Genomic DNA, 288,358 nt, shown 5'->3' on the forward strand with positions numbered 1-288,358 from the left:
AAATAGTACTTGTGACTCAGGCAGACCATCAAGCAAAACACCTGTCCCCACCCTCTCTCTTGATGCCCTCAATCAGCACAGGCTAAGTACAGTTTTACTGCCCTTTACTCCTACAATAAGCATAACAACATTTCATCTCCCCCCCCCCCCCATTCAAGTGATTTGTAACCCAACCCCAGCCAAAATCTATCACTTGGGCAACACAGCACTGTTTGCTGGATACCTAGGTAGATTAGGTGTGAATTAAATATAAGCTCGTCCTGAAGCCTTTCCCCCCACCCCATCACTGTCAGGGAGAGCTCTTTTAGACTTTGTTTACAAATTATAATTTGAAATTATTAGGTTGGCCAACATTGCCGAAATGAACGCACTGACATTGTAATAAAACAACAGTATAAGAAAGCTTGTCTATGTTCTTGCTTTTCACATCTATTATACTTCTTCAGGTACATGTATTTTATCATACAATTTATATGCTTTTAACGTGTGTATTAATGTTTCAACTTCAATTAAAATTTCCAATCACTAAATTGGCAACACTGCATGTAACTAGTTCACAAAACTGGGGGGGCGGGGAGGGTGTTGGGGAAATTCAGGGGGGCTGTTTGGCTATTGCAACCCAAATATACAAAACACAAACTCTCCTCCCACCCCGCTTTAGGTGGAAGGATTTTGCAGCACGCCTTTCCCTGAGGCCGTTAAAATCTCCCAGACAAGGAGGTAGCTTCCCTCTCCGGGGATTAATTGAAAGACAAGCGCTCTCTTCCCCAGGCAGGCTTTTGCGGGGTGTGTTTCCAGTGAGTAAACTCCAACCTCGCTCCGTTTGTTTTCGAATCTCCCTTATTCAAATTGTTCCTCCCCCCTCTCCGCACCATGTGCCGCTCATCAGTAACTGAGAGGCAAAACCGAGGACCGGGCCTGGAAACAACCTTCCCGTTGCGCGTGAGAGGGACCCCACCGCGGCCTGGGGAATTCAATCAAAGCGTGTGTCTGTGTGTGTTTGCGGGGAGTGCTGCGTGAACAGCTCTGCGCTTCCAACACCTCCCGTGCCGCAGCCCCAGGGCCACTCACACCACGCCCACGCGGGGATTTATTGCACTAGGGGACTGGGGCCCGCTACGTGCCCTGCGTCTCCTCGCGGCGCCAGCAGCTCCCCGCGTCGGCAGGGAGCCAGCAGCGCCCAAGTTATTAATGAAGGGGCCGGGCGGCGGTGGGTGAGGAGCGGCAGCAGCAGCTGCCGCTGGAGGGGCAGGTCAGGGCTGCGGAGGCTGCGCGACGGGAGACGCTCGCCTCGCCGCCTTCCACCTGCAGCCATTTGCCTAGGGCGGGCTCCGGCGCAGGGCGAGGGACACCCGAGCAGCCGCCGCCGGGACAGCGCTTGGGTCGCGCTCTGCACGGGGCGCGTCCATGAACAGCAGCGCCGACTCCGGAGGCGAGATGGAGGGTAAAGGCGACCTTGGGCAGCGCCTGAGTTCTGGCTCTTCCCTTTGGCGGGAGCAGGGCCGGCTTCTGCTTCTCCGCGGGGAGGGGGGTCGTGGCTGGGGTTTTCCGCTCGCTGGCCACCCCTCGCCCCTTTCAGACCCGTCCTCAGCTCGGTCGAGCTGGGGTTCCCCGGGTGGCGGGAAACCTGCGGGATTGGGCTGCCTCCGGGGAGGGGGTGTGGCTGCTGGGGGCGGGGGTTTGCCACGCGTCCCCTCTGCACCGGGGAAGGCTTCTTGGGCTGGGGGGGACTTGCCCCTGCTCTCAGCACAGTGGCTTCTTTAGCCTGCCCTGAGTGCTAGGGTTGCCAAGGGCCAGGGCTTAAGCAATTTTTTTGCATTCATAACTGATGCGGCAAGCACAGGGGTGCTGGGGCTATGCAGTGCTAAGGCTACAGGTGCCGGGGCTCAGGGTGACACGTAACTGTGGAGAGTGGCTGCCGGGGGGGATAACTGAAAGTTTCTCTGGGGGCATGCGACTGCCCCACTTGTTGTCTCTGTTTCCACTCCCTGAAACTTAATATATAGGTAGACAACAGACACTAACAACTACCACCTCCTGTTCTCTGGCTGCCCAGCCCCTGGCAGAGCTTGCGGGCATCACTCACTGCTGGAACTATCCTCAGTCAATTAGCAAGTGTTCAAAACAAGACAAACAAAAGGGGCAACACAGCTGGGATGCACAGTCCTCCCTGTGCCAGCAGGGTGGGTATAGGCGGCGACTGCATGGGTGCTCCACCACGGGGAAAAATTAGTGGGTGCTCTGCACCCACCGGCAGCCAAGCTCCCCCCACCTCCTCCCTTCAGTGTGCCACATTCCTGCTCCTCTCCCTCCCAGCACTTCTGCCCACTGCCTTGGCGGGGCTCCAGGAGGGAGGGAGAGGGACAGGGACACAGTGCACTCAAGGGAGGAGGTAGGGCGGGGACTTGGGGAAAGGGGTGGAATTGGGGACAGGGTGGAGGCGGAGCAGGGGTAGGAAGAGGCGGGGGGGAGTAGAGACTTGGGGGAAGGGGTGGGGTGGGGCTGGGGCCGGGGGGGGGGTCGAGCACCCACTGGCGGAAGCAGAAGTCGGCACCTATGAGGGTGGGTGGCACCACGGTGGGATGGCGCTCGGGGTTTGAGCGTCTTGGTTAGCAAGACACTTTTTATTGGAGGGGGAAATATGATGCCCCCACAACACTTTCTTGATAGGCACATTGGAGGCTGCAGGGTCTGCATCGCCCTTTTCCCACTCTTTCTCCCCCCCCCCCCCAGCCTGCTCCCTGGGGCTCTCTGGCTGGATGGGGCTCCACCTGAGCTACCTGGTGCTGAGCACTATGTAGCAGGTCCTCTTCCCGATCTAGAAGATGCTCCCCTGACTCACCTCAGCGGATGGTCTGCAAAGCAGGCAGCGGGAAGCACTGGGACTCCAGCAGCAGGGAAGGAGAAGCAGCACCAAGTAGCAGTGGGGAGCTCAGTGCACAGCCAGCTGCCCTGCTGCTTCCTCCCTCCCTCCCTCCCTGTGCTGTACAGACACGTGGTGAGTGCTGCCACCAGGGGGAGCCACTACCTCCTCACTGCTGGGTGTCCCAGAAATCGGGTGGGGGAGGGGAAAGGAGGGAGGGGGAGAGAGAGAGAGAGAGAGAGACAGACAGACATGTGACCCTGTGTGTTCCACACCACACATTGCCTCTGGATTAATCTTTAATTAAAGATTGTCACGTGATGAAACCTCCACGAATATGTCCACCAAAATTGGCAACTCTACTGAGTGCACCTTTCCCTGCCTACTCGCACTGAAATATCATCTGCCTTTGGAGCTGGGGGGCAGTGCCTGGAATGAAGGCATCTTTGGGATGTCGTCGGGGGGGAAGCTGGGAGCGTTCTGAGGAATTTCCTTGTGATAATGGTGTGAAAGGTGGTTTGCTGTTCTTGATGTATTCCTCCTATAGAAGGAACTTTCACATCAATTTATGGAGCCCATCAAAATGAATGGGTGTTGGATATAAATAACCTCCCTTTATAAAAGTGCTCCAGTAATCTACGAAAAACCCTTTAAAATGCTATAGTGTTTTGAACAAGTACTATAGAATATTGTAATATAATATTTTTGTTAAAATAAGTGCTCTTTAAAGAATAATACTTAGCCCCTCCAACCACCCCTTGCTCTGGACATAAGTATGCGCAGAAACATAATGATGCTCTTTGAAGCAAGTATCTTAGGAAAAGAAAAATAAACCTATTTTATAAATGCATTAGTTATTACACCTGAAAGTTATTACAGTAGTACACTGAGCTATATTAAAAGGAAGAAAGCTGTTAAATGAACAGGTAATGGACAAAAAAAGCTTAAAACATAAGTTTATAGAAGTTAGGAATGAGAGACCTATTTTTCATATAATTGTGGTACCTTTAATGAGGTTTGACAGGATAGCTGTCAAGAGCATATAATTTGGTGCATTTATACATTTAGCTTACTGCTATACCATTAACTTGCAAAAATTTAGAAATGTGCAACTTACTGGTTTCTTGAGTGGAAAAAACTATTCATCATCATCCTCTCCTTTCCCCAGTGCTGAGGTTGGATAGGGCCAAGGTTATGAGCAGATTCCATCCACATCTGTTTTGAACCACCGTTTGAGCCTGACTGTTCTGAAAATCAGGTGCTGCCTGGATGGTTTTGAATACCATGTTATACCACTGTCTCATTGACGCCTAGCATCGTGGCCAAACCATTGTAGTTGCTGCCTTTTGATGATTGTAATCATGTTCTGTACTTTCAGTCTTCTATAGATGGCTAGAATGCCTAAGGGCAGGTCTTCGCTACCTGCCGGATCGGCGGGTAGTGATCGATCTATTGGGGATCGATTTATCGCGTCTCATCTAGACGCGATAAATCGATCCCCAAATGCGCTCCCCATCAACTCCGGAACTCCAGCAAGCAAGAGGCGGAAGCGAAGTTGACGGAGGAGCGGCAGTGGTTACCTGGCCGTGAGGACAGCGGCAAGTCAAGTCGACCTAAGATACGCCGACTTTAGCTACGCTATTCACGTAGCTGAAGTTGTGTATCTTAGGTTGACCCATCCTCAGTGTACACCAGGGCTAAGAAATGCTGTGTCACATCTATGATATAGTGCAGACACCTCATTTCAAATGTTTATAGCTTTTGCTCCAGATGCTTTTGTCAGTACCCATGACCATTAAGTAATGTGGGTACAATGACCATTGTGTATAATCTGGTTTTATATGTCGTAGACACTGATGTAAGGTTTGAAACTTTTTTATTCAGGCACATGAACGTTCTGCTGACAGTAGCTATCTGCTTGTTCTTGTCATCTTCATAGCGATTGTCCCATGTTATGATGGAACCCATGTAGCAGAAGCTATCTACTTGTTTGATGTCTACAACATTAATGACTAGGCTAGTCTTTCTTGTTTTTTTTTTTTTGTTTTTTTTACATTACCATTAGTTTGGTCTTTTGTTCATTCATTTTTAATCCCCATTGGCCCTGATTCTATTCTATTCTGTTATGTTCTATTCAATAAGCTATATTTGCAAGAAATCAGATAGTGTAGAATAAAGTTGTTGTACACAAGTATGTTTATACTTCATTAAAAAATAATGGGGGAAACAATTGCTAGTCTGGAAATTTAAAAAAAGGTACTTCCCAAAGACGCAAGAAGAATATTCTAGATCAGTGCAATTTTTTCCATACCATGACCCTGTTACAACAGAAAAAAGGTTTTGGAGCCCCCTTCCTTGTAGTCATAAAGTAAGGGTTGCTGAGACCCCTGAGACCTGGTTGCAACCCACAGGTTGAGAGTTTGTGTCCTAGATTCCCACCTCCCAGGATCTCAACTTTTTTACATTGTTTTGGGGTTTAAATCTTGAGCATTTTATTTGTGGGGGAAAAATTGTAAATCAGCAAAAATAACAATAAAATATACTTTTAAATGAAAGCTCTGGATTCTTATTATTTAAGAACCATGATTTTTTTTTGTTTAGATTCCCATAAGTCAAACGAATGTCATAAAGCTACATGACATTTCTGGTATGTTGTGAAATATGCTGTAGTGTACACTGTAATTCCAGACATCCTACTGTGTGAGAGATACCCACATGGGACTGAGCATCCTTGAAAATTACTGATCTCAAACAAATTTTTAATTTTCTTTACCGAGACAAAACTCAAAAAAAACTTAGTGACCACTAATTTAAGTGTCAGACTCAGTCAAATGCACAGCTAGTGGGCCCTGTGCTCCCTTCTGCTGTGCAATGGTGTTGGTGTTTATACAAATTTAAATAAGGGGCTCCCTCTAAAATGATGGGCCTAGTCAACCGTGCACATGACATTCCTTGTGTAAGATACTTCTGTGCTCTCTCCCCACCTCTCTCCTCAAAAAGAATCCAAGAATCATTCCATCCTTCATCCCTCCACCATCTTGCATAGTACTTTTTGACCAGCTATGCGTCCCTCTGCCCATTACTTCACTGAAGGTCCTCTAAGTTGTTTCCCTATCTGGCAGGTGTTCTTCACAACAGCAGTGGTGGTGATAGGTGGGTGGCTCTGTGACTTCCGCTGGTGGCCGTGGTTTGCAGGCATGTTGTCCTGCCGACTTAGGTAGTTGGGGTAGGTCAGATGGGCAGTGGGTCCCCCCAGTGATGGGCTGGGTAGTCAGTTGGAGAATGGGTCCTCTTCAGTTCTTGAGGTGGGTAGATCTCCCCTGACTGCTGGAGGTCTCCTGTAGCATGTGTGAGTTTTGAGAGCTGATCTTTGGGCTGATGCATGGGTAGTTCTCCTCTGGCTGGTGGGAAACGGCTTCATGTTCCTTTCCAGTACCAGCTCTTAATACTCCTAGTAGGGCAAGTGCAGGCACCAGTGGGAGGAGAAGTGGGGTGCAGTGACTACAGCACTCCCACTCAGTGCAGCAGTAGTATGACTTTCATTTTGCACTACTGCGGTGCTTGGCAAAGTGGAAAGAGTTGCAGGGGTGACATTGGTTCATCCCTGGTATGTATCTAGAGCTCTCGCAGCAGCTACTGCAGTCACAGCAATAGTGGGAGCTCTCAGAATGGGCTGAAAATTTTTAACAAGCAGAGCCAACCTTAGCATTTTTTTGGACAGGCTGTGAAACAAGTTCAAACGACTTGCTGTCGGTTGTAGCCCAATTTTTCTCCATAAATTATGACCCATTATGAACAGGACCAACTTAATGCTTGTGGGGAGGAGCCGCAAGATGATTCTTTGGGATACACCCCTATTTCAACTAACAAGTTATATGTAAAAACTAAATGTGTGTGTGTGCGCGTGCATGCTCACGTCAATTAACTTTTGCCAGTCTATCTTGGCAAGGAACAGGCCCAGAAACTTACATATTTTTTAATAACACGAAAGCTGAGATCCTCCTTCATAGACTCAGCCTTTAGAGCCCATTTAGAAGAGTCTCATACGAACCCCTTCTAGCCCATCAAATAGAGCAGAAGAGAATCTGTGCCAAAAATCACGGGACAGGGAGCACAGTTTATGCAATATTCTCCCTTTTAATTCTAAACTGCTGGCTGCTGTTCTGTGTGAATAGTGCATGATTGGGGAGCTACACTGTAGCTGCTGCTGGCAGAATGGAGAGATGAGCCAGAGAGCATCTGTTTCATGCAGGATGCTTCCACCTAAAATTGTGTAATATACAACCTAGCAAACACAGCAGAAGTTAAGGTTGGCTGGTAGTTTGACCAGAGTAAGGACTGCAGGATAAATCCCTTTCTATGTCTTAAAATCTCATTTGACAAGAGAGACATGCCATCGTATGTTAATATCAATTACTTGCAAGAAAAGAAACCTGTTTGGAAAAAATTAAGATAGCATAGAACAAAGCCGTTATACATAAATACATGCAAACTTCATTAAAATTACAAAAAATTTTCTTGGCATTTAGAGAGTGTTTAGTAAGATAGCTTAACCTGACATTTGAGAAGTATGATAAATAATGTCTTAATTAAATAGCTAGAAATTGTCACATTATAATGCCCTGGGAATCTTATTGCACATTAACTGTTCTTATTGCTTATTTGACAATTTATATTTCATATGCCTAAATTCCTTCCTGCTTAATGTAAGCTGTCTTCTTATTTGAAGGGCATTTAGATTTCCATCAACATGTACAGTATGTTTAAACATGAAGCATGGAAAAATTGAAATACAGACTTGCGTTTGTGTTCCTTTTAAATATTCAAATGTAGGACAGTAACTTTTTAACATATGTCCAAAATATACATCAAAACATTTTTGCTTGCAACTTTGCAATAACAAAAGTTAACTTTCCAGCAACTCTTTTTGTTTGATCATTTGCAGTCACGGACTGCAGCAGTTGTTGGAGGCAATTGTTTGTAAAGCATCAGAATTGGCCATTTAAGAAGAATTGGCTGGACACAGTCAAGTTGCACCAATATTTCTGTGTGTTTGTGGTTTTTTTGCCCTCTGTGCACATGAGCATCTCTTATTAGCAATAATGGGGTTTATGTGTGTACATGGAGGGAATCTTAGAGGTCTATACACAAATGCAAGGAGAAGGGAGAGTAAACGGGAAGAACTGGAAGTATTAGTACATAAGCTAAATTATGACTTAATTGGTGTCCAGTCTCATGACTGGAATATTGGTATAGAGCGGTTCAGGAAGAACAGGCAAGATAAAAAGGGAGGAGGTGTTGGATTATGCATCAAGAACATACACGCTTGTTCTAAGGTCCCGAAGGAGGTGAGAGGCAGACCACATGAAAGTCTCTGGGTAAAGATAAGGGGAGGGTGGGAAGTAAGGGTTACTACATGGACCACCAAATCAGGAAGAGGAGGTGGATGAGGCATTTTTGGAACAAATAGCATAAATATCCAAAACACAAGTCCTGATAATACTGGGGGACTTTAACAACTCAGACATCTGTTGGAAAAGTAATATGGCAAAACAGAAAATTTCCAATACGTTTGTGGAATGTATTGGGGACAACTTTTTGTTTCAGAAAGTGGAGGAAGTAACCAGGGTCACAGCCATTTTAGATTTGATTCTGACCAAGAGGGAGGAATTGGTAGTGAAGATGGAAGGCAGTTTGAGGGAATGTGATCATAAAATGATTGATTCCTTATAGTCACAGAATCTAAGGGGTCTAATTCTACTTTGAATGCACATGCATCACTGAGTTAAGTGCATGGGTGAAAAGGGGAATACACCTCTGAAAAATGTAATGAGATCCAAACAAACAAGAAGTAAATATTTAAAGGCAGAGACACTTTTAGTGTCCCCAGTTTTAAAAATATGCTTATAGAAAATTCAATTTTTTTTAGTAGGGAACCAGCTTATCAAACCTAGAGTAGGCACATTTGTAGCTAACTAGCTGTTTTTCAGTAAAAGTTTTTGATTATTACTAAGGCTTTCAAGTGATTAAAAAAATTTATTGCGATTAATCTTGCCATTGCACTGTTAAACAATAATAGAATACAGTGACAGGTTTCAGAGTAACAGCCATGTTACTCTAGAAACTAGTCTACTCTAGAGACTAATTGGTTAGTTTCTAAGGTGCCACAAGTACTCCTTTTCTTTATAGAATACAATATAATTTAAATATTTTTACATGTTTTCTACATTTTTAAATATATTGATTTCAGTTACAACACAGAATACGAAGTGTACGGTCCTCGCTTTGTTTTTATTACAAATATTTTCACTGTAAAAAACACAGAAATCGCATTTTTCAGTTCACCGAATACATGTACTGTAGTGCAATCTCTTTATCATTAAAGTTGAATTTACAGATGTAGAATTAGGTACAAAAACCCCTGCATTCAAAAGTAAAAGTGTGAAACTTTAGAGCCTACAAGTCCACTCAGTCCTATTTCTTGTTCAGCCAATTGCTTAGACAAACAAGCTTGTTTATGTTTGCGGGAGATAATGCTGCCCGCTTCTTGTTTACAGTGTAACCTGAAAGTGAGAACAGGCATTTGCATGGGACTTTTGTAGCCGGCGTTGCAAGATATTTACATGCCAGATGCGCTAAAGATTCATATATCCCTTCATGCTTCAACCACCATTTCAGAGGACATGCATCCATGCTGATGACGGGTTCTGCTTGATAACAACCTAAAGCAGTGCGGGCTGACGCATGTTCATTTTCATCATTTGAGTCAGATGCCACCAGAGTGTTGCTCTTAAGACTTCTGAAAGCATGATCCACACCTCATACCTTTCAGATTTTGGAAGGCACAGTTCAGATTCTTAAACCTTGGGTTGAGTGCTGTCACTACCTTTAGAAATCTCACATTGGTACCTTGTTTGTTTGCTTTTTTGTCAAATCTGTTCTTAAAATGAACATGTTCCGAGTCATCATCCGAGACTACTATAACATGAAATATATGACAGAATGCGGGTAAAACAGAGCCAGAGACATACAGTTCTCCACCAAAGAGTTCAGTCACAAATTTAATTAACACATTTTTTTAATGAGCGTCATCAGCATGGAAGCATGACCTCTGGAATGGTGGCCGAAGCATGAAGGGACATATGAATCTTTAGTGCATCTGGCATGTAAATATCTTGGGCTACAAAAGTCCCATGCAAATAGGGTGACCAGATGTCCCGATTTTATAGGGACAGTCCCAATTTTGGGGTCTTTTTCTTATGTAGATTCCTATTACCCTCCCCACCCCCATCCCAATTTTTCTCACTTGCTGTCTGGTCACCCTACATGCAAATGCCTGTTCTTATTTACAGTGTCACCAGAAAGCGAGAAGTGGGCAGCATTATCTCCTGCAAATGTAAATAAACTTGTTTGTCTTAATGATTGGCTGGACAAGAAATAGGACTGAATGGACTTGTAGGCTCTAAAGTTTTGCATTGTTTTGTTTTTGAGTGCAGTTACGTAACACACAAAAATCTGAATTTGTAAGTTGCACTTTCACAATAAAGAGATTGCACTACAGTACTTGTATGAGGTGAATTGAAAAATACTATTTCTTTTATCATTTTTACAGTGCAAATATTTGTAATAAAAGTAATAGTATATAAAGTGAGCACTGTACACTTTATAGTCTGTGTTGTAATTGAAATCAATATATTTGAAAATGTAGAAAAACATCTAAAATATTTAATAAATTTCAATTGGTATTCTATTTAACACTGATTAAAATGGTAATTCATTAATTTTTTTATTAACAATTTTTTTGAGTTAATCATGTGAGTTAACTGCGATTAATCGACAGCCTTTATTATTATTATTATGAAAATATTACTAAATACGGGCAAGCAACAATAAGATTTTTGTTTTAGTTTTTTTTAAACTAAAACTAGTTTTGGTTTTTTTGCACACCATCAAAATTACTAGGTGTTGGTAGTCCTTGCTGAGCAAAAAATTATTTATTTATTCAGGTAGCAATAACTCTATGGAGTGATCAGCTAAGTGCTGGCCTGTTAATGACTTGGCTATCTCAGAATGTCCCTCTGCTTGCCCTAGGTTTGTGTGCACTACTCTTTGCCTTATCTCAGCAGCCCAGTCTTATGCAACATTAGGCATCCTCATAGGTGTGATTTCCCCTTTACTGAAAAATGGCAGCGTCTTACCAAGCATGGTTCTCTCCTTTGTTGCTTCCTCCCCACCCCCTGACTATGTGAGCTGTTTTGCCAATGTGTGTCTCAATGTGTCTCCCACGTTGACCCTTGTCGGTCTTCTGAAACCTCTTTTTCTATCAAGCACTACTCAATCATACAGCATTGTTGCTGTCTTTGATGCGAACATATGGTATTACAGAGCTTGGAAATTTGGCAGAATGAGACACAGCAGGCAACGCACATATATAACTGACGTTCATCTAGTACAATGCAGAAGCTGACCTGAAGTGACAAATTATGCAAGGGAAGTAATCAGAATGGTCAAGAAAAGCCTGCACTCATCATACCCATGGGCAGCTGGGAAAAATGTGAAAGGTAGGTCACAAGTACAGGAGAGTTGAAAGCTGTGTACTGCCTTTACCTGTGGCTGCCTTTTCAGCTGTCTTGAACCATGTGATCTCTGTCCAGCCAGCTGGTGATTTTAGCATGCATGACACTCCTGGCTCTAGGCTACTATGACCCTGAATATCTCTCCCTTGAGGGTTGTCTGGGTCTGCCTGGGAGCCATTCATGTGCACTGTCATCATTCCTGCCTCTTGAAGTTCAGGGAGGGGTACTGCAAAAAACACACATGTATGCTAAATAACTTAAAAGCATAGCTGGCCCTATGCAGAGTAAGATCTATGGAGTCCAACTGGGGTCCCAACCAATGGTTGTGCCCTGCTTGTCAGACTAGCAGTGTTATTAATGGTGCATGGAACGTGGGGCTTCCCCTAGATGTGCCCAAAGCTTTATTTGACAAGAGTCTGGTGTAATGAGGCTGGAAGACTGAAGTTGTGAATTCTAATCCTGGCTCTGCTATGGACCTGCTTGTATGACATTGCTTCTCTGTGCCTCTCTTCCCATTTCCAAAAATAGGAACAGCTACGCTATGATTATTTACATACAGTGGCCACAACGGAAATCTGGGCCCTACTGTGGGTTAGGCACTCTACATATACACAGAAAGAGATGGTCCCTGCCACCAAGAGTTTACAATCTATGTAGATATTATAGGTAAAGGTAAGATATATAATCATCCCCATTTTACATGTGGGGTATTGAAGTAGAGAGATGAAGTCATTTGCCCAAGGTCATGCAGAAAGTCTGGTAGAGCTGATAAACTTCCCTTTCTTAGAGGAGTTTAGGGAAGGTAATGTGACAAATGTAGTTAGCATAAGGACTAAGATCACCACTGTTAAAATGTGCTTTGTTGAAGCAGAAATTTTGTAAAATGTACAGTATGAATTTTTAAAAAAGTCAGGAAACAGTTATTTTGGCTGCAACTGTATTAATAAAAAATAACCACATAGAGAAGAAATGTGAAGTTTCCTTTTTAATTATATACTTCTACATTTTAACTTGTGTTGATTCACGAGTGCTGTTTTACTAAATGACTGCTTCCTCTGCTGAATTTGCAAAGATTGCTGTTTAAATATTTAATGTTTTTAAATGACCAAAACAAGAATACAACACTTGCATAAAATTAAAGGCTGCCATGCATTGCTTTTAAAATCATGTAGGAAGACCTCCATTTAAAAGGACCTACGTCCAGTTTTTCTCATGATGTTCTAGTGAATAGCAGAGGAGTCAGAGGGCATTTCTATAGGTGATTTGGGACCAATGGATAGGAATCACCAATCAAATTTTAGCTATTTGAACATGTCATGGACCTGAAAATATCATATGCAGTACTTTTTCTTTGACTCACATCTGATAAATATATATCTGCTTTTCTACAGAAAGGAAAGAGGACAACACTGGTTGTTCAGCATAGGGTGACCAGACAGCAAATATGAAAAATTGGGACGGGGTGGGGGGTAATAGGAGCCTATATAAGAGAGAGACCCAAAAATCAGGATTGTCCCTATAAAATTGGGACATCTGGTCACCCTAGTTCAGCATAAAATATTCATTATTAATGTGACCATTTTTAATTTAAATAAGAACCATTTTGTGTCTGATACGCTTGTTAGATCATTTGTGACTGTTAAATGTTAGAACATCTAAGCAGGCTGCATCTCATTGGGGTCACGGAGTTAGGATTTCTATTTCATACTCCACACCTGCCATTTCTCAGTTTCAAATTAAGATGAATTCCAATTTTTTTCAGCCTCTTTTCCTAATTGGAAATATTACAGCATGAATCACTCTTTCAGTTACTTGGTTGGGACATCAAAATGTCATTCTTAAATATTAACATCCACTCCTGAGCTCTGGCTACAGTGTAGAACCCTGCGACTTTGTTTTTGGTTGGTTGTTTTTATTTCATTTTTAAAATGTCCTGCTTGATACTGTCATGTTTAGTAAGCACTCAGTGATCAGGGTGGTTGGGCAGAGGCATAATGCTTTGTAAGCACTCACACTCAGACTGCATCTGTTCAGGATTCTGGAAACAATGAGGGGCAGGATGTGGCTCCTGATGAGGGTGCTTCATGTCAGTCTGCCACTTTAGCTGCCTGACAACAGATTACCCAGCACAGAGGAAGCTTTGTGTGGCATATGGCTGGCATAGCCATGTCCATGCCATTTCCTCCTAACCCTTCCTGTCATATAGGGCAAATCAGGTATGTCGGAGGGTAAAAAGGCTTGTTCAAAGCATAGTCCAACTTCAGTGATTCCTGCCTACTGGAACAGGGACTGTTGCAGCCAGGCACAACTTAGCATAGCCCAGAGGCTGAACTATCCTACATCCAGGGCCAAGGTGACTTCTTGCCAACTCTGGGATTTGTATGTGTTTCGTAAAAGAGGTCTACAGCTCAGACTCTGCACCATAGGGTTCGCCTTTCCACTATTACAATCCTGGGGCTGCTGTGTGCAGGGACGGTCTTTAGGTATAAGTTAGAGCATTCCAATGGCAAGCACTCTGTCCATGACCCCTTTCCTCAGGCTATGTCCCCTTCACCAGCAGCAGGGAGGAGATGTGGTATAGGAGCCACTATGCCAACTCTGCAATGCTTGAGGATTTCTTTTGCAGTTGGGTGATCCACCCAGGGCACCAAAGCAGCTGTATCACACCACTCCGACCCCATAACATTGCAACTTTGAGCATTGTATGACCCATTCTAGCAAACTTTTCATCTGTCGTCTTTAGCTGTTCCTTCGTAGCAGGCCAGAGAAATGGGTTTGCTATAAAACAATATATTTTGCCGTATCACCAGACCAGCTTTATTTTAATCATGGACATTTACAAAGCAATTATTTAAAAAAAAATCTATATCATGATTGAATTCCCTGGCATACATAACAATGATCATATAGGCCAACACAGATTAAGTTTTAATATTATAATGTGCAGCATAACAATAACAACAAACCAGTGTACGCTGGAGGGCGGACAGTTCAAAATTGAATTTGTCCATTTGTTTTTAATTCACTTGATACAAAAGATGCAGAGTACTTTTAGTATTTAATACAAGAAAGAATTTTTACAATTTTGAGAGGTTGAATCCATGATTTAAAATTAAAGTCTATTTAGGATGAATGCAGATGAAGTTAGTGAAATTAATTCGTTACAATTTGTGATTTACTCTTTTGGGTCAAATCCCGCTTCACTTAGTCATGAGACTGTTTCATGAGTAATCTGAGCAGGATTTGGTGCTTTATATTTAGAGACAAGCTGTGTCCCTTACAGTGCAACCTCTTACCCATCCCCCTCTTGTTCTGTGCCTCCTGTAAGTAGTAAATCTCCCCATGGCATTTTATTCTACTCAGATAAATGCTGTTAGAATGTGTCAAGCACAAGGCTCCAGTTTCATTTTGCAGAGTAAGAATATAGCAGCAAAGGTTTTTCTATTTTATGCAAACACAGAATCACATATTTCACTGTTAGTAAGGCTTGTATAGTGAAAAAGATGGTAACATCAAAGAGTATTTTGTGTTTGAGTGTATTGTTTCAACTTTAGGTGCTCAAATTTTATGCTTGCTTTTCAGGAAAATAATATTGACCATAAAAATGGAATGCTGGTTTGAAAATGTTAAGGTTTTGAGGTAGAATATTGTACTTTCAGAATTATGTGCTTGATACTGCTCCCCCTGAAGCCAATGGCTAAATCCCCAGTTGCCTTGAATGGGAGCTGGATCAGGCCCTCTGTTTGTCACAGGCCATCTTGAGCAGTCAGTAATCCTTAATCTCAGATTTAGAGCACTTCCATTTGCTAATGTTTTAGTATTGCTTCTATGCTTGAGCCATTTACCTGAAATTGCACTTGCTGGTGCACTTTCTGTGTGTGCCTTCTCTCTGACTCTGCTTAGAATGCTGCTGCTAGCTTTTAAAATGCAAAACAAAGAAATTTGTCGCTGTCACGCCATCTGTAGATCATGTGCCTACTATTACATAAGAAATGTATGGGGGAAGATGCTGTCTTAGCATGTAGGCTACCTGTGAAACACAAAGGGCTTTCTTAGGCCCACTGTGTGTGTTTTTAAAACTCAGTTGTTTAGAAGGGGCTTTGAAAGCCCACTAGAAATAGACAATAAAGTAATGCTATTTTGACCATGATGTTTGGAATAGTTTTTAAAAGGAAAAGTACAGTTAAAAGCTTTGGGTCTTCATACAGTTTTAAATGACGTTGTTGGCTCTGGGGCTTGGAAAAGCAGGTATTAAGAGCGCACAATTTAAAAGTGAAAACTAAAGGTTGCTTCAAGTCCAGTATTGCCAATCCAGAACACTTTAAAAAAACAACCACCCTGAGTTGGGCCCCCAGAAGTAGGGCCCTACTAAATTCACAGTCCATTTTTGTCAATTTCACAGCCCAGCTCTGAAGGCAGAGCCACTGCCAGCAGCAGCACAGAAGTAAAGGTGGGGCATGGTATGGTATTGCCACCCGTACTTCTGCGCTGCTGCTGGTGCGATGCTGCCTTCAGAAGTGTTTGCCCAGCCAACAGCCGCTGCTCTCCGGCTGCCCAGCTCTGAAGTTAGCACAGAAGAAAGGTACCAGTACCTCAACCCTCCTACAATAACCTTGTGACCCCCCCATTGCCCCTTTTGGGTCAGGACCCCAAATTGAGAAATGCTGGTCTCCCCCGTGAAATCTGTATAGTAGTGGGTAAAAGCACACAAAAGACTAGATTGCATGAGGGGGGACCAGATTTCACAGTCCGTGAAGCATTTTTCATAGCTGTGAATTTGGTGGGCCCTAGTCATAAGCTTTGCTTAAAAATTGTGAGATTTAAAAAAAAAAATAGTTCTGGGGTTTTCCTGGCCTTCTGTCTTTTGAACTTTTAGGGTACATTCTGGTCATGTTTTCAAGCTTTGTTCTGTAACCATGAGGGATACAATTTATTATAAAAATATTAAAGATTGAAATCTCATGTAGGAGTAGCAAATGGGGCTTGAAGTAAAACAGCAGTTTTTTACAGCAAATCTTGTGATATTTTTAAGAGTCACAATACTTTAAGTCCACATTTTGGTCTGCAAAACTCAAACCCAGTCAACACAGAAAACATGTGTACTTAGGGCCAAATTCTGCTTTTGGATGCAAAAATTTGTAGTTCCTATTAATTTCCATTGAAGCCACATCCATATGGTATATTCCAGCCTAGAATTTGGCTCATAGGCCGACGTGGAAGTCTATAGCCAAAAGTTACTGAGAAATTGATTGAGTAAATGGAGAGCATGTTGTTCTTCTGACTAATTTAAGAATGTACCCAGGGCCAAGTCCTACCCTCCTTACTAAGTCCTTAAACAAGTAAACTCCCATTTAAAGGAATGGGAGATTACCTGAATAAGGACTGAATAAAAACTAAGGGCCAGATGTCCCCTGCGATCTGCACGTAAGTCTAATCCTTTCTGTGGGGTTGGGGGGACAAGCGGGAAATAAGCTGTCTCCACAGTGTTCTTCTCTGCCCCAGGATCTGCAAATATCTGTCTGGGGACCGGTAACCTGTCTTTGCAAAAATGCAAGGCTGGGAAAGGGAAGGTTGTTACCCTACAACCAACCCCATGGGAAAGTTAGTGCAGAACAAGGGTGCACTAACTTTTCCACAGAGTCCCATGAGGGTTTGTTCTATGGGCAATAGAAGATGAGGAAGTCTTGGCAGCATGTCTACATTTGAGCTAGGAGATCTGAGGTGGGACTGGTTTAGTGGCACAAGGGTAGCCTTATGGCTTTGGCACAGCCTCTGTCATCCAGGCCTATCGAGACAAATTTTGGGCCCCCGTACATCATGTTTGCTGGGGCCCCAACCCTCCCTTTTCACCCCAGTCACAGATTGTTTGAGGGGCCTCAGTACAATTATCCGCCTCCTTTCCTCACAGCTCATCCGCCCTGCTGACATCTGCAGGTTCTGGGAACAGAATAGGAACTGCCCTCGCATCCCCCGGCTCCATTTTTTTCTCCATGGATAAAATCCTGTTCTCCCAAAAGAGCAATTGGGACAACTTTGCAACAGCTGGCATCTGAGCTATACAGGTGGTGTGCATCCCTTTTGTGGCCTCCTCAGATCCTAGCCCTAGTCCCAGCCCCTGCTCTGTAGATCTAAATGAATGGTGTTGCATGTGAAGCTCACATCATCTGTAGAAGAGAGAGGGACAGTATTTTCCCTTGTGTGTGCAAATTCTGTTAACATTTATGGGAGGTCATACGTACATCAAAGGGAGAACTGAATCTAAATCCTAAAATAATCCCTAATTCACTGTTCAGTGTGCCCGAAGAGCAGGTAGGTGTCTTCCCATTCCTCACTAAACCCAGGTCCTGCAAATCTTCTGAAATCTATCAATTTCGTTTTCACAGAGAAAACCCCCTGAGAGTTTTCAAAGCTGGAAATTGTATACAATGCTCCTGCTGAGTTGTGCTCTAAGGCAAGATGGGAATTGACCTATGTGGCTTTCAGTTGAAGGGATGGAATATTACTTGCCTGTTAGCAAGGTTCTATGTTGGAGCTACAAGAGAACATGTATCTTTTTAATTAAAATTAAAAAGCTTGGTATATTAAGTTTTGTTAGAAGAGGGCATGTTATCAACCTAAATTTACCAGTTAAGAGTCATATTCTTCTCTCAGACAATATTAATAGTAAAAATAATACTTTTATAGATGTGCATACTAGCTTCCATTAAAGTTGGTAGTTCATGGGAGGACTGACTGGCCACTTCAGGTCAGAATTTGATCTTATATGTCCTAATAATGAGAGGAAAATTGAGTAGCTATTTTGTGCCTGCAGAAAGTTAACATCATGAGATTGAAAAGATTTTTTTTTTTTGTATGGACTGACACACTGCATCCGTATTTCTAGGCTATATTTTGTATTTCTCTTGCTTCTTCCATGTGGGAATGTGAATTGTGACTGATATCCAAAGTGAATGTACTTCATGCTGTCAGGCAGCATGCTGGAAATAGGCAGTCATTTATTTAGGCCAACATAAAGGGTCGCATATTTGCTTCTGCTAGGAAGTGCAGATAGGAGCAAAAAAAGAATTTAAAAATTGACTGGAGCGTTAAAAAGAATGTGAAGAGGGAGAGTGGTGCTTCCACAGTTTGCTTCCCCACTCCACCGAAGCCTAGGCAAGCCCTTCTATGGCAATAATGCTGGATCCTGGCTAGAAAACTCTTGATCATGCCAGGGTGGGACCAGTGAACAGCCACCGCCTGTAACCCAGTGAATATTGGCACATAAGTTAATGTGGCCCCTTGCAGCATTCACTTTTGTGCCATGCCTGTAGTTTCCTCGTCACTTTGGAGAGGACTTTTTGATTTCACAGGCACAATCAAGAGAGCCAGTGATAAGCACTGCTCCTTAAAGAGCCAAACTGTTGATGGGATCATGGAGCAATGTGTAGGAGTAGCTCCTTTGTGGAGCCAGAGCTTTCTTTTCTAGAGATTCCTTCAGTAATATGTAATGATCTAATACCTCGGAACACTGGTCTGAATTAATATCTCTGATTTTAAGCCAGTGTTTCTCAATTTATGTCAGTGGAATTACTCCTGATTTATATAGATTCAAGATCAAAATCAAGTCCAGATTGACAGACTTGATCTTGGATTTTCTTGCTTTTTTGTCTTGTATGATTGGAGACAAAATAATCATAAGGGATCTATAGAGTAATGATTTATCCTAATACATCATGAGCAGGCTTGGAAGGATTGATTTTTATTGGTAAATGCTGGTAAATGTTGATTTCACTGTACACACACACACAATCACAAAAAATATATTTGATAATAAAAATTTACAGATAGGCAAAATAAGAAAAATGCTGCTTGCAAACTTACTGGAGTTTGATTTAAGGATATTTACTTTGTATATTTTGACGTGATGTTGTCAGCCCGTTTGTGTTTTAAGGATGACAAAGCTTTAACTTTTTGAATCTTCTAGTTTATTGTAATTAAATAATTATTGTCTAACACCCCTTAATTTCCCAAAATTGTGAATATTGAAATTAATAAAAATAGTGAAAAAAGTTTTTAAAAATAAACATCAATATTACCTGTTGAAATTATGAAAAAAATAAAAATTGAATTTTGTCAAGACTAATAATGGGATATTGTTGCATAAATCAACTTCATGCCCTACCATTCCTTCTCATGGTAAAGTCAATAGTGGAAGGGATAATGAACTCGGAAAACTTGGCAGAATTTTTCTCAATGCTTCCTACATGTGAAAGAGTGCTGGGTGCCAAGAGGTGAAGACACTATACTTTGCCTGTCTCTCTGACTACCTTTTCCCCCTTCACCTTCAAACTCATAGAATGTGCAGTCTACGATCTTTACCCCGAGTTCCTCTCCCCCAACTTTGTCTTGGATCCCTCTCAAACCAGATTTCTGTCCTCTCCATTCGACCGAAACTGTTTTAATCAAGGTCTCTTATGACTTCTTCCTATTCAAATCTCAGGGTCTCCGCTTCATTCTCATTTCCTCTTGGCTGCATTTTGATACTGCTGACCACTCCCTCCTGCTTGAGATGTTGTCCCTTCTTGCCCTATTGAAGTACCGGGTTGTTTGCCACATCTCTGGCTGTACTGTTTGTCTCTTTTGTTTGGTAGTCTTCCCCTTCATCACTTTCCAATGGGAGTTCCCACAGGGCTCTGTCCTAGACCCTCTCTTCACTCTGTGCTCACTATCTATGGGTAACCTTATCTACTCACATGGCTTTAACTACCACTTCTGCACCCATGAATAGCCGCAGAACTATCTCTCCACTTCTGGCCTGTCTTTGTTCAATCTCACATCTCGGCCTATTTCTCTGACATCTCCTCCTGAATGTCTCACCCTCCACTTTATGCTCATCTCAGCCAAAATTGGACTCCTGGTCTTCTCTCATGAGATAAATAAGTGAAGTAGGTAAGTAGATGCCTTAGTCAGGTAGTTTCCTAATGATATAAAAGCAGTGTGGCTTCAGGAAGAATCTATATGAGGGGATGATGAGAAGGGCTTTGTGGAGCACCTCAGGAAGTGCATCCAATGCATAGGGTGATAAGAAAGAAAGCATTGAGATGGTTGTGGGGGAAGTGGACAAGCAAGATGTGGCGGCATTGGAGAGCAGATCAGATGTGGGGTGAAATGATGAGACCAGGGCAGAAAGTAGGGAGGAGTAGAGCTGGGAAGGGGCTTTCTCAGCAATTGTGAGAAGCTTGAACTTAATGCAGTGGAGAAGGGGGAGCCAGTGGAAGAATTGAAGGAGAGGGACAAAGGTGGTGTGGTCAGAACAATCAGGCTAGATGTTGGGATGGAGGGAGGGAGTTAAGGGCATAAGGACGCTGGAAATGATGCTGGGAATTGCTCCATGAGGAAAGAAAAAGGGCTGAATGGTGGAGGAAGGGTCAGAGGACAAAGAACCCTAGTGTGCTTAATATGGAGCTAATAAGCCAGGTGCTTGTCACCTCCCGCATCTTTTTTTTTATTTCGGGCTGTGTGCTCTTCAGGGCAGGGACCATGTCTTCCTCTGTATTTGGAAGGTCCCTAGCATGTTTTGGATGTTACCACTATCTAAATATTCTGCAAAAGATTTGGGTGTTGTGATGGATAATCAGCTGAATGTGAGCTTCCAGTGTGACGCTGTGGCCAAAAGAGCTAATGTGATCCTGAGATGCAAAACAAGTGACTCTTGAGTAGGAGTAGGGAAGTTATTTGGCACCGATGTGATGTTGCTGGAATACTGTGACCAGTTCTGGTGCCCATAATTCAAGAAGCATGTTGATTATTTGGAGAGGGTTCGGAAAAGAGCCGCGAGAATGATTAAAGGATTAGAAAATACGCCTTATAGTGATGCACTCAGAGTTCGATCTATTTAGCTTCACAAAGAAATGGTTAAGAGCTGAGTTGATCAACTTATAAGTATCTACATCTACATTAATCAAATAATTAATAATGGGCTCTTCAATGGGCAGAAAAATGTATAACATAATCCAAGGCTGAAAGTTGAAGCTAGTCAAATTCAGACTTGAAATAAGGTGTAAATTAATCATTGGACCAATTTACCAAAGTTTGTGGTGGCTTCTCTGTCGACGACCATTTTAAAATGAAGATTGGATGTGTTTCTAAAAGATCTACTCTAGGGGAAGTTCAATGGCCTGTGTTATACAGGAGGTCAGATCAGATGATCATAATGGTCCCTTCTGGCTGGCCTGTCTGTCTGTCTGTCTGTCTATCTGTCTATCTATCTATCTATCTATCTATCTATCTATCTAAAAATTAATGAAATTAGATAATTTCTATTTTTAAAGCTGTTCCCTTCCTATTCTAGGGTTTAATTCTGCATTCTTAATGCATGCAAAGATCCATGGCAATTGTTTCCCTAAGGACTTCATTAATTACACTGGGCTGCGTGTACAGAGTTTAATACATTGTTAGTAGTGAGAGAGTGCTTTTTTCCAGCTAATGATTTAGCTCAGTGGGTCTCAACCTTTCCAGACTACTGTACTCCTTTCAAGAGTCTGATTTGTCTTGTGTACCCCTACATTTTACCTCACTTAAAAACTTACAAAATCAAACATAAAAATACAAAAGCGTCACAGCACACTATTACTGAAAAATGGCTGGCTTTTGTCATTTTTACCATATAATTATAAAATAAATCAATTGGAATATAAATATTGTACTTACATAGTACACAGAGCAGTATAAACAAATCATTGTCTGAAACTTTAGTTTGTACTGATTTCAGTAGTGCTTTTTACGTAGCCTATTGTAAAACTAGGCAAATATCTGGATGAGTTGATAAACCCCTTGGAAGATGTCTACGTACCCCCAGGGATACATGTACCCCTGGTTGAGAACCACTGATTTAGCTGATCACGCATCACTTTAACCAAGTCACATTTCTTTTACAGTTGATAGTAACAAACAGGATATATTCCAGAGGAAGAAGAATGCTGTCTTGGTGAATGGTGTCATTCTGAACGGCCCGATAACAGATTCAAAAGCAGGAGAGAAATTTGTAGAAGAGGCCTGTAAGATCATAATGGAGGAGGTCATACGGAAAGCTGCTGATGTAACAGAGAAGGTAAAGCCTTGGAATCAGTTTGAAAATATATTGTAATGGATATGAGTGATTACAAACTTTAGCTTTCCAAGATAGCTGAGTTTTGTAGCACATAAAGGGCACAACTTGCTTTTAGCGTGTGGTTAGGTTTTGAAATAAAATATAGCTGTCTAGATTTAAAAATGTGGCATCATGAAACCTTTTAATAGCAGCATAATTAAATTAAAATATACATTTGCAAGAAAACATTGCCTACATTACTTTGGAATACCCTTTTTTTTTTCTTTTTTTCCCCCCTTGGTCTTGGGGCCAAATTTACCCTTGAGTTTGCTGTGCCTGCAGGAGCATCTGTGCCAGAGGCAGATACAACCCTGAGGAAGGGTAGCTTTGTTACCACTGGAGGAGGGCAGCATTACAGACTTATCTGGGTTCCATAGCACCCTTATTTGCAGAAGCTATTTGAGAGAGGTGCTGGACAGGTAGGCCGGCCTTGCCCATTTGTGGGCTGCATGAGCCAGCTCCATGCCCTTGGCACAACAGCATTTGAAGACACTGGCATATCATGGGGGTTGCTGAAGGCAGAATTTGGCCTACAGGTTTATTACGCCTAATAAAGATATACAAACCAGAAGCAACTCATGGTTTCCAGATTCCAGGATGAGTTTGCAGCTCTGGCTGTTAGAAAAATAATCTTTTTGCTTTTAACCAGAACAGGTTTGAGCAGGGCGTCCCTGAGACACAATAAAAATAGGATCCCATGAGGCCATTTTTACAGTCGCTGTTCAGAGTAGTGCTGCACTTTTAAGTGCAATTTTCTTACTTTGGAAACCATTACATTACAGAATCCATTGCTGAGTGAGGTTTTATTACCATAACGTTTGTCTTCACCTCAGCCAACATGTATTCATTGCTGGCATTTCCCCCATCATTAGGTTTGTGAATGGCAGCCTCCTGAAAAACTGAAAAAACTTCTCGATCTGGAAATGAGGGATACCGGAGAGCCCCATCAGAGACTCTTGCAACTTTGCCAGGACATTATACGATACAGCGTCAAAACTAGTAGGAATTTGAGTTCTAATTGTGTTACCTTATTATCATCAAAAACTCTGAAGTCAGGGTATTTTCTCCTAAACTTTGTTACCCTTCAGGAAACAAGGTGACATTTGCTATGTCAACATTTTCTACCTGCCTGTAACTATATGAAGGCATATGAATGCTTTAATTGGCTGTTCTATAGCTGTTTGAGTAAATGCTGGCATAAGTAATTCTTCTCTCCTTCATATCTAGTCCTTATTGTAAAATGAGAGTATCATACCTGCCAAGCCACCTGGATCCTCACAGTGATCAGATGGATTTCTGAGGGGGACTAAAATCTGTATGATGACATTAAAAAAATCCTGCGAGGGATTTCCATTGATGTTAATGGGAGACTCTGCTATTCTAAAGTCTCCTGAAAGACACCTTTGGCCTCTAGACAGGTATGGAATATGATATAACAATTTACCAAATCAGGCAGGAGAAAGACCTTTATGAATCCCCAAGACCTTTGCATAGGACTTCCTGCTGTCTGGTTGGTGAGTAGTGATGTCATAGTCACCGCCATTTAATGCAAATAAGGCAAGGTTAAGTCAGGCGGTTGGTCAAGAATGGCACTGCAGTTACTGTTAACGCATAGCAAACAGTCTGTTTGCAAAAGGAAAGTCAAAACCTTAATGCATGCTTTAAATCGCATTTTAAATGTAATCAGGTGACTGAGTGAGGTATATACTGGCTTTTTTCACAAATGGATACAAATGTCACCTGGAGCATAATCCTGCTACTTGCTGAGTATCCCCTTGTAAAATGCTGGTCAGCCACAATTCCTGCTCAGACAATGGGGAATAAGCGCTCAGCATCTCAGAAAAAGCACCCAGCACCTTGTAGAATTGGCCCCATGCAGGAAAACTTGATGAAAAGCATTCTGTATAACCAAATATCAACAGAAAGAAATGATTAACATCTGTTTAGGAAATAGGGTGGTGTATCAAAAGCCTAGTTAGAATTTCAGAAGCATAGCTACATATCCTATACTCACAGTGTATCTGAGAAGGTGTGAAGGGCATTTGATATAAATTACTGGGTAAGTTTCCTGCTAAAGATGCTGTTGCTACAGAATAAAAAAATTTTTTTGAGAGTGAGCATATGTTTTTGAAGAACACAGAAATTAGCTGGGCTTATCTGAAGTCCTAGGCAATATTAATATGCAGATGTCATTACAATGTCACAGGAATATATTATCTTCATTTTGTAACTTTTTCTTACATTTTCATTTGTTGCACTGTGCCACCCTAGAAAAGGGATTAAATACAAAATCAAGGTGCACAAATAACGTTACCCTAACTATAAAAGCTAGCAAAAGCTTCAGATTTAAGGCTTCTAGTCTGTCATGAATTCACCCGGTTTTATAATAGCTAGTTACAATGTGATGAACTGTAGTCCAGATGGTAGTGGACCCTGAATTGAATTGATTTTATGATGAGAACTTTGAGATTACTTTAACATAATTTCTCATTTATTTAATAGTGCAGAACCCCAAATGGTGCCTCTTAAATTAAGGTAATAGGGTAAAAGACGGTTTCTCTTTTTCTTGATATCTCAGAAATTCTGGTAAAGGAAAGAAACACAATTTTAAAAAAAGAAACATTTAGAAAAGCATTTCCAGACAGGTTGGCTCTTTAAAGTAACTTAACAGGGAAATTAAAAAATAGAAAACTTCCCCTCAAGTTGGCAGGGAGGGATAGGAAAGAAGAACACTGATGGGATAGACGAAAGTTAAGTGCGGGGTTAAAATGGAGAGTGAAATTTAGGAAGCCAAATGTAGAGGGCAGTCTGACTCTGCACTCTACAACTCCTGTCTCGCAAGATGAGGCTGTATGTGTATATTCTAGAACTGGTCTGAAAATGGTGGGGGTTCAGCAGAAAAAATAAATGAAAATGAGAAAAATTGTGTTTTGTTAAAATTTTCAGTGGAAATTTTTGGGGGGTCAAAACTGAAAACTGAATTATTATTTATTTTTTGGTTTTCAACAAAAAGCTTTCAGTTTTCCAATAGAAAATTGAAAATGTTTGAGGAAAAAACTGGTACTTTCCATGAAAGCTTTTGTTTAAACTAAACCAAATTTTCCTTCAAAAGTTTCAGCAGGAAGTTTTCAAGCAGCCTTAATAAATTCAACCCTATGAAGAAGGCTATTTAAGTCCCACTTATACCTTGTTTGAGCACAGTTGCCAATTTCACCCTTTGTGAAAAGTTTCGCCAATCTGGGGAAAGAAGAGAGAGTCACATGGATACAAAAGGGATAATAAAGTAAAATGCTGCTGTTTGACCATGTAGAATGTTTTAATCTATCTATCTGCATCCTGTGGTCATGCAGTAGAGATGCTGTTGTGTTTATTTTCACTTGTGACGTATACAGGAGTACTTACATTTCATTTTTTAAATCTGCAGATCATCCAAGATTTTTCAATCAGTTGTATGCTGGTATTGATTATTACTCTTTAGTGGCTCGTTTCATTACAGAAGCATTAAACCCAAGTGTGTAAGTCTCTCTCTTTTGTACTCATTGAGATGACCCTGGAACGCTATTATTATAATCCAGATTTTTAAAAAATTATGAATACCCACTTCAGGTTTCTCTTTACATTAAGACAGAGGACTTTTAGCAGGAACCTGGGGATAATAACAGAATTTGGTTCTGCATCACATAACCATGTACTTCAACAGAAACTTGGCTAAGCTGTTGGAGCCTTTTTCAGTCTGTAGGTCTTAATTTTGGAGTAAAGATTCCCCACAGAAGGGCTTTTGTTTGTCATCCTTTTTACCTGTAAATTTGTTCTTATTTAGGGGATTTAGATATGCTATTTAGATATGCTTTTAAAAACAAACTTATTCAGATAAAGGCTGTCCTCTCAATGAGCAAGACTTTGATCTCACTTTCACCAATGTAAATACAAGGTAACTTCAGTGGTGTTGTTTGGGATTTATGCCATTATAAAGGAGATTCAGTCTGCTCCTGGGTGTTCAAGGTGTAGCTTGTACAAATGTTATTTTTTTGTTTTCATTGTGTTTGTTTGGTATGAAGTGTTAAATTGATCCATTTTTCTTTCTTGTCCATGGCATTCCAAAGTTATATGCCCTTAAATAAACTTTTCCCATTTTGGGACTGGTATTTTAAAGTTGATCCAAAGTTAGGACTGATGTTAGCTGAACTCTCATAAGCATGCCCGGTGGAGTCCTTCAGCCACCTTCAGTATTTGCTCCACATAGTATTAAGTATGGGCACCACAATGAATTTGCACAAATGTTGTATAGGTATATAAACAAGCAATATGGGGAAGATAGAACTGAAGTCTAGGGTCCAAGTACAATTGCTTCAGGTAGGGAGAGCCTTTAGTGTTTTGGGTGCCAAACTACAGAAGCAACAAGAGCTCCTACAGTTCAGCATCCACAAGAAATTGTCCAGTTACATTCATGGATGTTATGTTTTCCATACACATTTTCAACCTGAGTGACTTTTGTTTTCGATGAAGAGAACAACATAATAAAAAAGAACAAAAGTAAAGTCTCCATGAGAGAGCACAGTGTGTGTATCTCCTCTAAAATAGTTTGCACTGAACTGAGCACAAATGGCTTCTTGGTTGGGCAGGCAGATGTAAAGGTGTAGTAAACAAAAGGATAACTTACATAAAATGGGTAATTTTTCCCAGGAGCATATGGTTTTATTAGCTGTTATTCACTTAATCTAAACCACATGACTGAAATCCCTATGCATTGCTTTGAAAATGTAAAGGTCAGTTTTATGATGCTGTTAGGAACAGAGGAAATTGCCATACTGGATTAGACCTTTGGTATATTGAAATCCAGCACCAGGTGCATCAGAGGAAGGTGCAAGAAATTGCACAGTAGATTCATGTGGGATAAACTGCCACTGAAGGAAGTTTCCTCCTAACCCCTAATAGTTAGAGATTGGCTTAAACCCAGAAGCCTGAGATTTTATCTTCCTCCCAAAACTTTTTTTTTATCATTAACATTATAAACTCTGGATATTCTTGTTATCCATATAAATCTCCAGTCCCTCTTTGAATCTTGCTAAATTCTTAGTCTCTGACATCCTGTGACCATAAGTTCTGCAGTCTATTGCCAATCATGATACTTTTATATTTATTCAGATATACATATGAGGTGTCCCCCGTGTTTTTGTTAGTGGAAGAAGCAGTCCTGAAGAGAATGATTGAATTTGTCGGCTGGAAAGAAGGTGATGGCATATTTAATCCAGGTAAGAAAACAGCCTTCCATCTTCCGAATTTCAAACTAACCTATAGAAACTGCAGAGAACTACAGGTTAAGAATTTTGTGATTATTTAACTTGTATAGTGTACGCAAAAAAGCATACAAAATCAGATGATGCAAGGACTTTTGGCTTTAATAAAGTTATTTTACCCAAGCTTCTAGACCACCATAATAAAAATCCTATGAATCTGTATGGTCACATGAAACGAAAGCAGCTGTATGGATCAATTAACAAAAAAATTACACAGAACGAATTCTAGAGACCCTGGAATTGGAGCCCACCCAGTTCTCATTAATGTCAATGGTAAGATCACCTTTAGTGACCTGAGTGGGCAGCAGTCTCAGGCTCCAGCTCTATGAGTATGAGCTAATTAACTCAGACTGAATTTGGGGTGAGACTGGGTCATTTAAAGTGGTCATAGTTTCAGAGGCCCACAAGTGCTTTACAAAATACATTGCAGGAGGCCTCCAAGCAATGTATTAGCTGTTATGGGCCACATTGTATAGCTTACATAGAGCCCGGCGCTGAGATGTGGGGTGAAGTTGTACTACCTCAGAGGGTGATTGTGTCTCTGGAGCATGTAGGAGGGGTTCGTATACTGCACTACCCTGCAGTGCTCCCTTCTGTACTGCTAGCCAGCTCCACTGACTGCTGCGAAGGTGACAACCAGCTCAAAGGCTGTCCGTCTCTACACAGGGCTGTGATTGTGCCTGTCCCTTGTGCAAGATGCCTGACCCATGCACCCACACGAGGGTCAGGCGCAATGCACCCCTGCACTTTACATCTTTATATCAGTGGGTATCACATGTACAACTTGTGCTCGCCATTCCCGGTTACTCTTCTCTTCTGTCAGCATCTTTGTAACTGTATGCATGAAAGCCAGTCAATGGTGTGACAGGGTACACCTCTGTGTACACTGCCTACATTCTGGGTGTCCATGTTTATCTTAGTAGGAATGACTTGAGCAAACTCCTTTTGGTGTGATACTGTTTTGAAATGATATGAGCAGGTAGACCATGAAATATTTCTGGGTTAATTTTTTTTTAAAGGCTACATTTTAATACTTTTTTTTTAAAGTAGCAATATTGTCAATATATTTCAGCTACAGGTGCACAGGGAGAATGGAATGTAACAGTTTAGCCCCAAAATCTTTCTGTACCGAGTTATTAGCATCAAGAAACCAAGCTGTAAGATTCTTCAACCTGCTTCCTGTGAAAGAGAAGAAAATGTTAAAATATAGTTAGTGGAGGGGGTGAGAAATAGTTAATGTATCCCACCAATAAGTGGTAGAAAAGTAAATTAACCACAATTAAAGACATGGGAAATTTGTGGGAAATTGTACCAAATTTGTGGATTTTTTTTTTTGGTTGTCCTAGATCCTGTGCATATTTTTAGAAAAACCTCTGCATATTCTGCAGATTTTTTTTTTTTAAAGAAAATTTACTCAAAACATACCTGAGGACACTAAAAGGTTCTTTAGTGCATTAATTGTATCTTTATTTTCTAGCTTCCATAAAACTGATTTTTCATATAAGCCAATCTTGCCTTAAAAAAAAATCCCATCTGTCTCCTAGAGCTCTTCCATTTCCCTTTCAGATCTTCTCCTAGAGATCTTCAACTCCTTCCAGTTCCTCCTCATTATCTTTCCCCTTTCCTCCCTAAATGGATTGAGACCTGGTTGCCTAAGGGACCATCTCTCTCTCTGTGGTGTATTGCCACAATTGAGATCAGCAGAGGCCCTGGAGATCCCACAAAGTACACCAGAAAGAACTGGTGCCCAGGCATTCTCTTTGAGGACTTCTTGGTTTCTGGAATCATTCCCCTGCCATTTGGTCCACTACAGCCCAGATCAGTTTACCTTCCAAGCAAGCAGCAAAGCCTCCTTTTCTTCTCTCCTCTCTCAGGCTGCTAAGTAAGAACTGGGCTATGAGGGATATAGTTACAGGCTAGTTTTGTGGTTTTAATTTATGAGCTAGGTGCCAACAATACAAGATGAGTGCCAAGAGTTACTTGTTTGTTTGAATTTCAAAAATATAATAAATGAATATGTTTTGTGTGTGGTTTTTTTTTGTTTTTTGTTTTTTACAGGTGGCTCTGTTTCTAATATGTATGCTATGAACTTAGCTAGGTATAAATATTGTCCTGACATAAAGGAAAAGGGGCTTTCAGGGTTGCCAAGACTGGTCCTGTTTACATCGGAAGAGGTAAAGAAATTGCACCCATATTCATTATAGACTTTTAATTAATGAACTTTTTTTTTCTTCTGCATATGCGGTACATTTCCATTGTTTGATTGTGTGTCTAATGCTGTTTCAAGCATAATAAAAGGGTCGTCTTCATACAGTGGGAAACATGGTGTGTGGAGATGACTGGTGGTGAATTTCCCCCTGTACAGAGAAACTCTCCACCTCCTGCCTATCTCTGGTGTTGGGAGAAGAGGAGGTTGTGTCAGGGGCAGGATGGGGAGGGGTTGTGGTTAAACAGAGCTCCACTATGTTTGATTTCCCACTGACATAAGGTCTAGCAGGAACATCCATCAGTAATGTAAGTTAAAGCTACTATCCTGCAGCTTAAGCTTATGCTGGGGCCAGGCAGTCAATAGTCAGAAAGCTACAACTGGCTCCCTGCAGTCCCCCTTCTCCACTGGCTCTGAGCACAGCTTGGCTGGAGTGGAGAATCAAATCCAACAAAGAGAATCCTAGCAAAACCTTTCACTGAAGCTCTCTGAACAACGCTGCTTTAATAACCTACTTTAAAAAATCTAAAAACTTCTTCCTGTTTTAAAGCTTTCAAACATAACATATGCAAAACTCAGCTGGGAGACTGGAGTAGGAGGGATGCCCATGGGCACTAATCCTCCTTCAGAGCTTCAGCCTTTAATTAGAGCCTCTTTTCTCCCACCTACATCTCTGCCCCTTGGGCTTTGTGACATTCACAACCCTTTAAATAAACTAGGTTGAGTATAGTTGTGTTTGAGATTAGATTGGCACAGGTGGTGGTGGTATTTATTTATTTATTTATTTATTTATTTATCATTGTTACTTCTATTACAATAGCAGCTAGATGCCCCAGTGGAGATCTGGGCCGCATTTTGCTTGGAAATGTACACAAATACAATAATAGTACAGTCCCTGCCCTTAAGTGCTTACAGCCCCCAAAAGCTTACAGTATAAATGGACAAGGCAAAGACTTATCATCCCAGTTTTTCAAATGGGAACCTGGACACAGGAAGATCACATGGCTTGCCCAAGATCAGAGAAAAATTCTGTGGCAGTGCCAGGGACTGAACCCAGCTGTCCTGAATCCCTCTTTATTGCCTTAACCACAAGACCATCCTTCCTCTCTCTTGTTGGTACCTACATACCCAGTACTTCTACCTGTGCCTCTAGCATTTGTTGTAATATCTTTAGTTATTTTAATTGGCATTGTACAGAAGTGTTAGAATTTTTATCAGTTTAAAAGGGAGGAGACATATATTAGTAGAGATCCTAATTTTTGACCCATGTTTACTTCTGTTCCACCCAGATTTGGTATTATCTCACTTCTGTTTTTCAAAATAGTTTGCCTCAGATATGATTTGATTATTGCAGTTATATGAAAAACTGCTTAAACTCAAGAATTTGATACACCATAATGCCAACTTTCTATTATTATTTATCATGTTTTTGTTTATTTGTATTGAATAGTACTTAAGGGCCAGGGACCCGTTGTGATGTACAAACCTACAATAAAGAGATTGGTCTCTGCCCTGCAGAGCTTAACCATCTAAATAGAGACAAGAAGTGGATAAGACAAAGAGATGGGGGAGCACAAGGAGACAATGAGCTGATATTGCTCAGCATCAGCAGTGGTCAGAGCATACTGACTGGTCTACCGCCCTCATTTTATGGCTTAGTCTCAAAGCCATGTCTTACATTTGAGCTTCTAGCACTGTAGGAGGTGGTCTGTTAGTGTTTCACAGCAGTGTTGTTCTCAGGCAGGCACTCAGTGTCAATGTGGTACTGTTCTTCAGGAGGTGTTAGACTGAGGGCAGGTCTGTACTCCCGCTTAAGTTGACCTAACTTACGTCGCTCAGGGGTGTGAAAAAGACACCCCCTGAGCAGCGCAGGCTACAGTGACCTAAGCGCTATCTCCTGCTTGCATAGGTGGAGTAATTATGCCTATGGGAGAGTGCTCTCCCATCAGCATAAGGCGTCTTTACCAGACTGCGCCGATGTAGCACTTCTAATATAGACCTGCTCTCAGACTTTAAGGCCAGAAGGGACCATCATGATCATCTATTCTGACCTCCTGCACATTGCAGGGCACAGAACCTCACCCACGCACTCCTGTAATAGACCAATAATTCAGCTAGAGGTTAGGGAAGTCCTCAAATCATGGGTTAAACATTTCAAGTTACAGAGAATTCACCATTTACACTAGTTTAAACCTGCAAGTGACCTGTGCCCCAGGCTGCAGAGGAAGGAGAAACCCCCCCAGGGTCTCTGCCAATCTGACCCAGGGGGAAATTCCTTCCCAACCCCAAATGTGGCGATCAGATAGACCCAGAGCATGTGGGCAAGACCTGCCAGCCAGACACCTAGGAAAGAATTCTCTGTAGTAACTCGGAGCCCTCCCCATCTAGTGTCCCATCACCAATGGCTGGTGATGGGACATTTGCTGCTAGCGGTCACAGGTTGGTTACATGCCATTGTAGGCAGTCTCTGCTCTTTTGCTGAAAGGTAAAGTAAGTTTAGATAACATACACTCTAACTCAAGAAGATACAAAATACTTAGATACTTGAAAAAATGGTGGTTTATGGAGGAAACTGCACATACCGTTGCTGGACAGTTCCTCAGTGACACTTGAGGTAGCAGCAGAAAAATTATTAGTATCCTGCCTTCCTGAGTTTTAGTTAGCGTTTCTGAACCTGTAATACATAACTGAGTACAACTCAAGCTACAGTCATTAACCACATTTTTATCACTTTCCTTTTCATTATATTTGAGTCTTATCAGATTTTGTTCGGGAATAAGAACATTGTGGTGGGCCAGAAAGATGAGAATGCAGTGAAATTGAGAATAAGAGAAGAAAAGAAATGCATGAGAAATTGCAATGGATACTTTAATGCTGGTAAAAAGAAAAGGAGTACTTGTGGCACCTTAGAGACTAACCAATTTATCTGAGCATGAGCTTTCGTGAGCTACAGCTCACTTCATCGGATGCATACTGTGGAAACTGCAGAAGACATTATATACACAGAGACCATGAAACAATACCTCCTCCGAACCCACTCTCCTGCTGGTAATAGCTTATCTAAAGTGATCATCAAGTTGGGCCATTTCCAGCACAAATCCAGGTTTTCTCACCCTCCGCCCCCCCCCCCCCCACAAACTCGCTCTCCTGCTGGTAATAGCCCATCCAAAGTGACCACTCTCCCTACAATGTGTATGATAATCAAGGTGGGCCATTTCCTGCACAAATTCAGGTTCTCTCACCCCCCTCCAAAAACCACACACACAAACTCACTCTCCTGCTGGTAATAGCCTATCCAAAGTGACCACTCTCCCTACAATGTGCATGAAAATCAAGGTGGGCCATTTCCAGCACAAATACAGGTTTTCTCACCCCCCCCCCCCCTTTTTCTCAAAAAACACACACACACAAACTCACTCTCTCAAATCTTGGGAGACAGGCCAGTCCTTGCCTACAGACAGCCCCCCAACCTGAAGCAAATACTCACCAACAGCCACATACCACACAACAGAACCACTAACCCAGGAACCTATCCTTGCAACAAAGCCCGTTGCCAACTGTGCCCACATATCTATTCAGGGGACACCATCACAGGGCCTAATAACATCAGCCACACTATCAGAGGCTCGTTCACCTGCACATCCACCAATGTGATATATGCCATCATGTGCCAGCAATGCCCCTCTGCCATGTACATTGGTCAAACTGGACAGTCTCTACGTAAAAGAATAAATGGACACAAATCAGACGTCAAGAATTCTAACATTCATAAACCAGTCGGAGAACACTTCAATCTCTCTGGTCACGCAATCAGAGACATGAAGGTCGCTATCTTACAACAAAAAAACTTCAAATCCAGACTCCAGCGAGAAACTGCTGAATTGGAATTCATTTGCAAATTGGATACTATTAATTTAGGCTTAAATAGAGACTGGGAGTGGCTAAGTCATTATGCAAGGTAGCCTATTTCCCCTTGTTTTCTCCTACCCCCCCCCCCCCAGACGTTCTGGTTAAACTTGGATTTATGCTGGAAATGGCCCACCTTGATTGTCATGCACATTGTGGGGAGAGTGGTCAGTTTGGATGAGCTATTGCCAGCAGGAGAGTGAGTTTGTGTGGGGGTGGGGGGGAGAAAACCTGGATTTGTGCTGGAAATGGCCCACCTTGATTATCATGCACATTGTAGGGAGAGTGGTCACTTTGGATAAGCTATTACCAGCAGGAGAGTGAGTTCGTATGTGTGTGTGTGTTTTGAGAAAAAGGGGGGGGGGTGAGAAAACCTGTATTTGTGCTGGAAATGGCCCACCTTTCATGCACGTTGTAAGGAGAGTGGTCACTTTGGATGGGCTATTACCAGCAGGAGAGTGAGTTTGTGTGTGGGGGGGCGGAGGGTGAGAAAACCTGGATTTGTGCTGGAAATGGTCCAACTTGATAATCACTTTAGATAAGCTATTACCAGCAGGAGAGTGGGGTGGGAGGAGGTATTGTTTCATGGTCTCTGTGTATATAATGTCTTCTGCAGTTTCCACAGTATGCATCCGATGAAGTGAGCTGTAGCTCACGAAAGCTCATGCTCAAATAAATTGGTTAGTCTCTAAGGTGCCACAAGTACTCCTTTTCTTTTTGCGAATACAGACTAACACGGCTGTTACTCTGAAACCTGTCTTTAATGCTGGTAGTTTTTTGGTGTGATGAAATGGAACCCCTCCGATGTGACTTGATCATACACGTAAACCAGGGATGGGCAAACTTTTTGGCCCAAGGGCCACATCTGGGTGGGGAAATTGCATGCAGGGCCATGAATGTAGGGCTGGGGTTGGGGTGTGGGAGGGGGTGCAGGGTGTATTCGGGGGCTCCGGGCAGGGAGGTGGGGGGCAGGAGGGGGTGCAGGGTGAGGCACGGGGTTGGGGGCTCAGGGCAGGAGGTTGGGCTGTGCAAGGGGGTGCAGGAGGGGGCTCAGGGCAGGGGGTTGGGGTGCAGGGTGCAGGAGGGATTTGGGGTGCGGGATCCAGCCCAGCACCGCTTACCTGGAGTGGCTCCAGGGTGCCAGCGGCGCGCACCGGGGCTAAGGCAGGCTCCCTGCCTGCCCTGGCCCCACGCCGCTCCGGCACCACGTCCCTGTGGCCCCTGGGGGAGACGGGGGCAGAGGGCTCCAAGCACTGCCCTCGCCTGTGGATACCTCCCCCGAAGCTCCCATTGGCCACGGTTCCCCATTCCTTGTCAATGGGACCTGTGGGGCGTGGTGCCTGCAGGCAAGGGCAGCACATGGAGCCCTTGGTGCCCCTCTCAGGGGCCGCAGGGATGTGGGGCCCACCACTTCTGGGAGCGGTGCAGGGCCCACCACTTCTGGGAGCGGTGCATGGAGCTGGCAATCCCGGGGGCTGGATCCAAAGCCCTGATGAGCTGGATCCAGCCCGCGGGCTGTAGTTTGCCCACCCTGATGTAAACGAAGTATGAGAGTACGATATTAAGCAACCCCTCTGATCTGCTACTGAGATTACAATAGACATAATAAGTACTAAAGCCATCTCATAATAACATAGTTGCTTTATGTGCTTGGTTTCCAGAAAACTTTTCAAAAACAATAAAAAATTAATATTTCCTTCTATCTTCATGAGTGTAGGACAAGGTTACATAGTGTTTGGAATTACAACAAAAAATACTAAGTCTTTCATTCCCTAGTCAAAATAATCTCATATACTCTCCCCACACCCCATTTTAAATGTACTAGTATTCAGTTTCGTCTTGTGGTTTGAAAAGGTTTCTTTTTTCAACCTGAATGATTACAGATATTATATCTTCCTCAAAAGAAGATTGCAAAGAGCGTACTTAAAATGGGAACTCTAAGCACTGTTATAAAGGATTGACACTGTAGATTTGACTCTAGTTTCTGTAAATACCTGTGTATCTTTTGCTAAAATGGTGCTATGTAACTTATTACATTAGTGTGTTTAGGAAATAATAAGAGAGATCTTTGAAGCCGGTATATTTTGGAGACTACTTTGTCTTTTAGTCCCGTGATGGAAGCACTCCAAAGCTATGCTCTAGCACAACTCTTATCCTTTTTATAGTGATAGCTTCTGGCCATACACTTAAGGTCTGTTTTTGCTCCCATTGAAATCCGTGGCACATCTTTTATTTCAATGGGAGCAGATTGGACTTAAAGTCCAGAAATGACACATCTACATGTTTGTTTTTCTTGGGGATTCAGTCAGTTCCCATTTTTTTTTGTCTCTCAGTATCTCAAATGCTGAAGCTGCACTTATGTTCTTCTTCCTTGCCTCTCTCCACTGTGATTCGGTGATCTGCTTTTATCTACCAACTTCTAGATTTTGCAGATCCATCGCTTTCTGGAGCAATTTGATTCTTCCAAGTTACTCAGTGTCATGCTTTTCATTTGAACCTAGTGGTAAATGTCAGTGGTATAAGCTAGCTTTTTTTTTTTTTTTTAAATTGCTGTTATTAATTTATTTAATCATTCAGAAATAATTTGAAACTCTCTCTGTTGCTGGAATCTTAATCTCTCATGAACAAAAAACTTTGCAGATCTATAATATATTACCAGTTAGTGATGTAATTTTGATGTAACACAAGATTAATTGTGCACCTATGTAACTATTATTCTTGCAGTAGCCTAGATGAATGAATCCTAAAGGTTTTGTGATCGTGTCATGTTAGAAAATTAAACATTTTAAAGATTGACTGACTGATATTAGCTGTTAGTATTTTGTGTTCATTTAGTTGAAAGGAAAAACTTCCTGGTTTAAAGAAAAAAAGAAAAGGAAAAAAAGAAAAGAAAAAGAAAACCCTTTGAGATGATCCATCTCATCAAAATAAGCATGACAGGCTTGAATACCCTTAATATATTCATACCCACACATTAAAGTGCTGTACATTTTTCATAATTATGTTCCTCTGTAACTGCATTTGTGTGAACCCTGTGGAAGAAAATGGAATTAATTAACCACCTGGCTTCATCTCCTGTATGAAAAGAAACAATTCTAGATGTCTTCAGGGTTGTTGGAATGTATGTTATTATAACCCCTAAAATAATAACATGAAGGATTTGCTTCTGTTTTCCAACAAGAGCAATTTTAATATGCCCTTTCAGATTTAGGGCAAGCCTTAATGCTGCAAGGTACTGAGAGCTTGTGTGAGATGCTAAGGGCCATCAGTATCCACTAGCTTTTATGGGAGACGAATGCATTTAGCATCTTGCAGGTGTTTCTCAGTACCTTGCAGGATCGAATCCTCAAGGCTTGTCTAAACTTGAAGGTTAATTTGGATTAAGGCAGGGTGTGAATTTAAAGTGCAATAGCTCACTGTGACCGTGAACTAAGATAAATCGGAACAAGGCACTCTTATTTTGGAGTAAGTGTCTTCACATGGAGTTACTTTAGAATAACTCCATGAGTAGTCAAGCCCTAGGTCACAGATAAGGAATTTAGAAATATGGTAAAATATGAAACTTTGAATCTTTGCATTAAACAGAAGAAAAACTGCAAACTACAGTGCAGAGATTAACTTGATTCTTATTCACACTAAGGCCACTTTATACCACTCTCATAATGTAAACACCCACTTTAAGGCCCCTTCACACTGCTAGAGTGGTGTAAAGTGGACTAGTGTATGTTTACTTCTACTTTTATGGCCCCTTTGTGCTGTGTACAGTGGTTCTCAAAGTTTTGTATTGGTGACCCCTTTCACATAGCACGCCTATGAGCGCGACCCCTCCCCCCCCCACTTATAAATTAAAAATACGTTAACACCATTATAAATGCTGGAGGCAAAGCAGGGTTTGGGGTGGAGGCTGACCGCTCGTGACCCCCCATATAATAATCTTGTGACCCCCTGAGAGGTCCTGACCCCCAGTTTGAGAATTTCTGCTTTAGTATAAATGAGAAGCAGGTTTTTTGTGTGCACATTTGTGTGAAGATACTGATAAAAAGATACCATAACAATATCTTAAATGTCAACCACATTACTCTTTGCCTCCTTATCTAGTGTACCATTCAGTGCATGTCATTTGACTTTAGCTATCTTGTTTCTGCACAGCATTCACAATTTGTTGTTTGTATTAGGAAATATAGTTAGTGTTGTGACCATTGTCAAATATTGATGTCATTATGCGCCATGTCAAGCTTTTTTTAAATTGCTTGTTTACTTTTTTGATGTCTCTTTCATTTACTCAGTGTCATTACTCCATGAACAAGGCAGCTTCTTTCCTGGGCATTGGCACGCAGAATGTTTACTTCATCACAACAGATGAAAGGTAAGGAAACGGAGCCACTGCCATGGTCTGATCCTTTTAAAATGCAGTAGTGCTGTAAGTAAGTAACCTATTTGAACATAACTGAAAAAGTTTTAAATCTGTGTCCCTTAGAGGTAAGATGGTACCTGAGGAACTGGAGAAACAAGTCCAGCGGGCCAGGAAAGAGGTGAGAGGTGGGGAGAGAGCGAGTATGCAGGCTGCGCGCTTGTGCATTTGAATGAAAGAAAGGGGAATAAGAGTGAGCGAAAGTTACAATAGGGCAGTTCATATACACATGTTCTTACGCGTGCAACCTGCTTGCCACAAATTGTTCAGTAAGCCAGGAATTCCGGGGGATTTGCTGTACAAGGCCATTAACATTTCCCAAGGCCTTTGCCCGTGTTAATCATGAGATCAAGTAATGCTGCTCTGAAGGACTCTAGTACATCTTTTCCGCTCACAATGTTCCGTTTGCCCTCAAGCCTTCGTAAATTGACATGATGAATGCATTGCTTTAAACTGTTGCTGCTTTCTTGATTTATAATGTAACAATCTTAACTGTAGCAAAAGCTATAAGAGAAGAATCAGCAAATATTAGGAAGTATGTGGAATAAAGACCTGTTGTCTTAGCATGTAGTATCACATTCTACCCCGCTCATTGCCGTGACAGGGATCAGAGACTCCATCCAGTGTTTGTTCCTCCAGGGATCCTGACATCCAGGAAGATGGGTGTGGGTAGCATTTGCAGGGATAGGGTAATGCACTGTGGGATGTGTTTTGCTGCTCCTTTGAGCAGCAGCAAAGTGTGTGCCGACAGTTTGCCAGTTAGTGCTTGTTACTGACAGTAGCTTATGAACTTGCTAGCTTGGGGGCTACAACATGACTCCTAAGATGCAGATCATCTCTCCTTGGGTTGGCTAGCTGGGCCTTCCTCTATGCACCCAACTTGTGCATCAAAGCAGTAAGGGCTGGGATTGAGCCCTTAGTTCTCAATCTGGGAATCGCATACAGACAGCTGGTGTGTCATCTAGGATGTTAATGTGCTGGACCACACACAGTGGGGCTGATACTTGCACCTACTTTGCAATGAAGTCAGAAGTGACAGTCCCATCCTGCCTTGCACCATCCTGCCTTGCACACTGAGTAAATGAAAAAGACACTGAGCTTTCAATAAGGGCTGACTTACAGGTATATCCGTAACCAAAAACTGACAGTTATTTCCCCACCGTGTACCATATTTAGTTGACTGACTACTGATTTATTGTGGGCCTAATTGTATAGCAAAACAAATTCCTCCCCCTTCCCCCCTCCACTCTCCCAGACAGCTGAAGGAGAAGAGCTACACTTCACTCATTTTGAGCAGGTAGGAGAAAGCAGAAGTGAAAATAAAACTGGGCAACTAAAAAGCAATACATTAGCTGGGCTAATAGGGAAAAATTCTTTGCTCAGGTAAGAAAAGGACTTTCCTTTCTTGGCCTGTGAATGAACTGTTGATAGATATATTTTTTTTTTTTTGGGATGATTTTAAAGAAAAGCACCTAAAATAAGAGTGGGCTAGATCCATTTGTTTTGCACTGATTTTTATAGAAAAGAAAACCTTTTCCTTATTAAAAATGTTCTGGTTACAGATTTTCTTTCTTTGATGAATGTTTATTATTGTTTCATTTCCCTTGAAATGGGAACGACAAGCACTTTGAAAGGTTCTCTCATTTCAGTTTAGGTTCTGTAAGTACCTCTCTCCTTGATTAAATGCCATTTTATACTTTTTCCACAGCAATATGTCTCAGTGAATCGCAGTAAATATTCTTATCACGCCAGAGGACTATTTTTTCCTATTCTGCAGTGGTGGAACTGCATGAGTGTTCTATAAAGCATAACAAAGAGACAAAGTGGGTGAGGTAATATCTTCTGTTGGACCAGCTTCTGTTGGTGAGAGAGACAAGCTTCCATAGAGTCCAGACACGAAGAAGAGCATTGTGTAAGCTTGAAAACTTGTCTCTCACCAACAGCAGTTGGTTCAAAAAAAGATATGATCTTACCCACCTTGTCTAACACTGCATAAGGCATAATAGACAAAAACCCTAGGCCTCTTTACTAACAAGATACAACTAGACCTGGAACTTACAGCAAAAAGGAAAAAACTCAGAAAAGAGGATTTGCTTAAATATAGTGGCAAGCAGAATAAAAACATGCTTCCCTTACTTACTAAAAATGTTATGGTCATTATCAAGAATTCATAGAGGACCCAATCCTGTTGGCCTAATTCAGCAAACCCCTTGTTGGCTTCAGTGGGAGTTTTGGCTTTGCCTGTTCATTTACTGTGGGAGCAGACCAGCAGGGATTCTTTAATTATTTTTTGTTAAATGTAATCAGTACATAGAGTTATTGCCATGGCGGAAGTGTTGCTTCACTGGGTACTTTAGTTTCAGGCTCTTTTGTTGTGTTTCAGATTAGTTGACTTGTTTTAGACTGTGAGAGGAGTGAACAAAAGTTCAGAGGGACATTGCAGATTGAGATTTTTGTGAACATATGGGCCTGAGTCTCATTTACACTAAGGCCACTTTACACTGCTCTGGAAGTGTAAGTAAAATTGACTCCCCCCGCAAGGCCCTTTGACATGGTTAGATGTAAGGTTGTTTTAGTGTAATTGTGAATGAAGCCTATATGTCTTCAATAGATGTTTAAAAGTAAGTGATAGTTATTTAGAATTGATCTGGATTTCATTCGAAATAAAACATCACATTGCCAGATTGTCAACTGCTATAAATTGAAATGAATGGAGCTGCGCTGATTTACATCAGCTGAGGATCTGGCCCTAAAAATAAATCGGAGAGAGGTCCCTCTTGTTAGCCTAAAATTAAACATGTAGTTGATGAAATCCCAAATTCAACAGTTTAATACCAGTTTGGGTATGACCTTGAGTGGTGCAGAGGACTAACTGCTCCCATTGACCTGAGAATTCCATCGCTCAGTGCTGCTTGGGATGAATTTAGCTTCTCTAAGTAATTGCAAACCTGGTTGCATGTGCAAGTCTCACTGACATCAGTAAGAGCTACAAGCTCGTATCGGAAGGGCAGAATTCCGTCTACTATTGTAATCACCCTGCTAGGATTAACTAAAAAGGAAAACTTTTGCCGCTGAGGCCAAAAGGGAAAGAGAATTGCCAGAGACCTCAAAGCTGCCAAAAGTTTCACTACTCAATCTATCTAATCTGTCTGAGAGAGAGATGGAAGAAGATCTCACTATATGTTTAACCACTGCCTATAATCCTTACTATTTTTAGAAGAGTAGGACAGACACAGTGACTTACTGTGGGCCACTGACATTCGGGTTAGTGATAATTGTTCCAGCTTTAGAATATGCTGGCATCTGCTAAGGCAGAAAATGTTACCAAGCTCAGTCTTCCTCTGCACTAAGCAGGGTGAAGAATACAAACACTGCAAGGTAATGCAGGTGGGATCTCCTGAGAGATGAGGAGTCACTTCCTTGCCTGATAGTTGAGCTAATGGTGCCATCAATATTCGGCAGAACTGCAGCAAACACAGTAGTGAGAGGGAAAGGATTGTGAAATGACAATTAGAGTAAAAAAAGAGAGATGTCAACTATCCAACATGCTTTCATCTTTACAGGGCTCAGAACTGTCAAAATATAGTCTGCATCTAGTGGCTTCCAGCCCATAACAATATGTCATCCAGGAATGCTGGTTTTTGAAAGTCAGCACTTTAAAATACAGTACCTCATATGTTAGCCTTTTACTGCTGAGAAACTAAAATGTAGACACTGTTATACCTGCCCTATTTTTCTAGACCTTGTTATATTTTAGCTCAGCGTGCATATTAGAGGATGTGAACGGTGCAAATGACATTTCTTTGTTTTGGATCATTTCACAGGGGGCAGCACCATTTCTTGTCTGTGCCACAGCTGGTACAACTGTGTTGGGAGCATTTGATCCTCTGGATAAAATAGCTGATATCTGTGAAAAACATGGCCTTTGGCTGCATGTGGATGTAAGTTAGTTTATATACCATGTAGTTTGTTAGTATTGCTTCAGCACTGTTGATGCTTTCTTCGGCAGCTGTGATATTTCCATGCACTCAGAAATTAGACAGGAGTTTAATTCCATTTGCCATTCTTTGCATGTGCAGCAGAAATGCAGCCACTTTCTTTGCTAAGTTCTGCCTGCTGAAAACCAGCAAAAAAGTGGGTTTTGAAACCTGGTCAAAGTCTTTTTGCAGATTGCCAGATTGTACTTTAAGAATGCTTCTAAACCGCCTCCCACTCCTTCCTCCCACCCAAAAGACACAACAAAACCCCATGCAGTTTTGAAGAGGAGAATTGTATAGAAATATTCCTTCAAATTCTTTCAGCTTCTTAATATGGGCTGGATATAGCATAATTACTGTTAGTTGGGTCAAAGTCAAATGTTCCCAGCAAGACTTGTAGTCAATGAGTTTATAGTGGTCTAAATGAGAGCAAAATCTGCATTGATCGCAATAACTGATGGCTGTCTCACATTCGTGGATTTGGCTTTCCTGTTGACCCGCTTAAATTTTCCTGGGCTGCTCAGAATAAAATGTTCTCTAACCCTTTTTTTCATTGTATGATAAGGTTTTAATCTTATACAAGTGAAAGTTTGGAAAGTTGAATTTATTATCTCTGTCTGGAGTAACCATTGAGTTACTGGTATGAACATGAAGAGTTAATTTTTTAAAATGGTTTAATCTAAAATTAAATCTTATAGCCCAGATTCTGCTTATTAATTACACTAGTATAAATCCAGAATAACTTGACTGAAGTCTATGGAATTACTCAGGATTTATACCGATGTAGTCAGAGGAAAATCTGGACCTGGGACTATATGGAAGATTTAATTTTGTTTGTTTTGATTTTGAACACTTTAAGATTTTTGCAATGGCAATGACCTGAGTTTTAAATAAAAACTTTTTTTATATTTAACCTGATCATGCTTCTAATTGAGTCAGTGAGTTTTGCCATTGATTTGATGGATTGGCCCTATTCATTTTAATAGAAGTGCTGGAGAAATAGCATGGTTAGGGCATTGCTTTATCAAATCTAATATTTTTCGTCTGATAATTGTCCTAGGCCTGTGGTTCCTAAATTGCAGTCTGAGGAGGACTTGCTAGTGGCCTGCAGAGAGCTGGCTTTTCTTGTTTCCAGCTGATAAATCACATTAAGAAGCTAAAAATAATAATTTAATATTAGGAAAATTTTACTTTTCTGTGTGTGCAATTGCTGTAGTTGCCTCAGGGATCTTACTTGATTTCCAGAGGAAGGGGAGGTGTCCTGCACAATTATGAATGGGAGGATATTTGGTGAGCATGGCAACTTTGCTTTTAAAATGTGGCCCACATTATGAAAAAGTTTGAGAATTCTTACTGTAGGCTGACAGTGGGGCTTTGGTTTATTTACGCTTTTAGTGGTAGGTATTTGTGTGTGCATGTAGAGGGGTTGTAACCCTATATTTTATTAAATTGTATAGCCATATATATCTATTCAAGCTCAGAATTGTGGAGTGGTTACTCTTGTAACTGCAGAAAAGAACTCAAGTGATATTTGTAATATGATCAGTGATGAATATAAGAAAGAGAAAACAAGTAAACACAGGAACTTGTAATTCAGAAATAATCTTTAGGAGTCATGGTGATCAGAGGCCATTCTGAAAAGAAACAGCAACCCCATGTACACTAAAAATAGTGTTTGAAAGCTAAAAGCCTAGTTCTGTGCTGATTTATGCATTGTGCAGTCCAGTGGTTATCAAGAGAACACCTAATATGGCCCTGTTTATAGTTTTGAAAAAATAAAGAACAATTAAAATCAAATGATTTTGAGTAGATGTAAGTGCTCTATACAGCAGGGCCATAGTCTGATGTCAGTTACACTGGTGTGAACCAGAGTCACGCTGTTGGCTTCAATCCCAAGAGCTATTCACCATGCTGTCTAAAATTGAAGTCAGTAGAGTTATCCCAGATTTACACAGGTATAACTCAGTTCCAAATCTTACCCTATGTCAAACAATACTAGGGAAACTACGTATTCATTAGATTTCCTTCTCCAAATATTAAAAAAATCACAACACTTTAAATTACAAGTTTGTGTTTGTGGATGCAGAACTTTTTGTGGTTTTTGTGTGTGTTTCATTTTTTTTAAAGAGTTACGCTGTATTTCAAGAGTTAACTTGTTGATTATGAAATGCAGGGCCTAATGTGATGATTTTGTCTTTATTGTCTAAAGAGGAACTCTGAATAAAAATGAAAAGCTCAGTTTGTTATCACACACATAATTAAAGTTGTATTGTCTTAGAACCTGATCTGACTTCCACTGAATTAATGGGAGCTTTTCTGTTGACTTGAATGGGTGTCGGATCAGTCCCCTAGCCAGTGAGTGGGCATTTAGCATAAATGAAGTTTGTTTGCAGCTCTTCCACAGAATTGCTGTGTGATCTTGGGAAACTCACTGAACCTCCTTGTACTTCCTTTCCCATTTGTAAAATTGGAATAATAACTATTAATAGTTACAGGGAAGTTGTGGGACTTTGAGATTCAGAGCTGGAGTATTATTATTAAAATTTGATTCCTTCCTGTATGAGAAAAAGAGTAGTCCAGTGGTGAGGGCACTAGCCTAGGACTTGGGAGACCTGCGTTTAATTCCCTATTTTGCTGCAGACTTGCTGTATGATCTGAGAGGCAAGTCAGTTATTTCCTCGGAGCCTCAGTTCCCCATCTGTAAAATGGGAATAATAGCACTTTCCTACTTCACGGGTTTTCTGAGGATACATACATAAGACTGTATGGTACTCTCATACTGCCGTAGAGTGAGCCATATAAGTGCCTGTAAGACATGATTTTAACCTTTCATTCCCTGGTGTGCCTTCACTGTTCCTATCTCCCAGTTATGACAGATACCATTTCTAGCCTTTTGCCTCTGAAACAGATACTGATATAGATAAATTATAGACCACCTGATGCAACTTACCTCAGTGCAGCTGCTCCTCTGAATACTTGCATTTCCCATACTTGCGTCTTGAAAACCTGGATCCGGTATTTCTACTTTATTACACTTATAGAAATTGTGGATGCTCAGTATTTCTCAGGATCCAGTCTTGGCATTTCCTTTTTGTGGACTTCAGTAAGAGGAAGGCACTGTGCAGGTGTGGGTTGTGCAGACATCAGCACACAGCTGTGCCAGTGCACCTCAGCCCTAATTTAATAGTATGCTGGGACTGAGACCTCTCTTAGGGTGAGGCTAAATACAGTGTCTGGGGACCAGACTGAAACTACTATGTCTAGGTCACTTGCTATGACCTAAAGTCATATTTTAAATCAGGTCTTCATAAGTGTGAAATGCTACCACAGTGTGTTAATCCTCTGAGTAATCTAATTTTATGAATTTGTGCATTTTTGGAGCTGAGCAAGTGCCCGGTGACTTGAATTGGGCCAAGATTTCGCCCTTAGCGTGAAATTCACATTTCCCTGAAAAAATTGGGCCAAGGTAGGATATAGGGGCCTCAGAATCTCCCCGTCCCCCAACATACAGGTATAGCACCTAGAGCTATCCTTGGGCTTTAGTAGCGGCCATAACTCAGTGTGCCCCACCCCTGTGAGGGATTCATTGCTAATGAATCTAGATAATTTGATGACCCACGGACCACACCCCTACCGCTCTTCTAGTCCACCCACAATCCCCTGTGCATTCTTGTTGAGCGGAGAAACATTTTGCTTGGCCCTTCAACATGAAGGGGGCTGTGGAATCCTTCTAAATGGCCTTTCTGCTTTCTGGCCTTATACAGCAGAACAGCAGTGGTTCCACTTCTTTTGATCATTCCAGAGCTGTGCAGGGATGGGAACCGAACTTTCAGTCAGTAACAGCAATCCTATCACATGGCTTTTGGCCTAACTTCCAGTCAGTAACAGTATATCCATCATATAACAATTGCTTCATAAATATGTATAAAAACCATTTTATTTGCATTACCCATTCATAAAAAATATTGATCTTTAATAGGACTCTTCTATGAGGCTTTCTGAAATTTTCCACAAAATTTTGTTTTTGTTTTTTTTAGTTCCTGGAAAAATGTTTCCAATTTATGCAGAAATCCCTGCCAGGTACATTTTAACACAAACATTCTGCATATGCGTTTTTAAATCACTTGGGTGCAAGCTCTGCAATGGATTCTGCATGGGTGGGTCCCTGTACCTGTGTGGATCCCTGCTTAAGTCCCTGCTCTGCACAAGCATGGGTTCTGCCAGACTGGAGCTCTTTGCAAGATCAATGCCTTCAACATTGAGCCCTTTTCTTTTTTTACTAGTAATAATTTCTTACAAAAGGCTTTGAGCACATTATGTGATGTGTGCCCCACAATCTCCCTTTCCATGCATAGCTGCATGGAAACCCTTCATTAATGTCTGAGACTTTTATAGATTCATTGCAGCTATTAGGTAGTTGGGGTCCAATCCTGCTCACGTTGAATCCATGTTAAAAATTCCATTGATTTCAGTAAAACAACGAGGAGTCCGGTGGCACCTTAAAGACTAACAAATTTATTTGGGCATAAGCTTTTGTGGGTAAAAACCCCACTTCTTCAGATGCATGGAGTGAAAATTAGAACTGGACTCCTTGTTGTTTTTGTGGATACAGACTTACACTGCCACCCCTCTGATAATGGATTTCAGTGATGCAACATCAGACCCTAGGTGCTGCTATCACATGCTTGCAGACGTTGTATTCCATAGTAAAAGTCAGTGGTCCAAATTCTGGGCTTGACTCTGCAACTTACATAGAGTAGCCTTTACTTGAGAGAGTATTGTCACAGAGGTCAATGGCACTACTCATGTAAGTGCTACAGAGAGTGAGTGAACGAGATTTGCAGATTTGGGCTCTCTTAGACACCAGTGCAACCAACTTGATATCAACATGGTTGCATTGATGTCACTGAGTGTACAATTAGGCACCATGAGCAAGGATCACACACATTTAAAACAGAGTATTGCTTTCGAATAAGATGGATTATTGAGGCTTTATAAAATAATGCAGTGGTAATACTTATAGAGCATTAGAATATACAAATAACATTGTCTTGGTAATATAAATATCTCAACAGGCATCTTGGGGTGGCTCAGCTTTGATGTCAAGGAAGCATCGCAAGCTTCTGCATGGCATTCACAGGTAAATAGTTTAATGGCTCATGGGAACACCTAGGAAGGGCATTAATTGGGAAGGGGCACTGCTTAAGAATCTCTTTGGGGTTTGTATGTCCAAAGTATTGTTTTAATTGAAGAGACCACAGAATTTATAGGTGGGGGCAGGGGGGAAGATTCAGAAATCTGTTATAGGCATTTGTACTATATATGGGCATTTTTCACTATCTACAGTTGTGATTATAGGGTAATCATTTGTTTTTTTTCCTCTTTCCTTAATTCCCCAGGGCTGATTCTGTTGCCTGGAATCCCCATAAAATGTTGATGGCAGGAATCCAGTGCTGTGCTCTTCTGGTGAAAGACAACTCTGTAAGTCCTCCTGTTATCTTTTTAAATGCAACTTAAAGTTGGGGTGTGTCATTGCTGTATTATGGAAGTGGAGATAATTAGAAAGCAATTGCAAGTTATTTTTACTACACTCTCCAATGCAAAGTAGAGAGTTGTAAAAAATGTATACAATGTCACAAAGGACAAATAATGATATGGGACCAAATTCACCCATGACACTAAACTCAACAGAGTTATACCAGGGTTGAATTTTCACGTGGTGTTCCTGTAACTTACTTGCTTTAGATCATGAAGTAAGCTGCTCAGTCACTCAGATGCAGGATGAAGTGGTCTCCAGCATTTGGAGACTGATCTTGCTCCCATCAAAGTCCATGGCAAAACTCTCATCCATTTGGATGGGAGCAGTATTTAGTCTTTAGGTGGCATTCATTAAACAGTTAGGGCTAAATGTTTCCTTCCTTTGCACTAAATTTTAGGTCGACTTGCAACCACTGCTCCTTTGCCTCTCCCCATTGTTCACTGCATTGTGCTGGTGTGTTTTTTTCATCCCTTCCATATCTTCCATATGGTTTGGTGACTTCTCTGTCTGCCGGTCCCGGTGATGTGCTATGCTGCATAAAAATCAGCTGGACTTAGTTGGTGCTGTCACAGATTGACAGGACATGCTGTGTTCAGCAGAGTTACTTCAGCACATTGCACTAGTGCATCAGCAGGATAGGTAGATGGAAAAGAGATGGCTCACTGGTATTTCTGGGGAGGTATAGGTGGGCAATACTTCTCCTGTTTCTGCTTGCATACACTGATAGAGTGAAATAAGTTTCATTTTTTCCCGTCATGAATTAATCACTCTCTTCTCCTGAGTAACCTTCCCAGGAATTAGCATTTACAGTAACTCCTCACTTAACTTTGTAGTTTATGTTCCTGAAAAATGCTACTTCAAGTGAAACGATGTTAAGCTAATCCAATTTCCCCATAAGAATGAATGTAAATGGAGGGAGTTAGGTTCCAGGGATATATATATATATATATATATATATATATATTTTTTTTTTTGCCATACAGTACAGTACTATAGTTGGGAGGTGCCCCTGTCTTACCCCACACAGGCACAGCCCACTGGCACTGGAGACAATGAGGCAGGCAAGGAGGCTGAAGGTGCTGTAGGCTAGGAGAAGCACATTGCACAACAGCAGCGGCAGCTTCCCCTACTCTGCAAGCACCAGGGGCCGGGGACTCAACCCTCGGCCCGCCCACTCCACCCCTTCCCCCAAGCCCCCACCCTTAAGCCACCTCTTCTCCCCTCCCCCTTTACTCTCCATGCGGCGTCCTCGCTCCTCCCCCCTCCCTCCCCTGACTCCTGCCCACGGCAATCAGCTGGCATGCGACGTTCAGGGGGGCAGGAGGGTGGGGGGAGGAGTGAGGACTCTGCACAGCCTCCCCCCCTCCCTCCCCTGCCTCCTGCCCATGGCAATCAGCTGGTTTGCGGCATTCGGGAGGCAGGGGAGAGAGGGGGAACCTGTGCGCTCGCTCCTCCCCGCTCCCTCCAGAACACCACAAGCCAGCTGATTGCCACGGGCAGGAGGCGGGGGGAGGTGGGGGAAGGCGCTGATTCGCAGGGTCTGCCGGCGGGTGGGAGCTGCTGTGGGGAGGGTGGCGTAGGGGAGCTGACGTGGGGCTGCCAGCTGTGGACTAAGCAGGCAGCCAAACGACGTTATAGCGAAGCATTGCACAACTTTAAATGGAGCATGTTCTGTAATTTAGCAGGGATGTAAGATCGAAACAACGTTAAGCGAGAGGACGTAAAGTGGGGAGTTACTGTACTCCAAGTAGATAGGACTACTTTTTAAACACCTGCTGTGTTTGTAGTCTGACGTATTCAATTATGAAGCTGTTCAGTTCTGGTTATAGCAATTTCTTCTTCGAGTGATTGCTCATGTGTATTCCACAATAGGTGTGTGTGCTTGCCACATGCACCAGTGCCGGAAGTTTTCCCCCTAGCAGTACCCATGGGAGGGGCCCCTGGAGTGGCGCCTGCCTGGCACGGTATAAGGGGAGCTGCACGCTCCCCCCCACCTTCAGTTCCTTCTTGCCGCCAGTGAAGGTGCGTCGGAACTGCTCTGCTCCAGCTTTGCTGTAGCTCGTCCCCAGAACGGTTCGTTCGTTCAGCGTTAGTACCTGTAGTTAGTTAGCTGTTTAGTTAGTTTAGTGAGTCAGTGAGCCCAGGCCGGGGCATGGTCCGCGCCCTGGGGTTTAAGTCGTGCGGCTCTTGTAGGTATTCAATGCCAAGAAGTGACCTGCCCGCAGACTGCGCTGCTTGGGAGAAACCCGTATCGGCGAAAGGTGCCAGGTGGCCCGGGACAAGATTTGCAAGTTGTTTAAGCCTTGGACCTAAAGAGAAAGGGTCAAGGGAACGTTCCCAACGCCGATCACTGCCCAGCAGTCGCTCGGGGCAGAGTCCAGGTGGATCACCCTCAACGCCAACTAGACTGTCTGGCTGGGTTCTGTCCGTCCAGGACTCGCGGCACTGCTCGTCCTCAAGGAGCGAATATCGGCTGGGACTGCGGCGGGCTTCACTATCAGTCCTCGTCTTGGAGAGGGTACCGCAGTTGATCACGGCACAGTTGTTGATGCCGTCAACTCGGACTCCTGCTCCAAGTCTCCACCAAGACATCTCAGCCCTGGGCATCGATCGCCGGCTTTTCGCTGTCGCGGGTCTGCCCGTCAAGGCCGTTCACAGAGCAGCTGTTACCGCCAGTACTGGTCCTCCACATCGAGATCGCGGTCCCCTGGTCGTCGTAGATCCCGGCACTGCCGCTCCTCCCAGTCCAGAGACAGCAGCAGATTTTATGTCAGCCCGGACTCAGTTTGTAGCCATCCTTCGATGGGTTGGCTGGCCTGGCCCAAACAGCTGGCCCCGCTGGTGCCACAGCAGGTGCAGTGGCACCGAGCGTCGTGGCCGGCCCAATGGTACCAGTGGGCACCATGGCCAGAGCTTCGGAGGCACCATTGGCCTCCCTCTCCAGACCCCCAAGAAAGGAGGCGGTGGGTCGTGCGTCCTCTGCACCGTGCCTGGAGTCCGATCAGGTGGCGGACCCTCCGGTGCCTGCTGACACCCAGAGTACTGCACTGGCCTCTTCGCCCCACCCGGAGGAGGCGATTGCGGCCCCGCCCCCACTCCGTCCTGCAGGAGGACTTCAGGGCTCACCAAGAACTCTTAAAGAGGGTGGCAGCAAGCCTCCACCTCCAGGCAGAGGAGATGGAGGAGTCCTCAGACTCCTTGTTTAACGTGTTGTCCCCATCAGCACTGGGTAAGGTGGCCTTGCCTCTCCATGAAGGGGTGGCTAAGATTTCAAATGCCCTGTGGTAAACACTGGCCTCGTTGGCTCCCATCTCTAAAAAGGTGGAACGCAAGTACTTTGTACCTGCTAAGGGGCATGAGTACTTGTATACCCACCCAGCCCTCAACTCCCTGGTGGTCGAGTTGGTCAACCACAGGGAACAGCAGGGTCAGCCAGCCCCCACCCCAAAGAACAGAGACTCTGAGACTGGACTCTTTCGGAAGGAAAGTTTATTCATCTTCGAGCTTCCAGTTATGAGTGGCAAACCATCAGGCCTACAACTCTTGGGTCACATGTCTGCATGCATGTACATGGTCCGTTATGCCAGACTCAGGATGAGGCCCCTCCAGCTCTGGTTGGCCTCGAAGTTCTCCCAGGCCTCGGACAGGATGGACAAGGTCCTCACAGTGCCAGACTCTGTGATCAACTCCCTATAGAGTTGTTGGTGGTCCGCCCCAAACAACATGCTCCAAGGGGTCCCGTCGTTGGAGCTGGTGTCTAATGCGTCAAACCTGGGTTGGGGGGCCCATGTAGGGAACTTTCAGATACAAGGTCTATGGTTGGCTGAAGACCTGACTTTGCATATAAACGTCAAGGAGCTCAGGGGGATGCGGCTGGCGTGTATGGCCTTCCACTCGCACCTGGAGGGCAAGATAGTCAGGGTCTTCATGGACAACACGGCCTCAATGTTCTATATGAACAGGCAAGGCGGGGCCAGATCCTCTGCCCTCTGCTGTGAAGCCCTCAGGCTGTGGGACTTCTGTATAGCCCACGACATCCACTGGAAGGCCTTCTACCTACCGGGCACCCGGAATGAATTGGCGGATCACTTGAGCAGGGACTTTTCCTCGCAACACGAGTGGTCCCTCCACTCGGAAGTGGCCCACTGGCTCTTCCAAAGGTGGGGAACTCCCCAGGTGGACCTGTTCACGACTCGGCAGAACCGGTGATGCCCCCGGTTCTGCTCCGGGGGGGGGCCTGAGGAGGGGCGCTATCTCCAATGCCTTTCTCCTGTCCTGGTCAGGCCGGTTTCTCTATGCCTTTCCCCTGTTCCTGCTAATCAGCAGGGTCCTGGAGAAGATAAAGACGAACAAGGCCTGGGTCCTCCTAATTGCCCCGGCTTGGAACGGGACCCTCACGGGCCTGGCGGTAGCTCCGCCGTGGCCATTGCCACTGCCCCCAGACCTGCTCTCTCAGGACCAGGGTTGCCTCCTCCACCCCAACCTGGCAGATCTTCACCTCGTGGCATGGCTGCTCAGTGGTTAGGTGGAGAGGAAAGGATGTGCCCAGAGCAGGTTCAGCGTGTCCTCCTCGAAAGTAGATGGCCCTCCACTCACCACGCTTATTTGGTGAAGTGGTCCCGGTTTTCTAGGTGGGTGGTGGACCAGGGTGTCTCCCCCCGGTGACTGCCCCAATCCAGCTTATCCTTGATTACCTCCTCCACCTGAGGGCCCAGGGCCTGGCGCCCTCGTCAGTCAAGGTGCACCTGGCAGCCATATCAGTCTTCCATCTGTCTGTGCAAGGGCACACGGTATTTTCCCATGTTATGACTAGCCAGTTCCTTAAGGGTTTGGACTGTCTTTTTCCGTATTCTAGACCCCCGGTCCCGCAGTGGGACCTAAACCTGGTGTTGGCTTGTCTCACGGGGCCCCCGTTTGAACCACTGGCCACGTGCTCCTGGTCTCGTCTCTCGTGGAAGGTGGCCTTCCTGGTTGCAATCACGTCTGCCAAGCGAGTCTTGGAGCTCAGGGCCCTGACCTCCGAGCTGCCGTACATGGTCTTTCATAAAGACAAGGTCCAGCTCCGCCCACACCCCGTGTTCCTACTGAAGGCGGTCTCCGCCTACCTACCACATGGGTCAGGACATTTTTCTACCAGTCCTCTGCCCCAAGCCTCATGTGTCCAGTGAGGAGCGCCGTCTCCACATGCTCGATCTACGGCGGGCTCTGACTTTCTACCTCGAGCAGACCAAGCCATTCAGAAAGTCCTCGCAACTGTTTGTCGCCTTGGCTGAGCGTGCCAATTGGATCACTTCATGCATCCGTTCCTGTTATGAGCTGGCAGGTGTCCCCCTGCCACCCATTGTGAGAGCACACTCGACTCGGGCGCAGGCCTTGTTGTCTGCGTTCGCGGCCTATGTCCCCATCCAGGACATTTGTAGGGCCGCCATGTGGTCTTTGGTTCACCCGTTCACCTCGCACTATGCGATTGTCCCCCAAACCAGGGATGACGCCGGATTCAGCAAGGCTGTCCTCCGTCCAGGGAACTTGTGAACTCCTACCCACCTCCAACAGATATAGCTTGGAATCACCTATTGTGGAATACACATGAGCAATCACTTGAAGAAGAAAAGACAGTTACCTTTTCCGTAACTGGTGTTCTTTGAGATGTGTTGCTCATGTCTGTTCCACATCCCACCCTCCTTCCCCTCTGTCGGAGTTGTCTGGCAAGAAGGAACTTGGGGGGGGGAAGCACGCAGCTCCCCTTATACCGCGCCAGGCAGGCGCCTCTCCAGGGGGTTCTGGGAGGCGCTCCCCACTATGGGTACTGCTAGGGGAAAAATTTCCGGCACTGGTGCATGTGGCGAGCACGCACACCAATTGTGGAATAGACGTAAGCAACACCTCTCGAAGAACACCAGTTATGGAAAAGGTAACTGTCTTATCTCAAGTGACCTTCCATGGCTTGCAGTAACATTACACACCATGTTAGGTCTTTTTGTGATAGACATCATCATTTCCCATAGGAAAGAATGATATAAGGGGAACTAATATCCTCTGATGCTCTCTGTCAGAGACAGGGATGTGGGTGATTTTGACTGGTGGTTAGAGCAAGAGTGAGCCCTGGTGGCTACAGCAGGAGCCAGACATCAGTAATTGGAGCTATGGGCCAGAACCAGGTTACATGGAATGAGGAAAAACAGGGGCAGGGCTGTTTCCAAGCCAGAAGCTATCACGGTCATGGGCGAATGCTTTGAGCAGCCACCAAACTGCTGCTGCTGGGTTTAAGAACTAGTCTGTTGACTCTTATTGCCAATGAGGCAGCCTACCACAGGCCAGATCCGCTCCTCAGATTGCCTGGAGACTGGCTCTGCTGCAGGTTCTGATTCCTTACACCCTCTGCAAAGCAGCTATGTTATATTTTGATAACGCCGTGTCCATACCTGCCTCACCCTCACAACTGAAATACTATAAAGAATTGTGAGGCATAGTCCGTAGGAGCCAAACCAAATAACTCACTTTTTTTTTTTTTTTTTTTGAACACCACTACTTCTTTTTCAAACTGTAGCACTACCCGTTCTGCTAGTTGACTTAGATGTCCACCCATGAGAGCAAGCTTTCTTCTCAAAACTGACTTAATGTGATGCAGTGGCTGTACAGGTAGATTACTGTAGCTGGTGTGTGGCCACTCAGAAGAACATAAGACTATAAGAAACTTTAGGGATTGGAAAAGGCTCAGTGTCTGACCTTTTGTTTGATTTGAAGATTCCATCTGCTTGCCTTTGTCACCATGACTTCTAATCTCCTAAAAGGACAGAGGATGCTTTCTTAAATCTTACAAATGTAGGGCCCAATTGTGGTTTTCCAGCCACTGCTCCAACTTGTGGGTATGGGGGAGGAGCATTACCATTCCGAGGAGAGCAAGGGGAGAGCAGCTACAGTACCACTTTTTCCAAGGTGATAGCATGAGCTTCCTCCCTACAAGGTCAATTTTGCTGGTGAGTATGGAGGTGAGACGGGGTGGTGATTTGCTGGCCCTTCTGGGAAGCTAGTGGTATTGATAGTGTCCAGTCCCCCCACACGCCACCTTGAGTGCTCTCCCTTTTTGTGCCCCTCAATCAAGTCCACAGCCCAAAGTTTGAAGGGGAATTGAAGGAACAAGGAAAGGAGGAGGAAGACATAGTGACTTGAAGTGAGGAATGTAGTTCCCTTTTATTATTCTCTCATCGTCCTAACAGATTTTATTCTACGTATGTTGGTAGGTAACTCGTATCACTTTTATATCCCTTGGATTTTGTCTTGAGATATTTTCTTCTATTTTATTACCAGTTCAAGAGAGTTATCTGTGATATATTGTAATGCAGATTAAAACCTGTACATTCTGTTACAGAAATAGACTTTTATTAAAAGTGTTGCCAGACACCTTGTACCATTTCACAATCAAACTTGCAACAGATGTAGAGAAATGAAATATGAACTATACCTTTAGTCAGGCACACTGAAATTTAAAAAATGGATTGTGTTCTTTATATGAGATGTTCGGCGAGGTTTCATGTTTATAGGCTTCATGCTCTACTTAGAACACGTGCAGTATGGCTGCCACTTAAATACACAGTTGCAAATCCAGATTAAATTCTGTAGCCAAGTTTTTATTCTACATGCATTCTTAATTGAAAGTGAATTTCCTACTAATGTTGCTTATGAAACTCTCAAAGGGTTTTTTTTTAAATGCACAGCAGCAGTCTAAACTTTTATTTTATTTTAAAATAGGACCTGCTTAAGAAATGCTACTCTGCCAAGGCCTCCTACCTGTTCCAGCAGGACAAGTTCTATGATGTCAGCTACGACACAGGAGACAAGTCTATCCAGTGTAGCAGACGACCAGATGCATTTAAATTCTGGATGACATGGAAGGCATTGGGAACTACAGGACTTGAGGAAAGAGTAAACCGAGCCCTTGCCTTAGCTAGGTACCTGATCTCAAATTTGAATGTTTTTTTTTTTTATTTTAATTGACTGAAGCTTCCAGAACAATGTTGCAGCGCACTGTCTGTCTCAGGGGTGGGCAAACTTTTTGGCTTGAGAGCCACATCGCGTTTCTGAAATTGTATGGAGGGCTGGTTTGGGGAGGCTGTGCCTCCCCAAACAGCCAGGCATGGCCCGGCCCCCGCCCCCATCTGACCTCCCTGCTTCTCGCCCCCTGACAGCCCCCCCAGGACTCCTGCCCCATCCACCCCCGACCCCCGACCCTAACTGCCCTCTGCCCCAACTGCCTCCCACCACCCCATGCAACCCCCCTCTCCTTCCTGACTGCCCCCACCCGGGACCCCTGCCCTATCTGCCCCCCGCCGCCCCATCCAACCCCTCCTCTCCTTCCTGACTGCCCCCCCCCCCGGACCCCTGCCCCCATTCAACCCCTGTTCCCCGCCCTCTGACCGCCACGACCCCTATCCATGCCCCTGATCGCCCCCCAAACTCCCCTGCCCTCTATCCAATCCCCCACTACACCCTGCCCCCTTACCGTGCTGCCTGGAGCACCGGTGACTGGCAGTGCAGCTACACCAAGACAGGCAGCCCTGCCGCGCAGCACAGAGCACCGGGTCAGGCCGGGCTCTGCAGCCCCGCTGCCCAGAGCATTGCACCGTGCAGTGGCATGGCTGCGGAGGAGGGAGGACAGCCTCCCGGGCCAGGAGCTCAGGGGCCGGGCAAGACGGTCCCGCAGGCCGGATGTGGCCCGCGGGCTGTGGTTTACCCACCTCTGGTCTATCCTGAAACCACTTAAACCTTTGTAACTTTAAAATCTTCTAATAATTGATAAATTAGGGATAAAATAAAGTTCAGGGTCCAAATTAAAGGGAAACCATCAATCTGTATTAGGCCTAATGGTGGTGATCTGGAAACTGATGTGGTCCAGTGAAGAACACCCTTTTTATTTCAGATATCTAATTTAGAATCAGCGCTGCTGTTTTTCATTAATACCAAAAAACAATGGGACAGATTCTGTGCTGTATCCAGCTGGAGGTGAATTTACCATTCTCCTCCTGCCTTCTTTCATGCTCCATGCCATAGACAGTGTATGCTGGGGAAATTCCCTGGGACCACTGCAGCCCCTTTATGGCTCTTTTATGCCACCAAATTGGGGGTGGCATCTGTAGGGAGAGTGGGTTTTCCTCCCCTTCCCCTACAACTCCCTGGTGCAGACAAGGTTTTAATGTGTAGAGTGCCATCGTTTTTAAAGTGTGTTAGCATCTGTGGCTTCGCTCCTTGCAGCAGCCAAGAAATCCCACCACTCTAGCATTTGCAAGTGCTTCCAAGAGGCATTTGAAATTAATGCTTTGTTTTTAAAATATGTTTGAGCATGAGCCATAATGTTCTTGAAAGTCAGGTGCAGAACCTGGATTTAAAATTTAAGGTTGGGATTACCATAATGGATCACACAAGTGCTCCATCAAGTCCATACTCCATTGGTGGCCTGTATCTTGTGCCTCAGAGGAACATGCAAGAAACCCTACAGCAGGATTTTATAGAATACCTGGTCCACAGGGAATTTTTCTTTCTAAGCCCCATTAATTAGAGGTTGGCTCCTTCCCTGAAGCATCCCTGCAAAACCTCTCTACTAGTGTATCTTTGTATGTTCTTGTTATCCTTATAAATTTTCAATCCTTTTTTATTTTTGAACTATGCTAAGTTCTTGACCTCTGTCTTGTATCAGTAAGTTCCATAAGCTCATTGTGCACTGTGTAAAATTCTCCCTCAATGAGCACTTCCAAGATGGTGTTGCCAGAGGCTCTAGGAAGAGAATTATTTATATGGGTTATTTTGCATGGACACTGATCTTTTAAAATCTGTTTAAACAAAATATCCTTTTTTTTCTTGTTCTTTTTGTACAGCGCCTAGCACAGGGTCCTGATCCATGACAGGGGCTCCTTGGCTTCAAAATACAAATAATAAATATAAATAATAATACTTATCAGACCTATGTTAATATTTTATTTTTAATTTGATGCCAAATACCATGTCAGAGAGAGTAATACCTAGCGTTTACAATGGTGCAAGTTAAAGGGACAGTTCCTCTTCAACACTTCCATATAAAGAAAAAGCTAAAACATTAATTGCCTAAAAATATGTGTATTATACAGAAAAAAGGTGGTGCTAGATGGAAGTCATTGAAAACTAAATCTACTGTCGTGATTCTGCTGCTTAAATGTCCCTAGAGTCTTCTGAGTAAATTGCAGTCTTGTGTGCACTTCAGGGCCCTCTGTTAATATATGTATACAGAGCGCGTCAGTTCCTTCTGCTATCAGTAGAAGGATTCAGCCACATCAAGGTCACCGGCACAGGTCATCTGACTGAGAATGTACAGATTAATGGTGGGATCAATACCCTCTTTGATAGTTAGGATTTAGCTGGTGGTGTTTCTAAGTGACAGTGTGGGGTGTGTTTGTTTTATTTTTAATGAAATTGCCTTAATCAGATAACAGCTACCAGTGATATTCTGTACAGTAGCTGCTTTGCTGTCTTGATTTTGCATGGGCACAGGCACTTGGGAGCTGAGACATCAGTTTCCCTGGGCACTAAAACAGATTTCATAACTACACGACCAACTGTGAAGCCTTTTTCTTGCTGTGTTACAGTAGGGTTTACTTTGATGCTGTAGAGATGATATTTTAGTTTTCCTGAATATGACCTGGAGCTAGTCCATTGACCTTACAATTTGAAGGCGAGAATTTTTTCACTGCCAGGCAGAGTTGCAAAGGTTTTAATCTGATTGCAATTCTGTGCTCCCTTTGCATCAAACTCTGCCCCATTGGCCGTTGCATTGATTTCTTCCTTTTTTTTTTTTAAGAGGTGAATTGTGTTTTCATAGCATTTATTTAGATCAAATCAGAGTGCTCCTAAGCTATTTACTTGAAAGGACTTATTTTTAAAGTACTTATGACACAGTGCTCAGCTGATCACTTTGGAGATTTTCTTTACATTTAGTCCTGGTGGCAAAGAATTAGATTCCCTTATTGCTTTGTGGAATAAGCTGCATTTTAGAATATGTCACAAGATTGCGATCACATCTGGATGTTGTGTTAGACCATCATCTCCACAGTTTGTGTCACTTCTGTCTGATTCCTTTTCTAAAGGCACCCCTCCTCCTGAAACCTAGCTTCATTCACTACTGGATCCCCCTCATTTTCTGCAGTGTTAATAATTTCAAATACTTCTTGTTTTTTCTGCTCTGTTATGAAGTTGTTGAACTAGGACTCCGCCCCTTCTGTGATTCCACAGTCCGGGGATAATAAAAATACAGTTCCATTGTCAACGATGGAAAGATGTAGGATGAAAATTACACCACTGGTGCTAAATGGACCAGACATTAGAAATCGAGAGTGATGGATTTTCTACTGGCTCCATTTTTTGGCTGTGAACAGTGGTCAGAGAAACATCAGATATCAGCGACACACCACTTTTAATCTTGTTTCAGTGGGTGGTTTAAAAAAAAAAAAAAGACAAAATGCTAGCCATGGGGGGGAGAGCTATTCTACAGTGCAAACTGTCTTGCTAACACTATTTTAAAATTGCTAACCTCTTTCAAAAACAAGGTGATCTCATTTTAGGTCATCCAAAAACGGGGACTGGTGTTGTGTTTTCGTGTAAAGTTTTGTTTTAAATGAATGAGGGAACACTGGCTATTCCAGTCTAGGACCTCTTCTGAGCCGATTGTTTTTGTTGTGCTCGGTGCTGTAGTTTTATGATATGGACAAATGTCATCTAGCCAGTAGTCACGGTCACCAAACTTGTTTCACTTAAGTCCACAAAAATATCTCCTCCAGAGGCCTGGTGGGTCTTTGCCCAGTTTGCTAACGAGCCATCCCATAATAAAATTAGTCTAATCCTTGGTGCAATAATGATAAGGCATCTTTCTTTATTCTATGCTTCGCTTTGTCAACCTGAACAGTACTGTGGTTGATCGTGGTGACCAGGTGGCAAACTATAATGTGAACATAACTGCTGATCTAAGTGGACATTGAAAAAGAGATTCAATGCTGGCTTCATTTTGATAAGACGGGTGGAAGGATCTCAGCAGCATGCAGTTAGATACAGCATTCAGAGCTGACATCAGCACTTTGTCATGGCGATTGGGTTATATGGATATACACTAAGGGTAATGAGTCACGTGCACAAGTCTGGTTAACCACAAACAACACGGCAACTCCCCATGCTCCGCTTTGAAAAATGTATGCTCTCTCTAAGGTATTCTTTATTGAGCCCCTGGATAAACAATCTCTGCAGGATCTCAGTTGAAGTGCCAGGCTGTGACAATGAAACTGTGCTGGTGGTGCCCATATTGGGACTTTCCTCTGGCAGGTACACAGGGCCCAAAGTTGGTGTTTTGACAGATTTCTTCCTCCTCCCTCTATTTGTGCTCACTGTATGTGGCGATAACCAGTAAAAGCAGTTACAAGCAGAAAAATGCCTAAGTATCGCAACAAACGGGCAGATTTATTGAAATATTCCCAGACCCTGGCCAGAATCCTGGCAAAAGGACTTTTTATGGGGTCTGATCATGCTGACTGAACACACAGACTCATGCTGGCATTACTAATTTGCAGTTGCTGACAGAACAAACCGGAGATGAAGTACATTCAATAAATGCAGGTAGCTAGATGTATGGAATATTGCTGTATGTGGAATGGGACACAGCGATTAACAACAATACAGTGACATGGGAACAATGTTCTCCAAACTCCAGGCCAGTGCCCTGGAGCCACTGTAGTTAAATAAGACAGATAGGAGTATGCAACCACTCCATTCACAGCAAGGGCCGCACAAAACCCCTTACCTAGTGCCTTTACTCAGGCTATGGCTACGCTAGAGAGCTTACACCGATGCAGTAGTGCCGCTGTAAGCTCTCTCGTGTAGCTGTTCTAAGCTGATGGAAGCGCTCTCTCCCATCAACTTCATTAATCCACCCCCAACGCGTGGCTGCATCTGTGTCGGCGGAAGAAGCTCTCCCGCATCATAGTGCTGTCAATGCCGGTGCCTAAGTCGGTGTAGCTTATGTCGCTCGGGGGGAGGATGGCTTATTCACACCCCTGAGGGACATACGTTATGTCAACATAATTGATAGTGTAGACTTAGCCTCAGAAGCAATTAAATAGGCCTGACAAGGATTTGGCTGCAACCTTTGCAACTGGGGCTGTGCATGCAAATGTCGCATGTAATTACTTTGTGTGAATATGGCAACATATAATTACCATAGAACCCGGTTTATCCGAGCCTCCATTATGTGGCTCTTCTTATTAACAGAACCACCCGCGCGCACACAGCATCATGGGAAATTGACATCACCTCCATGGTAGTGTTGGCATGCCATGTTTTCAGTCTTGTAAAACGATTGACACTACTAAGCAAAAACGTGTAGTACTGGCATTGGATGCTAAATTAGAGATTATTAATAAAATTTTAAAAAGGAGTCACTAGCAAAAATAGCCCAAAATTATAGCATTGGGAGAAGCACAGTATTGGACATCAAGCACAATGAAGAGCAAATTCTTAAATATTGCATGAATAACTCAATAACTCTGCATACCGGAAGACCATGAAGAAACCGAACGATGCTGGTCTAGATGAAGCCCTTTATCTGTAGTTTATACCGGCAAGAGAGAAAGGCATTCCTATTAGTGGTCCTTCACTATGTGAGAAGGCTTAAGGCTTTCATCGAGGTTTAGAAGGGGACCCATATTTCTTTGCTAGTTAGGGATGGCTCAGTCAGTTTAAAAAGCGTCACGACATCCAACAACTAACAGTCACCTGGAAAAAGCTGTCTACTGATTCAGGAGTTATTTCTGACTATCCAAAAAAAAAAAAAAAAAAAAAAAGGCAAGTATCTTAGCTGAGCATAACTTGTCTCTGGAACAAGTTTGCAATTGTGACGGGACTTGCTGCCAGAATGGAAAAATCTGTGCCTGGCTACAAACAGAGCAAAGAACGTTTGACAGCCCTGGCCTGTACTAATGCTAGTTGCACATACGAGCTCCTGTTAATTATCATTGGTAAAGCAATGAATCCACGTGTGCTTAAAGATGGATGCTTTGCCAATCATCTACAAATCACAGGGAAAAACATGGATGGACAGTGTTTTGTTTTGTGATCGAGTTTTTTAAAACTTTTGTTCCAAGCATGCAAGCTCATTTGAACAAACACCATTGAAAGCTATCTTACTGCTGGACAATGCAGCCACTCACTCTGATGGCCCACCTCCCAAGGTGACTCAATCTTCTGGGTTTTTTTCTCCCTCCAAATGTAACTTCTCTTACAGCCTATGGACCAAGGCGTCCTGGAAAGTCTAAAACAACGCTATCAACGGGATCTTCTTAATCGACTACTGATGTCTGATGAAGCAGCTAAGAACAAAGGCAATATGTTGCAGCGCTGGGGAAAAAAAACGTATCAAGGAAGCTGTATACGGGGTTGCGGAAGCATGGGAAGACATCTCCAGGTCAACCTTACAAAAATTGTAGAAAAATCTGTGGCCTGAAGTTATTGCTGGCATTCAGAACAGTGACCTTGCAGCTGCAACAACAGCATTGGCAGCTGAAGAAGAGACCAGTGCATTTGTGGATCTCCTCCACAGACTTCCTGGCTGCACAGAAGTCAACAAAGATGATGTTGCAGATTGGCTTGAAAATGATACTAACTACCTTGGCCATCCCTTACTGGATGATGCCAAAATCATACAGACTGTACTACATGCTGACAGCGACTATGTATCTGAAGAGTCTGCTGAGGAAGGATTGATGGAAAAAAATTCTCACTGCGATGCTGCAATAGCAGGAAACCTCTTTCTTCAGTACTTAGAGCAACAGCCTGATACCGACCCCTCTGAACTGATGATGATGAAGCAACTCCATGACCGCACAATGAAGAAGAGAACCTCTGATCTAAAACAACACAAATTGTCAGATTTTTTTCTAGCCATGATAAATGTGAGTGCTGCTGTACCTACCATTGTGCTATGTACTGTACTTTCTGCATGTTATGTGTTGTAGTTACCATTAGTATTGCTGTTGTTGCAACTTAAAATGATCATTTCTGCATTTTAAAAAACTGGTACTCTTTTCCAGAATTAATGTTTGTGTACGCTGTAAATAAGGAAGGGGGAGTCTGTTTTAATGCTTTGTGCTTATCATTTTTGCATTTTTTAAAAAATTGTACTCTTTGTGATTATGTGTACATAAGCTAAATAGAGATGGTAACTTGTGTAACATTAAACAGACTTCGTAGACCAATGTTTATCAAGCTAGTGGTCACAGGACGGGTTTAGGGGGTTGCAAGTATAGAGCCAATATTAGGGGGTGGCAAGCAAGGCAATTGCTTGGGACCTCATGCCACAGCAGGCCCTGGGAAGCTAAGTTACATGCTTCAGCCCCAGGCGCGGGGTTCCAGCTGTCAGCAGCGGGCGGCGAGGTGCGGGGGTCAGGCTGTCAGTTGTAATTTAAAATCTGATCCCAGCCTGTAATAATCCAATAGTTAAAATTTTCTAGAAGTGATGTCTTAGGCAAGGCCTGACTCAAGTGGTCTCGGGGAAAAAAGGTTTTAAATGTCCTAAACATTTCCTAATCCTGCAGGGTTGCTCCTCCTAACTTCAGAAAATCAAATACTGGGTGACTTGATCACACACTCCCACTCCTTATTACAGTTATACTGATCGAGTTAGGGCACAGAAACAATACCATGTGGCTAAGGTGACTACTTGCACAGCAGTAAAAGTGAATAACAAATACAGGCAGTGAACAACTTTCAAAGAGCTCATATGCAAAAAATTTCAGCCTCAATAGTTTGAACAATTATGAATAACAAATGAAACTCTGTGAACAATTCACAAACAGGAAAAAAAAAAAGGCAAAATGTGGACAAATTGTTCACAATGAATAGTTTGTCCATCTCTAGTCTTGGTGCATTACTCCTAGAGCCAGTCGGAAAAACTTTGATGGAACCATATTGCATTGGAATATGCAGTTCTGTTGAAATTCAAACATGTCGCAAAATCAGGTTGATTTTACCACTCTTTCGTTTCAGAAGAAAAATGTGGAAAAAAGTTCCGACAATAGTGAGATGTCCCATTTCAACATTTTTGGAACAAAATGTTTAGATTTTTTGTTTTGAAATGATCTTGTTTTAATTTTTTTAAAATGTTATAATATCATACAAAATAGCCAATGTTGCAAAGTTTCGATTCCATCAAAATGAAATGTTTTCATTGACCCAAAACAATTTTTTTTTGAGTTTTCCTTTGTGGAGAATTATAATGAAAACTGAAAATTTTATAATTTGGAACAAAGCCAAACTTTGAAATCCTTTGCAAAATGGAACCTGCATCTTCCACACACAGCTCTAATTACTACCTTTATGACTAGAGATGGAACTGAGCTGCAAACTTTGGATCCACACCCAAAGTCTTCTGACAATCAGATGGGGTGAAATCCACCCTTTTTGATTTAGAATTCTGTGGAGATTTGTGCCTGCTGTATGTTTGGGTCAAGATCCAAATATTTCTGTAATTTGAGGGTTTTTGGATCCAGGATTTTGGTTCAGATCAATTTTTGCTTATTACATTAGTGTGTTTCTGCTGCTGGTGAAAGAGGAAATTTTTCTTTTAGTGCACTGTTGGAGAATTCCCAGAGATTATTGTGCATCAGTGATATATATTGTTGTGTAAAAGTGGAATTGTGAAGATACCGGGGGTTTGCTGAGAGAGAGAGCGAGAGGCCCCGTGCACTGGGGCATGCTGCTGAAGAATAGGAGGGAGTAAGAGAACTGGGGGCAGTGGCAGGACTGAGAGAAATGTCACAAGTAGGCAGTGAAGTGAAATGAGATGACAGCACAGAGCTTTCAGCTGTGGAACAGAAAGTGAGTTATTAATGGAGAACAACTCAGGCGTGGTCTATACTAGCAACTTGCGTTGGTATAACTATGTTGTTCTGGGGTGTGGAAAATCCGTACCCCTGAGCGACGCAGTTGTAGTGACCTAACTCCCAGGGTAGACAGCACTATGTCGATGGGAGGGCTTCTGCCGTTGACACAGCTACTGCCTCTCAGGGTGGTGGAGTATCTACACCGTCGATGTAGATAGTGTCTCCACTAAGTGCTACAGCGGCGCAGCTGCATCAGTGTAGCTACATTGCTGCAGCATTTTAAGCGTAAGCAAGCCCTCAGTGTTGGAAAAAGGAGCTACATTGGTGGATCAGTGCAGCTCACAATTCTAATACAGGTAGGCCCTATTTCTGCTCCCACTGAAAGTGGGAAGCATTTGGTCTACACCATCACTCACCGCTTGGCTCCAGTCTTTACTTATTTTCGGGAGCTGGTTATCCCATTAACTGTTGTATTTTTACATCAGGTAGAAACTATTTTTAAGCTCTGCTATTAAGAAATCTAGAATGTTCAAGACAATTTTTTGCTACCTGCATATCCTGTACTTTTGTTACATCTTGTAACATTGTGTGTTTACTTACAGATATCTAGTAGATGAAATTAAGAAAAGAGAAGGATTCCAGCTGCTGTTGGAGGTACGTGACTATAGAACTGAGTTTGTGTTTTTGTCAAATGTCAGTCTGTATTTTGGGTGCATATTTAAATAAACTTTGTAAATTGCTGATGCACAGAAGTGTTAAACCACATCATATTGTCCATATTTCACATAGTCTGTCCATTTCCCTTGCTTCTGGGGTTGTGTAGGCATTGGGACGTAGGGCTTGAGTAATCCCCTTGTATGGCAATTGGTAGGGTTGCAAAAGGACCACCCATCCTAGAGCTATGGCTAAGAACTAGAGCTGGTTGGAATTTTTCAGTTAAAACTTTTGTCCTGAAAGTGGACTCTTCTTCATTTAACCCCCCACCCCGTGCACCGTTTCCCCTGCACTCCCAAATTTCCAGGGCAGAACAACTGGCACTTTTCAACCAGCTCTACTGATAACTTCTTTTTCCCTTCCAATTTACTCCATGGCAAAGTAAATTGATGAAGATCCTGTTTGCAGAGAATGTGCTGAGTAGCAGGGGTCTCGGCTCCTGCCCCTGCTCAGCTCTTTGGCCAATGAGATCAGCACCTGGGGACATCGACGAGGGGAGTCTATTTAGAGGAAGTATGTGTGTGTGTGTAAGTGAAAGGCAGCAATGGGAGAAGGAGCAGAGTAGGCAGGAAGATGGAGAATAACAGGATGGCAGAGGCACAGGGGGAGAAAAAAGGGACTGGAGGAGGAAGGGAGCAGCAGACCCATGAAGAGCAACGGGGTGGAAAGAGAATTAAAACAAACAAACAAACCAGAAGCGAATTGTTTAAAATTGAAATGTGGGTTTATACATGGGCTGCTTTTTTGCTGATTATCCATTAACTGTCATGGTTGGAGTGGAAGTGGAAAGAAACTCTAAACAAATTTTTCCCAGTAAACTTCTGCTAATTTGGAAAGAGCACAAAGGTGCGGGGGGGAGAGGGGGGGATTATCCTGGGTAATAAGGTTTTTTGGCTTGTCTCAAGCCTGTTTGAGTGGCAAGGTGTTCTGGAATTTGTAGTCCAGAAGAACTGGTAGGAATTGTAAACAACTTGGCAGCAATGTGTGCTGGGAAAGGGAAGGCAGGGATGTAAAAGAGCTCAGGGAAGAGGTCAGATCTGATGTGGGGTCCTCTACAGAGTGAAAAACCTGGAGAGAGCAGCCATAGCTGCTGGTGAGCCTCTCCAGTGCCGGGGTGCAGGAGTATGGGTGGGACTTGCAGAAAGTAGCCAAGGAGGGGCTGTGGGAAGGAGGAACGGATGGGAAGAGGCCTGCAGAAGAATAAGAACCCTAAGGAGGAGTAAGCTGCCCATTTGGGAAAAGGCTGCCAGTGACCCAGAAGTGTCAGTCCTGCACCAAGGGTGAAGGTTTTAGGCTTGTGCAAGGAAGCCCATGAAGGAAACTACCTGGGGCAAAAGAGCCTGATGGCAGGATTGGGCAATTGCTTATTGTTTAAAGGCCCCAGGCTGGGACTTCTAGAGAAGGTGGGAGAAAAGCTTTGCCCTCACTCGCTGCATGAAGGGGTAAGATAGTTCAGGCCCTGAGGGGGGGACTGGAAGCTATGTGAAAAATGGCTAAGTGGAGCCAGTTTTTCTTGGACTTCTGTTGACTCTGGAAAAGGTAGAGTTTTCCTCAGATAGTCAGAGGGTTAACCTACCCAGTGAATGAAGGGAAACTGAGGCATGGCTGCATCTGATGAAAGGAAGGTAAGCCATGGACTGCGTGCACCCTCTGCCCTGAAACAGAATTGAGATTAAAACCCCATATTAGTCAGCTAGAGCTTCAGCTCATGAGGAAACTACTATATGTCCAGGGCTTGATCCATTCCTATTCGAGAAATCTGAGACTTTTAGAGCTGAACTTAATTTCATTCTTTGGCAGCAGGTGGCAAGTCTGCTGATCTCGTCCTGCTGATAACGATATTCTCCTTGCTGATCAAATAATGTATTAAATGCAGTTTAAAGTGAGGCAGCAACTATAAATAGTTCCCAGTGCCCTTTCATGAAAGAATTTGGCATGGTCTAGGTAGTCTCCACGTGCTTGGGAGGAGGTCTGGAACTACCAGCAGTGTTTGCATTGGTGCAAAATGATGGTGTGATCTAGCTATCTTCTTCCTTATTTCAACATTTGTTCCTTCTTTTTCAGCCAGCATCAGTGAGAACTGTGGGTATAGTAGGGTTTAGTAGTGGGGAGGTATGTTCTAATCCTCTCCATCCTTTGCCCCCACCCCCCCCCCCCAAGTAGAGCACTGAATTGCAAAGACATGACAGGTCACTGTTAAGGAGGTAGAGTTTTTTGGGGAAGTTTGAACAGAACTGGGATTCATTAACTGTTTCTCTGGATGGTACTATGTGTCCTTCATTTGTCCCAGAAGAGACTGGGCTGAATCTGTAGGGGCCTATTGGGAAAATTTGTGAATCCTACACGCAGAAGCCTCATAAGTATGAAGTGTCCTAATTTTAACCAACTGTGAATGGTCATTGTTGATGTTGGGAGACTCACAGCAAGCTCTGAATTGAGCATAAAACCTAAGAGAGATACTCAGGAGTGGGGTGGAGAAGTAGAGTCTTCCTTTGTTCCACAGTCACGTTCAGAAATTTTGAGAGACTGTCTCCTGGGCAGGACTTGTACATCACCTCAAGGAGTTTGGGACTCTTATTAAACGCATGGAATTCTGGCATCAGGTCCATCATTATACCGTATGAGTACCAGGCGGTCAAAAAAATTGCCATTACAAGGGTTTTTTAAATGGTTTTCTGAAACCAAATTTTTCTGATTTTTTTTTGTGTGCATTATTATTGAAATAATGCAAAACTATTGAAATTTTGACGAAATTGATGAAATTTCAATTTTTTTCACTTGAAATTAAAAATTAAGGAAAAATCAAAATTTAAGTTTTAATTTTGAAATTTTGCTAAAATGCCCACCTTCTCTCTGCTTCCCTTCCCTCCTCCTTTTTTCCACTGGAAAAGGAAGGGAGGGGTGTGTGTGTGTGTGTGTGTGTGTGTGTGTGTGTAAAACCTTGAAGACTCCCCTTCCCGTCCGGAGTGGGGAAAGCAGGGGTGGGTGTAGGCATTGTATAAGAGTAAAGGGGGTGAAAAAATATAAAAGTCAGCATTTGCGGTTTTTTACTATGGCAACTAAACAAAAGCACCTTCAATCTGATGAGTTTTTTTTTTTTGATGAAACTTTCTAAAGCTCAAATGTTTTAGCTGAAAAATTTCACAGAAATATACTAGAACTTTTTGACCCGCTCTTGTGAATATGATGTGACGTGAGAGAGAGAAATAAGCAATCATTTTTTCTCTTACTCAGCCAGAGTATGCGAACATTTGCTTTTGGTACATTCCATCAAGCTTAAGAAAAATGGAGGAAGGACCTGAGTTCTGGGAGAAGCTCCATCAGGTGAGTAGTACATGTATGGCTTACTGGTTTATTATGATTATCCCTTCTGCCAGGGAATGAGGAGAAATAGCTCCTGGATGTGCCCACCATTAACCCATCAATAGAATGTTGTTTAATCCTTAGATAGATGTTAATAGGATTTCTAAGTTTATTATGCTCTCTATTTAGACAAGGCTAATTAAGATTCTTTCTTAATATAACAAAAGCAGATATTATGCAAGTATTCAGTTTACTATCAAAACTGTTAGACGATGGAGTTGAGAGAAGAGGAACAGTATTGTCTGTATCTCTTGTCTAGACAGAGCATTCATTACCTATTTCAGACACTTAACATTGTCCTTGGGACTTGTCTTGCATTATCAATGGATAATGTAAGGGAAGATGTGCTTAAGAATACATTTCTGATGTTAAGCAACCCATAAAAGGAAGTAGGACTAGAATGGAAAAAAAAATAATGGTGAGCCTTTTGGTAACTTTTGTCACTCTTATGGAAAATTACTAACATTTTGAAAATGTACTAAATTCCTTGATCAGAGTAAATTAACTAAAGAGGAGCCAACAGTTAAGATTAATTAGAAAAGTAATGGAAACTGGGATATCTGTGTATTCTTGACTAAGAAACTCTGCCACAAAGTGAGCCAAGCCGATTGTTGGTGGGTGGCTTGTTCTGCTTTTCCTTTTAACATACATTAAACTAGGCAGTAGAATTTCAAGGTGGAATGAGGATATGTAAATCCTAGACACAGCTAGGAAATCTTTTCTGCAGAGCCCAGCTCTTCTCCCAATGGTGCTCACAACACAAAAAGACCCCCTTTGAATTTAAAGCAGGATACTTCTGTCTTTTGGGATGAGATCTTCTCTCCCCCAAATATATTATTGTTTAAAAAAAAAAGGAAAAGGAAAAAAAGAAAAGAAAAAGAAGTATTACCTAACATTTTTACAAGCCCCATAAGCAAAAATGGGTCAGGTACTCAGCTGGTAAAAGTCAGCAGAGCTCCATTGACTGCAACAGAGCTATGCTGTTTTACATCAGCTGAGGATCTGGCCCATGGTCCCTGCGCCAAGAAGCTTATAAAATACATTAGGTGCTCTATGGCCCCAAGCAGGGTGGGGGAAAAAAGAGAGGTTTCCATATTCCGTATCGCAAGATGCCGCTCATGTTGGGTCAGATCATGAGGACCCCTTAACGCAAGATGCTTCCTCTCCCCTTCATACACAACTGTCAATGGCCTATCACTGTAACAGTGCCTGTGCCCTCAGTGAGCAAGACTCTGAAAACGGGGCAGGGAGGAGCATAGAAGAGGGGAGGTGATGGCCCCCCACCTTTCTCTGTGCCCACTTGTGTAGAAGGGCTGGCACACTAGGGAGGAGGGAAGGGGTAGAGATGGAATAGAGTGAGCACCTTAAGGCACACAGAGAATGCCTTCCTGAGTCTCCCCAGTGCTTCCCCTGGAGCAGTGCAGCTCCACGCACCACCTATCAGGGCTGTGGTGTAAATACCGCAACATATCCCATTCTGTTAGCTTTGTTAAGTTAGCTTTTATAAGGTTGGAACGGGACTGTGCATCCCAGTAGAAAGTAGGTTGTAAGAAAGGATTTGGAGGAAAGAAAGGGAGTTTCTGTACAAAGGAAGGGAAGAGTGTTTTCCTTCGCCTTCCCAATAATCCAGGGAGCAGCTCTGCGGTTATTTTATTTCTCCATCCCCAACAATGGGGGGAGGCAAATGTGGGACACAAAGTGCAACAAAGACGCTCAATGAGGGAGAGAAGCAGAAAAGAATATAGCTGAAAGATTCGAACACCTGGGGGTTAATGTCTTTAACATCAGTATAATTTAGTTCCATGATTCAATGTTGATTTAAATATTTTACAATAATTAATCTAATAATTAATACTAAACTAATTAGTGAAAAGGTGGAAGAAAAGAGGGTAGTGAGGAGTGCAATCCTTGCCAAGAGGCTTAAGACTTAGATAGTTGAAGATTTAAGAGGCTTGTTGCATCATGTCATCATAATTCAGTGTGGGGATGTATACGATTTCCTTCTTAACTGCTGGCACTTCCTGAATATCTTCATTATTTCACTAAAACGAACATTAAAAAAAATTAATTTACAATATCTCTTCATACCATACTTAAACACAGTAAATTATTCCATTTAGACAAAGATCAGTCATCTACTTTTTTGATGATCTGCAAGTCTGTGAATAATTAAGTGAGGATGTATGTTAGAAATTCCTTGTGCAAGTCACTGATTTATTACACTGCATAATCAGCAATAGAACTCAGAATTATACATGATTTTCTAAGGTTATTTAAGTTTAGTGCTTATGAAAGATGCTAAGCTAACAGCACTGGGACCATATACTCAGCCTTGCTAAGGGGACTTTGTGCCATTAGAGTGGTGCAAAATAACCTTAAAGCTTACCTGCACGTTGGCTTTACTCCAGATTTCATGGCCCACGTGGTGCAGGGCATGAGTCAGGACTGGCTGAGGCCATGGCGTGATCTGATTATGATGTCACAGCTATTGTTGTCCTGAACAAACTGTTATCTCTCTCAAAGCATTTTTCCATTTAATGCTTACTGTAAATTTGTACAGAATATAAAACTAGAATGCAGGCTCCTATAAATGCAAAAATCTGTGGGTGGGTGGGGGAGGAGGAGGAGGGGGAATGGACTTGCTATACCACTAGAAGCAGATGTGATACTGTCAACAGTAGATCTTCATCGGGGTATATACTGGGGCATTTTAAAGAGCAGAAGACAATGAAAGTGGAGGGGAAAAATAAGGTTGCCAGACATTAGTAATGTACTGAAATGGGCTTTATTTGGAGCATTCAGCACTTTACCATAAAAGACTAAAATATTTTCAAGCTTACAGTAGCAGCTAGGGGTCCCATTGAAAATCAGGGCCTCATTGTGCTAGGACCTGTACACATGCACAGAGTGAGAGAGTCGTTGCTCTAAAGAGCTTATATCACCTTAAATGCCTCTTGAGTTCCTGGCACACAGCACAAACTCCAGAGCAAAAATGGATTCAAACCAAATGCTTTAAAACAAGATTCTGAAAAAGTAAAAGAAGATGATAGGAGGGATTTCTTTCTTGGGCTTATAAAAAAATAAGTGGCGTGTCCTGGTAAATGGGAAGCTTTTGTTACAATCAAATAGGAAATTAGTGTGGATCTCTGTATGCTTCTCACTGCAAAATAAAGGAAATTGCTTCTAACCTGGAATTGATGCAGCTCATTGGATAAAGTGACAAGCCTTGAATAGCTTTGTTAGTACCATACATGCCCCCTGGTGGTTTTTTTGCTGCTTATTCTTTTATGAATGCACTGTAAATAGGTATGATTTTAAAACAAAGGGAGCCAATGGAATATATAGAGCTAATTAAAGACATGATAAAGAAAGAAAACTGAAAACTGTGATGCTCCCTACCATATGGGAAGGGGAGGGAAAGGAAAGTGGAAACTTAAACCCAGCCCCCTCTACACTTCAAATGGTATCATTTCATAACTACAGGTATCCATGTGCATTTTTGTTCATAGAGGGGTCAAGTTCTGCACCCCCCCATCCCCCCCCCCGGCTCTGTTTGCAGGGCCCCAGCAGCACAGAGGAAGGAAACTGGTTCCATCACTGTAGCTGGGGATTACTGTTGCATGAGAGAATCCCCACAAGGCATTGAGATTGCATAGTTGGTTCCTGGTCATGCCACCCCTGCAGCCTCCTGTCCCGGGCCGTGTTGGGGAGGAGAAGGGGTTTGTCAGGGGTGCAGCTGGAGCATGTTGCTCTCCTCTACTGACCAATGACATTGCCAGCTGGTATATTTTAGAGGAGATTGCAGGCTGCTCCAAACTCTGCTGGGCCTGGGACAAGCATAAAACCAGCACCAAGAAAAGGGAGTAGTAACTTTCTTCTGGTTGATTCCCTATTCTACTGGCCCATTGGAATCTGTGCTCAGAAGAGGATATGGGCCATAATTTTATGTGTTCGTGTAGGATGAAGTTTATCCCAGTGCAGAGGACCAAAGGAACATACTAGACACCAGGTAAGCCCAGAAAGCCGGATTTAAGTGATGTAATTGACCAAGTGGTGGGTCCTTTGCACTGGGGTGAATTTCATCTGTATTGTATTTCTGAACAATGTATGTTCGCGCATCATATTCCTGTCATGTCTGTACGGCTTCTATACAAAATTATTTTAGTTCTGATACTGGCCTTTTAGTCTGAAAGTTTATTTGGATTTTGCCTTTTTGTGTTTGGATGCTGTCCTTTATAGGATTTTTTGGTCAAGTTTTACAAAAATTAGTTTGATTATATTTCAGTGACCAGAAGGCAAAGCATTTTATGAGTGTAAGATACTTTTTCTGCACTCGTATGTAGCTGTGCTATAAAACCTAAACCTTGGTGTGTCATTTCCCCCTTTATCCAGACTAACTCCTTCCCACTCCTACCCACCTTTTGGAGAAAAACATGTTTCTGGTTAGCGGATAGTGAGGTTGGTAAAAGAGCCTATCACATGAGTAGTGTTCTGATACATTTATAGACTGAAAAGTTGTCTATCAATGTAGAAACGTAAGGGGGTTGAAATAGGGTTGCCTTCACAACTTCCGAGTCTTGTAGTATTAATCAAATAGAAATCAAGGGCCCAATTCTGCACACCCAAAATATCCATTGACTGCAGTAGGAGTTTTGAGTGGGCAAGAAATGCAAGACCTAGAATAATCTGGATGACTAGTATTTGCCCCTTCATTATTTATCTTAGGACAGCAAAAAATTAATGGCACAATTCACAGCTGCTACATTAAACAAGAGGGCCAACTTTTTGCACAGCCAAATGGCCCCTTGGTATCACTGTGAGTTTTGTCTGCATATGGTATGCAGGATTTGGGCTCAGAGTGTTCTCTTTTACCCCATCACTCTCTTTACATTACTTTACATTTCCCTTTTCCTCATTAAGAAATTTGACTTTAAAAATGTGTACTTCGGGAGAGTAGGTGTTGCAGTCCTGATTCTGTAAACTCTTGTTTACATGAGTAATTCTTAATCTCAGCAAAGTCTCATGGGCTGTAGAATCAGTCTGTGTGAGCCAAAGAGTCCTCCTATAAGGACTCCTCCAATTCCCATTAAAATAAATGGAGAGATTTGCACTGAAATCCATGGGAGTGGGATTGGCCCGACAGTCATAGCTATGATGGATTGGGAGATGCTCTGTAATAATTTATTAATACTGTTTGTCGGGCTGTTTTCTGCATGACTATAATTGCTTAATGCAACTGGAGAATGTCTTCAAAAATGGGCAGGAAAGGAAAGAATGGCTCAAGATAAGCCACCCCTTTGCTTGAGAATTGTTAAGGGACAATGCCAGGACTGCTAGCTTTAAAGAGTATGTCTACACTTGAAGGGTAACATCGCCGGCGATTACATTGCCGCTCAGACCTACTTCTCTGCAGCCAACTCTTCCCCTGTTCCCGGTACTGAGACTCACCAGACCTTGTATGCATTGCTGCTATGCTTGTGCTTGTTCCTTTATAAACTCTTGTGGACGCTTCTGCTGCTCAGCCTTCCACGCAAGGAGGGACTGTCGTTCTACCTAGTAGGATGCCAGGAACAATTGCATAGCCTTCTGCATCTCCATTTGTTGCTCCACTAACCATAGTAGTGTCTGCTCCATCACCCAAATGCTGTCTGTTTGCACCGGCTTTCCCTGTCTAGTCCTCTGTCACCACAGCTGCGGGAATCACAATCCTGGACAACCCCCCATGCGTAACAGGGGCCAGTCTCCACTCCTGTTCTCTTCCCGTAGAAACCACACAGGTTCCACCGGGTGTGCTCTCAGTGAAACTTTGTCAGTTTCTCTTCACCAGTATCACCACAGTCCCATGCCTATATACAATATTAGCCAAGCTTTAGGCCCTCTCAGCAGGACCTGAGGGCAGAGAGGTCTCCCCACTCTGAGGCCCCTGAATGACTAGACTCAGCTAGCCCTGTTCCTCCCTCTTCTGACCCCCTCCACTTCCTTCCTGTGCCTACTTTATCAGCCCTGGACTGATGGGGCCAATTGAGTTTTTATCCCACCCAGCCCACCAGCCTGATCAGATAATTACCCCCAATCAGCTTCTCCTGGGGCACTAATTAGCATCTAAGTGACCAGAGTGCAGGCTCCCCTATTCACTCCCTGCACTCTGTCACAGTCTTCGATTGTGGCAAAACCCATCATGGCCAAAATGGTCATGGAAGAGGGACCAGAAAGGAAGGAAAACAATCAGGGAGGATGGAGACAAAGAGGAAATTAAAACACCAAGGTTTGGGAGAATGGCAGAAACAAAGTGAAAGACTGAACCCTCTAGGGCGGAGCTATAGTGTATAACAAGACTGGGACTTTTGTGGTGTTGGGGGGGAGGGATAAACCACTGCAGAAGGCATTGCTTCCACTTGGCCTGGGCCTTCTAAATCTTCTATGCAGCCTTAGTAAAACCTCGAAAGGCCCAATTCATTTATACTTCCATTCCAGATGTTGAAAGAACACTTCCACAGCACATGAAATACTGTTTGCAGATTGATTTTTTTTTTTTTTTAAAAGCATTGAATTAAAATAAACCCTCTGGATTTCAAAATATCTCAGTGTGAACAGCTTTTATGGGGTGTTTCCTGGGAGAAAGAGGGTAAAGAGCCTTTTTTTTTTTTTTTTTTTTTTCCAAACTGAAGGACCATAGACTCCAAGGATGCTGGGGCTTGGTAGGGCTGGATTCTTCATTTCCCTGCACTTTGTGCCATTCCAAATTGTGTTGCCTGATGGGAAAGGCACCTCAAGCTGTGGACTGGCATTCTCCTATGGCTGGCTTCTCTCTAAGGGCTTGTCTTCACGTACAGTGCGACAATGGGGCAGCTGCATTGATGCAGCTGGGCCTCTGTAGTGAAGGCGCTGCTGCGCCGATGGGAGAGCTTCTCCTGTCAGCGTAGTTAATCCACCTCCTGTTGACATAGCGCTGTCTACGTGGGGGGTCAGGTCGGTATAACTACATTGCTAAGCGGTGTGGATTTTTCACACCCTTGAGCGATATAGTTATGCCAGGATAGGTCTGCAGTGTAGGCCTGGCCTAAATAAAAACAAAATAGTCTTTTGCGTCAATTTGAAGTGGATGCAGCATTTTACCAGGTCTGAACAATAGAATTTTGCCCTCCCTTTACTTAGGGTAGAAGTAAGGAAGAAGAAAATCTGTCTCCACGTCTGTCCCGGATAAGTGAGTTCTCAGACAGTCTTTGTCTCTTTGCATAGGAAATGAGGCCATGGTAGAAAGCCTGTGACACGCTTTTCTGAGCCATGATATCCTCCGTCAGTGTGTTTGTGTGGACGAAGAGTTAGAAAGGTAGACTGTCTGAGCATTCTAATAAGGAAATAGTGGTTTTGATTCACCGGCTCAGTTACTCCATTGCTTTCAGTAGTTACAGTGGTGTAAAACTGGAGAGCCACAGTGGTAATCAGGCTCGGAGTATTAGGAGTTATTTGAGGAATGGAGAGAAAATAGTCACGAGCAGAATCTGCTGAAAAGAGGAACAAAGAAGAAATTGGCATGTCCTGGATTAGCCAGCCCTCTCTACCATGCAAGTTGAACGGTGCAACACCACCCAGCCAGAAAATAGACTGAATTTTTTAAAAAATTGCTAGTGTTGACACTATTTAAAGAGCATAGGAAACTAGTGGAAATTTAGGCTGAATGTGTCTCATTAGCTAATCCTGAGCACACCCTTGAGAGTTAGGTAATTAATGAGGTAGTATTTTACCAATGAGGAAACTGAGGCAAAGAGATTAAGTAGTTCGCTCCATAGATGGAGCGGGGTTAGAACGTGAGTTCCTGACTCCTACCCCTGCATGCATGCATTTACTGATTCATCCTAATTGTTTCAAAATAGCTCAATAATAGCAACTCTTGGACATGTTTTGCCATATTCAGCAGCATTGCAGAATCCGTTCGCTATTGCTGTAGAGATTAAATGGAACAAAAATTACATGTTTTGCCACAGATTCCAGGAAGCTTTCAGGAATTGCTCATCACACTTTTCAGATATGATGATTTTTATCAGACTTATCTAGAATAAACATTACTGTTCTTGAAATGACGGTGGTAGAACTAGGTTAGGAGTAATGGTGACTCTCTAGTGGCACTGAGTTAAACCTCAATTTTTAGAAAAAGATGTTGGATTATTACATCTCCTGCATTTGCCAGTTTCTCTCTGATAAGCATAGTCAACGTCTTACTACTTATTTTACTGTCAGCTACTTAACCCCCCCCCCCTCAAAAAAAACTAGGGGTCCCAGGCAGCAGAGGATTTTGTGTCGGCAGTATGATTTTTGCAGAAAGTAATTTTTTTGTCATTCCTGCCCTATTTACCATCAAATATCTTCAATTCTGAGGCTTACGTATTAGCCAGTGCATGGTGATACACTCTGCATAATCGGTCAGCTTCAGTTAGTGTGTCTGGATCCCTGACTCCACCCGGCCCCTTTGAACAAACAGCATAATTTTTGCTCTGCTTAAATCTGAGTACTTACTTTCTATTCCTTCATTCCCTTTTGAAGTTTTAAAATATCAGTTGGTATTTAATATGATCTTTTATACCTGCTCTAGTGGGTTTTTTCCCCCCGGGAAGATGCATTCCAAGGTTCAACAAGAGGTTAATTTTGTGTTACTTAGCTCTGTTTACTTCTGTACGGTGCTATACGCTTCTTTTATAAAGTGTCATTGTGTTCGTGCATCTCTGTGCACCTCTTCATTATGCAGTGTCTTTCTCCATGCTGTACACACATTAATAACCAATGATGGAAGAAAAAAGAGTTTGAGTTACATGCTGAACTCCAAACTACAGTTATTTTGAATGTGTCACAGATAATGTTTAATGGACTAGGGATCAAAATGAAACCTGATATACATCACAGGAGAACTCGATAATTGAAGCATCCCAAGAATGTCTAAGCATTGGAATCTTGAGCTCGCTAGAAGCTTTATTCATTCAGTGCCCAGATTTTACCTGACTAAAGGCCTTTTCTTCTCTTTTAACAAATATAGATCAGATTTTAATGCACAGAATTAATGGCTACAGCTTGCATTGTGCCATCTCCAGCCATGCTCATCCCTGACTGTTCAGAGGAAGGAGACTAGATCCTCTGCCCCCAATATATTGATGATGGAGAAATCCCCTCCTGGTCAGCTGAAGCCCTGAAGCACAAGCTTTTAGGAACAAAAGACAAAAACCAAAAGTGAGCCCCAGGGGTGCTGAGCCCTGCCCCTACCATCACAAGTAACCCCATCATATACAGATTGTGTAATACAGATTGCAATGGTCTTTGTTTGCACAGTTTAAAGGCAGTTTCTCTTACTGCCGGTGTGTGGTAACAGGAGTGTCTTTGGTTATGTAAAATATTTATGAAGTTACTTAAATGTCAGAAGTAGTAATTGTTGTAAATCACAATCTTATAAATGAGTAATGAACACTGGGTTGTCTATTAGTATCGGCTTTTTGAACAAACCTTTTCCACAAGAAGAGAGGTTGTCTCTGGTTACAAACCTTTTCACCATATTAGTGTAGTCATTAATATTGCACTGTAGTGTTCATTCCCATTTATACTAGGGATGTAAAATGTTAGCTGCATAAGCAGTAGTCTTACCAGTTAGCTGGCCTTAACTGTTAACCCTGGGCTGGCGGGCTGGCCGGCCCCAGTGGCCCGGATCTGGCCGCCCAGTCCGCCAACCCCAGTGGCCCCACGCTGTCTGCCCAGTCCGCTGACCCCAGCTGCCCTGCACCACCTGGCTGGAGCGCTGGAGCAGTGCCTCCAGAGCAGCGCTCCCTGGCTAGAGCAGGCCCAGCGGCACCAGTCGGATCGGCCCCAGCCGCTTAATCAGTTAACCATTTAAATGAAATATTTTTAATCATTTCAATGGTTAACTTTTTAAACCGTGTTTACACCCCTAATTTATACCTAACCACTCCATTACTACCCGGTCAGCTCAGCTGATTGTACCATTCCTGTCCAGGGTAACCGGCACCAGCTGTGTGCTGCAAGTGCCTGGTGCATCCTAGCATTCTGCTGGTTTCAGTGTAAAGTTAATGAATGACGACAATGTGCCCTGTGTGGTGGAATGCCAGTGATGAAAGAAGTAATTACACATTGATGATCTGGACAATTTATCTTCTCCTGGGTAGAAGCTGTGAGGTTCTTTCACTCGTAAACATGGAAGCCCTCGGGTCATCTGTTTGCCAGAGGACCAGACTGGACTCCCTTTTGGAGCTTCTCCTTAATCATCCAGAAAACAGTGACTGTTTAACCATGTGAATGTTCCCTTTGGTTTTCCCCACCTCTTAGGGGGGATCTGCCATGCTAGCCCAGAAAGTGAGACAAAGTTGGGCCAATTTTGCCCCTAGTAACTCCTTTGGGGAAAGACTCCATTACACCAGGGATGAACTTGGTCCTGGAAACGGAACCTGTTGCTCACGTACAGTACTGCAAAACACTGGCACTAGGTTGCAAGACTCAGCTCTGTTATGGGGAATTTTTGAAAGAGATGGCAAAAATATACCCAAGTTACTCATATAATGGGAACAATGGTTTAACTAGATATTACATAAAGGCTGCCAATGTAAAGGTATGGCTAGATTGTTGCTTTAAGCCACTGTGTGGAGAGTATGCCGAGAGACCAAGAAGGAGTAGGGGGTTCTGGAAGCATTCTGCCTGAGCAGCCAAAGAGTGCCTCTGGGAACTATTGCGGAGCAAATACCGGAACAATAGCTCATCTTCCACCTTTATGCAGGGGGTGACATGCATTCTCTGCTGGAGGCTGCAGAAGAGGAATGGGATGCATCCCCTTTGAGGTGTCTCGTGTTGGCAGCAGTTCTAGGCTGCTACAGTGCTTGTGTCTTTACTCTGACAATGAAGAGACACGATGCATGGGAGTGTGTGGGAGGGGGAGGGGAAGGCAGACAGTTTTCGTGCCTTGTCCCTCCTTTGGCAGTCTAGCGGAGGGGAGACAGTCATACAAGCTGTGTGAAAACAGACTGTTAGTAGTTTCAACTCCTTCCACTTGAAAGTTTGAAGACCCCAAGAGATGGAGAATATCCCACTTCCCTTGGTAGTTTGTTCCAGTGGTTAATCAGCATCATTGTTGAAAATTTGTATTTACTTGCAATGTGTGTGGCTTCATTTTGCAGTAGGGAGGTCTTGTTATGCCTTTCTCTGCTAGATTGAAGAGCCCTTTAGTACCTAATATTTTCTCCCCACAAAGGTACTTATGCACTGTAACGAAGTCACCACTCAATCCTCTTTTTGGTAAGCTAAACTTATAGAGCACTTTAAGTCTCGTTGTGAGGCATTGTCACCAGCTCTTGAATCAATTTTGTGGCTCTTGTCTGCACCCTCTCCAATTTTTCAACATCCTTTTTAAAAATCTGGATACCTGAACTGGACACAGTATTCTAGCATGCCCTCTTCCCTACTTCTACTCTCTTCTCCCCTGTTTATACATCCAAGGATCACATTCGCCTTTTTTGCCACAGCATCACGTAGGGACCTCATGTTGAGTTGTTTGTACATTCTGACCCCTAGATTCTTTTCAAAGTCACTTCTTGCCAGGACACAGTCCTCTATTCTGTAGTACGGCCTGCATGCCTTCTTCTTAGATGTAACCTTTGCATTTGGCTGTATTAAAAAGCAATTTGTTTCAAGGAGCAGAGCTTAACAAGAGATTCAGATCACGCTGTCTGACTGCACTGGCCTCCTCATTATTTGCCACTCCACCAATCTTTGTGTCACCCACAGATTACATCAGCAGAGATTTTATATTTATTTCCAGCTAATTGGTGAAAATGTTGAATAGTGTTGGGCCTGGTAACGAATTCCATGGAACCTCATTAGAAAGACCCTCATTCAATGATGACTCCCCATTGACCATCACTTTTTGAAATCTTTATTTAGTCAGGTCTTAATCCTTTTAGCGGGTAATTTATTGAAATTGTATAATGCTAATTTTAATCCTGTTTGTTTTTAAGTCAGAATGTCTTGTGGTAATAAGTCAAAAGCCTTACGACTATGGGCTAGGTTTACAAAGGTACTGAGGTGTCTAACACTAAGATTTAGGAGCCTAAGTCCTGTTTTTAGGCACAACTAAGATTCACAAAACTCCTGCTTGGCTGATGCCTAAGCCTGGAGGTGCTTAAACTCATGCTGTCCCTACATTTTTGGAATAAAAGTTTGGTAGTTGCCTATATTTTTGCCTTTGCCAGATGAGGAGAAGGGCTTTGAATGGACATCTGCCACCTCTTCAGTGAGTTCCCTAACCACTGGGCTATAGAGTCATTCTAACTCTTTTGCTGGTCCAATTAATATTTCATTATTCAGTTATTTAATTAAAGTGGAACAACTTCAGGAGGCGAGATTTAGGGAGACCCACATCAGAATATCCCATAGCTTGGTGGTTAGAGCGCTCACCTGAGAGGTGGCTGTTCCCTGTTTAAATCCATTCTCATCAGGCAGAGGGGGGACTTGAATCAGTGGTCTTTCACATCCCCAAAGGTCATAAGGGAGGTCCTCATCCTCCTTTCTGCCCTCCCTCACAACTGTTTTGTGTGGAGGTAGGGGCTTCTGAGCACACTTACCAGCGCAGGCCCCACTGTGAGTTAGACACAGGAGCGCCCATATTTCCCAGTTAATGAATCGCTGGCAGAGATATGCATGGCCCTGTTGCCTGGTCTTAGTCATCTATCTCTGTGAGAGGGATGGGGCTTAGCATACCCCTCTGGTTTCCATCTCCCATTGGCTAGCTTAGATGGCTCCTCGCCTAGTGTGCTTCTTTGTGGATCGCATTCTAACGTGCCTGTCTCTCCCCATTCATTGTTTAGAGCCTAGGTGCTCTTCTCAGGCTTTGTAAATCACGGTGGTGTTCCTGTGATTTTTTTTTTCTAAGTGCCTAAAAGTTAGGCACTGCAACACTCAGCATCAGAACACCTAAGACAGATTTTTAAAGGTAATTAGGCATTGGTTAATAAAGTACAACAAACTTGTTATATCATCAGAGAATGAAATCAAGTTGATTTGACAAGACCTATTTTCCATAAAACCATATTGACTGGTATTAATTAAATAGCTATCATTTAATTCGTAATTGAATCCCATATCAGACTTTCCATTGTTTTGCCTGGGACTGATGTCAGGCTAACTGGCCTGTAGTTGCCTGAGTCATCCCACTTGCCCTTTTTAAAATAGTGACACAACATTAGCACTCTTCAGTCTTACAGAATTTCTTCAGTATTCCAAGATCTATTAAACATTAACATCAATTAATGTTTAACAATGGGCCAGAGATCTCCTCGGTCTGCTCTTTTCAGACTCCTGGGTGAAAGTTGTCTGGGCCTGCTAAGTTTAAAATGTTTATCTCTAGTAGATGATGTTCTTTAACGTCCTCCTTAGTTACTAATGGACTGGAAAGTACTTTCTCATCCTCTAACTGCTAGTCAAGTGACTAATTCATCATTTTTGGTCATAGTGAGGTCCCAATAGGTACCTAGGGTTGGGTGCAATACCTTGTGTTCTATACTGTGACTCAAAGGTAGAACAAGGAGCTACACAAAACTTGGCAGCTCTTCCTGGGATGGGTGCATGCTGGAGAGTGTTTGGGGGTGCCAAGTAATGAGTGGTATGGTGGGAGGTGCTGGAGGTATCTGGGGTGGGGGATGACAGTGGGTTGTGGTGATAGATAGCTGGGTTGGCAGCAGTATTGGTATTTCTTTGGGGAAGAGGGATGCAGCAGCAATTGCAGGGCTTTCCTGCAATCTGGCTGGACGTGTGGCATCTCAGCTGGGTTGTGGAAATTCATGGCCTCTGTCAACCCTGCAAGCAGGCTTCTGTTTTGTGAATCTGGTTCTTTTTATAAACAACACTAACCTTGAAATTTCTAAACCATACCTTATGGAAAATTCCATATCCCTTGCTTGAGCTTCCCAGTGAAGCATTCTCTCAGTTGTGATTCATTTTTCATGCCAGTTAAAAGCTGGTAAAGGACTTAAATGGCTTTAGTGCTTGGGCATTCAATGTGTATTGAAATCTATGCTGAATCTTAACAGCTAGACTTGTTTTCAGAATGCAGCCATCCTGATACATAAACAGTGCCACTGTAACTGTACATAGAGCCACACATGCATTTTTAACCCTGCAAAATTCTGCTTAACAAAATATCTGAAGCCATAGCAGGTAGTGAACTAGTAAGACCATTAGGGGGCACCAGAACAACAGGAATAGGTTTGAGCTACTAATTAGCATACACACTGTTAACGTCCGCTGGGTGCAGTCATGCAAAATCTACTGCTAAAAAGAAAAAAATATTTCTCTTCAGTTTTTATATGAACATAATTTTCACCGATGTGTCCACAGTGTGCTATTTTCTGAGGAGACAAGCCGCTGTTAGGGAAGATCCTACAGTATGTGTGAATTTTCTCCAACCTTCCAAGGAGCAATTGCTGCTGTCCTTTTTTTATAATATGTAATTTTATACAGAGTATTACTTAAGATTTAGAATAGAAAGTATATATTTACTTTGAATGTAGTTATCACTGAGAGGTTGGTGTTCAATGAAATGTGAAAGCATGTTTGTAAAGATATACAATCCTATATTCAACGTAGCATGTATATCCACTGAGAACTGAATCCACAAATGTTTGAAAACTAGTATATACTTTTAACTGAAGACATTTGAACTGTCAGTCATCCAAGGAAGAAACTACTCAGCCTTTGTGAAGACTTAAAAGGATACACGGAGAGGTCCCTTATGCCCAATTGCTATGTATGGCTTTCAGCCTGAGTAGATGGTTAGAGTCCTGAAAATCTGCGAATATCTGCTTTATATCCGGCAATATCTTAATCTGCGGACGCAATTGCAGTTGTGTTTAACATCTTTGCAGATTGGATGTGGATCCAATTTTGGTATCCATGCAGGGCTCTCTTAGTGAGGTAGGGGGCTGGTGCAGATGCAAATGCGAATGTGGATAGATATATAGATATATATAAAAAGGTGGAGTGCAGATCATGGGTCGGATACAAGTTAATTATCACAGATGCGGATCCAAATTTTTGCATCTGCCCAGGGCTCTATAGATGGTCTGTAATTATTCCCTTTGTGGACATGGGGAACTGACATGACATGGCATCTAATAGGAAGCAGGGAGGTAAGTACTCCCTGACTTGGGGTATCTGTGGATCAGGATCTCTGGAAGCTGCTTTTTTATATGGAAAGATATCAGTATCCTTCTTTCAGTCATTCTTGGTTCACTGCAGGGCAGAGGCCTTGAACATTGTTTTGCAACTTCTTGGGATATTCCTTCTCGATTTTTGACCAAAGTTTTGGACTACTATATTGTTGTTCAACATTGGTATCTAGCACCATAATACTGTAGGTGAACTTGGTGCTTTGTACAGGGAATTGGAACAATCAGAAGAAGCTGTGCCCCCGAAAGAATATACCCCAGTTTTCATGTTGAGCCCAGTACATCCTGAGACAGGACTTTGGAGAGTTCAGTGCATGCTGTGTGAACCCTCGTTCAGAGCCAGCATGATCAAAGGAGCTCTTAGGTAATGATTTTGCCACTGAGTTTCAGTGCTTTGATTGATGTAAGGAGTCTATTGATGTAATAGGTTTTCTGAAGGGAGTGGCCACTGGCCAGAACCTAGACCTACTTAGCCAACACAGTCCAGGGTTAGCCAAGCTTGCCCGATTCATCTACATCACTGCTAAGCCTAAAGCTGCCAGGGACTGTCACAGTGAAATTGCTCAGAGGTCCTTTATCAGGTTTGTTGTGTTACTGACCCACCGACTGTGAGATAGTGTCTCTGATGCACAGATAAGCATTATAGATGATGTGAAGCACAAAAAGGACACACATTTTTGATAGTAAAAATACCCAACAGAATGGATTTTAGAAGTGAAAAATATATCAAATATATATTTCCAGTAGAATTTTGAGCAAACATCATATAATGAGCAACGAATGTAGCAAAGAGATTAGAAAATAAGATCATTGCAGAACATCTGGCTTTCATCAGACAACCGTGGCCATTTGGAAATTCCTGCTCTTTCAAGCTTACTCAGTCTTTTGCTGAGGGTTAATTTAAAACAATATAAAGAACTGTACTGTTGCTTAATTCCAAATCAGGAAGTCACTCCCTACATTCATGCAATTCTTTAATTCACGCACTAGATGGAGATCAAAAGCAATCCAAGTTGTGTTAGTCTCCTCTCCTTCCCTAAATTACCACTGCCACAGCAGAAAATGAAAATACATGATACTATTTTCCTTTACAAGCTTTTAACCTTTTTTTTTCCGTCCCAGAATGATTAATCTTTTTTCCAGAATTGTCTTAGAGTAAAGAAGAAGCAAGGAGTTTGAAAGGTGCTGTGGAATTGGTACATCATTACGCTATTGTTACTGCAATTATCAAGTTATTTGATAAAACCAAGGAAATGCTTCCGCCACTGTCATTACCAGATATCCATGAAATGTTTCATGGCTTAAACTGGCATCAGATTAGTGTCTTTGCCACAATCAAGGAATTCAAATATACCAGTTTCCATTTAATTGCAAAAGCCTGAAACCCAGTCTCTGACTATAGAAATCTACTATCATGTGATAAAATATGTAGTGGTAGGTAATAAGAGGAAATGTGAAGTTCTGTTCAGAAAGTTTGAGGGTGGATTTTGGTAAGACTCAAATTGAACTGATGAAACATTTTATACTGCCAGATCCAAAATTATAAAAACTATCCCTATAATAATTCTCATCCCTGTGTCTTAAGAGCATTGCCAGTTTCTAAGGGAAAGAATGTAAGATGAATTTTAGATTATATAACTGGAAAATGTGTTTTATAACAGAGAATCAGCCAAAGATTTTCCTTTTGGTAAAAGCTGGAAAATAACTTTCAGGTTTAGAGCTTGTGGAAGGAGTTCTGTGGGATGGCGGAGGGAAGACTAATAAATACTGTCAACCATTGAAAATATCTAGAAAAGGTCAATGAATACTGTGCATGTGTGGTTCCCTTCAGGAAAACGCACAACATTCTGGACTGTAAGATCAAGAGGGCTACCTTATGGCCTCCACTACAGCCCCAATGTGCCTCTTGAGAGGAAGAGGACCCATAAAATTCCGCTAAATGGGAAGCTGGGAATTCCTCTGAGTGGCTAAGAGTTGGTGTAAACAGCTCTATATAACTCTGATGTGCTGGAGATGAGAGTGGGTGTGGCAGTGGCTGAAATGTGGTGATCTCCTGTCATCCCTCGTTTGTGTAACAATCCCTGAGAGGATGTTAGTGTGTGCCATTGAACTGGGACTTTTCTGTGCTATTTTAGCAGGATTATTTCCTGGCCATTTTCATGGCAGTTCTTGGGACAGGTGTGTTGAATCATTTTATGTAACTTTGAACAGTTCTGAGGCTGCTCTAAATTAGCTTGCATGCTGAGCATAATTCTGGTACAGCTGAGGATCTAGTCCAGAAACTTACTGAATGGATGGCATTTACATCTTCAAAATAAACTGAATCATAATCTCTGGAAAGGCCAGCAATTAAGACAAAGTTTGTACAGGGAGATCAGTGACATAGGTGAATTGGCTGTGCAGTGTGATAGAGGTAACTGATAAGTATCCACTCACAGATGACTGTAGAATTTAAAAATAAATAAAAGGAAACTGGGATGTGTATAGAAAATATTTTTAAAGTGGAGATCTATGTATAGGAAATACAGTGTCAAGCAAGATTCCAAGCCGCTGAGCATATGATATGATACACTAGTTTTGTTAATTTAATCTGGTTATAATGAAAATCATCTGGGTTTAAAATAACAGTTTAGAGTTTCTAGAATGTTAATAGGAGAGCCTTATTCTGTAGCCACTCTACATGCAGATTTCAGAGTAGCAGCCGTGTTAGTCTCTATTCGCAAAAAGAAAAGGAGTACTTGTGGCACCTTAGAGACTAACAAATTTATTTGAGCATAAGCTTTCGTGAGCTACAGCTCACTTCATTGGATGCATGCACAGTGGCTATGTAAGTGCCCCATAGTACTTTGGGTATGGAGAGGTTATGCCATGTAATAGTTGGGTTTTTTTAATTGGGAGTCCATCATGGGTCAGATTTATAAAGTTAGATCTGCACTATTGCATGCTTACATTTGCATGTACAGAGTATATACATTGAAATAGTCTGTGTGCATGCACACAGCAGGTACTTGCAGGTGACCAGCTTGGCAACTGTAATGGGTCATTTGTATGCCCCAAATTTTGTAAATCTGTCTGTGGAAATGGAAAGGGAAGTGGGCATGGGCTGCTACATGTTCCCCTGAGCTGTTCTTCCTGCTAAGAGATGGCCCTCAGACTCAAGTTGACCTGTAAACCTGGTGTTGATTCACTTTGATTATTTTAAGTTAGTGACCTTTGACATGTGAGACTTATAGAACACCTGATTTACAGAGCAACTCATCTGAAGCTTCTTTGGTGCCTTCTGGTTTTTTTCCCTTGTGCTCTGGACTTGTTTTGCATTTAGGCCTCTTGAGTCTGAAAGGCACAGTTGTGTGGTGTGTATGGGGCTACGTGCTCTCCTGCCACAGTCAAAGGCAGAGTACATGTTACATAAAATGTTCCAAAGCATCAGTTCCAAAAACTGCAATGAAAAAGACCAGGAAATAATTTGCTGGCTAAAATACTACAGGAAAAGCATTGGAAACATCAGTTCAGTGCACACATTGGCTGTGCTTCCATGATGCACTAAGTTCCCCCAGTCTGTTTGCCCTCCACACCTGTTGCCATTGGTTCAATGAATTAGTGACTTTGGCCCACGCAGTGTGTTCCATAGTCTGCGAGTAGCAGGCTAATATGGGCAATAGCTGCACTGACTTGTAGAATTTCCATACCTTGCTTTCAGTTGTGGGGGAAGCGTGTAGTGTCTGGCTCTGTGAAGCTGACTTTTTGCACCTGGAGTCTTTGCACAGCCTGCTTGAAGAGTCTTGAAGGTATAGTGCAGCATACATATTAATGGTAAAATTCTGCTATGAGTCAGTGTGGCCCAACAGATAAGGCATTGGCTTGGCAACGATGTGCCCTAGGTTCTGTTCCCAGCTCTGTTGCTGATCTCTATTTGACTGTGGGCAGCTTAACCTCTATGTTCATTAGTTTCCCCGTCTGCATAAAATGGGGATTAAGAAGCACATTTGTAAAGTCCTTTGGGATCTACAAATGAAAAGCACTATAACATGGCCTAAGTACTCAATTTTCACCTGTGCTAGGGACTTGCTGCCTTTTTTGGGGAAGCAACTTCCTATCCATTTGTCCACCCCCCCAACCCCTCCATAGTGCCTAAAAATAGCTTAATCTGGCTCCAAGAGTTTTAAGGTTTAAATCTAATTAGAGAGAGCTTGACAATGGTGTAAATGCATGGCTATGCTGCTGCTGGGGTTTGAATAGAAGGATCATCTGCAGTAGCATGAAGGGGGAACTCAACTCAGGGGACCCAATAAAATGTACAAATATAAAATTATAGTAGCAAAAATAAGTATTTTCATCTCCTAGCATTTAGATTAATTATCAGAAGCCTATGCAATAGTAATGAATATTGGCACAGAACTCATGAGTACACTGAATGTAATTAGTGTAATTAGGATGGATTTTATAATACACAGATTAACATCTGTTAGAGTCAGATATCAAGATTCATTGTTTGAATAAATATTGACCTTTTTGCTCTCAGGTCAATAAATCTTGAGTTTGGCCTTCATTTAATACACACAGTAGTACTTAGTCGTTCCCTGTCACCAGCATCGGAGTGTGTGGAGTTCAATTGCCCTTCTACTTTGCTGTAGTATATTGGTGGGAAGCACTATTTCCACTCCAATTACAAAAAAGGATTGGGGTCTAATCCCTACATCCTTTACTCAGGCAAAACTCCCATTAGGTTTGCTTGTATAAAGGATTGCAGAAATATTCAAAAATCATTGCTAATGATGGTAGAAAAATTGGTGCTGTATGGTGGTTTGCATCTGCATATTTGTCTCATGCTTTTGTGGTACACACCTCTGCATTGAGATGTATCTTGTGTGTATGCTGATGGTAATACCTGTAATGTTTTTTCAAAACCATCCAGCTTTCTATTGTGGACTGAGGTGTAAAGTCTTCTAGAACTTTGGATTTTAGTATTTTTAGGGCACCTAAAAATAGATCCCTGTTTAAATAGAAGTAATTTCTCAATGGGATTGAAATGGAATAAGTTTCTTCTCCATGAACATACAGTAGATGTAGATGTGTGTGTGTATGTATGTATGTGTAGATCACTCTATAAAGAGATCTGATTAGTCAAAAATATCCAGAAGTCCTATAATTAGGGCCCTACCAAATTCACAGTCCATTTGGGTCAATTTCACGATCACAGGATTTTAAAAATTGTAAATTTCATGATTGCAAATATTTAAATCTGAGATTTCATGGTGTTGTAATTATAGGGGTCCTGACCCAAAAAGGGGGCATGGGGGTGGGGGTCGTGGTATTGCTTTCCTCGCTTCTGCGCTGCTGCTGGCAGCGGCATTGCTGTCAGAGCTGGGCGGCTGGAGAGCTGCAGCTGCTGGCTAGAAGCCTAGCTCTGAAGGCAAAGGCAGAGCCACCACCAGTAGCAGCAGAGAAGTAAGGATGGCATGGTATGGTATAGCCACCCTTACTTCTGTGCTGCTGTCTGCAGAGCTGGGCCCTTGGTCAGCAACCGCCACTTCTCTGGCCACCCAGCTCTGAAGGCAGCAACGCAGAAGTAAGCGTGGCAATACTGTGACCCCCTTAAAATAAGCCTTGTGACCCCCCTGCAACTGCCTTTTGGGTCAGAACCCCGAATTTGAGAAATGCTGGTCTTCGCCGTGAAATCTGTATAATTGTGTAAAAGCACACAAAAGACCAGATTTCACAGTCTGTGATATCTTTTTCATGGCTGTGAATTTGGTAGGGCCTTACCTATAATATGTAATATGGTTATAACCAACAGGAATTCTTCTTAAACATATAGAACTCACTAGAGAATTATATCCTTTCAGCAGAATATTTAAGCCATTCTACAAAATTTAGTAAAGAATTATGTGGGATTTTCAAAAGTGCTCAGTGTTACTCTGTTCCTATAAGTCAGAGATGAAACTACCATTGCTTCAATGGGAGCATAGTTAGGCCAATGCAGAGTCACTGTGAAAATCTCACCCTAAGTCACTGATAAATAGATTGGTTCAAAAACGCTACAGAAAGATTATTGTTCTCTATTAAATTGTACAGACCTCTTCGATAAAGGAAGGGAAGTTTAGCAGACTATCAAAGGCAACTTTCTCTAAACTAGGTCATAACTACTTTAAAAGATCATCAGATTGTTCAGGGAGTCCTGCTCACACAGGGTTTTTTTAATTAACATAGGAATTTTGGAATTTAAAAACTGGCTAATAAGGTAGGTTACTCAGCCAGAATAATGCATGGTGTTTCTATTAAGGCTTGCTTTTATCACGGTATTCAGTAAAAATACAACTTCAGTGCAGAAACTCAGCAAAAGCAAGAGTTTGAAACTATTTTACCTTTTCTCTCTTTGGTATCCCACTGCTGACAAGTAAATCACAAAGGCCCTGATCTAGCAAAGCACTTTAGCATGTGCACTGGGGCCCAAAGCTAGACAGAATTGCTTGTAGGGAAATTTAGAAAATTACTGCACTGGTCATTTAACCAGCAAAGATGTTGGTAGTAGAGCTAAGACTTTTGCATGAAATTGGCAACTTTTAAGGTTAAAGGCAACCCCCAATTTGCAGAAGGGTTCAAGTCCTCGGTAAGCATGCAAAGGGACGATTCCTTGTGTTGTGAGCTGGCCCTGTGGCACAGCCAATGGGAAAAAGCTAGACAACATTCAGTCCAGTATTTTCTGCCTCACTGAATGTGGACTGAAAACATTGGATGGGGCTACTGGGGATGGGTGAGATGACACCTCTACATCTCCCAAACGCTGTGATGTTCAGGCACAAAAGCAAAATTTGAGCGAAAGTTTATACCAACCTGCAGGTGGAAAATCATCAAGAATGTGATTCCCAAAGTTTTTCCTGCTTGAGTTCTCACCTGCTCCTACCCCATAAGGCCAGCACAGGTTGCTCCACCCTGGGTTTTTCCATCCTAACTATCAGAGTAGCAGCCGTGTTAGTCCGTATTCGCAAAAAGAAAAGGAGTACTTGTGGCACCTTAGAGACTAACCAATTTATTTGAGCATAAGCTTTCGTGAGCTACAGCTCACTTCATCAGATGCATAAAAGTGGAAAATGCAGTGAGGATGTTTTTATACACACAGACCATGAAAAAATGGGTGTTTATCACTTCAAAAGGTTTTCTCCCGCCACCCCACTCTCCTGCTGGTAATAGCTTATCTAAAGTGATCACTCTCCTTACAATGTGTATGATAATCCAGGTGGGCCATTTCCAGCACAAATCCAGGGTTTAACAAGAACGTCTGAAGGCTCGTTCACCTGCACATCTACCAATGTGATATATGCCATCATGTGCAAGCAATGCCCCTCTGCCATTTACATTGGTCAAACTGGACAGTCTCTATGTAAAAGAATAAATGGACACAAATCAGATGTCAAGAATTCTAACATTCATAAACCAGTCGGAGAACACTTCAATCTCTCTGGTCACGCGATTACAGACATGAAAGTTGCGATATTACAACAGAAAAACTTCAAAACCAGACTCCAGCAAGAGACTGCTGAATTGGAATTCATTTGCAAATTGGATACAATTAACTTAGGCTTGAATAGAGACTGGGAGTGGCTAAGTCATTATGCAAGGTAACCTATTTCCCCTTGTTTTTTCCTACCCCCCCCCCCCCCCCGTTCCTCAGACGTTCTTGTTAAACCCTGGATTTGTGCTGGAAATGGCCCACCTTGATTTATCATACACGTTGTAAGGAGAGTGATCACTTTAGATAAGCTATTACCAGCAGGAGAGTGGGGTGGCAGGAGAAAACCTTTTGAAGTGATAAACACCCATTTTTTCATGGTCTGTGTGTATAAAAACATCCTCACTGCATTTTCCACTTTTATGCATCCGATGAAGTGAGCTGTAGCTCACGAAAGCTTATGCTCAAATAAATTGGTTAGTCTCTAAGGTGCCACAAGTACTCCTTTTCTTCATCCTAACTATAGAGCCTTCCCATCTCCCCATGTCTTCCCACCAACCTCACCAGCCCAAAGTCTGACTTGGTTCCTGAGTCCCTGAAACTCAGCACCCTATCTTTGCTCGTACTCCTGGTGTGCAGCTGCACAATGCTACTGATCCACTCCATCACCTGTAAACGCCTTTGTTTCCAGCCCTCCTGTCCCCTGGTAGAAATCTGGTTCTGTTCCTATCCTCTCAGAGTCCCTCCCATTTTCCCACTCCCTCCCCCATCATATGCCTATAAACCTGTCTTTCTCCTGACAGTCTCTTTCCATCACAGCCACCTGCCATCACCCAGCCCAGCTTGGCTCCCTTTCCAGTTTCAGGACCCTCCCCACTGTGCCGTGGGATGTGAGAGGAACCATGCCGATGACTGGAAGGGCTTTTTGGCTCTTTGTAGAGCTTCTTCAATTTTAGCAACACTTCTGCATAGGCAAAAGTTGTGAGAGGCAGAATACCTTACAAATTGTGTCTTGTGACCCACACTCATTTCTGTCCCATGGTCTTGGCCAGAGAAGCACTAAGCCCTAGAGTTTGCAAATACAATACAGAAGTCACAGAAAATCTCAGACAAGATTGTTCCTTGTCATCCTCCAAACTCCACCCATCTCTTCAAAAGAAGGTGATTTGGTATATATATTTTAAAAAGAATGTTATACGTAAATTTTAGTTCTGTTAATATAGCAGATACCAGAGCAGGTTTCAGAATTCCTTTGGACCTTCAACCCTGGGAGATGTGTAAGGAAAAGGGGATTCTTGCAATCCTGTCTCCAGACTGAAGTGTTGCACAGTGAACTTGAAAGCTGCATTTTAAAAATATTCATTAATATTTATTTGCTCATATGGAGTACTAGAAATATGAACGCTTAAAGCTTTTGCTTGCTTAATTAAAATATTCCTATAACAATGCTCCACAAAACTAAAAATGTTGTTACTCCTATTTATAGTAAAGCAGTAAAGACTTTATATGATCAGTTATAATGTATTTAATGAGAAGTACATAACTGTGTTTAATAAAATTGCTTGAGAGCAATAACAGTTATTCTGAAACCCATCTGGTGGCCAGTCTCTCTGCCTTTGCTACAAGAAATGAGCACGATGCCCTTTGGGCCAGTCCTGCAAACCCTTCTGTGAGTAGCCTCAACTCACACAAATAATTCTGTTGGCACCAAGAGTAAAGATTAGCAGGGGGTTTGCAAGTATGTCAAGGTAATTAAAGTCATGGGGCCAAATTCATTCTTAATTCAACTCAAGTAAAGGTGATATTACACCAGGGCTAAATGTCACCCTTGCATAGTTGCCATAGGTTGCTTGTGGCCAGGAATCCTACAACAGATCTAGAATTTTGTTAGCTTTATTATGTTTCTGTTAATTGTTTCCAGACATCTATACAAAACCATAGTATGGGTTATTAATGATAAGGACACCGCTTTTGATGAGTACAGCATACAACATTTGTTAGAACCATTTTTCCGCTGAAACTTTTGGTTGCATTAGGGTTATTTTTCTGGTGGTACATTTCAGTTACATTGACTGTGGTGTAGATTGTAGCACTTAGCTGCTGCCCATTGTAAAAATCTAGTTCACAGACTGGTCTTGGAGAAACAAAAAAATTTCTGGAGTTCCCCCATTCCACACTCCCAAGTGTAAGTTTCTAGGCCCCATTATGGGACGCCGCTCACCTCCCCCTCACCCCCACTTCTTGGCCAGCCAGGGCTGCTTCCTGCCTGTTTTCCATGCATACTCACCCACTTTCAGGTGAGCTGCTTGCAGGGTGTGGGGAACATCTTGTTAGAAGTCCCTGGAGGGCAGAGGTTGCACTTTCGGCCAAGGCCTTACACAGGCTATATAGGAAGTTTCTTCCTCCCTCTCCCCCTACCCACAACTCAGCTGTCTAAGGGCTGCCACAATCTAGCCCCATATGATTAACACTATTGACCAGAATTTCAGAAGCGCTTGTGCATCTTTCGCTTATTCAGTTTGTGAAAGGCTGCAGGTGTAAATTCTTATTTCAGCAATTCCTCTTATTCTCCCCCGCCCTCCCCCCAACACACACACACACACACACACACACACACACACACACACACACACACACACACACACACACACACACACACACACACACACACACACACACACACACACACACACACACACACACACCCCTACCCACTCATGCCATGAAATCTCATGCATTTGTGGGGTTGTTTTATTGTTTCAAGTCCCTGATTACGCATCATTTTAAAGCATAGAGACTTTGTAACATTTCTCATTTCCGTCATGGAAGAAAAATGTCAGATACAACACACCACTGATAGCTGAATATAGATAGGAGATTAGGAGAAGAGGGAATGGTGTGACCTTAGCAATGAGATGCATGTGGACAGACCCTTCCGCCTTCTCGGAGCCCTTTTGACTTCAGCAGAGGTCCATGGAGAAGGAGGGGTCTGGCAGTGCCCATTTCATGTCAGGATCAGGGCTTGAAACAGGAGTCTGAGGAAGGTAAAAAGAATTACCGGTGAGGAATAAAACCAGGCACAATTATTGATTTTGGTTTTTGAGGGTGAGTAATGTGTTCTCTGTTAAATAGGGTGATCAGATCAGACAGTCTTGCCTACCTTAACAGTCCACTTTTTCCCTGCAGAGAAACTGTCAGCAACCTCCATGAAGGTCATTACTCTCTTTTACAAGATAGAAAAGGATACAAAGAACCTGGCTTTGTTTTAATGCTCATTTTGCCTTTAGATCCAGTGTAAAAAAAATGAACAAAGGCTCATTGCAGCTCTCTGATCTTTACTGTAATGCAAATACAGAGTGTTGCTACATATGTACCTTATGCCAGAAGCTGGCTCGTGGAAACAGACTAAGAGTTCTTAACAGTAGGGAACCATTCCAAATTTCTGAAGAGACATTTATTTTTCTACAGGAGAAGTGTGTTGGGTTTTTGAACTTATGTCACCAAATAATGTAAGTTGCTTACTGTAACATACACTCACCACACACATTGCATTGTGATTTCCTTTTCCCAGCGGAGAAGGAAAACACAAGCTCATCCCTATGCATACAAAGTAAAAAGGGATGTTTTTTGTTAGTATCTCTTTCTTTCAAGATGACAAGCTATTGTTTCATTCCTGCATGGAACCTTCCTTTGCCAGTATTGAAAGATAGGAAAACCTAATCACTAGTGCTGTCAAGCGATTAAAAAAATTAATCATGATTAAAAAAAATTAATCATGATTAATCGCACTGTTAAACAATAATGCCATTTATTTAAATATTTTTGGATGTTTTCTACATTTTCAAATATATTGATTTCAGTTACAACACAGAATACAAAGTGTACAGTGCTCACTTTATATTTATTTTTGATTACAAGTATTTGCACTGTAAAAAACAAAAGAAATCGTATTTTTCAATTCACCTCATACGAGTACTGTAGTGCAATCTCTTTATCATGAAAGTTGAACTTACTAATGTAAAATTATGTTCAAAAAACCCTGCATTCAAAAATAAAACAGTGTAAAATTTTAGAGCCTGCAAGTCCACTCAGGCCTACCTCTTGTTCAGCCAATCGCCCTATCAAGGTTCCTTCTCCACTCTGAACTCTAGGGTACAGATGTGGGGACCTGCATGAAAAACCCCCTAGGCTTATTTTTACCAACTAAGGTTAAAACTTCCCCAAGGTACAAACTATTTTACCTTTTGTCCCTGGACCTTATTGCTGCTACCACCAAGCGTCTAACAAAAATAACAGGGAAAGAGCCCACTTCGAAACGTCTTTCCCCCAAAATCCCCCCAAGCCCTACACCCCCTTTCCTGAGGAAGGCTTGATAAAAATCCTCACCAATTTGCATAGGTGAACACAGACCCAAACCCTTGGGTCTTAAGAACAATGAAAAAGCAGTCAGGTTCTTAAAAGAAGGATTTTAATTAAAGAAAAAGTAAAAGAATCACCTCTGTAAAATCAGGATGGTAAATACCTTACAGGGTAATCAGATTCAAAACATAGAGAATCGCTCTAGGCAAAACCTTAAGTTACAAAAAGACACAAAAACAGGAATATACATTTCATTCCTCACAACTTATTTTATCAGCCATTTAAACAAAACAGAATCTAACGCATAGCTTACTGACTTTTTACAGGAGTTCTGACCTGCATTCCTGCTCTGGTCCCGGCAAAAGCATCACACAGACAGAGAGAACCCTTTGTTTTTTCCCCCCTCCAGCTTTGAAAGTATCTTATCTCCTCATTGGTCATTTTGGTCAGGTGCCAGCGAGGTTATCTTAGCTTCTTAACCCTCTACAGGTGAAAGGGTTTTTCCTCTGGCCAGGAGGGATTTAAAGGTGTTTACCCTTCCCTTTATATTTATGACACGCCCGGACAAACAAGTTAGTTTACATTTGCAGGACATAATGCTGCCCACCTCTTGTTTACAGTCTCAACTGAAATTGAGACCAGGCGTTTGCATGGCATTGTTATAGCCGGCGTTGCAAGATATTTATGTGCCAGATGCACTAAAGATTCATATGTCCCTTCATGCTTCAACCACTATTCCAGTGAACGTGCGTCCATGCTGATTATGGATTCTTGTCGATAACAATCCAAAGCAGTGTGGACCAATGCATGTTCATTTTCATTATCTGAGTCAGATGCCATCAGCAGAAGGTTGATTTTTTGTTTTTTGTTTTGTGGTGGTTTGCGTTCTGTAGTTTCTGCTTCGGAGTGTTGTTCTCTTAAGACTTCTGAAAGCGTGCTCCACGCCTCATCCCTGTGATTTTGGAGGGCACTTCAGATTCTTAAACCTTGGGTCAAGTGCTGTAGCTATCTTTAGAAATCTCACATTGGTACCTTCTTTGTGTTTTGTCAAATCTGTTCTTAAAATGAACATATGCTGAGTCATCATCCGAGACTCCTATAACATGAAATACATGGCAGAATGTGGGTAAAATATAGTTGGAGACATACAATTCTCCCCTAAGGAGTTCAGTCACAAATGTAATTAACACATTTTTTTTTAACGACCGTCATCAGCATGGAAGCATGTCCTCTGGAATGGTGGCTGAAGCATGAAGGGGCATATGGATGTTTAGCATATCTGGCACATAAATACCTTGCAATGCCAGCTACAAAAGTGCCATGCAAATGCATATTCTCACTTTCTGGTGACATTGTAAATAAGGAGGACAGAATTATCTCCTATAAATGTAAACAAACTTGTTTGTCTTAGCGATTGACTGAACAAGAAGTAGGACTGAGTGAACTTGTAGGATCTGAAGTTTTACATTGTTTTGTTTTTGAATGCAGTTATATAACCAAAAAAATTGATGAAAGTTGCACTTTCATGGCAAAGAGATTGCACTACAGTACTTGTATGAGGTGAATTGAAAAATACTGTTTCTTTTGTTCATCAGTTTTACAGTGCAAATATTTGTAATCAAAAATAATATACACTTTGATTTTAATTGCAACACAGAATACTATATATATATTATAATATGAAAATGTAGAAAAACATCCAGAATATTTAATAAATTTTGATTGGTATTCTATTGTTTAACAGTGCGATTAAAACTATGATTGATTAATTTTTTAAAATCGTGATTAATTTTTTTGAGTTAATTGCGTGAGTTAACTGTGATAAATTGACAGCCCTACTAATCACTAAATGCTATCTTAACACAGTCCTCTATAGCAGAACCTCGTGTATGCTATAAAAGCTTTTAAAAAAATTATTTATAAAAGCCATAGCACAGAACTGACTTGCTACTGTTTAAACAAATCAGAATGTTTTTGTCCCTGAATTATACATTAGTGGCATTGCTAACCTGTAGGGTTTCACTCAGTGCCTAGATTTTACACATGGCTTGTTAAATGAGAGGATGATAAAGCAACAAATACAGAGGACCAGGAATGTGTAAGAAAACAGTATGGGATCTACACAAATTACCTTACAATGGAGAAAAGTTCACATAAGCTATGACAAAAGTGGATGTGGGAGTGTCCCCCTGGGAAACTATATTGTTCACCAGTGTGTGTTTTAACTGTAGTGAAAACCATGCACTCATCTGTAAGTGCTGAGTCAGTTGCACTGTCTCTCCTGCCTCATCCTTTTTAAAAATGAGTACCATAAATTTAAATCATTTTTCTGAAAACGTAAATTGAAATGAATCCCTTCACATTAAATCCTAGATCTCACCTTTGTAATGACTAGGGCCCTGCCAAATTCGCGGCCATGAAAAATGCTTCACGGTCCATGAAATCTGGTCGTTTGTGTGCTTTTACCCTCTGCTATACAGACGTTATGGGGGAAACCAGCATTTCTCAAATTGGGGGTCCTGACCCAAAAGGGTTTATGGGGGGGCTCACTAGGTTATTGTTGGGGGGTCGTGGTATTGCCACCCTTACTTTTGTTCTGACTTCAGAGTTGGGTGGCTGGAGAGCGGTGGCTGTTGGCCGGGTGACCACTTCTGAAGGCAGCGCCCCACCGGCAGCAGTGTAGAAGTAAGGGTGGCAATCCCATACCATGTCCCACCCTTACTTCTGCGCTGCTGCTGGCAGCGGCTCTGCCTTCAGAGACGGGCTCCCGGCCAGCAGCTGCCGCTCTCCAGCTGCCCAGCTCTGAAGGCAGTGCCGCTGCCAGCAGCAGCACAGAAGTAAGGGTAACAGTACCGCAACTCCCCCCCCAAATAACATTACAGCCACCACACAACTCCTTTTTGGGTCAGGACCCCTACAATTACAACACTGTGAAATTTGAGATTTAAATATCTGAAATAACGAAATTAACAATTTTTAAAATCCTGACCGTGAAATTGACCAAAACGGACTGTGAATTTGGTAGGACCCTAGTAAGGGGATTGTTTGGGAGCTTTGTGTAAATATTGTGGTTTAATCAAGGATAAGTCAAATGCAATATTGGGTAGAGAGACACAATAAAAAGGTGATGCATTAGACAGCTGTAATCATTGCATAAATGAATGGTTAAAACAATTGTCTGAAGCAAGATAAAGCTTAGCCAACATGCCATATATTATTGGTCAAGAAATTTTTATAATTAATTCATGTTCCTGGTCACAGAAAGTAACGAATGGGAGGAGCGCACACAGATCGCTTTATGGAAGGTGTAGCACCACAGCCCCCAGATCAAAATGCACAGAGAACGTCCGTGGCAGAGCAAAAATACAGAGGCATCCATTTCTCGCTTTGATTCTCTAGTAGCTCTGAAGAATGTGGAAGTGGTTTACCGTTACTTTTACAAATTGTATTTATTTCTCTGTTTGTCGTATGGTATGACACGAGGGAAATGCTGGCGCAGTCATGTTTTGTCATAATTTATTAGTGGGTTAGGGCTGTGGGCCCAGAACAAATTCTAGACAAAAGAAAAACATGTTTGGGTTTTTACAGAGCGCCTTGGCTACAGGAACAAAGCTCTGATTGGGAGTGCAAACATTTGGTATTTAGCTTGTCCCACTTGGGGTGACATCTGACAAATGGTCGGGGTTTGGTTTTAATTATCACCAAAAAAGAAAAAGCTTTCATTGAAAGTCTGCAATCAATTTCCCAGCACAAAGACAAGAAGTTACTAAACAATGGACAATGTTTTCTTAGTTTTAAAATGTATTGAAAGAGCCATTGCTTCCATATATTTATGGTGAGGAGTTAGTGTAGTGATTAGAAACAACCAAATAAAGTTGTTTGCTTACTTGTATACAGCGGTCAATATATCAACAGTTAATACTCATTGGTATCTTTGGTTCCATAGTCATCGTCTGTATTCAGAATAGGAAAAAAACTGGCAGCTGTGGTGTTGCAACTGTTCGCAAGATTTGTTGGTAAATGTTGTTTATGCTCTAGTAGCATCCAGAGAAACCATGTGATATTGGGGCCCCGCTGTGCAAGGTGCTGTATGAACACCTAATAAGAGATAGTCCCTGCTGAGAAATCTCACAGACAGGACAGTCCAGTAATGAGGGTGAGGGAAGAGGAAATTATAGTTGTTCCCGCGTTACTGATGAGGAACTGAGCCACAGGGAGACAGAGGGTATGTCTACACAACAACAACAAAAATACCCTGTGGCAGCGAGTCTCAGAGCCCAGGTTAGTAACTCATTCTGTTGTAAATATCTGTGAATTTGGTCCAGCCAATCTAGCAGCAAGCAGTTTTTCATAACCAAAAATGGCCAGATACTTAAGGCAAAATCATGAATCATGAATGCCTCCTTTGTAGCCAAAACAGATTTTTGTGGTCAAATGAGACTGTTTCATGTATAAACTTGTCTTCCGTTTTAGCAAAACAGCTAAGGCAAGAATGGAAAATGGTTTACATTTTTATGAAATCGTGATTTTTCTCGAGTTTTATCAGCAGGGAGATTTTTTTTTCTTTCCACTACATGTCTACTGCCAAATTCTACTGCAGTGTCCCAAACTTTGGAAAGCGGCAGAGAGTCCTGTGGCACCTTACAGACTAACAGACGTATTGGAGCATAAGCGTTCGTGGGTGAATACGTGCATCCGACGAAGTGGGTATTCTCACCCACGAAAGCTTATGCTCCAATACGTCTGTTAGTCTATAGGGTGCCACAGGACTCTTAGTCTGGATCTGTAAGAGCAGCAAATACGGCTACCCCTCTGATACTTGAAACTTTGGAAGGATTCATCATCTGAGCAGCTGAAATCCTTAATACTGTAGTTGATCTGCCAGTATCCTGCGACCTTCCAGAAAGTGACTCTTGTGGATCCCTACAAGTATATGGATTTAATTACAAGTGTTTTTTCCTAGTTAAAGCTAAAATCTTTTTGTAAGCTACCATCTTATTGTGGATCTGGAGAAAATTTAGATAGCCAGATTCTGCTCCCATTGAAGTAAATGAGAAATTTTGCCACTGATTTCAGTGGGAGCAGAATCTGGTCCAGTGCATGTAGGTTACTATTAGCGTAAATAGGAATAGCTTTGGAGTGAAGCAGAAGCAGCAGATTCACATGGCTATGTTGTAGCCATGGTGGTGTGTCAAATGGCCTTCCATCTTGAGTGGTCCCTGGCAAGTTGTCTTCCTTTGGCAAGAGTCATCAGGGGAGGATTTAGGCTTCTTAAATTCCCCCAGATTGCATCTTCCAACTTCATTCTGCTCCCTTTTTAACCCCAGTGGAAAGGATCCTTGGTAGAATTGTTACAACCACCCTGTCATGTTCTGCAAACAGAACATCCAGAACAAGTGCTGGCAGAGCAGCAGCTGTGTTTTGTAAGTAGAAGGTCTGCTGTGTGTACTGTGGTGGGACATGCCCCAGTCCCAGTGACAGCAAGCCTAACGAATGTCCCTGCACTCAGGCAGTGCCAATTAGGTGCACCTGCAGAGCATGTGTTGCCTGGAAAAGGGGAGCTTAAAAAGGTGAAGCTGGCCATGGAGCAAGGTGGGAAAGTTTTCCCAAGTAGAGAAGTTACTAGAAAAGCCTGATAGCCAGGGGACCCGAGCTCAAGGCAGTGATTAGCCTTCCCTTCCCTCCACCACCTTTTTGTTTAGGGCAGACAGACACTGCAGCCCTGATAGGGTCTCTGGACGTCAGTGCCCTGTTGCTGGACGTGTAGAGCAGTGCCGTGGACTGGCAATAGACTCTGAAAGGGCCCTGGGAGTGAGCCCAACTCCCACAGGGAACAGTGAGCTTGCCCAGGAGTGGCAGGTCTTGAGGGTACCCGGGGGCAAGAGATGACAGCCAAGCCCAGGCTGAGAATGTGCCTGAAGGGAAGGCAACACTTCAAAATACATTGTGGGGCAGTCCTTCGGTGGTGAATGAGCTTGCAGTAAATTGGGAACTGTCTGGTTTATCTGGAAGATTTGTAAAATATTATTCAACCAAGATACTAACAATAACCTTAGTACTGGAGGACACTGTGTCTTTGTGAAATTCTTTAGACTAATGCTTATTACAGTACCAGTGAAATTCCTGGTCAAACTTTACAGACAGGACAAGTGCATCAGGAGTTTTCTGGTACTTTATGCTTTGATTTAGGGTGGAAATTCTACCAAAACAGTTTTTCATAAGCTATTCCAACATTTTTCTTCCCATTTATTCATCAATTTATAAATGATCACTATTGCCTTAGCTCTGGAGTGCCTGACATTAATTACAAAATAAATTTGAAAGTCACAAAATCTAGGGCTCCAAATACACACACTCTTAAAAACTCCCACTGTTTTGAATGGGAGCTGTGGAAGCTCAGCACATAACAGGACTGGGCCCATAGCATATAATACTACAGCAGTTCAGAGGCGCCTTTGGTTCTGAATGAGCAGAAATAGCGGGCTTTCAGAGATGGGTGATGAGAGTGATTTGAGGCAGGAAAATATATTGGAGAGAGAATAGATTTGAAAATATTGGACAGTGTTGTCTAGAGAGGAGTCCCATAAAAGAAGTATACAGAGTAAGGAATAGTGTAGAGAAACTAATCAGGCACTCTTCTTTACTAAGAACCAGGGAACAATCAATGAAATTGAAAGGGGATATAACTAAAGATAATGAAAGAACATTCTTTTTTATGCACATTTCGTCTGAGTTTATTAGGCTTAAAACTGTTGGCCATATCAATGAGAACATCCACAGTTATTTTAGAAAGTGTCCTTTATCATTGAATATAAATCTTCATGTGTCAGAACATAAGCTAGGGGTTAGAAAGAAACTTCCATTATAGGCAGGTTATTTTATAATTGTCCAATATGGGGCTGTCTGGTACTTGTCATTGTCTGAGACAGGATACTGCACCAGAAGGAACACTAGTCTCATCCAGGCTGGCCCATTACTCTGCTCTTGTATAGATGTAAGAGGTGTTACATGCCTGTTGGGGAAATTCTGACCTGTGAGGAGAATTTCTTTCACTTTTTACAGATATTCTCCCACAACCAAGGAATGTTAATGCAGTGGGGATATTCTGAACAGTAGCCTAGTGAATCTGTCTAATCAGAACAAGAGAGCTGGGTTACTGTTCTCTGTAGCCCAAACATATTAAATATTTTGCAACCAATAAAATAACAGAATCACAGTCTTGTAACAGGGGGCCACTCCTTTACAACTTATTTATGAGTCAATGTGATTTGGAATGATTAGTACAGAACATCTGACCAAGCCCCTTTATCTAGATTTTGTTTTATTTTTCGTTAGAATAAACCTTCATTAAGTTTCCATATTGCAGAGTATGAGGCTGAGTGACTTACGCTGGATTGCTAGGGTCCCACTTGAGTGCTGTGGTTAAAATATCAGGTGTTCAACCTAGCTACTTTTGAGATTTCCCATTGCACGGAAACAAATGCCTGAGTCATTCCTCCATGAGCCAGGAAGTTGTTCCAGGAGTTTGTATTGTTCATATAGCAGTGTCACTCTGAAGTGACACCTACTACACCTTGGTAGTTGGTGTAATAATGGCTGGCTTTGAATGGACATTTCTTCAGCTTCTCTTGGAGGATCCTAGTGTCAAAACTCACGGATTACTCCTCAGAGATGCTGAGCACCTGCATCTCTTACTGACGACTACAGGATTTGCAGTTGCTCGACTCTTCTGATGGCTAGGCCTTAATGCTGGGGGCTGAATAGAGTTTATTTGTAAGACACTGTACTTGAGCTCAGATGGGAGTTTTCACCATTCTGAAGAATATTAAATACCATCAAGTATGCCAGTGAAGGACTAGATAGTGTTTTTAAAGGCACAGCCCTGCATTGGGGTCATGCAGAGTTACCCCATGTGAGAGGAGAGCTTCAGGGAGAGACCGTCATTCCCAGAGCACCCTGATGCACATGAGGAGTTTGCAAACTGCACTGTCCTTATAGGCCCGGCCTCCTTCCCTCACTGCTTTCTGTCCCCTGTGGGGTGCATAGAGGGAGTTGTCTTGGCGGCTGTGCAGGGCAGGATGATCCTTGCACCCACTTCCTCACAAATATGTGCAAGTGTCAGCCACAGTCTGGACTCTAAAATGCAGGCAACTAAAACCTTAATGCTAAAATCCCCCCAACCTGAGTAACAGGGCTGGGTGCTGGACAACTTTGGAGGAGGAGCTGTACTACTCTGTGGCTGCTAACCCAGCCTAATAATTGGATAGCTGCTATGAGTTAGGAGAAGAATACAGGTTGGAGCAGATACTTCTTCCGTAGCTATCCCCCAGCCTAGACCCCCAAATTCCCCTGTGTAGCAGTGATCTGGGAGGGTATGCAGAGCAGAGGGTGTGCGCTCCTTGTAATAGCTTCCCTAGCACCTGCCTTATCTTGCACAGCAGACCTGGAGCAATTCCACTGCCAAAGGGCCCAAGTTGAGCTGTTGAGAGAGCTAAAGAATTTAGGGCTAAGATTGCCTTTCACTTACCATTCTGAGACTATTCCTCTGAAGTGCAAAATAAAGAATTTGATTTATAATTTGAAGTAAATCCAGGAGTAGAATAATTGGAAAGGTGAAGCAGTCTCACTCGTACCAAACTGCTTTCCTAGGGGTCTATTCTGTTAGGTGCTGAGCAGCTCCTGCCAGTAGTTTAGCACCCTCTGCTCCCATTGACTTCACATTTATTTCAGTGGAAGTTCAAGACATTGAATTCCTCACAGAATCAGGTCCTATAGACTAAGGGTCTGATTTCCAGGCTGTTGAGCACTGGCAGCTCTGAACAGTTATGGATGGTTGGCACCTCTGAAAATCAGGCCCTACATGCAAGCCAACCTTTAATGCCTATGTTCTGAGGCTTCTGCTTAGAGTTTGTGTGTATGTTCTGCTCCTTTTTTTCCCCAAGTGGAAATGATCATGGGTGAAATTGTTACCACAACCCAGCCATGTTCCTTCAGAATACTTGATGGCAAACCAGCAGCTGTGCTTTGTAAGTAGAAGTGCTTGGCTTCATAGTGCACAAAGGGAAAGAGACACTTAAGAATGTATTGTGGGGACAGGCCTTCATTTGCAGCGTGATAAACTAGATAATATAAGAGATTTTCTACCTCCTATTTCCATGAGACCAGCATTGCTGTAGCACAGTATATTTATCCTAGTATTGCTGACGCTGATGCTCTCAATATTTCTGCTTTCACAATCTCTGTTTGTACGACTACACAGTTTGAGGTGACGAGTTACAGAACGCACGCTGGAACGGCACTCAGTGAGATGAAGGGAATCCATTTCAGGGTACAAAAGAAGAAATAACTGATAGAACATCAATAAATATTAAAATTGCCCATGGCATTTGAATCTTAAAGGAGAGCCTGAGAAATTATTATAATAAGGATGCAGGTCTGCCACTGTTACACCTTTGTTCTATGAGGATGTCCACTGGGACCACTTGTGGGGTAAACCAGCAGTTGTCTCTCTTCTGTGTTTGTGTGGCAAGCAGCACACTGTAGCCCCAGTCTTGATTGGGGCTTTTGAACACTACTGGAGTACAAATAATTACTCCTTCTGAGTGCAGTATAAAGTAGTAGTAAGAGCGGAAGAGCTGAACTGCTACTAACTTGATGTAATGGTAAAAGGGACCAGGACATTCAAACCAAATTGGAGCATGAGAATTTCCATCATGCCAAATATATTCTGTGTCTGAGAGGACATATTTGGAGTAAATAAACCTGTATGTACAAGCTCACAAAACCCTACCCTGTCCAACTCACATTTGAAAATTGTACAAGGACAGTTCAAAGGTCCAAATTCTGCCCCAAGGTTCACACTATGCGACAGTACTGAAATGGCTTTGGTCCCAAGCATAGAGGCAGATTCTGCCACCATTATGCCGGGTAATACCTACCTGCAGTGTGCCTACTTGCAGAGGAGAGTGAGTAAGGATGGCTCATGTGGTACAGCCATATCCAGCAGTCCTTCAGTGGAAGTTTTTCTTGAGCATGGACTAAATGAGGTGGTCTACACTAGGAGCTAGTGCTGTGATTCCGCTGTTTGTGAACACCCATCTCACACTCGCTCTCAGTGAGCTAGCGCAAGTATAAATACATAGCAGTGTAGCTGTAATAGCACTAGGATCTGCAATGGAGGCACGTGTGAGCCATGCCAAATACAGACCCATCGGTTCCCAGGGCGAGTTTGTATTCGGTATGGCTCAGCCAAGAAGCAGCCACTGCTGCTACACTGTTATTTATACTTGCACTAGCTGAATGAGAGCTAGCATGAGTTATGTGTACACCAGTATGGGAATCACAGCACTAGCTTGTAGTGTAGACAGAGCCTGAGACGAGCATAATGTAGCTCATACTATAAAACAACCAAGGTTGGCAAGTCCTTGGGGTTTTTGTCCCGCAGATAAAAACCCAGGTTGGGAGGGTGGTGGTTTTGCACATATCATATGGCAGAGCTGTCTTTGATAACGTTTGTTTCTAGAGACTTGTCTACATGGTGCATTAGTCTGCACCAGAGGGGTATAAATTCTAGTGCTCATTAGCAGGTGGCGTGCTAACTGGACCCCGTGGCCCCAGCTAGCGTGCACTAGAAGTTCCCTAGTGCACGTTAATGTAGTCCTGTTTGAAACAGATATACATTGATGGTCACTAGGGAACTTACAGTGCCTGCCACCGGGGTCCACATGGGCCAGTTAGTGTGCAACACTCTAGTGCACATGAGAATTTACACCTCTTTGGGCAGACTAGTGCACCGTGTAGACAAGCCCTAAATTACACACACATTGCAGCTACAAACTAGTACTGTGATCCCTCTGCTCACACTGAGTAATACCTAAACCATGAGTAGTCCCGTTGGCTTTTATGGGACATGATGCAAGGTTCTGTTCGGCATTAGCAAGGGGATCACAATCTGTCTTTAAAACTTTTGATGCTGTGTTGAATTTTCAAATTCTCATTGTCACGTTTGTTGTGGTTATTGTCCTCTTTCCTCCAAATCTTTATTAATGCTGATTTCACTACTAATCTCTTTCTCTCTTGTTTGTATTATTAGGCAAAAGGCAAACTTCTGGGAATAGACTGAATTCTGCATTGTTATTCATTGTCATAATGTACTTCATTCATACTTATGTCGCGTTGTGGATTTTAATTAAAATTCTAACTCCATCAATTTTAAAAAAACCCACTAAATTAAAAAAAAAAGTAGACTTAGTACAAAGACAACAAGGAGTGGCAGAGACAAATTAAGCCAGATCAGGGGTGGGCAAACTCTTTGGCCTGAGGGCCACATCTGGGTGGGGAAATTCATGGCCCTGCATGCAATGTGGGGGAGGGGTGCGGGGTGCTGCTGGGGGCTCAGGTCAGGGGGTGCAGCGTGCATGAGGGGGCTCAGGGCAGGAGGTTGGGGGCTCAGGGCAGGGGGCTGGGGTGCAGGAGTATGGCAGGGGGCTCAGGGCAGGGGCTTGGGGTGCAGTAGGGGTGTGGAGTGCGGCGGGGGCTCAGGGCAGGGGGTTGGGGTTGGGGTGCGGGCTCCGGCCTGGCGCCGCTTACCTGGAGCGGCTCTGGGGCGGCAGTGGCACGCAGCGGGGCTAAGGCGGGCTCCCTGCCTGTCCTGGCCCTGCGCCACTCCACTCCCGGAAGTGGCCGGCCCTGCGGCCCCTGGGGCAGGAAGGGGGCTCTGTGTGCTGCCCTTGCCTGCAGGTACCTCCCCCGAAGCTCCCATTGGCCACAGTTCCCCGTTCCCAGCCAATAGGAGCTTCGGGGGAGGTACCCGTAGGTGAGGGCAGGGCGTGGAGCCCTCTGTCCCCCCCAGGGCCCGCAGGGATGTGGTGCCGGCTACATCCGGGAGCAGCGTGAGGCCAGGACAGGCAGGGAGCCCGCCTTAGTCTCGCTGCGCCATGGGGGGTGGCAATCCTGCAGGCCGGATCCACAGCCCTGATGGGCCAGCTTTGGCCCGTGCGTAATTTGCCCACCCTGAGCTAGAGCCAAGAATATTTTCTTTAAATCCAAAATTGATTTTAAGCCAAGATCATCATGAGGATCCACAGCTAAACTAGCGTGGTAGAATGGTATCTTGTAAAATACATTGACTAACCATGAGATGTTTATATCAAAACAAATTGCTTGAGAGTTACCTAGTGAAATGTGTGTGCATATGTGCCATGTAGAAATAATGCTATTAAATAAAGGTTGGCACCATCATTTTTCTTTTCTGGATCCAGTAGCATTTTCTGCCACAGGCTTTTAGAGCTGAAATAAATTACTGCAGGAACTGAAGCTGGATCTATAGCTCTATTTGCTCAGCTTAAAGCCAAAATCTCACCAAAAAGGGTGAGGGGAGGGGCTGTTCTGAAGATACAGTTGAATGTAGAAAATGTTGAAAAAATTTAAAAATGCCTAAAATATGAATCATAGAAGATTAGTGTTTAGAAGAGACCTCAGGAAGTCATCTAGTCCAACCCCCTGCTCAAAGCAGGACATAACCCAAGTAAATCATCCCAGCCAGGGCTTTGTCAAGCCGGGCCTTAAAAACCTCTATGGATGGAGAGTCCACCACCTCTCTAGGTAACCCAGCCCAGTGCTTCACCACCCTCCTAGTGAAATAGTTTTTTCCAATATCCAACCTAGATCACCCTCACTGCAACTTGAGACCATTGCTTCTTGTTCTATCTGCCACCACTGAGAACAGCCTAGCTCCATCCTCTTTGGAACCCCCCTTCAGGTAGTTGAAGGCTGCTATCAAATCCCCCCTCACTCTTTTCTCTTCTGCAGACTAAATAAGCCCAGTTCCCTCAGCCTCTCCGCGTAAGTCATGTGCCCCAGCCCCCTAATCATTTTCGTTGCCCTCCGCTGGACTCTCTCCAATTTGTGCACATACTTTCTGTAGTGGGGGGGGCCCAAACTGTATGCAGTACTCCAGATGTGGCCTTACCAGTGCTGAATAGAGGAGAATAATCGCTTCCCTCGATCTGCTGGCAGTGTTCCTACTAATGCAGCCCAATATGCCATTAGCCTTCTTGGCAACAAGGGCACACTGCTGACTCTCATCCAGCTTCTCATCCACTGTAATCCCTAGGTCCTTTTCTGCAGAACTGCTGCTTAGCCAGTCGGTCCCCAGCCTGTAGAATCAGGCCAAGACTTTGTCATGTTCATAAAGGGCTTGTTCATGCCAGGAGCTGATTGCTCTGGTCTCAGTCCAGCACAGAATGTAAGCACATGCTTAACTTTAGGCATGTGAAGAGCTCATTGGACTCAGTGGCTCTACTCACATGCCTAAAGATAAGCATGTGGTGAAATACTTTGCTGGTTCAGAAAACCAGGCCTTATTCAGCGAGTCTTATTCACGTTTACTTTGCAATGGGGTTACTTGCAGAGTAACATGCTGCTCACGTGAACAAGTGTGGCAGCAGTAGGCACTAAGTAAACAATAACACCTAAGGGGTGAGATCCTGGCTCCATTTAAATCTGTAGGAGTTTTGCCATTGACTTCAGTGGAACCAGGATTTCAACCTGGATGCTGCACTTAGCTGCCTCTTATTCAGCTGTGCAGGGGGTGCACACGGAGAGCAGTGCCTGCTCCCCAGATACGTCTCCTCCTAGCGAGTGGTTGGGGAGGGGGCAGAATCTTAGCTCAGTTTCACTAATCACAGGCTGGGCACGTGTGGGAGCTCAACTGTGACCTTTTGAGGGCTGCAGTAACTTATTTCTCCTTGTGCCCCACACCCTTCCCGCGCACAGCACGAGGGGGCTGGTGTATTCATGTATCAATCCTTGCTCAGGCCTGAGCCTAAAGGCAAAAGCTAGCCCTAAAGATTGAAACTCAGGGCAGGTGCTGAGGGATTAATGACCAGCTTGGAGAAGTAACCAGACTGGTCATAAAGGCCCGAGGAAACTGTGTGTGGCTGAGTTATTGCTATGATATAAGATGAAACAGGCATGGACTGAACCCGTAAGGTTGTGGGCCAGATTCTGCTCTTCATTCACACTCATTTAAATCCAGAGTAACTCCACTGACATCAAGGCCTGGTGGTAGTTGAGATCAGCTAATGAGATTAGCTAATGTGCAGGTGGCTTGAGTTATCTCTCAACATTTGTTTCAGTTTATAATAAACAATTACAAAAAGCAGTAGCCAGAGAGGGGTAGGTTCTAGCCTTGATTGATGTAGTACTCATTGCAACATTTCATACTGCTGATTGATAATGCCGCTCTTAAGTAAGGCATTTGGTTTTGGTAACCATCATTCAGCTACTTAGGTGACACACCAGAAGTGTAAAGATTAATTAGTCGGTGTTTGCACAGACCTTTGAAAATGTAAATTGTATTTTAGATTCATGGAGGATAGTTCCATCAATGGCTATTGGCCAGAGTCCCTAGTCTCTGTTTGCCAGAAGCTGGGAATGGGCGACAGGGGATGGATCACTTGAGGATTACCTGTTCTGTTCATTCGCTCTGAAGCATCTGGCAATGGCCATTGTTGGAAGGTAGGATTCTGGGCTAGATAGACCTTTGGTCTGACCCAATATGGCCGTTCATAGGTAGATAGAAATATGCATAGGCCCAATCCTGATCTCCCTTATCCATGCAAAGAACTCTTATGTGGGTTGTACTATTGAAATCAGTGGGCCGATTCATGTAAGTAAAGGGTGGCAAGATCTTGTCCTAACTCAGTGGTTCTCAATCTGTTCCTAACTGGACCACGTTTTCCATACTGGGGACCCTCCCTCCCATTTAGCGGCAAGGCAAGGTGGTCACAAAGTCCAGGCTGAGAACCCCTGTCCTGGTGCTAAATATGATTCAAGCTTACAACTTTAAACACCTGTTCTCTTTCCCCACTGTAGGTTGCTCCTGTAATTAAAGAGAGAATGATGAAGAAAGGCAGCATGATGTTAGGGTACCAACCCCACCGTGGCAAAGTCAACTTCTTTCGCCAGGTAGTGATCAGTCCCCAGGTGAGCCGTGAGGACATGGACTTCCTGCTGGACGAGATTGACTTGCTTGGCAGAGACTTGTAGCTGTAGGTCAGCAGCACCAGGCGCTGCTTATATGCCTGATGTTTACCGATCAAGAATGCTTGTAGCCTACTGGGTATTATATTTTGTAACAGGTAGTTGAAAGTTCAACAAGTAGCCATACTAAGGATTTCGCAGGTAGAGTACCTCTGGACTTGAGCATCTGTTCTTACAAGTGGTCATAGCTGTGCCACTGCTTACAGCAGCTGCCTAAATGTCACCCTCACTACCGTTCGGAGAAGCATCACCTTCTGAGAATGATCTCCTATATGCTAATTTGGCAGGTACTGGTGAACAGACTGGGCCAGATTGGCCACTGACATAAGTGGGCATGATATCGTTAACTTCAGTGGAGTCATGCCTGCTTATGTCAGCCGTGAATTTAGCTCAGTGAGTATTAAAATCAAAGCACATCTCTGATACATTAAGATTTTAGCCTGGCATGCATTTAAGGATAAAGGCCCAGTTGGTGATTGAACTAGTAAGGCCTCATGCTAGGGGTCCTGTGGCTCTCTTAATGAAAGCCCCTAAACCAGCAAATTGTCCAGCACAAAATGGGCCCAATCAGCGTTTGACCACACATAAACCTATCATGATTTTAGCAGAGCTGAGAATGTTGGAATGAGGAGAGTGTCATTTTTTAACTTTTTGTCAACAGGAGATATGTATAGTTTCTGAACTACTGTTCATATTTCCTTTCTTTTTAAAGTGTAAACAGTTCTTTAGCAGCTTTAGACGCATGATAAAATTTTAACCAAAAAGATAGAAAAGTATATTTATCTTAAAGGGGTGTGGTTTTTATGCAAGGTAGCTATTTATTAAGAATTGATGTAACAAAGCATTGTTTTTCTCTTGGTTCCTTATAATTTTCCTACAGATTTAAAAAACGCTAGCTCTCGTGTGATCAGTGTGTAATTCTTTTTTGGCGTTAAACTTAAGCTGCTGTATAAGTTAAAATTTGTCTGTCTGTGATTTTAGCATATGAACATTGTTAAAAAAATAATAAGTGAAATACCAAAATTAAATTCTAACCTTTATAGTTATTCAGAATTGCAGCAGATTTTGACAAATAATTTTGTGAGTGATCTAGTTTAATCCTTTCTGTCTATAAAATGATTCTTTCAACCATAAAAATAGAAATCATAAATGTATCTTTGGGTGGGAGTTCTAGCAGTAAATTTAAGGAAATGGCCACATTTTTCACTTTTAACTTGTGACACTAACTTACTTTGATGTTTTATTCTTTGTTCCGTAATCTGTCTTTGAGGAAGCACTGACCAATATGAACTTTCTTGTTGTAATGTATCTGTATTGCTGAAAGCTGTCTTTAAATGCAGTGCTGGATGTTTTCATTTCATGTATTGTGGTAGTATCCAGTATTGTAGAACATTCCCATTTTTAGTCTCCAAGACATCAGTGTGGAAAGTTCATCAGTATCAGTCACACTATCAGTGCAGTAGATGGGAACAAGAGCTTGATAGACCTCTGTAGAGTATATGGGAATGGATACTTTTGAGCCATGGTCCACCATTAATGATATTGGGGAGTTCTTGATAAAAATCATTGGCATAACCTAACCTTTTGTTTTTGCCTGTAATACTTACTGGTTCACATCATCAAACACTACCTGTGATTAAGGCTCTGTGTTTGTCATGGAGGTCATGGAAATCACAGATTCTGCGACTTTCTGTGACCTCCGTGACTTCTGCAGCAGCTGGTGTGCCTGGCTGTTGCTGGGGCAGTCTTGGGCCCCCCGACCCTCCAGCAGCAGGAGTTTGGGGGGGGGGGGGGGGCGGCTAAGGACTGGGTATTGAGGTGTGGGCGGTGCTTACCTGGAGGGGGGAGGGCTTCTCTCCCTCAGCTTCTAGCTCCACGTGCTGCATCTGCCTGCAGGCACCACTCCCGCAGCTCCCATTGGCCGTGGTTCCCAGGCAATGGGAGCTGCAGAACCAGGACTTGGGGCTGAGTGGAGGCAGCAGCACGTAGAGCAAAGGAGCCGGGTAGGGAGCCTGTCCCAGCCCCCCTCCCCCACAATACCCCCCCCCACAGCGCCCCCCCCCCCGGGCTGCTACTCCCCCCCCCAAGCACCCGAGGCGCCCCCCTGGGCTCCACCCCCCTCCCCAGTACCCGCAGTGCCCCCGCTGGAGCACCCGTGGTATCCCCCCGGCCGCACCCTATCCCAAGCACCTGTGGTTGTTTTCCCCCCCCCCTCCCCCCGCCTGTGCCTCCCGCATCACCTCCCGCACTGCCCGCCCCCCCAAGTTTTAGCCAGGGATATACAGTAAAAGTCATGGACAGATCATAGGTCATGAATTTTTGTTTACTGCCCATGATCAGGCCGTGACTTTTACTAAAAATACCCGTGACTAAAACGTAGCCTTACCTTTGACTTCTGGGTATACCAGCCATCATAAAAACATAATTTAAAGCCCTGATCCAGCAAAGGACTCAAGTACCTGCTTAAAGTTAAGCACTCGGCAGGTCAGGGCCCAATTACTCTGGTAGACAGCCACCCCCTCTTGACTGGTGTGCAAAGAACCTAAAGAGCGCTGAGTTCTCACAATTGCTTTGCTGTTGCTTCTTGAGATAGATCCTGTAGAGTAACCATTCTCCTTTTCTGGCTTAGAAAGAAAGTGTCAGTGTTTTCTGATTCTGGCCCAGATTCTCAGCTGATAAAAACCAGCCTGGCTCCATTCGCTTGAATAGAGCTATCCCAGCTTATACCAGCTGACGGTTTGGTCCTCTGTCTTTACTACTAGTGAAAAGTGTCACCATGCGATTACATTCATTTTAACAAATTACTGCTTTCCTTTATTTCCAGTGATTGAGACAGTCACCGTACACTTCTGGTTGTCTGTCTGAAACACCATAGTTCCAATTCTGTCATAGCAGTAGCTGTATTTTTAAACAAAAGCCAAATTGAACTTTTTTTGAATGTTTGCACAAAATATTTCTTGGATTTACACTTGCACTGTATTTGCTTTCTTGAAAGGTGAAGGTTAACCTTACAGTATGATGGAATTAACTTATCTGAGCTCTGTATTTTCTCTGTTGCCGTCCGCTCCCTGTAATGCCTGAGGTATGTAATAAGTGGGTCCTTCTTCAGGACTGTAACAGCATTTTCCTATAGTAGCTTATTTAGACCTAATAAATGCAAAATGTCTATTTTTTAGTCAATGATCTGAATAAAAAGTAAAGTAAATGACTCTTATAAAGGGAGGCTGTGCTTGTCATTTGTAAATCTAAAAACCATGTCGCCTTTAAAGAAGGGCAAAGGGTGGGTGCTCCAGATGGAAGAAGCAGCATGGGTGTGAGAATGTCAGGTGCGCTCTACCCCGGTGCAGGCTATGGGTGATTAATATGTGGCGACAGAAGAATACTGCCCATATTATTTTTGATAAACAGCTGGCCTAAGGATGTGTTACAGTTTTACTCCTCAGTTAAACTGTCAAATGCAGAAGTTAAACAGTCTTTGCAGCAAGTGGTAGTGTTAATTTTCTGAAGTATCTCAGTTGAAAATGAAATGATCACTCAACTCCTCCTCTTCTGGTCAGGGAATTACCATCATTCAGAGCACTGAGCCAGATTCTTCCAATGCACAGATATAACTCAAGACAGAATTTGACTCACTGTCTTTGGTTTCCTTTCTAATAATTACTGGTGTCTCACTAGCCAAACAGTTTTAGATGTGTGCCTTTTATGATTCACGTACGTGGATTTGGTATTATGGTGTTATCTGTCATAAAGGAAGTTCTTAGACTAAGGATACAATGAGCCAAATTGTGCCCTCCCCTATGTGTATGCATATTGCAATAACTTGGAGCATAATTATTTTTTGGGAATTTTGCCTCTCTCTCCATCTGCAATTTCACACACATAATACAGGTACAGCACATGCAGGAGAAATAATCTTGGACTATATAGATCCTGCTAGTAAGAATTCCTCTATAGGGTTGGCATAGTGTCTGATCCTGCAAGATTTGTATGCATGAAACTCCGATTGACTTCAGGATAAATCTTGTGTTTGGAGGGCTTGCTTGACTGGGCACTGAACATCATAGCCCAAAATTTGGATTTTTGTACTACGAAGCAGCTTCTTTGATTTGTCAATGCTGTAGTATATGTCTGGATAGAATTTTACAAGCAAAGGATGCATATCCCCCATAAAGCAAAGAAGATTAACTTAGTCTAACCCTAAGAAATGTTATCATACCCTTTCTCATACTGGGTAGCACCATAGTCTACCCTTACTTCAGTGGGTCTGCTCATGGGTGTAGTGTGAGTCAGTGAGTACCAGAATCTGGCCCCTAACGCTGCTGGTATATTTAAATGTGCGTCTTGCAAGTACACAGAGGCTAAACAGTCTCCTTGGTCACAGGGTTAAGTAACGATTCTTAAAGTATCCATTTAGAAATTTTTGTACTCTGCAAAATTGTTTAATCACTTTAAGTCCAGTCTGGGTCTTCGTCCTGTTCTGGGGAGGTGATGGAGTCTGGGTCTTCGTCTGGTGATGGGGAGGTGATCTGTATTTATTTATACAGTTAATAAAGCTCCTTTGTGCTTCAGGAGAATGGCTGTCTACTAAATAGTGTACAGTGTCTAGAAATGCCACCCCTTATTTCTGGGTTATTTTAGAAGGGGCTACCTTGGTGAGGACAGAATCTGTCATGTTCTAGACCATGGCCATTTTAGAGGCATGGACTGCTTCTGCTCCTAGAAAAATCATCTGGGAGTGGTTTCGCATGCCATCAAAAACTCTCCTTAGCCTGCCTAGGGCGTTGCTGTGCCCTGTCTCAAGCTGTGTAACAGTCAGACTATCTAGGTTTATCTGCCCTGAGTCCTCCTTAAACTTCTGTTTTGAAGGGATTGAGGTTTATCCTTATTGGTGTCACACAGAACTGAAGTCTTCTCACTTATAACCCTAAATGCTACATCAGCATGCTCTCCAAATAGCCTATGACCCTTAAAGGGCAGAGCTCTCAGTCTCATTTTGCAAACTCAGTAGATCCCCTGCATCCAAGACGTAAGACAGAGGGCTTGTCTGTCCAGAACGTTAAATGGGATGCCCTGACACAGAATGGTAAGCGTCTCTAGCCACAACATAAAAGTAATCTGCAGCCCGGTGCCTAAGAAGAGTTAGTTTTTCTTTCTTTGTTTTTGGTGCCGGAGTTCCTAGCCAAGTCTGTCTTGCTCCATGCTAACCTGAGTGGAAACTGCTCCAGACAACAGAGGAGTGATGCCAAAATTGAATATTCTATTGGCCCATCGGCCATCACTGGAATTGGAACCTGGGTATCCATATTAGTGGGACTAGTGGGGAAAAAATGGAGTTGAGGCTCCGTTTGGGTTGCATTGTCACCGTGTGGGCCTAGGTTTGCTCTTTAGTATTGATCTTTTCTCAGCTCAGTCAGGAAGACCCCAACCTACAGCTGCTTCTTTAAGCATACCCTACCTCCTCCTCCTGCTTCCCGGCCTGAGAGGTGCGGTGGCAGGACCTGACGGCATCAGCCTGAGGAGAAGGGCTATTTCGTGGTGGAGTGGGATTTACTGCAGACAGAAGTCGTCCCCTAGTTTCTAACTTATATGTACTCTCGTGGATCCATCCATCTGAACCATGCTTGTCCCTCTAATTTCTGAGAGCCTCCTTTTTACAGCCCCAAACTGGATCCAGCCCTTTCTCCCCATTCCCTACCCCCATCGACTCAACAAGACACTGGGGTGTGATCATTTTGCGAGATGCACAGTGAGGCACCTGGCTCCTGGAAATTAGCCAACCCCCAGATATCTTCCACCTGTGAACAGTCCAGTTTTCCTATAGGTGAGTTGGTTGATGTTGTAAAGCACTTTGAAAATATCAGCTATGTATGCAGTAAGGTAAAAGCTAAATGTTGTTGTTGTTACATGCTGAAATAATGCAATTGCACATATTCATTATGTCATAATTGCCCATGCTAATTGCAGGTTGGATTCATTCAAAACAGCCCTGTTGGGTAAATGCACTGCGCAACTCATGAGAGATCGTGGTGCAGGGTTTTTCTTTCTTTAAATTGAATCTAACTCTACACAATTAGATGTTTTTGCTTCAGATATACAATTAGCTGGTATTACGCTAATTCTGTAACTACACAATAATCAATCAGAAATTACACTGAAAAACAAAACGAGGAAATTTGCACAGCAAGAGGTACAATAAAAAGAACATGAAAGATTTTGTGACAAACCCATGAATGGAAATAATTTCAGGGTGATGGTTAAACCTCCATTCGATGTAATGTTCATTAATTAATTGTTGTGTCTTGTGACTATTATTATAAAACACCATTTGAGCAATGGAGTTGTGAACTGATAAGTACTGCAGCCAATCAAACTCACATATGTAAATATTTATGCACCCTGACCAAAAAAAAAAAAAAAATATTATGGTCTGTCTGTTTACTCTGGATGAGCCCTTTGAGGGGAATAATTTCCCTTTGCATTATGGCAATGTTTTACACATATCTCAACATAAAGCTCCTTTTAAAGCATTCAAAGAAAACATGATCTTGGTAACTGGGACCTGATCATAAAATATTATTGAAAATGTGGTCTTGGAAAAACTCTAATGCCAATGAAGATGTTAAAGCCTTTAACGGAAACCCTGTAACTTGAGTTGGTTGAAATTTTTCAAATATTTTTTTCATCAAAAATTATCTTTTTTTTTTTTAAATGGGAAACTCCCCTTGCATCCCTCCCCCCCATTTTTTTAACAGTGGTTTTCCCTGTGCTTTGATCCTGCAAGGATCTCTGTGGGAGGACTCCTGTATCCATATAGATCCCGCAGTGGGTGAAAATGCAAACATTCCAGAACAGGATTAGATGATTGCTGAGGAGCAGCCAGCAGCAGAAGGAGGTAATTTCATCTTTACTGCCATCAGAACGGATTCAGTTGTTTAGTTTGTTACATTCACCATTATGATTACAGCTATTTAGATTCCGTCAAAGAGAGTTGTTTCCCAGGTGCTTCCCCCAGCCACTGGTCAGGTGGCCAGATATCCCCCCTCAAGTGGCAACAGCTGCTGGCTTGGGAATGTAGTCCAATAAATGCCCTTTTCATCCCCAAATTAAACTCTAACTATTCCCGGAATTTGAAAGAAGAGAGGGTGATGACTTCCCAAACAGGGTGCGGGTGTGAGTTAGCAGCGGTACATAAAACAAAGACAGCACCTGCCTTTGTAACTACCTGCTCTCTAACCCTTGCCACTGTAGGATTGTCCTTTGATAGGAACTCTTTTTCTCAGCGTGCCTTTCTGGGAATTGGCCCTTTAAATCCGGCATGCAGCAAGAGGGAGCCTTAAAGTGGCCGTTTTAGGGCTGGCTGCTGCCTCTCCTTCTCTTCCAGGTGGTGAGAGTTCTTAACTCCTCTTTTGCTCTCTCATTCCTGAGGACAGCACATTTTCAGTAGGAGGTTGCTTCATGCATTGAGGCACTGTCAGAAAGGCACAGAGGTGAGACTTGGAGAATGAAAGGAAAAGGGGCTCAAGGCTGGCACAAAGATGGAGCAGTTTTTTGCAGTTTTGCCACCTTAGTCTCCATGGCATCATTTGTTAGCCTACTACATTTATGGCGTCTGTTCTGGCAGAGGTTTTAATATAGCTAATAACCAATTTTTGCGCAGAACCGTGTAACCACGAGTGCAGTACTGGAGTAAAGAGTACTGTTGTTTACTGTGTCCTTATATTTAATATATTCCATATACAATATTTGGAACTGAAATCTTTGTATGAAATATTGTGTGTTTTTACAAGAGGCTTTTGCTTTTTATTTATTTATTTTTATTGGGGGAAGGATGGTTGACCATTTTTGCTAGTTCCTGATGGGTGTAAGAGCTGTGCTAAGCTGCACTTCTGCATTATTTTATATTATTCTTATGAGAGAAATCAATCATGTTGGCCTCAGGAAAAGTGGGCAATTAATTTTACAGCTGAATGCTTGTGGAGAGTGTGGGTCAGGTGGCTGTGCCTATCTTTGTTTCAATTCCTTTCCTTTATGTGCTCCCTATCTCATTCATAATTGGAATGAATTAATTTTATAATGGGAATGACTCCTCTAGCAATCCTAATGACCTACTTTCCTGACTGAGCCACAAACCTTGGTGAACAACCTGCAAACATTTGGGATTCTGTTTGTCTAGACTTAAAAGTATGAATTATATTGTTAAATAGCTGAGTGAATTGTCAGCCACTGGCAATCAGGATGAAATTACATCATTTGGGAGTTGCGTGCAGTGCTTTGATCGAGCTGGCCATTTTTCTGGATTTTGTTTAACTTTTTGTATTCAGCTCTATAGTGAACTATCCTAACCTATATTAAATACCAGTTCTGGGGGTATTTGCCACTACACCATTAAATAGCAGCATCTTCCAGTGACAAACAGATACGTCAAAATAAATACGGGTGGCACTTTTCATCAGGAAAAGCTCTAGATAACAAAAGGCTGGATTCATACCGGCTTTAATGCCATTGACTTCAGAGGTGATATAGCAGGGATGAATTGGACCCAAGACGTGGCACTCAGATAACAATGATATATCTGCTGAAATATGATATATCTGCTGCTTTCAGCCTAAACCCCTAATCCTGCACCTTCAAGCAGAGCTGTGCAGGGGGTGAATGCAGAGTGCAGTCGCTGCTCTCCACATATGCCTCCTACCGAGGATTGGGCCCAGCAACGCCCCTGGCCAGCCTTACCATTGAGGGCTACTACCCTAGGCTTCCCCATTATGCAAACTTGCTTACTGCAAGCAGCACCGTAAAGCAGCAAAGAAAGTTCAGGCAGGGCCCATACTAGACTAGTTTAACGTGTTTTTTTAAAAGAAGAGATTACAGCTGAACAAATAATTTCTTACAGAATTAGTGGTAGCAACACATCCAGTTCTGCGGACGGTTGTACTTAGTTACGTGTTGCCTGTTTGTCTACCCGGGAACAGAGTAAGCTTTTCTCAAATTTATTTGTGATACAGTAGGGGGGCGTGTGCTTTCTGGGCTTGAGCCTGCAATGGACCGCACAGCCTCGCCTCAGTCACCTATGGCAATTGTGACATGCGTGAGCAGTTCTCACAGTTGAGCATGGCCTTAAGCGCTTTGAGGATTGCGCCCCTTCCTCCCCAGCCCCTTAGCCGTCATGCTCATGAAACTCGCTTACATAAACATTTTCCCAAAGAGGCCAGAAAAGGGTCAAGAACAAGGCCCAGTGGATTCATGACCCATGTAGAAAGTTTAGTACAGTACTTGTTGTTAGTGACACCTGCAAAGGAAGCATCCTTAATTATTCTTCAATATGCAGTGTTTTATCACAACTGAAACCTCAAACAGAGGAGTGGGGCCAGGACCACCTTTGCCTTGTCAGCGCCCTGATGCTGTGTCCAGGCACAGGCTGCTCAAAGTTGTGTTAGGAGTCTACTCTCCCCAAGCCTCAATGCCACCTTCCCAGCCTAAGGTGGGAACTCCTGAGTTGCAGTGAGTACAGCTCAGTGGCTGGGCCATGCATTATTATTGACTACTTGTTTTCTACTAGCCATAGGAGCCCTAAAAAAGACTTAAGACCCCCACTGTGCTAGGTGCTGTACAAACCAGTAACACAGACAACTGTACTCAGCAATTTTTTGCAATTCTGTATTCCTTCAACAGCAAACCAAAGGCCCGTGCTTTGTCCTCTATAGGTGAATTCTGTGTGCTTTGTACTTTGGCCTTAAACTGTGATTGCCTGGCTAATTAAGGTTACTAGCAGAAGGGTATTGATGGCAATTTTTAGGCTAACACAAATGGGTGGGGGTTAATTGGCACATAGAGTGCTTACTTTCTTTAGAGCTGAATGTTCCTTGAGGTTTTCCCTGCAAAGGTATCGGCTGTGCTTTTTAGTTTGTTTTCACAGTGGTTTATGCCACAGGCTTTTTGACTTTAAACAGATTTTAGTGGCTGCGCTGCGTGTGTGTGTTGGGAGGTCTAACCATGTGCCAGTATGTTTTTGTAGGGTTAGAGCAGCCTATGAGCTCCTCGACAGGCCACAGCACTGAGCACTCAGAGTCCCTGTTGACCCTGATGTCAAACCACTGAAGTGCCACACAGGGGCTGGAACCTATTGCCCCTCCACCCCCCCCGGGTACTTTTAATAACTCTGCAGATCAGAGAGAAACTGTGGCACTCAGTGCCATTTTTTTCCAGGCTCAGGCCTGTCTTCTACCGAAGGGGCATCATTCCCAACTGGGACTGGCAGGCTCAGAGGCCTGGCCAGTAGCTGCAATGGCACAGCCCAACTAATCTGACCTTCCTCTAACCTGGTGCTCAGGCTAGCTTCCTGCACTATCAGACCAAAATGTGGCTGTTCTAATTAAGGCCTTGCCTGGGATTCAGCCATCAGTTTGAAACTGGACTAATCCCACCCACGCTGGCAGCAGGTGTGGCTGCGCTATTGATGTGTGCCAAGGTTAGCAGTTAGGGGGCAGGTTTAAATTTCCATAGGCTATTCCCCCCCGCAAGAGGCCATGACTGTGGTCTGGATAGGCTGGAAGTAGCCATGCGGCCAGCAAAGCAGCTGTGCTCTGAACTTCACCCGCAGGCACCTGGAGCGAAGGGGAGGACTATGAACTATAGCAGCTTGCTTGCGTGAGGCTTGCTTTCTCTGAGGAAACACATTTCCCTAGCAAGGTCCCGTCCTCATTCTGGAAAATTTGTCTGGATAAGAAAATCCCAATGGAAAAAAAAGTCTCTAGTTGTTTTATTTGCTCTAATAAACATTTGATTTATACAAAACAAACATGGCGTAAAATGAAAATAGGTGCATGAAACATTTGCGAAGGCAGAGTATATATCCACGTTCCTATTTCATACATGATGGACAGGTGACATACTCCTTAGCAGAATAAAAATTTCCCTTTACATGTAGTAGTAAAAATGTCAGTAGTGTCAGGGACTACTGGATGCTGTTCCTTGGCCTCTACCCTGGAGTGAGGAAAAACAGGCCATGCTACAATCTTATGCTACTATCCAGTTTGTGAAAATGGTTCGCTTTTCCGCTCCGGGCAGTTACGGGAATGCATTCTCCACAGCCACCACTAGAGGTCAATGGGCCATAGCTCTGCCTAGACGACACATCAATGCACCATATGGCATTTATAGTAACAACGGTATTGATGTTTGCAGCACAAAGCAGCTAAGCTGTGTTCCTTTGGGCCGTAGCGCCACCATTCAGCTAAAATAGTCACCCTATAAAATCCGGCATAGTATTTTCTGAATTCAGTTTTAGTTGTTGACTTTCTGCACCACTCTTTAAATATCTCTATGTAGTTTATTATAAAAGCAGATACAAAAACATTTTAAATAAAATATTTTCACCATAAATCTTAACTTCTATGTGAATAAACATGTTTCCTATTGATTTATAGCACAGTCTCCTAGAAAAATATCAATGTCGGTCTGACAAAGGCTTTTATAATTGCACAGGACACACCTCTTTCTCTATATATTTATTAATGGAGAATTGTTTTGTTAACTTCAATAGCACATTTTATTCCTCTGTGAGAAGAGCACAGATCACAGAACCCTTAGGAAATACTGAAAGCTTTACTTTAAAGTCCAATATGAGGCCAACTTCAAATCTAACCCTGTTGGAGGGCTAAAAGAATGTAAGCAATGTCTGATGGGTGAATTTTGGAATGCACGTTTTGCTAGTCAGACTGAATAGCTGGGAGCAGCTCTAACTACTGGGTAGGTGCAGTACATGACAATCTTATGTTAGAGTGTTCGATCTCCATGGGAATTCAGAAACGGAGGACACCCACGTTCTTTCCTAGCTTTTGCAAATAAGGCATGAAACAGAGTCTGAACGAAGAAAAACTGAAAAAAGAACTGGGTAAGTTCATGGAGGATAAGTCCATCAATGGCTATTAGCCAGGATGGGCAGTGATGTTGTCCCAAGCCTCTGTTTGCCAGAAGCTGGGAATAGGCAAGAGGGGATGGATCCCTTGATGATTACCTGTTCTGTTCATTCCCTCTGGGGCACTGGCATTGGCCACTGCAGGAAGACAGGATACTGGGCTAGATGGTCTGACCTCCCTCTAGCTTTTCTTGTGTGTCAAGAAATTAGACATGCTGTGTATAAAAAGAGTTTGTTTTTATATCAATACATGAAGAGTAAAAGAAAAGTCCTGCCTTTCATCAGAATGTACAGCAAATGCAAAACAGCTGGAGTATTATCAGCCTGGCCTGATTTCATGGGGGGGGGGGGGAGTCAATGTGTTCCTCTGATATTTTGCAGCCTGCTAGCATGAAGTGTAAATTCAAAGTAATAAACATATAAGGGAGAATGACCTTTGTATGGAGACACATGTTACGAGTCAAAAACACAACCCCTATTTTTTGGAATATTTTGAGGAACATAGTTAAGCATCTGAGCACACTGGTGACCCACTGAACAATACATACTAAGCCTTTTGAAACCAGCTGCAGAAATGACTGCATAGTTACTGCAAAACTGAAACAGATTCTGAGGCCAAATCTATCTGCTGTGAACAAGCTCTCTAAAATACAGAGCAGCAAGATATGTATAAGTATGTGATTTGAAAGCCACCTTTCTATTGCCTATTGTTCCTATGCATTTGGTGAGGTGCCTAGCACGTTGTTGCTGGTATCATGAGAGACCTTTCCCTTTGTTTCCTTAATGGGCAGGGTTCTCTTAGGTACTAGTAGTTTCCTGGAAGCACATTTTACTCTCTCCAGAGTATGGCTGTATATATAAGAATAGCTCTTCTGTAGTTATATACAGGCATTAATAAAGTGCAAATATTATTGGCTATTGTCAAATCTTGTTTCCTGAGGAAGTGCTAACACAGCTTAGCCATGACAAGATCTAAGGCAGCCACGGTATGACACCAACTCCCTAGTTTTGGTTCCCACAAATTCTTGTCCCTCTCTGGAGACCCCACTTAAAAGGAGTGGCAAGATCCTCAGTACTACAAGAAGCAAGTCCAGGCATTGATCAGGACCTCTTCTTTTTCCAAGCTGCATGAGTTCAGGAGCAACCTCCCTCCTTTACGCAAGCCTGAGCTGTTGCTACTTGGTGGTGGTCACAGAGCAGTCTTCTGGGATTTTCTCCTCTGAACAACTTCTTCCTGAGAGTCTGTCCTGGTGCTCAAGCTCATTGAAACGCTCAGCCACGCACTGCGCAGTGAGTCGGGCTTCAGGGTCGTGATCCCAACACTCAATAAGAGTCTCACACACCATCTGGATACCCTGCAACGGGCACAGAAACACAGCAATGAATTCCTTTACAGGACAGTTAGGTCTCAGGCAATACAAACACTTGTGTGTGAGTAATTTTGTGCAACTTCTTAGGTGAGCAAAGTTACTGGCGTACGTAAGTGTTTACAGAATTGGTCTCATAATCATCTGATGTGAAGTGTAGGGAGAACTCTATATAAAAATACGGCACTGTTTACAGCAGAGTTACTACAGGTTTTGGACCATTACTGTAGAATAAAATACAGTGGACCATTACTGCAGAGTCCAGCAGTGTGTTTCAGAAGTGTGCTATGGTACATGATAACCTCACTATTACTGGTCAGCTGATCATGAAGAGGATAGTGGGAAATCTGGAGCAAAACTTAAGTATCAGACCCCAGTTCAGGTCCTTGTGGTTTCTTGGCTCTATGTAGAAACATAAGCCCTGATCTTGCAGACACACATTACTCACAGGTATTTGGGTGTAACTGCAATGCTGCTGCACATGTTTACTGGAAATAAAACCAGCTGTGTCTTAGCAATATCTTTATAAACGAGATATTTGCCAGGAAATTGTGTGCTTTGCTTTCTGACACTAAAGGCCATTAAGCAGGATTTATATTAACATTTTTATTGAAAAAATAACACTTCACAATACCACATTAATTATATAATTTCCCTAATCGGTGATGTTGCCTGATGTCAATGTTACTAGCAGAACGTTACTGTCTGTATACAAATAACATTCATTTTCTGCTGGCATTGAAATTACAAGCAGTAAATTAAATTAAATATTAAAAATTAACTTGGAATCAATAGTGCAATGAGTCCCATTAAGGGGGAAAACATTGCAATATGTAAATCTATTCCAGAATGTTATCACTATGAATAATGGGTTCATTACCAAAACACAACTGCAGATGAAGAAAATTAATATGAAGGAGCCATTACAGTAAGAGCACCTTCTACTGATTTCAAAATTAGTACTAAAGAATTCTGGGGGTAGATCCCCACCTGGGATAAACTGTGATAGCTCCACTGAAGTCAATGCCCTGCTGAATTTTAGGTGGCACCGCATGAAATGTTGAGAGGATTTATAGGGTGGGAACCAAAACTCCTTTTATTAAAGCTCCTTACCAGTGAGATCAAATCCAGTGCTGTCAATTTCCCTAAATTATCCTTTTGATTAAACCTCACTTATGGCCAGATTGTGCAGAGCCCCTGCAAGTACAGAGACCGTGCTCTTCCCCATCTGCGGTTCTAGGGGGCCTGCTGGATAAGCACCGGCGGGCCGCAATCTCTCCATAATGGTGTCGTGAGGGAGCAGCAACTATCCTGCCACCTGATTCCACAGGGCAGCAACTAGTGAGAAGCACTCGCCTGTTGCCAGACAAGGGGCAAAGTGTCCTGAGGGTTCTCCAGCAATTGCTCTAAGGCTCATGGGGCATCTGTAGCTCTAGTGCTGGCAGCAGAACTGGAGTGTTTCCCTGCTCCTGTTTCTCAGACAATCAGGCTGGTTCCTGCCCTCATTTATTTGGCCCTACTTCGTTAGTGACTGGCGACTGTGTTCTTCTGTGAGCAGCTGTCAGTTTATTTCACTGATGTGATCGACAGGCTCAGGACTGGGTTGTCTGCTTTTGTGGTACCAGCCAGAGCAGGCATTGAGAAATATACAGCCTTGCCTGGTTTTCAGACAGTTTCACTCCGGACTTGTCTGCACAGTGCCACAGTCCCGTCTCCCGGGGTGTGAACTGTACAGCGCACTCTTACTGCGCTGTGTAGATTCCACTGGCTCAAACTACAAGGTACCTAGTTGGCATTGACATAACATGGGCCTGTTTGAAACCAGACTAACACATACTAGGCACCTCTCAGTCTGAGCCAGCAGGGTCTATACAAGGCAGTCAGAGCGCTCCACAATTCACACCCCTGTAGTCCAGACTGTGGCAAGTCCCTACTGAGGTTTTGACTGAGATGAGAGGGCTGTGACTAACCATATGTGAGACCAACCATGTTCTTCAGGACCGGTTAAGGCCAACAGAGAGGTTCGGAGCTCACAGCTGAAGAGGATTGTTAATGCTTCCGTTGCAAAGCCCTGAACGAGCTGAGAGACTGTCCCTCCTCGGTTGCCTTAACCCATCAGATCAGCTGGCGTGCTCTTGCTGATGGGCCCTAGAGAAAAATTTGGAGTCTGACAGCAGTTATTTCTCAGCTGAAGGGAGCCTCATATGGAATTTTCTCCCCTTTGACCCATCGGAGCCTGAACTGGGAGTGCTTTGTGGGGCAATATATTCCACTGAGATTTGGCTGATTGATTTGGGTGAGGTTTCTAGTTAATGTGGATCGTTTAGGGTAGAGACTGGGTCTCCTGAGGCCACTGCCCTGCACTAATGGGGTGGGGTCGGAAGGGGAAACCCAGTGCTGAGCGATGGGGTGTGTGATTTACTAAGGATGTGGATGGGCAAGGGCAGGGGCACCAGCACCGCCAGCCAATTAAGAAACTCTCACCCTTTTCTTAACAGCTAGTGCAGCCTGTTTAGCCCTCTGGACACCAGGGCACTGGATGAGGGACCGTGTCTGGACTGAATCATCCCTACTCAGGGCAGTGGCTGAATGCGACAGTCTCTTGCATGGCATGTTCTTACCTGATGGTTGAGCCAGGAGCTAGGGATCTCTGGACGCCCTCTATCTCGCAAGACATTGTCCTTCATGCTTTCTACACAAGGGTGCTCTCGTACTTTAGAACCAAATGGGGGCTCGTAGTCTTTCACTTCTGCCAAGGGAATAAGTAAACACAAAGAGATTCAGATGGGTTTGCCTGTTACATTGGTGTCAAGAGCCCTTTACAGAAGTAGGATCAACTGTTTAGCTGCCACAGCCCACGGTGCACCAGCTGACCAGCTTCAAATAAAGCCACACCTGTGGCTTTTTCTAAAATGTAAGTCTATTTTTTTTCTTTTTCCTGGCAGGCTCATTCTATCCTCATTTGCATTATGCCCCAATAATTACTCACATTAACAGCAATCACCACATCATAGTGACTCTCAACAATTTGGGAGTCTGATCCAGGAGTCCACATTCAGAAAAGAGCTTTGCCTGAGCAGAAACTGCAGGACTGGCCCCTTTGGGCTGACCTAGTTTGCAAATCTAGGGAAAACACTTTGAGGGTGGACATCCAACTGAAATCTGTCTAGGGTTTACCTATGAATGTGACTGGTCTCTAAAGGATAACAGTTGCTTGAGAAATTCAGAGGTGCAGCTTATTAAGGCAAGAAGCAGTGCTGATAGGTGGAGTACAGGCTTCCCTGGTCACTACAGAGAAATGATCACTGGGAGAAAGGAATGTACTTTTTTTTCCCTCTCCAAAATACTAATTTAAAAAGGGAGCGGGGGGAGATAGATTCTGCTCTATTGGAACTATGTAGTTGGCCAGAGTCCTTCCACTCTAGTTTTTGTTTGTGTGTTCCATATTTTTGTATTGGGGGGTGTGTGTGTGTGTGAGAGAGAGAGAGAGTGTGTGAGAGAGAGAGAGAGAGAAAGAGAGAGAAGGACTAAGCCCTATGGGACCTTTGGAGAAAATTCAAGAAATCTCTGGGAGTGGCAATATTACAGTAAATGCTGATACAATGTAAAAAACGCTGTGGATTCTTTAGAAACAGATGGAGAATTTACTCCCCGGGACATGCCTAATGACATCCTGGTACTGGATAAAGATTTATGAGGTTGGCCTGTTCTGTTGCCTATTGTGTCATTCCAGGAGTTAATTGAGGGCACTTTCAAAATGTGACCTATATTAGAAAAACTGAAATGTAATCGACAAGATATTCTAGTGACTGCATTTAGATACCTAGAAGATGCACAAGAAGGAATGGGATGAAGAATAAGGGCATTATAATAATGCTATAGGATAAATCAATGGTACTGCCTCAGCTGGAATACCGTGCAGCACATCTTGCAGGCTATTTCAAAATTTAAAATTGTTCAGAGAAAGACGACAAGAATGATCCAGGGCCTGGGGAAATTCTTGTATGAAGAGAGATTGAACCATTGGAAACGTTTACGTTAGAAAGGAGACGAATAAGAGGGGACATGATAAAAAGTGCTTCATATAATGAATGGTACAATAGAGGAGGTAGAACATGAACTTGTGTTATGAGACAGGGAGAACAGAAGAATAAGGAGACATTCAATGAAGCTGAAGGGTGGCAAATTCACCGGATAAAGGAAATACTTTTTTATACAATGCATAAGTAGTCTGTGGAACTCATTATCACAGGCTGTTGTGGAGGCCAGGAATTTAGCAAGATTCAAAGAGGAATTTGATATTTATATGGATACCAAAAATATCCAGGGTTACAACGCTTACTGGTAATGACAATTTATGGAAGGAATATTAAAGCTCATGCTTCAGAGCTTAAGCCAATCTCTAAATACTGGAGATCAAGATGAGATCTAATGTGGGGGCAGGTTATCCCACATATGCTTATGGTGGGGTGGGGTTCTTACACCTTTCTCTGAAGTGTCTGGTACTGTCCACTGTTTGAATACTAGATCAACTGGACCATATGTCTGATCCAGCATGGCGGTTCCTAAATTCTTGGGAGTTTGTCACTGTCTTTAAGTCTTGAATATAATTAAACAAGCACTCAATTAAGGGCCACAGTCTTCCAGTCTTGCTCCTGCTGATTAGTACCTTGTTCCACAGATAGTTCCACCAGCAGAGTAAGACTGCTTAACAGGAGTATGGCTAGCAGAATGTAGCCCTTAAAACCAAATGGAAACTGCCATCTTGACAGTCTGATGCCCATGAGTACAATGCAATGCCTGCACAATGAAAAAGCAGAGACATTCAGTTTCCAAAATTAATAAGCAAATCTAATTAAAATCAATATCAGAACCATGCAATACCTTGGAAAGTGTTCTGTTTTGTCATGAATTCTAATGGGATTGGTGTTCCCTGACTCCTGATCTATTTGTTACTACTATTTATCATTTGACAATGGCAGTGCCTATGCACCCTGGTCAAAGGATCACGGCCCTATTGCAATATGCACAAACAACAGAGAAGACGGTCCCTTTCCCAAGGCGCTTACAGTCCTAGTCAGTCAGGACATGATAGGAGGATAGAACAGACGAAGGCCGGCGGGGGAGGGAGGGAGAGTAGGAGGATGAAACCATTTCCTGCTGGAAAGTATCAATAAAAAGGCAGCCTCATTAAGAGACACCAGCACCATCCACTGTTATGGGGGATATAGTGAGACAGTTGTTTGCAGTGTTGCTGTAGCCATGTTGGTCCCAAGATATGAGAGAAACAAGGTAGCTGAGGTAATATCTTTTATTGGACCAACTTCTGTTGGTGGAAGGGACAAGCTTTTGAGCTACACAGATGTGGAGGCTCATGGTTCAATGCTGGATACTCTTAATTTTTATTATGTTAGAAGATAGCGAATGGTGCATTTCTCAGGAGGTGATCAAGAATCTTTTACTTATGATTCAAGTCAAGCTCTATGCGAATGGAAATTCAAATTCAATTAAATATACAAAAACATTTTAACTTTGTTAAAATAAAACTACCTTAAATGTGCTGGATACACAAGAAAAATGTTTCTCATAGACTATCAAAACATGTTTTGCATTTAAAGCTAACTTATTTATTAAGCAAAGGAACTATAATAAAGAATTAAAGGAGAGTAATGCAAATCAACCTGGGTTTATGGAAAATACACACTGTCAGACTAACTTGGTATCTTTTTTGATGCGATAATAAGTTTGGATAATGTAATATGCCTAGACTTCTGTAAAGCGTTTGACTTGCTTCCGCATGACATTTTGATTAAAAACTAGAGCAATATAAAATTAACATGGCAGACATTAAATGGATTACAAAATGTCCAACTGATAGGTCTCAAAATGGGGAACTGTCATTGAGTGGGTGTGTTCCAGTGGGGTATTGCAGGGACTGGTTTTTGGCCCTATGCTATTTAACATTTTTATCAATGATCTGGAAGAAAACATAATATTGTCTCTGATAAAGTTTGCAGGTGATGCAAATTGGGGAATGGTAAATAATGAAGGGGACAGGTCACAAAGAATGTAGGCCATACGTACAGAATGGGGGACTCTATCCCAGAAAGCAGTGACTCTTAAAAAGATTTGGGGGGCATGGTGGATCATCAGCTGACCATGAGCTCCCCATGTAAGTCTGTGATCAAAAGAGCTAACAGGGTAATCTCAAATAGGAGCAGAGAGGTTATATGTTTGGAACTGGTATGACTATTGCTGGAATATTGTGTCCAGTTCTGGTGCTCACAATTCTAGAAGGATGTTGATAAATTGGAGAAGGTTCAGAGAAGAGCCACGAGAATGATTAAAGAATTAGAAAACATGCCGTATAGCGATAGAGTCTATCTATTGAGTTTAACAAAGAGGTTAAGAGGTGACTTGATTTCAGTCTATAAGTATAGAATCATAGAACATTAGGGTTGGAAGGGATCTCAGGAGGTCATCTAGTCCAACCCCCTGCTCAAAGCAGGACCAATCTCCCGTTTTTGTCCCAGATCCCTAAGTGGCCCCCTCAAGGATTGAACTCACAACGCTGGGTTTAGCAGGCCAACGCTCAAACTACTGAGCTATCCCTGCCGCCCCCCCCCCCCACTGAGCTATCCCTTCCCCCAAGTACCAACATGGGGTACAAAAATTTAATAATGGGCTCTTCAAACTAGGAGAGAAAGATATAATTCAATTGAATGGCTGGAAATTGAAGCTAGACAAATTCAGACTAGAAATAAGATGAAAACCTATAATAATGAACCTTTGGTATAATTTACCAGTGGTCGTGGTGGATTCTCCATGTTTAAATCAAGACTGGATGTTTTTCTAAAAGATCTGCTCTGGGCATTATTTTGGGAAGTTCTATGCCCTGTGTTTTAGAGGTCATCAGACTACATGATCACAATGGTCCCTTCTGGCCTTCCACTCTATGAATCTGTAAAAGCTTGTCCCTTCCACCAACAGAAGTTGGTCCAATAAAAGATATTACGTCTCCCACCTTGTCTCTCTCATAGTGAAACAGTGTCAGGTATTCCTAAAAGCTTGTTTGAAAATGTATATGTCCATCACCCTGCTTGTTGTCTGCCCCTCTGTGCAGATCTCAGGAGTCTGGGGCATGGAAGATGATGCAGTGGAGGAGGTGGATTCCCTCTCACTTCGCCTGATCAGAAAGTCCATTGGCGTTAATGAAAGACTCCCATTGGTCTCAGTGGGTTTGGGATGAGGCCCACTGGGAATACAGGGTGAGATTGGGTGTGGGGACCCTCCCCGCTGCACAGTGGGATAAATGGGCCCTGTTTATTTAACTGTCATTCCAGTGTTCTGTTATTAATCACTGCGTTTTTTCTTTAACACTTAAATAAAAATGCCCAGCTCTTACAAAACACTCTTCATCAGTCGATCTCAAAGCACTTTAGAAAGGAGGTAAGCATCATTACCCCCATTTTCCAGCTGTGGAAACCGAGGCACAGCGAGTCAGAGTCATCCAGCTGGCCAGGTAGAGCTGGGAATAGAACCCAGATCTTCTGAGTCAGATTTCAGTGCTCTATCCACTAGACAACACTGCCTTCTCACAGATGCTGGCTAGCCTGGTGAAGGAAAAAGCTGATCTACATTCTTCTAATATTTCCCCAGACTGATATTACTTCTCTAGTTTACCCAAATCAAAAGGTTGAATAGACTTTTTTTTTTAAAGGGGGAAATTTAGGTAAGATGCCTGTTCTCATAACCAACATTATAAGAACACGCTTCTCTTTGTTAAGCTAAACAGCTTGAGCTCCTTGAGTCTATCCCTATAAGGCAAGTTTTCTAAAAGTCTTGTGACTCTTCTCTGAGCCCTCTCCAATTTATCAACATCCATCTAGAATTGTAGGCACCAGAACTGGACACAGTATTCCAGCAGTGATCATACCAGTGCCAAATACATAGGATTGCATTAGCACTTTTGGCCACAGCATCACACTGGGAGCTCATGATAATCCAACCTGACCTGCAAATCTTTTTCAGAATCACTGCTTCTCAGAATAGAGTGCCCATCCTGTAAGCATGGCCTGCATGCTTTGTTCCCAGATGTATACATTTATATCTTAGCCCTGCTGCATCGCTGACCATGAGCCACCCGTGGTAAGCCCACACCCCAACCCTCTACCCCAGCCCTGAACCACCCCCCCAAACCCAGAGCCCCCTCCTGCACTCCAAACCCCTCCTCGCCAGCCCCACCCCGAAGCCCTCACCCCCTCCTGCACCCCAACCCCCTGCCTCAACCCGCCGCCCCCTCCTGCACGCCAAATCCCTCAGCCCAAACCCCCCAGCCAGGACCACCTCCTGCACCCCAAACCCTTCATCCCTGGCCCCAGTCCAGAGCCTGCACCTCCAGCCTAGAGCCCTTACCCCCTCTCACACCCCAACCCCAACCTGCAGCCTTCTCCCACCTTCCAAATCCCTCGGTCCCAAAATCCCTCTGTTTCAACCAAAGTTGTGGTGCTGCTCCGGAGCCAACCTCCTCCCCAGGCAATGTAATATTTCTTGAGTACCCCAAGCAATGTCAGCCATGCGCCGGGGTGTCTCTCTCTCCTCCCCACTTCCTCATATTGTATTTGAGAAGAGTTGCACCTGAGCTCTCCCCCCACCCCGACCAATGGCAGCTCCATTCCTAAACACAGATGCTTTCAATTTCTTTCTAGAAGGCTGGCAGAGAAACTGCACTTGCTGTTCTCGCGCCAAAGGCAAGACTTTGGGAGGAAAATTATATTTTTTGCAACATGCAGCATCTGGTGCCCAGCTGTTGTGCTGATTGAAATACCAAGTTAACGGTGGAGTGGGGTAGTTGGTTCTTCCAAAAGCAGTGTTGCTGGGTTTCCAAATATGCCCTCGAAGTTATATGCCAGTGAAAAATCAGACAAACGTTATCTGAATCTCTGGCCTTCCCCCTCTCCCTCTTGTGCTTCTCCATATTTAGCACAACAAAATAACAACACTGAACAGCAGGGCCTTTGCACAAAGCTGAGACCCACCTGCACCACTCTTTACAGTGAGATGCTGCTGCAGCTTCCCAGTACAGATGCAACAGCTGGGTTTTTAAAAAACAAACAAAGGCTGCCTAGAAAGGATTCACATCCTAAAGAGACTGTGTGTGACAAAACTTCTGCAGTGAAAGGCCCTGCCATACAGCACCTCCCACACTACGCAATCCTCCACACCCACAAAAACATTCTCCAGAGAAATACAGAGTTCTCTTTGATAAAGCAACTGCCATTCAACTGGGTCAAGGTACAATAGCTATTAGGCCCACCTGCTTCCCCAGAAAGTCGTTAGTATAACTGTCGGGACCTTACACTGATTCCTCCTGCTTTTGAAACTCTCACACACTTTCCATAGGGACAGGAATACTGAAACTGTAATCATGTCTTTGCCGGAGAGAGAGAAGGAGAGAGAACTATTTTGGATCTCTAAATTCCAAGGGCTCCCCTGGACATCCCAACTATATTCACCAGCATCAGTCACATCAACCTACCAAGGTCAAAATTAGGGGTACTTCCTCTCTTGTTGGATTGTGTATCCCATATATGAGAAAGAATGTATTCCTCATGCACCAAAGAAGTTGTGCTGGTAGGAAAGGGACTACTTGTGATGGTGGCAGAAGGTATCAGCGAGAGAGATGGCGGAATGATAATTATGAACGCTGTCAGGTAATCTGCCAGTTGGGTGCCAGGGTGTCTGAGGCAAGAGATGATCTTTTAGACACACATGAGAAAACCCAGTGACTATGCTACTGCTCTCTGTGAAGAGGGACCCGGGGCGCAGAGGGATAGGAGGGGGAGCAAGTGGGGGGGGGGAGCCAGCTCCAGGCTGGGAAGGGGTATCCACATAGGTTCTACTGCCAGGCCTAGGGCAGTTCCTCAGTGGCTGGTGTCCAGTGCCCCATGTCCCAGCCCCCTTGGCGGCTGGTGGAGTGTATGCGGACAACCTCCTGCCTAGGTGCAGGTGACCTGTCCAGTCCCCTCACCCCATCTCAGCAACTGGCGTATGTGCTTCTGTCCCTCCCTGGGGCCAGATGTCTTTGCTGGGACCCATGGTGGCTGGTCATTAAAGTCATTGGGCCAGAGAGGAAAAGCAAGAATGACTCTACAGTTCAGTGGTTAGGTCCTGGGCCTAGGAAGTGGGAGATCCTGGGTCCAGTCCCCCTGCTCCAATGAGTCTTCCATTCTTTATCCACAGTGGAACAGCTTCAACAGGAGAGACTGAGGGAGGTCCTCTGCAGGCTATGCCAAGCCTAGTTGTTAGAGCATTCTCCCGAGAGGCAGGAGACCCTGCTCTGTTCAAATGCTTCTCCCCTTTAGGCGGAGCAGGGAACTGAACCTGGGTCTCCCACATCCTAGGCAAACACTCTAGCCACTTGACTAGAAGTAATAAGGTTAGCAGCACCACCAGCAGCTGCTGCTGCCACCTGTGGCATGAGGCAGGCTCCTAACTCCTTGTTACAAGAAACAATTTAGGTGCCTAAGCCATCTGACTCCAAGAGAGCTATTCCCCATCTCTTTGGCATCTCCTATTGGCTAGCTTAGGTGGCTCCCCACCTAGCGTGTATTGGTTGTTGTGGATCCCATTCTTAGGCGCCTCTCTCTCCCCATGTGTTGGATAGGGGGACCCTAGGCACCTAACTCAGGCTTTGTGGATCGCAGTGTGGTGCCAGTTTTCTAGTTGCCTGAAGGGGCTTGCAACACTCAGTGTCCCAGTGTTTAAATCCCTTTGTGGCTCTGGGCCCAAGTTCTGGGAGTTATACTTCAATTATTAGGACAAAAGCTTAAGGCTTGGCTCTATCCCTTGTGACTAAAAGGTCACCCCAGATCGAGAACAGTAAAATCTTTATGTCATACCATCATGTTGTAGAATTACACTTCCTGGGAAAATGACTGAAATCAGGAAATAAACAAGTTCAAGAAGTCTGTTTTTGGAGACAAGCAGTGATTGAGGGGTAGGATGAAAAAAAGAAAACCAGGAAGTGGGGTTAAGATCCATCAAGAAAGAGCAGGGATGTTGGGCCAGATAAGAAATGTTAGGAAAAGGAAAAGCTTATGTGCTTATTCTAAAGGTTATAATGGGTCACTCTCTTCTAGCTGACAAGCTGATCATTTTTCTTCCTTATGAAACTATACTCATATCCTCTTTTAAGCAGCTGCCTTGTGAGCAGAGCTTCAGTGAGGCTTGCTTTCACCACAAACACCACTCCACTGTACTCAGCAAATATCAACAGGAAAGGACCTCAGGCATCAGCAAAAGGATGAAAGATTCCTGAACAAACAGCTCCCATATATATAAACAACTGTGAGTTGCTAAATGAAAGAAACAGACAGTGTTCAAGAGACAGAGCTAAGATCCTGTATTTCTGCTTTTAAAATTCATCATCGTTGTTTATGAAATACAAATTAAAAAGGGCGAGTGGCATCAATAAATGGCCTGTATTTATATATGCACAGCACCATAAGAGTTAAATTAGGATGGGCTTGTCTTTAAAGATGCAAGCTTGAGGTTAAATTATGGAACCACAAAATGTTTGTCAAGCGATACTTCCTTGAAGTATTGGAATAGTTTTTGGATTTTTTTTTTTTTAATGCTTTGAGCCATTGCATATTTGCTTTGCAGGTTTCCTCACATAGTTGTTCCAGGGGCGAATTCATTACCCAGAGCCCAGGCCACATTGCAGAACTGACTGCTCAGCAGATACATAGAGAGGCTAGAGTGGAGGAATGCTCCTCCGACCTCCAACCAGAGGTGAAAGTAAGCCAGTACGCCCCAGTACGGCGTACCGGCAAGAGCCGGTGCACCGTACTGGGGCAGCCTGGCTTCCCCAGGGGGCAATTTAAAGGGCCTGGGGCTCCAGCTGCTGGAGCCCCAGGCCCTTTAAATTGCCTCCAGAGCCCCGCTGCTGGAGCTCTGGGGTAGCGGCTGCAGGGCTCCAGCAGCTATTTAAAGGGCCCAGGGATCCCCTGCTTCTACCACCCGGGCCCTTTAAATAGCCACTGGAGCCCCACCGCCACTACTCCAGGGCTCCGGCGGCTATTTAAAGGTAGAAGCAGGGGAGCTGCGGGCCCTTTAAATAGCCCCCGGAGCCCTGGGGTAGCGGGGACTCCAGGGGCCATTTAAAGGGCCGGGGCTCCAGCTGCCTCTGCTGCCCCAGTCCTTTAAATAGCCGCTGGAGCCCCACCGCTTCCCCAGGGCTCCGGCGGCTATTTAAAGGGCCAGGGCGGTAGAAGAGGGGAGCCCCGGGCTGCTGCTGCTACCCCCGTGGGGGGGCAACCTTACACGGTGGTATGGGGCTCCCTCTGACCCCCTCAACCTGCCCCTTCTGCCCTAGGCCCCGCCTCTTCCGGGGGCCAGAGCTAGCCCCAGAGTACCGGTAAGTCACTCGACTTACTTTCACCCCTGCCTCCAACCATGATGCAGCTGTGAAGAGACCGTTCCAGCTCAATAGTAGAGAAGTCTTCATGGACAAGAGGACCCATGAAGCAGCAGATCTGCAGCCTGATCATGTCTCCCTCCCATTCATTCATCTGCACATTGCCGAGCAGGAATCCCCACATTGTGAAACTCTGCACCTTGCTAGGTTGTCCCCTCTCTGTGCAGTCCCTTGAAATACTACTGCTCTGGTTCTGCTGGACAAGGAGACCCCATAGTTTTGGAAGAAGTGACAAAATTTGCTTCCTAATGCATATTTGCCATGATATCTGTCAAAGTTATCTGCAACACCTCTGTTACTCAGTCCTTCTGTGCAAGTGTCAATGTACCAAACTGGGCGGAAGCTTTAGGATGGACACAAATGTTCCATAATGCTATGTACGATGATGACACCAGCACGTTTTACTTGTAACCTAGACCAGAGGGGAGACAAAGCCAAGGCCCTGTGTACGTCATAGCACATTGCATATAAATTCTGTGGCCAGTCTCCTGGTTTCTATGCCATACATAGCTTCATACTGAAAATTTTGGGGCAGCTTTAGGTATATCAGAAATGGAGATTTAGTTTTAATGAACTACATCTGAAAATGAATAACACAGTAGACATTCCTTGTGATATTTATTTTGATGTTACATTCAGTTTATTTTACTCTGTCCCTACATCTTCAATATCCCCTTGTTTTTTATACTTACAATGTGTTACTGTATCATAGAAGTTGTCAGGAGTGCACTTGAGCTTTTGGCACCCATCTAAGGTACGGGAGAAAGATTAGGACTTAGGGATTTACCCAGGGATGTTTCTGCTAAAATGATCAGTCATAAATAGGTTTCAGAGTTAACAATCCAGGGAGGTGGGGGGAGCAGTTTACAGACCTATTGCTTCAGACAGTATTGTATATAGAATAAGCTCAGAAGAAAAACTATTAAAGAGGCATACAATGCCCAGGGGCTGCTGGATAATTAAACAATTAAACAACAATTAAAGAGATAAAAATTGTCACGGTCATTCAAGCATATCGAGCCAAAACATTCCTTTAATAATAAAACCCCATCGCACGTACCTCCAACACCATTACAACGAGAAGTCATTTCCCACAGGACCAAAGCCATAGAATACACATCCGTTTGCTTGAAGGATTCGATGTTGTCCAAATTCATCCTGGATTCCAGAACTTCAGGGGCCATGTATCTTGCTGTGCCAACCTGTAGCCAGGTATAAAAGGAACAGCTCAAGCATGGAAACTGTAGTTCACGTTTTCCATTCCATTGCAGTTTTGCTTCCATTTCAACCACAGCTACATTATTTGATTTTTAATAAGGAATACGGACCAAGTTCTTTGTTGCTCAGAGAATTTGGCACTATACAGACCACCAATCTTCTTGCATCCCTATGAAGGAGTAATCTAAGGTTCTAAAAAAATCCAATAGCGGCTTTTCATTGTGGGATTTCACCAATGACTTTTCCTTTTTGTTCTTTGAATGTTTACAGAGGTAAGCCCGATTATTCAAGAGTTAAAATTTTTTCCATACATCCAGTGCCTTTCTGTGGGTTTCAAATGAATATGAAATATATTACGTTCATTCTCACTGGATGTTATGATGCTAGCTGTTCCCTTTGCTTATGATGGCACGGTTTAAAAAGCAAAGTATAAAAGATATGCAAATATTTAATGTAGAATCAGGTATCTGAATCAAAAACAGAACCTGAGGCTTTGTTTGAAAACCCCATATCATAAATTTTATACGTGTCTAACAATTTTCAGCTTTCTTCAGCTTTGGCATTGCTTGGATTGTGACCATGGTATGCAGATGGCAAAATATTGATTATAGCTTTTATCAGAGGGGAGGACTTTGGAGGTAATTCTTAGATATCTCAAGAGTTACTTGCAAATTACAAACTCCATTGACTAGATATCTAAAATCTACCCTGAAAGCCCTAAACATATTAAGGGCCTGATCTTGTAAAGACAATCTCCAGTGGGACTACTCGCATGCTTAAGCATGTGGGTAAGTATGCAGGATTGGGACCTAAATTAGCTATTTGAAGACTGACATACAGCTGTACTGTTCAGAGGTGGTGACAGTTTTACATGACACAACCAATCTTGAAACCTGTGCAGTGGAGCTGCTCAACATTATTTCAAACAGTGATTTAATATAAAATTAGACTGTAATATTGGAGGGCATTACCCTGCACACTGCAGACTTAATTCTCTGTTGCCCTTCAATGTATGTAGCCATTTATACCACTGCTCTGTGCCATTCTGATCTGGCAGCACTTCAGACCCACTTGTCACCAGTGCAGATGACTACACAAGGGTGCATGTGGAGAATCAGGCCCTATAACTTAACTGTACCACCTAACATGTAGATGAAATAAAAAACCTTAATTCACATAAAACCAACCACATTTCCTTACTGTTTAACATTTATCCCCCACTCCCCAACCCCACTGTTTACTGTCCTTTGTCTAAATTTCAGTTCTAAACAATCTGAGTCAGGGACTGTCTTTCTATGTCTGTGGAGCACCTAGTGCACCGTGAGAGCTACTGGAATACAAATAATAAACTCAATCTAATTATTTCCAAAATCCTATATGTCAGTAATGTTTGTTAAAGAACACAAGGAAAGCATGTTGGCAGAGAAAGCAGAAGTGAAAGCAATGGTTGTTAACCAATCTGCTCACTAAAACTCTCCCTCCTTTGAGCGGGAGTATGCCTGCCCACACGCTGACATATAATTAAGGCTAGTTTATGTCCTGGAGGTCATGGAAATTACGGAATCCCTGAGGTAAAGAGACCTCCATGACGTTCTCTGCCTCAGCCCCAGGAGCTGTGGGACTCTGGAGCTAGCAGCTACCGGGGCCCTGGCAGGGTTCCAGCGACAGGTGACAGCAGTGACAGGGGCCCTTGCAAGGTTCCAGCGACAAGTGACAGACTTCTGAGGGGACCCTCCTCGGGGTTCCAGCGATGCATGGCAGGGGGACACCTCGGGTGAGCAGCTGGGGGTATCCCATTTTGTCTTTGGGAAATATGGTCACTCTGTAGCTTCCAGCTGCCCTGGGCAGAGGGGGAACCCCACAGCTCCAAGCCATTGCGGTGGCAAGGGAAACCATGGAGCTGCAGCGGCAAAAGTCACAGACAGGTCACGGCTTCTGTGAATTTTTGTTTACTGTCTGTGACCTGACCGTGACTTTTACTAAAAATATCCATGACAAAATCTTAGCCTTACATATAATGAATACACCTTTATTTTGTGAAAACTGATTTTCTTTTCAATTCTTTCCTATAGAGAACTTCTAAGATGGTGCTGACATTAACACCAGAGGAAGACTCAGAATCAAGTGTTGTCAGTAAACCTCTTTTGTCTCCAAATATTGCCTACAGGTAATAGGTGGACTGAAAATGGAATATAAAGACTATAGAGGAGAAAGATGGTTTCTAAGGTCATTGGTATTATATATATTCAATAATAGTTAAATCCATGCTATAGAGCTGGTGGCTGGTTAGATGAGAATTAAATCTGCTGTAGGTTCACCACACTTACAATGACTTTGCAAAGTACACTTCGCCTCAAACATTACATCCTACAGCTGGTCAGAAAATGGGAAATATTTTCCACAAGAAGTTTAGAAAGAAACAAAAAACTTTTCCTGAATGGAAAATTTTGGCCAACTCTATCACAAACCTTTAAAAATTGGACTTTCTGGTAGGAAAGGTCTGAGTCTATGGATGAAATTCAGAGGTGATGTGTCCAGTGGTGTAGTGTCCTTACAAACATACACATTATCTTACTTTCACTGAGATTCCCTTACACTTCCCATACATTGACATATAATGAATACAACTTTCTTTTGTGAAAACTGGTTTGCTTTTCAATTCTTTCCTATGCAGAACTTCTAAGGTGGTGCTGACATTAACACCAGAGGAAGGCTCAGAATCAAGTGTTGTCAGTAAACCACTTTAATATCCACTTTGTTGCGGTGTAAGGGAGTCTATGTCAAGAAGCAGGAAGAAGTAGGGTGGATCTATTTTATAGTATCTTATACCTTCTCTTCTTATCTCTTCTCAGTGTGTGAATGACACCAACTCAGAGTCCTTTACACATAAGCAGAGTGGAGGTTAAGTAGGTCTAAGGGACACAAAGTGTAAAGGGCTCTGAGTTACAGCACATTACGCATCACTTCCGAATGTGGCCCTATTGGGTAAATTCTGCTGTCAATTATGCCAGTGTAAAGATGATACAACACCACTGAATTCAGTAGGCTTACTCTAGTTTTGCTCTAGTGTAAAAAGGAGTGGAATTTGATTCTATGTATAGATTTTTTTGTTTTGAGATCACTCCTCCCAGCTTTGAATAATAACCCCAATCCTACTGAAGAAAATGCTTAAATGCCCATTGATATAAATAGGATCAGGACTGTTATATATTGACTTTAAGTGACAGATCCTCAGCTGGTGTAAAGCAGCCAAACTCCCTTGACTCGTATGGAGCTATGCTGATTGACTCTGAATACTCTCTAGCCAAGAAAGAAAATGGTCCCATACAAAGTAAAATTATAGTGTGAATGAGTACACTTTTCCTTTGCCCAAGCATACAACCTGTGGAGCATAAACTATTGAAAGACATAATTATATGTAGGACCTACATTAGGACCTAATCTATTTGATACACAGAGTCCCTTTACAATGAAGGAAAATTCATGATAACAACGGATATTTACAAAAGCACTTATATAACCTCACCTTCAAAATACTCTACAAACATTAAGTAATCCTCCACCAACCCATGTGAAGGAAATAAGTATTATCCATATTACACAGTCATAAATAACTGTGGAATTATAGCACTTGGGCAATTTCATATTTGCCTGCATTTGGAGAAAGTACCATAATCCTAAAAAGGTTTCTCAATGGTGTTTTAAAGTTATAGCTATCGATTGATCTCTGGGACAGGTTCTGATCTTATTTACACTGGTGTAAAACATAAGTAACTTCACTGAAGTTTATGGAGTTTCACCACATAAAACTATTTTAAGATCAGAATCAGGAATTGTGGCACAAGATTTCAAGAATTTAAAACACACCTTCCTAATATTTTTTGCAGCAGCCCAAACAGTAGCCAAGTAACCCATATGCACTTCAGTGTAAGTTCACATAGGATGATTGTACTGTATGTGCATAGAATATTTGAGCATAACAAAACTGCCATATGGCATTACTCACACTACTTCCTTTATGTCCATATTTGAGCCTCTTTATTTATGAGTGCTGTCATTTATTTCTAATAATTATTTAATAGCTATCATAGCAGTCATTTTTCCTCCTGTCCCAGGAAGTGACTCAGACTGACACACCAACATACACAATATAAGCTACTCTTTAACATTTTAACTTACCTGCCCACTGTTAGCCAGATCGTCCACAGACAGAGTAGGATCAAGCCTCAGAGATAACCCAAAGTCACAGAGGCAGCAGGTTAGATCATTTTTCACTAGGATATTGGAGCTCTTTAGGTCTCTGTGCACAATGGGCGTTTTGGGTCGACCACAAGGCGTGTGGTCACTATGCAGGTGGGCAATCCCTCGGGCCAAAGACCCACCTAGCTTCCATAGGTCTTCCCAGCTGATGATGTGTCGTGTGAGATATTCCTGCAAGTTCCCTCTAGCATGGAAGGCGGTGATCAACCAGTATTGTTTCCCTAGCTCTGTCTTACGCTCTTCTGCTGTCAGGAACTGGAGGATGTTCTCGTGCTTGAGGTTTATATCTGAAAAAATGTCTTTCTCTGTCTTCCAGGAGGCATACTCTTCATAGGGGAAGATCTTGACAGCCACGGTTTCAAACTGCTCAGATGTGTTTTGCTTCAGCTTGGCCTTGTACACTTCAGCAAATCTGCCTTTGCCCACGAGGGTGTCTAGCTCAATGGGCAGCAGTTCAGTGTTGTGGTTGATGTTGTTGGCACAGGTGGAGCTGATGTCTGAGCGGTCGTCATCTATCATAATGGCACAAGCATCACTGCAGTCCTTATGTTTCCTGGGCTTTACATTCTTCTCCCATGCCTTGTTGAGCTTCCTTCTCCTATGAATACGGTAGCCGTAAAAGATAATGTTCACAGCAATGGTGATCACGAGTAATGGGATGAGACTTTTAAGCATCACTGTAACAGTGTCATCTGTGTCTGGGGAATCTGCTGGAAGGAAAAGAAAATCCTGGTTCAGATTTACATACTAGGAGATAATAGGTATGGCACCTGGTAAAGTGCAGTTTAAACATACTAAAATTAGAAATGTGGGTTTTTTTGTTTTTGTTTTTAAAAGAGGACAGGTGTGAGGAATTTCACAAAGTTCCATCAATTTCCCCCATTTTTAAATTTAAAATTTCCGAATTCAAAGTTTAGTTGAAATTCTAAACATCAAGAACTATCAACCAGCTCCAGTTAAAATAAACAATCATTATGGTTTCTGGGGCAAGTTTATGAGGGACCTACCATTTTATTTGTCTACAGAGTATGATGCATAACCTCCTGCACCGTGTAAATAAATAGCAAATAACATTAATTTACTATGTTGCTACACCACAATATTTATTTGTAAACAGGGCTCATTTGTTTTACGAACCACCGTATTTTGGACTGGCACAAAGAAAATATAGTCATTAACATGTCTGTTTTTTAAGAGGTCATTTTTCTTATGCATTTTGGATGAATCCTGGCCCTGTTGAAGTAAATGGTAAAACTCACATTGAGGTCAACGAGGCAGAATCTCACCCTTTACCTTTTGGCACCATCTAGCACACAGGAAGCTTATTCTTAATAAATCTATCCATTTAGCAAGTAATGACTTTAAAATATTTCTTTTCTTTTTTTAAAAGTGGACAGGCTCGATCAATGACCAATTTCAGCACCTGTCTCCGAAAAGTTGCCAGTTCACATCCAATAGCTATTGCTAGGGCCCTACCAAATTCATGGTCCATTTTGGTCAATTTCACGGTCATGGGATTTAAAAAATTGTAAACGTCATGATTTCAACTACTTAAATCTGAAATTTAATGGTATTGTAATTGTAGTGGTCCTGACCCAAAGAGGAGTTGGGGGGGGGTGTGTCACAACGTCATTGTATGGGGGGTGCGGTTCTGCTACCCATACGTCTGCGCTGGTGCTGGCAGCAGCACTGCCTTCGGAGCTGGGCTACTGGAGAGCAGTGGCTGTTGGCCGAGAGCCCAGATCTGAAAGCAGTGTCCTGCCAGCAGCAGCACAGAAGTAAAGAGTGGTGATACCACACCATGCCACCCTTACTTCCACACTGCTGCCTGCAGAGCTGGGCGGCCAGACAGTGACGGCTGCTGCTGAGGGCCCAGCTCTGCAGGCAGCAGTGCAGAAGTAAGGGTGGCAATGGTGTGGCTGCTGCTGGTGGTGGCTCTGCCTTCAGAGCTGGGCTCTGACAGCAGCAGCCCAGATGGCATGGGATGGTGCGGCCACCCTTATTTCCGCACTGCTGCCTGCAGAGCTGGGCCCTCAGCAGCAGCCGTCACTGCCTGGCCGCCCAGCTCTGCAGGCAGCAGTGCAGAAGGGTGGCATGCTAAGTTCCCTGCAAGCTGCACAGCCATGTGGCCATGCAGCAAGCTATCAAGGGCCGCACAGAGCTGCCGTGGCTGGGGAGAGACGCCTCTCACCCAGCCCCGACCTGCTGAGGCGAGAGAGGGCTGGGGGGAGTTCTCTCTCTCCCTGCCACAGCCCTGGGGGCAGCCTGCACCCCAGATCCCTCATTCCAGGCCCCACCCCAGAACCGGTACCCCCCCTCACACTCCAACCCTCTGCCCCAGCCCTGAGCCCCCTCCCACACCCCTAACCCCTCATCCCAGGCTCCGCCCCAGAGCCTTCACCCCTAGCCGGAGCCCTCACCCGCTGCACCCAACCCTCTGCCCTAGCCCTGAGCTCCCTCCCATACCCAAAACCACTCATCCCCAGCCCCACCCCAGAGCCTGCATCCCCAGCCAGAGCCCTCATCCCCCACACCCCAAACCTCTGCCCTAGCCCTGAGCCCCCTCCTGCACCCCGATCCCCTCGGCCCCACCCCCACCACACATCACCTCCATATTGGTGCACATACCAAAATTCATTCCTCACATGAATGTAAAAAATTAGAGGGAACACTGGATGGCATGGTATTGCCACCCTTACTTCTGTGCTGTTGCTGGCGCATGCTGCCTTCAGAGCTGGGCGCCTGGCCAACAGCCACCACTCTCCAACCGCTCAGCTCTGAAATCAGCACAGAAGTAAAGGTGGCAATACCACAACCCCCCTAAAAATAACCTTGGGGCCCCCCTGCTTGCAACTCCCTTTTGGGTCAGGACCCCCAGTTTGAGAACCACTGGTCTCCCCTGTGAAATCTGTATAGTATAGGATAAAAGCGTACAAAAGACCAGATTTCATGGGGGGAGACCAGATTTCATGGTCCGTGATGCGTTTTTCACGGCCAGAAATTTGGTAGGGCCCTAACTGTTGGTAGTGACTACATGGATGAAGTGATCCGATGAAGTGAGCTGTAGCTCATGAAAGCTTATGCTCAGATAAATTGGTTAGTCTCTAAGGTGCCACAAGTACTCCTTTTCTTTTTACATGGAATAGGTTTTTCAGCCAGGCTTCCTCTTGCATAGGCACAAAATTGCACATGCATGAACACCCACTTGCAGATGCAAACACCAGTGCACACACTTGAAAATGTCTAACACCAACACATACACGCATGCACCCACAAACCCTGTTAGGACAAAGGTGTGTTGCAGGAGTGAATTCTAATGCTTGCACATACATAGGTGTTCAATTTTTTTTTTTTTTTTTTTTACATACACATTCAGGTATTGGTTGCTGCACAGTAATAGTGTATGAATTTCTGGGCACACATATGGAGGTTGGGATTGAAAATGTATTTCTAAATGTCATTACCATGATCTGGTTGTACAGCATCCTACATGGAATGAGTGGTGGGGGACTCGGTCCAAATTCCTCAGCTGACCTAGTCCACATCACATCACACAACTGGTGCTAATTGATTAGCTTTTTAGCAGTCTCAGCAGATGTGACAAGACTGAGCTACCCAAATAGTTGATTTTTTTAAATTTAAATTGGATTTCTATTTTATTTAAATTATAATATGTTTTTCTTTTTAAAATTAAACCTGTTTACAATGCAATCTGAATTTAATACAAAAATGTTAAGACCCTAAACTTCTTATAATTTAGTTTGTAAATTGAAACATGTTGTGACTAGAGAAGTTTATGTTTCCAAAACATTTAACATTTTGTTTATTAAAAATAAATTTTATATATTGTTTTGTGTGTGTGTTTAAAGTCCAGTTACCATCCTCATGCAGCTTGACACAAATCAAGAGGAAAAAAGTTAATTATCTAGTAAATAAGCAACATATTATTTGCTATTTTCTAACATACTAAAATGTACAATAAGAATCAAAATATTAAGCTATATAATTGTTTAAACAAATGTATATAGTTATAGTGTACCCTCTTAGGCAGCAAAAAGGTATACCAAAACTAGTATAAAGGCTCCATTTAGTTGAAATCAACATATTTTAATGGTTATATCAACCAGTGAGACTGCATTTTTCTTTAGAAAATAAATTAAGTACAAGTGGAAAACTTGGGCTTTCCACTTGGTGATTTAAATAGTCTTGATATTAATCAATCCACCATGTCCTCTGCCCCCTAGAACTGAGCACTCTGGTAAGAAGGGAAGCTTGCACAATCAAACCGCCTGTTATGAATATACTGAGAACCATGTCAGTCTCACACCTTTCACGAGCACGCAAAGCACTGTTGAAAAAACTTTAGGGAAGGAAGGCAGCCTTCGTTTTATTGCACGCCATTGGATTTCTATGCCTGATTTGGTGCATAGAAATGTCTTCTCTAACCTCATTTCTTTCTTTGATAGAGCTCATATGAACGATGTTATCTCACTCACTGATTACAAGAGTCCCTGGGAATCCAGTACAAGTGGATGAAGACAACCCCATGAATGGCTTGCATTGGCAGTGCAACTACCTCAGGTTTTGTATACCACGGTAAATAAATCAGTATGAAAAAGGAAACCAACATAGGCTCTGAGAAAAAGATGCCACTAACTATGCAAGAGTTAGCTACTTTTCCTCCACTTTCTCCATACTGTGTGATGGATAGAAAAGCCTCTCAAAATGACATCCAGCAACGTGCAAAAAAGGAGCAGTGTACAGTCAGAATGAGTGGAACATGCAACCCCAAAATCTGACCAAAATTCCATCCTATATCATGGATATAGATTTAGTAATAAAGCAGACAGGAATCCTCAGCTGTTCACAAGGCAGCGAGTGACAGAAATATGAGAAGACTTAAGAAGAAGAGCAAATTCTCCTGTATTGGAAGACCTGAATATTAGGCATAGCTCTGTTTGAAAAGTTTATCAATCAGATGTAAACTGAGTAACTCAATCCTGGATTGTCTGATAGGGTTTCAAGTAAGAGGAAGCTTATTTCTGTCTAATATTGACATTCTCACCTATCAAAAGTCATTAATGCATTATTACAACATGTACATTTATCAAAAGACAAGAATCTCCTTTTGTATTTGCAATGGGTTCTTCTAGCCCATGAGCAGGTCCAAGAAAGAATAAAGAAAAACAAACACAGGGACAACAGAACCAAATACTATGGAATTCATTCCCTCAACAAAAAATATTGTCAGTATGTGTCTATACTGAGAAGTTCATTGCCACATTGTGTTCTTCTGCTTCGCAACACACTGCAGAGAAAACTGGAAATTGTTATGGAATTTATTGAAGAAGTACATTTAGACACTACCATCCCACTGTCAGTAAACAGAAGTTCCATGTTGCCCATTCCCTTGTGTGTTCTGTGCGCTTAGAAAACCTACCATGTAAAGATTTAGGGAAATCACCCAGCAGGGATAACTGAACTATTCATTGGAATGATTTATTCCTTGGATTTGGCCACAAACAGACCATGATTTTACAAATATTTTGTTATTTGTAATTATCAAATAGTTTTGATGAACAGATTTGGGCTTACATTTTTTCCCCCGACTGTTTATACTGAGTATTCACTATTTGGACTCTGCTATTTGAGCTGTGAGATGAGCCACCTAAGTAATATGCTATGATTTCCATGGAGCCAGAGATATGCAGGCAGAGGACATTTTAGGAGGCTTTAAACCTTTCCTGTCCACTTTTGAACAGGAAAAAGGATTACACTGGGCTATGGCTGTAGACCCTTGATGTTAAAATATGGGTTCCACCTTGGCTGAGGGAGTCAAGTCAGGTTTATTGGCTGTCTATATTGCCAAATTTCTCACCATATCCATGAAAGTAACTGAGTACCCACACAGTTCTAGTTGTGAAGGCTGTGGCTTGATTTCTTCCCTGGCTCGTCTAACTTCCTGAGGGTCAAAGGCTACCTACCTAAAGGGCTTGTATTGCTATCCATCACCATATCTCAGTATTGCCATCTATATAAGTTAGACTGGCAATGGAGAAGTCTCTAGTAGATGCCACGGAGACCTTGGCTTTTCTCCATTTGGGGGTTGTAGAAGGTCCTATTTGCAGTGGTTTATGGGTACATACATATATGGTGGCTAGCAATAATTTCCAGCATGCATACAGGTATTTGAAAAGTCCATCTGCTTGTGAATAATTGTCTGTGAATCAAAACCCGTATCTAAACCCCACAAATAAAAGCCCCCTTTTCCCTATGAGTATGAATATGAATAAAACCCAGTCACACAAATGTTTGTGGAAGAGTGCAAGGATGGTTAGATAAAACAGCCATTCAGATTTCACTAACGTGTTCTCAGATAATTTCCCCCAGTTGAATAATTTCCCCCAGCCCTATGACTTTCAGTGCAATCAGTATTTCTCAAGCATCAAAAGAGCCTATTCACATACCTGTAGAAAATGCTACCTAAAAGGAAGCTTCCTGTACGTGGTTAAGATAAGCTTAAGCCATCACCACAGCTCTTGATACTGGCTGTTGCAAATGTCATTGTGGTGCCAGGGAAAATGGAAAAATTGCAGCAGCCTGTGTTAATAGTCAAGAATCTTCAAAAACCCTAATTTGTTTGATTGGGGCAAATGATTGGGGCAAATGTTGTGTCTTTTACAGTGCACCATCAGCACTTAACTACTAAGGGACAAAGTAATACCACAACATTAGGATCTCTGCTTTAATGTACACAAGAGAAGAGATTCACAGTAGTAGGGACAGCACTGGCTCAACGCTGATAGCTGCTCCCGATATTTATGAAGCTGATCACCTACTTTCTGATGGTGATGCCAATCCATGCAATGGGACAAGGGAATACTCCGGATTGTCACACCTCAAGAATAATCAATCTACAGACCGCTGACTATTGTTGGAAAATGGAACTTGCCCATTTCTCAAAGGCATGTCCTCCAAAAAGAGGCCATTTGCAAAATATAGACCAAGTCCTTGGCCCTACTCTAGCTGTCTTGCACTGCTCCAGCAACACAAAGCAGCATTAATCCATTTTAACTGGTCCCTCGAGGATTCCATATGCACAGGGGAATCCTCAGGTGGTCTGGAGCTATTGTAGTGGCTCCTATAACATTCCCTCACTCGGATGCTCCTCGCCATCTATTGGCATGTGGCATAGATTCAGAGATATTTAAGGCCAGAGGGACTATTATGATCATGTAGTCTGACTTCCACTATGAAGAAGTCCATAGGATTTCACTCAATAATTCCTGCAATTGAGAGAATTATTCTTCCCTACTACTTAAGTGAAAGCTGTTGAGACCAATAATCTACAGTTAATGTGACTAACTGGTAGTCAGATGGCCCCAGGACTGGAAGGAGGGGCAAAATGATTACTTAAATCCACCTTTGCAGCCTACCTCATAAACTGCCAAGCACTGCACCTTAGAATCTGGGCCCTTATTAGGCTTGTCCAAGTGTGAGGAAACTCGCTCTCAACCTTTTGTTTATTTGCTAGCCTACATGCTTGTCTGTCCAAAATTTCATTATATAACTGATAAATTGTAGAATAATAGAAGAGGACTTGCAAGGACCTGGAGAGGTCATTTAGTCCAGTCCTCTGCGCTCATGACAGGACTAAGTATTATCTAGAACATCCCTGACAGGTGCTTGTCTAACCTGCTCTTAGAAATCTCCACTGATGGAGATTCCAAGATTCCACAACCTCCGAAGCAATTTACTCCAGTGCTTACCCACCCTGACAGTTAAGATGTTTTTCCTAATGTCCAACCTAAACCTTGCTTGCTACAATTTAAGCCCATTGCTTCTTGTCCCATCTTCAAAGGTTAAGGAGACCAATTTTTCCTCCCTCCTCCTTGTAACAACCTTTTATGTACTTGAAAACTTGTTATCATGCCCCTCTCAGTCTTCTCTTCTCCAGACTCAACAAACCCAATTTTTAAAATCTTCCCTCATAGGTCATGTTTTGTAGACCTTTAATCATTTTTGTTGCTCTTCTCAGGACTTTCTCCAATTTGTCCACATATTTCCTGAAATGTAGCACCCAGAACTGGACACAATACTCCAGCTGAGGCCTAATCAGCATGGACTAGAGGAGAAGAATTACTGCGTGTCCTGCTTATAACACTCCTGCTAATACATCCCAGAAGATATTTGCTTTTTTTGCAATAGTGTTACACTATTGACTCATATTTAGTTTATGATCCACTATGACCCCCAGATTTCTGCCAGGGGGAAGTCAGGAGCGCAGCTGCAGAGACATGCCTGGGAAAGGCACCAGCAGCTAGCAATCCCGCTTATCCCTATTAACTGGCACCTAGAGCAGGGAAGTGAGACTAGGCTGTCGGCCCAGCTCTCTGCCAGAGGGGATGTTGGGAAGCAGTTCTGTCCCTTCTGTCCCGCAGCCACAATTACCTGCTCAGGTACATGTCTGGGCTAGCCTGCCTGAGTGCCACTGCCTGGGGTGAGCAAAGGGAGCTTGGGGAGTCAGAGCAATGGGAAGGGGGTCCTGAGGGCACTGGGGATGGGATGAGGGACTAGGGGAGGCAGCAGGGGCCTGGGGGAGGCAGCAGGGGCCAGAAGCCATAGGGATGGGTGGGGAGGCCAGGACGGTTATGTGGGCATCTGGGGGAGGCAGCAGGACCAATGGGGGATGGGGGGGGAGGATTATGGGGTGGCCAGAGGAGGGTGTCTGGGGGATGGAGGGGATATGTTGGGAGGCAGTGGGTGTCAGGGGTAAGGGGTGGGCATCTTGGGGAGGCAGCGGGGCCATGGGGTGGATGGGTGGGATGCTGGGGAGGCAGCCATGGGGAGTGGGAGGAGGCAGCGGGGGCCGGGGGAATGGATGGGAATGGAGGGGGACCCCTTCCCCTTAATAATTGTTCTCACATGACTAACTTTTATAGGCAGTGTGACATTTGCGAATGTGTTCATTAGGCCTGGGAATTTTCTTATACTTTTTTCCTAGTTTTTCTAAAAAGTGGTTTGAGGACAATTTACATTTAAACTGATTTAATTTACTAATGTTCCCAGTATTAGCTTTGCACAATGGCAAAAAGACAATTAAGTCTGGAATTTTTTTACATGAAGAAAGCTAAAATCACCACCACCAAGTATATCAGGAACTGAACCTGACTCTTCTGGAGTTCAGAATTATGTTTACAGCGGCAACGAGCGTTACAGTGAGACTCTGGATTCCAAACCAAATATTCATACAGAGACTAGTGCAGCTTTCCATAAAGAGACCCTTGCTTTGGAACAGATGCAGCTTTAGAATATATTGAAGAAGGCCCATATCAGCCTGTAATTGATTTTCCAGCCAGTGCCTGTAGGAACAAAACCAGAAAATTCAGAAAAAAGTGTGGTACAATGACTATAAAAGGCATGAATACAGTGTCCGTGATGACAAAGCTTTCTGCTTTTCTTGTTGAACATTTGGCAATGGGCCAGATAGCGAACCAGCTTTGTGCATTACTGGTTTTAAAACATGGAAAAAAACAAATGAAAATTTTTGCAAACATTTGAAGTATGAATCCCATCTAGAAGCTGTTGCTAAAAGAAAGGATAGGTTGCAGTCCTGCAAAACAGGGAGTGTTGCATCCCAGCCTGACAATCAAAAAAATAGACGTAGTGGAGGACAACCGAACATATTTAGAAACTGTAATAGAGAGTACTTTATTTTGTGCTCACCAGCATCTACCTTTGAAGGGACGGGATGAGGGAAGGGATTCCACAAATCAAGGCAATTTGCGGAAACTGATGTATCCGTATAGTACGGACAATGAACTGATTCAACGATTTATGGTTAACCAACAGAAATACTTCTATCTACAGAGCGCGCGTCAGAATGAAATAATGGAGATTGAATCTAGCACTTGTGAAGCCATAATCGTAACGGAAGTCAAAGAAGTTGGAGTGTTTTCCATCATTGCAGATGGAACAATGGATCTGCCAAAACATGAACAAGTTGTGCTCATAGCATGTTACATCAACCAGACATTTGAAATACAAGAGCAGTTGATTGGCTTCTACAAGACGCTGCAGACGGATGATGCTTCACTTGCCACGCTGATCAAGAGTACCTTATCAGCTACGGGACTTGATATTTCAGCTCTAAGAGACCAATGATATGATGGAACCGCCAGGATGAGAGGATCCTATAAAGGTGCGGCCACATGGATATTTAGTAAGCTAGAGGATTTTCGCTATGTTCACTGCTAAGCTCATATATTAAATCTGTGTGTAATGGACATAGTTTCCTGAATTCCAGTTGTCCGAAATGCTTTCAGAATTCTCCAGGCTCTACAAACTTTCATTGGAGTAAGTGCAAAAATGATTTCAGAAAATATTTTTTACGGGTGGGGGGCAACAACTCTTAAAATCACTCAGTGACACTCAGTGGTGAGCTGGAGCTGGTTCGCACCGGTTCGCGAGAACCGGTTGTTAAATTTAGAAGCCCTTTTAGAACCGGTTGTTCCGCAAGGGGGAACCAGTTCTAAAAGGGCTTCTAAATTGAACCGGCGAAAAGTGGCGCCTTAGGCGCCAACTCCACGGGTGCTCCACCCCTGGAGCACCCTAGGGGAAAATTTGGTGGGTGCAGAGCACCCACCAGCAGCTCCCCGCCCCACCCCCGGCCCCAGCTCACCTCCGTTCTGCTCCACCTCCTCCCCTGAACGTGCCGCCCCGCTCTGCTTCTCCACCCCTCCAGGCTTCCCGCGAATCACCTGTTCGCGTGGGAAGCCGGGGTGGGCTGAGAAGCAAACGGCGGCTTCCCGCTCAGGCCCAGGGAGGCAGAGCAGAGGTGAGCTGGGGCGGGGCGGGGCGCGAGGAGGGCCGCCTGCGCTGCAGCAGGTAACCTGGGGCGGGGGGTGGGGAGGTGCGCAGGGGAACCGCTCCCCGCCCCAGCTCACCTCCGCCTCCCTCAGCCTGAGCAGGAAGCCGCGGCCTGCTTCTCAGTCCTCTCCGGCTTCCCACCGAACAGCTGATTCACGGGAAGCCGGGGCGCAGAGAAGCAGAGCGGGGCTGCGCGTTCAGGGGAGGAGACGGAGCGGAGTGGTGAGCTGGGGCCGGGCGCAGGGTGGGGAGCTGCCAAGCACCCACCAATTTTCCCTGTGGTGCTCCAGCCGCGGAGCACCCAGGGAGTCGGCGCCTAAGGCGCCACTTTTGATGTGATCAGTGGGGGAGTGGCCGCTCCCCCTGCTCCCCCCCAGCTTCGCTACCCGGACCCTAGGAGCCAGAGGGACCTGCCGGATGCTTCCTGGGAGCTGCCCCAGGTAAGCACTGCCGGGACTCCCCACTTCACCCCCCGGCAGGTGCCTCTGTCTCTTAAGGGTGGGGTGGGCACCCACTACGCTGGCCCATGAGACCCTCCTGCCCAGTTCTGGGGGCAGTCAGGGGAGGGGGGTGGATGGGGCAGGAGTCCCGGGGGGCGGGGGTGGGCAACGACCCCCTCGGGGGGCAAAGGGGGAACCCGTTGTTAAGATTTTGGCAGCTCATCACTGGTGACACTCTTTGGAACTGTCGAGTTGAGGCTACCAGAGCTGTTTTGGAAAATATCGAAGAAATAGTTCAAGCTCTGAATGAAATTGCACATGGGGGTTTGAAAGCTGAACTGGAAGCTTCTACATTTCTCAGAAATGTGCAATACTTCAATTTTCTGTACTTCATGTTTTTTATGCAGACAGTTTGCTAATACAAACCACCTATCCAAACTTCCTCACTCAAAAGACTTTACATACACAGCTATAGTGATGGCTGAATACAGACACTGTGGATTTAAAGAAATGATTCCGCATCTCTAACCTTTAATCACATTAATGAACTGTGCCAGAAAAAAATGTTATCCTGGCCCTTGTGTGCCTCACAAAGGGGTTATTCCCACAAAACTGGGAGGTGCTGAAAAGTTCTTTTTTGGGAAACCCCAGGACTATTATAGGAGTGAAATATTGTACCGAACTCTGGATATCCTTATTAAGGAGGTAGAAGGCCGCTTTTCTGAGAATGACCTGTTCATTTAAGTTCCTTGCAGACATTCTCTCTTCTGAGAGCCCATCAGATGAAAGTGTAGGTGCTATTTCCACCACTTACAGTATTGATCAAAATGATCTGAACTCTGGAATCAAATTTTTTTCCCGGATGCTCAAAGATGGCAACACAGACAAGAGTAATGAGAAAGAGGAGCCTACTCAGCTCAAAAAAAAGACAACAATTCTTTTGTGAAATGGCACTGTGAGACACCCTCCCAAATCTGCTGAAACTCTACATTCTTTACTTAACTATCTCAGTGACTACAGAATCGGCTGAGAGAAGCTTTTCTTCCTTGCAGCAACTGAAAACTTACCTGAGGACTACAATGCTTGTGTTTCTAACTTGGCAATATTACAGATCAAAGAGGACAAGCTGTTAACATAAAGGACGTTATTACAAGGTTCGCAAGCAGAAAGGACCCTTGCTTACAATTCTTTTGACAAGATACGGTCATTACTTTTTAAAGCATTTACATTTGGTATTGCTTAATGGTTAGTTGTCACAAGAGTATGATCATGCATGGAGAGAAAATCAGAACAGTACCCGCTGTGAAAAATAGCTGGATTTGCTAACAGTAATAATTTTAAAAGAACATTGTTTATGATTTACATTTCAGTCCTTTTTTGAGTACACCACTCACAAAAATAAAGATATAATAGGATTAGGGCATATTTTTGTTAAAGCATTCCGTATTGGAAGTAGTAAGGTGGCATATATTTATTATGAATGGAAAGTTAGCACCTGACAACCCTGAAACAGGAAGTTACTCTGTTTTCTTTCAGATTAAGAACACCAGTTAGTCGTCTCAACAATACTGTGGTGCAGTCGTCGCGGTGTGTTATTTTTTGCAAAAGCCTGCTATGTTAATAAACTACAATATTAATAAACCCGTTTCAACAACATCTAAATTACACTTGCCAGCGATGTGCAGTAACAACTGCATTTTTATATTTTATCTGAAGTCATTTATCTAATAATTTATACCCAAGAGATTCGGGTACTTAAAACTTAAGGGATACCTATGCCAACCTCTACACAAAACACGTATTTTAAAAAAAACAATTTTTTTAGTATGGGAAAGAAATGCAATTATGCAAAACACTGTTACTTCGCTCCAAACAGTGTTTTTATTAAAATAAATATGGATTATTTTTCAATCAAACCTTGGTTTGTTTGTAATAATAAAGCTGTATGCAGTAGTGGTGGGATTATATTTTTCACTTTATTCTAAGGTAGCAGGTGGCACTTTATTCTAAGTTAGGAGTGGGCACACCAAAGAAGCAAATGACAGAATGCATAAGAACTTCTGTGAGCGCTCTTTTTTTTTTTTTTTTTTTTAAAGACTCTTGATTCACGTATGAATTGGTCTTAACGCTTAACCATATACTAGGACAACTTTTTTAAAGATTTTTAATGCACATATGAATCATACAACAGTTTTCTTCATGTGTAATTCTGTTTTAGAACTGCTCCATCTGCTATTACATGTCATAAAACATGACAGCAAAAGTAGCTCTGGAAACCAAAACTCCTTTGTCTCTTGAGTACCTGCCTTGAACCCTGCTGCAAACCACCATAATCTCTAAACTGTGCCCCCCACTATCAGCAGTTACCAGTTGCCTATGTTTGTCCTTATTGAACTTCATCCTATTTACTTCAGACCATTTCTCCAGTTTGTCCAGATCATTTTGAATTTTAATCCTGTCCTCCAAAACACTTGCAACCCATCCTGGCTTGGTATCATCCATAAACTTTATGAGTGTCCTCTCTATGCCATTATCTAAATCACTGATGAAGATATTGAACAGAACCGGATCCAGAACTGATCCCTGCGGGATCTAACTCAAGAGGCCCTTCCAACTTGACTGTGAACCACTGATAACTACTCTCTGGAAACAGTTTTCCAGGAAATTATGCACCCACGTTATAGGAGCTCCATCTAGGCTGTATTTCCCCAGTTTGTTTATGAGAAGGTCATGAGAGACAGTATCAAAAGCCTTACTAAAGTCAACATATACCACCACACTCACTGCTTCCTCCCTATCCACAAGGCCTGTTACCCTGTCAAAGAAAGTTACTAGGTTGGTTTGACATGATTTGTTCTTGACAAATCCATGCTGAAATTGATTGCTTAATTATTTGTTCTGAGTACTGAAGTATTATCAATTGTAAGCAGAATTTCTCCTTTTAAATTGAGTGCCAAGTATTCTATTAGGGCTCAGGAGGCTTAAGAAACTCAACATCAAAGAACAAATTGTTCCCATGTTAATAATAAATAATAATAATTAATAAAAGTATTATTCCTGGCAGTAAAGTGTCATTTCTATATACTCTGACATAGAAACAATCTTTTAGAAAAATCTTACATCCGATCTTGCTTCCTATTTATCCCCTCCATTTCCAACTCTTGCTCTCATTACGTGTGCATGCACACATCTCTCTCTGACATCAATGTTCACAGCAGAACTTTCTTACACTGTTATGAAAAATAATACTCTCCCACTTACGTGGTTTATCCTGGATTCTGTTATGAATGCTTCAATTACACAGCTCAGTGTCTGTTGCTGTTTGCTAGTGATTTTATTGAACGTATCAACCTCTGTCGCTTCAATATGTTCCAGCAGATGCCACACACAAAACACTTTTTTTATTTTAAGCCCTAGTTTCACGTTGCCCAACTATCAAAATATTGGTCTTGCCAGTGTTACAGTGTATTTCTGTCTGTAATTATTAAAATCTCTTCCATGACAACCTGATAAAAGGTGGGCCACATTCCTACACTATTCAGCTTTTACGTGATACAAATCGTAACAAATATGCCAACCAGGACCATCACACCTGCCTATTCTGACTTTACAAAAATAAATAACTGAGCTCGGCAAGGTTATTTTTCTAATGAGCAGATAATGGTTTTAATAAAACAGACCTCCTCTTTATTTCTGTTTCTTCTTCCCATTCCAGTTTCCTTCCTATCCTTCTAAGTGATTCAGACACTTTTCTTTGATTGCATACAGCTGCAGTCCCTGCTTAGGTCACTGTTGCTGCAAATGCCGAAGAGAAAACATGGAGAACAATGCCAATACATGAGTGGTGAGAGGTTCTATGCAATGTTATGCACTGCAACTGACCTCTTTTATGGCAGAGCTTGAACACAATTACTTTCTGAATGAGTTAGTTGAATGGGAAAATAGATTCATGTTTGCTAAATTCCTCTGGAGGGATGCAATTCAACTGTAATGATGTCTTTTTTTGTTGTTCTTTGTACATAAATGTTTGTGGAGTGGCTGCTATTTGTTCGCACGCAGGTGTTCTTCATGTATTGCATAAGCATACTTGCATGATCACTTTGTACACAAAAAATATGTTGTTGTGACTAATTCTCAATCTGGGGTCCATCTATGAAGCCAGATATAATTACTTGGGTGTTGAAGAGAGGAGAGGGGGAATTGGGAAGGGAAGAGGGAAGCACTTTAGAGATCAGAGAGAGATACCAGGCTTAGAAAACATTGGAACATTTTCAGTCTTTTCCTGTGATCTCTGCGAAAGACAGAACAGCCTTCTGTTTATATAGTTTAGGTCATCCAATCAGGAAACAAACAATACCATGTCACCTAGGTGACCAGTGGTACACAATGAGTAATCATAGCACTTAATACTCAAGATAATCCATAGGTTGTAATTTGCTCAAATGATACAAAGAGCTATGATTAATGAACAAATATGGGGAAATTATTAATTTGTAATAGTTGGCAAAAGAAAAAGAATGCTACATTAGTCTAAAAAATTGTTCTTTACAAACAGTTCACACAGCTCTGACACTGAAGTTTTGAACTCCGTTTCAAAGCAACTGTTCTGATGAGCCAGTCTAAAATGTAAAAAAGCTAAATATAATTATGGTTGGCACTAAAGCTTTCTTCCACCTTATGAAGACACATGTATGGAATGTCCAAAACAATGATCTAATCTTGCAGCATACCATGGAAAAAATTCCAGTTGTTCACAGTAAAGGTACAATACCCAGTACTCCTACTGAAGCCTGAACGCTGTAAGATGGTGAACCTCACAAATGTTCAGATAGGGTAGGTGATGTTTTCAGAATGGTGAAGAAAGAGAAATGTTCAAAACATAAAACCAAAACTAAATACACAGAAGAAACTGAGCTAGTGATGTGGTACAAATTAGTGATCTGTTACGAAGCCTCTGCATTTTTACTCCAGTTCAAATTTGAGGCCCATGGTTATACCTGCATTTATTAAGATAGTAACACGCAACAAGATGCCACTTAAAGGCTCTAATTTTTCAGATGCAATCTCTAATATTCTGAGTACCATTACAGGCATCCACACCAATGAGGCTGCAGGTCAGGAAAGGGGAGACTGTCCTCCCCGTGGACTGCATGCTGATCTCCCACTTCCTTTGCAGAAGTGAGAGAAACCAGCCACCTCTGCATCACCTGCACAGGGAGGACAGGTTAGGCCTGAGGTTGGAGGGAGGAGTGCACAATGCACATTATGCTCCCACACTGGGCAACCAATGAGGAATCTGTGCAAAAGGTAAGGTTCAAGGATCTTTTAAGATTGAACTTCAGCCAGCCACTCTAGTTTAGGGCTCTGGCATAAACATCTTCTTCAGCGAGATAGAACGCTCCCACTCGTAAATTACTTGACAGGGTTATGGAGACTGGGAAGTGGCATAGTGAAGGGAGAGTAGGGAAAACGTAGAAAAGAAATTGGCAAAATAATGAAAGAAACCTGTATTTGTCCAAATTCTTAGCGGTAGTTTCATTTCTTCAGATGATTTAAGTTGTGGGAGGGGAAGTGCAGACATTTTCATGAATAATTCTGGAATGAACTATTGTGATGTGTGGGGCTACGTAGCTAGATCTCACCAGGGCAAAACCCCAGCACCCCAATCTTGCTCCCACTGAACTCAACTGTAAAACGCCCATTCTCTTCTATGACAACAGCACTGAACATCTGGCAAACCTTTTTCCGAGCCGACTGTTTTGGGGCAAGTCTTTCCCAATGTTTTTGCTCCTGAGGATTGCTTCTGGTAACATTGAAATTAGACATTTAAATAAATAATAATTAAAATAGCCTGGCATTGAGTTTTGCTTTCAGGAGCAATTTTCCACCACAAACCTCTGGTTCAAAATTATAATTGGTGTGGGTTGTTTGCCAGTCAGCCACAATTTTGTTTGGCAAAAAAGAATGCAAGCAGAATAAACCAAAGAGTTTCATAGTGGTTAACTTGTTCCTTTGATCTTTTTTCCCCACCGAGCTATAGGATATTGTTTTATATGATCGCGTGCATAAAAATGTTATTCTTCCGACTGACTCCTCAAATATTAATTGAAATGGTAATAGCAAAAAGCACCACACAGCAGTAAAATTACATCTGTGTAGTTAGACGCATATCTGGTTTCAGTGTGTGTGTTTATTCTACAACTTGGCAATTTAAAATTAAAATCCACAGAAGAAACAGGCATTTGATTTGGTTTTACCCATTCCAAATATTTGCAAAGCCGTGACTGAGTGAGTCACAATACCTACCACTATCCCCACTTTTTTGATTTTCGTGTCTTAATATGATGCATTATTCAGAGGTTGGGGCTGGGAGGCTAGCCATTCACCATGAGAGACTGATAAAGGACAACAATTCCATAAACTGACTTGGCTACAAGATTGAGCTGCTTAGCTGTGATTCGTTGGAGCCTAGTAACTAACCTCTTTATGGAAATTAGAGCCTGCTGCTACAGCCACAGTTTTCTGTCTCCTACCTCATGCACATATTTTTAGTAGACAAGGAACTGAATCTGGTTTGCCTTTTCAATCTTGCATGTGTACCAAGCAGAAAGAAGAGATTGGGAGCTGATCTCTTACAGCAGTAGGTACACAGCACAGACATTGATTATCAGCTGTAAGATTATGATTTTTTTTTATTATCTAAATTTTATTGTTGTTAATACATAAAGAGAGTGCTCTGGAGGCCTGAGCCAAAGCTCACTGAAGTCAATTCAATCAGCCTTTAGATCGGGCCATAGAAGGAGACCCTGCCTCATTCTCTCACAAAAAAGAAAAAAATATGCAAAGGAATAGCAAAATACAGTCTACTATACAAGAAAAAGTGGTATTCAAAAGACAAGAGCAATGTACAGAATGGAGCTGGATGACAGTCATTCCAAAGGCAAAATTATTATAGGCTATTATCTAGTTGTCTGGAGGGGCAGTGGACTAGCTGGCTGTGATGTTCTACTCAAAGTTAAACACAGACAGGAAACCGCATGTCTGATGCTGTAAAAATCGTTTGTCTTCCTTCCATGGCTAACCAGGCAATCAATCCAGCTGGGCTGTTTTCATTTAAAAGAAACACTAAGCCACAAGAATAAAAAAGGAATGACAAAGCCTCAGTTTTTTCCCCTTGGAGTTGTTTGTGTTTGTGAAAGGACTGGAAATGTTACAAATTGAAGTTTTGTATTATTTTATTTTTCATCTGAACTACTCTCAGACGACAAGCAATTGCGGCATATAGCTTTCCCGGTTATGTACTTACAATAGGACCCTACCCACAGGGAAAGTGCTGAATCTACTTCTAAGAATGAAAGGAATTAGAGTAATAAGTCCAGATCCTCATTTGCACTAAGGCCCTTTTACATGACTCTGGCAATGTAAAGGGGCTGTAGTGTAAATGAGAATAAGGCATTCAACGCTGGATTTATGGAACGGTTATCGTTATAACCATTAACAGAGAAGACATGTTTGATACCCAAATTGCATTTAATTATATAACCCCAGGAGAAACCGTTCTAACATGACTAATTTATAACAAGTTAGCCAAAAGCCATAGGGGTGTATAGAAATCCTAGACAACTGATGGATGGTAAGATGGTTGTTACCTTTTCACCAGGAACACATTCGCTTCTCATCTAAATAAAATCAAGACGCCGATTAGTATTGGGGTCTGATTCTGCATTCTCTGTTCACGCGAGTGGTATCATTTACTTCAATTACTATATTGTGTGAGTAAGGATTACTCACATAATAAAGCATAGGAGGAGTGGATCCTTATTGGGTACATGCAGACATTTCAGAAATACAAGGACCTTCTTTAATGCATATATTTGAGCAACACGTGTAAGTGCACAGCATGCAGTATTCACATGGAAAATGGATGCACAAAGCAAGACTCATGTGCACCTGTAAGACTCCAAATTGTGTTTGAGGCTTGACAGTAAGTGAAATAATCATGGGGTCTGATCATTTGCTGTGGGAGAAATTAAATCGGGGTGTGTGTGTGTTTGTTTTCAGGAACTGGTACGGTACCTGTAGCATCAACTGCTGCCATCCATGATGAAAACTTTGTTGCCATGCAGTTTGAGGCCTTGTCTACTCACAAACTTGCACCAATTTAATTAAACTGGTTTAGTTCAATTGGTTTGGTTCAACTGGTACAAAACCTGTGTGGACACACTTATTTTGGTTTAAGAGTACTTGCTTTTGGTTCAATTTAAATCTGTTCCTACTTGACTTCAGCTAAACCAAAATATGCATAAACAAGGGAACGATGAGTAGGAGTAGAAAGGTTATATTACCTCTGTATTTAGCTCTGGTGCAGCCACTACTGGAATACTATTGTCCACTTCAGGTGTCCACAATTCAAGGGGGTGACTTGATCACAGTATATAAAGGGCCAGATTTTTAAAGGTATTTAGGTGCCTGGTGGGCTTTTCAAATGCATCTGTTGCCTAACACGAACTGAAATCAATGAGTTTAAGGTGCCTATTTGTTTTTGAAAATGCCTCAAGGTTTCTAAATAGCTTTAAAAATCTGGGTCTATGTATGTACCTAGACAAATTCAGACTGGAAATATGATGTACATTTTTAACAGTGAGGGTAATTAACCATTAAAACAATTTACCACAGATTTTCCACTATTGGCTATTTAAAAATCAAGATGGATGTTTTTCTAAACGATATGCTCTCTAATTCAAATAGGAATTATTTTGGAGAGGTTCTATGGCCTGTGTTACACAGGAAATCAGACTAGATGTTCACAGTGGCCATAGAATCTATGGCTTGGTCTACACTTAAAACTTGTATCGTCGGTCAGGAGCGTGGAACAAAAAAAAACACACTTCCTAGAGACATCACTATGCCAAAACCCTCTCCCCTTCCCCCGACCCTCACATAGATGCAGGTATACCTATACAGGAGTGTTTCTGTCAACGTAGCTAACACCATTCAAGGAGGAGGTGTTAAAACACCTTTTATTGGCATATGATGAGTCTACCCTCAGGGGTTATGCCAGCACAGACTCTGTAGTGTAGACGTAGTCTATGAAAATATGCCCAGTTTAAGCCAAAATAAGCGCATCTAAATAGCCATTTGCACCAGTTTAACAAAGGCCTGGTCTACACAGAGATTTTGTACTGGTATAAACTATATCAGCTGGGGGTATGTTGTTTTTTGTTTTTTTTTTTTTAACCAAAATAGTTACACCAGTACAACACTTAGTGCAGACACGGTTATACAACTATAGAGGGAATTTAGACTGGTACCATTACTCCTTTTCCTGTATACAAATAGCTATACCGGTATAAAGCACCTATACACTAATATAACTGTGTCTACACTTAACAGTTAAGGGCATGGCTACACTTACAGATGTAGAGCGCTGTGAGTTAAACCAGCCTTCGGAGACCGCAGCAGGGAAAGCGCCGCAGCGTGTTCACACTGTCAGCTGCAAGCGCACTGGCGTGGCCACGTTTGCAATGGCATTGGGAGCGGTGCATTATAGGCAGCTATCCCACACAGCACGTCTTCCTATTCTGGCGCTGTGGCTTAGGGGGTGGGGGTGGGGGTGCGGGGCATTCTGGGTCCTGTCCCAACGGCCTGTGATGTATCGCTTCGCATCCCAGCAGTCCCTGTGCGTCTGTCCACATTTGGTGCCATCTTTCAACATTTTTTGTACTGGGCGCTCTGTCTTCCCTTTTGGTCTGCGGGAATGGATCCTGAACTGCTGAGGAATATGCTGATGGGTCTCACCAGCATGTCACGAATTGCAGTCGAGTTACTCCTTAAGCTACAAACTAACAGTGAGGAGTCTGACAATGATGTCGACTCACATAACACATATGACACGAGATTGCTTGTGGCATACATGGACATGCTCACCACCGTGGAACGCCGCTTTTGGGCTCGGGAAACAAGCACTGAGTGGTGGGATCACAGTCATGCAAGTCTGGGATGTGGCTGCAGAACTTTTGGATGAGAAAAGCCACTTTCATGGGACTGTGTGCTGAGCTCGCCCCACACTGCGGCGCAAGGACACGAGATTGAGAGCTGCCCTGGCACTGGAGAAGCGGGTGGCTATTGCAATCTGGAAGCTGGCAACTCCAGACAGCTACCGATCAGTCACTAACCGGTTTGGAGTGGGAAAGTCAACTGTTGGAATCGTGTTGATGCAGGTTTGCAGGGCCATTAACTGCATCCTGCTCAGAAGAACTGTGACTCTGTGTAACATGTATGACATTGTGGCTGGCTTTGCAGAAATGGGTTTCCCTAACTGCGGAGGGGCGACAGATGGGATGCATATTCCAATTCTGGCACCAGCCCACCTAGCCTCCGAGTACATAAATCGGAAGAGGTACTTCTCTATGGTTCTCCAGGTGCCTGTGGATCACCATGGGCATTTCATTGACATTAATGCAAGCTGGTCCGGAAAGGTGCATGACGCACGCATCTTTTGGAACACTGGCCTGTTCAGGAAGCTGAAAGCCGAGACTTTCTTCCCAGACCAGAAGATCACCGTAGGGGAAGTCGAAATGCCCACTGTGATCCTTGGAGACCCCGCTTACCCTTTAATGCCGTGGCTCATGAAACCCTACACAGGGAGCCTTGACAGTAGCAAGGAGCGGTTCAACAACAGGTTGAGTCAGTGCAGAATGACTGTGGCGTGTGCTTTTGGCTGTTTAAAGGGCCGCTGCTGCTCTCTGTATGGGAAGCTGGACCTGGCCGATGACAGCATCCCCACGATTATATCCACGTGCTGTACCCTCCATCACATTTGTGAAGGGAAGGGTGAAAGATTCACTCAGGCATGGAACTCGGAGGTTCAACACCTGGAGGCTGAATTTGAATAGCCAGAGAGCAGGGCTATTAGAGGGGCCCAGCGCGGTGCTGTAAGGATTAGGGATGCCTTGAGGGAGCAATCTGAGGCTGAAAGCCACCAGTAATGTTTGGTGCCCCGCACAGGAGTGAAGTGCAGTGCTTCCAATGTTAGTAGGAATCTGTGTTTGCTACGTATGATACACTGACTTGCAGTGCCTGTTGCTTTCATGGGCTACGGTATCTTTTACTTAATGCAATATTAAAGAATGTTTTCAAAGCCAAAAAATTCATTTATTGAAAAGAAACACAACTGCTTTGGAAACAGAAAGGGCATGACACATCTGTGCTGTTTGGGATGAGGAAAGGGGGTGGGATGGGATGGGATGGGAACGGGCCAATCACAGATTTGTGTATGTCCTGTTATCATACTCAGACTTCCTGTCTGGAGTGCTCTGCAATGAGTGCTGCACTTCTGGCTGGCTAAAATGCATGGTGATGTGGGTTGAGTGCCGTGGGTAAGGGTCGTAGTTTGCAGGGCTGGGTGGTGAAGCTACAGGTGTTGGAGGCAGCTGGATGTTGTGGAAAGTGGGTTGGTAGTGACATGGGGGCACAGGGAAAGAGTTTTGGGACAAGGGCTGCAGGTGGTGGTGGGCATGGAAGTTCTCCGCCTGCATTGCTACGAGCAACGTATCAAGTCCGCTTGGAGCTCCATGATGCTTAGCAGCAGCTCCGTGCTTTAGTGCCGACGATCCACATTCTGCTAGTGTACCCTCCTTTCACTCTCCTGCCACTCCTGCACTTTTTGATTTTCATTAAGGGACTGCTGCATTACTTCATGCAGCATGGTCTCTTTGCTTCAACGCGGCCGCTTCCTGATTCTTTGGAGTCTTTCAGCCGGTGATAACAAAGACGGCTGGGATCTCAAGGTTGCAGCTGTAAAGCAAAAATGCAACACTTAACAGAGGCAGCATTGTTCACACCAGACAGAGCAATGATTCAGCTGTACTTAAAGTCAAGCACAGTGTATACAATAGCAGAAATTGCCCGTCCCAAAGCGAGCGCACATAACCCACAGGAGCCCCAAAATGGTGAGTAAGCACACGGGCAAGGGGGACTGATTGTTTCACGCCCGTATTGTCCTCTGGGGTTCTCTACCCTGGGGACAGCCAACAGCTGCAGGGGGCCCCTATACTGAACACTGTCCCCATATTTTCCACAGGATGAGTTCATCCTGGAAGATATCTCGCTGCTGAGGGTTACCTGGGAAGCAAGGGAGGGTCTTCTACTACAATGCGGCTTCTGCCCTGGCCCATACGCAGCTTGCCTATGTGCAGCAATGGGCCCCCAGCCCGGCATGACACAGTGTCACGGACATGTTAGCCTTACTGGGACACGGAGCACAGTAGCTCTGCCAAGGAACCTGTGCAAGCGGATTGCCCAGCTTCTGCATGAGACCTTTGAAGAGATCACTGAGGCTGATTACCGTGATGTGAGAGCACATCAACGCCCTATTTCGCATCTAGGCATGCATGCAGCCCTAACCCCCCTTGCCCCAAGAGTCCGCACGGAACAACTTCCTTCCCTGAATAAAAGTCACTTACTGAGCACCTCCTCTGCTGTTTGTTCTTCTGCAAGCACCGTCCGCTGCAACTGACTACCTTCCTCCTGGCTGCATGCATCTAGGGATGCCGAGCTGTCCTACTCCTCCTCAGCACCCTCGCTCCCGCTTTCCTCCTCCTCTTGCCTTGTTGAACTGGGCTCTGAAGTGTCTATGCTGGTCTTTGGAGTGGAGGTGGGGTCGCTCCCAAGTATTGCGTCCAGCTCTTTGTAGAAATGGCAGGTGGCAGGGGCAGCACCGGAGCAGCAGTTTGCCTGGCACGCTTTGCGGTACTCATTCCGCAGCTCCTTCACTTTAACCCTGCACTGCAGTGCATCCCGGTCATGGCCCCTTTCTATCGTGTCCCTTGATATCTGCCCGAAGGGATCGTAATTCCTACGGCTGGAGCGCAGCTGGGACTGGACAGCGTCCTCCCCGCAAACACTGATGAGGTCCAGCACCTCGCCACTGCTCCATACTGGGGATTGCCTGGCGTGTGGAGCCATGGTCATCTGGAAAGATGCGCTGAGAGCACTCCACGCCTGGCTGAGCAAACAGGAAGGGGATTTTCAAAATTCCCAGAGAATTTAAAGGGCGGGTCTGACGGTTGGTCACCTGAGGGCGGGGCAGTAGAGTTCAAAGTGATGACCAGAGTGGCTAGAACAGACATTGTGGGACACTTCTGAAGGCCAATAAAAGCGCATTAGTAGTCCAGGGCATCCACACTGGCGCCGCGGTGCTCCAGCCAGGGTGCAGCAAGCGTTACGCTTCTCGTGGAGGTGAATTACCAGGAGCGCTCCAGCTGCGGAGCCCAAGCGCTCTACGTGCCTTGCCAGTGTGGACGCGTCCTGAGTTAGGGTGTCCGGGGCTGCTTTAATACACTAACTCGCAAGTGTAGTCAAGTCCTAACTAATCACTGTACTAAACCATAAAGGAGAACAATCTAAACACCACTAATGCTCTTGCTAAGCAAGACCAGACGCTCCAACCAACCTTCACGGTCGGTAAGAAGGAACTAAGAGGGCATAGGGCTGGAGGCGCCTGATATACTGCCACATGAGCATGGCACTCCAGATGGTGCCATAGCCGGTCCAACAGAGACCTCTAAGGCAAAAATCTCTGACAAATGTACACGTGGGCACACACACCTAGAATGGAATTGACATGAGTAAGCACTCGAAGAACTGTGTCTACACTAGGAGAGCTGCAGTACCCTAGGGAACTTGGGGAGGGATAGTGCCTTTAAGATGGTGTACCCTGGACCCTGTGGTGTGGCTAGTCCACACTGCAAGGGGCTTGATGCAATGGAGCCATGGCCCCCTTCCTCCTTTGGAAATATCCCCCCTTGGGGGTGTACATAGGGAGAAACCCTTGTGCTCCCAGAATGCAGGAGCTTTAATTGCTCGTGGTTATAGAAGTTGTCCCTAATATGGGGCAGGCATGCAAGAGTGACTCCTTGTGAGCTCTCCCCTCAGACCCTGCCTAAGAACTAGGTGGCATACAGCCAACTTTGTCCATCTCCAACTCTGCCTCTGCCTGCAAAACAAAAGCAGAACTCATCCAGACCCAAGGATCTGGCTCCAGATTTCTCACTATATGGCATATAACTGAAATTTGGGATTTTAAATACCAAGTATGCAAAATTCCGTCTGTCCCCAGTGTCTTCCCCCCCCCCCCCCAAAAAAAAATTTGGAACAACTTTGAATAGCAAATAAATGAGAGGAAAATTACAAGCTCTTCAGACATTGCACAAACAGACAAAAAGGTAAAATTAGCTGCAAATATTATTGGTTATGGATTATTTGATTATCTCCATGCATGAAATAGAATGCAAACTTAACAGAGAGTGACTTTTAGTAGAAAACCAACCATATAATTAAGGAATGAAGTTATGGGTACTCCACAATGTAAGATTTCCCACTGGATGCGGTAGGGTTGAACCTGAAAGCACTCTGGCTCAGGCATTGGGTGCAACCATCGGGGAGCCACAAATTCAATTTAATGAAATTTATGGAACTGCATTGCTTCTTTGGATTCTCCTCAGTGGCTGAGGAGGCAGGATTTGCCCCAACAGGAGGTTCTAGACCACAGGAAAGTCCTAGAAAACAACCCATGTTGCCCGGCAGCAGGAGGGATGGGAGAAGAGAAATTAAACTGACCTTCTGAAAAGATGATCTCATCATTGCATTCTTCCTCTTTACAGGAGCACATGAACAGCAGTCCACCAGCTGCCTTCTTCTCTTTCATAACACAGGTTTTTGAGCCAGGGTCCTCCAATTTATGTTCAGAGACTGGCAGAGCAGGATCATGACATATTGTTTCTAAAGTTGTGTTTGCATCATTCTGTCTCCTAAAAATGAAAAGGAGAGTTAAAAACCAAAATCAAAAGGAGACAATCCTATCAAGAGAATAGTTAGGACTCTTTCTGGGTAAAATTCACCCTGTTGTGAAAGTTAAGCTTATATAGTCTTACTGTAGCCTCATTGCACAGGGATGAATTTTACCTTCTGTGGGCTTGCCTACACTGGGGATTTGTGCACTGCAGCAGCTCTCTCGGTATATAACCAGTGGACTTCAATTGGAGCAGAGTTAGGCCAGCGCTGAATGCTTTTGAAAAAACAACACCCTAACAATTCAAACTAAAGTTAAACTGAACTGCTTGGAAACCCAAAACAGACTTGGTTCAAATTTGAGGCAAAGGTAAATCATCCTTTCATCTGAACTGGTTCAGTGCTGTGTCTTGTTTTTGTCTAGTTCCTGTTTCTTGAACTTCCACGGTTATCAAGTAAAATGTGCTAAGCACTGGATCCTCATTGCAGTCTCGTGGTGAAGAGATCCCTTTAAAAAAATCCACCCCCCCACAACATTGTTTCTGTGGTTATCAGCAAAGATGCCAAAAACCTTTGGAAATTTTTAATTAAAAAAAATTAATGATCTCTGCAAAATCTGTGGAATTTCAGGGTGTTTTTTCCCCCAAGATAGTTTCAGCAGTGCGTGAGTATGTATTTTAAAAATATAGGGCTGTTACAAACCAGTTAGCTCCACTGACTTCAACAGAAGTGACACCAATTTACACCAGCTGAGAATCTGGCCCATACTTTTGATGCTTTTTTGGTCCACCTCTAACATTTCATTATGCAACATAAGAGATGGGACTAGAAGGACAACTCAAATGTATTTATTGACTCATTAAACTGGCTTGCCTTTGCTGTTTCTAAATACAGTTGCATTAACAATCCAGAGAATCTCAAACTGCACTGCAGCCACTTTGTAGCACACAGAACATTTATTTTACTCGTCAGACACAGAAAAAATATTTAATAGAACATTGCACTATTTCTACATTTGATGTGTCCATGTTCATTCATGCTGGACACCTTTTCAAGTGAACAGATGTAACAAAGCCATGGGCCTCACAGGATATTTCTAATGATTGATCATTTTTTCACCTAGATGTTCCTAATTAGGCTTCAGCATTAGCATTCAGTGACATATACGGAAGGTTTGCAAGTTTTCTATGCTGTTGCTTCTGCCTGGTTGTGAACTGAAAAAAAGACAAGAATGTTTTGGTTTTCATTGTCAACGCTGGCTTCATGACTAGAAGGGCAAGAACCATTTAATTCTAAATATGAACAGAAAGCTTAGATTCATCAAACACTTCAGGAAAGCATCACACGTCATTGAATTTTACATGCCCATGGTTTCTTTTGTCTCAGGTATAGTTAAATAATCTCCAAGAGTCACTATATTTAAACATGAGATAGAAAAAAGGATTCCTTTATGTATACACTATTATACACGTAAAGCACTTCCGCCCACACACTGTACATAAAGCTCCTGTGATAGGCACATATAATCTAAATGATAGCATCAGTTTGTTGTTTAACGGTTTAACTTGAAACGTTGCTTTCCTCCATTCACAACAGATAACACAACCATGATCTACTCTTAAGAGTCTCAAATCTGTTTCTACTTTCAGTGTGCTGTGGGTGGATGCAGTTTAATAGGCTGAGGAAAAACATGAGTCTTTTTCAACAGCAGCATAAGTTGGAACAGAACTGGTCTAAAAAACAAAAACAAAAACAAAACAAAAACCAACCTTACACATTTCATACCTGAATTTTTGTTAACCTCAAGCAATTCTAGCACAGAGAAGAGTCATAGGCAAGAGAATACAGTCTGTCATGGTGGCTGCACTTAGACTGAATGTTCCAGAAGAACGTTTTGAACGTCTTGACAGTAAGAGCAACTTCTAAATGACAGAAGTAGACCTCCTTCTCCTAACCCATAAAAAAGAATGAACTTACCATACTGCTACACAGACTTCATTCTCCTTCTCACAGATGGAAGTGCGGTTGCAGTTGCTATTGCAGTGACCTTGCTGTGTGCAGGTTGTCACCTCCACATCACAGAATTTACACAGAGCATGCATTTTGTATCTATTTTCCTTCATTTGTTCCACAGGCAAGATACCATCAGCTGGAGGAGAGAGAGAAATAAAACACCGTCGTAACATCAGCATATCAGACTGCATTAGAGTTCATCACAATGGACAGTTTTACTATCAGTCACAAACAACCCCCTCAGTAAGTCAGGGATATCTCAAATTTGCCCAACTGGAAGATCACTCCAGCAACATGCCAGGAGCCATTGGTGCTCTCTCAAGTCCTGGTTTCCCTCAACTCCTGTTGACTTCAATGGAAGTGAAGGTGCTCTGTGCTAGGAAGGACTGAGCCCAGTTTGAGTTTCATTTGCATAAAAGAAGAAAGTTGCATCTACCCTTATTTTTAATACAGGGGTGAGCCAACAAGCAATATGTTGCAACTTTGTTCTGAGCAGCTTGGCAACGGAGGATGACATAAGCACGGCATACTGGGAAAGGAGTGTACTTGGGAGACACCATCATAACTCGAACCCAGGGTGGACACTGTGGGCTTGTCTTCATTGCACTGTTACCTTGAGATATAACTTGAGTATTGTCCCTACTCTGATTCCTGTCCACACACAAAAATCCCTAGCTCGAGTTAAGTGGTGCGTTCAGCTTGAGCCAGCTGGCCCTTTGGGGGCATAGGCTGAAGCGTGAGCACTCATGATACTTGTGCTAGTAATGCAGGGAGGACTCATCTACTCTGTGCTGCTAATCCAATCATCTTGAGCGAACTCCGCAGTGAAAACACTCTGTAAAACTCTAAATTCCAATTGACGCATGGGCTGAATTTTTGGCTACTGCTCCTTTACACAGTCACTGTTGGGATGGGTAGCAGTAAAGGAAGATGAGACAATTCATCCCATTGAGGCCCCAAGTATGATTTTCAGGAAGCATATTTTTAGTTCAAATACTATTTTGAGATCCCAACATGACTGCAAGGAACAGAAAATGCCTAGGTAGAGACATATTTACTTAAAATAATACGCAACTATCTGAGATGGAGAAGACTGACTATAATAGTTTCAATACAATTCACCCATAAAAGTATGGAGAGCCAATTTAAACAGATATCAGGTTTTACTGATTACAATACTTTCATTGTAGCCACCTGTAGATGAAAAATATATTAATTTGATGCTATATGTCCAAATGGTGTTAGTCAACATACAATAGGAGATTGGAGATTCATAAAATTCCCACTCCTCCACAAGCACTACAATCAATATTGCCCCCTAGAATTTGAAAATATTTACCACGTTTAGAAACACTTTTCAATAAGAATTAAATATACGTGGCTGGATGCCAGAATAAAAAAGCACCGATGCTAAAATTTTCAGCAGATCTTTGCACCACTGTAAGGGGGTCAGAGAAAGGGGTCCCACACCCTTCCTTCCCTCAGCCAAGCAATGCCTCCTTTCTAAACACGTTGTGGATTTGACCCTATGGCTCTGGTCCTACTGCCATTAGGATCAATGGCAAAACTCCCACTGATTTTTAATACTGCAGGAGAAAGCCCTATGTGCAGGGGAAAGGATGGCATAAGCTGACTGGGAGTTTTCATTAGGGGAGAGCATGCTGGCAATATGTTACAAACTAGCTAGAATTTAGGCCTTAGATAAACATTCATCTTATTAATTACTTGTATTGCAATAACTCCTAAAGCTTGCAATTAGGATCAAAGCCCCATTGAGTGCTATACAAACACAAAGGAACAGTCTTCAGCAGCTCACAATCTAATCTAGTATAATACATCAAATCTATTGAAATTAGTCATTACAAATTTTTTGCTCATCTCTGTGTGTGACAATGCATCTCACTTAAACATGCACGGTACCTTATTGGCACTATTTATTAGCTGGATATAGAGTAGCTCCTAGATGTCCCAACTAAGATTAGCGCTCCCTTCTACTTGGGGCTGTACATACACACACTAAAAGTTACTCAATGACTCTAAAAGCCTATGATTTAAATAGGAAATAGGCAAGACCAAAAAGGAGGGAGAAAGGAGGTATTACTATCTCCATTTTACAGATGAGGAACTCAAGCACAGAGAGCTTAGGCTCAGATTTTTAAAGGTATTTCAATGGGAGTTAGGTGCCTAAATACCTTTAAAAATCTGGCCCTAAGATGACTTGCCTGAAGTCTTACAGGAAGACTGTGGCAGAAACAAGAACTGGACTCTCTGTCAAGTCCAAGCTTTCACTGCAAGGCCATCCTTCCTCACACACGATACAAAAATGCTCCAACTTCAGAGCTCACATTTTAGGGCATGTCTCATTGTACTGTTTTTTTTTTTTTTAAGATATAACTTCAGCATTGCCTCTAACCTGACTTCTGTTCACATACAAAAGCTCTAGCTTGAGTTAAGTGGTGCATTAAACTTGAGCCAGCTGGCCCATCAGGGAGCGTGGGTTAAAATCTTGAGTGTTTCTGATGCTGGAGCTAGGAATGCAGTGTGACGCAGCTACCCTGTGCTCCTATTACACACACTCAGTGCTGCATGAGTGTTGTTCTCTCACTTTAACTACGCTAACTTGGATTGTAGATAGAGCTAACACTGCAGTGAAGACAAGCCTTTAGATAAGCTGTTTCAAATACACAGTGTTTGATGACAGACAGGGCCAGATTCAGCCAAGCTTCTGCTAAGATTCACCCCCTGTAACAAACCAATGACAATGTCTCTGGATTCACCCCAGGAAGGGAATCTCCATTCCAAGCCACTTGATTTAAAACAATCAGTTTGGGGGAAGCAGCCCATTTTAAAGTAGAGTACATAGCAAGGGCACAAATCTAAAACAAGAGAGAGTCCTAGGCTATGATTCAGTTGTTAGCGAGAAATCAAAGGAAGAATTCTGGATAGTCAATGTTAGCTCAATTCAGGAGCCAAAAAAAAAAAAGGGGGGGGGGGGTTTGGACATCCAGTCTGACTTCACTTTGAATTTTCCTTGAAAAGGATGGTGATAGAATCTAGGAGTTCAGTACCTCAGTCACTATTCCCCATACCATTCCACCCAGACAGATGCAATGGGAACAGATGGGGCAAGGGGCAGACATATTCCTATTCAAGTAGAGGCTGGTTTGAAGTGTTGGCCCTTAAAGACGGACTATGTTTTTCTTGATATTGTTATGCAGCTCTAGCAGGTGTCTACGTGCCATTCATTGCTTTAGTTCTGCTTTGGCTACCCTGAAGGCTCAGACTGAAGTTTGACTTTCCCCAGTCGAGCATTTATTGATATGTTGAAATCAAATTGGTGACTTTTAAACTGTGCAAAAGGGACATGAACCAAAATCTGTATCCAGATGCAAACTTGGCCTCTAGCATGCCTCCCTCTCTCCTGTTAACCGGCCATACCAAACCCCTGGATGTGAACACACCCAAAACTCCAGAAAAGTTCAGATCTGCTTCCAAGCTATGTAGCTCAGGGCTGCCTCCAACAAGTTTGCACACTGGTTGTAGGATGAAACATTGGTTCGGGATCTCCTCGATGGGAATGCATTGGTCACTCTCTCCATGCTGTACATCACTCGACTTACTTGACTGCACCATTCCCAGGTTCATGCTGTTACAGTCAACATCCTAAGGGTTTCTTGTATTCAGTTGAGCAAACACAGTCATTTGGCCTTTTTAAAGCAGAAACGGCCTCTAATTTTGCATGAATGAAACTGCCCATGTAACTAGTATTTGCACACATGTAAACTAGTATTTGCGCACACAAAATTAGAGACTATGCTGAAGCCATTCTAAAAGTTGTTTTCAAGGCAAGTATAATCTCATATGATCCTGTAATGTTTCTCTTATTTAGACTCACAGATTTATAGGACCAGATTTTGTCTCTCCCTTGTATTTTTGCCCTCCAAATAGGTCCAAAACAAGGGGTAGCGTTTACTTGGCCTCCTGTATTCTAGTTGTCCCTGGTTCTTTCAACAGACCCAATACAGCACCGATCACTCATGAAATAAGCACATGGCTATAGGTAGAGACGGAAATTCAGATTAAAATACATGGACCATACCTATCGATCCCTAGGTCTAACCTGGGACAAACCCTTCACAGCTCAAGACATGAAAGGCCTTAGAAATATCAGTGCTGTGTGTTTTGGGGAGCAAGAATTGTGGAATAACAATTTTACCCTTTGGCTCACTTCCCAGCTGCGGCTTTCCAGGCACACATATGCAGTACACCTCACCCAAAGTCTATTGGCTGTTTTCACATTGTTTGCATTGTGTCTCTCATGTCTGAGCGTCTAACTTTCACTGAGACCTCAAGCTATAGTTCATGTTCCTTTTATTTGTTGAGTATTGTGAGCTAATAGTAGGACTGTGAAAAGCCCACAAAATGTAAACAAAACTAAAACTAACATGCTTTTTTTGTGTGGAATATCTACATTGAAAACCTCACTCGGGCCTCAGGGAAGACTTTTAAAGCATTGGCAAACTCATCCTGCTCATAACTTGTGAAGTATAATTGCTGCCATTTCTCTTCTCTCATTCTTTATTACTTAGGATTTAGACACAAAATAGTAGCTGTGAGCTGGACTGCCCCGCTTTAGAAAAGCCTGCTGGGAGAGTGAAGGGGAAGCCAGCAAAACTGAGGTTTAATTCTTGTGGAACTATCCTGTCTGCTGTGAGAAGCATGGATTTGGGACCCCAGCCGCACAGACCTTGGGAATTTGCATGAAGGAAGACACCTTTATCAAAGAGACAGGAGATATTATGTAGAGAGAGGTGCATGTCCCTCTCCTTCCTGGCAGCACAGTTCCAGAAGGGCCTGCTGTCTCTGGTTGGGCCCCTTTGCAGCCACACACCAGCCGCTATAGAGGAGATCAAGCTCTTTTGCTTCATGCCTGGATGTGGGCATCGAAATCTCCAGGCTTTGCCGGGGACAGTGCTGCAGAGAGCACCTTCCCTGCTCTGCCCTCTCCTCTCCACCGCCCTACCCTTCCCCACAGCAGAGCTCCATTTGGGCTGAATGCTACAGCATCCACATTGTGCAAGTGAAGGGAGCATGGTGTCAGGGAGGTAATATTCCTTCCTTTCTAGGCAGGCCTTCCAAGCACTGAGGATCCCTGGGTGAGGGAAGAGATGATTCCAGCGTTTATTCTGAACAGTGAAAACAGGATAAGCTATTTCAAAAAAATGTTGGGTTCTTTTTATTTGCTTTCTGGTTTTGGGGCCTTTAGGGTGCACTTGAATCACTTTTTCAAGCTTTTCTCTACAATCCTGAGTTAGAAACTTAGTGTTTTTAATCAATGAAAACAAATTCCCATGCAATCATAGGACTCCAGGAGCTGGGGCCTTAAGAAAAAACACCAAATATTGTAAGTCTTCTGATAAAATCATGAGAGTTGGCAACACTGCACCAATGCTTGATGCTAGATCTAGCACTGAGTCACAATGTGATGTCATTGTGACCAAGGCCGTGGGAGCCCAATAGACTGAAAATCACTATTTAAACAAAATATTTATATCTTAAATAGTAAACATTTAAAGTTTACTCCTGTTCATTAGGAATCTGTTTATATTCTTCTCTATTTAGCTCCTATATGGTCTGTTACAAATTTGTGTCACATTTGACACCAAACTTCATTCAGCAGTAGGCTCAGAAATGCCAATTGGGATTAAAAATGTCTTTTAAAAATAATTCAGAGTTTACTCATCATGAGAAGTGCTCCTTAGATTATGAGATTTCAAAATGCGGGAGTCAGCAAAATGGTGCGGCTATCCTCAGTGTCAGCCCTCAGTGACATCACAATTGGCTGCTTTTGAGGTCATAAAGAGAGCATGATGACTTCAGGTGGGAAACAGGCAGCAGGAGCAGATAAACGCATGAAAAGAGAATCTAATTCAGAAACTATTTCTAGTTGTGCAATAAAAAGTAAACAGCTCCCTTCCCCCAGGAATTTATGACATAAGTAGAGCTGTTACAACAAAACAGTCTTCAATATTTCCCATAAGGTATCAGTGGGTTTTTGAAAGGTTTCAGCTGTAATATCTAGATATTCATGTACTCAAGAGTTGTGAATCTGTGGTCTGATATATGCAAGGGGCTGGATCCAGCAAAGCGCAGGTGTAGAATGCTGTGTATATAGGCACAGTTTGATTCTGCACCAATGAAGTTAATGTGACTTCTAAGTGATGAGCAGGAGAGGGAGGGAAGGAGAACCAGCACTGAACACAGTGTTTAAATGTTTTGCAGAAGCATGGCCAGAAGGCTCAAGACCTTGCAAGAGCAACATCTTAATTAGAGCACTGCTGTGCAGCCAAGCTACTCTTGCTAATAGTAGAAGAAAAGTCAAGGAAGGGAGCATGTAGTTAAGTGTCTCATTTGTATCCTAAGAATAATGTTTAACACTATGTCTCCTCAGACACAACCATTCCTTTTCTTCCACTGCTTTTGAGTGCGCGCAAGCAGGACACAAAATGGACTTTCCCTCAATGAGGAAGACTGTGCTTAGCCTCACAGTTACAGGGCTAACAACACTTCCTAGTCTCCCCAAGCACACCCTGTCAGGTCAAGGACTCTTAGCCATCTCCGGTATCTTAAGGTGGAATCACACAATTCTCCCATTCTCAGACCAGGCCCTGGGTTGCAGTCTCCCATGTATCAACCATAGTTTACTTTAGCAGGACTAAAGTAGGCAAGTTCTGTTCCCTTCAGGAGCCATGAGAGTGGTTAATGCAGTGACCAAATAGCCTCCTTAAAGCAAAGTATCATGTAGTGTTAGAACATAAGCATTTAAGAGAAAACTTCTTAAAAACAATAAAACGGACTACATACTACTAGCTTACTAGGGTTGAACCATCTTCCCTGCAAGGACCCTGGAGTGACCAACTCCTTATAGAGCTCTTCTACAGAGCCTCTCTCTGTTTCAGTTTGTCTCCCTGTCAGAGCTGACAACTCCCTAGACAGCCCTGGCAACCCCATCCTCTTCTTTTCCTCGGAAGGCTTTTTAACTGTTCAGGGTTCTTTTGATCTCCAGCGATGTTCCCTCTAATTTTTGACAGGCTGTGTGCGCAAAAAATTTCTTCTGGGCAATTTTTTGTGCGTGCGGTGTTTCGCCGTGTGCACGGGGTTTAGGATCTGTGTGTGCATGCACACGCGCTCAGCTTAGAGGGAACAGTGATCTCCAGGCCTCACAGAACAGCTGTCTCCCTTCAGCCTAAAGCCTGGAAGCATGCCACTGTCTTGTAATTGCCCCTGATGTTGGCAGAGAGGCTGCTTATCTAGGACCACTGCCTTCCTGTTTATTCTTCCCACCACCCCTCTTAAGCTAGACAAATACATTCATACAGGAGAGTCTTAGAACCTCAGTGTACAATAACTTCACTTCAACAACCAGGTCATATACCATGCTCATAAAATGGTTACCTCTCAGAGCTCAAAACATTCATGCTGCAAATCAGCCGTGTGTCTGTCACATTTAGTGCTTATCCTCCATAGATAATTTTTAAAAACTTGCACCTATGTGTAACCTGCTCATTCTCCTGCTGGAGCACAACATTGCACATCCTGAACCACATCGCACAAGGATCAATGCTACAAGCAGAATGATATCTTCAAAATGGGAAGGTACTCAGCAGCACTGTGAGAGACTAACAATATCCTGGGCCAACCTTATGGAATTAAGATAAACTTTACTGAATTAAGTTAAACCTTATGGAATTAGGTTTAAAATCTTTGGGGTCCATTGTGTTAAAAATGCAATTGTGTATGTGTTAGTGTGTGTAACTCTTCTAGTAAGAGGGGGACGCTAATGTACTTGCTCCATTAGCAACCCTTTGAAGCTACCCCTGGAGAGGTGCGCAGATACTAGTTCAGACTAGATTCTCCAGGGACCAACAGACAAAGAGAGGGTTTTTGGATAATAGTCTGGTTTCAAACTGGCTCAGGGCCTCCTTCATGATCCAGCAAACAGACAAGACTCCTGGTCCATGGAAGGCCCCAGTCCTTAGGAAAGGTTGGTAGGACTGACTAGGCTGATGGAGGCCCCATAAAACTAAGTACTTGTTTGGAACTAAAGCTATAATGAACTCAAAACCACAAGGAAACCCTTTGGGTGTTGAAGGGCTGCTCCTGCAGAGCCCACATTAGGGTTAGGGTGGTCTCTTGTAAGCTTAGTAATGTGTGGGTAGATTCTTTTATTGTTTTCTCTGTAGTGCTCTCACCTTAAGAATAAAATAGGGTTGCATAGGGAGTGCTGCATGGTACCATATAATTGTGGACAGTCACACCGTTAATGGTGACGGAAGGGAAACGAAGCCAGTGTGCTTGGGCAGCCTGTCTCAGCTGGGAATAATTCAGTGAAGACAGGGAATAATTTAACCTGGAGATACCTGGTCAGAAGGGAGAGAGAGATGTTTCTCCACCTAAGAGAGGTGATGGTGAGGGGAATTGGACACCTGAGAGTGGGTGCCCTTGCTGTACCAGAGGGAGGGGAAATACAAGTGCAGGTGCCATGAACAGCGACAAGCATGTTAAACAGCACTGTAAAGTGGGGAAAGCGGCTATTTCCAAAGGCGTGGAACAATGATAATACATGCAGAAGGAAAATAGAAAAGAGTATGGAACAAGGAGTCAGAAATTTCAGTTAACTATTGCGTGCAATGGAAGAATCTCTCTATTTTAACAGCATACAGAAGTGGTTAAATTTTAGTTAGGGATTACTACAAGCACAGATACCTAGCAGCAGAACTAAGTATGACAGGAGTGAGTGGGAGGGAAAGAACTGGGTTATAACGGCTCCCAAAGGAAAGTGTGCAGACTAAGGGTACATCTACACTGCAATAAACAACCCACATAACCAAGTCTCAGAGCCTGGGTCAATTCACTTGGGCTCACAGGGCTGTGGGGCTAAAAATAACCATGTAGACATTTGGGCTCAGTCTGGAACCCAGGTTCTGAGACCCACCCCCTTGTGGGGTTTCATCCCAAACCCAAAAGTCTACACTGCTATTTTTAGCCCTGCAATCCTGAGTCAGATGACCTGGACCAGCTGCAGCTGTGCTGCAAGTCTTTTACTGCAGTGTACGTGTACCTAAAGAGGACTAAAATATATATTTAGCTGGACAAGCAATACGCCTTTCACAAATGCTTGACAGAGTATTTTACAAATGGTTAATCTAGCCCAGATTATGTCTACATAGGATTAAATACTGCTTATTTAAGAGATTAAAAGAGACCCCCTCTGGTCTCACAAACGAACAATATGCATTTTATGACCTTTCTTAAAAGTTAAGCATAGGAAATGAAGCACGAACTCCTATATTCCACATTAAGGCTGTGATAAAGCACAACAAAAGACAGGAAATTCAAAGCTACGGCTGACACCCCATCCTCAATAGGGCTTGGTTGCTTTGTGAATGAAAGGGAAAGCATCAGTCTTATATTCGAATTTCCTGGTTTTTTTGTTTTGAGTCATATATGTATGATGTTATTGAAGCAAAGTTTCTCTGCAGCCTTTGGAAGAAATATGCCCATGCAGATCTCACTGGTGTATGTCACACATCAAGCTACATGATACACAGTGGTTTCAGTCTGAAGACTGTCCTGCAGTTGTACTCATTCTGTGGGTACATTACAGTTTTTGAAGACTGTACTCGGTACAGTTTTCCATGTGCTGAGAGCATTCGTACCTTTCTGGCGCGCACTACAGAAACACACACACACACACTCTTACTTACACATGTATAATTATACCTAATTATAAAAAAAAATATTCCTCTTTGATCGTAGGAAATTGCATATTGTGAGAATAATTAAACACTTCCCAGGCATCCTTCTTAGGAAGCGCTCATTGGCTCATTTTTCAGATATTCCAGAAAGAGTTCACCCAGCATAGAGGAGAGGAAGGGTGTTCTTGTAGCTGAGGCACAGGACTGAGAGTCTGGTGTTTGGGGTTCTGTTCTCATCTCTACCACAGACTTCCTGTGTGACCTGGAGCAAATCACTTAAGCTAGCATTTTTAAGAGACTTTACTAATTTTGGGTGCAACAATTTTGGGATAACTATCTTGAGGCACCTACATCCAGATCCTCAAGAGATCCCTAAATACTTTTGAGGATCCGGGCCTTAGATTTTCAGAGACGGTAGAGAGCTGCAGATCTTATTTACTTCCACAACAGCTGCAATTGCTAAGCACTCCGGAAAAAATCAGACCCAAAGTGTCTCAAGTTGGTCAACCAAAATTACTGGATGCATTTGAAAATTCTGACCTGAATGTCTTTGTGTCACAGTTTCCTCGACTGTAAGTGGGAATAATAGATTTCCCTACCCACAGGGATTTGGAGAGAGGCTCATGCATCAATGTTGGTAAAAATATACTATATTTTCTTGATGAGAAGGTATAATCTAAGGGTATGTCTTCACTACGTGCCGGATCGGCGGGCAGCGATCGATCCAGCAGGGATCGATTTATCGCGTCTAGTCTAGATGCAATAAATAGACCCCCGAGCACTCTCCCGTCGACTCCTGTACTCCAGCGCCGCGAGAGGCACAGGCAGAGTCGACAGGGGAGCGGCAGCAGTCAACTCACTGTGGCAGACACGCCACAGTAAGTCGATCTAAGTACGTCGACTTCAGCTATGGTATTCACAGTGTAGACCAGGGCTAATAGAAAAGTACTGTGTTATTAAGTGGATCTATTTCTCTCTTCCAAGTGTGTTGGTTAGGGTTGCCAACCCTCCAGGATTGGCCTACAATCTCCTGGAATCATCGCTGATCTCCCGATGACAACTAAAAGCAATGTGGGAGATTTTAATAGGATATATTAAGAAAATGACATTATGTCATGCTGGGGAAAAAATCTCCCGGAATAGCTTCAGTCAGAGTTGGCAACCCTAATTTTGGTTTGGGTGAGGTGCATCCCATGAGTTTGGGGTGCACATGTGATGTCAACACAAAAGAGATAAGGTGGGTGAGTTATTCCTCTTTATATCCTGGGATCAACAAAGCTACAATAACACTGCAAACAACATATAAACACGAAGTAATTTTCAACCAAACCACCAGTTCTGCCTTGCTTTATGGGAAAAACCTTGTGAAACTTGATGGCTCTGAAGTTTTCACCCAATGCCCGATGAAGATTTGCTTGAAACTTGCCTGGCCAAACAGTTGGTGAACTTTGGTAAACGTTGCCTGAGTTTCAGTTTTTGTTATGAATATTTTTCATAGTTCTAGTTCTAGGTCGGTGAAATTAAAGGGCCTGATTCTGATTTCACTTCCACCCTAATACTTTGGGAGTAAGTTCACTGATTTAAATGAGATCAGAATCAGGCCCAAAAGACTGGATGTTAGATTTTTAAAAAAGAAAATCAAAAGGACTCCTAAAATATAACCCTGAGTGGGCTGCATCTGTTCCCATAAAACTTAAAGTGTCGCAATCCTGCACTGATAATACTTCATAATTATGATGCACCAGATGCATAAATGGCATATGTAAGACCTAAAAAGATTTTGGCTCAGATTATGCGGTTTAGAGTAAGAAAATTATAGTGCTGCTGTTTAACTTTTTTTTTTTTTTTTTTGAACTCTGATAGAAGACTGCATACTACTGTTTCTAGATTTTTTTCAAACCATGATTCCTCATTGAGCTCCTTCACCAATGCACCCCAGAATCCATGGTGCCAGTTTTTGCAGCACTTCTAGGTACTGACTCTTGTACCTCCTTTGATTTATGGGGTGCTTCATGAATCTGAGGACTTTATTCTTTGTCTGATGTAATCAATCTAGCCATCTATGATTGGAAGTGATCAAACAAATTTACTTCAGCGAAAGGAATAAGGGGGGGGGAATGTGATTCACATGTTGAGAATCTCCACTATTCCCATATGAGACATGCATATCGTTGACTAACCCACCTGAAACTTTTATAAAACTTTCCATAAACATCCAGCATATCCATGGGACTCATATTTATCAGTTACACAAATCATTGTTGTAAAGACCCACAGGTGCCCATGAAAAATGAGTATTTAAATGCATTAACCAGGCAATTGTGCTTCTAACCTGGCAGTAGTTATGCACACATGCATATGCACTGATTTATACACATGTGCAAATACTTACTTTCCATATGCAATGAGTACATTTGTATTTTTGTGGGTGCACTGTTACCATGTTTAAAAATCTGATCCTCCCTTATTTTAAAAAAAGTGGGCTCCCACTATAAAATTTGGATCCAGAGTTCAAGCACTAAAATTCAGGGGTACTTGTTTCAGGGGGGGTTGTTTCAGCTCAGTATAAACATAGGGACATTTGCAAAATTTGGTCCTTTGCTTAGATTTTGAACTTCTCCAAATTTCAGCAGAAGTGAGGGAGGTGAGATCTAGATTATATTTTGGGCACATCGCTAAAAACATTCTTATAAGGCAGGGGTCGGCAACCTTTCAGAAGTGGTGTGCTGAGTCTTCATTTATTCACTTTAATTTAAGGTTTTGCGTGCCAGTAATACATTTTAACGTTTTTTAGAAGGTCTCTCTCTATAAGTCTATATATCATATAACTAAACTATTAGTTTAGCCCAGCCTGCTGCCAGCCCTGGGATTCCGTTCACCTAGGCCAGCAGCAGGCTGAGCGGGGCCTGTTGCCGGGACCCTGGCTAGCAAGGGGCTGGCAGCCAGAACCCCAGACCGGCAGCGGGCTGAGCGGGGCCAGCAGCTGGGACCCTGCAGGCAGCAGCATGCCATTAAAAATCGGCTCGCATGCCATCTTTGGCACGCATGCCATAGGTTGCCGACCCCTGTTATAAACGTACTACAGCATTGGTCTAAAACATTAGTTTGCAATAAAATGAATTGTTCTAATATTATAGAATTCTATACAGTTTATTTTCTGAAGGCTGTATGTACCTCTTTTCCTGATCCACCCTAGTTAATCTAACTTGGAAAATTAATTGTATTGGAATAAAGACTTATTTTACCAAAAAGGAAATTCTCTGTCAATCTCTGATGGGCCAACAAGCTTTTGTGGCAGCTCTGTTCAGATCTTGTTGACTGTAAGGAAAAACTTCGAAAACCGTGAAAAAACTTTTTGCAAACAGTTTCATTGATACACAGCAATGTTTGAATGACAGATTCGATGGGAATAGCATGAGAAAGAAATTACTCACTTTCATAATCCATCAGCTCAGTTAAAATAGTAAATTGCTCTCCTCAAAGTAAAGTTAGACTGAAACTTAATCCTTTGGGAGCAAAATCACTTTGAATGGATTTGGGGGGGAAATACACAACCTTCTCAAATTCAGCAGCATGGAGGGCTATATTTGTTTCTGTCAGGTTGGATGCATTCCCACCATTAATGGAAATTATAAACAATGCATTGAGAAGAGGACATAGCTCATAAAAACAAGTTTTTGAATGATATCCAAGAGATGTGGGGAAAGGGGGCGAATAAGGCTGTTCACAAATTTCTCTTCACTGCAGGAAGTGTTACCAGATTTAAAGTAAAATAAAATTCGTGGGTGAAATCCAGCCCCTATTGAAGTAAGTGGGTATTTTACCATAACTTCAGTGGGACGTGGATTTCACTCCATAACCAAACCCTTTAAAGGGCCCAATGGGCCAAAGGGCCCTGTCACTACCATTGACTCTAGAACACGAACACAAGGAAGTTACATTTATACACCATGTTGTAAAACTGCTTTCTTCTAGGGTACATTCTCACGTAGATGCCTGTGGAATCCAGCATACATGCCACTCATATTTAAAGGCTAGCATCACTCTGACACTAACAAATATGCACACGTGCATACAAGAAAAAAACACTTCTTACTGCCTGCAGTGGATTCTTTTAGTCACTGCACAATGTGCTTCAGTTGTCTGCACCAAAAGGCCTGGCATTACAGCATGATGCAAGGATATTCTCAAAAAAAGAGCGCTCAGTGTGAAGGAACTTGCCAGGCTAAAATATTTAGTCTACCTGTCTGAAGGTGTGAGAGAGAAAGCAGTCTGTTCTAGGTTGGTTATGAAGTACAATACTGGATGTTTAGGCAGAACAACATTGTAATTAAGCTCATACTGTGAACTGTATGGATAGAGTTGATTTTTTTTAAAAAACATATCTACCTGCGTGGAAAATACTTAATGAAAAAGCATTCTTTTATGATGGTCACTGTTTCCATAACCCACTGTCTCCTGCATGCCCCAAGCTTAAGATAATGACTATCTCCTACATACTCTTAAAACCACCTTAACAGTTCTTTCTCAATAGCCCAACAGTTCTTAAAGTCAGCATGTGCATTTTTCAGATGTCTTTTTAAAAAGAAAAATTCCAATTAGAAGTGCAAGGGAAAACCAACCAAAAGTCTGCAAAACAATTACTTCTGTAAAAGGAGGTGTTGTGCGGAGAAAGGAGGATGGGTGTAAGACTGAGAAACACACACCACTTGCTCAGATGAATCAGGAAAACCTTTCTTGGAAGAGCTCAAAATCAGACACACATTCCCTCTGACTCATAATTTTTGTTCAACTGTCTTTTCCTTGTAACAATTAAAAAATTTTAAAAGCAAAATGTGGCTACACTTCATGAGTTTTTACATGGTATAGTTCAGCTAGAGACACGATGTAGTATGGTACCAGCATATGGAAGGTACCTACTTTCTGTGGTATCTTATAAAGGATTAATGGGACTAGACCTTCAGCTGGTATGAATCAGTGTAGCTCCACTGACTCCCATGGTGCTACACCAAGTTATACTAGTTCAGGATCTGGACCAATACATCTATTTGAGGGTAACTGGATTGTTCCAGAGGCTGGCCGTGGCACGTATTAATCCTTCATTTGTAGGCCACGGATTCAAATCCAGCTGTGGTAAAGTAGCAACTGGTGGTGGAGTAACATTGTATATTAATGATAAGGTAGACCGTAAAGAAATTAGAAGTGATGGAATGGATAAGACAGAGCCTGTTTGGGCCAAAAAGCATGTTGCAGGAGAAAACTACTAGAGGTTCCCCTAGGATAGTGCTTCCCCCAGGATCAATTTGGATATGGATAGAGACCTCTTTAATGTTTTTAATTAAATAAATGCTACTGGGAATTGTGTGATTATGGGAGACTAAATTCTTAGAAACAGATTGGAGGATAAGTTCTACTAATGGTGGGGCCCAGATTTTCCTGGAGATCATAGCTGACACAATTCTTCACCAAATAGTTGCCAAACCAACAAAAGGTGATGCCATTTTAGATTTGGTATTGGTGAGTAGTAAGGACTTCACATAAGAATTGGTTGTAGGGGACAAGCTTGGTTTGAGTGACCATGAGCAATTACCACGTCCAAGGTAGAACTCAAACAGCTTAATGGGACTAAATTAGGGGGCCTGGATAATCCCCATCCAAGAATATTAAAGGAACTGGCACATGAAATTGCAAGTCCAACAGCAAGGATTTTTAATGAATCCATAAACTTGGGGGGTCATACTCTATGACAGGAGAATCGCTAATATAGTTCCTATTTTTAAGAAAGGAAAAAAAGTGAGCTGGGAAACTACAGGCCTGTTTGACCTCAATTGTATGCAAGGTCTTAGAACAAATTTTGAAAGAGAAAGTAGTTAAGGGCATAGAGGTAAACAGTAATTGGGATAAAATACAACATGGTTTTACAAAAGGTAGATCATGCCAGACCAACCTGATCTCCTTCTTTGAGAAGAGAACTGATTTTTTAGACAAAAGAAATGCAGTAGATCTAATTGACCTGGATTTCAGTAAGGCATTTGAGGCATGGGAAATTATTAGTTAAATTGGAGAAGATGTGGATTAATATGAGAATTTAAAGGTGGATAAGGAATGGGTTAAAGGAGAGACTACAACAGGTGATACTGAAAGGTGAATTATCAGGCTGGAGGGAGGTTACTAGTAGAGTTCCTCAGGGATCGGTCTTGGGACCAATTTTATTTAACATTTTTATTAATGATCTAGACAAAAAAAAGTTGAGTGTGCTAATAAAATTTGTGGATGACACACAGTTGGAAGGTATTGTCAATATTGAGGAGGAACAGAATATCACATAAGAAGATCTGGACAACCTTAAACTGGAGTAACAGAAACTGAACAAAATTTAATAGTGCAAAGTGCAACGTCATGCACTTAGGGGTAGACAAGAACTATGAGCTGCCAATGTGATGCAGCCATGAAAAAGTGAAGTCCTAGGATGCATCAGGCGAGGTATTTCCAGTAGAGAGAGAGAAAAGCGTTAGCACCATTATACAAGGCACCGGTGAGACCTCATCTGGAATACTGCATGCAGTTCTGGTCTCCCATGTTTAAGAGAGATGAATTCAAACTGGATCAGGTGCAGAGAGTGGCTACTAGGATGATCCAAGGAATGGAAAACCTACCTTATGAGAGGAGACTCAAAGAGCTGGGCTTGTTTAGCCTAACCAAAAAAAGAAGGCTGATGGAAGATATGATTCCTCTATACAAATACATCAGAGGGATAAATACCAGGGAGAGAGAAGAGTTATTTAAGTTAAGTGCCAATGTGGACAAGAATAAATGGATATAAACTGGCCATCGTTAAGTTTAGGCTTGAAATTAGATAAAGTTTTCTAACCATCAGAGGAGAGAAGTTCTGGAACAGCCTTCCAAGGGGACCAGTGGGGGAAAAAACCTAACTGGCTTCAAGACTGAGCTTGATAAGCTTATGGAGGGGATGGTATGACAGGCTGCCCACAATGGCATGTAGCCAATCTCCAGTGGCCAGTGATGGGACACTAGATGGGGAGGGCTCTGAGTTACTATAGAGAATCTTTTCCCAGGTGTCTGGCTGGTGGGTCTTGCCAACATGCTCAGGATCTAGCTGATCACTGTATGTGGAGTTAGGAAGGAATTTCCTCCTGGGTCAGATTCGCAGAGACCCAGGGGAGGGAGGGCGGGGGGAGGATCCCCTTCCTCTTCAACATGGGGCTTGGGTCACTTGCCGGTTTAAACTAGTGTAAATGGTGGATTCTCTATAACTTGAAGTCTTTAAATCATGATTTCAGGACTTCAGTAACTCAGCCAGAGATTATAGTTCTATTACAGGAGAGGCTGGGTGAGGTTCTGTGGCCTACAATGTGCGGGAGGTCAGACTAGATGATCATGATGGTCGCTTCTGGCCTTAAACTCTATGAGAAACTGGAAACTTTTTCTAAGCTGTTTGGTGGCCTTCATGAAATGACTTGATGGTCTCCATAAAGTTCATAGTGGACTAATGATAAGATCACAGAAACACCATTTCAACTGATACCCATAGGGAAGGGAGGCTCAGCATTAAATGAACATGGAAGCTGAAAACCCTGTTCAATGTTGGGCAAATCGCAGTGTGGGGAAACATGTTCTGCTGCTACTGTATGCGTTCACTAACAACAGGAGCTGACTCTCTGGAGCTGTTAGTCTGGCACTTTTCACAAACACTGCATTAACTGAGAACATCCATTTAACAGAACGGTCCTTAAAACACAAAAAATGCCTAAGCTTTCCAAATTCAACAACATGGTAATTTAAACAAAAAGAAACTCTCTATGGGAAAGGATACATTTTTAAAATTCTATGGATGCAAAATTTTATAGCCCATACATATTTGAAATGTCCTTTATAGCAGAGTGGCTTAACTCTTTGTTGCTTCTGGAGATACTAATCCAAATTCTGACTTAGGACACAAGTAAAACCAGCTTTTGGTGCTAAACAAATACCTGATGATTCTCAGGGTTTAAGGCCCGAAAGGACCATTCATCTCGTCGGACCCTCCTGCATAACTCAGAATAGGAGCCAAAACCAGCAGTTTCTGCATCAAGCCCACAACTTCTGTTTGAGCCATTGTTTTCCTTTTAAGAAGATAGCCAGTCTTGATTTAAAGATTTCAAATGACGGAAAAATCTATCCAGTCTCTAGATAAGTTGTTCTAATGGTTAATTACCTTCACTGTTAAAAAAAAAATTTGCACATTTGTATTCTGAATTTGTCTAGCTTCAGCTTCCAATCATTGGAACGGATGCTTGTCCACTTCAGTGATCCTCTACACAATCCATATTGAGCCTCAGTCCAATGATACTCTGCTACTGGCCCCGTGCCCACCCCTAGCCTTTGCCCCCTTACCTCTGTCTGGGTTCCCCCCTGGAGACACAACACTGCTCCCAGCCCCAGCTGGGGGGAGAGGTGTGGACGGGGTAAGGGGTCTGGCTTTCAGCACCTCCATTATTAAAAGGGTTCCAGCGCCACTGGGGATATGCACTAGTCCAAGTTATCTGTTCCTCCATTTAATGAGCACAAAATGCATGATTTTTTAAAATAAAGTTCACATTTTATGGGAAGGAAGACAGTTATCTTGGTGGGTATGGTCCATGCCAGACTACAGCTAGGGGGCGGGGGAGGGGGAGGGAAATGTAGATGCCAGTTTCTTCTACTTTGATGCATGTGGTGAGTGGCAGTAGCAGAGAGGTATCAACATTAGCTTTGAAGGTTAAGATACTTTATAATGATTGCAAATGAACAATGGTCTGCTTATAGCATTCACCCCCAACCTTCACCAACCAGGACAGAGACCAGTGTTTCCAATTTGACACCACTGGTAAGCACATGTGACAAAACACACTGCACTTAACACCTGCAAAAATAGCAAAGTTCGAGGAAGTACAACTCAGCTGCACAATACAATATCCATCAAAAGAGCCATGATAGAAGAGAGCCATAAAATGGTCAAGTAACACAAGGCAGGGCCACCCTGCACTAGCACTGCTCCTTGATGACTCATAACACATCAAAGCTCTTAACTGGGGAGAAATGGGGAAACAGATTAGTCCTGTGTCTTGTTTAACTTGGCACAGTATAGGAGAGGAGAAAAAATGCAAGACTGACTGGGCTTCCTGATGGCCTTGGGGCTTTCATCCAGAAATTCTGTTGAAGAATTACTGTGCCACAGTCATGGCACCATCCTTCCCTCCCTTGGCCAACAGGGATGCTTAGGGATGGAGCTCCGTAGGGTTGAAGTGGTGGAGGAGGAAGGGGTTCCTGCAGGGCAGGCGCTGTGCTCCATAACACTGTCCCCCTCCAGAGCGTGGTATTTCCTTGTGGAAATATGAAGAGGAAGGAAATTATGTTGGCTTGAGCTGCGAACCAATCAATGAGAGGTAAATGAGACAGTGGAGCAGCAGTCACCTCTACATGACAGCTCTTCTGCATCCTCATATATTACAGCATTCTTGATCATGATCAATAGGGTTGATGAAGCTGTGGCCTCCAAAATCCACAGCCCACCGTATCCCTCCCATAAAGAGGATGGTTCAAGAAAAATCCACCAGGTAAATCTCAAAGATTTCCTTCTCTGATCATGGACCCATCCTACGCGGTTTTCAGCAGGCACTGTATATGTGTGTGTGTGGGGGGGGGTGTCTGGCATCAAGACACCCATAGCCATGCTGCAAGATTTCCATGGAGTCAAGTTGGGAATAAGGGCTCTTATAATATGTTCCCAGAGGAAAAGGCGGGGGGAGGGGCAATTACAGTGTAATCACTGAAAACATAAAGAAGAAGAAACATGTTCTTAAGTTTTTTATATTTTTATATTGCTTCACATTTTGGGCCAAAGGAAAACACAAGTCGCCTTGTAGTCATGTAATGCCTTACTCAAAATAACAAAGAAGTGCTACTCTGGGCTAATTACTAGCTCCAGAATGAATGAAAGCAAAATTACTGTACTTTGCACCTATCAAGATCAGCCTCAAAACTGCAAACTTGGAGCAATTTCTGTCCGCCCAAGGAATATTTTAAAAGACTAGGCAATTTGAGAAAAAACTAAGTGAAAAAGTACTAATTACACCACATCATAATTCCCTCTCCATACATCTATTTTTTTTAAAAACGCAAATAAAATACTTAGACATACCAACAAGCACTTCAAGATCTAAGGGGGAAAGTGCTAAGTATTATTATTATGATGGCTTCAGATGTACTCCAAACCTAAAACTCGCAAACAAGTTCTGTGAAGTTGGGAGATAGAGATTTCTCTTTCATGGGCATAAAAAAAATATATATATATAAGGACCAGTCCTGCTAGGCATTAAGTGATTTCAGCTCCCACTGAAGTCCATGAGTATGACTACATAGCAGCTGGAAGCAAACCTCTCACCCTGGTACATATATTTGCAGCTAGTGCACTAAAAATAGCAGTGTGGACATTGCCGCATCAGCTGAGACTCAAGCTAGCTGCTTGAGCTCAAGTTCATGCTACCCCATGGCTCTGAGCTCAGGCGGCTAGCCTGTGCCTCTCCCAGTGTGGCAACATCTACACAGCTAATATTTAGCACGCTAGTGCAAGCCCCACTAGCACAAGTCTATCTACCTGCGCTGGGAAGCTCACTCCCAAGCTGCAATATAGACAGGTCCTAAGGGCTTTTCTAGATTAATGAGCAACTATTATCACCAACAATGTCAAAAGTCACTAGTGGCTTTGGGTGCCTGATGTGAGAAACTTTGAAGGGTATGATTTTCAGAAAGTACTGAGCCATCCATCGTCTGAAAATTAAGCTCATTTCAAGTATCTCAAAACCGCACAAGGTGTTAAAATGTGGAGGCACCCAAAATCCTTAGTCACTTTGAAGAACCTTGGTCAAGAGTTTCTATTTTTGCCCCTGAAAATGGCTGAATTACTAGTGGGTTATGGTTTTCATCTGTGGACTGTTCCAAACGTCACTTTCTTGCACGATCTGTAATACTAAAAATTGCATTAAAAATGCACTTACTGTAGTTAGTGAAATGAGCTAAGAAAATTCCTACCCTCAACCTCTTGTCATCCAGAAATTGCAGACACCCCAAAAGTCTGAACACAGGTATGTGGACTCATACACTTTTAGTGCTGGAATACTGACGACAGAAAAATTGATAATGGCTTATCTACCCCTGAGGTCTGAAATACCTAGACTCAATGGAATCACAGGTTAATTTCTGGCAGACCTGACTCAGCCCTTCTTTCTTCCAAAGTAAACAAAATTAGTACCATGTTTTTTGTGAATTGTCTCTCTTTTGGATGAGACCTATCAAAAATCCTCTGGCACAGTTTGGATAAACATTTACCCGTTTATCTTTGAAAAGTCTTTCTCCTTCACTGCACCTTGCTAATGCCTACCTCTCAAGGGTGAGGTGCCTCTTATGCTTATATAATTTTTGAAATGCTGAGTTCTTTGGAATGAAAGCCATTATATTGATGTAAAATACTATTAAAGTATTTTGCTTCTCACAGCTCCCTTTTCTGAGTCTGCCTATTCCCCGATCTGCAACATTGCCATAATTCATTCTCCCCTTGGTTCTGCCCAAGTTAAAAGCCTTAATCATACCTTTGATCATGTCCCAGCATTCTGGAATTCTGGAAATTCCCTCTTCCTGTGGCCTCCTGAAATCTCTACTCTCTAGGCTCCAGGGAGTCCCAAATGCTGCAGCCAAATTACTTTCTTGTTCTGGGAAAGAGAACCGTATCATTTTGGCTCTTGTAAGATACGATATCACAAAGGTCTGCTCAAGGGAATTAGAGCCTCATAACTCACAGTTGCCAGTTATTAATTCTGTGGGGCAGATCCTCAGCTGATATAAATCGGTGTAGCTTCACTGCCTTCAGTAGAGTTATGCTGATTTATGCCAGATGAGAACCTGGCCCTAGATGTACTTCGCTTGCACAAAGGCTAGTTTTCCAAGGCATCTATTCATGTGCCCTGTGCATGTAAGAGCAATACTGTGTCTTTACTTGGCAAGTTGCTTTGAAAAAATGACACCTTCCTACTTAACAGACCTGGTCTCTGGGTATATTCTGTCAAATTCACTCACTTTTCGAACAAAAATAAATTTCTCTTCCTTTTTACTCCTTGGAAGAGGCAATACAGTCATGGGAGAGTGAGATGGATTTTATTTTGGCACCTGCATCAACAGAATTTTGAATTCAGTTCAATTGCAGAGCCAAATTATGCCCTCAGTTACAACAGTACAATGCCTCAGTGGGGTTATACAGGTGTAATAGGGCAGAAATTATCTTTCAGAACCTCTATCACTGGTGACAATGCATAAGCTAGAAAAAGCACAGCTTGACTTACAAATTATAGGTTGAACTTGTGGCAGTTAGATACGCTTATATATTATACACACACAAAGCACAAAATTTGATCTGGAATTTGCCGAGAGTCAATAAAACAGTTATACTACAATGTCATGTTTACAGTTACTTTTCAAATTAGGATCACACTTTAACTTCTCAATGTCTCAGTTTCCCCCTCTTTAAAAATCAGGATATTAGTGCTTAACCAATTTTATAAAAATATTTTGAAATGTACAGAGGAAAAGCATTCTATAAGTGCAAAGCATATATTAATAGAACATAGTGCTCTCCTACTTTAGAATATTTCTCTTCAGTACAGCAATACAAATAATAAATTGTAATAGTATATTAGGTCACACAATGCAAAGGCTCTGAAAGGACTGTTACATTGTATTATTTGAAGTCAATGTACATCTGTTTGGGGGCAGGGACCGTCCCTTACTAGGTGGTTGTACAATGCCTAGAATAATGGGGCCCTGCTCTCAGTTGGGGTCTCAAGCTGTTGCTGTAACACAAAGAGTAACAATAAAAAATAATAATCTTGGAGCCATTATGATCACACACAATATCCATGTTAAAATCAACTGGACTCCAGATATTATCACCTAAGTCCTAACAAAAAATGTGTGCAGATACCCCACCCCCCTCACCCCATCCCAGCTAATATAAGTGTTTACGTGACCTCACAAACATGATGGGCCTGATTCACCACCAGCTGGTATCTTATGTAGTCATTTGCACCTGTGAAAAGTGAACATTCTACTCTCAGTCATGCTCATAATGTAACACACAGTGCAGTAAAGGTAGATGAGAGCCGCTGGGTGCATTGTCTCAAGGATGGGGCGCTTCTGTGAAGACCGAAAGAGAGTCCTTTGATACAAGCAGAATGGGGCGGGGGGGAAGACAGCGTTCGAATAGCTATAGTTTCAAGTTAGCTTGTGAGTTAAATGCAAAACATTAACCCTTGGTGTGGGTGTAGGTTTAAAATAAAAAGTGCTTTCAATATCAGGAACCAGATGCTCCTGTGAGTTACAGAGGTGCATCTACCCTTACACACAACCCATCTGGCTGTAGCTGTGGAGGACTGAGCCCAATTCTCCTCTCGCTCACATCAGTATCACTTTAGAATGACTCCATTATTTCAATGGAGTTGCTCTTGACCTACTCTCAGGCAAGTGTGTGAAGAACTGGACCCATGAACACTGGACTACTGGACCAGTTCTAAATAACTATGGTTTATTATATACAATATAACAGTTTGTTTTTATTATGATATGAAACAGACGAGAAACTCCATTCATTCTTAATGATGCCACTCATCCAAAAAAGACAAGAAGAACAAATGAAAGAAGACCATTCTAATCAGGGTAACTTAGGAATGGATGCCAGCAGGAAAAGCTTGCTAACTGCCAGCTGTTTCAGCAAAAGAATTTTCCTCAACAATCATTCCAGGGGCGAAATTGGCTCTAATATCAATATAAAGGGAGGAGCTAGGATGTAACAGAAAACTTAGATAAAATTATAACAAACTGCAATTACAAGAAGACAAAGATGAAGGAACTGGGATATTTAAAACACACACAGACAGAAGTAAAAAAAAAAACAGAACTAAGAATTAGTCTTTTTCCTTCAAATGCCACCGTTTCTTACAATTTTGGACTGTTGCTAAACTTTGTTATACGGTAACCAAAGTAATATTAGGACTGATTCAGGAAAGCATCTGAACTGAGACTTCACTTTAAACTCATGCTTAACTTTAAGGATTGCTAAATCCTACCGAAGTTAATAGTTTTTATTCATGTGCTTAAATCCTATCACAAATAGAGATGGAATTAAGCGCACACACAATGGCCCCTAATTAGAAAAAATGTTTCATTGTTCTATTATGCTTGAAATAGTCCGTTTTTCTGTATATAGCTTTTTGTCAGACCTAAACTTCGTGTATTACTTACAGTTGCACCATTTCAGACAGTGGGTGATAAGTGGGTGCTACATTTAACTGATATCAGTTTTGCTGTCCTGACTATGTACTAGAAAATACACCCAACAAAATACTAATTGAAGATTGTGTTTTCATCACTTAGAGCCCACTCATGCAAACATTTAGCATGGAGTGTCTCGTTCACAACACCGAATAGTCCCTTTGCGCTCTGACATAGCTGCAACACCCATCTCGGTTCTTACACTCACGTAAGCAGGAACTTCAATCGGACTATTCACATAACAAACAAAATGCTCAGAAGTAAGTTGTTTGCAGGATTGGGCCCTTAATTTCTTAAAGTAACTCTTATCCCATCGACCTGGAGCTGAAAGTCAAAAGGGACTAGCTGAATAACCTATAGATAAACATTCTTTCTAATATATTTTGGGCTATTTTCGTCCTCTAGGATTAGGCTTGTTCAAGTAAAGACCATCCACTTTTAATTTTTATTCTTGCTTACAAGAACTTGTAAATTCTACTGCTACTGTCTAGTAGAAAACAATATACCCCTGACCAGAATTTGAGGCCTAAAACCTAGTAAGCAACCTAGATGAAAGCCAAGGGCACTGACTCTTTCAAGGCAGGGCTTAAACAGATTTACTATTTCACCACAGAGGAACTGATTCTCCACTGCTTTGCATTAAAAGTGCCATGTTGTCACTTACAGCAGTACAAACTGAGCCAGATACTCAGCTGTATCCCACCTGATCTGTACTGCTATGGAGGTGCAAAGCTGCTGACATCCAAGGGATCTGCTCAGTTGAGGATTCCCCTAGTGTGGAGGAACCCCTGGATGGTGTAGAGCTAACACACAGCTGGCTATGTTGCCTTTACGTAGGGGCTGTTCCTGGAAAAAGGTAATATTCTCAACATACGTCTCCATTCCAGTGATCTGAAACTGCAACAATGGCCCCAAAAATGAGGATAACTTACAAGTAGCCTTGAGAATACCCTAAATTATGCTAGATGCCACGAAGAGCTCCAGATGGGCCCAAGTGTTTCAAAGGCATCTGAAAGCTTTTGACTCCACAGACTCAACTGAATTGAGTGAGCCTCGGCTACAGATCAGAATCAAGCCCATTTTACACTCACTTTGCATAGACGCAAATAGCTCCACTAGGTGCAAGGCAGTGAAGAATCAGGCAGGAATTAGTTCTGCTCATTTACACCAGTGTCAGTTGGTCATAACTCCACAGTTGCCAATGGAATCATAGTGGTGTAAAACAGGTGTAACTGCAAAGAGAATACGGCACATGGCATTGCAGCTGTGATACAGCACTACGAGGAAAAAGTGCTCATACCATGAATCTAAAAATATCCACTTAAAAGCGTCCTGCAGAGGAAATCTGGGAAACCTCATCAATGATACTGAGCTCTTTTTTTTTTCCTGACAGAAAAAAGAATAGCTGCTATATGACAAATGTTTACAATACATAGATGGAAATCCTCCCTAAAGGATCAATCGTGCAAATAAACATGAATAATTTTCTTCACATGAAAAAAGGGACATGGTTTTGAAGGACCACCGTCAGATTTAATTTAGATGTATAGTAAGAAGTTTTTACAAAACCTAAGTGCAAAACAAAATAAAACCTAAAAACCAACATAAACAGTTCCATTAACTTTTTAAACATTCCATTTGTAACAGTATCCAGATCCCCAGCTTGTGTAAATGAGTGTAAATCCATTGATGTCAATGAAGCTACATCAACTTGCAATAGCTAAGGATCTATTTAATCATTGTTAAACAGCATTTGCCAACCAAAGATTGCAGAATTGCAATAATACAGGAGAACTTGAAATAGAATTTGACTAAAAGGTCAAGTAAAATTTGCTAGCCTATTCTCATGGTCCAGGAAATGCAAAAATTAAAGATGTAACACAATTAAAAGTAACTGGAATCACACTATGGCCTAGCTCCTATTCCTACTGAAATAAATAGAATTTTGCCATTGGCTTTAATAGAAGTGGGATTGTTTTTATAATATTTGAGTGTACTATACACAGGTTTCCCTACAATACCAAAGGAAAAAAAAAGGTGCAGGGGGATTGTGTTATGTAGACTATTCTCATTTGAGAGACTATGAGATGGCATCAGAACAAATACATAAATAATGATTGGAAATGTACTCAGATGTTTTTTAAAACTAAAGACAAAAATATAAAGTTTAACTGGATTGAGGGGCTGAGCCTTCATTCTACAGAACTGAAGGCTGATGTGTGACAAGACCCCCAAACATAAATTCAGGTTCTTCAAGTTAGAACCCAAAATAGAAAAGTCACACTCCATTCTTGTACATAGGTGCAGATTTATTACACATACCTGGCCCCACTGTCCCTCATCAGTTAAACTTGTATTGTGGCATTCAAAATAATTTCAAAAATATTTCTTTATTCTTCCATTTGGTGAAGATATTATAACTAGCGGTGTTGAGCAAAGGCCTTTTAGTCTATATATAATAATAGAGCATCTTTTTTAAAGCAGAACGTTTTTAGCTTGGAAGTCCACCTGCTACAAATATTATTAAAATTCTTATGAAATCCCAAGATCATTACAAAAAAGGGTATTTTCAACAAACTTTGTGATGCCTAAGGAGTAACAGAATATGAAATCATAATATTTCAGATACTGTAATAGTCTAAATTTTAAAAAGTATATTAACTGTGTTCTGAATATCGTTTTTAGTAAAAGTTTCTTCTGAGTGAGCAGAGAACAGAAAAACTTTCTTAAATTATCTCCAGTTTTTATCCGTTTTCTAAACTAAATCTGTCTAAATTGGTTTTCAGAAAAATATACTAAAAAAGAAACAATAAAGAAGATGAAAAATGATGCATTGCTTTTTCACTGAGGCTTTGTGTCACAAGAACCTACCCAGAGCAACTGTTATTCTGATGATTAAATGAAAGTCACCACAATCATCATTTACTGGGTTTTGCCTCTTATTAGTCAAAAATGATATAATTGTAAACAAAATTCAAACAAAGCTAAACATATCACATTTAAAGCTCTTACATTATGGTCAGCCCTCAGACAATGAACTTCTTCAGGACACAAACTTTAAACTATTTTTGTATATTTATGCCTTAAACCTACAAACAGTTATATACACAAGTAATGTCACACATATTTGGGACTTCAACAGGATTACTTACATGCACAAAGTTACTCAAGTGCCAAAGTATGTGTAGGATTGAGACTTTACATGGTAGTTCTCTTTGTAGTGTATTTTACCAATATGGAACAATTCTCAAGTTTTTGCTGGTCTCTATAGACCAAATGAAGGAATCTGAGGACTCAGAAGCATTGTGCAGTAATCTGTAATCTGTGCAGTGATTACATCTTAAACACCTAAGAATAGACGTTTAGTGCTAATATGCACCTTGGAGGATAAATCAATAGTGAGAAGCTAAACGTTTAGAATTTAGTTCTGCAGCAATCTGAAGTCTTTTATCCCTTTATTAATGGACCCCTCACAATTAATAGGCAACACCAGTTTCAATAACATGTTCTAGAGCCTAATCCTCTGGACACTTACAGATAACTTTACACATGTGAGCAGTCCTGCTGAGATCTCACCAGGATAAGTGTTTGTGGGATTAGATCCCCAGTTTGTTTTCACATAAGTCTGTAAGGCACTTTGCTCTCTCTTTGCACAACATAAATAAATATATTAATAATAGTAATATGAGCCATGGCCTTAAAAATATCCAGAGATGTACAGTGCAATTAAAAATTCCCAACACAGGGATGTGAAGTGTAATGAAAAACCACACGAATGCTTTGAATACTGAAGGAATGCCTGAAGTTTCATAGAGTTTAAGGCCAAAAGGGTCCATCAGTTCATCTGGCCTGATCTCTTGTATATCACAGACCATTAAATTTCACTAAGATACCCCTATATTAAGCCCAAAGACCAAAGCACTTCAGTCCTCAGAAGACTAAACCATATGTGCCATAGGCAGAGTACAGGAGAGACCAAGGTGCCACCAATGCCCAAGGCCTCTGCAATGGCAGGAAATTAATTGAGAGTTCTCAGTGCAACTACTCACAACCAGTGCTTAATTCTCAATTGCATGCAGTGACTGTACAAAAAAAAAAATTCAATAACTTTTAAGACACTGCTGCATGCTTTGCAAGATCACTTTACACAGAGCTAGACCCATGGCAAGGCCCAGGCAGCTAATCAGGGATACACACTGTCTCTGTGTGTGTGCTCGAGCCTAATAATACTCTGGGGGCCTTAATAGGATCTAAGATTAACTCAGTTTGAGCGCCACTTTCTGAATGCCCTTTACCTGCATCCCAGGTGTCAGGTTCCTAGAACAACAGTGCCGCCTGGGCTCAGAGAAGCGCTTTTCATCCCCAGAGGGCAGCACACAGGTGAGCGGGTTAATCCTAATCCAACTGCCACACACAGCCCGAGAAGCAAGACAGCGGGCGGGAGTTCGCTATGCTCCTGCGAGGAGGGCCCCCGCCCCCTTTGCGGAGGGGCACCAGCACCCAGAGCTCACCGTGGGGCCAGGTGCGGAGGCTGCTGCAGCTGCGCGCCGCCCGATAACCCCGGGACAGGCAGTAGCCAACTTCCGAACTACGCTTTCCCCGGGGCCCGGGCGAGGCTCGCCTCAGAGCAACCCCCCGCGCGCTTCCTGCCAGCGCCGGGGCCAGGGCTCCTCGGTCGAGCCCCGACCCGCCCAGCCTCTGCGGCGAGCCCCTTTCGGCGAACACCCGAACTTCGCAGCCCCAGCCGGGGCTCGCCAGCGCCGCTCCCCTGCCGCCCGCAGCTGTCAAGCGAACGGCATCGCCCACTGCACAGCCGCCTGGAGGGTCGCCGCCGCCCCGGACAAAGAAGGGGAAAGGGTGGGGGGGGGGACGGGACTGCGACTTACCTGAGCCCCGCGCCTGAGGGGGGATGGTGCTGCCGACGAGCGCCCAGCACGAGCAAGCGAGCAGCAGCCACAGGCTCCGGAGGAGATCCCGGCTCATGGTCTAGCCCGCTCCGCATAGGAAGCCGAGGCAAGAAGTGGGGCTCCTCTGCTGGGGGGGAGGGGGCGAGGGCTGCACCCCGGGCCGGCCGGGGAGAGAGGCGAGGCCGCCGCGGCGGCGGCGGCAGCTGTGGCTGGGCTGGCTGCTCCGGGACGCCGCGCGACTGGGCTGGGCTGACTCACTCCGCTTCGCTTCAGCGCCGCGAGGGAAACAGGAAATCTTAAAACTTCGCAAACAGCTGGGCAGGACTTGCTAGCTCCGACACGAGTTCCTTCGTCCCCTTCGCTCCCCGCCCCCTTCCTCAGCCGCCTGTCACTCAGCTGCCCTGGGCCAGCCCCTCGCAGGTCTCTGAGCCACTGCAAACACCCTCCAGCCAGCCACAGCGCCTTGTCTGCATGGCTGCGTGCAGAGAAGTAGTTGCCCTGCCTAGGAAGCAAAGAGGGGAGAGTTTCCCCCCAGCCATATGATCAAGGCTTGCATTTGCAGCCTGTTATTGATTTATTGGGTGCGCCTATAGCCAGCAGCTAAATTGGGGTCCCTTGTGCTGGGTGCTGTACAAACAGTAAATGGGCCCAGCCCTGAAGAACTTTAAAGCTAGGATCCAGATCCTGCAATGTGTTCCAGGTGGGCAGACTGCTCCCCTGCACACAGGCCTGCTTGTTGATTCCTCTAGGTCTCCCCTGGTGGCATTCCAGGTGTGTGTTTCACATTGCTGAGTCAGGGCCTGAAAGAGAAGACATAGCAGGCAGGTGACATAAACAATGGGGCAGGGAAGTTGAAGTGACAGTAATAACAGGAAATGTTAGTACAGACTAGCTTGTGCTCAATTTTTAGAAGTAAGCTAGTGGGTAGCAGCAATCACAGTCATAACAGTTTGTCACCTGCCTCTCAGGTATTTTGTTCCAGAATTGAAAAGAGGCTGCATGTGTTGCAGAAAATTGTCAAAAGGAAATGAATGAAAATTTGCCTGCAAAAGGGGTCAAATTGCTCGTGAAATTAAAGCAATTTTTTGAAGCAATGAAAACAGGGAGAAATTCACATTGTTGTATCTTTTTGATGCAAAAATCTACATGCACAGGTGCAAAATCATCTGAAAGAAAATTGTGAACATTTTCACAAATATGTTCATGAACATTTTTTCAAAATGTGGCACTACCCTAGAACATACACTCTCTAAATAAGATCGATGAAGCAGTGACTACCAGCTGCGATGTATGTGTTGGGTGGGTAGCTTTAAGATGTGTTGATGTGCTTATGTGTGCACTTGCACACATACTTTGTTCTTTAACAGTCTCAGGAACCTACTACGTCATCAGTAAGGGGGCATGACTTTGAGATGTTTTGCATACATTGTGGATATAGAAGGTGGGTAAAACTCATCAGCTTCCTTCCCTCACCAAGCTCAAGTAACCAGGCTTTTTTGCAGGAACCAGCTTGAGCAGAAAATAACGTTCTAGGGATGGAATCAATGCAATGGAATGATTCTGCACTGCCTATATAGCAACTGCAAACCATGAGATCTACTGGAAGTTTGCACTGAATAGGCACTGCAGGTCACTAAAAATGCTGCCATGGGATATGAAGTAACTTTTTTTTAGTATATTCAGTTTTAGTACATGGGCTGTCGACATTACAGTAGAACCTCAGAGTTACCAATACCTCGGGAATGGAGGTATTCGTAACTCTGAAATGTTCGTAACTCTGAACAAAACATTATGGTTGTTCTTTCAAAAGTTTACGACTGAACATTGACTTAATACAGTTTTGAAACTTTACTATGCAGAAGAAAAATGCTGTTTTCCCTTTATTTTTTAGTAGCTTACGTTTAACACGGTACTGTACTGGCTTTAATTTTATTTATTTAATTTATTTTGGTTTCTGCTGCTGCCTGATTGTGTACTTCCAGTTCCAAATGAGGTGTGTGGTTCAGTGGTGAGTTTGTAACTCTGGTGTTCATAACTCTGAGGTTCTGCTGTACTCTCCTCTCACGTATACAGTTGTGTATGGACTGGAAAATAAACAGCTGCACATGGAGATAATTTGAGAGTCTTTGTTGTGATTTTGGTGATTCAGCTGAGTCTTGATTACAGCACTTGATATGGATGCAGAACCAGGTATTTCAAAAATGGGGGGAGAGAGGGAGTGCGCACGCAAAATGCACATATCAACTATTTATGGACTTTGAAGGGTTTACACAATGTATTTAATTGGTGAATAACTTAGGCTTCAAAAATCTCATGTTTGTTTGTAACTTTGGTTTTAAAAACATATTTGCACAGTGCCGTCACAGTTTATGTTGTGAATTCTCAGACTTCTCTAAGAGGTTTTTCATTTCTTCATTTTGCTTTGTTTACTCAAGATTCCCTCAGACACAACTGCCCTCTTGAAGTTGGGGGAAAATTTGCCTCAGTAACACTTGAGTATAGATGTGGGGTATTTTTATCAATTAATAGCGTAACATCACTGTGCTGCAAACTGGCCATATTTTTAGTCACTTAGTACACATTATTTAACACCTTTTATTATATATTATAGCAATGCAGTTCTCTAACTGTGGATCACAGAGCATTTGCTGGTGGACTGGAAAGTTGGTTAGTCACATGGCATAGGCTCTTGTCTATTTCCTTGTGCAACTTGCATTATTACAAGAAGCTATAAATTCATTAAATACATTCCTAATGTTACTTTTCCATGTAAGCAATTGCTATAGTTGCCAAAGGAATGTTGCATGGTTATGAATAGGGGAGGGGAAGAATGGTTGTAGGTCAGGTGATCCGTGAGACTTTTTTTTTTTTTTTTTTTTTTTTTTAAAGATGGGGGCAACTCTTTGATAAAGCTTGTGGATCCCTGTCATAACATAATGAATTCTTGCTTGGATCTCTCTAAAGGAAAAGTAACTAATTGTACTAAAACTGATCCAGATTTCATAGGAGGTGAAGCAAAAAACAAGTGCAATTCACAGTTGTACTTTCACAAATATGTACCTGAGTTGTGTTATACTTACACACAAAGGCTCTGTTTCTGCATTTCTTGAGCACCCGAAGCTCCCATGCTTGGGCCCAAACTCAGTTTAGTCAGGATTTCCTGGACAACTGAAAATATATAAAACAATGCTAAAGCTGGTTACTTTGTTCCAGTTCCTTATGAACAGTTTCCATTTCCTTATTCACAGACTGAAGTTGCCTATTTATTTCTAAACCAAAATGGTGAATAATTAACTTCAGTTGGATATAGGTGAGGGAGAACAAATAATGCAAACCTCAGATGAAGTCAGAAGAGAAGCTTAAGAAGTTTTCATAATTATCTCTGTTCAATGGTCGCAACTGTTGTATATACGGTGCTATATGGCACAGGAACAAAATGCCATAACTGAATATTTTTTTAAATGTTGTACCTTATAAATTGTTAATATATTTGTATGTTGTTTTTGGGGAAGTAGGTTATAATATGTAATGAAGTCTGAGCTCCTCTTAAAGGAAAACTACAGTGACTCTTTGATACCTTAGATAGCAACATCAGTATGTACTAATTAAGAATAAGTACAGTATATTATGAAATCTGTACAGTTTGCTGTGACAGGATCTGTCACTGGAAGGGGAAATATGGCTTGTGGGCTGATGAGTTGCTGAAACATTATAAAAACAACAAGGAGTCCTTGTGGCACCTTAGAGACTAACACATTTATTTGGGCATAAGCTTTCGTGGACTAAAACCCACTTCATCAGATGCATGGAGTGAAAAATGCAGTACGCTCTGTGTGTGTGTATGTGTGTGTGTGTGTAACATGAAATGATGGGAGTTGCCTTACCAAGTGGAGGATCACTGCTAACTAGGCCAATTCAGTTAATGTGGAAGTGGCCTATTCTCAACAGTTGACGAGAAGGGGTGAATATCAGGAGAGGGAAAATTACTTTTTGTAGTGACCCATCCACTTCCAGTCTTTATTCAGGCCTAATTTGATGGTGCCATCCTAGCCACTGTGGATGTAGAAGCTCTCTACACCAACATTCCACACAAAGATGGACTACAAGCCACCAGGAACAGTATCCCCGATAATGTCAGAGCAAACCTGGTGGCTGAACTTTGTGACTTTGTCCTCACCCACAACTATTTCAGATTTGGGGACAATGTATACCTTCAAGTCAGCGGCACTACCATGGGTACCCACATGGCCCCACAGTATGCCAACATTTGTATGGCTGACTTAGAACAACGCTTCCTCATCTCTCGTCCCCTAGCGCCCCTATTCTACTTGCATTACATTGATGACATCTTCATCCTCTGGACCCATCGGAAGGAGACCCTTGAGGAATTCCACCAGGCTTTCAACAATTTCCACCCCACCATCAATCTCAGCCTGGACCAGTCCACACAAGAGATCCACTTCCTGGACACTACAGTGCAAATAAGCAATGGTCACATAAACACCACCCTATACCAAAAACCTACTGACCACTATACTTATCTACATGCCTCCAGCTTTCATCCAGACCACATCACATGATCCATTGTCTACAGCCAAGCTCTAAGATACAACCAATCCCTCAGACAGAAACAAACACCTACAGGATCTCTATCAAGCATTCTTAAAACTACAATACCCACCTGGTGAAGTGAAGAAACAGATTGACAGAGCCAGAAGGGTACCCAGCAGTCACCTACCACAGGACAGGTCCAACAAAGAAAGTAACAGAACGTCACTAGCTGTCACCTACAGCCCCCAACTAAAACCTCTCCAGTGCGTCATCAAGGATCTACAACCTATCCTGAAGGACAATCCCTCACTTTCACAGACCTTGGGAGACAGGCCAGTTCATGCTTACAGGCAGCCCCCCACCCTGAAGCAAATACTCACCAGCAACTACACACCGCACAACAAAAATACTATCCCAGGAACCAATCCCTGCAACAAACCCTGTTGCCAACTCTGTCTGCATATCTATTCAAGGGACACCATCACAGGACCTAACCACATCAGCCACACCATCAGGGACTCATTTACCTGCACATCTACCAATGTGATATATGCCATCATGTGCCAGCAATGTCCCTCTGCCATGTACATTGGCCAAACCGGACAGTCTCTACGCAAAAGAATAAATGGACACAAATCAGACATCAAGAATTGTAAAATTAAAAAACCAGTAGGCGAGCACTTCAATCTCCCTGGACACTCAGTAACAGACTTAAAAGTGGCAATTCTTCAACAAAAAAACTTCAAAAACAGACTTCAATGAAAAACTGCAGAACTGGAATTAATTTGCAAACTGGACACCATCAAATTAGGCTTGAATAAAGACTGAGAGTGCATGGTTCACTACAAAAAGTAATTTTCCCTCTGTTGATATTCTCACCTTCTTGTCAACTGTTGGAAATGGCCGACGACCACCTTGATTGCATTGGCCTCGTTAGCACTACAAAAGTAATTTTCCCTCTCAATATTCACCCCTTCTTGTCAACTGTTGAGAACAGGCCACTTCCACCTTAATTGAATTGGCCTTGTTAGCACTGACCCTGCCCCCCCCCCAAAATATATATATAGATAATATACAGAAATTTAATAAAAAATTTACTGTATTTTTCACTTCATGCATCTGATGAAGTGGGTTTTAGCCCACAAAAGCTTATGCCCAAATAAACGTGTTAGTCTCTAAGGTGCCACAAGGACTCCTCATTGTTTTTGCTGATACAGACTAACAGGGCTACCACTCTGAAACCTAAAATATTATAGTTTCTCTTTAGTAGTGTCAGGACCACACAAGATCAGGGGTGACCACATGAGGTCACTGCCTACCATGCTGACCAATATTGTCTCATTGTTTCCTTTTATTTCCCTGTAAGTTTGTTGTTTTCTTATGTATTGTCTTGCTTTTTGTAGATTGTAAACTCTTTGGGGTAGGGACTGTCTTTTTTTTCAGTGTTTGTACAGTGCCTAGCTCCCTGGGGTCCTGATTTAAGACTAGGCAGGATGGTAATTCAAATAAGTAAATAATAATAAATAAACGTTGAACCCAGATATTTGAGACCAATTTCTTCCTTAGCCTTAATCCAGATAGGCACCCAAAATACAAATAAACTTAATGCCTCACATCACTCAGGTCCTTCTATTAAAACAAACAATGACTAGTACTCCCAGGATAATCTCTTACTGCAGTGTAGGTTGAAACTTTATATAATTTTAAGAGTCCAAGTAAAAACTACCCAGGAAAAGGGTTTTTCTCCCCTAGCCCAACCCTCTTATACCATTTTATTCTTATCACATGCCAACCAAACTACTAAACAAATCTCACTCAGGGTATGTCTATGCTACCTGCCGGATCGGCAGGCAGCAATCAATCCAGCAGGGATCGATTTATCACATCTAGTCTAGATTCAATAAATCGACCCCCGAGCGCTCTCCCGTCGACTCCTGTACTCCACCGTCACGAGAGGCGCAGGCGGAGTTGACGGGGGAGTGGCAGCAATCGACTCACCACGGTGAAGACACCACGGTAAGTCGATCTAAGTACATGGACTTCAGCTACGTTATTCACGTAGTTGAAGTTGCTTAACTTAGATCGACCCCCCCACCCCACCCCAGTGTAGACCGGGGCTTTAAGAAATGTTTTTCTAGCATCCCCATTCCTCAAGTTTCAACAAGACACCACGTCAATGTTACAACTGTATTTATAGTGCTGTGAGACTTTTAGCCCAAACTCATCCCACCCACACCGATGAGCTGCTAAATTACCCAGCTAAGCCAGTATTTTCATTAGCTTTTTGATAGGAATCCTGTTACAATAAGTTAATCAGATCCACTGATACAAACATGATGTCTGTACAACTGCACCTACACAAGACATTGTTTGTGCCGAGGTAGTGTTGGCGGCAGCATCAAAGATGAAACGTCCTAAAATCTGTGTGTGTTGTACAATCTAAGATATATGACATTTTCTTGACTGATAAATATCAAAAAGATCAATAGCACAAGCATGATCAGAGTTGGTGTGACCCAGGGGCTCAGGCATAGAACTGGTTGGAGAAACCTCAATATGTCGTTCAGTCAAAATAGTTGATTTTTCCAGAATTTCATTTCTGAAGAACACTGGGTAAAATATCCTGACAATGTCAAAAGGTCCTGTTTTGACATTGTCAGAATGAAACGTTTTGATTTTTCATTTTGAACCAACTTCTCATGTTGGAAAATTTTTAATTTAGTACTACATATTAAATTACAACATTTTAAAAGGTCTTAATGATATTTTTTCCAGAATTCTCCTTCATAGATAATTTTTAAATTTTCAGTTTTCATTCCAACTTGAAACAAAGTCAAATTTTGAAATCTCAAAACCCTTTGTGAAATGGAACCTCCATCCTCCACACAGCTCTAATCAGGAATCCATGTTAATACCAGCCTGCTAACTTTCAGAATCTAAAGCCTGAGCATGTAACACTGGCCACTCAGCACACTTAAAGATCTTTCGTACAACTCTGCCTGCCTGCTGCATCACTTATTGCTAGGGAAACGCACATGGGCCATGTGTGGCACAAAAACTTAATACGAATGCCTGTCATTGTAACTCTAAGCACCCCTGTATTCACATCCTATCCACTATTGTAATAATGTCTGTATAAAACATGCCTTTTGAGGTATCACTTGAACAATAATAACTTGATCACCTTAATCAATCGGTCCATCAGCCCTCACAGAGAGCATGCTGATCACAACATGTAATTTGTGTTGTTCTAGACAGCTCTTCAGCCATCCGCTGGCCAGGCTGTCAGTGGCACAAGACACTCAATTGGCATAGTGCACCACAGCCCAGAACCCCTGAGTGATCCCCCAGTCTCAGCCTCCGAAGTAGCTGGGATTACAGGCATGCACCAGCACATCTGGTGCAAATAACGTACTGATCATTAATATTCTTGTGTGATATATGTACTTGGTGGGTATTCAGAGTTATGGGTATATGCTAGAATTATAACTAAACTGTGTTTAAACCAGGTATGCCAGAGCGACTCAGTAAACAGATCTGCCCGCACACAAAGGAGTAGGTTTCCCTACGTGGGAGTTCTGTCCAAACTACTTTGAAAGACAAAGATTTGAGACAAAACTCATTCTAACAAAGATTTAAGGCAAAACTCATACTAACAAGTGGTGGAGAAGACAGCATGGCATCTACAGCCAGCAGGAGAGGGAAGCTTGGTCTGGGTTGTACTTTTCATCCTGCCTCTTGAAACAAAGTAATTGAACTCTGGAAAATATAAGCAAAGACAGAAGCCAGCTTGGGCATCCATCACTAGACAGACATAAGAGGCCAGAGCTCTTGCAAACTGAGAAAGATGGCTCCTTCAACCAAGGCAGGGTGGGGGTTAATGTCTCTGGAAACTGAATATTGGTAAGAAACCTGCTTAGGCAAAGAGCTTTCACTTAGGAAGACAAGGGAAAACAGCCCCTTGTGCTTTTGTGGAAGGCCCTGACTGAGGGAAAGTCCTACGTGGCTGGGAAAAAGAGTGACTGGTGAGAGAAACCACCTTGAACAAAGCTTGTATCTTGCTTGATTTAAGTTTTAGACTGTTAGAAGTGAATTTGTTTCTGTTTTACTAATAACTCTATCTTCATTCCTTATACTTGAACTCACTTAATCCCATGTGTATTTTGTTTTGTTTTACGTTCACTATAAACCAGCTGAGTGCTGTGTTTAAAGGGAAGGGTGTATTCATCCCAGTTAAGTTAATAAGCTGTGATATGGGGTGGGGATTTGTGTTTAGAGGAACAAATTAACCATATTATTTCTCTGAATAATAGGAGAAGGCCAGACATTGCAAAGCACACAGTTTTGGGAAAATTTGGGACTGGGAGCGTGTTGGGGTGACTCTGTAAGTATCAACATAGGCTGTGGATGCTACAATGGGGCTGTAGACATGCTGCTGGGGTCAGAGCTTCTGAAATAGGACCATTTAGCACACAGACACTCAGGGTGTGACCAAAATGCTGGTAGACTGTAATTGTCCCAGGTTGTGAGCTTCAGCAGCAAAGCATTGAGAAGCACCCAAGCTTACAGAGCAGGCAGTGACACACTCCCTCACTGGTCTGGATTGTATCCCACAGCATCACAATCATGCTACCTTTTTTGAAGTGATCAGGGGGTGCAGAGTTTTAGCCCCTATTAAAATGCAACCTTTTTTCCTTTGCATAATCATCTCTGCTAGTGTGGACTTGTTTCTAATAATTCATACATCACTGTAAAAATGTGCATCCTCAAGCAATGGCATTTACAAAAGATTACACTAATTGCAAAGTTTTATGAATGACTAATTCAAAGTGTTTGGACTTCTCATAGCATTATGCTTATCTCCCAGATATAATCAAATTAAAACATCTTCTGTGTGTAATCACCCATCACAAGGAGGCGATCAGTGTGTTATCAATCCCTGAATAAATCAGAAGAAACAACAATTACATTATCTTCAAGATTTATCTTATTGATACTTTCTGTACACAGACAAAACTCCTGAAAGTCACTTTGCTAAATAAAGTTTTGAAATGTTATTAAAATTAACATTACACTTTTAAGCACTGAGGCTTCTAAAATCCCCATGTGACTTTCATCCAAACTCAAGCCAAACCTAATTGAGATTCACTGAGTTTCTTTCTCTTCTTTTAAAATATTTTCATATTAGGATCCCTAACAGGGAAAACAGAAATGTTGAAATACCAGAAGATTACTTTTGCAATATATTTGTACTTTCTGCTTCTGGTCCTGCCAGAAAATCTTACAATAAGGCCTATTCAATGAAGAATCCAATCCAAATTTGCAGCAACAAAGAGTTTGGAGAATTCTCTTTTATTCTCTTCAGGCTCTTGGATTGCACCCATCACCATGATATCTGAGTTTGGGTAAAATCCTGAATCTTTTGGGAATCTTTTAACAGCACTAGCTAAAAATGTTTCTTCTTTACAGTCCACCGCTTTGCATTTGTACAGGGGACCAACAAAACAGTCAGCCTAGTTTAAGTGATTAAAAAATATTGAACCAAATTATTCTGGAAAATTTAGGAGTATTTTAAGGTGGATGCTCAAAATTTGGAGTTGCCCGGTGGTTCCAAGGGCAAGCTACACTGTATTTGTATTATTTGTCATCAAGTTGTCTGTTATTGTAGGTTTCTAATTAGAAGTCAGTTGAATGTTGATTGCAGAGTCTCTGCAGCCCTCCACAGCAATCAGAGGATCTAAGTATATTCTAACAAAACATGCCATGATTTTCCTGTTCTGTCACCACTGAAACGAATGGAAGCTGTGAGGATATGGGGATTGAGAGTGCATATCCCTAAATCTAATCTGAAAGTGTCTCAATACTTTGACTGTGAAGCGCTGATCTTTAGAAACTAGCCTCTCAACCCCCATGACTATTGTGGAGAGAGAAGTTATATCTTGCCCGATGTTCATTCAGGAATGTAGCACACAGTGATGATGTTAAACTGACTCATCTGACCAGGATCTCAGAGAAACTGATGTCATCTCATGGTAGAGGGCTTTTAAAGGCATATTTACAATAGCACAGCTGTTCATCTCTAAAAGGAGGTGCATACTTCTTCCTAAGTCCTATAAGTACTTCAAGATCTGTGGTGACTGTGCATGCATGGTCAATGAGCTTTGATGGTCTGAAGCATTCTGTGTGACGGAGTTAAAACCACATAGGAGTTGGAAGCAGTTGTGACTGGAATTGGAGTCTGAACCAGGAATGAAGTTGTAGCTTGTAAATAATTGTCCTGAGAGTCATGTTTTGCCATTGTCTTTTCTTGTTGTTGATATCCTCATCCATTTTATCACTGGGCCTGAATCTTAGGCCTCTTTACACCACTGACAATCTAAAGAGCCATTAAAGTAGGGATGAATGTAATTTATGCCCCTTTTATGGTCTTTTTACAATGCCAGAGTGGTATAATGGGCCTCAGTGTTACTGACAATCAGGTCCCTTGTAAATAATTAAGAAGGCACGATCGGTTTAATTAAATATACAGAAATAACACTATCAATCTGCTATTAAGAGGCATTTCTGGGCTGTAGCTTCATAAGGTCAGTTTTCTTCTGTGTCCATGGATTGAATGTGACTAGGAAACAAATGACCTGCGCTTCTCTCAGCAATGACTATCTCTGTCTCCTACTTAGTGCTCCATATACAGGTGTACAAAATCTCACCCTGGGTTTTGCCCCATTGACTCTGGATGGCTAAACTGATCTGGGAATTATCTAGTTTGGTACAAGTAGGGATGTGATTGAGGTTGCTGCAAAAGACCAGTTTGGATGAAGGGTTGAGTGGATGTTTGTTGCATCCCCTGCAACTTCAACAGCTCCAGCCCTATCCTTGTGATTCTCCCCTTCAGGATCTGTTACCTATGAAATCTAATTGCAAGAGCCCGCTGGTCTATGACCTAGTCTACACTTAAAAGTTTTGTTGGCATAGGTATGTTGATCAGGAGTGTGTATCTTTTCCCCCCAGCCTTGATCCACATAGCTATGCTGGCAAAACTCTAGTGTAGACACAGCTACACGGACAAAAATGGTTTCCCCTGTGTGGGTTGCTGGGATAGCTCTACTGGTGTATTGGCAAACCTCTTTGAAGTGTAGAGAAGGCCTACATCTCCATACAATCTGATCTCTTCAAACTGTGCATGGTTCTGGGGCCTAGTGGAGGCATTATGCCACACCTGATGCCACAAAACTGTATAACCTTTGTGGAGTCTGAGTTCCAACAGTGAGATAGCCCAAAGTCTTAGTAGGTAAGAAAGCTTGAGAAGAGAAGGGGAGGGGTGTTGTCCAGGAATGGGGGAGGGATGGTCATGAGGGAGTCAAGTGAGCCTGTTGAAGTCATAATGAAGGAGAAACTTCAATAATTCCTTAACTTGAGCTTTCACAGTGAGGCAGACTCCCTGTGTGATACTAGCTTTTTCTTTTCTAAAAAAACCTCCTTTACCTTTTTAAGATTTCTGATCTGCCTTAAAATCTCACACTGTGAGAAAGATGAACAAGCTGCTTCTACTGTAATGGTTGTATGTGAATCTTTCATTCAGAAATTTTAGATTGTTAACTTGGAATCAACAACAACAACAGTTTATTTATTGTAAATCCATTCTGGTTTAGATTGTGGCATACATTTAGTCACACCCAGAGTAAGGGGCTCTGTGGAGCCACACTGACCCATGGTAGGCACAATAGCTTCTAGAGCTCTCTGTTTGCACTGCACTCAAGCAAGTTCTACTAGCCACTCCGTAAGGTGGGTAATGGGTATAGCCACAGCTCCATTTAAATCTTGCCCCTTCCTGCCCCCTTTCAAGAGCACTGCTTCCAGGGAAGTAGGTAGCATCTTGGCAGCAGCTCCTATGCTTTGCAAAAACAACCCCACCCACTGAAAACCAGGGACTACAATTATGGCTAGCCCTTACATGGGCTTTTCAAAGGGGGAAGGCTCCTTACCTTCCCTCACCCTCTATTAAGTGGTTGCATACAAGTCAGTCATAATCCAGCACTATATAAGTATATACACTAGTACTGGCACAGTGAACATGCCAAGGTCCCAAAGTGAGACACAATGAGTGGGAGAGACCTTAAATGAGCGATGCAGGAATATTTTTTATACGCAAACAAACTGACAAAGATTAATCCCTTTGGGGTGACTCTTTATGACATAAAATAACATGAAACATAGGTTACAATCATTTTCAAACATAAAAGTGAGGAGACTGAGGGGCAGGTGAGAGGTCTGACACTGAGATAGAATAGACGTGATAAAGTACAATCTACACAACATTTTTGATGAGCTATAAAAGTGAGAGAGGGATGGGAGTGCTAAGAAAACCACATGTAAGAAAAGCCACTTTTTACACCAGGTTAACAGATACCCTGGGGGGGGGAGGGATGTGCGGGGAGGGACTAGGGGAGTTACGGATGCAACTTCAACAGGGCAAGTCTTCGCTGCAGAGTTAACCTGGGTGCTTATTTAAGTGTTGCCCCTAATCTCCTTCAGTTCCCCCCACAAAATCCTCTCACCCAAGTTTAGTGGGGCTTTCAACCCAGGCTAGCTGGCACAGTGAGGGGCCTGGGTTAGAGCCTGAGTTCCACTTTCATTCAGACTGGTATCCTGCCCATTTGGCAGTGAGAAGACAGGCTAAATCACTCAAGTGCTGACAGTCCTTCAGTGTCCACCCACAGTTGCCTGTGTGTACCCACAAGGACAGCTACATTCTCCCATAATTCACTGGGAAAGAATCATTCAACTGTTCAGCTCACTGGAGCACAAAGAACAATGGGATATACCCCCCAAAGTCCTAGTGACACACACAGTGACAATTCACGGTCCATGACCTGTCCATGACTTGTACTATATACTCCTGACTAAATCTTGGGGGGAGGGGTGGCCCAGGGGGCACCACAGCTGCTCAGGGGGGTGGCCCGGGGGGGCCGTGAGTACTCGTGGGGGACGGCCCGGGACCCCCGCTGGTTCTGGGTGGGGGAGGTGGGCGGTGGCACAGATCTGGGATCGCCACTGGTGCTGGGAGGATGAAGAGTTGGCGGGCTGGCAGACGCCCTACCCAGCTCTGTGCGGCTCCCGGAAGTGGCAGTATATCCCTCCCTCAGCTCCTGTGTGGAGGTGTGACCAGATGGCTCCACAAGCTGCCTCCGCCCCAAGCGCCGGCTCTGCAACTCCCATTGGCTGGGAACCATGGCCAGTGGGAGCTGCAGCGGCAGTGTCTGAAGGTGGAGGCAGTGCATGGAGCCGTGTGGCAGTGCTTCTGCCTTGGAGCTGAGGGAAGGACATGACACCACTTCTGGGGAGCCTCTGAGGTAAGCACTTCCCAGAGCTGTCCCCCTCTCCCGTGCCCCAATCCCCAGCCCTGAGCCCCCTCCCATACCCAAACTCCTGCTGCTGCTTGGGGAGGAGGATGCAGTGGCCCAAGAAAGCCCCAGCAACAGCCAGGGCTCAGGCAGCCCCCGGGCCAGGCGCACCAGCCGCTGCAGAGGTCCCGGAAAGTCATGGAATCCATGACTTCTGTGATCTCCGTGACAAACTCGTAGCCTTATCTATGAGAACTTAGTTCACTTGGGAGCACTAATGACCCAAGTCCTGCATTCAGATGTTCATGAGTAGGCATCACACCTGCATGGAGTCTCACTGAAATTAATGGGACATGAGGGTCTGCTGTCATGAGGTGGTCTGTGGGCTCAAGGCCTACGTTTATACAATGCCTCACATGATGGGGCTCTGGTCTCTGGTGAAAGGCTCAAGTGTCTATTAAAATGTAACCAATAATATATATTAATACTTCATAATAAATTTGATTTATTTGAGCTTAATGCTCTCAGTTATCACCTAGCCAGAGGGAAGGGAAAGAACTGGCATCTAGAGTGGTGATGAGATAATTTCCTCCTCTCTGTTCTCTTAAAAATAAAAGCACAACACTATTGAAATTTAAAAAAGGCATTTTGTATGAGGCAAATTAAGACTGGGCCTAATTCATCCCTTACACAACTCCATGCACTCTAATGGAGTTAGATCAGCAATGAATTTAGCCCACTGAGAGTAATCTACAGAGATTTACACTATGGTCCCATCCAGAACTAATAATATTGGGCCAGATCATTTGCCAAACCGCACACCCAAAGCATAAGTTTGAGGCCACACAAAGGTGGTTTTGAAGCTCACCTTTGCACTGCGCTCATCCTGCTGATGCTGTGTGCGAGGGCCAGTCCCTCTGTGCTGAGTCACAGCAGTCTTTTCGGGTATGTCTACACTGCAATAAAGGGCCTGTGGCACAGCTGTGGCTGTCCTGGGCAGCTGGCTCAGGCTCACAGGGCTTGGACTGCGGGGCTAAAAATTGCAGTACAGACGTGTGCGCTCCAGGCTAAACCCGAATGTCTACACTGCAATTTTTCGCCGCACAGCCCAAGCTCCATGAGCCCAAGCCAACTGACCTGGGCTCTGAGACTTGATGCCACTGGCTTTTTATTGTAGTGCAGATACATCTTCAGTCATTAATCAGGCCTATTGTATGTAACTAACCTGCTGCAACCCATTGTGCTCTGCCCTGAGTTCAAACTTCTGCCCTCATCCATTTGTTGCAAATACAGACTGCTTTTAAGGGAGATGGCATTCATTCAAGCAAAAGGCCAGCACAATGATAAATTATGACAACAAAAGCAATGTATTAGGTTTTTTCCTTACCTTTCCCCATGCTATGCAAGAGGAAGTCTTTCAAGCCAGAGGTTTATCCCTCTTTAAACAAAGAAAAGAAAAGTGGTATAATAAAATGACAATGTTGTTAAAGTAAAAAAGACTCTCGTTTTGGGATATGGGGAAAATTATCATCATGAGCAGATGCAGTGCATGCACGTGTCTTTAAATTCTGGATTGTAAACATACTGGGTAGCAGAACTCAATGTGTGTCAGAGCTATTTAGAGTATCCCAGGAGAGTATTGCCCAAGAGTCAAAATTCAGTTCCTGATTCAATCCATGATACAAGGGGAATGTGCCAGGACTTCCCAGTCCATGCTGGTTCGGCTGGTACATTTAGGGGGCAAAGTCAAGGCTCCACTCAAACCTCGCCCCTGTCTACCCACTCTGTCCCCACTGCATGGCAAAGGGAGTATTGGCTCCATGGAGTCTGATCTCCCCTCTGCATTGCAACCCATAATTGTTGGGATTCTTTCCAAGACCTTTTCCACTCAGCTTATCCAGAACACGTTGTCCAGTTCTGGGAGAACACTTCATCCTGTTCTCTGGGATCCAAAACACAGTCAGTTCGAATCTGGATTTTGTCACTCACGTTCCTTTATTTGGCATACAGCAAAGCTATGCTGAGTTGATCAGAATCAAGGGTAGGGAGTGGGTATAGGGCATACCACACATGCAAAGTTACACAGACAACCTCCTCCTTTATATACATTACATTGCATTTGCTATACATTAAATCACACATTTTTGGATTGACTTGGTTACTTTGAAGGAACCAGTCCTTGTACAGCACGCTCTGGAACCAGTGTGGTTGGTGGGTGCTGAGCACCCCCTATTATTTTTCCATGGGTGCTTGAGCCCCAGATCACCCATGGAGTCAAAGTCCATGCCAACAGATGCCAATTATAGACTGGCAATTTAATCTGTCAGGCGTGAAAGGACTGATAACAGAAAAGAACTGGCAAGAGCCAACGGCGTGTGTAGCAAACACTAGATAAGCAGGAGTCAGTCTGAGAGTACAGCTTTGAAAATTAACTTTGCAGAAGCTGCTCAGGAGGTGATACTGCATTTCCAGCCCTAGACAGGAGTTATAGGTGGTTTTGCAGTAGCTGCAGAATATCACTCTGCTATGGCACCATAAAGAATGTGTGGTACCTTCTGCTTTTGCAAAAGAGGCAGCTTACCACAGACACTTCCTAGTCACGGGCTCCATTGTAATGCCTATTTCTGCTGCACAACACCACAGTATAAGGACGATTCTCACTTGGGCTCCAAGTGTTTGATAGAAATAAAGTTTAACAAGCATAAGATTTTAAAATAGAAGCTCTAATGAAGCAGGCACTGTCTGAGGAGTTCTGCACTGCTGGCCTGACTTGCATGGTACACAGAGCTGTTTGGGGAACTCATTAATACCATATCTGCTTTTACAATCAGTATTTTCTGGCTGTTGTCTACGTCTTTTTAGAGAGGGCCCCCAAGCTGTAAAGTTTGGCTCTGGATCCAAATGCAATTTTTCCCCAAAGTTCAGAGGAGTTTGTGTCCAAGGTTTGGCTCAGTCCATTTGGATCAAATGCCAGCAGCAAATCTACTCCTCCAATCAAAACGTTTCCATAATTTTAGGATTTGGAACCAAGGTTTCAGTTCTGGCTCATCTCTTGTCTTTTTCAAAAGTACCGTACCTTTAAAATTCCAGGCCAGAGCCTTCTCCCATTGAAGTCAATGGGAGACTTATTTTCTTGCCATTGACTTCATAAAGAGCAGGACTTGGTTTTTAGGGTAACATTTTCTAAGCTATTTAGGTGCCTACAGATAAGGGTCTCATGGGATTTGGGAAGTTAGGTCTCATTGGGAAGTTAGGCACTTAAGACACTTTTGAAAATACTAGTAGGCGCCCTCCTACACCTTTAGGCACCTAAATACCTTTAAAAACTGTCCATTGGTTTACAATTATTAACTATTAACTTTCCTAAACACTTCAGAAAGAAGTCCCCATTAAGTATGGTGCTGCACAATTAGGCAGTGCCCACTAGGGGTTTTGCACCTTCCTCTGATAGATTCAACACTGGTCACAGTCAGAGACTAGATACCAGACTGGATCATTAGTCCATTCCAGTATGACAATTCTTATGTTCTTCTTACTTTGCAAAGACAGAGCCTGATCTTACCAGGTGAAGTCTGAAGGTGTTCTGCACCTTGTAAAAGGCACTCAACACCTCACAGGATCATTAATTCCAGAGACTGAAGAGCTAGGAAATGGCCTAGACAGGCAGAGTTTCTTGCAGAGACTCCCCATTCTCACATAGTGGATTTTAGGATGGCTCTTGGATGTAGCTCTATCTTGGAATGGGTTCGGGAAATACGCTTGCTTCAAGAGAATTTTTTTTTAGAAAAAACATTAATTACCTTTTTTGGACTGAATTAAATTGAACAGGCTGCCCCTGCTGAGTGGCATGGAAGCAACAATCTGCTGCAAACTTGTTCCGGCCCAGACACCCTTTGGGCAACTTCCTGTGTTTGTAAGGAATATGATAAAGGTTATTTGTAAGAAGACAGATATTTTCAAAATGTTCAGAAAGTATCACTTACCTGAAGCCCTAAGAGGCCATGTTCACATCTCTGTTCACTCCTCTCAAACCCCTCCTTGTTCAATGTCCTGAGAACAGAGAGAATTAGGGACCCTAGAACTCTCACCAAACATGTTGGATGTTGACCTGATGTGTGTCAACCTGGCTTCCATTTGTTGAGTGCTAATCACAAGTGGGTTTAATTTTGTGCAGTATAATTTCTGCACACACAAATTACACATGCAAAAGTACATTAATGCTCAATTTATACATGCAGAAGTATATTTGCACTAAATTCTAATTGTGTGTACAACTGGCACCAAGTCTACAACGATCTCTGATTTTTATGGTTTTCTGACATCTGTTAAGGTGAAATTTACCAATATCTGTCTTGTTCAGTGTCTCCTAAACTCTCACGTGTTAGATGAGTGCCACAAAAATGTGTCTAACACTTGTGTGTGAAGGAAGTCTGAAGTTGAGCTAGTACTGTAAAGTCCCATCTATATTGGCCTTACAACAAAGTTTAAAAAACCACTTGTCAAATGAGGTTCCGATACTAGCAAGCTTTAGCTGGCCAGTGAGGATAGGATTAAATTGTATAAAGCATGTGTACAAACCAGTGCTCAGGCTTGGGGCAAGACTGCTCTAACTGTGCACCCAGGAGCTGGGACATGCCAGGGGTTTCTGTTCAGTGAATAAGATGTTCTACAATATGCTGTGAGAGGTAAAACTTTGTACAGCTGTAATTTAATTTCTATGCCCTAAAACACTGTGTCCACTGGCTTCTGGTTTTATAAGTCATGAAAAAGTCATAAAGGCAAAACGTTGACCTTTGAGATCTGAACCCATGCACAGGAGATATTTATGGATGTGGCAGCACAATCCACCAGTGAAATTAAGTTTCCACTGGATTTATCTTTGTCTGTAAATGGAGGGAGGATGATCTTTTGGTGAAGGCATTGGATTGTGACTCAGGAAACCTTAGTTCTGTTTTCAGTTCTGTCACAGACTTCCTGTGTAACCATAAGCAACTCACTTAGGGTATGTCTACACTGCAAACATTTTTTGACCCCGGCAGTGAGTCTCAGAGCCCAGGTCACCTGACTCGGGCTCACACTACGGGGCTAAAAATAAACATTCCTGCTAGGGCTAGGCATTGAGATCAACTCCCCTTGTTGGGTTTCAATTAATGAAGGCAATTAATGGAAGAATATTCTTTCAACCACTAGAACTTTAAACAAAATGCATTTATAGTTTAAAAGTTTTGTGAGCCTTCAGAGACCTTGGGAACCATCAGATATTTGGAGATCATGTTCCTCTCACCAACCACACTTCATTGCTCTTCACATTTAACCTATTTTCTTTCCATTGTCCAAATGTTCTTTGAAACTCTTGTTACATATTATTTACTTGAGACAATCTGACTGAGAGAAAATAATACACAATAGAATTGTTTTCATAAGTGAGGGGATTGCTGAAGAGACCTCCAAAGCAACTGGAAAAATAATCTTTCATCATGCAAAGATTTTTTTATAGAGTTAAATATAAGATTTCATAGTGTAATGTTTTGGTACCATATAATATTTTGTTTAATTGCAGGGACAAAACCTATGAGCAGCAGATACACCTAAATATGTTGCTTAGAGAGATTAAAGCAGGGAAAACAATTTTTACTGGTGATAAACGAAAAAGAAATGCCCCACAGCTGACAATAAGCATGTCTTCAAGCATGAACAGCTTATACATTCCGATCAACAGAACTAGTAAGCAAGTCTGTAATTGCACCATCTGGCAAGTCTCAATATTTTGACACAATCCTTCTTACTGAAGAAGAAAATGTATCAAGTTTACTGTAACCATAAACTCAAGATTTGCTCAAAGCAAAATTTCAGAAATGCGTTGTTTACATTTATGAATATTTTTAGTGCAATTAGTATTTCAACTGCTCAGGTGATCAGCAGAGATAAAATACTATGTGTCTTGGATTTTCTGTGGACTCTGCCAAAAATGTATAGTATGTTCAAAAGTATTTTAGTCCTTTTCGTTGAACAAAACTGGTATCTGGTCAGAAATGGAACTTCTTGAGGGACAATAAAGACCAACTGGATTAATTTTGTGTGATTTAAACCCTGTATCTTTTGTCCTTTCCTGCACTCCCTGACTGCAACAAATTGGAACTCTGAGTTTTTGCCAGAAGCTGGGAATGAGTGACAGGGGATGGATCACTTGATGATTACCTGTTCTGTTCGTTCCCTCTGGGGCACTGGCATTGGCCACTGTTGGAAGACAGGATACTGGGCTAGATGGACTTTTGGTCTGACCCAGTATGGCCGTTCTTATGAGTTGAATATGGCTTTGCCAGTGTCAAGCTGCAGTTTACCATCAAGATTTTAGGCACAGACAGTCTTTACTTTCTGGAGAAGAGTTAAGGCTGTAGTGTTCCTTTTCTAATATTTGGACCAGTGAGCCTGTTCTTCATTGTGTCTTTAATACCAAGATATAACAGCAAATCTCTTGCCTTGTACTTGCACTTTTCTACTCCATGTACAGCAGGGTGAAATTTTTCAGCCAAATGTTCGGCAAAAAATATAGGGTTGGCAACATTGAACCATTTTGTGAATGTGTGTCGGTTTTCGCAAATTGTTTCTGTTCGGAAAAAAATCCTAAAAATATTCCAAAAAATCAAAACATTTCATTTTGACATTTCTGAAATGAAACATCTTGATTTTTTGGTTCAAAGTAACTCTTCATTTGAAAATTCCCTTTAACTTTATTTAAAAAACCAATCAAAAGCTTAAAACCAGTAAAAATCAAAACAAAATATTTCTATTTTGTTAACATGAAACTTTTTGTTCAAACCAAAATTATTTTATTTCTACATTTTGATTTGCTGAATTTTTTTTTTAGAAAAATTGGTGTTTGGTTTGAGCCAAGACAAGTTTTTTTCAGAATTGCTGGCAAACTGAAAAATCCATTATTTGCGCAGCTCCACTCTCAGGTGTTCTGAACAATCTTGTAATTTCTGATCTTCGTCACCTTGGAACAACAAGTCTTTCACCTTTACAAAAATCAAATAATCCATAACTGTTAAATCTTCACAGAATATCATGAATTCTCTCACTCGTAGCTTAAAGCAGTAGTTCTCAGCCTTCCCAGACTACTGTACCCCTTTCAGGAGTCTGATTTGTCTTGCACATCCCAAGTTTCACCTCACTTAAAAGTTACTTGCTTACAAAATCAGACATAAAATACAAAAAAGTGTCAGTGCACACTATTACTGAAAAAATGTTTCCTTTCTCATTTTTACCATATAATTATAAAATAAATTGATTGGGATATAAATATTGTACTTACATTTCAGTGTGACACTTGAAGCTGTTTTTCACTTGTGAGCCTGGTCTGAAGCGTGAGCCCCAGGCAGCGGGGCTCAAGCATGTAACTTAGTTTTGTGGGGGCCCGCTGTGGCGTGGGGCCATGGGCAGTTGCCCTGCTTGCCACCCCCTAATGCTGACCCTGCACTTGAGATCCCCCTCAACCTGTCCCGTGACCTCCCAGGGACTGCAAACCCCAGGTTGAGAATCACTGATCTAAATTAGTTGAGTATCCCCTGGAAGATCTCTGTGTGCCCCTCCCCTCCTCCCGGGGGGTACATGAACCTCTGGTTGAGAATCACAGGCTTAAACAACATTGTCAGACTTTTTCTTTTGGCCAACCAGCAATGATATTTGCCAGCACTGTGGGTCACCAGGAATCTTGCTTAGCTGCAACCATTAGTTCTGTCATTTTCTTGTCTGACACAGGTGACAAATGACTTCCCCACATTGCCACCGCCAGCCAGAAAATATGTACTCAGGGGAACAGCGACTGCAATATCTTTCCCTGACCTGTGCTAAGCCACACTGTATTTCCGCAGGCGCAATTTCATTCTTTGTAAAGCTGGCGGTGCGGCTGCAAGGGGTGGGTTTTTTTCCACAATTGTCTCCAAAAGTTATCGGTCAGACTCTCCTGTAACCTTCCACATACCTAAATACATATTGAAAGTGCTCACAGCCAAATCCAACTGCATACATCTCTTTTTGATCCACAGACAGATTCTTGCTATGGTGTGCAACTCCTGGGTGCATGACGAACTGGCTGCCCTTTCTTCAGTTATGGAGCCTCAAGTCCTCATTTGGATGCATCCATCTGAACTGCTACTTCTTTATTTCTGTCTTACTGTACCAATGTATCTGCACCAGCAATTGAGCACTTCATAATTGGTGAAGGCTGCATTTTGCTGGCCTTCCTGTAGATTCCTTAGTGGTGGTGACATTTCTGCAAGGTGTGGTAGAAATTTGGCAAGATAAATCACCATTCCCCAATATCTTTTCAACTTCACCATGATAACCTGGTGCCCTCATGGGAGTGAATGTGGCCAAGTAGCTAGAGCTCCAGACTGGGACTCTAGAGAACGATTCCAAGGCCAGAGGGGATCATGGTAACCATGTAGTCTGACCTACTGTATAACTCAGGCCATAGAACTTCTTCAAAATAATACCCAGAGCTTATCTTTTAGGAAAAAAATCCAATCTTGATATAAAAATGGCACATGATGGAAAATCCATCATGACCCCTGGTAAGTTGTTCCAATGGTTAATTTCTCTCATGGTTAAATATTTACACTTTGTTTCTAGTCATTATTTGTCTAACTTCAACTTCCAGCCACTGGATTGTGTTATACCTTTCTCTGCTAGATTGAACAGCCCATAACTAAATATTTGCTCCCCATGTAGATACTTACAAATTGTAATCAAGTCACCCCTTAACCTTCTCTTTGTTAAAGTAGATTGTGCTCTTGAAGTCTATCACAGTAAGGCAGATTTTCTAATCCTTTTATCATTCTTGTGGGTCTTCTCTGAACCCTCTCCAATTTTTCAACATACTTCTTGAGTTATGGACACCAGAACTGGGCACAGTATTCCAGCAGCAGTTGCACCTGTGGCAAATATAGAGGAAAAATAACCTTTCTACTCCTACTCAAGATTCCCCTGTTTATGCATCCAAGGACCTCATTAGCTCTTTTGGCCACAGCCTCACACTGGGAGCTCATGTTCAGCTGACTATCCACCATGACCCCAAATCTTTTTCAGAATCACTGCTTCCCAGGATAGAGTCCCCATCCTGTAAATATAGCCTCCATTCTTTGTTTCTAGAGATATACATTTACATGTAGCCATATTGAAATGCATATTGTTTGCTTGGTAAACTGGGCACAAGCAATCCAAATTGCTCTATATCAATGTCCTCTTCCTTATTTACCACTCCACATATTTTTGTGTCATCTGCAAAGTTTATCAGTGATGATTTTATGTTTTCTTCCAGATCACTGATTTCAGTAATTGCTGATACTTTTGCAGGGCTGAGTTTGACCTCCTTTGGTAAAGGAATGTTCCAAATATTTCAGCAGCTCAGATGATGCATGCTCTGGATTTAACTTGGCCTCTGTTTTCTAGAGTTTGGAGTGCAGTGTGTAGTTCTTTAGGTTCTGTCATAGTAGCTCCTAACACTAATATGCCATTCACAAAACCATGCATTGGTCTCATCCTTTCTTTTGAAGAATTTTTTGGGTTGAATGAATCCCAAACAGTGAGTGGAGACTTTTCGTTTCCCTTGAGGGGCATTACATGTGGTTAGCAATGAACTTTCTTTGTCCAGTTTTTTCTGCTTATATCTAGATTGGGCATACTCTGAAAAACTGGACATCAGCTAATTAACTCACAACATCAGAAAACATGAGGATCTAGTAAAGGTCTCAACTGGTTGCTTCCTTCATGTCTTGGGTGTCTGCGACAGTGGCTAGCTCACCTATGTGAGGTTTCTCCACTGCTCTACTGAAGTTTAACTGCTTCATGAATATCTTCCTAGATAATTACCCTCCATTTTCCAAATTCAAAATCACTATGTCTAACTGGACTTCCAACAGAACTGTGCTTTTTCATGGAAAGTGTGTGCTAGGATCTATTGTGCTAACCAGTTTAGTCTTGTATTCCTTGAGGGAGTCTCCTAATCTATTAAATTAGAGCAGGTTGAAAACTGGTAAAAAAAATTTGTGAACAATTTCAGAATCATTTCCATTTTGCTTGTTTTGATAGGGAACAATGTCTCATTTACTAAAATTTTTCATTAAAAATTTCCTTTTGAAAATTTCAGTCTAGATAATTTCCAGTTTTTCACTTTTTGATTCCCTTCCTCTTTTCCTCCAGCCCACCTTTTTTCTTTTGCCATTTTGCTACTGAAAATGGAGAGAGTGGGGAGGGAAAGGAAAGAGGGAAAACCAGAAAAACAAAAATTTCCCTGGGGAAAAAAATTGAAAAAAAGAAATTCTCTTTAAAATGTTCAAAATGAGATTTTTTTTTCAACAAAAATACAATTTTATAGTCTTTCATTAAATTATTTGGCTTAGTAAGTCTCAGGCCATGCCTATTCTTCAGCAATTACAGCAGTATAGCTACATTTGCATAACCCTGTTATGTAGATGCAGCCTACAGTGATGGAAGGTTTTTTTTCCCATTGCTTTAGGAACACAATCTCCCCATGGTTCAATGATTTTATGTGATGGTAGGTAGGTCTTCCATTGACCTAGCTGTATCTACACCAGACGTTAGCATAGCTCTGGATTTTTCATACCCCTGAGCGCTGTAGCTATGTTAACCTTAATTTTAAGTGTAGATCAGGCCTTAGTAGCACTTGCAATGTGTGGAACTTTAAGAATTATGGTGCCTTTTTTGTGTGGGGCAAAGTTCAAAAGACTTGTCAGTTAGAAGTAGTTGTAACAGAAATTAAAGTTGGAGACTAAATCAAAGAATGAAGTGGGGCTACATATAGTTGTAAATAACGGACCCTCTTGCCAGGTTAACTTAATTGCTTTGTTCATTTTTTTCTTGTTGATGTTGTGCAGATCCAGTTAAAGTAATGGCATTCAATTTTACAAGGCATGGTTAGCTGATTGGATTTGGGGAGATATCCCAGCTCCAGTGCTGTGTCTATTTCCCACTGTCATTAGCAATTTGATCCATTTAAGATCTATGTTTTGAGACCAAACAGTAGCTGTTCTTCTTTGTTTACAGTGTAGACTTTTTACCAATTATTATTACTTGTATTACAGTGGAACATAGACAGCCAAACTGAGATCTGACCCATTGTGCTAGGTGCTGTACAGACACATACAGAAAGACAGTTCCTGTCCTGAAAAGATTACAGGCTAAAAGACAGGATAAAGGGTGAGGGGGAAACAGAGGCGGTGAGAGGAGTGACTCGCCCATGGTCGCACATCAGGTATTATTTATTGTTTGTATTGCAGTAGCACCTAGAGGTCCCCAATCAAGAAGCAGGGCCTACGTGTGCTAGACAAACATACAAATCTTGGATTGTTTAATTAAAATCACTTTTATAATTGATTTAGCCAGTGATGAGCTACCAGAAGCTGAAGAACCGGTTCCTTCAGTCTCTCCGCGCCTTTGGCGGCACATCCTTCAGTCGCTCTGGGTCTTCGGTGGCACTGAAGGACCTGCCGCCGAAGGCCCGGAGCGAGTGAAGGACCCGCCGCCGAAGTGCTGCTGAAGGCTCAGAGTGCCGCCGGGTGAGTAAAAATTCACAGGGGGGCCTCCCCAGCTGAGAGCTCAGGCGGGACGGACAGGATGGTCCCATGGGCCGCCGGAGTTTGCCCACCCCTTTAACAACCAGTTCTAAACCGGCTTCAAAATTTAACAACTGGTTCGCGTGAACTGGTTTGAACCGGCTCCAGTTTACCACTGGATTTAGCCAAACCAATCCAAACCCCTATGTGGGCACTCTTAAATAGGCGAATGCCAAGCTTAAACCCAACTAACAAGTCACCACAGGAATGTGACTGAGAAGAAAGCAGATTGAGAGATGAACTGATTACAATGTGTAAGTAAATACAACATGTAAGCACAACATGGGGAGAAAACACAAGGTACTAAAAGACTCTTTCATCTAGCAGAGAAAGACATAACAAGAACCAATGGCCAGAAACTGAAGCCAGGCAAATTCAGATTAGAAATTAGGCACAAATTTTTAACAGGGAGGGTAACTGACCATTGGAACAAACTACCAACAGAAGTGGGAGATTCTCCATCTTGATCTCTTCAGATCAAGACTGGATGCTGTTTTGTATGCTATGCTTTAACCAAACACAAACTATGTTTTAGTCAAACACAAACTATTGGGCTCAGAACAGTGGTAACTGGGTGAAATTCATGGCTTATAATAGACACGAGGTCAGACTAGATGACCTTCTGTCCTTAAACTCTATGACTCTGTTAAAGTGAGTGAGAGGAGCAGCAGAGTGAAACTGACAATTATGGTCATAAAATGGCTGAAATGTAAGACTCTCCTATTTCTTTCATTATTATTACTATTACATTATTATTATACTATAAGTACTTATCCAGCATCTAGTGGATGTTCTGCGGTGGAATGCTCTTTCCTCATTAGCTCATGCATGCTGGAAAGGAGAGGTTCCTTTGGCCATTCCTCTTGGTTTATTTCCCCTCTTTTTTTAGCGCTTCCCCCCCCTTCACTGTGCTTCCTTGTCTCTCTCATTTTCACAAATTTTGCTCTCTCCCTCCAGCTGAAGTAAAGAGAAATGGACAGGATTACAGCCTTGTAGTTCTGAGATTGTAAGCTCCCTTGGGTGGGGACTGTCTCGTTGTTCTAGCTTATACAGCACCTAGCACAATAGGGTCCTGGACCATGACTAGGGCTCCTAGATGCTACAGTAATACAAACAGTAAATAATAATAATACTTACTCAGGAAGTGCAGGGACTGGGAAGATCCAGTAGTTTACTGTCATTTCAGTGTGGTGGGTATAAAGGATTTTGTAGTTATACAATTTTCTGAACCATTACATTGACTTAAACCCCAGTACCCAATCTGACCATTCTCCCTATCTGTAACCTCTGTGAACAGCTGGTCATATTGCTGAACTGAAAACTGCCTTTTCCTTGGGTTACTTCTTACAGGACACAGATGTAGGGCCCAATGCAGTGAGAGTCTGAGTATCCTCATTTCCCATTGGCCTCCCTGGATTCTACTGCACACACTTTATAATATATTTTTCCAAAGAATAATGTGCATGTTTTATGGTATATTCCTGTATGTCAGAGTTTTTTAGACACATTCTTTGCTACCATTTGAATACTCCCCTTTTTACAGTGGTTTGACCTATGCTTCTTTGGATTTAGTTACTTGTCAAAATAACCCTAACTATTAAGCTTTCAACATTTTAAAATGCAAGCTGGAAGGAAAGCAAGGAGTGAGACAATTAGAATAAGGACAATGGACTTCAAAATAGCAGACTTTAACAAACTCAGAGAACTGGTAGGTAAGGTTCACAGGAAAAAAAATCAAGCAATAAAGGAATTCAGAAAATAATTTCTCAAAGAGACAATATTCAAGGCACAACTGTAAACTATCCCAATAGGAAGGAAAGATAGGAAGACAAGTAGGAGGCCAATATGGCTCCACCATGAGCTCTTTAATGATTTGAAAATCAAAAGTGAATCCTACAAAAATTGGAAATGTGGACATATTGCTAAGGATGAGTACAAAAGGCTAGCACAAGCATGTGGAGACAAAATCAGAAAGGCTAATGCACAAAATGAATTACAATTAGTAAGGGACATAAAGGTATGGTGCTTTAAATATATTAGAAGCAAGAGAAAGAGGAAGGAAAGTGTAGGTCCTCTTCTTAGCAAGGAAGGCAAGCTAGTAACTATGACATCAAGTAGATTGAGATAATTAATGACTATTTTGTATCAGTCTTGAATAAAAACGTTAATGGTGACCAGATGCACCATAATTAATATTAACATCAATGGAGAAGGAACACAAGCCAAAACAGGGGAAGAAGAGGTTAAAGAATATTTAGATAAGTTAGCTGTATTCAGTTGGAAGTGCCTGATAAAAGTCATCCTAGGTTACTTACAGAACTAGCTGAAGCAATCTTGGAACCATTAGAATTATCTTTGAGACTTCATGGAGGACGTGTGAGGTCCCAGAAGACTGGAAAAGAGCAAACATAGTACCTATTGTTAAAAAGGAGAACAAAGAGGGCTCTGGGAATTATAGGCCAATCAGCCTAACTTTCATATTTGCAAAGATACTGGAACAAGTTATTAAACAATACATTTGTAGGCACCTAGAGAATAGTAGGATTACAGATAAGAACCAGTGTAGATTTTTCCAGAACAAATCATGCCAAACCAACCTAATTTCCTTCTTTGATAAGGTTGCTGGTCTAGTGGATAGGGGGAAGCAGTAGACATGATCTATCTTGTTTTTAGTAAGGCTTTTGACACGGTTCCACATGGCATTCTTATAAGAAAACTAGGGAAATTAGGATCTAGATGAAATTACTATAAGGTAGGTGCACAACTGGTTGAAAGACCATACTCAGAAGAGTAGTTATCAATGGTTCTCTGTCAAATTGGGATGACATATCAAGTGGGGTCCTATAGGGATCAGTCATGGGTCCAGTACTATTCAATATTTTCATTAATGAGTTGGATAATGGAGTGAAGAATATGCTTATAAAATCTGCAGATGACATCAAGCTGGGAGGGTTTGCAGGCACTTTGAATGACAGAATTAGAATTCAAAATGACGTTGACAAATTGGAGAATTGGTCTGAAATCAATAAGATGAAATTCAATAAACACAAGTGCAAAGCACTACACTTGGGAAGGAAAAATTAAATGTGCAACTACAAAATGAGAAGTAACTGGCTAGGTCGTAGTACTGCTGATAAGGATCTTGGGGTTAAAGTGGATCACAAATTGTCAACAGTGTGACGCAATTGCAAAATAGCCTAATATTCTGGGGTATATTAACAGGAGTGATGTATGTAAGAGACGGGAGGTAATTCTCTTGCTCTACTCGGCACTGGTGAGGCCTCAGCTGGAGCACTGTGTCCAATTCTGGCTGCCACACGTTAAGAAAGATGTGGATAAATTGGAGAGAGTCCAGAGAAGAGAAAAAAAAATGATAAAGATTTCAGATAAAGGGTTTAGAAAACCTGATCTAGGAGGAAAGGTTTTTTAAAAATTTTGGCACGTTTAGTCTTGAGAAAACATGATTGGCGGACTGTTATAAAAAGGACTGTGATCAATTGCTTTCCATGGCCACTGAACGCAGGACTAGAAGAAACGGCCTTAATCTACATCAAGGGAGATGTAGGTTACATACTAGGAAAAACTTTCTAACATAAAGGTATAGGAATAGGCTTCCAAGGGAGAATGTGGACTCCACATAGTTGGAGGTTTTTAAGAATAGGTTGGACACACACCTGTAAGGAAGGTCTAGGTTTACTCGGTCCTGCCTAAACACAGGGGACTGGACTTGATTTTTCAAGGTCCCTTCCAGCCCTTCATTTCTATGATTCCCTCCCTCTTCCATGATGCCTTTCAATGTTTTCATTTTTAATATTTTCAAATCAAAATAGTTACCTTTCCCTGACCAATTCAAACAAAATTTTGCTGTCACATCCAAAATATAACATAACAGATGCCATAATAATTGCAAATTTAAGGGGAAAAATAAGTTTGTGTTCAAGCAATTTAATATTGTTTGAGATCCAGCACAAATAGCCATAGGAAGAAAATCTGTAGCTCCCTGCACTGACTGAGAATTAGCAGTCATGAAAATCATTGCCAGGATTACAATTACAGCAGCATTCATAAAGGAAAATTAACATACTGCAGGGTTGTCATCAAGACACTTCACTGAAAGAGGCATCAGTGAAAGAACTTCTACAGTCTCTTCATTTTAAAATCAACATTCTTAAAAAGTTCCATCACCTTCTTTAAGATCGAGATAAATACAATTGAGGGCAGGCTGGAGAGAGTTGAAAAATGAATGCAGACAATTGAAACCTCAAACCACAAAAAGAGAATCACAAAGGCCTAAAAATTTCCCTTACCCATTATGTAGCTATTTATAGGAGACTAGAACCTCTGGATTATCAATAGTGTTGCTCACTGTTAAAGTGTCATGGGTCACAGTGGGTAGCAGACGTGGGGGAAAAAATAGCTCTGAGGAAGGTTGGCTGTGAGAGAATGGGCACAGTAATTACATTTGATCAAGTTGTCTGAGCCCTAAAACAGTGGCCTCCAGCCTCTTCAGAGCTGAACACATTATTGCAAAAAGATTAAGAAAAGAACTGGTCAAAAAATCTCATATTCCAAGTTTACTACGGAAAAAAGGGACACATTTTTCATTAAAGTTTTTGCAAAAAATGTTCTCATTCTCTGACCAGCTCTAGTCACAATCAATACATCAACTACTTCCTTAGGCTTGGACAGAGCCAGCTGTACTCTTATCCTGCTCTCCTCAGGTTCCCATCTGCATGGCAGAGATGCAGGCAAGGGAACTTGCCAGAGCGATTCCTTCCTCTCCTGAGATGTAGCAGGTGGCCAGCAGGGGAGCTGCTGAGCGGCAGGCAGTGCTAGTTTGAAAATTAGGACCCATGCCTTAAACTGGGATTGGAAGCTGACTGGGAGCCAGTGGAGGGACTTGAGCACAGGACTTGAGCACAGCCTAAGCCACGGAGAAGACAGGTAGCCACATTTTGTACCATGTTGCCTGTGCATCATCCTCACATCCAGCTTCAGTGACAGTAATCCTGCCTGGAGGTGACAAATGGATAGATCACTGTGACCAGGTCCTTGTCTTGGAGGAAGCAATGAAGTTTCCTAGCCCGCTGGAGATGACCGAAAGCATTTCTGGAAACAGATGGTATCTGATCATCCAAGTTCAGTGAAGAGTCAACCAGGACCCTCAGGCTTCCCACCACATTGGCGAATGGGGATGTGGACAACATCTTGGCAAGCTCTTTGAAGCATTTCCTCTTTTTGACCAGCACTTCGGTCTTGCCTCGATTCAGCCTGAGTCAGCTGCTCTTTATCTAAGAGCTAATTTCCTGTTGGCATTCTGACATTTTAGTAGTGGTGGTGGCAGCATCAGTTGAGGATGAGATATACAGTTGTGTCGTCAGCATATTTTTGGCAGCGAAGTCCATGGAATGTCACTATCTCTCCCAATGAGATTGAAAAGAAGTGTTGATAGTATGGATCACGAAGAGACCTTGCAGGTGAGGGCCTTCGGGGAAGAGGAACAAATACCCATTACCAGTCTCTGAGTTCGGCTGGAGAGAATTGATTGAAGCCACTGTTGTGCTGGGCAAGCTACTCCTGCTATGTGACATAGGCAGGTTAGCAGTACCTTCTGGTCCACTGTGTCAAAGGCTACAGGGGGCCTGGCAGTGTGAGCATGTCCATGGCCAGGAGGAAGTCATCCTGTACAGCTAGAGCCATCTGTGCTCTGGTCTGAACCCTGATTGTGAGGCATGCAGAATGCTGGCTGATGTCACATGTCTTTGGAGCTTGGAAGTTACTACTTTCTCAGTTATTTGTCTCAGGAACAGGTGGTTGGAGACAGAATGATAATTTGAGATCTCTTCAGGGTCAAGTGTGGGCATCTCGAGGATTGGGTGAACTGTTGAATTTTTTAAGGAGCTTGGTAGGTGTACTTCACTGAAGGCGGCATTGATTATTTCCATACTACTATGTACAGTTTTGCTTCTACTGTTTTGACAACCATTTTTCTTCACTTTTCACCAGTGTTTTTGTAAGTTTTGGTCCTAGGAAGTTTGCAGAAAGAAAATGTTGGGCATGTTGCAAAGATTTTGTTTAATTACAACACAAAATTAGTTTTGTGATGAAAAGAAATGTATTTCTGAGGGAGGTGTTTGGAAAGAGAACAGAGACACAACAGAAGGGAAGGCTTAGAAATCAAAGACCTGAAAGCCTGACATGTTCATTTTGCTTTAAAATATATTTTCCCCTCTTGGTCCCTCGTGCCCTTCCAGAAGAGGTCTATGGAATTTAATAGAGATGAAAATTGTAGAAAATTGATTAGGTTCTCTAGGCACTAGTCTAAACTCTGAAACCTACCAAATTTGATAAACCAATGGCAAAACACCCACTGACTTCAGTAGGGCTAGGATTTCACTTTATATGTTTTACAAACAAGCTAATAAAATTCTATAGAAATGCTGGACACACTCAGGCCTCAGGCTCAGCAACTCACCCCAGGCAGTTAGCACCTCACAAGAGGTGCTCAGCACCTTGCAAGATCACCCCTCCCTCCCCCCATAGTGCCAGATTTTCAGAAGTGTTCAGCACCTACAATTGTGGCCAGATTTTCGAGAGCTCTCACCTCCAATTTAGGAACCTAAATTAAGTGGCCAGAATTTAAAAACAAATCCCAAAAAAACCTCAGCATCTAGCGGCTTCCATTGAAAACAATAGGAGCCGCTGGGTGCAGAGCACTTTTGAAAATCTGGTCAAACTTTTTTGAAAATCAGGTCACTAATTTAAGTGCCTGAACAGCAGCTGAGCTCCTCTGAGAATCTGGTCCTGGTTGGGAGTGCTGAGCCCTTCTGAAAATTTGACCCTAAGTTTCTTTATAATATACTCATTAAGGGACAGATTGTGGCCTGTCCTGTGTGCTTATGCAAGGGAGTCAGAGAACATAAGGTATCCCTTTATCCACTGCACCAGTATATTACCCATGCAATTGACATGATATTGATTAATGTTTAAAGTGTATTCTTGCCCAGCAATGTGGCTTAACTAATTTAAACTAATAGTGAATCTAACACAGCCACCTATGCAGTAACCCGGTTGTCTATCTACTTGTTTGATACTCTTAGATTGATTATACTTGGCATCCATTGCTGCTGCCATTGAAGTCAATAGTTTTGCTACAGACTGCAAAAGACGTCGTACCTGTAAACGATCAGAAGTTAAGCACTTGGCAGTGCTAGCAGAATTGTCAAACAGAATAATGAATAAAAGCAGAGTTTAAAAATAATACCGTTGCTGGTTCTCCTCTGTGCAGCATCAGCAATGGGTAGATGTGTGGGAAATATATGTTGCAAAATACAAATGTACTAAATAAACCAGATTTTTTTTGGTTTTGTCTTTGAATTTTATTCTGAGCTTGAAAATGGGCCCACTTTTGTGAAAAAAAAAAAGTGCAAGGATATGTGGATTTCACTGAGCAAAAAACAGACCCGTTCCCAAGTCTCAGCCAAACAGGTCCATATTTCAGCAAAGACAGATTCGCATGTGCTCCTAAATCACTATTCTAGTTGCTACCAAACTCCTTAACTTCCATTCCATTTTCTTTTGCACATCTTTTGTTTGATCCTCTATTTAGCTATTCCTTGTTCATATTTATGTAGCACTAATCACAATAGCCTCTGAGTTCTTCACTCAAGAAACTCCCATTCAAGGTCCTCATTCAATAAAGCATTTAAGCATGTGCATAACTTTAAGCACATGCTTAAATCCCATTGCCTTCAATGAACTTAAGTACATGCTTAAGATAAGCAGGTGCTCAAGTAACAAGATCTAGTCAATAGGTGTTCTGTAGGTGGAGTGCTTACAGGATTGTGCCTTTCCTTGGTTACCCAGCGTGGACTGAACTATAGGATTTAACAGGCATACCCACCTTGCATCTGGGGCTGGATTCACAAGGGGATTTAGACACCTGTTGCTAGTGGAATCCACAACCCTGAGTTAGGCACCTAGGCTCCCCATGCAATGCATGAGGAGAGTAGGTGCCTAAAACAGGGATTCACAGAAGCCAGCATGCTGAGTGGAGAGCCGCTTAGGCTAGCTAATAGGAATTGCTGAGGAGATATGCAGGGGTTAGGTCACACTCCTCAGAGCAAGGTAGGAGCCTAACTATGGGCCTGAGGGAGGTGCCTGCCTCCACTCGGGATTCACAGCTGTGAACCCTCTCCTGGAGTTAGGTGCCTAAACCAGGTCAGCCCAATCTCACAACACAGTCACTCTCATTCGCTTTGGCCCAACAAATATTGAATTATTTATACAAAGCGGAACAACTTCCACAGGGCAGGCTGAGAAAGGTCCAACCACAGAATAGCCTGTAGCCTAGTGGTTAGGATGCTCACATGGGAGATGAAAGACCTTGGTTCCAGGTCCTGTTCCAAATCAGGCAAAGTAGAGATTTGAACCTGGATTTGAACCTGCGCTCTATCCACTGGGCTGTTGGGGGAAAACTCTCTCTTCAGCAGCCTTTTGTGCAGGTTAGGTGAGCTCAGAGCACATCTACCAGATCTGGCCCCACAAGTGGTGCCTAAATGTTGGATTTAGGCCCCTAAATCCTCTTTTGAATCAAGCCCCTGAAGTCTTTTGGGTTCTTAATGGTCAATTTAGCACCAAAACCAGAGCTGGGAAATCCACCATATAAAGATGAAAAAACCCATAATTTTCTAAATGCCAGGAAATGTACATAGATACACAGTCTCTGTAATTTTTTAATGTTTCAACATGCGTAGGCACAAGAGAGAGAAAGGACAGATGATGGAGAGCTGAAAATACTTGCATTACATTTCCAAAATTCCTTTCTCAGTAATTCTTTGAAATTGTACAGCTGCTGCCCTTTCTGTTTTATGACTCCTCCAGCTGTGCGAAATGCTGCAAACCACTTTGTGACCTGACATTTAAAATATTTTCAATTAACGGACAACAATGGCACAGAGATTTCTTTACTGCATGATATTACCCAGCTCTTTAGCGGGTGCAGATAAAGAGATGGAGTCGATTCTTAACCATTGTCAATGGAACTGAGGTGGGTGGGATACCTATTCTAAAAAAGAGAGAAAGCTGGTTTATAGTTTATCCCATAAAGGAAATCTGAGAGTTCAGAAGATGGTTTCAAAAACTTTCTATTGGAATCAAAGCAACAATAAGATTTTTTTCCACTGTTGTCTGTTTCTTAGTTTTCATCAGAATATTGTTTTCTAGCCTCATCAGTCTTTGTCTGATCCATGGTGATTTGTTATAGTCAGTTCAAAGAAAATTCTTTCAACCTCCTCATATTTGCCTTTCACTAGAAGACAATATATATCAAGGAATAAGGAGCATGGCACCTAGCTTGAACCAAATATATGTTACTGGCCTTTAAAATATCTGATAGAGTGATAAACCGTTTCCCACCCCTAACCCCTCCCAAAAAAAGAAGCTTGACTTCATGTCTTCACTGAAGAGCTTTTGCTTTCTAATGTCGCATAATACCTCAACAAGAGGTCAAACAATGAAACAAATAACATGAAATGCTGTTTTACTGAAGCATGTTGTCAGTCTGTTAAATTCATTCATTTCCACAGGAGGTCTTTGCATTAAATACTGTGGCTAGATTTTGAATAGAGCTGGATAATTGTATTACCAAATAACTTTAGTTATGCACACTAAGATATCAAATCATATGCTTCAGGGTGTAAGTTGATCAATGCAGGGATCAGGAAGGAATTCTCTCTCACACACAACACATGTACATTTAGCTAAATGCATTCTGAAGGATTTTGCTTTTATTTGCAGCATCAAATATTGGCCAAGGTAAAATGTTAGGCTAAAATGGGTAGATACCCATTTGAAATTTGGCAATTCTGAGGCTGCTAGTAAACACCCACAAATTTCCCAGGCTGACTGTAAAACAATGTTGACAAGAGGCAGGAAACTTGGCAAGAGAAACTATTGCTTAATAAATTCCTTTCCATTTTAATTGTCACTTTCTTTAAACAGCACAGTTCACCACATTTACAGGAATTCTTATTGGTGTCAGATTTTTACTTCCCATAAGGAAAGGTCACCAAGCATCTGTTATTTTAAGGGGGAAACTATTATTTCCAGACATACTCTCCATTTCAAAAAATACCAGTACTCCATTAAAACTCAGAATCTGAACGGCATGGCCTTTAGAGATATTTAATCTGAGTGAGATTCACATTCCACTATATGACACTGTATTACAAATTGCGATGGGATTCAGTGAATGAACAGTCACAGTACAGTAATCCTGTGACAGGAATAACAGGATAATACTGGTACACTATATCCTTATTATCCCTCACAAGCAGCTCCTCTTGGCACACTTTGTTGCCAACACAGGCATGACTGGAGCTTTAAAAAAGAACCCCATTTATTCTCGTTAATACCAGAGGCCACTCAAGGCAATCTGCTGCTGTAGGCAACACTTCCATAGGCCGCCTCCCGTAACACTTCAGTTTGGCCCAGCCTCCCCTCTGTTGTGATGGATGGACAGCGAGGCCAAACTTGAGTGAGTGATGTTGTGACATGGCACAGCGGATCACAATGCCACTCAGGTGTAGCCCAGTCTGTGGGCCAAATCTGCCACTTTAGGCAGCTGCCTAGCTTGCCTGTAGGTAGAGCAGCCTCTGATTAACACTCCTGATTCTTCTGTTAAGCTCAATCAGCTTTTCTAGCAAAATATTAAAGGTTCTTTATCTCCTAGAAAATCAAATCTGGAAATAAAGCCAGGTAGTCTGCGAAATAAAACAAGCTGTAGCTGCCCACCTGCTCCCCAACACAACACAGCCACAGAGGCATAATGAAAAAGAGATTGTAGGAATCCGCCTGGGGAAGTGTGAACTCTCTCAAACCTGGCAGATTCGAAATCCTAAATTCTGTTAATCTTTGTCTCATTAGGGTAGGCTGGAGAAGGGGAGGGGAGAGTAATAATTATAGTGAAGGAGACCGATATACAATGGAATCTTCTTATGCCTTTTTCCCTCCCCTCCTCATGAAAATTGTCACTGGAGGTACAATGCAGAGAGCCAGAACAAGTCCGATGCACCATTTTGGGCCTCAGGCCTAAGCCTTGCAGATGGCCTTTTCACAGGGCTGAATTTCACCCTGCAAGCAGAATATCACTGTAGTAGTAGAGGGCCTATGAAGTAAAAGATCCCTGTCCCGCAGCTCAGGAGAGGTGGCACATCTTCAGTGTAGTGGCAGAGGGAGTTGGCAGCTCTGGTACAGCCTCTGGGAGGCCCTACTTTCACTTTGAAGGTGAAACAGGAGTAGCAAGACTGGCCTGACACCTCTGTCTTCCCTGCTGGATAATCTACAGAAAAAAATCACAATGCAAGGGTTGCTGCTTGATCTTCCTCTCCCAAGACAGAGGCGATTTCTCTTCTCTTTCCCCACCATTATTGCTGTATTCTGGGGAGGGGGGCGGAAGCTATGATCAATGAAGAAGAGGAGTGAAAGTCCACTGAAAGAATTCTCTACTTTCTCTCCACTGAGGCAATATTCTCTCCTAGCTTCTCAGCCAGACACTGGAGAACTCCATGGTGTTGGGGGAAGGAATCTTCCCCTACAAGCCATGAAGCAACAGCAGTCTCACTCTATGGTGGCCAGTCCAGCCCAACATCTGGAGCAGCCTCCACAGCCCTACCACCTCATGAGGCAGAAGGATCTTCTTTAGCCCTCTGTACCTCACTCATCCTTGCACAAGCAGGTAGGGAATCCCTGTGAACCTGTGCTATTCTGGATTCTGCACATCCTGTGAAGTCATCCAAAATCTCCCTCTCTTTGCTGCAGGAGGGCAGCAGGATTTGCTTTTGCCCTTGTAGACAGAGTTTAACTGTAACTGAGTTTGAGCAAAATAGATGATCTATATGGTGTGACTGCAAGGGTGTGAATTGCAGCATGCATTAGCCTGCTGTTCTGTAACTCCCCCTTGTGGACACTACTTGTGTAAATGAAAAAGTACCCAGGTCGCAGTAACGTCGTCCTCCTTTTTAAAAGTTGTCTGAGATTTCAGAAGCCATGAACTTTTTTTGTCCGCACCACACAACCCTATTCCCGAAGACTGAAATTAAAATGACATGGGACAGTGTAGACGGGTCCTTTAAGAGCAAACAAAGACAGAGTCACTCCCACCTCCGCATTTTAGCATTATTTTCTCCAAAACAGTTTAATAGGCCAAATTCTGACATGAGTTACCCCCATGAAGAGACTAGAGTTACAACAGGTTTAGTTTAGGACACACTGGGGCCTTTTGCCTCTAATCTCATGTTGGTTTCCACTATTCTTATACCTTGTTTGCAGTGTTGTAGCCGTGTTGGTCCCAGGATATGAGAAAGACAAGGTTGGTGAAGTAATATCTTCTAGTACACAGAGATTCACAGAGCTGACAGACTTGAAGAAGAACTCTGTGAAGCTTGAAAGCCTGTATTTGCCACCAACAGAAGATGGTCCAATGCAGTTATTACCTCACCTACCTTGTCTCTCTCATTTATAAACCTTTCCATTATTATTTTAAAGCTTATTGGAACAAGCCTGAGCAGCTGTGAGACTATCTTGGTGATGTGGGTTAGGAAATACTAGCATTTGAACTGATTAAGGCCAAGCATTCCATTTGTCTTTATCTCATTAAAATGTAACAGAGTGTGCAGTATAAACAAAAACAAAACAAACAAAAAAACCACCTAAATCACACGCTTACTTTAAGGACACTAATACTTGACAACTACAGACACGAGTTCGCCAACAGTCACCTGGGATTAATTCCCATATAGCACAATACATATGTGTTTCATAGACCTAATAAAACTAGGATTAAGATTTCAACCCTATATTAAGGTACATGGCATATTTCCAGCATGGAAGAGTGAAAAAACGGGGCCTAATGGGAAAATGAAATTTATGATGCAAGATAATTATATCTGGACTGTGGATCCAGCATGATATTTTGCCAAGAACTGTATATTATTGTAGCTCCAATATTCCTGGTGGTACTATTATTCAGAATAATTTTTTAATATGTACTGTATGTTTCTTGTGTGCAGGATAGAAAGAGACAGACATCCAACCTACTCTTTACCTCTTATGTTGTCTTTTCTGTGGTTCACTGAAGATAAAAGCAGGAGGGACTAGACCAGCAGCATGAGCCAGTCAGATACTTAATATCTTCGTTAAAGCCAAATATTTTTTTCCCCCTAGGCTGGAAGTTATACAGAAATGCTGCCTTGGTGAAAAAATATGTTAAGAAAATGACTGACTGAGCAAATATGCCTGACCAAATGCATGCCAGCATATACTCCAGTGAAACACACGGAAATGACGAAGGTCTCATTTCACAATGCCAGACTAGTATGTAGGTCTGCCTATGTGCTCTCTCTCTCTCCCCCCCACTTGGATTGCGCCCACTGTCATAGCATCTAGACACCTTACAACTCTTAAAACCACAAGACATTTCTGAGTCATCCCAGTGGTTAATTTAATAATATTGTTGCCCGCAGCTAGCACAGGCCACTAGTGTATATATGCTTGTTATACTTCAGTTAAACAAATTGGTTCAATCAGGATTTTCTTCAGAATGCCACTATATAAATCCATGGTATGCCCACACCTTGAAAACTAAATGCAGTTCTGGTCACCCCATCGCAAAAAAGATATATTACAACTGGAAAAAGTACAGAGAAGGTCAGCAAAAATGATTAAAGGTACGGAACAAGAAGAGATTAAGAAGACTGGGACTGTTAAGTTTAGAAAAGAGATGAGTAAGGGGGTGAGTCAGTCCCCATGCACTGCTACAAGCTGGGGACTGACTGGCTAAGCGGCAGTTCTGCAGAAAAGGACCTGGGGATTACAGTGGGCGAGAAGCTGGATGAGAGTCAGCAGTGTGCCCTTGTTGCCAAGAATGCTAACAGCATATTGGGCTGCATTAGTAGGACCATTGCCAGCAGATCGAGGGAAGCGATTATTCCCCTCTATTCGGCACTGGTGAGGCCACATCTGGAGTACTGCATCCAGTTTTGGGCCTCCCACTACAGAAAGAATGTGGACAAATTGGAGAGAGTCCAGTGGAGTGCAACGAACACGATTAGGGAGCAGGGGCACATGACTTATGAGGAGAGGCTGAGGGAACTGGGGTTATTTAGTCTGCAGAAGAGAAGAGTGAGGAGGGATTTGATAGCAGCCTTCAACTACCTGAAGGGGGATTCCAAAGAGGATGGAGCTTGGCTGTTCTCAGTGGTGGCAGATGACAGAACAAGGAACAATGGTATCAAGTTGCAGTGGGGGAGGTCTAGGTTGGATATTAGGAATAACTATTTCACTAGGAGGGGGGTGAAGCACTGGAATAGGTTATCTAGGGAGGTAGTCTCCATCTTTAGAGGTTTTTAAGGCCCGGCTTGACAAAGCCCTGGCTGGGATGATTTAGTTGGGGTTGGTCCTGCTTTGAGCAGGGGGTTGGACTAGATGTAAAGTGAAGGGGGTTGGACTAGATGTAAAGGGCAAGCTATGTAAGTGATGACAGGTTACAAGGAGTTCTGTGCAAGCACCAAGGCATAGAGTAAGCAAGCTGCATCTACCCTCAGTGTGTAGGTAGATGGAAAAATAAAGAAAAAAATGGATTTTAAGTATTGGATAGCGTGACATAGAGGGGCCTGTGCCTTTAAGGGCTGAGCTTCTAAGAGAGAGAATCTGGGTAGGGTGCTGTGCAGCTCTTACTGCTATGCACAGCCAGTTGGAAGGAACAGGACTTGGAGTAAAACAGAGCTCCTGCAAGCACCTTAAGCAACGTGTGAACAATAAATGTCTCAGGTAAGCCTCAATCTTGCAATCAAACCCACATCAGTGAAGTGCTGTGCCCGTGCAGAAACCTACGGAATCCTACAGTGGGGCTTCACATAGATTCGGGGTTCACTTTCATGGATCCAACTGCAGGATCAAGGCCTGAGTTACCCTTGTCCCCTTCCACATCCAGAATGGATTTATGCCTTATGTATCTCTGAGACAGCTATAGTATGGGAAACAAACTCTACGCGTTTTTGGTCTAAGATACCCTATACATTTGCCTCACCCATTAGAAAGGTATGTGCCCAATGTTTTGGGGGAACAATCTGCCTGCTGCAGAAAAAGAAACCTGCCAGTCACATGAAGTCATTTGGTCAGTGTTTTGCATGGTATTTTCCGCATGTTTTCTCTATTAGATCAGCAGTCATGCCCTCGTGTTCCACATTATCATCCTTTTTCCAGCCAGTGTTCCACATTAGCAAATCAGCCAGCTCAGAAATCCTCACGTTACAGTTTTGTATTTTTATTTTTTTAATTAATAGGAAGTGGTTCTCCATTATGCATTATTGCTGATAAACTGTTTCCTTTCTTCCTTTGCACGCCATCCAGGAATGAGACGATTGTTTCTTCAGTGGCTATACTCAAATCCTGCCAGGAGGAAGGCAGCTGTGATTCATAGAGGATGAACACTGCCATGATGGTACAACCATTCTGCTTCCACCAACAGGGGAGGCTTTGCAACGAAGAGCAAGAAGGATTTGAAATGCGTACTGCCCTTATGATGAGCCCTTTGCTGTAACTTTCTCTGTGACCTAAAGCTATTATATTCTGTACCTAGCCGCATCATTTGAATCCTGTTCTTTGCATGCAATTTTCCTTTGCATTTTAATCTACAACTGACTCTAAGCCCCTCTTACTTTTCCATTTTGCTGTTACGACGAGCATCCTTTTCCTGCCTCACTGTAAAGAGTAGAGCTAGGTATATCCTTTGCAGAAAATCATTTAATCAATTAAGTGTACTTTTTTTCTTTCCGTTCATGAATTGTCTGTGAAGAGATTGTGATTTTCTCAAATGTGTATACACTTTTCAAAATTATTCAATGATTAAATTCAGCAAATAATTCTCAGTCTATAGATCATTTGCAGGCAGCTGGGTGAGAACATTCAATATTCATAATTCAAGAAGTGTGGGGTGGCTTTGACTGGACTCATATTGGACATGTGATATTATTTTCCTGTTCCCTAATAGGATAGGTACAGTTCTAAAATACAGGTTACTAATGACTGCTTATGAGTTCAAAATTTGCTTTCTGCAAATATTCACTTAAAATTCACCAGTTCTGAGAACGTTCTGGATAGTAAATTTATTTGTTAGGATATTCTGAAATGCAAATCTGAACAGGGCACAAACACAGTAGAAGCACCTTCAAAATGTGGGAGGGGGCAGAGAGATTCACTCAGCCCTAACAACAAGTTTTACAAAAACACTTGCAAGATTTGCATCTTCTTTGCTCTAAAGTGTCCAATTTCTCTTCAGGAAAAATATGGACAATGACTTGGCTCCCATTGGTATCTCAGAGTGTACATGGGATTGGACATATAACCCAGATTCTTGCTCACATGCACAAGATTGAACAGAGCTCCAGATTTGGGCACGGAGAAGCAAATTCCTCACAATGACATGTTGTCAAGGACCTTTTGGCAGGACTATTTCATCTTCTTCTGTAAACAGGGATCCACTGCTAAGCTCAGATGAGTGCATACCACAAGATACTCCCAGGAACTACAGTGTATTGAGCCCTGGTAGTCTAAGATTCCTCCTGTCTTCTGATCCGCCCCTAAAGATTATTTTCCCTTTTCACTTGTATGAGTCATTGCACCTGTTAAAGTTTATTTCTCTGTTATATGTCTATGAATTCCAGTTTGATTGTATGACTCTGTACGATTATACACTTGGTGATGTCTTTCCCTATCTAATGTAACAGTCAGGTTGGATTATGTCATCCTTCTTGTGCTATGAGGAGGGGAAAGGGTTTGGCACCTAGGTGTTTGTCCCTGGATGGGGAAGGACCATCAACAATTGAATAACCTTGTTCAAGGACAATGGAGACTACCAGACAAAGACAATTAATTTGCTAATGACACTTATCTGTTGTAAGGAAAACAGAGGGTTGGAAGCCACAGCCCAGAGAGGACTGGAGAATGGAAGACATAAGGTGTTAGACACTGCTGTTAAAAGGAGACTCTCTCTAGCAAGTAGATACCAGGACCTGAAGACAAGACTGGGAAGGAGGAGAAGGAGTACAGGAGGATCATGGACTCCCTGGAAGGACATTGACGAAGATCGAAAGGGCCCTCCAGTGGGATGAGGATACTGAGGGAGGGTCTTGCATGCAGGTGTTAGTTATTTTTCATAGATGTGTATATCTCCTGTGCTCTGTCTATGTGTAAAGTGTGATTGGTTTTACAAATTTTTCAAGTTCTGTGTGTTCCTTGCTTTAAGAGGTCCCTGAAGGTGAAGCAGCAATTCAGAATACTAACTAGGGTGGCTCTCTAGGGAGAATGTGCTTAAGATATTGGGAAGACTTGGAGGGTGAGCACTGGTCTTAGGAGCTTGGGCAAGTGGACCCTAAGGTCCCACATCCAACGAACAGGGTACTGTATCTCTACCCCAGGAGTGTGACAGAGGCTGGACTTGGAGATAGTCCTGGAGGCTACTCAGACCTATTAGGCTTAAAAACACATGGGATCCAAAGGCCCGGGTCCAGCACAGGAGTCCCATCCATAAGGGAACTCAACCAGGACTGACATGTTCTTCTCTCAAGAGCTTTTTGTGATCTTTTTTCTGAAGGATGCTATTGCACTGTACTGCATTTTTTTCATAAAACTCCTAATAGATGAGAAGATTTAATAATTCCTTTCTAGTCGAAAGGATCATTAACACTGCGTTCCCACTGGTGACTTAGTAATACTGCTGCTGCTCACAAATACCCACAAATTTCTCAAGCTGACTGTACACAGATGAGCACAAGGGCCATGTAACATGGTTCTCACCTCACTGCTAGTGTGCCTCCTTGTGTCTAGTCCTGGGAAAGTAGCTCTCAGAGCATCAGGTGCCCACCTGCTCTCTACGATAGTCTCTCTTCTGGTAACTTGCTCTCTGGTGAAGACCCCATTTAGTCCACAGTCCAAATGCCTTCTGCGAATAGTGTTCAGCTCCAGCCCCAGCTCAGGGCTCTGTGCCCTTATACCAGTGGCTGGTAGGGGAACGAGCCCAGGGATTCTATAACCAGCAATCCAGGTTTGCTCAGTCCCCGTTTGTTGCTATTTCCTGGGTTCCTTCCTACGCAGCCTCTTTCTCTTCCCTTGCCTGTTTCTGAGTTTATCACAGGAGTCCACTCTACTCCCTGTGGCTATTTTATCCCCTCCAAGCCTCTTGTTAGACTCCTTACTCCAGGGCAGGATCTCAGGTATACTTTTTCCCTGGACTTCCCCCTTGTCCCTGATCACCTCCCTCATCCCAAGGAATGCCTGAAGCTTCCTTCCCCTGCAGCCTCATTCTGCTTTCAGCCTCCTGGCTTTATAATGCTGCCCCAGCTGGTCTTCACTTTTAACTAACCTTGGCCTTCCCATTCCTGAGTGACACCAGATAACCTGATTGTCCTCTCAGGCCTTCATCAATCCCATCATGGCTGGTGGTGGGTGCATGGCCCATCACAGGACAGAGAGCTTGGCAATACACCCTATTGCTCAATGTATTCATACCCATTTTACCTGTCAGATTCTTCAGAACAAACATTGTTTTACCATAGTTACAGAAAGTTTTTGGTGAAACCCTTGCCTCCTGCAGTCAGTGTTTCTCAAAATCCAGATGCTTAGGGGGAGAAACTCTTTCCAGGAATACTTCTCCTTTTAGAAAAGTATCTGTAAGAAAACATCAGTGTCCCATTAAGAATTCAAAATCCCAAGAAATTCCTTCTCTCAAAAGATCCTCAGCTCCCTCCAAAGCTCCACTTCCTACACCCAACCAAGATGAAGCAACTACATGAAGTTTCTTAAATTGACTGTTGCTTTTTAATTTGCGTGAAAAAAGTACAAAAAACCCACCACCACTTACTAGTAGGAAGGTTCAACTTTGCCACCTCATCCTCAATAGAAGCAGATTGCATACAACTCTAGAAGGAAAGGTGAGATTGTGTGTCTGGCCCAAATTCTCAGGGAAACAAAAGCCACTCATTCCTGGGAACAGTAGCTCTGCCCCAGCCTGACCAATCCTCAGGATTGGAGGAGGTGGTGTGGGACATGTTTTCTCTGGGGGACCAGATGGCTCAGGGGACTAATAAAGTAGTTCTGAGCTTTTCAGCACCGGTTCATCAGCTTAAATATGGCCTGTTCTGGTAGTGAGGGAAAGATGTCACCACCACCTGATGGCAGATTGTTAGTCTTTAGTGTGAGCAGAATTGATCCCATATAAAGTCAGTGGCAAAACTCTGACTTGAATGGAGGGAGTTGGGTCTATGAGTAATGAGTGTTGGTGGTGGTCTTAATCCATTAACTACAAGGCAAAGATTTCATCAACACGAAGAACGAGAAAGAATCCTTTAGTTCAGGAATGAAGTACTGTTGTGAGGCTGATCTGGAAAGCAAAAGTGCGAGAGCGAGAATGCACCTGTTCTGAGGCAAAACAAATAACCAGTTTCAAGGTATCTTTCACATCCATTTGGATATTTAAAATAAAATGGGGAAGGAGGAGGGCTTTTCATGCATAGCACTGTAGAACACATGCAACCCCTGGAAATGGGTCACACTAGGAGAACGCTTATGAATTAAGTTTTTAAAAAACAGTTCTAGTATTTTTCACCCTATTATTGATCTAAATGGTCCAAGCTGGGCAAATTTACAAACATTTCCACAGATATTCACATATGAACTTGCTTCCACTTTTTACTTGCTTATTGGGTGAGTTTCATCCCTGTGCAGAGAGCCAACACAACAGTGAATTTCACCCTCTGTGAGTATTGGAACGATTGACTCTTACAAGCATGAAAGTTAGATGAGAAGGTTGGTCTGGTAGTTAAAGCACTGGCCTGGGATTTAAGAGACCTGATTTCTACTCCTGAGTCTGCCACTGATTTCCTGTGTGACCTTGAGCATGTCCCTTAATCTCTTTGTGCCTCAGTTCCCCTTCTTTAAAGCGGGGATAATAATGATTCAGTTAAACTCTATGTTGGGAGTTACATTGTTCAATAACAGTGAATATGTATTAGGAACACATCTATAAGCAGGGTACTGGGAGAAATTCCAAATATATAAGTTAAATATCATCAGACCGGCCAAATACCCCAACTATGAAGAATCCTGCATGGGTGGGAGAGCTCACCAAGAACATTCACAAAGCTACCTCTGTATCTTCCTTTACCACAATGCCTCCAAAAAGCTTGGCAAGAGTCAGGCCACAGGTGTGCTGAGATCATAGACAACTCCCCACATGTCTCCTCCCTGCCCTACCCCCGCTCCCCGCATTCTCCCCCCTGCCCATTACCTCTGGGCGGGGCGCTCTGTCCTCCCGCTGTGCCGCCTCCCTCGCAGCATGTTCGGCTCCCGGGCAGCCAGGCCGGGGCAGGGGGGTCGCTGCTTCGTGCAGCGTAGCCAGCTGCCTGGGAGAGCGCCTGGCTGGAGAGGGGTGGCAACGGCAACCTGCTCCCTGCCCAGGCTCGGCTTCTGGGGACAGGGGCCAACTCCGAGCATGCCGGAGGGCAGGGGCCCTCTGGCTCACTCGGCTGCTGTCCCTGGAAGCCGAGCCTGGGCAGGAGGCAGCCCGCCGCCACCGCAGCCAGGTGCTCTCCCAGGCAGCTGCTGCAGTGCACCGGGCAGCATCCTAGATCAGCCGGCAGAGGCTCTGGACCCACCCCTTCTGCTCCCCGCCTGGGCAGCTGCAGGGGGCAAGAATGGGACACTTCACCCTACATGCCCCCCCCCCACATGTCACCTCTGGCTAAGATCACTGCCTACCATCCTGATCAATTCTGTCTCATTATTGCGCACCCCCTCTTTCTGTACAAATCTGTTGTCTCTTGTCTTATACTTAGATTGTAAGTTTTGGGGGGCAGGGACCAAATCCCCCCCCATTTCTGTACCGTGCCTAACATAATGGGGTCCTGTTTCAAGAGTCGGGCTCCTAGGTGCTATGGTAAGACAAATAAATAACTAATGCCCCCTCCCTTCCAGGGAAACAAAATCTGCACAGAAGAGGAAGTGAAATAGCCACGTATAAAATGACCAAAACAGTTTTGAAATTAGTTCTGAAAATCAGCCACAGTGTCTCCCGCAGACTCTCTCAGGGATGCCCATGCACTGACGAAGCCCTGTCCCTTTGCTAATCAGATGTTCCCCTCAGGATGGCAAGCAAGCACAATGCCTTAGATATCAGTTACACGGGCAGGCTATAGGGCGAACAGTGCTTTTCATGGCCCTAGATCCTCTGCAGCCAGGCCACCTGGATTCTGTGACATCCCAGTGCAGCAGACTGGAAATTATGTGGCAGCTAATTTCAATGAAAAAAGGTAGGTTTTCACTGAATGAAATATGAAAAGGATTTGTACAATCAGAGGATGATATTAAACTCTATTTTTTTTATGCTAGGCCATATTTTCAGGTTTTTGTACTGGCAATGCAACATAGAAGTGGCCAGGTTGCCAGTGGGAAAGCTGAAAGTTTTGCAAGCTGGTTAAGGGGCATGTGGGGCTTTTGGCAACTGAGAGCCTTGAAAAGGCTCTGGTTGAAAAGTATAGATGCACAAGTAGAGCTATATCAGCAAACTCCTTGGTGGACACACCCAATACAGCTTAAACCAGTTCCCAGAACAGAAGCTATACCACAAGGGATTTTTTGCCAGTATAACTGTCTACACTAGGGTTTTTTCGAGCATAGCTATGCCAGTTGGGGGATGTGATTTTTTTCATGCCCTGAACTTAATTATGCTGGTAAAACTTCCTAATGTAGACCAGGCCTAAGAAGGTGAGGAACATAGTCTGGGCTTGTGCAACACACACAGTAACTTGATTTCTGTTAAAATTAAATGTCAACACCATTAACTATTTCAATAGTCATCTGAGATTCCGAGCTGGATTTCATCAAAAAAGATTAGAAGCAGGTGGGCCTTAGTACTGCCTGGGACAGACGAAGATAGCAGATGCTTGCACAATGACCTGACCCCAGCTGATGGGCTAAGGAGAAGATGATCAGGATAAGGGTTTCACTGAGGGGAATGGAGCAGTTCACTCCTCTTAGAGCGATTGTTTTAGCCTGTTTGCAAACTCAGTAATTACATTTGCATTGGTCTACACTTGATTCAAGTGTTTTTCTTCATAACCATGGCTTAGAAACATTATTTTTAAATGAAAGCTTAGATTCTGGAGCACAGTTCTGTGGCAAGGGGCATAGTCTGTGGCAAATTCCATGCCTGTAGAATTGCAGACTACTTGATGCCCTGATATTCATCTATTAAGTGCTTGTTTAACAAGCAAATGTGCTGCTCCCATGGTCTCAAAATAGCCTACATTACAGAAAAACATTTAATTTTCAAATACTAAAATAGAATATTGTTCAGTTACAGTTTTCTTCAGTCTTTGATCTTTGTTTATTGTTCCAGGTACCGTTTCTATTTTGGGGTCAGAGAGCGAGCCTGAATGCATCCAACCGTACCAGATAATGCAGAGAGAATCTTAAGGCTAGAACACATATCCAGCAAAGAAAAGCAGTGGACAGAATGCCAGAAGGATTATAAAACCAGTCATGTGGTTTTTTAAATCTGCAGGACAGGTTTCAATTAAGGCAAACTGGGTTCAACAATAACAGAAATCAAAGCCAGGAAGTCAGGGCCTCCCAGCTCACCTCCCCCTATCTTTTTTATGTTTGGGCCAGATATAAAAACAGCATTTAATCATGAAGTTCAGAAAACTTTACAACCCAGGTAAGGGAGAACTATGCTTGAAAGAATTAAAACTCACAGACGACAACATATGAACTTGAACATGCTGCTGGCTCATTCTCAAAAAGATAACCTACTCATATTCTGAAACTCACCAGTGGTATATAGGCAGGAAGATGTTGTATTTTACCATTGTAGGGTGACAGACCGTAAGCTAAAATAAGCCCTTGAAATGAATATACAGTTTAGCATCTAAAACCCTGCAGTGTCCCAACTATGGTAAAGGAAAACACTTTTTTCCTGTTGCTATGTACATTGGCACATATCCTATCCAAAGAATTGTGCTTAAAGTCTTCTGGAAACACCTGCCAACAGACTACTTGGGAACGTTATTTAAACAAGCATACCTGCCAACTTTCCAGCACTGTTGACTTTGCAGTACCAAAAAACGTGTACTATTTTAAAACATTCTTGATGGATGACAGGAATTGGGCCATAGGGATGAGGCACAGAATGTGCTCAAACTCCTGTTTATAATTTTCAGAGCTGCTCAAAGCATGTCAGTCTAACACAGAGACATTGCAGTTTGTAGCAGTATGCAGTGGTTGGACTCTTGACAGGCGTATATACATAATAATGGTTCAGATGGAGCTGTGTGAGGGAGGGAAGGATACTTTTTTCCCCCCATGATACTTTGTGCATGCGTGCACACACACACACAGTCTCCACTCTATTGCATGAGATTTCATGCCCCTAAACAAGCAGCTCTTCAGGACAATAGATACTTTTTACATGGATTCAGGGGGAAAAAATCATGCAAGGCCACTTTCACATGACATTTTTGTTCTCAGAACATTTTGTGCAGAAACAGAAATAGGATGGTGGCCGTCTGTGCAATGTGTCCTTTGAGTGGAAGGAAGAGGCAGGGTGAGAAAAAAAGCATTTTTTACAAAATACTCACTATCACAGGGCAAGTACACCATCGCCCTCTTGGGGCACGGCGAGAGTGTTACAGCCCTGCAACTAAGTCCACCCACCCACGGTTGGCCTCAGGGCAGTCTGGCTTAGTGGTCTGAATCAATCTGGCTGCCCTCCCTTGCAGGGCCCTGCAGCGTAATGGCCAGACTCAATATGGTTGCCCTCTCTCACAGGGTTGTGTGGCCAAGCAGCTGAAGTCAATATTGATGCCCTCTCCCTCAGGGCTGTGTGGCCTAATGGCCAGAGTCAATATTGGTGCGGTTTAATGGCTGCAGGGGGGATGGGCCATCACATGGTGGGGGGGCCCGGAATAGGGGGGCCCAGGCCCTCCCTACTCCACTGGGGTCCCAGGCCAAGGCCCTGTCAGCAGCAAGCGTACTCATGACTGTGTCAGCAGAGATCCTACCAAAACACGCTGACTTATCGCTCACTTCTACAACCGGAAGAATGTATAGTCTCCCTTGGGCTACGTCCTACCCCTGGCTCTTGATGTGGCAGTCTGGGCATCTTTGGGGTCTCTGGGTTCCTTGGCCTGTACAGCTCTCTGCGGCTCTGCTCTCCCTCGGGCATTCTCAGGCAGCTGGGTATCAGCTTGGGTCTCGGCGGGTCTGGCCTCTGTAATCTGGGGCTTCAGCAGCTCCCGGGCTGGAGCTGGCAATGTGCATCCTCCCTGCTCAGCGGCCAGCCGTGACTGAGCTGAGCTGCTCCCTTTTATACTGGTGCTCCAGTTGGAGCATGCCCAGCAGGGGTGAGGGGGCATGGCTTCCTCAGCTCACAGTGCAGGGTTAACCCTTCCCTGTCCAGTGTGAGGCGAGTACAACCTGTCACACACACATATATTGTATAAACATACACAAACCATTTTTGACAGAGAAGGGGATGGCTGGGGAGAAGCAGTGGAAGAGTGTGGAAAGCAGGCTTTGAATGCAGCTGTCATGGAGGACGTGAGGACAAAGAGTACAAGAATTGGGGATCCTTGGATGAGGAATGGGCCTTGTTATGTTAAAGTAAGTGCAGGGAGTGTGGGATAGTGGTTAGATGAGGTACTGGGCTATGTAAAGGAGTGAGAACAATGTGAACAAACCAGAGGTGACATACACCCCAGTGCAGAATGTGACTACAAGGTCTACGTACACTGTAAGTCCTACTTAACCTGACTTTGAAGATTTCAGTGTTCTCTTCTGTTCTGGTTCATATAACAGGCCCATCACCCTGACATCTTTTTACCAAGAAAAGTGAGACTGTCCTCACAACTGGCTTGAGACAAACCCTTGCTCCGAACAGTCACCGGGGATTGATTTCTGGGACAAGGAGGGAGTGATTGTCCTCTATCCCCATCCAGTGTCTTTGGTAATGGCAGCTCATTCCTCCACTTCTGTCTTTTGGTGCACATTGATTCTCTCCCATGAACCTGAGAAAAAAAGAAGAGGGTCAATAAAAGCCATATTTTAAGCATAGGGCATAGGCTCAGCTAATCAGCTCCAGAAGAAATACTAAGACTTCCATCATGCTGAGAAGCTCAACAAATACAGCTTCAAGACCAAAAAGGCACCAGGAAGAGCTGGACTGGTCTTTTTGCTGACACACAGATGGAGCCAATGTCATGTTTTCACGGAGCATCCACCAGCTCAGAACAGGGCACAATTCAAGTGTTTTTAATTTTCTGATGAATATTTCATTCTGTCTCACCATAGTTGTGAATCCATCTGCCACCTGTAATTTGGTATTTCATGAGCTTTAAAAATGTGTTGTTACCAGCTACAGCACAGGACTAGGCTCAACTGTGCTCTATGTGCGGCTATAAAGAAATCCTGTGGGTTATAATTTCATCTTGAAATATTTATATCTCTATAGGCCTTTTTCTGTCCAAAGAAAGTCAATGGAGCTTTGCCCATTGACTGCGATGGGAGCAAGGCTGGGCTCTTACAGCTTCATCCAACTTCTACTCAAGTTAGTGGAAAGACTCTCATGGAATTCAGTGGGCGTTGGATCAATCACAAATCATTAATCATGAGGCAAAAGGCTCACAAGATTGAGCCACAGCAATTCCATGCCTAAGCACTAATCTAACATTTTTATATAATCCATCTCGTACCTTCTTCTGCTATAAAACAACAGGGTAGTGTCTTCTTTAACATTTTTAAACTCTTTTAAAATAGTCAGAGCTGGTATTTAGGGTTGATTGTGAAAAGATTGCCCACAAGAATATATGCCTAATACCCACCAAAAATGTGCATATAAGTATATACATTATACAGTACTGGATTTACAATGGTGCCATGGTGCTGGGCCCACATGCAGAAGGGCCCTGGTTCTCAGACTGTGGCCGACCCCCACATTCCGCCTGTACTCTGCCCCGAGGCTCTGCCCTACTCGGCCTCTTCCCCCTGAGGCCCCGCCCACCACTTGCTCCTCTCCAACCCCTCCCTCCATGTGAGTGGTGGGCAGGGCCTCAGGGGGAAGAGGCCAAGTGGGGGAGGGACCTCAGGGAGGAGTAGTGGGCGGGGCAATGGTCTGGGTGCCAGGCCCACAAAAGATTAATCCGCTCCTGACATTATACACACAAAGTATGTATGTGACAACAGTATGAATTCTGTGGAGTACTGTGCGTGACATGAGAGCAGCCTATTGGCATTTGCTTAATTGTGGTCATTAATTTACATCAATCTTTCATATATTGTACATTTGGGGCGGTGGGCGCTTTGCATCTACAAGAATACCAAAATGTGTGGAAGGAGGCCATGGAAAGCTCTTTGTACAAGCAACTGGAATTTTAGATTGCAAAAATGTGCACTCCTTACTCTCATTCTAGTTGTGCAAATTCAGAGTGCCCTCTGTAGGTTACAGAGGTGGTGCTTGTAAGGCAGCTCAGTCTCCACTTGTACCCTCTGTGTGCTGTTTAGTGGGAAGTGATCCAGTTTTAAATGGATCTTCTCTGTTTTCAAACGACGTACATGATTCTCTCTGTTTGTTATGATAGCCCTACACAGTGTAGCTTAGTATTGTCCTGCTTTGTGCTTTATTTCTCTTTGCATGACATCTAGAGAAAGTTGCTATAAATTTTCTGGAGTTTTGGCTTCTACTTCATCTGATTTTCTTTCTTCTTTTGAACAACATAGAAACCCATCACATAACTGTGTTGCACAATAATATTTTTAGCAGAATTATTGCTTTAACAAGATATTTTAAAAAGCCTCTATGGTATTTTAAAATAGTTGGTTTAGTGCACAGAATACATATGCAGTGCTGTGATATTCTGTAAAGTTCAGAACTCTGACTCCATGGGAGGAAATCTTGTTTAGATACTGTGAACTCTTTTGCCCAGAACTTGTTTTCTGTATTTTTGTCTAGGAGATTCAATAATAAAATTAATTAAGGTAGGAGGTATATTTTAATAGGATCACTTTTTCATGAGGTAATTTTTGTGGTAAGCTGTTCTGTATTTGACATTTGGAAGTCTTTGCATTACCCTTTGAGTCTAAAATGTTTGATATTGGAATATGATTTTTTTTATTGGGAAAGCAATCTCTAAAACTAACTTGAGATGTTTGTCTAGAATGCATTATCAGTATTTTTTATGTATGCAAATCATCAGGGAAACAGGCTAACAAGTTTTATCTGAACAAATGCTCTTGAGTTCTGTATACAGTATTTCGTGCTCTAGCTGCTGAAGTTAGTCAATCAAATTGTGCCAGTTAGGAACTCAAATAGGTTTTAAATTTTGCATGTGCATTTAACCACTTACTTATGCCTGCAATGTCAATTTCATTCTTTTAAAAAATACAACCATTTTTTTCCATCATGAGCAACATTGCACAAGAACTGTAATAAATGCATGAACAATCCTTTTTGCAGAAGTAGTTATGAAAACTTAGATCTAAGATCTAATACACTGAAATTCTCTGAATGGAACTTTAGGGAATATTAAGTTGGGATCCATAAGATGCTAAAGGTCATCATACAGATAGAACCTCACAGCAAAGCCAGCTTTAAGATTGTGAAAGTTCATTCATGGCTATTCTTGGTCTGTCTCCATCACTTCAGTCTGTCTGTTGCATCACAATCCACCCAGTTTTTTCTGCTTCATCTTCTCTTCTGCCACAGTGGTCCAGGCCGAGCTACCAGAACTTTAAGGCCTGGAGTACACTAGAAACGTAGGTAGACGGAAGCTGCCTTATGTCAACCTAATAAGGCACGTGTCTACACTCCCAGCCCTTTTACCCACCTAACTTGCCTGTTACATTGACTTAATTACTCCACCTCCATGAGAGGCATAGTGCTTAATTTGATGCTGATGGGTTGACAGAGGGGCAGTGTAGACACAGTGTTGTGTAAGTTGACTGAGTTGGCTTCCAGGAGGTGTCCCACAGTGCTCCACTGTGACCACTCTGGAGAGTGTTTTCAACTCCGCTGCATGGCAGCTAGGTACACAAGAAACTGCCCCTCCCCTCTTAAAGCCCCAGGAACTTTTGAATCTCCATTTCCTGTTCGATCAGCATGGAGAGCTCAGCAGCCCAGCTAGTCATGGAGACTCAATGCCCCAGATGCGCTCCAGCCTGGAGTACACAGGAGGTGGTGGATTTTATTGGGCTGTGGGGAGAAGCGACTGTGCAGGGACAGCTCTGATCCAGCCACAGAAATGTTGACATCTACGAAAAGATCATGCAGGGCAAGGTGGAGAAGGGCTACACCAGGGACACGCAGCAACGCCACATGAAAATTAAACAACTATGGCAGGTGTACCAGAAAACAAGGGAGGCAAACAGTCATTTTGGTTCTGCATCACAGATTTACATTGAGCTGCATGCGATTCTCGGCAGCGACCCCACCTCTACCCCTAAACACAGGGTGGTTGCCTCCCAGGAGTCTGAGTGCAGGGCCACCTCAAACAACAATGAGGAGGACATTGTGAATGAGGAAGAGGAGGAAGAGGAGAATGGGAGACAGGAAAGCAGGGGATTCATTCTCCCTGAGAGCCAGGAGCTATTTTTAACCCCGGAGCAGTCCAGCTGGTTTCAGGACAGCATTGTGGCCGAGCGCGATGCCAGGGAAGGCACCTCTGGTGAGTATGCAATTCCAATCAAACTGTAGGGGTTATAAACGCCTACATTTCATATTCAATATGAAGAAAAAGTGAGGTGCGGTGGGTATCTGATTCACAGTGTCCATTCCAGCTATTCAGAGGGTGTCCCCTGGAAAAGAGTGTTTATGTGCATAGGGGTGGCCCGGGAATCCTCCCTGGCAAACTCCAGAAAACTTTTATGGAGGTACTCTGCAATCCTTTGCAGAAGGTTTCTGGAAAGGGCTGCCTTATTTCTTCCTCCACAGCAGGACACTTTCTCATGCCACTCCAGTATTAACTCTGCTGGCATCATTGCGGTACACAGCATAGCAGCATAAGGACCAGGTCTATACCCAGACGCTTGCAGCATCTGCTCTCTTGCTGGCTCTGTTACCCTCAGGAGACTGATATCATAGGATCACCTAGGGGAGATGGTGGACATTTTCATTACAAGGGTTTGTACTGCAAACAATACAGCATGTGATTCCCCCACCCGTGGTAATTTATGGGTCCCTCAACCATGGTTTCCCTAACATGCCAGGGGGTTGGGTGACAGGGATCGGCATTGACCTCAGAATCTGCAGGCCAACCAGCAGCATTGGGGGTGGTGGTTCTGTGTTCTCTCGAGGCCACAACCCCCACCCCACAGAGCCACTGTGGATGAAGACCACAGTTTGGGAGGCTTAACTCTGGTTCCTGGTCTCCAAGCACCATCCATGTCACCAAGGGAAGGGGGCATTGTCCACCTGCCCACCTGTGCTTCTGACGTGGAGCTAGACCAAGGGTATGCATAGACAATGGTTTGTGCTTTGCAGTGGAAAGCTTGGCCTTCAGCACAGCCTTCACACCGGTGCAGAGGCTTTTGCAGATTAGAAGACGGAAAAAGAGAACGTGTGATGACACATTCAATGAGATAATGAACGCCTCTTGGACAGCTGACATGGAGCTAAGATCCTGGAGGATTTCATTGTCTGAAAAACTGGATACAGACATGGATAGCAGGAGAGCATCCCTGGAGCATGAGCATGCCATGCAGGATGAGATGCTGTGGATTATGAAGGACCAATCAGACATGTTGAGGTATCTGGGTGATCTTCAAGAAAAAGAGTTTGAGGCTAGACTCCCTCTGCAGCCCCTGCAGAACGGCTTGCAAATGTTTCCCTATTCCCAATCCCCTTCCCCCAAACATTCCAGGAGGTGCAGGGGAGAGGGAAAGTGCAGTATCCCAGGAGGCACTGGGGGAGGGTACTAAGAACAAAAGGCTACCAATCAAAGACTTTTGATGGGCAAGATTTCTGTGCTTACACAGACAGTCTGACTTAGATTCTCCCTTCCCAGATGTATCACACCATTTGCCCAAGGTTGAATTATTTTCCTGGTCTTTCAGTTTCTTTATGCTTGTCTAAAAAAGTCAATGTTTAGAGAATGAAACACTTTATTTATTCCCAGCATGGGGGTTGAGGGGAGAAAGGAGGTACAGAGAAAGTGATGCGATGGAGGGGATGGTATGGGAAGGCACAACACAGATAAGTGGTGCATTTTACTTTTGGCTCACTATTGAAATGGGTTTTCAAAGCCTCCTAGAGATACAGAACTCCTTGTTGGGCTCATTTTATGGCCCTGGTATCTGGCTGCTCAAAATTAGCTTCCAGGCTATCCACCTCCCCATCCCACCCCTGCATAAACTTGTCTCCCTTTGCCTCACAGATAATATGTAGCAGACAGCAGGCAGTGATAACAATAGGGATATTGCTTTCATTGAGGTCTAACCCAGTAAGCAAACTGCGCCAGCGACCCTTTAAACATCCAAAGGCACATTCCACCGTCAGTCTGCACTTGCTCAGCCTGTTGTTGAACAGCTCTTTACTGCTGTACAGGTGGCCGATCTATGGCTTCATGAGCCATGGGAGCAAGGGGTAGGCTGGGTCTCCCAGGATCACTATTGGCACTTCTACATCATCAATGGTTATTTTGTGATCTGGAAAGAAAGTCACTGATTGCAGCTTTCTGAACAGGCCTGTGCTCCTAAAGATGCGTGCGTTATCCACCTTTTCTGACCATCCCACACTTATGTCAGTGAAACGCCCCACGTGATCCACCAGTGCTTGCAACACTATTGAAAAGTATCCCTTTTGGTTTCTGTACCTTTGGCAATGTGGTCTGGTGCTAAGATAGGAACATGCATGCCATCTATTTTCCCACCACAGTTAGGGAACCCTATTGTGGCAAACCATCCACTATGTCCTGCACATTTCCCAGAGTCACTACCCTTCTTAGTGGAAGTCAATTAATGGCCCTGCAAACTTGGATGACAACAGCTTCCATGGTAGATTTACCAACTCCAAATTGATTCCACACTGACTGGTAGCAATATGGCATTGCAAGCTCCCACAGAGCAATTGCCAGTTGCTTCTCCCCTGTCATAGCAGGTCTCATTTTAGTGTTGCTGTGCTTCAGGGCTGTGGAAAGCTCTGCACAAAGTTCCTGGAAAGTGGCCTTCCGCATTCAACAAGTTCTGCAGCCGCTGCTGATCATCACATAACTGCATAATGATGTGATCCCACCAGTCAGTTTTTTTCCCCTGAGGTCAGAAACAGCGCTCTACCATGTTCAGTTGCTGTGCGACTGCCAGCAGCAACTGGGAATTGTTTCATTCTATGGCTTGCAGCAGGACTGCTTGAAGGACATCATGAAGTTGCACATGACAGCTCTTGTCTCAGGCCTGGAAATACTGCAGGATAAGGCGTGAGGTGTTTGTAATACTCACAACAAGAGTGCACAGGTGAGTGGGGTCCATGCTTCTCAGGCTATGGCATATGCACGGCTAAACCAAGCTTTTGAAAAAAGGCAGGTAAAAGCAGGGCCATCCCTAGGGGGGTGCAGGGCCCAGGACAACCCAGGCCCTGCCCCCACTCCATCCCTTCCCCCAAGCCGCCGCCCCTGCTTTTCCCCTTTCCAGCATCCGGCCCCTCCCCCAAGTGACGCTCGGCGCTAGTGGGGTAGAGCGGGGCTGGCTGAAGTCGCTGCTGCTGCTTCCTGCCGCTGAGTGTGGGTCCGACCCCTGCTGCCGGCACCAGGCACCCTCCTAACCCCCCCGCACCCTAATCCCATCCTCCCTGGGCTGGTCTAGTGCCCCCCGCATGACATGCACACAGAGCCATCCCTAAGATATGGCAATTCAGGGCGGCTGCCACGGGTCCTCCCAAAGCATCATGGGAGGTTAAACCATGTTCCCACATCTCCTGCGACAATGTTTTGGTCCCATGAGGCATTGCAAGCCCTTCCCCCAAACCCCTGCGGCTAGTTGCACTGTGGGATAGCTATTCGTGGTGCACTGCTCTCTGTACTGATGCAACCGCTGCTAGTGAGACTATTTAGGAGACAGATAGTGTATGATTCAGCTCAATCTTTTTTGGTTCGCCATTCCCTAAGGAGTGCTCTGGGTAAAAGTATGGGTTGTTTGCCGTTCATATCAGGGAGGGAGGGAGGAAATTGCATCTACCGAGACAATGAGCGTGGTAGAGTGCCCAACCAACTTAATTACTGTGGTGGCTAGATGTCGACTTAAATTAAGTCGAGTTAACTTTGTAGTGTAGACCTGCCATAAGTCAATTCCTCCAAACAGCAGCCAGACCTCATACGCAAGCATTTCATTTGGGACTAACCTGTAAATCAAAGCCCCTGAAAATCAGGCATACTCCTATCAGCCCCAGACCCCAATTCACAAAAGCTCGCTTAGTTTGACAGCCTCAATGCTACAGATAAAGTCAGTCTGTAATAAGTCCAGCTGTTAGGAAATGTGAAGCAGGTTGCTGGGGCTTTACCAATAACATTGCGTTGGATTTCTTTGTGCATGACTGCATTTACTTCCAATACAGCTGTACATAAGGGTGAGCATGTATAAGGGAGGTGGTACTGAAAAAAAAAAAGACAATGCAGAGCCCTTCAGGGTAGTTAGGTCTGATCAGAGGACATTGATATCAACTGTATGATGATCTGCTCAGCATGGCTGCAGTGGGGTGGCTTGATTCTCTGCTCCCTTATGCCAGTATTACACTGGTGCAGTTCTACTGATATCTGTGGAATAATGGAGCAGAGATCAGATCCAAATTCTTTAACCATTGTAATAATGAACTAAGCAAACAATGGAATGCAATCCTTAAAAAAGCTTGAGGTAATGCCATCAGGTACACAGAATATTTTGGGGGAGGGGTGGATTAAGACCCTGGTAGAGCAAAGAATTTAAACACATGCTTACATTTTAGCATGTGAGTTAGTTCCACTGACTTCACTTTGACTATTCACATGTTTAAAGCTAAGCATGTACTTAAGTGCCCAGTTTGTTGAAACTTTCTATGTTATTTTGACTAATTAAAAAGTGGTAATTCAGTTATTTTTAGCAACCAACACAACCAGTGGTAGTAATCACCATTTCATTCATTGCAATTGATCTTCCCTCTCAGAGAAGATACCAGTTAGCAATCTGATGCTTCTGTAATAGTCTCACACTTCACTCTTTGAAATATATATATATCCCCTGTGCAAACATGAGATTTAATCCATTGTTTGTTTATAGGTTTCATATCTTTCGCATTTCCACTATATACTATATTCTGACAGGCAGCATATTAACATCATGTATAATGTATACAATACCAGAGTCTTTAAAATGATCGTGTCTTTTAACGCAGATACTAATCAATGTGGAAAATGGCTCAAGGGAATTGGTTCTTTTGACAAGGATTGGAACGGAGATAGGGAAATGACAGAAGAAATAGGTACAAAAATATACCATTCTTGTGCTCTTAAATTTCCAATCTCCTGGACCTTTTCATAAGCTGAAGTAAAAGAAAAACCTAGCAGCTGCTTCATGCACATTTATGCATTTTAGATGAATATGAATATTTATGCCTTCAGACACAGACATTATTTCTTACCGCTATTTTCTAATCGCAGCCAACATACACTTTATGTATTTCTTGGCGTCTTCATTTGGACAAGACACAGGGATCTAACAGAGCTCAGGACTGCATTACAAAAGATGCATCTACTGCTATATATTGAGGGGGTTACCAAACCCATGGGAAATCAGGGAAGCAGATAGGCCAGCTCCCCAGTGCTCCACCTCTGGGCCACAAAATCAGGAACATTTGCTGTCCAGGACAGGACCACTTTATTGAGGCAAGCCTTATGTGACTAGGTAGCAAAGAACACTCTGTGCTTAAGCAAAGCCAATACCCAAAACCCATTTTTCCATAAACAAGAGTCAGCTATGGAGACATAACTCTTTTTAATGTTGTCTGGATGACTTCATTTGCAAAGTATTCCAACGCTTACCATAGATCATGTGATTTGCCCAGCTTCATTCACTCGGGAAACTGATCTGTCCCTTTGCTTCTGTAGTAGAGAGGTCATTTATGAAAGCCTTCTGAGGGGTTGCGTGAATCTATTGGATCACTTAGATCTCAGAAGGTGTATTTCTTCTCCCTAAGAATTCCTTCTCCATTTACTTTTATTGTTATTTTTTTAACAGCTCCAAACATTTGCAACAAATGTTAGCAGGCATCTAATAGTTACAGCCACTGGATACAGTGTTGGAGGGTTTGACTCTGGGAACCCTGTATTAGGAATATTTTTTATTTCTTCCATATACTAAGTTATGGGTACATGCTAAATACCTGCTTCAGATAATTTCCATAAAGCTCTTTGTTCTTTATTCCCTTTCTGTTTATACTTATACACTGTATGAAATCTGTGCTTTTATTTTTCTTTAAGCAAATTTCAAATGAATGTAGTGCTCACAAATAGCACTGGATTGACAGCGCTATAGAGGGAAGTCCTTTCTCACAGAATAGGTAGAATTCTGCAAGCGTTTCCACCACTGCCCCTCCTACTTCGTCTGGACTGGAGGGATCAGAACTTGATCTGAGAGAACTGTTCAGATTTCTCCTGGGTAGGTCTACACTGCAGCAGAGTGCTTCCAGCCGGGGTAGATCGATTCACGCGAGCACCACTTGAGCTAGCACGTTCAAAACAGCAGCGTGGATGTTGCAGCCCAGATGGTGGCTTAGGCTAATCACCCAAGTACAAGACTGCCTGACCCTTTGGGTCTGAGTTCAGATAGCCACCAGCTGATCTCTCCACAATCCGCATGAGTTGTAGAGTTAAAGGTACAGGGCTACTTTTCTCACGGAGGGGGTCAGAGGGGAAACAAACACCACCTCCTAGAGACCTCAGACAGGAGCAGGGCCCCTTGGGGTAGGTGCTGCACTAACACAGGGGCTCTCAACCTTTTCCTTTCTGAGGCCTCCCCAACATGCTAGACAGAGGAGGCAACCTATGGCAGGCATGCCAAAGGCGGCACGCGAGCTGGTTTTCAGTGGCACTCACACTGCCCGGGTCCTGGACACCGGTCCAGGGGGCTCTGCATTTTAATTTAATTTTAAATGAAGATTCTTAAACATTTTACAAACCTTATTTACTTTACATACAACAATAGTTTAGTTACATATTATAGACTTATAGAAAGAAACCTTCTAAAAACGTTAAAATGTATTACTGGCACGCAAAACCTTAAATTAGAGAGAATAAATGAAGACTCGGCACGCCACTTCTGAAAGGTTGCCAACCCCTGTGCTATACAAACTCCACGGCCCACCTGTGCCATAACAACAACTGTTTTCTGCATATAAAAGCCAGGGCCGGTGTTAGGGGCTAGCAAGCAGGGCAATTGCCTGGTGCCCCATGTCACAGGGGGCCCTGAGAAACTAAATTACTCAGGCTTTGGCTTCAGCCCCAGGTGGCGAGACTTGGAGCCCCAGGCTTCAGCCCCAGGTGGTGGGGCTTTGGCTTTCTGCCCTGGCCCCAGCAGGTCTAATGTCAGCCCTGCTTGGCAGACCCCCTGAAACCTGCTCACGGCCCTCCAGTTGAGAACCCGGACCCCTGTTTGAGAACTACTGTACTAACACACACAGTTCAGGGGCAGAAGAGCTTACAATGTAAAGTATATTTATGGCAGGGAGTTGATTATAACTTCACAATGGTGTTGTCATTTCTCTGGGAGGTACAAAAATTTGTGTTTGGTCACCTGAGGGGTTTTTACAAATATGGTATTGATCATCAGCAATCATTATTTTCAGGCTTTTTTAGTGCTCAGTTCAGCTGATCCTGAATTCTGAGGCAATGGTTTTTGCAGAGAGGTCAGTGTCCCATTTCTGTCTGGTCTCCATTTGCAAAGTTAGTCTTTGATTTTATTTGCTAATTGCACTGAGGTATGCCTATAAATCATTCTCTTCTTTTGTTTCTAGGCCTTTTCAGCTAAGGTCTTTCACTGGCTGCTTTCCCCCAGGGCTGCCCACAGGGAGGGGCAAAAGGGGTAGTTTGTCCCTGGCCCACCATTTGAGAAAGCCCTTAAAATGACGGAGGGGTGACTGGGCCAAATTTGAGTGAAGGGCATTGCAAACGGGGTTGCAGCACTACTCATGTTTGGTCCAGCCACCCTCCATCATGACAGAATGGTGTCTGGGCCAAATTTGAGTGAGTGGCATTGCGACCTGGCACATTGGTTCACAGCATCAGTTAGGTTTGATGCCCATCATGTATAGTGCAGGGAGTAACTCGCCCACCCTGGCTGGGCCTAAATCCCACCATTACCATCACTGGCATCCTGAGGCTGGGCCCGAGCTGACTCCCTAGGCTGAGAGCCCAAGAATAGGAGCAGGGTCGGGGTCCTGCTCCTACTGGCAGCAGGGCTGGATCTCAGGGAGAGGCAGAACTGCAAGTGGCAAAGTGCCCCATCCTTTGGTGGGAGGGCAGCAACTCAGCAGGCCTGGGGCGTCTCTGACCCATCCCCTCCCCTTGTCTTAAACTCTTTCATCTGCATGGTAGTTTTTTTGGAAGGATTGGGGGCGTCAGTTTCAGATTTGGTCCCAGAACTCTCAAAACCTCTGTGCAGCCCTACTTCCCCCAAGAAACAATTCCTGCATGCAGACGGAACAGCTCCAAGATCTGAAGGAGAAAATATTTACTGAAGACAAGACACTGCTGCTTAAAACTGTGTTGTTTGCTACAGTAATAAGGAAAGAAAAGAGATCCTGGAGATAGAAATATACTAAGAATTGCACAGTGCCATAGAGGGTCCTTTGAGTGTCACTCTTGGGGCTCAGGCCATCATATGGCCTACCTGCAATATAGTTTGCCAAACAAGGATGCAACTTAATAATCAACTGTAAAGACTCCTTGGGTTCCATAATGGGTCACATACCAACCTGCTTTTCAGATTTTACCAAGTTGGTGGCTGTATCCCTTACTTAATAGTTAATTAGCTTAAGATACTCCAAGCAACTCAATATAACAGTAAAAAAAGTCACTATAGATATTCTCTAACACACCAACATATCAAAGAGGATTTACCTGCCATGACGTACGGCTGAAATGGCTTTGGAAATGCTACAGCACAGGAAAGAAAAAAGATTGATCTGAATTATATACTATCTGTCTCCTAAATTCCTAGTACTTGAGTGCACACAAGCTTGTATGGTTTTTTCCCCCCCAACATTTCATATACTCCAGGAAATTCCTGAGAGACAATTTTCTATCTAGTTATACACTTTAATTCCAAAAGTGATCTCAGTGAGAAGTTATAGTGCAGCGGTAGAAGCATCTCTTGTTTTGTCTCGCAAACGGTACAGTAATTTACAGCTGTACCACTAAGGGATCTCTATGCTAGTCTCCTGATTGTATCAGGACAGGATAGTGAAGTAGCCCTGGAAGCAAGGTAGAGTAATTAACTGAGAGAAAAAGTGGTCTCTACCCAGAACGACAAAGGCAAATTTGCTTGTTCAGCGTCTCAAAGGCCATGTCTTATGAAAATATGGGGAAACAACAAACACATTGCTTACTAATTGGAAAAAACAAAGGCTGGGATTTCCAAAGGGCCTGAAGGGAGTAAGGCACCAACTTGCATTGAATTTCAGTGGCAGATGGGCATTTAACTCCCTTAAACTCCTCTGAAATTTCCAGCTAAAATACATAAAAGCGTATGGCACAACCAAACGCACCAGCACACGTGCCATTAAAAAGGAGGGAGGAGAGAGAAATCATTTTCCTTTACTGCTGCAATTACATTATTGTAGCTATATTAGATATAATGAGCACTAATAAGCCACACTTCTCTTTGGGTATTCAGACAGTGCTCTCTGTAGACTAAAGCATGGTTATGCTTGGGATAAACTGGGCTTCAAAACAATTTAAATTGGTGGAGTTACTGGCTTTCCACTGGAAGAGATTCCAAGTGAAACAACTCCACAAGATGTCCATTTTACCCTCTCTCCAATTTTTGGTCAGAGTCCAGTTTTAAGAACTTTGCCTACTTTCCAGTTTAACCCATTTCGCTGCCCACCTTCTCATTCCCTAGGAATGCAAACAACAGAGGAACATTAATATTTGCTTTATTATTATGTCTTTAAGCTAGAGAAAGACAGATCTGTGTGTTGGGTAAGGTTTGCTTTCCACTTGGGGTTGCCCCTGTATGTTCTGAGCCTATCAAGAAGCAGACTAGTTGGAAGACCAGGCCATCCATCTCACTCCTTGCCTGCTGTCATTTTGTTCTGATCTTGGCAAGGGATGGCAATGCCAAATCGAGGCTACTGGTTTTGATCAATAACTTCTTTACTTCATATGTCTCTCTCTTTCTCAGCGTCTGAGTTGTATCTTGCTGCTGGAAACCGCAGAATTTTGGCCTTTTCCCTAATGAATTTTCACTTCCTAGGAGTTTTTGTTTTTATTTAAAAAACCTAGCATTTGTCTCTCTACAGTAAACAAGAAAAGGACACACTGTAAATACGACATTTAGGTTAAAAGGTTGACGTTCCTGGGAAAAGCTGAAATAAGATGGTGAATGCAAAGTGAAAGCCACCCAGTCCCACCGCTGAGATGAATGATGATGAGACACAGAGCTATTAGCAGCTGCTGGGGTAACATGAGGCAATAGTGCAGTCACTTGAACATTTCTCTGCAGGGCTGTACATTGTAGTTCAGGGTCCTCGGTTAAACCAAACTTTCCCCTCAAATATTCACTTGAAACTAAATAGTAGTGCCTAGTGTGTTTTAGTTTTTATACCAAATATTGATCAAAATGATCCCTAATGAAGGAGGGGATGGTCTAGAAGCAGAGATGGGTTTACACCACAGCAGGACAAGGTTTTTGTCATCTGAAAAGAGTCATCCTCACATTGTACTGATGGGAAAAGAACATTAATCTTCGGAGCATGTCCTCATCCTAACCCAATCACTGTACATCCAGATAAGAATAATTGTCATAGTTCATAGCCTGTAAAATATGATTTAAAGTAAACACTGCCAGTGAAATGAAAGATTCCTTAATCTACTCCCACATCTAATTTACAGTAAACCTCTAACACTCTAATTTACTGTAAACCGACAACATTATGGACAATCTGAGGAAAAAATCCCTCAGGCTGACCAAAGATTTTGGAAATCCAGATGCTTCAGACTAATTTATTATAATGCAGATTTAAAAACAGGCTCCTGGGATAAGAAACAATAGAAGCCTCCTTAGGCCCTAATAAATATCATAGGCCACTGATTAAAAAAACAAACCAAAACACACCAACAGAAAGACCTGTTGTATTCTAACACTGAACAAGGAACTTTATTAGAAATCAGGGCAATAGTATTATCCGTAAAGCTATTCTGCTCTCTCTGCTTCATTGCAATGCTTCGCCCTAGAATTTTTCCTAGCCCTACCATCTGCCTGGCTTCCTGCTATAGATTTAAAGAAACACTACACATATCCTCAAATGGGGTCCAGAGACAAAGCTTAAAGCAGGTATTAACACTGCAGCTTTATTTCATCTCTGAGGAGGGGAGATGCCTAGGGAACAAGCTTTGGTTTCCCTTCTTTTCCTGTAAAAACGGACCATTTTGACCAAAGCTCCCTTTTTCTGTGAAAATTTTCCTTTGGTCAAAAAGCCCATTTTTCACTGACTTTTGACAAACAACTTCTGCACAAATCTAGTCAGGAGCTCCCAACTTCTACTTCAGTGCTTATGCTGCTACACTATTCCCCCTCTATATTTTATTCATTAATAAAATACTCTCATTTTCATCATCACCGTCATGGTCATCACTTTAGATAAGCTATTACCAGCAGGAGAGTGGGGTGGGAGGAGGTATTGTTTCATGGTGTCTGTGTATATAATAATGTATTCTGCAATTTCCACAGTATGCATCCGATGAAGTGAGCTGTAGCTCACGAAAGCTCATGCTCAAATAAATTGGTTAGTCTCTAAGGTGCCACAAGTATTCCTTTTCTTTATGGTCATCACTGTCATTATTAACATAGAAAAATATGTTTTCACACCCCTTTAGAACACAGGGAGATATGTTCCCTGCCCAAAGAGAATCCAATCTAAACTAGATGGAACCAAAAAGACATGGAACAATGGGTCAGTTGAGGTGGAGGCTGTGGAGAAAGTACTGGTGAAGAGAACAAGGTAGAAAGGCAATCCTGAGGTAGTAAGCAGAAAGAAAGGAGGCTGCATTTTAGCAGTAAGGAAGTGGTAGAATTTTTCAAGAGTGGGAGGAGCATAAATGAAGGTGCAAAGCCAAAAGTTAGATAAGGAGATGAAGAGAGCAGTGCTTTGCTATATTTAGAGAGTAGGGGCTTTCAGACACATTGATAGTATCGCAGGCTCAGCAGCCCACTGTAACACACCCACTCTGCACCTCACACCTCACTGGCTTTTATATTAGTGACAGCTCCTGGAAAGGAGTCTTATCCGTTCTGTGATGTCAAGCCACTGTCTGGGGGTGTTTGTATAAAACAAAAGCATTTATAACATGTGGTATTTACTAATAACTGTCAGCTCCCTCTTGCACAGCCACTTCACTTCCTCACACACACAGATTAAGAACACACATCTTTTAAATGATGTACATATGATTGTTATGGCTCCTCTGGAATGGTTACTGTCTTTTGTTTGAACATCTCATTGCCACAATTTATAACACTCTTCTTATTTATCCATCAGCTTGTGTAATTGTTCCAAGTGAGCCATACTGTCTGCTGTGTAACGTAAATCCATCTTCAGACACTTTTGAAGACATGCGTCAGAACAACACTTAGCGTTTCAATAGTGCCTTACATTGGAGGATCTCAAAGCACTTTACAAACATCGATGAATTTAGCCTTAAAATAGCCCCATGTGGCAGGTTTAGGGCTGAGCAAATAATGCATAACCAGGCCCTTATTCAGCAAGGTACTTAAATTGGGGCATTAACTTCAATAGGACTACTCATATGCTCAACCTGAAGTTCCTTGCTGGATAGGACCCTAAATGATTTATTCAATGAATTTGGCCTCTCTTCCTGTTTGCAAACTGTTGGCAGCTTACAAAATTTTTCTTGTAACATGGGAGGCCTCTTTTCAGAATCAATCCCCTTAGTTTTAAAAGGCATTTGTTTAGAGTATGTTTTTATATTTATAAAAAAGAAACATAGATTTTTGTTTCTTTTATGTTTTCCTTTTCGGGCTGAAGTGATTCGTACATGCATCACTGAGGTGTGATTGCTCAGTAGTTAAGGCACTTGACTACAATCCTGAACATCATGGATTTGTATCTTGCTTGAGCTCACAATGAGAGATCACCTCCAGTTCAACTAGCTGCAAAATGGGTACCTGATTCTTTAGGTGAGGGCTGTCAACGCGGTCAGAGCTGATGCTGCCACACAGGGGCGTCTCTACCAATTTTGCTGTCCCAAGCAGTCGCCGCCGAATTGCCGCCATGCCCAGAAGAGCAATGGAGCTGCTGCTGAATTGCTGCCACAGGACACGGACTGCTGCCCCATGCTGAATGCCGCCCCAAACACCTGCTTGGAAAGCTGGTGCCTGGAGCCGGCCTTACTGCCACATCACTCCTTTGTGTATCGTGGGCTATGAAACTGAAGTACTTTAACTACATCAGGCAATGAGCCATTGTGATGCATAACCTTTGTGTGTTATACCTCTCCCCATCCTGGTCTGTGCTGTTTTTCTCTGTTTAAAATGAAGAAAAGCTTGTCGGAGCAGGATACTTCTGCTCTGTTTGTACGGTTCCTAGCACAATAGGACCTTTAGGCACTATTGCAATAAACATGACAACAACAACATATCTTGTGGTGATCCTCTGCCAAGGAGTACATTTCACTCACAAGTAATCCCATCACCTAGTTCTACTGTGCATGAGTGTAAAGTGAACAGGATTTTGACCCAAAAATCAATAGGACGAGCAGAGCTCTCTGACTGGAAGTGTCTCTCTATTCCAACTGTTTTGGCTCTGTGACCCAAGTAGCATCGGTGCTGGAGGTCACCAGGCCAACCAGAGACTACTTCCAATGCTAAAAACAAAACAAAACCACTCCACAGTGTCCACAACAGGACATGTACAAACAATGCTGGGACAGGGCCATGATTAAAATTAGTTTGAGAATGTGTTAAACAAAAACAAGTTCAATTTGCTGGATTTCCTTTTTTAAAAAAATCGAAGCTGGCCAGTCTCTCCAATGGATCTTGGCAAATACAGCCATCTACAAATCTATCTTCCCATTGAACTTGTTTTCTCATTTCAATCCTTCTTGTCAAAAATAGAGATTTTTTTTCTTCACTGAGGGGAAAGAGGAATGTAATTTACATTTATTTCCCTAGTAAATATTTAAAGTCAAATTCTCTCAGTTACACTGGTACTAAAGCCCTGAAGAAAGTAGGATTGCATTGATGTAAATGGGAGGAAACTCTGACCCTTTTATGTTACTTATTAAAAATACATTTGAAGAGAATAATCTAAGTAAGATGCAAAGATCTCAGGACTAATTCAGGAGTAAATTTTATGAAAAGGCCTCTTTTGAGTGTGCAAATTACATATGTTTGTAACTTCGCTTGGCTATTGTACATGCATGCTCACTTTAAGAAAGAGGAGAGTGATTTGAGTTTTTAACTTAAATTGTCTGGCTTGCTGGTGACAGATTACAATGAACTGTACTGATGCACTTATGTTCTTATGTTCTAAAGAATGGTCATACTGGGTCAGACCAAAGGGTATTAGCAATGCTGGGGTATTATTTCTATGTGCTTTTTAGGTTGTGTCAAGGTACCCTTTTTTAGTGATTATATACGCCCAAAAGAAACAAACAAACCACCTGTGCAGACACTTTAAATAGTCTTCTGCCTGAATGTGCACCAGTGTCAGAATTTACACCCAGAACTGGATGGCCTCAATGCGTTTTACAGGAACAATTTCTAACATATGTGTGCACAGATATTGGACAATTTACTGTACGTGCATAGCTGGTAGATACTGAAAGTCAATGTACAAGCATTTGCATATGAAACATTTGAGGTGAATGTCTCTGTGTGTGTGTGTGTGATTTTGCACATGCACATACAGAGGCCAAGGTCTGAAAATGTACCCCTCAGAGAGGTGCAAGCAACACATTACGTGTATGGTGGTCAGAAAATGGAGATAAAGGATTGTAAATGGTAAGCCAGCATCTCTAACAGGTTTCAGAGTAGCAGCCGTGTTAGTCTGTATCCGCAAAAAGAACAGGAGGACTTGTGGCACCTTAGAGACTAACAAATTTATTAGAGCATAAGCTTTTGTGGGCTACAGCCCACTTCATCGGATGCATAGAATGGAATATATAGTAAGAAGATATCTATACATACAGAGAAAGTGGAAGTTGCCATACAAACTGTAAGAGGCTAATTAATTAAGATGCGCTATTAGCAGGAGAAAAATCTTTTAGCCTCTTACAGTTTGTATGGCAACTTCCACCTTCTCTGTATGTATCGATGTATCTTCTTACGATATGTTCCATTCTATGCGTGCGATGAAGTGGGCTGTAGCCCACGAAAGCTTATGCTCTAATAAATTTGTTAGTCTCTAAGGTGCCACAAGTACTCCTGTTCTTTTTGAGTATCTCTAACAATAATTTACCCAAACAAGGGAACCCAGGCAGACCCATCATATCTGGCCAAAACACTTTTACTCAAGGAATATCAGGACACATAGAAACCATCCTCAAACCACTCACCACACAAAAGACTAGCTTTTTTCGTGACACTATCAACTTCTTCCAGAAACTCTGCAATGTTAACAACCTCACCCAGCACACCATCCTTTCCACCTTTCTGTCACCAACATTCCTCACCAAGATGGCATTGCTGCCTGCTTCAGATACCTACAAAATAATGCACAGTTCTTGGAAATGCACCCCAACAACACACCCTCAAACTTATCCATTTCATCCTCACCCATAACACTTTTATATTTAATAAAAAATGCTTTCTCCAACCCATGGGAACAGCATGGTTCTGGGATGGGGCCTGAATATACCAACCTCTTCTTAGGCCAACTTGAGGAAGAATTTCTGGAAAAATGCATCATAAAACAAATTATATAACTGATACACCAATGATATTTTCATCCTCTGGACAGACGATCTAAACTTGCTCATAGATTTCCACCATAACTTCAACAACCACCACCCACTCATCTATTAATCTCTCTCTAGAACACTCCTACACCAGTATCTACTTCCTGGACGCCATAATCAGCTTCAGCAATGGAACACTACAGAAACTATATACAAGAAACCCACAGATCACAGCACTTACTTCCACAGACCCAGCAACCACCCCAGATACATCAAGAAATCTGTTATCTACAGCCAGGCATGAATACCACAGAATTTTCTCCAAAAAGGAAGTCTGGGATACACACCTAAAGATAGAATCATAGAATATCAGGGTTGGAAGGGACCTCAGGAGGTCATCTAGTCCAACCCCCTGCTCAATGCAGGACCAATCCCCAATTTTTGCCCCAGATCCCTAAATGGCCCCCTCAAGGATTGAATTCACAACCCTGGGTTTAGCAGGCCAATGCTCAAACCACTGATACTTAAAACTGCCTTCACTAGACAAAGGACACTCCACCAGAGAAGTAGATCACATACTGGAAGAGCCACCAAGATACCACAGGAGAACTTGCTGCACTACAGAAACCCCACTGCCAAAAAAACACCACTGACCACACACTGCTAGTTCTTGCCAACCACCCCACACTGGAACCCATACAGTTCATCAATAAGGCTACGGTTTAGTCATGGGTGTTTTTAGTACAATAAACAAAAATTCACGGCCCCTGACCTGTCCATTACTAGTACTGTAAATACCAAGACTAAATCTTGGGGTGACTGCTACTGCAGGGGCACCCCAGGGGGCCACTGCTGGTGGGCTGCTGCGGGGGGGTGGGACCAGTGGCACCAGCTGCCAGGGGCCATCGGAGCAGCTGCTTCAGCTTCCCCAAGAACCACTAAAACAAACAAAAGGAAGTATTTTTTCACACAATGCACAGTCAACTCGTGGAACTCTTTGCCAGAGGATGTAATGAAGGCCAAGACTATAACAGGGTTCAAAAAAGAACTAGATAAATCCATGGAGGATAGGTCCATCAGTGTCTATTAGCCAGGATGGTCAGGGATAGTGTCCCTAGCCTCTGTTTGCCAGAAGCTGGGAATGGGCGACAGGGAATGGATCACTTGATTATCTGTTCTGTTCATTCCCTCTGGGGCACCTGGCATTGGCCACTGTTGGAAGACAGGATACTGGGCTAGATGGACCTATGGTCTGACCCAGTATGGTTGTTATCTTATGTTTCTTATGTAACCACTGCTGGGAGCCGCCAGAGCAGCAGCTGCTCCGGCTGCTCTGGGGACCACTGCTCAGGCGGTCCCCAGTGCCAGCCACACAGCCCAAGCTGCAGCTGGCCCCGGGGCTAGCCAAGCATCTGGGTGCAGAGCCACTCCTGCAGTGGCCGGTGTGGCTGTCCCTGGGGCCCTCTGAGCAGCTGGCCCCAGAGCCAGCTGCGTGGACAGCCCTGGGATCAGCCACCCGGGCCACTGCAGAAGTCACAGAGGTTGTGGAAAGTCATAGAATCCGTGACTTCCGCGACCTCCGTGACAGACATGGAGCCCTAATCATCAAGCAGTTCCAACCCATATTTTGATTGGGACCATATTGTGAATAATCTTTCCTGAACCCTCTCTTCTAGCCTTCAAACAACCTCCTAGCCTTGCCAAGCTCATCATCAGGAACAAGCTCCCCACAGATCAGGACCCACCAACTCAAAGCGGCACCAGACCCTGCCATAATAGATTTAAAACCTGCAGACATATCTCCACTGCTACAATGATCAACACTCCCCACAACACATCTTTCAAGATCCATGGGTCCTACACATGCCTATCACAACATATAGTGTATGTCATCCATTGCACCCTAAATGCCAACAACAACTATGTAGTGAAATCAGACAGACAATCACTACACTCTCAAATGAACTCACACAGAAAAATGATAAAAAAAACCACCATATAACTTCTGGGCAAACACTTTTCACAAAGCAAACACTCCATATCTGACCTCTAAGTTCTCATCCTCAAAGGAAACCTGCACAGTAAAAACCTTGCACTTAAGAGAAAGACTGGTTTTATGGTGTCATAACAATTGGTAACACATCCTAGTGCCCACTAACCCTTAATTATCCACTTCATTTTACGTGTCTCCTACAATGTGTGAGCCCCTTATGTTTAACAATCTGTCCCGCCTTGTGTTTTGCTCAGACGCTGTTACCTTCTCCAAACATGTGGAAGAGCTCTGTATAGGTCAAAATCTTGTCCCTTCCACCTTGTCTTTAAGCATAATCTGGCACTCAGTGGATGAGCAAACTAAGTGTAACACAGAGGAAAGTAAATCTAGAGCAGGAAAAGCCACTGTAGGATAGAATAGGCCCCTCCTGCCATGTTATCGCCTCAATTGTTAGTTACTTTTCCTTGTACACATTCTGGTCTACGCATATTTTACACTCATTTTGAATATGCAATGACTTCAAAAGTGGTGGAAGCTACATTCCTTTAGCACTTAGTGAGTCAAAATTCTCCTCTCATAGCAGATCAGTCATACAATTCTCCTCTCATAGTAGATCTATGCTATTGCATCTCCATTTAAATCAATGGAATTTATTCCTGATTTACACTGGTGTAAATGAAAGGAGAATTGATCCCATAGCCTCTTACTTATGACATTTAACCTAGAGCACTCAATTTGATCAGAGCCTTCCATAAACACTACACTTGTTTACACTTGAGGCCAAATCTTGGGTCTTATTGAAGCCACTGACAAAACTCTCATTGTTTTAAAGGGACCAGGATTTGGCTACCTTGTCTGAATTTGTCCTAAGATTTTAGGGACGGCTAAGCAAGTGGGAATGGACAAGGCCAGTGCATAATATCACAGTACATTAAAAAAAAATCACTGAAATGAAGATGAACACCACATAAAAATAGAGAACTCTGAATTTCTCCCTTCTCTAGATTTAAATCAGATCCTTCACCATTCTATGGATGTGGTTTACACTAAAGAATCTGAGAACAATCCCTAAGCAGTGAATTGAACACTCTATCATTCCAAAATGTGATATGAAAGTGAGCGAACACAAGATATGAAAGGACAAAAAATTAATATTCATACCCTCATAGCTCCTAATGATAAATGATGTCCCACATGTACATTGAAAATTGCCTTCCTTTTGCTTATGAGGGTTTTTATATTTAAGGTTATTGAAATAGAAAGAAATATCTTGAAATATCTATAATTATGGGGGAATACTATAATTGGAAAATATATCTTATTTCTTTATATGCCTCTTACTGGCTTTCTGAATAACACCTAAAGGGCAGATTTGAAGTCCAGCAGGTGCTGGATTCATATGGATTAACAAAAAGAAAATGAGTACTTGTGGCACCTTAGAGACTAACAAATTTATTTGAGCATAAGCTTTCGTGAGCTACAGCTCACTTCATCAGATGATGTGACAAAGTGGGACTGTTCTTAATGTTTCCTCTGAACAGTGTGGGGGTGCCTCAGTTTCCCCTATGCAGTTCTTAAGTATCTAGGGGGTAAGGGTGGGGTAAGGGTGTATGAGCATTGCAGAGCCCTAGAGGGCAGGTGTGTGCAGGGGTCTGGACACAGAGAATGGCCAACACCCTGTTTCCTGGCAACTGATGGCCTGGCCCTTCCCCCCTGCGAGGTGAGAGCTAAAGGGTTGGAGAACAAAGGAATCAGGTGACCTCCTGGCCCAAGAAAGGGGAAAGCGAGAGGAGGAGGGGCTGGAGGGAGTTTCAGTTTGAGGCTGGCTGGGGACATGGAGTGAAGTACAGATGTGGTTGTCTGGCTCACTGCCCCCCAGAATGGACTGAGCTGAGGGGTCCTGTTCTCTGCACCTACAAGCTCTGTGTTAGACCATGTTCCTGTCGTCTAATAAACCTCTGTTTTACTGGCTCGCTGAGAGTCACGTCTGACTGCAGAGTTGGGGTGCAGGACCCTCTGGCTTCCCCAGGAGCCTGCCTGGGTGGACTCGCTGTGGGAAGCGCATGGAAGGGCAGAGGATACTGAATGCTCCGAGGTCAGACCCAGGAAGGTGGAAGCTGTGTGAGCTGTGTGTCCTGCAGACAGTCTGCTCACAGAAAAGAGACTTCCCCAGAGTCCTGACTGGCCTCGTAGGGAGCAGTTCCAGAGCATCGCCCAGGGACTCTGTGACAACTAGTGAGCTGTAGCTCACGAAAGCTTATGCTCAAATAAATTTGTTAGTCTCTAAGGTGCCACAAGTCCTCCTTTTCTTTTTGCGGACACAGACTAACGCGGCTTCTGCTCTGAAACCTGTCATGGATTCACAGTTAGTCTCAGACAGAAATACACACATTAGTTCAGTCTATCTTATTAACCTACTGTCTCCCAATATTTACAAAAGCTTTACAACCCACAAACTGCAGCTTTAGCACATGGGTTACAAGATTGTTGCAATAGTTCAGAGTAAAAAATGTCAGGCTTGCCTAGTACTTTGACGGGAGACCCCCAAGGAAAAGTAAAGGTATTGCAAGAAGTATTTATGATTCAGAAGGGGATGCTCTTCTCTGGGAGCCACTGCTGGACCAGTGACCCAGCAAAGTGGTAAGAGAAATCTTTTGGATGAGATGTTCTGCAGGGGTGGGGCTGTTATCTTTTATATCCTGGCCAAATCCCAATTTGGATAACTACCTGGTTTATCCTACCCGGATTATCCAGCAGTTTCAAGTGGATAAAATGTGCTTTTTCCATCTGACCTCTCCTGCAGTGTTTTTTTAAATTGCTGCTGCTTTCTATCCAATGGTAACTGCACATCAGCACTGGGGAAAGTTATTCTTGTGTATAGGAATAGGGCAGTATCTCTTTAAATAGTTTGTGAGCCTCCCGTGGCACTCAACCTGATGTATGTTTGAGAAGCTTTCAGAAGTCAGACTCAGCAGCATTATGTATGTTGCTAAGCCTTGCATGTTTATGTATATTTACTAAGTATGGTTATTTGACCCCAACTGTGCTCATGTGGTTTTCTCATAGTATTATTGTCATGTAAAAAGCAAAGGACCCAGCAAGGATTTAAACTGAGATCACTCAGCAAGAAAGATACTATGAGGCTGAATCCTTTGGTGCTGTGAAGCAGTGTAGAGAAGTCTTTAAAAAAGGGTGTGTGTGTGTGGAAATGGCCTCCTGGGAATATCCTTTGCGTCAAGGAGCTCTCCCCCTCATTTTAAGGAGACGAAAAACAGCTCTACATCAGCTCTGTTTTCAATGTAGGATGCATAATGGGGGCAGGGAGGTGAAGAGAAGGGACATAGCCACAGGGGAGTATGCTGCCACTATTCTCTGTTTCCAAAAGGCCCAAGAATACAGGGAACACAGAAGTGGCTTAAAGCAACCTTTGCCTCTCCTCTCCATTTCTGTACTGAGTGCATAAGCTGAGAATCAAAGAATATGGTTTATATAAATGACAGCTACTGTTATCCCTTAATTACCAATTAGTCCATTCCATTTAGTCATGACAGATGCTATTAAATACATTGGACCAAGAATCTGGCCCACTGAACACCTCATCCCCAAATACTGGAACATTTCTAACCCAAGAAGGAAAGGTGTATCCAAGTCATAGAATTCTTTTCCCTGGCTGGGGGTGTGTAAATCTCCATGTTTGTTATGATACAGACACTGCTTCCAAAATGAAGAAGTCTGCCATATATTCCTAGAATATATAGGTCTGATTCTCCTCTTCCACAGTGTAAAGCAGCTGTAACTGCCCTGAAGTCCAGAAGAGAATCAAGCCTTAGCAGTTGTTCAGAGCTTTTATTTCATCTAATGTATAGGCCACTAACACGGTATGTTTTAGGAAGCAAGAAGAAGTGCAATTCAAATGAGAAGGCACAGACCAGAATGACCTTTGAATTACTGACTTCAAGCAAACTAACCTACACACAAGTTTTTCCCATTATAGAGAGTTCTTCTGCTTTCTGGAGTCCTAAAATGTCAAAGTCACTGCGGTCAAGTTTTCAAAGTGCCAGCCACACATCCAGAGTCTACAGCTCAAATAAGATGAAGAAAACTATGGCATGCCTGAACTGTGTGTCTCCACTTCATTCCTCATCAACCTTCAGGTCACACAGTATTCTGGATGCTTCTTTTTGCCGTGGAGTTCCTCACTCTTCAATCTCAGTACCAGTGTTATTCTTTAGATACAGTTCATATATCTGGATGAGAGCATTCGGTGGGGGAACAGGGGTTCACATATGCAGGTGATATCCAGCTGTAACTTTTACTCCTATCTCATTGACATGGTCAGATTTGCTTCTTGATGGCTTGGGGTTGGATCAGGTGTAAACCAGAACAGACCAAGATGCTATGAGTTAGATCTGGTTGTCAGTTTGAGGAAGTGGTCTATGCAGAGGAGCTTTTCCCTAGAATAGAATTCAAGTGGGACTACTTATAAGCGTTAACTTAAGCATGTGTTTGAGCGATTTGCTTGATCGCTGCTTAGGTGAACATGAACACGGAACCAGAGTAGCAGCCGTGTTAGTCTGTATTCACAAAAAGAACAGGAGGACTTGTGGCACCTTAGAGACTAACCAATTTATCTGAGCATAAGCTTTCGTGAGCTACAGCTCACTTCATCGGATGTATTTGGTGGAAAATACAGTGGGGAGATTTATATACACACAGAACATGAAAAAATGGGTCTTACCATACACACTGTAATGAGAGTGATCAGGTAAGGTGAGCTATAACCAGCGGGAGAGCGGGAGGGAGGGGGGCAGAACTTTTTGTAGTGATAATCAAGGTGGGCCATTTCCAGCAGTTGACAAGAATGTCTGAGGAACAGTAGGGGGCGGAATAAACATGGGGAAATAGTTTTACTTTGTGTAATGACCCATCCACTCCCAGTCTCTATTCAAGCATAAGTTAATTGTATCCTGTTTGCAAATTAATTCCAATTCAGCAGTCTCTTGTTGGAGTCTGTTTCTAAAGTTTTTTTGTTGAAGATTTGCAACTTTTAGGTGTGTAATCAAGTGACCAAAGAGATTGACGTGTTCTCCAACTGGTTTTTGAATGTTATAATTCTTGATGTCTGATTTGTGTCCATTTATTCTTTTACGTAGAGACTGTCCAGTTTGACCAATGTACATGGCAGAGGGGCACATGATGGCATATATCACATTGATAGATGTGCAGGTGAACAAGCCTCTGATAGTGTGGCTGATGTGATTAGGCCCTATGATGGTGTCCCCTGAATAGATATGTGGGCACAGTTGGCAACGGGCTTTGTTGCAAGGATAGGTTCCTGGGTTAGTGGTTCTGTTGTGTGGTGTGTGGTTGCTGGTGAGTATTTGCTTCAGGTTGGGGGGCTGTCTTTAAGCAAGGACTAGCCTGTCTCCCAAGATCTGTGAGAGTGATGGGTCGTCCTTCAGGATAGGTTGTAGATCCTTGATGATGCGTTGGAGAGGTTTCAGTTGGCGGCTGAAGGTGATGGCTAGTGGCATTCTGTTATTTTCTTTGTTGGGCCTGTCCTGTAGTAGGTGACTTCTGGGTACTCTTCTGGCTCTGTCATCGACCGGTCACATCCTCACATTCCAAACTAGTCACATTGAAATAAGGTGCTATTGGGCTGTTAGGAATACAATCCTGTCCTGATAATGCCAATCACCTCCAGAGAAAGGGAAGTGCCTAGAAGATGTAAAAGGAAACTTAGTTTGATATCATCCTGTCTGGCAAGAACTCACTTATCAATAGCTAGGATGTAAAATCCTCATTTCTGTGTTTGTTCTATCACTGTAGTCCCCATTTCCCCATTGTTTGTCTGTATAATCTCTGTCTGGTTCTGTGATTGTTTCTGTCTGCTGTATAATTAATTTTGCTGGGTGTAAACTAATTAAGGTGGTGGGATATAATTGGTTAAATAATCATGTTAGGATTGGTTAGTTAAATTTCAGTAAAATGATTGGTTAAGGTATAGCTAAGCAGAATTCAAGTTTTACTATATAGTCTGCAGTCAATCAGGAAGTGAGTGGGGGAAATGGGAACAGGGAATGGGGGTGGGGAAATTGGAATCATGTTTGGCTAAGGGCAGGAATGGGAACAGGGACACAGGTGTAAGGCTCTGTGGTGTCAGAGCTGGGAAGGGGGACACTAAGGAAGGAAACTGGAATCATGCTTGCTGGAAGTTCACCCCAATAAACAATCGAATTGTTTGCACCTTTGGACTTCGGGTATTGTTGCTCTCTGTTCATGCTCTCTGTTCACAAGCCATTTACAACACACACTTTGCTTCTCTACAAAAGAAAAAGGACACTAAACCATCTAAACTACATGCCACAAGGGGCCACAGCAATAATTCCCTTAACCCACCCCACAATATTGTTAATCTATCCAACTATACTCTTAGCCCAGCAGAAGAATCTGTCCTATCTCGGGGCCTCTCCTTCTGCCCTTCCACCCCCACGAACATGATACAGTTCTGTGGTGACCTAGAATCCTATTTTCGACGTCTCTGACTCAAGGAATATTTCCAACACACCTCTGAAGAACATACTAACCCACAGAGACCTTCCTACCAAGACTACAAAAAGAAGGATTCTGGGTGGACTCCTCCTGAAGGTCGAAACAACAGATTGGACTTCTACATAGAGTGCTTCCGCCAACATGCACGTGCTGAAATTGTGGAAAAGTAGCATCACGTGCCCCATAACCTCAGCCGTGCGGAACACAATGCCATCCACAGCCTCAGAAACAACTCTGACATCCTAATCAAAAAGGCTGATAAAGGAGGTGCTGTCATCATGAATAGGTCAGAATATGAACAAGAGGCTGCTAGGCAGCTCTCCAACACCACTTTCTACAAGCCATTACCCTCTGATCCCACTGAAGGTTACCAAAAGAAACTACACCATCTGCTCAAGCAACTCTCTGAAAAAGCACAAGAACAAATCCGCACAGACACACCCCTGGAACCCTGACCTGGGGTATTCTATCTGCTACCCAAAATCCATAAACCTGGAAATCCTGGACGCCCCATCATCTCAGGCATTGGCACCCTGACAGCAGGATTGTCTGGCTACGTAGATTCCCTCCTCAGGCCCTACGCTACCAGCACTCCCAGCTATCTTCGAGACACCACTGACTTCCTGAGGAAACTACAATCCATCAGTGATCTTCCTGAAAACACCATTCTGGCCACTATGGATGTAAAAGCCCTCTACACCAACATTCCATACAAAGATGGACTACAAGCTGTCAGGAACAGTATCCCTGATAATGTCACGGCCAACCTGGTGGCTGAACTTTGTGACTTTGTCCTCACCCATAACTATTTCACATTTGGGGACAATGTATACCTTCAAATCAGCAGCAGCAGCTATGGGTACCCTCATGGCCCCACAGTATGCCAACATTTTTATGGCTTCCTCAGCTCTCGTCCCCTAATGCCCCTTGTCTACTTGCGCTACATTGATGACATCTTCATCATCTGGACCCATGGAAAAGAGCCCTTGAGGAATTCCACCATGATTTCAACAATTTCCATCCCACCATCAACCTCAGCCTCGACCAGTCCACACAAGGGATCCACTTCCTGGACACTACGGTGCTAATAAGCGATGGTCACATAAACACCACCCTATACTGGAAACCTACTGACCGCTATTCCTACTTACATGCCTCCAGCTTTCATCCAGACCACACCACATGATCCATTGTCTACAGCCAAGCTCTACGATACAACCGCATTTGCTCCAACCCCTCAGACAGAGACAAACACCTACAAGATCTCTATGAAGCGTCCTTACAACTACGATACCCACCTGCTGAGGTGAAGAAACGAATTGACAGAGCCAGAAGTCACCTATTACAGGACAGGCCCAACAAAGAAAATAACAGAATGCCACTAGCCATCACCTTCAGCCGCCAACTAAAACCTCTCCAACGCATCATCAAGGATCTACAACCTATCCTGAAGGACGACCCATCACTCTCACAGATCTTGGGAGACAGGCCAGTCCTTGCTTAAAGACAGCCCCCCAACCTGAAGCAAATACTCACCAGCAACCACACACCACACAACAGAACCACTAACCCAGGAACCTACCCTTGCAACAAAGCCCGTTGCCAAGTGTGTCCACATATCTATTCAGGGGACACCATCATAGGGCCTAATCACATCAGCCACACGATCAGAGGCTCGTTCACCTGCACATCTACCAATGTGATATATGCCATCATGTGCCAGCAATGCCCCTCTGCCATGTACATTGGCCAAACCGGACAGTCTCTACGTAAAAGAATAAATAGACACAAATTAGACGTCAAGAATTATAACATTCAAAAAACCAGTTGGAGAACATGTCAATCTCTTTGGTCACTCGATTACAGACCTAAAAGTTGCAATTCTTCAACAAAAAAACTTCAAAAACAGACTCCAACGAGAGACTGCTGAATTGGAATTAATTTGCAAACGGGATACAATTAACTTATGCTTGAATAGACTGGGAGTAGATGGGTCATTACACAAAGTAAAACTATTTCCCCATGTTTATTCCGCCCCCTACTGTTCCTCAGACATTCTTGTCAACTGCTGGAAATGGCCCACCTTGATTATCACTACAAAAAGTTCTGCCCCCCTCCCTCCCGCTCTCCCGCTGGTTATAGCTCACCTTACCTGATCACTCTCATTACAGTGTGTATGGTAAGACCCATTTTTTCATGTTCTCTGTGTATATAAATCTCCCCACTATATTTTCCACTGAATGCATCCGATGAAGTGAGCTGTAGCTCACAAAAGCTTATGCTCAGATAAATTTGTTAGTCTCTAAGATGCCACAAGTACTCCGTTTCTTTTTATGAACAAGGAAGTATCTGAGCAATTCAGGGGGATGAAATTCACCTTCCACTACTGTTAGAACACAATTGTTGGCTGTGGTGAGTAGTGTCTTTTGCTGATTTACTGTTTTCATCATACAGTGCAATTACTGAAAATGAATTGTAGATGGACTAACTTACTAGAGTGTTCAGCTGCATAGACATGGTGCTGAATTTTGCAGCAGGGCTTTGATATTATCAGAGTACATGAAATCAATTTAAGATGCACTATACTGGCTGCCTGTATTCTTGGCTTGAAGGTACAGGTTTTGACATACAATGGCCAAATACTCTCCTCAGTTACATCTGTGCTCCTCTTTTCATATCAAGCCCGTTACATTCAGTAGCGTTGTGTAGGATAACAAAAACTGAAGATAAGATTGGGTTCCTGAAACACTAATCTTTGTGATCACCTGGTGCCTTATGTGCCCACCCCCCTCTTTATTTTGTACTGCTTAGATCAAGGAGGAAAGAGAAGGGTGCAGTCAGAACTCTAAGTTGAATCTGACAGCTGTGCATTTGCATTTGTGGTTTTGTACCACTAGGACTTCTATCTGGCCCTAGGTTTATTTATGACTAAAATGTAATAGAGTTATTGCATCTATGTTCTCTTCTACGCAGCAGGAAATTCTGAGCCAGGGTAACATGGGAAAGAGTAACTTTTTAGTATTATCATCATCATCAACAACAGCAACCATTGTGAGGTACTCAGGTTAAGACTTAAGAGAAATTACTGTTTGCCTTGAATGAGTTTTTAGGATTCACAGAAAATGTCCAGGGTGCCGGGTGATACAAGGTACTCTAGTATCAGTGTGGAAATGATTCATTCTTCAAGTCTAGTGAAGATCAGGCACTTTCCACAGCTTCAGCAGGATCACTTTATCTGGTAAAGGCTGTTACTATGCAGCCTTGGCAAACATTTGTATAGACTAATGCCCAATCCTACAGGAAGGTCTGTGTGGGCAGAGCCCTGTGCTCATCTGGAGCCCCATTTAGTGGGGCACTGCATGGGCACAGGAGTCCACCTTTTAGAGCTCACTGAAGGACTGGGGCCTCATTTTGCTAACTCACTCTGGGGCACTCCAGGTTAGGATAGTCAGCAACCCCAAATCGCTTATGCATCCCTACTCATGAAAGGGATGTTTGTCCAGTACTGGCTCTTTTAGGGCCTGATCCTGTTAGAATCAAACTGCCCTTCACTCTAGTTGATTTCAGTAGGAACTGAGGGTGCTGCTTAGCACATTGCAGGAACAAACCCAAAATAAAGTTTAAATTTAATTTGTTCCCGCTCCTTGCATTAGCTTCTAAGGCTAGGATCCTGAGGGTGAAACTAGCCTGACCCTCCTGGGAGCAGTGGGGACATCCATTTGCCTGTCCTCAAGCTGACACTTAGTACCCATTCTACTTTATGCTATGACCTCGTTCCACCACTTCGGTGTCTTAAAGCGTAAGTGTAATTTGCTCCCACCTTTACACTGCCAGGAAGTGCTTTGTAAAGTGTTAATGTTTTGCATTTTACTTCTAGCAACTGCATGGAAACTCTTTGCAGTTTGTACTGTACGTTATCAGCCTTAATTCTTTCAGAACACAGGAGAGGTAGAAATCTCATTGAAAAAATGGTGTGAGGGCTGTAAAGGCCGCAGTCCTGCAAGGTACTCTGTGCAGGCAGACTCTAGAGACAAGGCAGAACAACTGCTTTTAATGAGGTGCTGTATGGACTCTGGGGTTGGCCTGTGCATAGCAGCTTACCAAATCAGGGAGAAATCCTGTCCCTTTTTGCCACTGATTTCAATGGAGCCAGGATTTTACACTTTAATTTATTCTTGTGTGTGCACATAAATGTAGATTCTAGTGAGTAATTTTAAGGTTTTATTTGAAATTCAGGACACAATATCCAGTGGCTTCCCCTGCCCCCATTGTTTCTAACATGTTTGTATGGGGTTTATGGGAGGTTTTGTTTCCGTAATAAATTTCCCTTTTTCTTTGAATTAAATTTGTGGGGTTTGGTACTTATTTAGTGTAAGGGTAAATGGATGCGAAAAGAGACAGATGGAAATGAGAGGGAGATTTCTAGGTCTTAGGGAGAGGGCACAAGAAACTGGAACAGAGAGGGAAGGGGGCAGGCAGGCAGGCAATCTTTAAGATGGCTTCTGACAAATGATGGCAGCCATTTTAAGTAACGACATTCATGATTCTGGAGTCAGATTTGTACAGCTACACATCTGGGAAAATTGCCAGACTCATGTACAAAATGATTCCAGTTTGGAAGACTGTCCCTTATGCAGAATACTGAAAGATTTTAACAAGTAAAAATCTACCCAGCACAACCACAGCATATTCGTAGAATGCATTAAATATAATCTGTTGACACCTCATTTCAGCATCGCAGATCGCAGTGAGAACTGAACAAGGCACATAAATCCCTTGTTATGTGAAAGGATTAAAGAAGAATGGAATGAATGTTATCCTACTGCTAGAGTTTCTATATAGCAATCTAATAAGAGGGGAGGGGAAAGCCCAGTCTCAAGCAAAGAATGCAAAAGAGGATTTGGGGAATAGCACCATACACCTGCAGCCTCACAGACAGGCAGATTTTCAGTTCTCTGCAAACGCAACTCATGCTAATTTAGAAGTGTAGAAGGAAAGTTTTGGCAGCATAGAGAAAGAGAGGCTGCTTTTGTTCTGTAGAACCATGCTCAATAAAGGGCATATACAATATCACAGGTATCCGTTTCCAAGATGAGTAAGGTACGAAACTGTCGGCGGTCAGGTAATGTACTTCAGACTAATAAGTGCTATGGATGAGTTGTACACTGAATTCACTGATAGGCAGATAATTTCACATTTCTTGCAAAGGCCTAGTTTTATGAAAAAATCATTTATGTGGGAGAGTCCAAAAATCTCCCCTCCTCTCTGGCAGCTGAGCTGCTGATCCAATTTATTATTAAAAATAGCATTTTAAAAATCCTGCTGTTGGCAAGGTTTGGCTGCTTCCAAAATTCACACCTTCTATGATTTTCAGGCAACTCTCCATCATATAATACAGCTCAGGCTCATTGTAGGTCTGGTAAGGCATTAGTTGCCATTAGTGTTCCCCTGATCCAGAATGAAAATGAAATATCACATAGAACTGACACTTTAGCATCCCCCTAGCTTTTCTATGCAATTCCCGCAGCTAAGGCTGGAATATGGATTTTGGGGCCTCTAATAAGGCTATTCTTGGGGGAGTGAAGGAATTTCTAGAGACCCCATTTTCCTTTACTTAAGACAAGCTACAACTACAGTTTAATAGAGTGCAGATAAATGTTGATAGCCTGATCAGACCTCATGGGTTTCTCACTTCAACAGATGTCACTTATTTTAGTCCAGAAGTACTATAAAGCTTCCACAGTCACTCACTTATTGCTGAAAATTATTGCCCTTAAACATAAAGATTCATGCAAATGAGATTACAGGAAGAATAATTTGCGTGAAGGGACTTACACAACAGAATTTAAAGTTTCCTGCATGATTAATTTTTTTAGTATCTATTGTTTTGGGCTTCTACTACCTTTGGGCCTTGAGAGTATGTCTAATAGTCTTATGTTAAATTTGGGACTGTCCCACCACTTGGGGATTCCTTGGGTTTGGGGATACATATAAATCTGTGGTCAAGGGGATTTTAGATTTCCAGGGAACCTCCAAATTGTTGGGTTTTTTTATCCTCCTTACGTGTTGCTAAGTGCTGTGCTACTAGAAAGAAAGACAAAGAAAGATACTGCTGTCAGGTGAATCAGAGCTGAAAAACAAATTCCTCATTTGTATTAGACAAAATCCTTATTTGTTCTGTATTTTGAACTTCAACTTTAGCATGCCAATCTCAGACACATATTTGCATTTCTTTTATAAAAGGGTAAATACAATGGGGAAATTAATGACTTATGGAAAGAATCAAAGACAGACTCAATCTAACCCACAGATTGGGAACTCGATGGAAGCTTTGTGCAAACAATGGACTGCAAAATCATCTTTTTTTATTTGTGAACAGCAAAGTAGTGATGTTTTATGGCTTTGGTTTTGTATAAAACGGAAGCAAATTCTACAGAAAACATACATCATTTGTGTTCATTTTTAAAATATTGACTTGACCAAAAATATTTTTAAATAGAAAGTAGAAAAGGGGAAACTTAAAGTTTCTGTTTGTGTCAGGAGACTCTGGGGAAGACATTTAAAAGACCCTTAATGCCTGCAATCATTTCAATGACTCTGGGGAGCAGAATGTTTGAATTTCTAAATGCTAAAAGAGGACAGCAAACCATTCCAAGGTCTTAGAGTACATTCCTGACATGTAATGTACAAACTGTGAGGACCCAGCAGCAATGTACATTTGCATGTCCACAGTTGTCCCTGCTGAGAAGATCGAAGATAAATCAGTGGGTTCACATGTGTAATTTACTGCAGGAGCCTCTCAAGACTGCTCTCGTGAAGTGTACAGTATTTGCAATTATTTTATGAATACTTATTTGCCATATGCTGATGGTCTTTTCTTAGGAGAAAAAATTAACTAATTTAACTTAATTCTCAATCAGCATATTAAGTGTAAAATGACAACCAGAGTGTTTAACTTTATTGTTCTGATGTGTGTAATTTGTTGAGGCAGTACAACAAGTGTTATTTTTCACTGAGTAGGCCAAAGCAAGATTAAAAAAAAGGAATAAAATGAGGGTCCTGATTCCACAAAGCACATAAATATCTGGTTAAATCCAAGCCTATTCAACAAAGCACGTGAGCACATACGTAAGTGCTATTGTAATGCCTGCTCCATTGCTTCTCTGCTGCCTGGGAACTTTTTGTGACAGATCTCCCATACAGGGGCCCTCGCTGGTGACAGTAAGAAAAGACAAGAAAATGGTGTAAAACTACCCTGTAAAGTTGGCTGTACTGTGGTAGGCAGGTTCTCAGCGTGGGGGAGGAGGGCTGAATCTCTCAACTTGGAAATGAAAAAAAAAGGCCTTTCCGAACTCTCTGATATGCCTGGACAAGCCATTTATTAATACTTGATGCTGCGATTTGTCAAGAGTCCTCCAAGGTACTTTTAAAGTGCCTTTTGCTGGGAGATGCACGTTCATTGTGCTAACAGATGTTTTCCCCTGGGGTCTAAACCACAATCCAATTTTGATTTCCCCTCTTAACTAGTTTACAGCTCGATGGTCTAATTTAGCCAAAGGAGCTAAAATATTTTGTTGCACTAGTGAAATGTCAAATTCCTTGATTTTGTTGTGTTGGGCTCCGTGAGGCTAAGGACTGGGCCAAAGGGTGGATAAATATTGAAGAAGGAGTGTTTAGGGGGCCTTGTGCTGGCCCTCTGTAGGGGGTGAGTTTCATTCTAATGCATGGGTTCTACTGCATTTGGTCTGTAATGTACCATAAGAAACCTTTCCTGATGCCTGTAAGAGGATATGGCGCATGAGAATTTAAACTCTTCAGTGCATACAGGCTGTTCCCTTCCTTTCACTTGGGTGGGAGGGGCCAGTGTGTTGCTATTGAAGGACCAGTGTTCTAGACTCACCTCTCCAGTTGTACACACATGAGTCTCACAGTGATGGTTTGTATGTGGTCTGCAGCCCATAGGTACATTTTACGTTCTTGGTGTTGGACTGTCCACTTTTCAGGCAATGGGTTATTCTAGATTGTGCCCTGTTAGAATGCTGTGTACATTTGAATCATGACTGACAATAAACACTCTTAAGGGAGAGGCCAGAACAAAACCACCGTGGACCTGAACATCCAAATTCTGCAGCTTGGGCTCCTTGCCAGTGGTTAAAAATGTTCATCTGTTTAACATGGCTCCAAGGACACTTGACAAGGGACAATGGCTGTACTTTCCTGGGTGCATTGCCAGGTGGTCTGAGGCCAAGGAGCAGGGGCCATGTGGTTCATCTGGGAAGTTCCAGACGGCTAAGGGGAGATATGAGTGAGGTCTATAAAACCATGACTGGTGTAGAGAAAGTAGATAAGGAAGTATTGTTTACTTCTTCTCATAACACAAGAACTAGGGCTCACCAAATGAAATTAATAGGCAGCCGGTTTAAAACAAATAAAGAAGTATTTCTTCACACAACACACAGTCAACTGTGGAACTCCTTGTCAGAGGATGTTGTGAAGGGTTCAAAAAAGAACTAGATAAATTCATGGAGGATAGGTCCATCAATGGCTATTAGCCAGGATGGGCAGGGATGGTGTCCCTAGCCTCTGTTTGCCGGAAGCTGGGAATGAGCGACAGGGGATGGATCACTTGATGATTACCTGTACTGTTCATTCTCTCTGGGATACCTGGCACTGGCCACTGTCGGAAGACAGGATACTGGGCTAGATGGACCTTTGGTCTGACCCAGTAGGGCCATTCTTATGTTCTTATGTCTTGCTGAATCAAGGTCTGGTTGTGTATCTAGCTAAAGGTACTGATACAGTTCTCATTACCACAGTATCCCACAACACTCCTGTGAGGTAGAGATGTGCTATTATGCCATTATACAGATAGGAACGGAGACCAGGTGACTTGTCCAAGGTCACACAGGAAGTTTGTAGGAGAGCAGGGACACAAATCCTTGCCTTTCAAGTACTAGTGAATGCCCATAGTGGGTAGACCATCCTTCTCACTGATAGGAGGAGGAATGAAACCCAGAGTAAGCAGGAGACTTTTCTCCTACATACTGTCAAATAAAGACCACCAAGGCCACCAGGGAAAACCATATGTACATGTTTCAAAAATACTTATAAATTATTCAAATCACTTATACAGTACCATATAACATATATACACAATTCTTTAGAAACACAGCAAGATATTTTCCCTGTCCTGACAGTATAAAGTGAGCAAGACAAGACAAAACGCAGTTATATTTCAGGACGTGGAAGCTGTGGTGGGATTATAGGGTAGAAGGAGAAGGTGGGAATGATTTATTGAATAAAAAGTGGATTTGAAGATGGTGTTTGGAAGAGGATGGGAGCTGGAGGAGCCTATTCTAGGAGCAGGGGAAAGGAACACTGGTGATGACCAAAAAACGAGCCAAGAGTAGGGGGAAATTATGAGGGTCAGTCATCACAAAGACATAAGAAATCTAGGTTTCAGAGTAGCAGCCGTGTTAGTCTGTATCTGCAAAAAGAAAAGGAGTACTTATTAGTCTCTAAGGTGCCACAAGTACTCCTTTTCTTTTTATAAGAAATCTAGCACATTAGGTAGTTGCTGGTGAAAATGCATCCAAATACTAACCAGGTGGAAAATCTTCTGAAGGCGCTTATAAATTTGTGGGGCATTTGGAAGAAGAACTGACGAGAGGGTCCTTGGGCCATCTTGTTGTGCACAGGAGGCTCGTTCATGAGTCTTGGGTTTGTCACAGAGGAAGTCTGTGGTAGCACAGGGAATCAAACCCACCTTCCAACCTAGTGCTCTAACCACTGTATAGGGAATAGAGACCTGAAGCTATCTATGTCAATGTGTGGATGGCAAGTGGAACAATTGGGTTATCCTAATTACAGAGTAAAGTTAGAAAATTGGTTAGCAATGACATTTTAAAACCGTCTTGTGGAATGATCTGTTACTAAATATCCTTTTTCCTTTACATACTATATCTGAAAAGGAGGCGCTGGGCAAAATGTCATTTTTAATTGTATCTTCTGTTCCCAAGGTAAATTCTAGCCCTTTTGTTCTAAAAGAAAAAAGGTTGCACTATCTCATGCATATGGCATAAAATAAGATGCTTACAGTGCCAGGAAAAAAAAAGAGTTATTTTTATCAAATGAATATAATTAGGGAGTCTGCATTTTAGTTTCTATTTTTGCAAGTGTTCAATACCTTGTAATTTCTTAGAAAAATCAGGTTTTTACATGTTTATTTAAATTGTAGCAGTATACATCAGAACAGGAATCAGTTTCATTCGTACTGAAAGAAACAACAAATAAAATTATTCATAAAAACTTTTAAGAACAGTTTCACTTAGTGTTTGCTTCCTGTGTTCCCGCAGCATATCTAACCACACAGATTAAAAACCACGGAACATGCTGCTGTTACTGGTATACGCAATCAAAAAGCGAACCATGGTGCGCAAGAACAGGAAATATTACACGTACGTTATAGTAGATGGTGTGAATAAGAGGTGAATTCCAGTGGAAGGCCCTTCAAAAGGAAACTTGTCACTTTCTGCATTTTGTTGTGTTTATTTTTACTCTAGAAAATTTACCACTGGTGCTTTTATCCGAAGTCTTTTGACTAAACTGAAAACCAGAATCCCCATGTACACAGTGTTAATTGTATTGTTCCAATTCACAGTAACTGAACAGAAGCATACACAGAAACAGACTTAATTGTAACTTTTAACCTAAGGACAGATCCTGTGGGCCTTTCAGACGGGCTTGAGCACTCACAGCCTCCATTGTCTTTAAGACT

The 288,358-nt window shown here is 42.9% G+C and overlaps 2 protein-coding genes across 6 annotated transcripts; one reads left to right on the forward strand and one right to left on the reverse strand.

Annotated features, from left to right (window-relative positions):
• Positions 1 to 1,110: 1,110 nt before the first annotated feature.
• On the forward strand, positions 1,111 to 112,692 carry GADL1 (glutamate decarboxylase like 1). Of its 2 annotated transcripts, none has more exons than XM_074945622.1 (15): positions 1,111 to 1,444; positions 22,356 to 22,528; positions 23,440 to 23,566; positions 25,992 to 26,082; positions 27,713 to 27,819; positions 29,923 to 30,038; positions 38,263 to 38,342; positions 38,454 to 38,508; positions 42,212 to 42,328; positions 47,440 to 47,504; positions 47,764 to 47,845; positions 55,653 to 55,852; positions 65,392 to 65,443; positions 68,738 to 68,827; positions 110,762 to 112,692. In XM_074945622.1, the coding sequence occupies exons 1-15, from the start codon at positions 1,408 to 1,410 to the stop codon at positions 110,933 to 110,935; spliced, it is 1,566 nt and encodes a 521-aa protein (XP_074801723.1). In that variant the 5' UTR covers positions 1,111 to 1,407; the 3' UTR covers positions 110,936 to 112,692. The 2 variants fall into 2 exon arrangements, with proteins under 2 accessions (XP_074801723.1, XP_074801722.1); XM_074945621.1 differs by lacking the exon at positions 1,111 to 1,444 and adding an exon at positions 2,791 to 2,998.
• Positions 112,693 to 121,677: 8,985 nt separating this feature from the next.
• TGFBR2 (transforming growth factor beta receptor 2) lies at positions 121,678 to 199,438 on the reverse strand. Of its 4 annotated transcripts, XM_074945626.1 has the most exons (8): positions 199,284 to 199,430; positions 191,667 to 191,786; positions 170,246 to 170,417; positions 168,098 to 168,288; positions 142,089 to 142,879; positions 137,752 to 137,893; positions 126,832 to 126,959; positions 121,678 to 124,198 (listed from the first exon to the last, which is right to left on the reverse strand). In XM_074945626.1, the coding sequence occupies exons 1-8, from the start codon at positions 199,378 to 199,380 to the stop codon at positions 124,019 to 124,021; spliced, it is 1,821 nt and encodes a 606-aa protein (XP_074801727.1). In that variant the 5' UTR covers positions 199,381 to 199,430; the 3' UTR covers positions 121,678 to 124,018. The 4 variants fall into 4 exon arrangements, with proteins under 4 accessions (XP_074801727.1, XP_074801725.1, XP_074801724.1 ...); XM_074945624.1 differs by lacking the exon at positions 191,667 to 191,786 and having other exon boundaries at positions 142,089 to 142,876; positions 199,284 to 199,438; XM_074945623.1 differs by lacking the exon at positions 191,667 to 191,786 and having other exon boundaries at positions 199,284 to 199,438.
• Between the last annotated feature and the right edge of the window lie 88,920 nt (positions 199,439 to 288,358).

Source organism: Natator depressus, chromosome 2 (genome assembly GCF_965152275.1).
Source record: "Natator depressus isolate rNatDep1 chromosome 2, rNatDep2.hap1, whole genome shotgun sequence".
In the NCBI taxonomy this organism is placed as follows: domain Eukaryota; kingdom Metazoa; phylum Chordata; order Testudines; family Cheloniidae; genus Natator; species Natator depressus.

What these genes read in the sequence shown, in the direction of transcription:
- TGFBR2 (XM_074945626.1), bottom strand. Translation starts at nt 199,380, where the DNA reads ATGAGCCGGGATCTCCTCCGGAGCCTGTGGCTGCTGCTCGCTTGCTCG. An exon ending in ATCTGGCTAACAGTGGGCAG is followed by an intron (nt 137,894 to 142,088) that starts GTAAGTTAAAAT and finishes ACCTGGCTACAG; the next exon opens with GTTGGCACAGCAAGATACAT. An exon ending in GCTCCTGGCTCAACCATCAG is followed by an intron (nt 124,199 to 126,831) that starts GTAAGAACATGC and finishes TGCCCGTTGCAG; the next exon opens with GGTATCCAGATGGTGTGTGA.
- GADL1 (XM_074945621.1), top strand. Translation starts at nt 2,851, where the DNA reads ATGGTCTGCAAAGCAGGCAGCGGGAAGCACTGGGACTCCAGCAGCAGG. An exon ending in TGATGGCATATTTAATCCAG is followed by an intron (nt 27,820 to 29,922) that starts GTAAGAAAACAG and finishes TGTTTTTTACAG; the next exon opens with GTGGCTCTGTTTCTAATATG. An exon ending in CTTCTGCATGGCATTCACAG is followed by an intron (nt 47,505 to 47,763) that starts GTAAATAGTTTA and finishes TTAATTCCCCAG; the next exon opens with GGCTGATTCTGTTGCCTGGA.